Source organism: Anolis carolinensis, chromosome 5 (genome assembly GCF_035594765.1).
Source record: "Anolis carolinensis isolate JA03-04 chromosome 5, rAnoCar3.1.pri, whole genome shotgun sequence".
Taxonomy (NCBI): domain Eukaryota; kingdom Metazoa; phylum Chordata; class Lepidosauria; order Squamata; family Dactyloidae; genus Anolis; species Anolis carolinensis.
In genome coordinates this window covers 76,436,615-76,700,918 of record NC_085845.1, presented here as the reverse complement: position 1 = coordinate 76,700,918, position 264,304 = coordinate 76,436,615, and the positions used below count along the sequence as shown (strand labels likewise).

At 39.6% G+C, this 264,304-nt stretch overlaps 3 protein-coding genes and 2 long non-coding RNA genes across 16 annotated transcripts; 3 read left to right on the top strand and 2 right to left on the bottom strand.

Annotated features, from left to right (window-relative positions):
• Positions 1-29,536: 29,536 nt before the first annotated feature.
• LOC134299784 (uncharacterized) lies at positions 29,537-31,556 on the bottom strand. The gene is made up of 3 exons (XR_010007042.1): positions 31,266-31,556; positions 31,059-31,151; positions 29,537-29,770 (listed from the first exon to the last, which is right to left on the bottom strand). It is a non-coding gene; the product is annotated as an uncharacterized LOC134299784 (long non-coding RNA).
• A 30,052-nt stretch (positions 31,557-61,608) lies between these two features.
• Positions 61,609-69,702, top strand: slc10a4 (solute carrier family 10 member 4). Its single transcript, XM_008117614.3, has 3 exons — positions 61,609-63,368; positions 65,292-65,502; positions 68,709-69,702. The coding sequence occupies exons 1-3, from the start codon at positions 62,971-62,973 to the stop codon at positions 69,225-69,227; spliced, it is 1,128 nt and encodes a 375-aa protein (XP_008115821.3). The 5' UTR covers positions 61,609-62,970; the 3' UTR covers positions 69,228-69,702.
• A 3,072-nt stretch (positions 69,703-72,774) lies between these two features.
• On the top strand, positions 72,775-79,807 carry zar1 (zygote arrest 1). 3 transcript variants are annotated; one of them, XM_003225307.4, is made up of 4 exons: positions 72,793-73,698; positions 77,212-77,304; positions 77,399-77,473; positions 78,881-79,807. In XM_003225307.4, exons 1-4 carry the CDS (start codon positions 73,048-73,050, stop codon positions 79,022-79,024), a joined length of 963 nt encoding a protein of 320 aa, XP_003225355.2. In that variant the 5' UTR covers positions 72,793-73,047; the 3' UTR covers positions 79,025-79,807. The 3 variants fall into 3 exon arrangements, with proteins under 3 accessions (XP_008115823.1, XP_008115822.1, XP_003225355.2); XM_008117615.3 differs by lacking the exon at positions 77,399-77,473 and having other exon boundaries at positions 72,782-73,698; XM_008117616.3 differs by lacking the exons at positions 77,212-77,304; positions 77,399-77,473 and having other exon boundaries at positions 72,775-73,698.
• A 3,080-nt stretch (positions 79,808-82,887) lies between these two features.
• fryl (FRY like transcription coactivator) lies at positions 82,888-257,798 on the bottom strand. 10 transcript variants are annotated; one of them, XM_062981611.1, is made up of 65 exons: positions 257,520-257,797; positions 247,693-247,873; positions 193,220-193,419; positions 177,106-177,159; positions 175,612-175,751; positions 174,916-175,012; positions 174,351-174,430; positions 174,184-174,264; positions 173,570-173,738; positions 172,873-172,965; positions 171,044-171,142; positions 170,064-170,165; positions 166,501-166,545; positions 162,880-162,983; positions 162,645-162,753; positions 161,350-161,436; positions 160,099-160,270; positions 158,451-158,583; positions 158,064-158,171; positions 155,347-155,584; positions 154,823-155,008; positions 154,654-154,740; positions 153,777-154,045; positions 152,972-153,167; positions 151,858-151,982; positions 150,525-150,582; positions 150,188-150,279; positions 148,754-148,926; positions 146,846-147,006; positions 146,492-146,602; positions 143,628-143,782; positions 143,363-143,462; positions 140,846-141,014; positions 138,508-138,767; positions 136,184-136,324; positions 135,473-135,641; positions 135,234-135,269; positions 133,894-133,978; positions 133,639-133,751; positions 131,551-131,701; positions 130,930-131,033; positions 130,243-130,428; positions 128,359-128,560; positions 122,283-122,404; positions 120,719-120,909; positions 119,870-119,964; positions 116,656-117,263; positions 116,087-116,184; positions 114,941-115,111; positions 111,928-112,068; positions 109,831-110,028; positions 108,688-108,849; positions 108,497-108,571; positions 108,059-108,235; positions 104,378-104,578; positions 102,748-102,918; positions 99,299-99,552; positions 96,700-96,904; positions 95,276-95,425; positions 94,113-94,211; positions 89,016-89,084; positions 87,432-87,449; positions 86,480-86,590; positions 85,148-85,344; positions 82,888-84,933 (listed from the first exon to the last, which is right to left on the bottom strand). In XM_062981611.1, the coding sequence occupies exons 3-65, from the start codon at positions 193,337-193,339 to the stop codon at positions 84,678-84,680; spliced, it is 9,129 nt and encodes a 3,042-aa protein (XP_062837681.1). In that variant the 5' UTR covers positions 193,340-193,419; positions 247,693-247,873; positions 257,520-257,797; the 3' UTR covers positions 82,888-84,677. The 10 variants fall into 10 exon arrangements, with proteins under 10 accessions (XP_062837681.1, XP_062837682.1, XP_062837683.1 ...); XM_062981612.1 differs by lacking the exon at positions 247,693-247,873 and having other exon boundaries at positions 257,520-257,798; XM_062981613.1 differs by lacking the exons at positions 247,693-247,873; positions 257,520-257,797 and adding an exon at positions 236,054-236,230.
• Positions 150,194-152,164, top strand: LOC134299275 (uncharacterized). Its single transcript, XR_010006462.1, has 2 exons — positions 150,194-150,329; positions 151,833-152,164. It is a non-coding gene; the product is annotated as an uncharacterized LOC134299275 (long non-coding RNA).
• Positions 257,799-264,304: the final 6,506 nt, after the last annotated feature.

Below are 264,304 nucleotides of genomic sequence, written 5' to 3'. Positions count from 1 at the left end.
TCAGTACTGAATGCATGAGCAACTCTTGCGATAAATATTTTCTGTTCCAGTGATAAGCTTTGATTTTGATCAATGCTATGTTGAGCTCAAAGAAAGCTTAACTTGCTCCCTCCTTCCAGATGGATGACAGTTCTTGTCCTGTTGCAAAGACCTCAATCCAGAAGTGAATTTCTGCTGTTTTAGTGGAAACAAAATGGGGAAGAATAGCACCATGGCACCTTTAAGACTAGAAGATTCATGTTAGTTCCAGCTTGTGCGGATTACACTTTATTTCCTGGGCGCATGAACAAATGGGTTGTAATCAACATAAGCTCATATTAAATCAGTTCATCTTGCAGGTGACATGAGACACCTCTCTCCCCTTCTGGTTATACTAAAACACACCCAGCTATCTTTTAAAATGGGTTTTTAATGGTTGCATAACATGCAGCAACAGCTTCATTGGGTGCATCCAGATGGAAAGCTCCTAGTGCTGTCTGTCAAAAAGCATTGTATCTTTTTCTCCTTCGTGAATTTCTGTAGGGGTTCTTATTGGTGTGAACACATAGGACAGTTATAAATGAAGATATCATTTGAGGGGATGGGGAATCCAGAAACAAGGCAGGCCTCTTACACAATAAAAACATTGTCTCTTTAGTCTTGAGTAACCAACATTTTGTGGAATAGGCATGTGGTGAAAAAAGAACCAGTATTTTTGTACAATCACATAAGTCGGCCAGAAGCCAATAGGAACTACTCCTTTTCCCTGTCCTATTTTCCTTCATTTGTATAATAAATCATCACAGTCTAGATCCAGCAGGGCCCTTCAAGTGTAATGTGTAAAAAGGCAGACAATAGAAGTTTCGGAGTTTCCATGTTACCACTAGATTGAGAAGAGGTAGCCTTTTGTGTGGATTTGTCAGAATGGTAAATGGGAATCCCAATCTGTATTTTCCAGAAGACTTGGCTCTTGAGTGACATCTGGTGTTGGTGGCTTTCTTTGTAGTAACTTTTACAGTTTTAAAACGAAAACAAAATATAAGCAGAATGCTTTAGCATCTGCGTCCCTTATTCACCTGCAGTGCATTTCTATCTATTTACTGCCTAAATAACCAAAAGGCAGCAGATCTGTCTGATCTGTTCTGCTTCAGTGGGAAACTACCAAGGAATACGAAGTACTGTAGGTTATACTTTCAGTTCTTGGTGTCCTCTTAACAGGACCACCACATAATCAGAATTGTGAATATAAAATACATGAGGCAATATTAAAGAACATTTTTGTACATTCTCTCTTGTTCAGGAGGTGAAACTGACCAAAATACAATGTCGTAGTGGATACTTGCAACACTGTGTTCAAACACAAAAAGATACTTTTAGCATTTCTTCTGCCCAGACTTTTAACACTTCTACAATGACATATACCCTGTTTCCACAAAAATAAGACAGTGTCTTATATTAATTTTTGCTCCCAAAGATGTGCTAGGTCTTATTTTCAGAGGGTATCTTATTTTTCCATGAAGAAGAATGCACATTTATTGTTGAACAAAACAAATGAACATTTATTGTATACCTAACAGTGGTTGTCATCACAAACCAGCATAACCAAACTCTGAATCCTATCAAGAATTTCTTGTTTACTACCAATATTTCCATGTACAACACTCTATGGTACATACATTTACCGATCCTGCATTCTCTGGAGTTCTGTTCAGCAGGTATGCTTCCAAACAAAAGCTTTGCTAGGTCTTACTTTCGAGGGAGGCCTTATATTTAGCAATTCAGTGAAACATCATCTAGGTTTTATTTTTAGGGGATGTCTTATTTTTGAGGAAACAGGGTACATATCTAATCCCAATGAGTTCTATGCCTCTGGCTTATACCTATTTTTGTAAATAATAAAAAAGTGTCGTCCCCCCCACCCCAAATTTCAAGTATATTTGCCATATTTACTCCATGATAAAACTGTGTGATGAATACACAAACGTGTGGACAATTTCAACAGAAAGGAGGAAACCATGAAAATGAACAAAATCTGGCTACCAGTATTTAAAAAAAACTCTAAAATCAGAACAGTAAATAAAAAACAACACTCTGAAAATAGAGGAATTACAGACATGAATCAATCAGGGCCAGCTATCACCTCCCAACAAAGGATTCCCCCCAGGCAGGAATGAAACTTACAAGGCCATTAATGCTAATCAAGGTGATTAATTACAACATTCACACTGGCCTCCAACAGACAAGAGTCCTTTTCCCCACCCCTGGACCTTTCACATATAAAGCTCCCTTGCTTAGTTTTCCAATATACTGTACCTCAACCTCTGAGGATGTCTGCCATAGATGTCGGTGAAACATCAGGAGAGAATTCTGGAACATGGCCATAATGCACAACAACCCAGTGATTCAGGCCATGAAAGTCTTTGACAACACAAATGCTTAATTGTTGAGATGTCAAACGTTACACAGTTGCTAAAGATACAACCGGCTTGCCAGAAGTCTTATCCACTATTATTCCGTCCTCAGTATTTAATGATCACTGAGTTTGCCACTTTTCAACATCTTTCAGTTTTGTTCTCCAGTATAGCTTTTTGCTGTTTCTTATCATGTGCTCATTTTTAGCTTCAGCTTCTAGCAACCTGATCTGAGAGATTGTTTTTGCAAGATTTATTCCAAAGCAATTTGTAATTGCCTTCCTTTTAGGATGAGAAATTGGAGCTTGTGAAAGATCACCCAGTGGGTTTCCATGGCTGAAGGGGGATTAATTTATGAAGTATATAGAAAATGACCCTGGTGTTTGCTCTTTTATGATGGGAAAGATTTGACAAGTGTTTGAATTGCCATACTTTCTGTGGAGTATTGAAGAGAGTACATGGAAAAACTCTAAAGACAAAGTTCTGTGCATAAGAGATATACATCAGCTTTTGACTGCTCCAAAAATCAACCAGATACATGATATCTCAATGGTAAGAATTGGTGCAGCTATATCACCTTTGTCCAGTACATAGAAACACGTGCCATCCTCACCATGATCAATATAGATTTTCTAGCTATGCCCAGGGGCTGCAAGGTGACAATGTATAAAACTCTGACCTGAGGTGACACTAGAAAGTTATTCTTGCCATGTATGTCCTTCCAATTCTGGTTGTTTCTATTGCATAGATCCAGAGAATAACAAAAGGCAAGATGAGCAGGAAAGAATCCTTTCAAAACAATATCACCTTCATAAAGTTGTATTATAAAAATATCTGATATCTACAAATGTGTATAATTCTAAATTATATTCAGAATAACTTGGAACTTAGCTTATGGTCTCGCTGTGAAAGCCTCATAGTCCACATTTGGAATGTCAAGTACTCATCATTACAGAATATTGCAAGAATATTTTCATTTTTTAATTTCTTGGGTTGAATAGCCCCTGGTGGTGCAGTGGATCAATACTCCTGAGCCGCTTAACTTGCTGACTGAAAGGTTGGTGGTTTGAAGCCGCAAAGCGGGGTGAGCTCCTGCTGCTAGCCTCAACTTTTGCCAACCTAGCAGTTTGAAAACATGCAAATGTGAGTAGATCAATAGATACCACTCCAGGCAGGAAGGTAACAGCGCGTCATGCAGTCATGCTGGCCACATGACCTTGGAGACATCTATGGACAATGCCAGCTCTTCGGCTTAGAAATGGAGATGAGCAACAACCCCCAGAGTCGGACATGACTAGACTTGATGTCAGGGGAAAACCTTTACCTGGGTTGAAAATGGGTTTCATATAGTAAGGAGAGGGAGCTGAGACTACACCAGCTGGCCCAACTTCGCTTCCTTATCTTCAACTCAGTGTAGAAAGTCTGTCTTTGTATAATTTGTATATCCAGAGGAAGGACTGCTTCAAAAAATCAAGCAGATACATGATCACTCAATGGTAAGAATTGGTGCAGCTACATCCCTTTTATCCAGCTCATAGAAACATATGCCGCCCTTAACATGATCAGTGTACACTTTCTAGCCATGCCCAGCACGCTACTGCATAGGAGCCGCATGGAAGACAAAGACAAGAAGCATGGTATAGTGGTTTGAGTATCTGACAAGAGACCTCATACTGGATTGTGATTAATCTGGCAGTGCCTGGCAGGGGGAACTCATTGCTCCATTCCCCAAATCGCCCGGCTTCCCCCCACCTCATCCCATGGAGGGAAACATCCGCTGCCCAACTTCCCCCTGTTGATCTCTAACATGGGAAGCCTTCTGTCTTGCCACCACTGTGGCATAAGCTGGTTCATCTTCCCTTTTGCAACGGAGCCCCGCTAGAAGTAGCTCTAGGTTGTGGGATTGGAGCTGGCGGGCTCCGTCGCAAAAGGAAAAGTGAACCAGCATATGACGAGGAAAAATATCCCATCTGATGAGGTCATCTGATTCAAAACCAGAGTTTAATGCTTTAGTCAAGGGAACTCACTGGGTGTCTTTGGGAAAATCACACTTTCTCTTAAAGCCGCGGTTTTCAACCTTCCTAATGCCACAACCCCTTAATACAGTTCTCATGTTGTTGTGGTAACCCCCAACCGTAACATCATTTTTGTTGCTACTTCATAACTAATTTTGCTACAGTTATGAATCGTAATGTCAATATCTGATATGTAGGATGTATTTTCGTTCACTGGACTAAATTTCGCACAAATACCTGATACGCCCAAATTTGGGGGGGGGGGGGGTTGATTTTTTTCATTTGGGAGTTGTAATTGCTGGGATTTACAGTTAACCTAAAATTAAAGAGCATTCTGAAATCTACCAACAATGCAACTGAACCAAACTTGGCAGACAGAACTCCTGTGACGAACAGAAAATATTGGAAGGTTTGGTGGGCACTGACCTTGAGTTTTGGAGTTGTAGTTCACCTACATCCAGAGACCACTGTGGACTCGAACAATGATGGATCTGGACCAAACTTGGCATGAATACTCAATATGCCCAAATGTGAACACTGGTAGAGTTTGGGGGAAATAGACCTTGACATTTGGGAGTTGTAGTTGCTGGGATTTATAGTTAACCTACAATCAAAGAACACTCAGACCCAGGCCTGTAGCGAAGGGGTGGTTTTAGGGGTTCAACCCCCCCCCCCCCAAATTTTTCAGGTTATAAAAAAAGCCTGGTTTACTCATGAATTTTAACTGGTTAACCAAATCCCCATGCTAAGTCTATGAGACGCAAAACATTAAGAGTCCCTCCAGGCACTATCTCAAGCAGATATTGACAGGTTTGTAGCGGGGAGAGGTGTGTGCTAGGGGTTCAACCCCCCCCCCCCCGAAATTTTCAAAACCCCTCCCGAAATTTTTTTCTGGCTATGGCCCTGCTCAGACCACAATGGATCTGCACCAAATTTGGCACACTACCTACAAACTTGGTGACCCCTCAGGCACCCCCCTCACGACCACCCCAGGGGTCCCAACCCCAAAGTTGAGAAACGCGGTCTTAAAGGAAGACACAGGAAAATTAGTACATTCTGCCATGAAAACGCTAGGCTACCACAGCACTAAATAAGGCTAAAATCTTGTTCATACTTATCTGAGGTAAGACGCTGGACACAGTCAAAGTAAAACATGCACAAGATGAGGCTGTAAATCTGCAGGATAAACTTTTATTTAGCCTGTGTTTATGTTTTTCAGATTCGAACACTCAAAAATTATTGTATCGGGGGGTATGTTCCAGTGTTCTGTTTCATTACTTAACCAGTTTTGTATTTCAGTATTGGATTTTCAAGTAATATGCAGAACTGAAAGAGTTAATAGCAATTTGTCTGGCTCTGGATGCTTGGGAGGCTCCCGGTGATACATCCCAACTCGCCTAATGCCCCCAGGGAGGATTGTTGTAATTTATTACGAGCAAGACAGGCGCAATTAAGGGCAGAATGATGTATTTCTATGGGAACAAAGGAGCGGGAAAGGTTAGTCATAGCTCTGAGCATTGAGGTCAAGAGGGAGCTGTCTGCAATACTCCGCTGCTCAGAGCCCATATGTCAGGCAGCGCACTGAATCCGGCAGCCACATTGTCAGGGAAGAAGAGGCTCTGACTCCACCTTCGGCAGCTTTGCAGAAAAAAATAAAAAGATCTCCCAAATGTCAAAGAATAAACAGCATTCTTTGGGCCCTCTTTGCACTTTATAGCTCAGCAACTTCATCTCGTGATACAGCTGCCTCCCAATAGTAGCTAGCTATACATCAATATATATAGCTATATATATATATACTAGCTGTGCCCGGCCACGCATTGCTGTGGCGTTGTCTGGTGGTGTCTGTATTTTATAGGCAGTGTGGAAGAGGCCTAAGTGAGGCCTAACTTTGCCTGTCCCCTGGGCTGAGTGGGTTGCTAGGAGACCAAGTGGGCAGAGCTTAGCCTTCTAACTGGTAGCAATGGGATAAAAACAATTATTCCTCTCCCTCTAATTAGGACTTTATTTTTCTTTTCTTTTTGTTGTATCAACCTAGAGGCGTGGATGAGGGGTTGTGCTGTCAATTTTTGAGGTTGTTAGGTGTTTAGTTTTGTTGTTTTGTCGGTCGCCAGGATTCCATCACTCTTTTATATATATAAAAGAGGAGCCCCGGTGTGTTAAAGCACTGAGCTGCTGAACTTGCAGACCGAAAGGTCCCAGGTTCAAATCCCAGGAGCGGATTGAACGCCCGTTGTTAGCTCCAGCTTCTGCCAACCTCGCAGTTTGAAAACATGCCAATGTGAGTAGATCAATAGGTACCGCTCTGGCGGGAAGGTAACTGCGCTCCATGCAGTCATGCCAGCCACATGACCTTGGAGGTATCTACAGACAACGCCGGCTCTTTGGCTTAGAAATGGAGATGAGCACCAACCCCCAGAGTTGGACACGACTGGACTTAACGTCAGGGGAAACCTTTACCTTTACCTATATATATTCTAATCTGGGGAGTGGAGTGAGCTCCCGCTCTTAGCCCCAGCTTCTGCCAACCTAACAGTTCAAAAACATTCAAATGTGAGTAGATCAATAGGTACTGCTTTGGCAGAAAGGTAATGGTGCTCCATGCAGTCATGCCAGCCACATGATCTAGAAGGTGTCTATGGACAATGCCAGCCCTTCAGCTTAGAAATGGAGATGAGCACCAACCTCCAGAGTCGGACACAACTGGACTTAATGTCAGGGGAAGCCTTTACCTATATATCAATATTGCTTTGTGCAGCCATGAAAGTGGAAGAATTCACACACACAGTTGTAGCCTGAAACATGGTTTGTGACACAAAGGAAAATCAAGGAAGCCTTTAGAGAACACATTACAGGTCTTGTGGTAGCACATCACAAAAGAATCAATTATAGTGATCAGATGTAAAGGAAGATACTCTTCCTCTGCCTACACATATTGATATCATTTATCTTCAAGCTTCGTTTTTTGAAAAACTGGGATTTTGAAATATAAATTTCAAATAAAGGGGAAAAGATAAGTAAAGGGGAAGCAGTGAGTTAAACCACTGAACTGCTGAACTTGCTGACCAAAACGTTTGACTCCAGGCAGCGGGGTGACCACTCGATGTTAGCCCCAGTTTCTGCCAACCTAGCAGTTCGAAAACATGCAAATGTGAGTAGATCAATAGGTACTGCTTTGGCAGGAAGGTAACGGTGCTTCATGCAGTCATGTTGGCCACATGACCTTGAAGGTGTCTACGGACAACACTGTAGCACTGAATGGCCTTGTAACCTTAAAGAACACTCAGAAAATGGGAATTCAGACAGGAAATATTCAGGGCCAGCTAACACCTCCCAACAAAGGATTCCCTCAGGCAGGAAACAGCCAGGCTTTGAGGCAGCAAGGCCATTCAATGCTAATCAAGGTGGCCAATTGCAACAGTCACACTTGCCTCAAACAGACAAGGGTTCTTTCTCCCACCCTGGACATTCCACAGATCTATAAACCCCACTTGCCTTTTCTCCAACAGACCTCACAACCTTTGAGGATGCCTGCCATAGATGTGGGCGAAACGTCAGGAGAGAATGCTTCTGGAGCATGGCCATACAACCTGGAAAAGTCACAGCAACCCAATGATTCCAGCCATGAAAGCCTTCGACAACATCTCTTTCAATGTTTTTTGGTTTAGTTCTATACCTTTCCTCACTTACCTACAGTTTTAAAAGGATGCAGTAGAGGGTGCCATTGCTTTCCTCTCATAATGTTTAGGGCGCTAGTTAATTTACATGTACAGTAGAGTCTCACTTATCCAACATAAACGGACTGGCAGAACGTTGGATAAGCGAATACGGTGGATAACAAGGAGAGATTAAGGAGAAGCCTATTAAACATCAAATTAGGTTATGATTTTACAAATTAAGCAACAAAACATCATGTTATACAACAAATTGGACAGAAAAAGTAGTTCAATGTGCAGTAATGCTACGTAGTGACCAAAATATCACGATGTATGGAAAACATTGACTACAAAAATGCATTGGATAATCCAGAACGTTGGATAAGCTAATGTTGGATAAGTGAGACTCTACTGTACTCTAGTTGCTTTCTAAATTTAAATTTTGGGTCGGTTTTTAGAAACATCCGAAGCATTCCCAAACTGGCAGTTTGTTTTTAAATAGCAAATCTTTGGCAAAACAAATAATAGTAGTTTTTGGCCATATATTTTCCACCCATATTAGGAGCCCCCAATGGCGCAGTGGGTTAAACCCTTGTGCCGGCAGGACTGCTGACTTGAAGGTTGGGTTGCTGACCTGAAGGTTGCCAGTTCGAATCCAACCCTGGGAGAGTGTGGATGAGCTCCCTCTATCAGCTCCAGCTCCATGCGGGGACATGAGAGAAGCCTCCCACAAGGATGGTGAAAGCATCCCCTGGGCAACATCCTTGCAGATGGCCAATTTTCTCACACCAGAAGCCACTTGCAGTTTCTCAAGGCATTCCTGACACGAAACTGCTGCTTCCCCATATTTGCTTCCAAGAGTAGCAAGGCAAAGTTGCTGGTGGAAACCTGAAGTCAACAGAAGCTCCATGATTAAATTGAACAAAAATGTTTAATTAATGAACTGTATTAACTAGGTTTAAGTATATTGACCTGATTGTATTTACTTGGTTTCGTTATATTAACCTGATTGTACTGAACAGGTTTTTGGCTTCAGTTTTTTTAAAAAAACAGATGCTTTCTCTCTTTCTCTCCATGCCATAGATAGATACTAGATAGATACAAGCATACCTCTCCAGCAGAATATTGTACAGTAGAGTCTCACTTATCCAACATTCGCTTATCCAACATTCTGGATTATCCAACACATTTTTGTAGTCAATGTTTTCCATACATGGTGATATTTTGGTTACTACGTAGCATTACTGCATATTGAACTACTTTTTCTGTCAATTTTGTTGTATAACATGATATTTTGGTGCTTAATTTGTAAAATCATAACCTAATTTGATGTTTAATAGGCTTCTCCTTAATCTTTCCTTGTTATCCAACGTATTCGCTTATCCAACGTTCTGCCGGCCTATTTATGTTGGATAAGTGAGACTCTACTGTACTTAGAATATCTGTGGCTAGATTTGTTTGTGTGAACCACCCATCCAGAGGATTCTGATTTGGGCTGGATCTACACTGCCATATAATCCATTTTATCAGATAATCTAGATTATCCACTTTGAACTGGATTATATGAGTCTTCACTGCCATATAATCCAGTTCAAAGCAGATAATCTGGATTTTATATGGCAGTGTAGATAGTGCCTCAATCCTTTTCTCTACATACCTCATTGTCGCTGACTCCCGATTTTTTTTTTATTGTTTCAGAAGCGACTTGAGAACATACTTCAAGTTGCTTCTGGTGTGAGAGAATTGGCGTTGCCCAGGGGACACCCGGATGTATTCCTGAGCGGCTTCTCTCATATCCCCACAAGCTAGAGCTGACAGATGAGAGCTCATCCCATCTCATGGATTCAAATGACAACTTTCAGGTCAGCAACCCAACCTTCAGGTCAGCAGTTCAGCCGGCACAAGGGTTTAACCCATTGCACCACCGCGGCTTAATGTTGACCCAATACTTAGCTTTGAATGTTCTCACTACAGAATACCTGCAGTTTGAATTGAGAAGATGAAATGATTTCCTTTGTGAAAGAAAAACCCATCCTAGCAGAGATCCTGTTTTCACCAGGAGAGCATAGCAGCTTAAAAGCACCCGATTCTGACTAATCTTGGACGTTCATCAGGGTTAATGCTGGTTAGTATTTGGATAAGAACGCCAGTTGAAATAAGCTATATTTCAGGGGATGGAACCTGCAAAAGCACCTCTTGAGTATTTCTAGCTTAAGAAAACTACAAAATTCATGGGATCAAAAGGGAGCTTGAAATCACACAGAGGCAGATAAACAGTGTAGTCTACTTAGGGTTTTATTTATGTGTCTGTTGCTTGCTCCCCTGCGAATGCAATCTGCTCACTATCATCACCGGGCTCTCTGTTGCATGTTCTTAACATATGGCAATTAACCTGATCATCTAGACTAAATGCAGGCTGGCTTTATTTTCCCCAGCTGAATTGTAAAGACAGCCTGATAGATTAGACTAGTCAGGAAAGTGTTCTCTATAGTGGCATTAAATTTAAATGCCCCTTGAAAGTCCAATTGACAGCAGCAATGTTAGATGGATTTTGTCCATTAACACCCACTACCATATCTTGTAACTGCTCTGAGGTATAAGATTGGGTGGTGTGTGTGTGTTGTGTGCGTGCGTGTGCGTGTGCGTGTGTGTGTATGTATATATATATATACTAGCTGTGCCCAGCCATGCGTTGCTGTGGCAAAGTGGTGGTGGTATTGGTTAAAAGTTGTTGTGGAATTTTTATTTGGCGTTATTTGTATTTTATTTAATTAATTTTATTTTAACTTATCCTTTTTATTTATTATATTTTATTATTTTGTTGTATTATTTTTAGTTATTTTGTTATAGTATTTTATTGTATTAATTTTTTAGTGTTTTTAATTATTTTTATTGTATTATTTGTATTTATTTTATTTTTATTCTTTTATTAACACTGGGCTGAGTGGGTTGCTAGGAGACCAAGTGGGCGGAGCTTAGCCTTCTAAGTGGCAGCAATTGGATAAAAACAATTATTGCTCTCCCTCTAAGTAGGACTTTATTTTTCTTTTCTTTTTGTTGTATCAACCTAGAGGCATGGATGATGGGTTGTGTTGTCAAATTTCGAGGTTGGGGGGCCTGTAGTTTTGTTGTTTTGTGGGTCGCCATGATGCCATCACTCATTTATATATATAGATATATATATATATACACACACACACACACCACCCAATCCTATACCTCAGAGCAGTTGCAAGATATGGTAGTGGGTGTTAAAGGGCAAAATCCATCTAACACACACACACACACACACACACACACACACACACACACACACACACACAAGTATACATGTACTCATGAATACGTGGGCTCGGGCTGTGGCGCAGGCTGGAGAGCAGCTGCAATTAATCACTGCAATGAATCACTCTGACCAGGAGGTCATGAGTTCGAGGCCCGCTCGGAGCCTATGTTTGTTTGTCTTTGTTCTATGTTAAAAGGCATTGAATGTTTGCCTATATGTGTAATGTGATCTGCCCTGAGTCCCCTTCGGGGTGAGAAGGGCGGAATATAAATGCTGTAAATAAAGAAATAAATAAATACAAAGAGCCTACCAAGCCTATATGATGTTCCATGTGGATAACAATAGCTTAACATTTAGAAATGCAATATATTTACACATTCAGTGTTGCTGAGCTGTAATGTACATGGCAAGAAGAAACCACTGGTTAAATATATGGTCACAGATCTTCCATGCACTGCTGGAAGAAGTGAAGAGAAAACAACATTAGGCTTTATTTCAGTATCCAAACCGGTTTTCCTATGTAAGTGCATTTTCAGAGTACATTCAGAGTTAGTTTCAGATTCTTTTTCTCCTAATCACAATTGGCAAATCACATGTTTGCTTTACTGTAGTTTATCAAGAAGCAAACATAAACCATGGATAGAGAGGTGAGAGAGAAATCTTAGCTACGTGCTTCAGAACTGAATTAAATGCACATAGCTCCTATTAAGAATGGGCTTTTTAATATCCTACTTTTCCTCTTCACGATTCAAGTTATTTCTACCAAGTGTCAAAAGTCGGCTCTTGAATATACTCAAATTTAAATATAGGGACACATAGGTTTTTAAAGAGTGTTTGTTGTGCCTGCTTTATCTCATTTCCTTTTCCTTAATCTCATCTTCTTTAAAACACACGCATACATCAGATCGCCCTGATCAATAAAGCATCTGGGGTCTGAAATTGAAGGGATAAAAACAGCTGTTCCCTGTCCTCCCTTACGATTGTCTTACTTTAGGGCCCCAAAGGGCTAATGAAGACATGCAATGGTTTGAAAGTAGTAACACTGGCTTATTTTAAAGGTGGATCAAAATATATTTTGGACCTATGGCACAGCGGAAAAAAATGTGCTCAGCCTTGCAGGAGGGTTTAGCAGGAAGCAAAGGAAGGCTGGAGAGAAGCAAAGGGAGGCCTTGAAGATGCATTGGAGGGGGTACAATTATGCTGTAGTTTGCAAAATAGACAATAATAATACGAACGATTTAACGTGTTTCAGCAAACCTTCAGTCACCAAAATGTAACAATATGCACATTTGAAATTAAACAGTTGGAAGGAGACAAAGGCAATTAGAACCCTCTAGAGGTCATTTAAAGCCCTCTTCCAAAATATATCTAGGGATTTTTTCTTTATTTCACTCTCATTTTTATAATTTTTGTTTTCATGGCCATACTTAGAGATTTATGTCATCCCAGCATGTTGGGGGATAGCTGATGATGCAGGTTTATCTGCTTTCCCCTTTTTTCTCTGTTTTGTTCTTCATGCATGCTCAGTAAGGCATCCTGGATGCAGCTGTCATTTACTTTGTATGTTGTAGGAGGACAAACACAGCTATCTTTGACATGGCTAGAGCTGAGTCCCATTCTTTCCCAGCTCAAGCTTTATTTCATTGCTCCCTGCTAACCTGATACTGATTTTTTTTCTTGAGAAACTGCAAGTCGCTTCTAGTGTGAGAGAATTGGCCATCTGCAAGGACGTTGCCCAGGGGATGCCTGGATGTTTGATGTCTTACCATCCTTGTGGGAGGCTTCTTTCAGGTCCCTGCATGGGGAGCTGGGGCTGACAGAGGGAGCTCACCCGCTCTCCTCGGATTCAAATACCGACCTGTTGGTCAACAGTCCTGCTGGCACAAGAATGAAATAATAATAATGAGTTTTAACGTGTAAAAAAGGCAAAAGATAAAGGTTTTCCCCTGACGTTAAGTCCAGTCATGTCTGACTCTGGGGGTTGGTGCCCATCTCCATTTCTAAGCCGAAGAGCCAGCGTTGTCCGTAGACACCTCCAAGGTCATGTGGCCGGCATGACTGCATGGAGTGCCGTTATCTTCCCGCCAGAGCGGTACCTATTGATCTATGCACATTGACATGTTTTCGAACTGCTAGGTTGGCAGAAGCTGGAGCTAACAGCGGGTGCTCACGCCACTCCCGGGGTTTGAACCTGGCACCTATTGGTCCGCAAGTTCAGCAGCTCAGTGCTTTAACACACTTCGCCACCGGGGTTGTACAATTTACAAAAGGAACCAACAAACACAACAAGGAATACTTCCCATGTTAAATCTGTGTACATTTGACCAAGCTTGAGCCACACCTTAGGTAAGAATTTAATTACTGTTAATTGTTTTTTACTCCAGTCAATGGCTCTCGGACAAAGGAACTGCAAGGTTGTTATCGACCGCGTTTTAGGGGATCGGGCCCTTAAGGAGAGACCCGACCCGGTCCTGAGGGAACGGACCTTGGCGAAGCCAAAAGGAGAATATGGGCCGCAATACAACCTGGAGCCGAAATGAAGAAGGTCCGCCAAAGATGAAGGAAAATCCGCCAAGGAGTCTTTATTGAGCGATTCAGCTGAAAAGGACACTAGTACCGATCATTCAGTCTACTAGCGTACCATATGTTTCAAATAAAGCCATATTTATACAATGTTTCGGTCTGACAGCCCTTTGAATTTCCCGCCCCGCTCCCCCGCCCATCTGATCGTGGATAGGCTGGGAGGTTGAACGAGGCGGGCTTTCGTTTCCCGCCTTGCTCTGCTGGCCCAATGGGGAGCCGCTTTTGTCCCCACTCGGGCCAATCAGAGAGGAGGAGGCGGGAGCTATTGAAACAATGAAGTGACAGGACAGGAAATATCAGATTAATCCTTGCCCGGCCGATTTCTAAAGGAATTAATGGCACCCATCAAGGATGTCCGGGGTCCTGTCACATTCACAGACTTTAGATATGCCTTGGGGTGTCAGACGGGAAGTGGTGATGGGTGTTGATGAGCCAAAATGGACAGGCTCCACAGGGCGCTCAACGTGGGGCGTCCTGGAATTTCCTGAGATATGACAATGTTTGCCCTGGGGGCTGAATCACCTTTAGGACTATACTCCGAATTTGGTGACTCAGCCTTATATTGTCCATGCAATCTGTATTAGATTGGGTTAAGCTGTAGCAGATTATCCTTTTGTTTTTTGGGAAGGGAGGTCTGGGTCATAGGGGCTAGGGTTCATGTTGGGGTCAAAATATTTCCCATTTGATTTCAGGATTTGACAATTATATGAGATAAAATGAAAAATAAAATAAAGTTGGAGCGTAAACCCAGCTAGGAAAAACACATAATTTCCGGGGATCCCAAAGAGTACAAATACATATAGGCAGATAGACAGATTTCAAGGAAGTAAGGGGGAAATCCATAGGGGGGTTACATTGCATAAAGGGGAATCATGGATGATATAAACAATTGAAAACATTTGATAAGAACGAGGTTTACAACATCTGGGGAACCCAATATGGAAAGTCATAGGAGTGGAGTTCTAGCAGCATGATTTCACAATTCATGAAGTTAGCCCAACGATTAGAAGTTCATATAACAGTGAGTCATGAGAGTGTCCAAGTACATAGAATATGGAAATTCACGGATACATGAGGAAAAAAGAGTTCATAAGGAATTCATAGAGATGGCATGGGGAAGGGGCACATGTGGGTTGTAGTCTTTGGAAGTATAAGATTTCATAAGTCCAAGGATAGGTCTGGGGAGGAGTGTTCTTCTCCTTCATAAAATTATGAAGGTATGAATGAAACGTGGAGGGCATCCGTCCGGGCACCCCCTGGCAGCGGCAGAGAGGGTGAGGGTACTTGGAGATTTATGTCTCCCCAGCGGGAGAGCGATCCCCCATCCCCAGTTCACAGAAAGGGGCTAGGGATCTCTTAAAACCATTCCGCGAGCCGCGGGGAGAGGAAAGTCCGGGATAAGGCTGGAGGAGGGCAGCCCGGCGTGAAAAGAGCAGTCGGTCCCATTTGACAGTCAGCTGTTGAGGTGCCGAAAACTGGACCGATTTTGGTTCCGTTGGTGGTTTTCGAGTCAGGAGCCTTAGAAAGGGTTAGGACTAAAAGAGGAGCGTTCTAGGGGTGATTTTGATAAAGATATGAGCCAATTTGTATCGTCCGCCGTATTAATCTATGGCGGAGAAACCTCCGCCAGGGTTTTTAAAGATCAGACGGGTTAGCGAGAGAGAGAGAGAAATTGCATGCAAAGGAAAGAGTCAGAGAATGACACAAAATAACCAGATAGAGAGTGTTACTGTTAAAATAAATGCTACTTTTATTGGGGGGATTTGTTACATAGTTCAGGGAAGGGGAAAGTGAAGAAAGAAAAGATCTTTTAATAATAGTCTGCTGCGGTCCCGCTCCGTTCCTTTGGTGGCTGATCTGCGGAACTCCCTGCTGCGATTTCAAATCAATTTGAAAGCCGGGGTGACGGTCATCATATTCCCCACTCGGGAGGGCGGGGCGAAGTGGGAGGAGCCCATTTCGCCCCTGCCCTACCGCATAAGCATTATAACCTCTCAGCGGCAGCATGGCCATCTGCTGAGAGGGGTTCGAATGGTTCTTTTTGCGACAAATTTGGAACAGAGCGGGCAAATGCGACCAGCAGTAGCTTATTATTAGAAGAAAGGATCACAGCTAGAAAGAGGAGAAATCTAGAATTGACAGGGAGGGTTAGAGAAACAATGAGAATTAGGGTTAGCACTTTTAGGGTTAGCACGCTGGACAGCTCCCAGCGGGGAAAGATAGGGAAGGAACAGGGAGAGAAAAATAGGGAGAAAATTAGAACTCACGGCTCCTGATGCAGCACGCTGGACAGCTCCCAGTGGAACCGCGGTGTCGGTTCTTCCGAGCGGGGGGGTGTTGAAGTGAGGGCCGATTTGACAGCTGTCAAAGTGAGCTGTCAAATGTTTGTAGGTCCAAATAGGGGTGTTCCCGTGGTGCTAGAGGGATGGGATTTGGAGGGGTCCTTGGAGGGGGTCTTGTGCTTTGGTCTCTGGCTTTTTGGTCTTTCTCCGGGCCTCGGGAGGGTGTGGGTCAGGACAGTTCGCGGGCGGCGGGCCCTGAGGAGGTATTTTCCGGAACAACACCTTCAGGTCGTCTCCCAGCTCAGCAGTCCACAGGTCTTTGTCTTCCTCGCCGCTGGTGGGGGCTGGTTCTGGTTCCAGAGCACTCTTGATGGATCCTGGCATGGATTCCAGCACCTTGCAAGCGGTGTAGGAGGTCAGGAGGACTTCGAGGAGGTCGGGATGCCATCTTCACCAGGCGCCTCCTAGTGACCACAGCCAGGTCCAGCACCTCCACCCGGGAAGGGGGGTCCAAGGGATAGAGAATGCCTCAAGACAGCAAAGAAAAGAGATCACGTGTCCCCTCCCCACTCCCCTTCCCCCAAGACCCTAAGTGTGGAGGGTTAATTTTATAAGGAAGAAAAAAGAGGAAAAAAATGGAAATAAATCATTCATACCTTCTGGGACATCTTCAATACTGAAGGTTCCTCTGGCACCCTCGCAGCCATGTTAGGGCTCCCCACTCGCGCCTGACCCAGCGACCAACAGCGAGGGTCCTGTTCGTGGCTCCATGGGGACGCACCTTTAGCCTCTGCCGCCTCTTCTCAGGTGAGGGGGGGGTCGCCCTTACCTGCCAGCCTTCTCCTGGTCTCGTGGGGGCGCCCTTTCCTCCCTGCAGTTGAAGGGGGATGTTCTTCTGCTCAGGGTCAGTCTTACGACCCCTGCCAGGGATTGGAGCCAGCTCGTGGGTGGGGGCCTCATCACCGTGATGGCACCCCACTGGTTGCTCTTGCCTTATCTGAGCTGGGTTTCTCAGAGTCCCTTTACAGCCACAGGAGCGGATGATGGTCCTGGTAGTCCAGGTCGGAGTGGGGTGCCTTCCATGTGGGGTGCCAGGGTTCCCATTCTACATTTTCCAACGGTCCCTTTTATACTGAGAGAGTGTTAGTAAAAACCCCTAACCCATTGTATACACAGTCATTCAAGAAATAGCAAACAAGAGGGAGAGAGAGAAACAGAAAGGATAGCTCAAGGAAGAAAACCATGAGAAAGAGGAACCAAACTTGGTTCCCCATATTTAAAGGACAGACAAAACTCCAAAATCAAGGCAACAAACAAAGAATACTACTCAGAGAACAGGGAAGCCCCAGGCAGGATTCAGCCAGTCCCTGAAGATGGAAGGTTTTCCAAAGATACACAATAACCCCCAGAGAGGGGGGCTGAGAGAGAGAGATTCAAAAAGGGGAGGGGTTTTGCAGGGTTGCCCAAAGGGATTGGGTGAAGAAAAGAAAAAAAGAAAAAAAGGGAAAGGAGTCTTTGGGGACACAGGACCCTTTAGTTTGAGCTAACTTCAAGATGTGACCTGACGATTTTGAAAGAATGCCAGATCAAAGATCCCACTTGCAAATTGTAACCAACAAAAATGCAAATTGACAGTCTAAAATTTATGTTCCTCTGGGATCTTTGGGGAGTTGTGGGTAATGTTTTGAAAACAAACAGAAAAGAAGAGGGGAAAAAGGGGATTGAACTGTGACTCAAAAAAATTCAAAAACAGATAGCTTTTTAAAGGAGGGAGAGAGGGGAAAATGATTCTTTGGAAAACTATTGACCCAATATTCAGGAACAGTGTTTTGGATCGAGTGTGTTTTTAGGATGCGAGGGGAGGGAGCTGGGAGCCCTCCTCCACGTTAGACTGGGCTGAACTCCCTGGAGGGGAATTTCTTGGGGGGGGGGGATCCCTGAAATAAGGGTTCCCTTGGAAGGCCAATTTGGGAGTCCAGGATCAGTGTAGGACTCAGGGTGAGGAGAAAAGGTGGGGATGGGGATTGGAGGAGGGGGCTGATGGGGTGGGGAGAAGGCAAGCAAATGTGTCCAGAAAATCCTCTGGGGGAGGGGGTAAGGGGAAAGGGTCTAGGGAGGAATCTTTTGGGGGGTTGTTTTTGGAGCCCAAATCTCTGCATGGGAAGACGTGGACCCCCTCCCCCCTCCAATTCTCTCCCTGGCTTTAGGGCCATGAACATCGCGGCATAAGCAAGCTGGGACCACCTGCCCTCCCCATGGTGAGTCACCTTTAGGTCAACGCTCCGAATTCGGCGACTCAAGGGGGGGGGGCAAGCTGTTCCCCCTTCAGGGGCCACAAGGGGCCACTTATGCACGCTGAGTTAGCCCAACCTGGCCTGCACCATGCTTTTCGATGCAAACCCACCCCAATTGGCCAGGATCTTACCCAATGGAGAATCCCTGGGGATGTCTGCTGGGGTGGGACACCCTAGACGTGCTGAACAAACACCCATTCTTGGCTCAGCCCCTGCCTACCCTGACAGTTAACGGAGTAACGACTCACCCAACCGGCTAGGTGCCGCTCGTCCTTCCGAGAGTTCCCTCCACCAAGACTGAATGGCTGGCGTCCATGGAATCCGCAGGTGCCCCGGGAACACAACCGTTCCCCTACCCCACGATCCTTGAACCTGTAATCTTACAAGCCAGACTGTTCTCACACGCCCCCAGGTGCCAGATGTTCCCGCGTTTCACCAGGAATTTGTTACCGAGCCCTGATCCGAAGTGCAATACCTCCAGAGCTCCGCCCACCTGGGTCTCAACAACGGAGCCGGTTCCCTTTTTTTCAGGGCGTCCCCTGTTTCACGTTGGCGCCTTTCCTTCGAGGAGCTAAAAATCTGCTTCCTCCTATCTGGCTCCTTTGTTCAGTACCCTGAATCAGATCTAGAGAGAGAAAGGGACTGCCAGAGAAATTTAGATGTGAAATGAGGTCAAATTGTTGGTCGGAGGGCCCTCCTTGCAGCCGTTTCTCTCCCCAACCTGTTCCAGAATATCTGGACCAAGGTCGCCGCTTGGAATTTTAGCCTAGAAATTGATCTTTGGAACTTCCAAGCAAGTCCCTTCGTGGTAAAGCCAAATTATGTTGTCGACCGCGTTTTAGGGGATCGGGCCCTTAAGGAGAGACCCGACCCGGTCCTGAGGGAACAGACCTTGGCGAAGCCAAAAGGAGAATATGGGCCGCAATACAACCTGGAGCCGAAATGAAGAAGGTCCGCCAAAGATGAAGGAAAATCCGCCAAGGAGTCTTTATTGAGCGATTCAGCTGAAAAGGACACTAGTACCGATCATTCAGTCTACTAGCGTACCATATGTTTCAAATAAAGCCATATTTATACAATGTTTCGGTCTGACAGCCCTTTGAATTTCCCGCCCCGCTCCCCCGCCCATCTGATCGTGGATAGGCTGGGAGGTTGAACGAGGCGGGCTTTCGTTTCCCGCCTTGCTCTGCTGGCCCAATGGGGAGCCGCTTTTGTCCCCACTCGGGCCAATCAGAGAGGAGGAGGCGGGAGCTATTGAAACAATGAAGTGACAGGACAGGAAATATCAGATTAATCCTTGCCCGGCCGATTTCTAAAGGAATTAATGGCACCCATCAAGGATGTCCGGGGTCCTGTCACATTCACAGACTTTAGATATGCCTTGGGGTGTCAGACGGGAAGTGGTGATGGGTGTTGATGAGCCAAAATGGACAGGCTCCACAGGGCGCTCAACGTGGGGCGTCCTGGAATTTCCTGAGATATGACAATGTTTGCCCTGGGGGCTGAATCACCTTTAGGACTATACTCCGAATTTGGTGACTCAGCCTTATATTGTCCATGCAATCTGTATTAGATTGGGTTAAGCTGTAGCAGATTATCCTTTTGTTTTTTGGGAAGGGAGGTCTGGGTCATAGGGGCTAGGGTTCATGTTGGGGTCAAAATATTTCCCATTTGATTTCAGGATTTGACAATTATATGAGATAAAATGAAAAATAAAATAAAGTTGGAGCGTAAACCCAGCTAGGAAAAACACATAATTTCCGGGGATCCCAAAGAGTACAAATACATATAGGCAGATAGACAGATTTCAAGGAAGTAAGGGGGAAATCCATAGGGGGGTTACATTGCATAAAGGGGAATCATGGATGATATAAACAATTGAAAACATTTGATAAGAACGAGGTTTACAACATCTGGGGAACCCAATATGGAAAGTCATAGGAGTGGAGTTCTAGCAGCATGATTTCACAATTCATGAAGTTAGCCCAACGATTAGAAGTTCATATAACAGTGAGTCATGAGAGTGTCCAAGTACATAGAATATGGAAATTCACGGATACATGAGGAAAAAAGAGTTCATAAGGAATTCATAGAGATGGCATGGGGAAGGGGCACATGTGGGTTGTAGTCTTTGGAAGTATAAGATTTCATAAGTCCAAGGATAGGTCTGGGGAGGAGTGTTCTTCTCCTTCATAAAATTATGAAGGTATGAATGAAACGTGGAGGGCATCCGTCCAGGCACCCCCTGGCAGCGGCAGAGAGGGTGAGGGCACTTGGAGATTTATGTCTCCCCAGCGGGAGAGCGATCCCCCATCCCCAGTTCACAGAAAGGGGCTAGGGATCTCTTAAAACCATTCCGCGAGCCGCGGGGAGAGGAAAGTCCGGGATAAGGCTGGAGGAGGGCAGCCCGGCGTGAAAAGAGCAGTCGGTCCCGTTTGACAGTCAGCTGTTGAGGTGCCGAAAACTGGACCGATTTCGGTTCCGTTGGTGGTCTTCGAGTCAGGAGCCTTAGAAAGGGTTAGGACTAAAAGAGGAGCGTTCTAGGGGTGATTTTGATAAAGATATGAGCCAATTTGTATCGTCCGCCGTATTAATCTATGGCGGAGAAACCTCCGCCAGGGTTTTTAAAGATCAGACGGGTTAGCGAGAGAGAGAGAGAAATTGCATGCAAAGGAAAGAGTCAGAGAATGACACAAAATAACCAGATAGAGAGTGTTACTGTTAAAATAAATGCTACTTTTATTGGGGGGATTTGTTACATAGTTCAGGGAAGGGGAAAGTGAAGAAAGAAAAGATCTTTTAATAATAGTCTGCTGCGGTCCCGCTCCGTCCCTTTGGTGGCTGATCTGCGGAACTCCCCGCTGCGATTTCAAATCAATTTGAAAGCCGGGGTGACGGTCATCAAGGTCTTTGTGAAAGACTGGACTGTGAAAATTTACATTTCTAGGCTTTAGGCTAAGATATACAGTAGAGTTTCACTTATCCAAGCTAAACGGGCCAGCAGAAGCTTGGATAAGCAAATATCTTGGATAATAAGGAGGGATTAAGGAAAAGCTTATTAAACATCAAATTAGATTATGATTTTACAAATTAAGCACCAAAACTTCATGTTATACAACAAATTTGACAGAAAAAGTAGTTCAATACACACTAATGTTATGTTGTAATTACTGTATTTGCGAATTGTAATTACTGTATTTGCGAATTTAGCACCAAAATATCACCATAGATTGAAAACATTGACGACAAAAATGGCTTGGATTATCCAGAGGCTTGGATAAGCGAGGCTTGGATAATGAGACTCTACTGTATATATATTATCTTGCCCTTGTTTCTCAAATCCAAAATGTATCCTTTATGCCTATTCTTGCCTCACTGTATAATCTTTGACTCATCCTACTGTAACACACACATATATCTAAATCATCACCCACCATAGTCTTTAAAAAATATCCCAAACCCCATTTTGCTTTTGCCATTCATTTCCCACCCCTTTGTCTCTAACTACTTAACCCATAATCCCCTCCCTTTTGCTGGATTCCCTATCCCATCACCTGTGTCAACCCCAGCCCTGTGGATATGGAGATCTAGATAGTCCCCAGGCTGCTCCTTGAGTCCCATTCTGAAGCTCCATATTGGAAGGCCTCTGCTTGATCCCACATTATCTATTATTTTTTCTATGATTATATGTATTGATGTATAAATGTGAAGCAGGGTGACCCCGTTGTGAACTCTGGCCAGAAATTCCAAAACCTGGCTGCCCTCAGAGCTGACAGCTGACAGAGGGAGCTCACCCGCTCTTCGTGGATTCAAACCACTGACCTGTTGGTCAACAGTCCTGCTGGCACAAGGGTTTAACTCATCCAATGTCTGTGCTTCTCTACCCTTTCCTATCTTCCTAATGCTGATGCCGCTAAACAATTTCCAGGTAAACAATATGAGAAGGGAAATGATGCAGGGTAGGCATTAAAAGACTGTCAAAAGATTGGTTAACAGGGTATGTCTGTGGAGTGGAGGCTTGTGAGAATGAAATTAGCCCAAGGGTAGGGTTGCTTTGAAGCAGCAGAGAAAAGAGAAGCATTCCATGATAATTTGGCCTGATGTTGATGTATGTATGAATATCTGGAGTTTTCTTTGTAAAGCTGTTTAGGATTTGTTTTTGTGGCATTTTTTTTGTTAAGGGGATGTAGTTCACTGTATTCCTTGCATCTCGATGTTCCCTACCTTACCATACATTTTGGATGCTGGTTGAGGAGAGACATAGGTTTGAACTAAATTCCTTTTCCTTAATTTTAAAAAAAACTTACAATTCTTCAGTGGTACATCCTATTCTTGGAACAGCATCATTGCTATCCATTCAACAATGTCCCGGTCCTTGCCTCTAAATCTCCCCTTTATACGTACTGCTTCCTCAAGGACTCTGAGGTTTCTTTTGAGTCATCAGGTTTAACTCCGAGTTTCAGCCAAGGACACTTTTAAAAAGAGTTTCTTTTGAGTATGCAAAACACCGTTTTCATTCATTGTCACGCACACAACTGCACACAGATGGGATCTGATGAAATAAACTTGGATAAAGCAGGTGATGCCTTCCATTATGAGTCATTGTTGCAGCCTGTGTGTAGGGAGAGAGAGTGTGTGTGTGTGTGAGCGGATATAATTCTATTACCTAGACAAATAATCATATACAATTAAATTGTATCCTAATATATCCAGTAGCAGAGCCATAATTTTTAATTAATCAACTACAGGTATCGCTTTTTTTTTTTTACGCCACCTTCTTCTGCCAGTTACTCTTTGTGCCGTGTCATTCTGCATCATCTGTCCTTTCTCCTCTGTCCATCACTGCCTCATACAAATTCTTATAGTGCCTCAGGGCCAAAAGAGATGTGAATGCAACAGGTCCATGTGCCAAATACCGTGTTTCCCCGAAAATAAGACAGTGTCTTATATTAATTTTTCCTCCCAAAGATGCTCTAGGTCTTATTTTCAGGGGATGTCTTATTTTTCCATGAAGAAGAATTCACATTTATTGTTGAACAAAAAAAATGAACATTTATTATATACCGTGCAGTAGTTGTCATCATAAACCAGCATAACCAGACAAACTGTGAATCCTATCAAGAATTTCTTGTTACTACCATTATTTCCATGTACAACACTTTATGGTACGTACTAGGCTTGTCCGATCGAAGGAAAAAATGTTTCAATTCTCGTTTCTAAAGTAGGGGGTGCCGGCGCTTCGATATAGAAAGTATTTCCGAATTTTTCACCCAAAAATTTTGGATATTTCCGAAAATTTGTAATGATTCTTAATGTTTCTAAAATGGCGGGCGCGCATACGCAATCGCAAAAAAAAAAAGGAAACCGAGGGGACTTTTACAGGGCTCTCCTGCACTCATTTCTTGGGATATCCTCATCAAATTTGGTACAGTGGAAGATCCCATTCAACACTCCTTGCTCAACAAATTGCAGAACATTTCCTGTCTCCTATGATTTTTGGCGAATTTTCATAACTTTTTATAATACACTATTTTTCAATATTTGAAGAAACCTGTTCCTGGTTTGAAAGTCTTATTTCCTGTTCAATTGGGTTCTTATCACTGTAAAAGTCCCTCTTCTTCTTGTGTAGACTTTGTATTAGAAACGCAGCACACGCCAAGCAATGCCTTGGCAGGAGTGCCACTGTCCTTTGGAAACTATAAATTGCCTTTGAACCTTTTGATCAATGGTGCCACTGGCTGACTTTGTGATGGCAGGGAAAAAAAACTCAGGCCAAGGCTTGGGAATAGAAATGGAGCGTGAGGGAAGCAATGCCTTGGCAGGAGTGCCACGTCCTTTGGAAACTATAAATTGCTGTGGACCCTCTATTGAATCAAATCAATGTCTGACTTTGTGATTGCAGAAATAAAACTCAGCCCAAGGTTTGGGAATAGAAATGGAGAGAATGTGGCAGAGAAGGTATACCTTGTGGCAGAGAAGATATACCTTGTGGCAGAGAAGGTATACCTTGTGGCAGAGAAGGTACACCTAGTGGCAGAGAAGGTACACCTAGTGGCAGAGAAGGTACACCTAGTGGCAGAAAAGGTATACCTAGTGGCAGAGAAGGTACACCTAGTGGTAGAGAAGGTACACCTTGTGGCAGAGAAGGTACACCTAGTGGCAGAGAAGGTACACCTTGTGGCAGAGAAGGTATACCTAGGGAAGCAATGCCTTGGCAGGAGTGCCCACGTCCTTTGGAAACTATAAATTTCCTTGGACCCTCTATTGAATCAAATCAATGTCTGACTTTGCAGAAATAAAACTCAGGCCAAGGCTTGGGAATAGAAATGGAGCGTGAGGGAAGCAATGCCTTGGCAGGAGTGCCCACGTCCTTTGGAAACTATAAATTGCCTAATGCCTCTTTTCAAGCAAGGACTCTTTGCCAGATCCCACAAGCCCCAAGCCAATGCAATATTTATTACCCAAAAAATATACACAATCTCGAACCAGCAACAAAAGCCCAAACCCTTACCAGACCCAAACCCCTCTCTCTACAGCCAGAACTTCACCCTCTCTCCCTCAATGCAGGCGGTTTGTTTGTTTGCGCAGCACACCACCTTCTCCGCTCGGAAACCCAGCCCCAGAATGGCTCGCCAGGGCTAGGGAGGGGGCTTTTATGGAGATCTTCCGTGTGGACGCAGAGGACGCTAGCCCCCACCTTTCCATCCATCGTGGAAGCCTCTGATTGGCCTGGGAGCAGCAGCCATTTTAGGCTGCGCTAGGCTCCCATTCAAGGTAGGTTGCAGAAACAAAAATATTTTTAAAATTTATTTTTTAAATATATTTTTAAAAATTTGGGGGAAAAAATTTAACGAAACATTAAGATACAATTAGAGAATGGGCCAATGATGGTTCGAATTACATTGCCAGTTGCGCCCAGGGACAATGTCTCAAAACTCGATTCAAAAAGCGAGAACAATCCGAAATAATTCCGATATAACGAATTTTTGGACAACCCTAGTAACTGCATAATTGATAGCAACAGTTGTAGTACAAAATAGCCATTATGGAGACTATAAATCAAATAGTTGGCCTCATGTGGATCCTTTTTAGATTTGATGTTAAGATTTTTATGTTGGGACACCATTTGACGATTGCTGCTTATGCACTCCCATCCAAGCTGCTGTTATGGTAACTTTGGCGTTAACGTGTCCAAACATTCTGTCATCTCGGGACATGCAGGATGCTGTCTTTAAGAACAAGGAACCCCACAGAAACAATGTCCACGCTGTTGCTTTTAGGGAAATGATAATGATTTATTGACAGGACGTGGGTTTAACTCCACCCAGGCACTACAATAAAGTTCATATTCAAAACTTGAAATATAATGTAATGATTCTGGAGCTTCTAGATGTGGATGTTTCTGAGAAAAGATGACAGCTTTCCTTGTTCTCAGGGTCCATCCAGATAGTACTTTTAACCAAGGAGGGTAGCCAGATGCCTTTCCCTGTAAATCCGGAAGCAATAGCTACAAAAGGCAAGAAACGTGAGATTTCCAGGTGTGGAAATATCTCGGATTTTAGCCGCATATCTGGATCTTTGTATGTCTGTATGTCCCTGCAGTCAGAAATCATGGGATTTTTTCATCTGGGTTTGTTCCAGGGTTTAGATGTTTGTCCTGATCGGTCAGTTCCTAAAAGGAAGGTGACACTTGAGTAGAAGGCAAAACTTTGGACTGGGAAGGGGAACTTTGTCCTTCACTTGTTTAATGAAGTTTGTGGCAGAAAAATGAAGTTTCTGGGATGCAACAAGTACTTTCACACTAAGTAGTACACAATGAAACAGGAACCAACACTTTCAAACCAGGAATAGAATGTCATCATTACTGTAGTTAGTCAGACCTTGTTGTATGGCCATCTGTGCAGACAGGTTTCGTGATGTACTTGTGCCAGGGAACAAAAGGATGACATTGCTGTGTTATACATGTCGGTTCCTCATTGGGTGTATGCTGACAGCATGGGTGCAGTTTAGTAAATGGCAAAAACGTATTACTGGCTGTTGGGACATGGATGTGCTGGAAAGGAATGTAAATACAGAGAGCCAAGGACATGCAGGTGGCCAATAGGAACAGCCATCTATAACCCAGGAACAGCACACCATTGTTCCATGCTGCAAGTATACAACAAAATCTGTCTGGACAGATGGCCAGGAAGCCAGGCTCCAAAAAGTGTCAATAATGACAAAGTTCTGTTCCTGGTTTGGAAGTGTGAGTTCCTATTTCATTGTGCAGTGCTGACTTGGTCAGAAGTGGTCCTACCCCATGAGGTTTGTTTGTGTGGCAGATACTTCATGAAACGTCTGGAAGGCACAGTTTTTCTGACCAAGACAAAGAACAGAACTTTTGCAGAGATCCATAGATCCATAGATCCGCATATCTACATCCCAGGGCTATATTTATTTTTTTAAAACACCGCTGAGTTTTTTGGAGGAAGTCCTGCGGTGACCATCTTGGCAGCCTCTAAATCTCAGAACAAAGCAGCAAGTGTGAACAACGGAGGCAGAAATCCCAGGACTAACAGGTCTGTATGTGGACCTCTTCTGAAGTCCTGGGATTTTTTGCCCCTGTTTAAAAACCGTGAACTTTTGGTCAGCAAGTTCAGCAGCTCATTGGTTTAACCCGCTGCACCATCCGGGGCTCCTACAAACTAACTATATACCTTTTAGCAATAGCTGTAGTACAAAATACAGTAGAGTCTCACTTATCCAACGTAAACGGGCCGGCAAAACATTGGATAAGTGAATATGTTGAATAATAAGGAGGGATTAAGGAAAAGCCTATTAAACATCAAATTAGGTTATGATTTTACAAATTAAGCACCAAAACATCATGTTATACAACAAATTTGACAGAAAAAGTAGTTCAATATGCAGTAATGCTACGTAGTAATTACTGTATTTACGAATTTAGTACCAAAACATCACAATGAATTGAAAACATTGACTACAAAAACATTGACTACTAAAAGGCAGACTGTGTTGGATAATCCAGAACAATGGATAAGCGAATGTTGGATAAGTGAGACTCTACTGTAGCTAGCTATCAATCAAATAGTTGGCCTTGTGTGGTTTTTTTTGAACATACATTCAACTGCTGTTGCCTTAAATCTTTGATCTCTATTCATGTAGTGGTTTAAGCAGTTGATCAAAACTCTGGAGACTAGAGTTTGATTTGTTGTTTGGCATGGAAACTCCCTTGGTGACCTTGAGCAAGTAATGCCGTCTCAATCCCAGAAAACCCTGTGATAGTGTCGTCATAGATCAGAAGTGTCGTCATAGTGTTGTCATACATCAGAAACAATATAGTGTCATCATAGATCAGAAACAACTTTAAACAATGGTTCTGAACCTGTGGGGTGCGGCCCACTGGTGGGCCATGAGACCTAAAATAAGGGCCGTGAGACATGCAGGGAAAATTGGCACCAGGGATGCGTGCTGCAACTGGAGGAGAGCGAGACAAGAAGAGGGCGAGATGGAAGGAAAGAAGGAGATACCAGCCCGTACACCTCGCCAGCACTTTCTTGGTCTTGAGAGGGTTCCCAGGCCAGAGCGGAGAAGGCTCTCACACAGCGGCAATTTTCTGCAATGTAATTTTCTGAATCAGCTCCCCAAATAACCAAACCGAATTAATATTTGACCAAAAACGGATTTGCAACCTTTTTGGTACTAATGTTAGAGAGTGGTCCCTGGTCAAGTGGTCCCTGGTCAAAGTGGTTCCCGGTCAAAGTGGTCTCCGGTCAAAGTGGTCCCCGGTCAAGTGGTCCCTGGTCAAAGTGGTCCCTGGTCAAAGTGGTCCCTGGTCAAAGAGGTTCCCGGTCAAAGTGGTCCCTGGTCAAGTGGTCCCCGGTCAAGTGGCCCCTGGTCAAAGTGGTCCCTGGTCAAAGTGTTCCCTGGTCAAAGTGGTCCCCGGTCAAGTGGCCCCTGGTCAAAGTGTTCCCTGGTCAAAGTGGTCCCCGGTCAAGTGGTCCCCAGTTAATGTGGTGCCTGGGCAAAGTGGTCCCTGGTCAAGTAGTCCCTGGTAAAAGTGGTCCCTGCTCAAGTGGTCCATGGTGAAGTGGTTCCTGATCAAGTGGTCCATGGTGAAAATAAGTTTGGGAACCACTGATTTAAAGACACACAAAGAACAGGAACAAAGATTTGGTTGTTCTTAATAGTGATCAAATGGACTTAGACTTATATGTCCATTCTGGAAATGAGAGACTTCCAAGCCCCTCATCCCCAGTAGTGTTGCGAGAGTCTTACAGACTTAGGACATCAGCCGTGGCATCCATGATTGAACCAATTCACCTGTAATACACTCCCCTTTTTTCTTGCTGCCTCTCCCTTTCTTTGCCTTTTCTAATGTCTCCTGTCTTCTCACATGTCCAAAGTCTTTGCTGAGTCATGTTGTCTTCTAGGGAGAGTTCAGATTTGATTCACACTTGGATCCCTCATTTAAGGATTCTCAAAATTGTGCCTATTAGAACAGATGAAATCCCAATTTGGATTATGCAACTGACAAATGATATAAGAAGTTGTGGTCTTCCTGTCTCCTGCGCCTTAAGTGACCAAGTGAAAAAGAGCGCCATACAAAAAATGTTGGACATGGAACACAAAAAGATATAGCCGCCCTCAGTAACGTTGCGTAAAATGGCTGTGTCGATATCAAAGTACCTTCCAAATTGCCAACTATCTAAAATGCAAATGCCAAAACAGTTTAGGGAGATAGTCACTCAAGCTAGATTTGATCATCTTGAGACAATGGTCAGATACAGGAGATTTAATAACATCCCCTATAATGAATGGATTTGTATCTGTGGAGAACCTGAAACTGAGACCATAGCACACATATTATTTGACAGTAAATTGTACCAGAAGGCAAGAGACTTCTACCTTGGTCCATATATCAAATGGACAATGTACTGGTAATTTCACATCAGAACTGTGACGTAATGAAAAATCAAAATGTGTAGTCCACGCACTGTTTTGCCAGAAAAAGAACAGATGTGCCACGCAGGTGAACAATAAGGAACAAGTGGTTTATTCTTCTTAAATCCATAACAACATATGTACGATGTGCTCAGTTGCACCAACTCATATAATGTCCTTTCATGAGAGATTTGAACTACACGTTGCTTTGTCCATGTGGATAAATTCCTTCTGCAGTCCATGAAGCAAGAGCACACTTCAAACTCTGCGTCTCTCTCTCTGCTTCTCTCTTCCAACCGTCTCTGCACCTGCTTAGCTCAAGCCTGAACAAAATTGCAACAGTATCAGAAACTCCAAGGCTTAACAACTCTCCAGACATGGCTCAAACAATCATCTTATTTTACATTTGACACACACACATTAACTGATTTCTTACATATATCGTAACTTACTACATAGAGTGTAATCAAGTCCTATCAAGCCTTTGGTTTTGGTATTGTGATACGGCCTAAGGGCTCATCAATAAAATGTATTCTATTGTATTCATTTAAGGACGTATCTCACCCAATGTCGTATGTCTTTGGTGGGGTGTCTTACTTCTCCCACTGCTGCTTTGAATCTACAAAAGTTTGGATATGTACAGAGAGGATCTAATAGCATCCAGGATGAGAATGGAAAATAAACTGCAATCTCCTTCATAGTCCGGCAAACACTATTTGAGACCCAAGATGCTGAAGCCTGTCCTAAAAGGAGCTCCATCCCCTAAGAGAGCTCATTCCACGTTTAGACTAAATGCCGGAGTGGGTTCTCCACCACCTGGATGTCGGGTCCCCTGGAAAAAGAAGTCCCAGTCGCATTGAGAGGTCAGCGAGGACGCCGCAGGGACTTGAACCCCGTCCTGGAAACCAGGAGCGCCAACCGCCAGCGTCTTTTGCTTTTTTCTGGCAATGCGACAAGGGGAAAAGCAAAACCTGAGAGAACACAACTGTTCTCTCAGGAAAAGAAAACCTTTTGGACCAAGTCATTTCTTGTGACCTGGGAGAGGTTTAGCAGACTACCTCTCCAAGCATGGACACAATGGAGAACGTATTAATATTCTTATGCTCCACATCAGAAACAACTGACAGTTAAAAAGCAATAGCATTACAAATATTCAAAAGATCAATATTGAAATGAAATTTAAAATGTATAAATATTATAGTAAAACAGTTCAAAGACGATTAAAACAAATGAATAAAAAAAGCTTTTTAAAAGCAATTCAGGTTAGAGCTGCAGATTCAGAATGCAAAGACTATATAATCATAATAACAAACAGAGTAAAATAATAAATGGAATACAAATAATAAATAAAGTAAAATAATCAACATAATAATAAAAAATAGAGTAAACTAATAAATTGAATAAAATAAAGTAAAATAATAAGTACAATAATAATAACTAGAGTACAATAATAAATGTAATAAAAATAATATCTAAAGTAAAATAATAAATGTAATAATAAAATAATAAAGAGTATAATAATACATGAAAGAATAATAATAATAATAATAATAATAATAATAATAATAATAATAATAATAAATTACTGTGCCATGTGTCAAAATAACTCACTGAGCAGTTCTTCAAAGACCAAAGGAGAGTTGTCTCAGGACAGCTTACCAGTTTTGCAGAGACATTCACAAGAAGGATGCTTCCGCTGTGTACCTACATTTGATAATTATAATCTATAGTCAATATTACGCCAAAGTAAAACAACCTTTCATTTTAAAAATCCAGTTGTCATTTGATCAAAATCATGTCATCTCTTACCATGCTTACCTGTGTCATTATAGTCGTGGTTCCCAAACTGTGCTCCATGAACCACCAGTGGTTGCCAAGAAGTGTTGTCTCAGGAAAAGAAAACCTTTTGGACCAAGTCACTTCTTGTGACCTGAGAGAGGTTTAGCAGACTACCTCTCCAAAGTATGGACACAATGGAAAACATATAATTATTATTATTATACTCCACATCAGAAACAACTGACAGTTAAAAAGCAGTAGCATTACAAACGTATAAAAGATCATTGTTGAAATGGAATTTAAGATGTATAAATATTACAATAAAGCAGTTCAAAGACGATTTTTAAAAATGAATTTAAAAAGCTTTTTAAAAGCAATTCAGGTTAGAGCTCCAGCTTCAGAATGCATAGACTATATATTAATAATAAATAGAGTAAAATAATAGATGGAATAAAAGTAATAAATGAAATAAAATAATAAATGTAATAATAAAAATAGAGTAAAATAATAAATAGAATAAAAATAATAAATAAAGTAAAATAATAGAGTAAAATAATAAATGGAATAAAGAATAGAGTAAAATAATAAATGTAATAATAATCAATAGAGTAAATAATAAATGTAATAATAATAATAATAATAATAATAATAATAAATTGCTGTGCCATGTGCCAGAATAACTCACTGCGCAGTTCTTCAAAGACCGAAGGAGAGTTGGCTCAGGACAGCTTACCAGTTTTGCAGAAAAATCCACAAGAAGGACGCTTCCGCTGTGCACCTACGTTTGTGAATTATAATCTATAGTCAATATTACATCAAAGTAAAACACCCTTTGATTTTAAAAAACCAGTTGTTATTGGATCAAAACCATCCTTACCTGTGTTGTTAAAGCAGTGGTTCCCAAACTGTGGTCCCCAAGAATTAAGATATGTTCCTCGGCTTCACCGTTACTACACCGTTGCAACGAGAGTGACTGGTCTTGTGAAACCTTCTTATAATGTCGAGGCAACGGTGATGTCGGGAGGGAAGAGGCTGATCACCCATGAAAGGCATGACAACAAGCCTCCTGATTGCTGCTTCTCCTCCCTCCTCCTGAGTGGAGTTGTTCCATGTCTCTCCTTATTGACTCTGCTAATGTCTCTCCTTCCACCTTTACTTAACTATTCTCTGATGTGGGACTTCTTTTTGTAAGTGAAGATTTCACCAAAGTTCCTTTAAAATATCTGAGCTATGACTCACTGTTGTTTCTCCGGATTACCCAATAGTCCCTCTCTTTACCTTTTTTGGGGGGGAGGATATATTTATTGTTACTTCAACCAACTGTTCCCCAATCTCTTTCCATCATCCTACCCAAAGCTCCAGCAATAGGGAGTGAAAAAAATCAGTCTGGAAACAATGGGACAGCCTCACTTACTTGCATGGGCCGGATCCTTCCGCCAGCCATTGCGCATCACAAAGGGACAAAAAATAGTCCCTGGCCATAGTGCTCAATGCATACTAACATGCTCCTTGTGAATCCTTGCTCACGTAATATAAGATGGGCGTCCTTTATACGACACATACAAAATGCTACAAATTCCCAAAATGTCCTCCTGGGTGGTTGAAGAAGTGGCACCCAAATATATACTAGAGATCAGACCTTCTATTTTGTTTGGACTTCAGCTTCCAGATTTCCTGACTGTTGGCTGAGCTGGCAAGAGGACTTCTGGAAGCTGGAAGTCCAAAAAAGCTGACAGAACAAAGTTTGGGAAACACTAGTAAAAGTAAAGATTTTCCCCTTGGTATTAAATCTAGTCGAGCCTGACTCTGGGGGTTGGTGCTCATCTCCATTTCTAGATGAAAGAGCCGTTGTTGTCCGTAGACTCCTCCAAGGTCATGTGGCCGGCATTACTGCATGGAGTGCCATTAGGATTCTGGAAGTTGGACGTGCAAATACAGTAGAGTCTCACTTATCCAACACTTGCTTATCCAACGTTCTGGATTATCCAACACATTTTTGTAGTCAATGTTTTCAATATATCATGATATTTTGGTGCTAAATTCATAAATACAGTAATTACTACATAGCATTACTGCGTATTGAAATACTTTTTCTGCCAAATTTGTTGTCTAACATGATGTTTTGGTGCTTCATTTGTAAAATCATAACCTAATTTGATGTTTAATAGGCTTTTTCTTAATGCCTCCTTATTATCCAACATATTCGCTTATCCAACATTCTGCCGGCCCGTTTATGTTGGATAAGTGAGACTCTACTGTAAGTTGGCATAACAAAGTTTGAGGAACACTAGTTTAAAACGTCTATGGCTATGTTAACATTGCAGAGTTTAAGCCCTTTGACAACATGAACTGCCATGGCTCAATGCTATGGAATTCTGGGGTGTGTAGTTTGGTGATATATTTATTCCTCTTTGTCCAAGAACTCTCATGCCACAACAAACTGCAAATCTCAGGGTTCCATGGCAGTTAAAGTGGTGTCAAGTAAAGGTAAAGGTTCCCCCTTGACATTAAATCCAGTCGTGTCCGACTCTGAGGGTTGGTGCTCTTCTCCATTTCTAAGTTGACACTTCCTGGTATCCAGGACAGGGTTCATAGACGCCTCCAAGGTGATGTGTTTGGCATGATTGCATGGAGAGACGTTACCTTCCCACCGGAGCAGTACCTATTGATCTACTCACATTTGAATGTTTTTGAACTGTTAGGTTGGCAGAAACTGGGGCTAACAACGTGAGCTCATCCTGCTTCCCAGATTCGAACTGCCGACCTTTCGGACAGCAAGTTCAGCAGCTCAGTGGTTTAATCAGGAGCTTCAAATCTGCTACAATTCTGCAGTGGGGATGGTCCCTTAAGTCAGCGATTCCTAAAGGTTTTTGGTAATGAATCCTTCAGAAAACATTTTAACATTTGTTTAATCAAAGTAGATATTCTGCACCATTTTACAATAATTCAAATATGTTTCGCAATTTCCTATATAATATCTAGTATGGGAGTAAATTTTACTCTTGATATTTGATTAATAATATTCTAATATCCCTAATGGAGGGAGGCAGGGAGTTTCAGAAAAAAAACATTATTTTTGTTTTATTGACTATTCTAAAGCCTTTGACTGTGTGGTTCATAATAAATTGTGGAAAGTTCTTGGTGGTATGGGGATACCAAGTCACCTTGCCTGTCTCCTGTGGACTCTGTATAACGACCAAGGAGCAACAATAAGAACAGACCACGGAACAATGGACTGGTTCAAAATTAGGAAAGGAATACAGCAGGTCTGTAAACTCTCACCCTACCTGTTCAACTTGTGTGCAGAACATATCATGCGACGTGCAGGACTTGACGAATCCAAGGCTGGAATTAAAATTGCTGGAAGAAACATTAACATTCTCAGATATGCAGCTGATACCACTCTGATGGCTGAAAGTGAGGAGGAATTAAGGAGCCTTCGAACCAAGGTGAAAGAAGAAAGTGCAAAAGCTGGGTTGCAGTTAAACACAACAACATCCCCCAAGATGATGGCAACCAGACTGATTGATAACTGGCAAACAGAGGGAGAAAACGTGGAGGCAGCGTCAGACTTTGTATTTCTAGATGCACAGCCATATAACCCAGAATATCAAGACAGATAATCCACAATAACTGCTTTGACCTGGGTTATCTGTGTCCTCACTGCCATATAATCCAGGTCAATGTGGATTTTACACAGCTGTGTGGAAGGAGCAATGGTATTCCCCATAGTAATCTATGGATGTGCGACCTGGACCATAAGGAAGGCTGAGCGAAGGAAGATAGATGCTTTTGAATTGTGTTGTTGGAGGAAAATCCTGATAGTGCCTGGCTGCTCACTGGAGGGAAAGCTATTAAAGGCAAAGATGACGTACTTTGGCCACATAATGAGAAGTCAGGAAAGCTTGGAGAAGAGAATTATGCTGGGGTAAAAGGAAGGAAAAAGGAAGAGGGGCCGACCAAGGGCAAGATGGATGGATGGTATCCTTGAAGTGACTGGCTTGACCTTGAAGGAGCTGGGGGTGGCCACGGCCGACAGGGAGCTCTGGCGTGGGCTGGTCCATGAGGTCACGAAGAGTTAGAAGCGACTGAATGAATAAACAAAAACAATCCCTATTATCTTTCATCTCAAAAACTTTACGTTTTTTAAAAATAAAAAATAAATGAGGACTCAATGTGGAAAATCAACTACGTGTGAATCACTCTTGTTCAGATGGCAAATAAAAGGTTGAAACCTGAATACAGTAACTGCATACCTGATAGCAACAGTTGTAGTACTAACTAGCCATTATGGAGACTATAAATGAAATAGTTGGCCTCATGTGGACACTTTTTAGATTTCATGTTATACCTAGGGGTATATACCTAGTGGCAGAGAAGGTATACCTAGTGGCAGAGAAGGTACACCTAGTGGCAGAGAAGGTATACCTAGTGACAGAGAAGGTATACCTTGTGGGAGAGAAGGTATTCCTTGTGGCAGAGAAGGTACACCTTGTGGCAGAGAAGGTATACCTTGTGGCAGAGAAGGTACACCTAGTGGCAGAGAAGGTATACCTTGTGGTAGAGAAGGTACACCTAGTGGCAGAGAAGGTATACCTTGTGGCAGAGAAGGTACACCTAGTGGCAGAGAAGGTATACCTTGTGGTAGAGAAGGTACACCTTGTGGCAGAGAAGGTACACCTTGTGGCAGAGAAGGTATACCTAGGGAAGCAATGCCTTGGCAGGAGTGCCCATGTCCTTTGGAAACTATAAATTGCCTAATGCCTCCTTTCTAGCAAGGACTCTTTGCCAGATCCCACAAGCCCCAAGCCAATGCAATATTTATTACCCCAAAAATATACACAATCTCGAACCAGCAACAAAAGCCCAACCCTTACCAGACCCAAACCCCTCTGTCTCTCTACAGTCAGAACTTCACCCTCTCTCCCTCAATGCAGGCGGCTTGTTTGTTTGCGCAGCGCACCACCCTCTCCGCTCGGAAACCCAGCCCCAGAATGGCTAGCCAGGGCTAGGGAGGGGGCTTTTATGGAGATCTTCCACGTGGACGCAGAGGACGCTAGCCCCCACCTTTCCATCCATCGTGGAAGCCTCTGATTGGCCTGGGAGCAGCAGCCATTTTAGGCTGCGCTAGGCTCCCATTCAAGGTAGGTTGCAGAAACAAAAATATTTTAAAAAAATATTTTTTAAATATATTAAAAAAATGGGGGAAAAATTTAACCAAACATTAAGACACAATTAGAGAATGGGCCAACGATGGTTCGAATTACATTGCCAGTTGCACCCAGGGACAATGTCTCAAAACTCGATTCAAAAAGCGAGAACAATCCAAAATAATTCCGATATAAGAATCATAACGAATTTTTGGACAACCTAGTACGTACATTTACCGATCCTCCATGCTCTGGTGTTCTGTTTGGTGGGCATGCTTCCAAACAAAAACTTTGCTAGGTCTTACTTTCAGGGGAGGCCTTATATTTAGCAATTCAGCAAAACCTCTACTAGGTCTTATTTTCTGGGGATGTCTTATTTTAGGGAAAACAGGGTAGCAGAACGGACTCAACCAGGCAGAAAGTGAGGCAGGAACCTGATAATCCTTTCATTTCAAACAATAGGGACACAAGTGAGGACTGCCCACTCCTCGCCTTTACCTGACTTTAAAAGACATGAACTCCCTAACTGCCCTTACTGGGAGAGCTCAGCATTTGGATAGTAAAGCTTTCAAACAGGAAACACATCATATATTCACAATTGGGTTAGTTTCAGTGTTTAAAGATTTGTAATTGCAACCATCATTGTCTGGTTTGTATCCCACACGGATGGCTTTTGATAACAAGTCAAAGTTCTGACATTTAACTATTTATCGTATCAGAAGTGAAACTGAGGTTACAGTTGTAATGTATTTAAAACACAAAGAAAGTAAAAACTTTGCATTATACTAAATGTCCTTTGACCAGTAGCTGGCCACTTGGAGTGCCTCACGTATAAGAAGGTCCTCCATTGTACATGTGGCAGGGCTCAGATTTTATCCTAATAGGTGGTCTGTGGTGTGCTCTCCTCCACACTTGTATGTTGTGGACTTAACTTTGTGGCACCATTTCGTAAGGTTGGCCCTGCATCTCATGGTGCCAGGGCGCGGTCTGTTCAAAGCCTTCCAAGTCACCCAGTCTTCTGTGTACCCAGGGGAGAGTTTTTAATTCAGTATCAGCCATGACTTGAAGTTCCGGGTTTTAGCCTGCCACTTTTTGACTCTCACTTGCTGAGGTGGGAGAATCTCTGTAGATCTTAGAAAACTATTTGATTTAAGGTGTTGGCATGCTGGGTGATATCTGAACAGGGGGTGGGCCAGAGATGTAACTGCCTTGGTCCTTGCATTGCTGGCTGCTACTTCCCAGCGGATGTCAGGTGATGCAGTGCTGGCTAAACAGTATAATTTCTCCAGTGGTGTGGGGCATAGACATCCTGTGATAATACGGCTTGTCTCATTAAGAGCCACATCCACTGTTTTAATGTGGTGATATGTGTTCTGCACTGGGCATGCGTACTCAGCAGCGGAGTAATAAAGTGCAAGGGCAGATTCTTCACTGTATCTGTTTGTGATTCCTAAGTTGCACCAGTCAGTTTTCATATGATATTGTTTCTATAGAGCCTTAAATGATTTAGTATCTAGGTTTCTAACAGGTTGCTTTCAGGTGCAGGAGCCTGTAGCTATAAGATGAGACCTTCCTTCACATAAAAACACAAAAGTATGTAAAATTGACATGACTGGAGACCAGGGAAAAGGTCCTGTCTGTGGAATCCACTCAGGAATGAGTCATACTTGTTGCTCACTCCAATATCATTGACGTGCCAAAAGCTTTTTTTAAAAAAAATTAGCCCAGGAATAACAGCATGTAACACAACAGCTCTTGACTATATAATGATGTTGCATTGTTTATCATTCTGCCGTAATTAAGGGATTGTTGCAATTTCTCCTTCTAGTTGTTGTCTTCATTTAAAAAGAATGTCCGCACCCCAGGATTTTCTATGGCAAGCTAAAATATAATTATTAAAAACTAACAGACATGTGGGAAAGAAAGAGTGGCATAGTGTTGCAAACCTACAGAGCCACAGCATAGTATGGGTTTGCTCAACGTAAGAACATTGAGTTAAATGTAGCTCACATGCTTTTATTCTGTGCAGGTGGCTACATTTAACTTAAAGATCATAGGCTAAGTAGATCTATACTATGTTCTGGTTGTGGGAGTTTGCAACTCTGTACTACTTTTTCTATTTCACATGTCTATTTTCTGCAAAAAGTGTGCATTTTAAACTCATGTTGTCAGGACCCAGACCGCAGAGCACCAATAACCATACACAGAGGCCAGAATCTATCTAATATCTTTATTGAAGTAATATATAAAGTTGATAAAAATAAGTGTAGAAAATAGTCCAGAAGTAGACCTTTCAGGAAAGGTCAAAATTAGTCCAAAGAAACAATGTCCAATATGAAATATTAAGGTCCAAAGTTGTAATCCAGTAACCGAAACACTCACTTTGCCAAGCAAAGTGAGGGGAGATGACAAGGTCCTTTAGTCCATGAAACTTAAGCAAGGCTAGGAAGTAAACTTGATTCTTGGAACACTAGGCTTATTTCGAGGCAACAAGAAACGAGGAGCAAGAACAGGATCCGTGGTAAATTCGTGGCGAGGTCCGGGAAGCAAGGCAAGGTCCGTGGAGCAAGACAAGGTCCTGGGAAGCAAGGCAAGGCTGGAAACGGGAACAAAGGGCTTGGACGCAGGAGTAGCGTAGTCCACACACAACCTACTCCCGAAGCTGACGAATTGACTCCGCAAGATTCCTACGTGGGCAAAACACCTAAATAGGGTCTCGTTTTCCCGCCAAAGAACAATTCTCTGGGGAACCAGAACCGAAAGCCATTCTCTGTGTCCAGATGCATGACTCCCTAAAGTTTCCCATGGGAAGCAGGCTTAATCAGCTGAATGCCTGGCAGCAATCCTAGCGCTCCTGCGAGACGCCTCCTGAGCGCCTTTCTGTTGTTTATAATAATCACGGCGAGAAAATGGGGGAGATTTCTGCTCAGGGCTTGTTTGGCAGACTTCTGGAAGGCAAATCTCCTGCAGGTGCAAGGGCTCCAATTCTGGCTGAGAAAGCTCCAATTCTGGCTGAAACGGTGGGAAACCTAAGTTTTCCTCTTCATCTGTCACAACAGTGCTAGGAACGGAACTACATAGCCCATGAGTCATCACACATGTCTTGTTTGTGTTTACTATTTGTAATATGTGTATTTTATATTATGTTTGTTGTGATGTGTTTTTAGTTATGTTGTGACCTATCTCAGAACACAAGGCTAGGAAGATATAATACTAATCATTATTATTAGATAAAGGTAAAGGGAGGGAGAAAACGTGGAGGCAGTGACAGACTTTATATTTCTAGGCATGAAGATCACTGCAGATGCAGACTGCAGCCAGAAAATCAGAAGACGTTTACTTCTTGGGAGGAGAGCAATGGCCAACCTCGATAAAATAGTGAAAAGCAAGGACTTCACACTGGCAACAAAGGTCCGCATAGTCAAAGCAATGGTATTCTGCGTAGTAACCTATGGATGCGAGAGCTGGACCATAAGGAAGGCTGAGGGAAGGAAGATAGATGCTTTTGAACTTTGGTGTTGGAGGAAAATTCTGAGAGTGCCTTGGACCGCAAGAAGATCCAACAAGGCCATACTTCAGGAAATAATGCCCGGCTGCTCATTGGAGGAAAGGATATTAGAGGCAAAGATGAAGTACTTTGGCCACATCATGAGAAGACAGGAAAGCTTGAAAAAATCATGATGCTGGGGAAAACAAGGAAAAGGAAGAGAGGCCGACCAAGGGCAAGATGGATGGATGGTATCCTTGAAGTGACTGGCTTGAACTTGAAGGAGCTGGGGACAGCAACAGCCGACAGGGAGCTCTGGCGTGGACTAGTCCATGAGGTCACGAAGAGTTGGAAACGACTGAGTGAATGAAGAAGAAGAAGAAGAAAAGATTTCCCCTTCGACAACACATTTCCCCTGATGTTAAGTCTAGTTGTGTCTGACTCTGGGGGTTGGTGCTCATTTCCATTTCTAAGACGAAGAGCCAGCGTTGTCCGTAGGCACCTCCAAGGTCATGTGGCCGGCATGACTGCATGGAGTGCTGTTACCTTCCTGCTGGAGTGGTGCCTATTGATCTACTCATATTTGCATGTTTTCGAACTGCTAGGTTGGCAGAAGCTGGGGCTCACTCTGTTCCTTGAATTCGAACCGCCGACCTTTCAGTCAGCAAGTTCAACAGTTCAGCATATGTGTATTTTATATTATGTTTGTGATGATATGTTTTAGCTATGTTTTGACTCACCTCGGACCACAAAGCAAGGCAGAAAATAGATATAATACTAATACTAAGCATTATTATTATTTTAATTTTTATTATTATTATTATCAGGGAGTTGCCCTGGCAGATCATACCGTAGTGTATACCTGATGGGTGGTGTTCATCTTGTTATGTCCTGACATGCGGAAGTCTTTTTTAGCACCATATAAGGCTGAGTTGGTGTGGTGAAGTAGTTAAGGATGTTAGACTGGGATGTCAAAGAACCATGTTCTAGCATGAAGCCATAAAACTCATTGGGTGACCTTGGACCAGTTGCTCGCTCTCAGCCTGACCTTTCTCACTGGGCTTTTGCAAGGACAAAAGAGGAAGAGGCACCTATGTGGGATATGATATATCAGAGAAGGAGAAAGCAAAAGGAACACAGAGCCTCCGTTATCCCTTCATTCCCCATTTGTGAATGAAAACTTCAAAAGTATGAGAATCTGCATGACCTGCTGGATTATCAGCTCTGGAGTTTAAATATAATTTAAACTCAGGTGACTGAGTAGAAAAGGAAGAGATAGTCCTTTTCCTAACAGCTGTGTAGAAGACAGAATTTCCTCTGGTGCAACTTGGCATGCTTTTCTGCTCAATTTTAAAGGGGCTTTCTGTCTCTTCTTTGCCCTCTGCAACAGGTGAATATTAGACCAGTCAACTTGTCATCCAACCAGTGGGACTCAGCAAATATGCCACATATTCTGCCTGCTAGATACTCCCAACTCTTTGTTTTTGTAGTCTTAGGTTAACAGAAAAACAATTAAGATTTATTTTAGCTTGTGGCTGATATTCTGCTTGATAGATCAGCAGCGATGCAAGTAATGATAGATAATATTTAGAGCAAGCATGGGCAAACTTTGACCCTCCAGGTGTTTTGGACTTCAACTCCCAGAATTCCTAATAGCTGACCAGCCATTAGGAATTGCAGGAGTTGAAGTCCAAAACACCTGGAGGGCCCAAGTTTGCCCATGCGTGACCTAGAGCATAAAGACCAGAGGAGACAAAATGTGACTATTAGCTATTCTGACTATGGTTAGTAGAGTTGCAGTCTAATAGCATCTGGAGGACAGCATTTCACTCACTCCAAAATATCCCAAAAGGTGTTCTCAAGCAGCCACAATATTACATTACTGAACTTTGGACAAAAATCTGGAAACTGCTGTGTTGCCTCGTGATTGTGTACCAACTATAAAAGGCATAAGTTAAAGTACATTATAATATTATGGGGCTGCCAACGTCCTGTGCCCTAAGAAAAGAGTGGGCACATGGCCATGGATGTAAATGGAAAGTACTGCCAATTGAAAATGATGATACGGTTTGTGGAACATTGGGTCCTGAGTCACTGTGTTCTCATTTGCAGATTAATGGTAATGTTAACACACACGCACAGGAAACACCTGAATACGTGACAGCAATTTTTAGTAACTGAATAAAGAATTAGCACATGATGAAAACAGTATTATTAAAATACTGTAGAATTCTTTCCTTGATTATGTGATTTTAAAATGAAATGAACACAAAACAGAGGAAGAGGTTATTGAATGCCTCCCCTCAATTTCTCTTTACAACCCTTTCAAGTAAGAATAAAAACCAAACTACTGTTACAACAGGTTTAACTATCTCCTAATAACAAAATAAGAAACTGATGTTAAAAATATTTAACTGAGCACCTTTCTCTCTGACTATTTTCCCATTCAATCTTTTCCCAAATTGTTTTTCTGCCAGTGCAAATGTATATATCAATACCTGTGTCTTTTTCCTGCAAAAGGAAGGGCAAAACAGGCACCAATTTGAGATTTTAAACAGAAAAGCAGCTGGAAGGGAAAGGATTAAGCTTGTTCTGTCATCTACTGCATTTCTCTTTGAAAAGAAACTCAGGAAACTGTTATACACATATACTTGTGTGATGTCAAGTGTATTTGTAAAGTTTGCACTCATTAATGTCAAACACAGAGACTTCCGGAATGTATTAAATGATTTAAGGTGATGACAAGAGATACATCTTAGCCCAGGGCTTTGTTTTAATGTTTTTCTCATATGTGTATCCTGCTGTTCTTTCACAGAGAGCTCAGAACAATGGAAATGGGTTCTCCTCATTTTATCTCCACAATGGCACCATCTGATAAAAAAGGCTGGGAGATAGCAGCAAGCTCAAGATCAAATTTTGAAGCCCAGAAGAACACAATGTTCTGTCTGCATCACCTAATATTCACTCAAACTATTTTTTTCCTGATGTCCAACCGAAAATTGCTGGAGGGTTTGTTGGAGCCCTTAATAAATGGCATTTTGTTTTGGGATGAAGGTTCTAGAAATTAAATGCACCTACAAAATTCTATTTCCATAATATTGTTTTCTTCAGTGCCAAATTTTGATAATTCACACAACTAGGCCAGGCCATTGAAATGTTTACCATTGTGGGCATTTAGAGGGGAAATAGTAGATAGCACACACAGGCATCTTGTTATTGAAAAAAGGGACCCTAAGTAAGATCTCTGTTATCCTGTTCGATAGTCCAGTCATAGTTAAAATGGATTCAATCTCTCATCAAAGAGAGAGCCCTCAGTGGTGCAGTGGGTTAAACTCTTGTGTCGGTAGGATTGCTGACTTGAAGGTTGGGTTGCTGACCTGAAGATTGCTGCTTCAAATCCAACCCAGGGAGAGTGTGGATGAGCTCCCTCTGTCAGCTCCAGCTCCCCATGCGGGGACATGAGAGAAGCCTCCTACAAGGATGGTAAAAACATCTAAACATCCAGGCGTCCCCTAGGCAACGTCCTTGCAGACAGCCAATTCTCCTACACCAGAAGCGACTTGCAGTTTCTCAAGTCGCTCCTAACATGTAAAAAAAAATCAAGGAGGAAAAATATAGTTTCTCATCCCAATCTCTGTGACAATAGTGCAGAGAATTACCTTGTCCTCTAGGAGTAAGGGACAAAGGAAGGGCAAAGCAGGCTTGGCTTAATGCTTGTTGGGGGCATCAGAAGCCCAGACCAAACAGTTTCAGCTTAGCAGGGGAAAAATAGATTGGTTTACTTAGCAGTAATTGCTTTCTCAATACCTTTGGTTTAGTGAAAGGGAAAGGGAATAATCTTCAAATCCTGACAGTGCAGAGATGTGGAAATAGTTGTTCTCTAGGAATTGGAGTACAACAGCTTCCATCATCTCTAATTGTGGGCCATGATTGTTGTAGCTGATGAGTATGGTAGTATTTGGGGAGTAACAGATTTCCCTTTCCCTACAATAAAAAGCAATGGGAGCTGGTAATTCCAATATCATTGGAGAAGAGAATAGGCTCAAGTTTTAGCTGGAGGTGCTATTTGGAGATGGAGTGAAGCACATTGGAGAGCTCCTTTAAAGTTCAGAGTGAAACCCAGAGCAGATTCACCATCATCCTAATATTGGTGGCACCAATCTCCACTGCAGAAAGTAGAGACTGTTGAAAATAAAAATGTAAAAAAGTCTTCTTGCATGTTGTGGATGGAATAGGAGATAACAATGGACTGCAAGACCATACTCAATAACTTTACAGTGTAGGACTTCATAACACCACTGTCTCATACTTGCAACAAAAGGACTAAATTAGCTGAGATGGGGACATAAGGCAAAAGTAAAGTGTTTAGTCAGAAGGAGTCTCCAAAATATGCAGCAAAATTATCTTGAATGTTAGCTAACCACAAGACTAGGGTGTAAAGGCTGGAAATGCATGGTGCCTTTGAGGATAAGGGACACAGACAGCGGAGAGCTCTACACAGACACAAGGTTACTGATAGGAAAGCAAGAGATAAATGCTACCACTACCATTTTGCAGAGTGAGGAGCCCACTTGAAGATTATTTTGGATGACATAAATGTGCAACATTTCTGCGTTATTTGACTGTTTCAAGGACAGAAAGAAGAGCTTCTAGATTTTCTACCATATGTTCCAACATGTCTAACATTGGGTACTATGCCTTTCAGTTTTGGGGTGAGTGACAAACAGCTCTTTTAAACAGGGTTTAAACCTGCTTCATCATAGGTTTAAGTTCCCTCTGGTGCCCAAAAGACCCGGGATTTCCTGGAGGGTTGTTCCCATTTCAGTGCCAAATTGCTTTTCCCTCCCCCCCCCCCTCCACTGCCTCCTGGTGCATCATTGGTATGCTCCAGGAGGCCTCTAGAGAGGCCTAATGGTGGGATAGTAAGTTTCCCCTTCTTTTCAGGACTTTTGGGGGAGGGATTGGGGAGGGTGTGGCTGCCCTCCTCGGTTAACTGGGCTCATCGAGCCCAAAGAACTGAGAAGGGCTGTGGGGACAGACTCATGGGACAGTGGAAGCATTCCCAATAGCTTATCCCCACAGGGCCAACACCCCATTAGACCTGGGCCTCTCAGGAAGGCCCGGGTCTAGTGGGGTATCTAAATAATTTGGGACAAACTAGGATTTACCTGTTTTGTCTCAAATTATACCTCTTTTACCTAAGCAATTGTTTGGATGCCTCAGGTAAAAGTTGAAAAGGGCCTGCATTTTGGGCCCTGTCTGGAAGGGCCCAAAGACACTACTAGCTATCATATGTGTGTGTATTTGTATGTATGTAAGGAAACTGCCATGGAAGAATGCTTATGTCCTCTGATCTATAACTCTCCCTTTGGCTGGATTTCTTTACATTGTGAGGGTATCTGTTAAATCTTGCCTGTGCTTTGGGAGCATTCTGAGTCTTTCGCTCTACAAAAATTCATAATGACTTTGGGATCAAAGAGGAGAGCGAGCAGTGTTTTTCAGCACATTAGCCTTATGCCACTGTACAGATAAGGCTGAATATCTTGATATCAGGCGATAAACAAATATAACCAAGATGTTCACAACATGAGTTCACAATAACCTGTGATGGCTTTTAACTAAACCCTGTAACTAGTTCGACGTTTGATGGATCTGTTAGCATCTCCAAACTGGACTCCAAATACAGAGACTACTGCAGCTTCTATGCTTGAGCCATGCTATCATCAGAGTTGATTGCTTAAAGCTGAGAGTTGTGTGAAGCAAAGGGCAAAGATTCCATGTACAGAAGCTAACTGGACTCCTAGCTGAGTTTTACTTCTAGACAAGTGATGGGATACTGTCTTGCTTTACACTTAAAAGCAACAGCGGGGTTTAGGAGACTTAGACATGATGTGTGGCATACTATGGGACCCTCTGGCAAAGAATGGTTGGGGTAGGGGGCTTCAAAGCAAATTTGGGGGGACCATACTGTTACCCCTCAATGAGGTGGCCATTGACTCATTATGTCTAATGGCAGGGATGGCCTTAGCTGGATATTTGTTCACTCAACCATATGATCTTCAGTAGCTGTTGCCAGAGCCAGCTTCACAGAACTGAGAATGGAGAAAGAGAATACAGAAAAAGGAGACATACAAAGATGAAATGGTTTATTTGATTTTTTTTTTGTCCTGCAAAATAACAAGAAGGTCCCCAGCTGTACTAAACCTCTAGCCTTAGAGTAGTTAAAATACTCCGTAGTACAATTAGAGAAAATATCAAAATTAACCTTTAGAAGAAAAGAAAAGAAAAGAAAAGAAAAGAAAAGAAAAAAAGAAGCTCCTATTCCCATAGAAAAACTACCCGCCTTCCTGAAGCTGCAAAACTCTTGGCCCCTGGTCAACCACTGGACCATTTTGTATATTTCTCCTTCACTTACATGCACTCTAACCGACATGCATATGTATTTTCAAATAAATAAGTCTATTTTTTTGAATAAAAAACTCAGCCCTTGCCTTTAAAAGAAATGAATTCTTTAGAAATTGGATTCAGACTTGTGTCTGCTGCTTGTCCTAGAGAAGAGGGCACTGAAAAGGCTATAAGCTCATTATTTTCCCAGCCATTATGTCTGTGTCCTCTGAGTGACAGCAGACTGAGTGACAGGAACAAGTCTCTGCCACTCACTCCAATCTCCAGTTTATTTTGGGCACAGAGAAACATTGGAAGTTTGCCTCACACTGAGTCAGACCATTGGTCCTTCCAGACCAAGACTGCTGACACAGACTGATAATGGTTTCTGATAGCAGTTCTCCCAGCCCACCTGAGAGATGCAGAGAACTGAACCAGTGACTTTCTCTGCCAGTGAGACATGCCCCTTCTCTCTTGCCCCTAAGCAAATAATGAATGATAATAATTATGTTTCCATATCTGGCAGCTTCCCCATATTGATATGGGGTAACACAATACAATGAAGATGGGTGTATTCTTAAGGTGCTCACTTTTGTTAGATTATGTAAACAACAATTCTGAGTTAATATTGACAGCAGCCTCTACTTTAGAAAACAGAATAATAATAATAATAATAATAATTATTATTATTATTATTATTATTATTATTATTTATACCCTACTTTATCCATCCTGAAGGAGACTCAAAGAGGCTTGACATAAAAACATTAGCATACAATTTAAAACATACAAATATGCAAACATTAAAACAGAATTAAATATAGCCAGTATTTTAAAAATCACAGTTAAAATCTATTAAAACATATTCAAAGTTAAAAACCACAGCACCCCCTGACTTGATCTTAGACACCTTCATCTTTAAAAGCCTGCCTTACAGAAAGGTTTTAGCCTGCTGCCGAAAAGACAACAGGGAGGGGCCCATTCTGGTTTCCCTGTGCAGGGATGTCCAGAGTCGAGGGGCAGCCACTGAGAAGGAAGGCCCACTCTCTTGTTACCACCAACCGAGCTTGAGATAGAGGCAGGACCGAGAGAAGGGCTCTTCTGAAGATTTCACGAGCCAGGCAGGTTCGTACAAGGGAATGCAATCAGCCAAATAGCCTAGGGCTTTAAAGGTCATAACCAGCACTTTGAATTGTTCCCAGAAACAGACTGGCAGTCAGTGGAGCTGCTGCAACAGAGGGCTTGTCCGCTCTCTGTAGCCAGCCCCAGTGAGCAACCTGGCTGCAGCTCTTTGAACCAGCTGAAGTTTCTGAGCACTCTTCAGAGGCAGCCCTACATAGAGCATGTTACAGTAATCCAGACGGGATGTAACTAAGGCATGTATCACCATGGCCAGATCTGGCTTCTCAAGGAACAGGCACAGTTGGCACAAATGTTTTAATTGTGCAAAAGCCCTCATAACCACCACAGATATCTGGACCTCCAGGTTCAGCACAGGAGGACCCCCAAACTACGGACCTGTGTCTTCAGGGGAAATACGATCCGATTCAACACAGGCTAGATCCCTATTCCCTCATCTGCCTTCCAGTGACCAGGAGCACCTCTGTCTTGTCTGGGTTAAGTTTCCATTTGTTTGCCCTTATCCAATCCATTAGTGATGACAGCCACTGGTTTAGGATCAGGATAGCTTCCTTGGCTTTAGGTGGAAAGGAGTAAAAAAGTTGGGTGTTATCTGCATATAGGTGACATTGTACTCCAAAGCTCCTGATGACCTCTCTCAGAGGTTTCATGTATATGTTAAACAGCATGGGGTACAAAATAGAACCCACAGGTCAACTGCTAAGAGTTCGAATAGGATTTCAGTGGGGTTTAACTCTGAACAGAGAAGCCTAGGATGGCAAGATATGTCCCCAGTTGAACCCTTCCATTTCCTCCATGTAAATGAATGGCTGCTTTTCATCTACATGAGGGAAAATGAAGATCTTCCATTTCACAGCACTATTGAAATGAGGACAAGATGGACATAACTTTCCATTTTTCCAGGTGACCTAATTTATCCAGATAGAGATCTCATCAAAACAAAAATCCATGCAATCAGCCAAATGAACCTGTTGATTCAAATGTTGCATGGTGAGTCAAGAGATGGGTAAATCCAAGGGAGCCAATGGCTCAGCTCTAATCAGGATTTACAGTAGAATTAGATCATTGTGTGTGTGTGTGTGTGTGTGTTGTGTGAGGTATAAACAAAGCCACAATGAAACTCATACCACCATTCCCATCTCTGCAATATGTAGAAATTGTACAGATCTAATTTGTACACAATTTGTACAGAACAATTTGTACAGAAGTCATAACAATGAGAAATTGGCCAATGATCCATGGAAAACTACACTTCTGTCTTTTGCTTTACCCATATGGAATATGGTAACCCTTACATCTTTCTCTATTGTCTTTGGGCCAACAATCTGTTTCACCATACTAGAAACATTTATTTATATTAAGTCTTTTTCCCATTCCCTGGGGACTAGTTTTTAATGGGCAATCTTAAAGGACAGGGCGCATCGGGATGCATACATGTTACTCCTATCACATCTACCTTAATCCAGAAGTAAAGTTTTCTGATCCTGAGCATGGATCAAAACTATGATTTTTATCTAGTAGACACCTACACACACAGGTCTCAGGATCTGGCATGTCACTTTTATTAATCTTTCTTCAACATCAAAGGGTTGAAAGTGATAAATTGACATGGGATGTTCATTTGTGAAACAAGCTAGACACCATTGATCACTGGATTTTCCTTTCTTAGTATCAATGCAACTTGTTAGTAATTTCTCATGTTGTTGTCAGAAAAGAAACGAAACAGATCCAACTGATTTATGAAAGTAATAAACATTGGCAAAGGCATCATGTAAGAACAGCTTAGATGATTTTCTGCAATATCTGTTCACTTTATTTTCCTCCCCAATGTAATATGTGAACATGTAAAAACAGACTACATTCTGCTGAAGACCACATGATAAAAAACCAATCAAACCAGTGGGTCATAGTGGTTGGAGAACTGATCCTGGGAGACCTGTCTTGAAGTTCTATTTCAAATCCAGATTAATTTAACACGGGAAGGGTTACTATCCTGTTTCTCTGAAAAAAGACATACCCATAAAATAAGCTCTAGCAAGATTTCTAAGCATTTACGCATTGTAAGCCATACCCCAAAAATAAGACAAAGTGAAATACGTGGCTATGCAATGGGCCGGCGCAGACTGGTAAAGAAGATGGACAGCCCTTCTCATCTGTCCCATTGTGACAGTTGCTATTTCTCAGGTGACCCGAGAGGTGCAGGCTGCCCCATCAACAAGGTATAAAATTACCGACAGTGTTGTTGCCAATGCACTCTGAGCAGGTTACACAGATAATTCCTGTTCATTTAATGAGAGCTCTATTACTCGACATAAAAGATTGGGGCCAATGGTTCTAAAGGAAATGGAATCACAAGAAATTCAGGATGGAATTCTGGGTTTGGAGACTTATGACGATGTTTCAGAAGAATACGAATTAACTATATTTGAATAAATGTAGATTGTTGTACCATAAGATAAAGGTTTTCCTCTGACATCAAGTCCAGTCATGTTCGACTCTGAGGTGTGGTGCTCATCTCCATTTCTAAGTCAAAGAGTTGGTGTTGTCGATAGATGCCTCCAAGGCCATGTGGCTGGCATGACTGCATGGAGCGCAGTTACCTTCCTGCTGGAGCAGTATCTACTCACATTTGCCTGTCTTCGAACTGCTAAGTTGGCAGAAGATGAGGCTAACAGTGGGAGCTCACCTCATTCTCTGGATTCAATCTCCTGACCTTTTGGACAACAAGTTCGGCAACTCAGTGGTTTCACCCACTGTGCCACCAGTACCATACTTAATAAAAATAAGACATCCCCTGAAAATAAGCCATAGTGTGTCTTCTTGAGGAAAAATAAATATGACAGTGTCTTATTTTCAGGGAAACATGGTATTGAGACTCCTTCTAACCTGAAACTTGGAACTGGAATTTACAGGTCTCTGTTTAGGTGGAAGTCTGACACTGTTCTACTTCCACTTTGGATATATATGTCTTAAGAAATCACCATCTTTTAAATCTCATCATCCTAAATATTCAGTGGAAATAATAATGGCCTACCTCAGCAAGTAAACTAGGCCTACCTCAGCAGGTAAACAGATCATATTGCTATTTGAAGATTCAAAGTGCCGTTTCTTATCTCTTCTTTCACTTTTATTAGCTGCTGTTATTGCTTTGAGTCCCAGTCACCCTTCCTATCTCTCTCATCATCGTATTTTCATTTATTTTCAGTGTCATTCCTTTGCCTCACTAGGTTTTCTAAGCAGTTCAGTGAAAATGAAGCTAGCCATTCTATATTACCTTTTACTTTTATACATTTTTCTCCTCTTGCTGTCACAGAAACTTGGATATTTCCAGATCTGCTACTACAAATGTTATTTCATACAGTTCATTAACCTTTTCCTGCTTCCCCTGACTGCAGTTCTAGGGTTGGATTTCTCATTTTCTTTCCAGTTTTAAACTATGTATTTTTCCCCTTTGGTGCCTTCAATTGTATTATATGGTATAATTTATTTTTCTTTTTAATCTATCAATTGCTGTTTTGATAGGTTTTCCTTCTGCTTTTGTTCATTTTTTCTTTCCAGTTTTGTGTCTTGGGTTATCTCTTCCCCCACCTCCTTATTTCCCTTCGCTCTCTAAGTTTTGTTTTCAGTTATGCTAACTCAAATTCCAATTTTTTCATGCAACATTTTTCCTTGAGTTTATTTCAAACCATTGTCTTGCTTAAGTTATCCTCTTGCATTTCACCTTTTCTCTATTGCTGACTTACTGAAACCTTCTTTTTATCAGTTCTATTTCCCTGTTTTTCACTTTCTTAATCACAGTCAACTGCTGTGGATGATCTTCATGCTCAATTTTAATTTCTGCATTTTGATTCCCACTGATCAATATTTTAGTGCAAATTCACCTACTATTCATTCTGTTTAGATTATTAATCCATGTTTTCTTTCTCCCCAACTGGATGCCTCCCTTCTAAACAATCTCTGCCTATTGAGTTATCTTCTAGTTGATATTTCATAGTCACAAATTCTTTCTATCTAGTTGAATTATTTAACTAACTTATTTTCTAATTTCCTAATCCCTGCATATTTTAGCATTTGAATTTCAGTAATGCAGTAAGGCAGTTACGCACAAGATGGGTTGTGTAGGTTTGTTCTTAAGTTGAATGTGTATGTAAGTCAGAACAGGTACATTTTTAAAGTGTAACTCCCGTCAAAAAATATTTTAAGCTTTGGATAGCATTGGGAAGGGTTAATACCCCTGTGGCATTTGTTATAATAATAATAATAATAATAATAATAATAATAATAATAATAAAACTTTATTTATACCCCACCACCATCTCCCCAGCGGGGACTCGGGGCGGCTTACATGGGGCCATACCCAGAACAATACAATATAACAAAATATAAAAGAACAACACATCATAACATATTAAACAATACAATAGATAATAATATACATTACAACGCAAAATCAGGGAAGCAATAAAAACAAGGGCGGGCCACATGAACACTAAGTTAAAACTCGGGGTGAGAAAGAAATAAGAATAAAAAGCTCAAAGAACAGGGTCATAAGATAGTGGTACAGTCTAGAGGATAGATATTGGAGGGGAGCAACAGAAAAGAAGTATATGGTTGTTACTCTCCAAAAGCACAACGGAAGAGCCATGTTTTGCTGTCTTTGTCCCTGTTCAGAAGATTTCACCTCACTTTATGTCCCTGTGATAATTGGATTTTGAAGGGAAAAAAAGCCTTCTTGTGGAAACAAGGATTTGAGAGAAAGCTTCAGTAGAGACACCTTTTCCCCATGATAACTCTTCCAGGAGTGAATTTCCCTTATGAGGGGTAGATTTATCTCACTTCCTATTGTCTCACCCCTGTTCTTAACTATGAATTGTTTGTTAGTCAGATGTTACACATAGGGACTGCCTGTACACATTTCTTGGTCTCTGGTTATGCCTTCTTCCCCTTTTCCTTCTTTCCATCAGTTTCTTCTTCTTATAGTCTTCTCCCTCACCTCCATTCCAATAAGCATCTTTCCTGTTACAGCCTTACCTGGTGACCAGAATTGGATATAAATGTCATCCATCCATACCTTAATTGCCAGCAGAACAAACCTCTTTTTGGTGTTCCTGTTGGCTGATAAAGTAGGAAGGGCAGTTACGATCATGGCATTAGTGCCATCATTGTAACTACAGAGGGATCATAAATACAGAACAGTTATGGATATGTAACTCTAGTTCACACATTTGTAACTGATACTCAAAACCTCCCTTTATACTCTCTGTAATATCTCCAAACTTCCACATTATATTATACTGATGATTCTGTTTATGTTGAAAGATGCTACACCTTATTCTTAAGTTTATAAACCTATTATCTATGTTTTTAACACTTCCGTTCATGTGAGTTCATCTTCATTGTGCTCAGATTATGTCACACTTCCTGTGTTTCTCTTCACTGGCTTTCTTTCATCATTTCTTATTAAATTTCTCCCAGTCTTTTCATACTTTGCATTTTATCTGTCTTAGTTTTTTTTCTGTATTATTCTCTTCAGTTTCATTACCAAATACCAAACTCTTTATCTTTGTGCTGTCACTTGTCCTCGTGGCCATTGTGTTTTTCCTTTTCTTGCATGGAACTTCCTTGTTCAAACGCAAGGCTAATTTCAGGTTTACAAATTTAAAACTTAAATTTTTCTGACTTGCTTTAAATTTTTACTTTGAACTCTTTATGTTTCTTTGACTCTGTCCCAAACAATGCAAAGCTTTCCTTTTCTAGTCTCTTCTCTTTTTATGTTTCCTAGATTACACTGGGGGGCCTCTGGTGGCACAGTATGTTAAAGCACTGAGCTGCTGAACTTGCCAACCTAGCAGTTCGAAAACATGCAAATATGAGTAGATCAGTAGGTACCGCTTCGGCGGGAAGGTAACGGTGCTCCATGCAGTCATGCCGGCCACATGACCTTGGAGGTGTCTACGGACAACGCCGGCTCTTTGGCTTAGAAATGGAGATAAGCACCAACCCCCAGAGTCAGTCACGACTGGACTTGTCAGGGGAAACCTTTACCTTTACCTTAGATTACACTGTGTAACAAAATTTGAAAAAAAAAATCCGTTCCTGGTTTGAAAGTGTTATTTCCTGTTTAATTGTGCAGTACTTACTTTGAAAGTAGTTGTTATACTTCAGACACTTCATTTTTGTGGCTGCCACAAATTAGGTTGAATTGGTTGAGATTCTTTTAAATATTCAATGAAAAACTATACCAAAATGTGCTGCAGTATGTCCCATAAAAATGAAGTTTAGTAAATTTTTCATGGTTTGAAAATAGAGCCAATTAGGAAATGACATTTATAACTCAGGAACAAAAATGGTGTTATATTGTGTTATAAAACTGAGGATATGTATCTGGTCAACAATCCCTAGCAAATTAGATGTACTTTTATACATTTAAACATACTGGTGGAAAAACAAAAAGCACAGAAATCAGAAATTTAATTCAAAAATTTCCAGAAATTCTTCTCCTATAGAATTTGCACTCCAGATAGAAATATCTCCTAAGTGCACAACACATTGAATTTTCAATTCAATCACAAGTTGGAACTTTGAAGGTTTGCCTGAGAATAAATTATGATTGGAGAATACAATAAAGCGCACTTAGGATTCATGTTGTGGTGTTAATAGCAGTACATACTACTTTCTTGCAATAGCCTCTACTCAATATCACTTTTTTTTAGAAGTTAAGGGGTATATTATCCAACCTGTGATGTATTTGTTATGTGCTTTGTAGATAAGGTTGTCCACATTGAGTCACATTTAGATAATTCCTTCTTCAGAAAATCTGGGGTACAGCTGTTTGCTTACCAAGGCTGCTTTCCAAGGTTGCTTGGATCTGTTTCATTAAATGGTTACCTGGAGACACATACACAAGGTGTTTAGATGTGCCCTGATTACTTCCATCCTTGCCCTTCTTATTTTAGATGTAGGAACAGAAGAACAGAAGAATAGCTATCCTGTTTCTTTTCAGTTTAATGTGTGCCTTTCAGAAAGGGCCATGTTTCATTTATTGTATAAAAAACCCAAGTTAGATCATTGTTCAGGGGCAACAGAATCTGTCTGTTTAATGCTGGAGTTAAGTACCTGTTTCTAGCAGTATTGTTCTGGCCATCTATCTTCTGCTTCTAATGATACTATACTACCTTCTCAGTTGTTTTTTCGTGTCAGGAGCAACTTGAGAAACTGCAAGTCACTTCTGGTGTGGGAGAATTGCCATCTGCAAAGACATTGCCCAGGGGATGCTCAGATGTTTTGAGGTTTTACCATTCTTGTGGGAGGCTTCTCTCATGTCCCCACATGAAGCTGGAGCTGATAGAGGGAGCTCATCTGTGCTCTCCCCGTGTTGGATTCGAACCGGTAACCTGCAGGTCAGCAACCCAACCTTCAAGTTATCAGTCCTGCTGGCACAAGGGTTTAACCCACTGTGCCACCGGGGCTCCTACCTTCTCAATGAGACTGTGTGTTCCATTGTTGAACAACATCTGCTATTAGAAATACTCGTATGTTGCAATGTTTATTTCAAATGCTTTTTATTATGATTTAAACCACAGGTCTAGAATCTTTTCTCTGAAGCAGTATAAAAAAACTTGCTCTATCATTCACATGATAGACCTTCACATATTTGAAGACTGTTTGCCCAGTGGAGCTTGATGCCTGCTAAATTCTATCCTCCAATAAAGTTCAGCACCATGGGTAGCTCCTTCGAAGTTCAAAGCAGAATCATTGGCTCCTTATAAATGCTGCCACTACCTTCCACTGACACTGACTTTTTAGATGATCATCCCAAATTCAGCTGGCGTTTTCTCACAGGATTTGCTTTCCAGTGCCCTCAACTACTTCTGGTCACATTTCAGGCATAGAAGGGCAGTAAAATATCATCAACCTTTGGACCATTTAGTTTACAGATCTCCTTTTTCAATACTTTAAGGACAGGTGTACTTTTACTGACATGATTTTCCCCCTAAAATTTGTTATACTGACTACAAACATAGTATAGCGATAAAGCAATTTTAAGCCATGCAGAGTGTTGTGGTTCTGTCAATTAATTGCTAATGTTTAACGTGTTGTCATTGCTGAGATGTTGTTTTTCTTCTTCAACCAAACACACACACCCCAAATCACCTGAAAGTAACAAAAAGACCATCTAAATGGAAGTGAAGGAGGAAATTCATTCTATGCAAAGTTCCTCCCATTAAAATTCAGTATAAAATGGTTCTTTGCAGTTGTTAACTGCCAATAAGTCAAATATGAGTTATGACGACCCCATGAATGAGAGCCCTCCAAGTCAGCCTATCCTTGACAGCTCTACTCTGTTCTTGCAGGTTCAGGGATGTGGCTTTGACTGAACCTAGCCATCCAAAATACTGTCTTCCTCTTTTCCTACTACCTTCTACTTTGCCAAGTATTAGTATCTTTTCTAATGAGACATGTCTTCTCATGATGTATCAGTAATGATTCCAGGTGTTTGTTATCTTCTGCTAGTATATGGTGTCATCTACAAATCCTACAACGTTGATGTATCTTTCTCTAATTTTCATTCCCTCTTTCTTTGGATTTAATTTATGTATGATATGTTCAACACATAAGTTAATATCTTCAAAAAGAGGTTTACTGTGCCATCCTATGCATAGTATGAGCAAGTGTTTGTTATCGTAATACCGCTGTTGTATCTGAGAGATCTTCTGTCAGTGTTGCCTCACCCCTTTACTGCTGCTGTTCACTAACTGCTGGCATATTTAGTCTGGCATGGGAGACAGCAAAAGCCTGCCTGGCATGGGAGATGTTTCCAGCAGCATAGCCTCTTGCGTCATAAGAATACGCAGTCTTACCACCACAGAAAAGTACTGGGATAAATATGTTCTGCTATAGTTCGTTCTAAAGAATATGAGTGTGTAATGATCTGTTAACAACATTTCATAAGCATTATTAAGATAATAAGAGCTTTGCTTTATGTTGCCCTTAGGCAAGACTGAAGGAATTGAACAAGTATAGTTTTTAAAAAAGAAAGATTAAGTGCTGGCAGACAGGAGATGGGTCAATAGTGGCCATATATCTAAAAGACTGTCAAAATGAAATGGAAGAGTAATTGTTCAATGTGTCTTCAGGAGACAAGGTACAGAACAGCAAGATTACACAGCAGGAAGACAGGGAGGCACTACGCCAGGGTGGTTTGATACGTATCTGTGCAGCTATTTACATCAACAAACAGAAGTATTTGTTTCCCATTCCCTTGTCCACAGATCTCAGGGCTATTCTACATGACAGCAAACCTAAATGTCATTTAATCTACAGCAAACTGTATCACCAGTCCTGAAAAGTGTATACTTTTGAAGAATAAACTCATAAACATCCATGTCTGTTGTTTTTACAGCTTCACTTTAACATAAGAAGGGTAGGGTACAAATCCAAATAATAAAAATAGCAATTATATAAGAGGCGAGGCTGCTTTTTGCACATAAAAAAGTACATATACACAAAGCTCTATATATGTGTAAGGCATGAGGTATTGGAAATAGAATAGAATCTCATGTGAAGACCAGCATAGAAAGAAGATTTACTCTCTGAGCCTTACAATTATGATAATATAAAGAAAAAAAGGAGGAACAAGAAGGTCTTAATCACCTTTCAAAGCATTTCAGCTTAAGCTGGAACACAGATATATTATTATAATTATTAAATAAGAAGTTACTCAAACACATTCAGCACCAGATTAATACCTATCACTTTAGACACTCACTGAGAATGTACATTCTCTGTCATATTTTGTTACTCATATCTGAAGTTTATGATAAGAAGTTTTGATTTTGTCTGATCAAAAGTCTCATTTTAAAATAATAATGCATTATTAATAATGTAATAGAAGTAGTTTTATGCTATTTTTAATTGACTTGGCATTTCCATTCTCCATCTTGTACTAGGTTAACATTCCCCACCCCTACCCATCACCCAAAAAGAGTAGATACTTAATCCTGGCAGCAATTTCACCCACAATGTGATCCTATAACTCACTCTTGGTTTCATACTCTTGTTGCAGATATTTTTATGGCAGTACGAAATATGGGGTATCTAGAAGACATTTTGGGGTTCCAGAACATTCAAACCTCATGTTGATTCATTGGAAGGATTTAGCTGTGTTTTCACACAAATAAGAGACTGAGAATAAATTACCAACTTCGGTATCTTTTACTCTCTATTGCTCTTTCTCTTTCTTTTCTCTCTCTCCTCTCATTTTTCCCTTTCTCCTTCTCTTTCCCCTGCCCTCTGTTTCTTCCCTTCCTTCTGCATCTCCCCTCTCCTTAATCCTCCTCCTCCTGCTGTAATAAGCATTGCATTCAAAAAAAGGTTTCAGTGGTGCCAACGGAAGCCTTTATAAAGCTTTATTGCTGCAGGGTGACAATGCTGGGACAGAAAGAACTATGACCGACCTCCTTGCAAAACACCCCCTCTCCCAACACACACACACACACACACACACACAGGCAATTACAATTTTCAAAACAAGTAAACAAGTTCCATTGTCAAAAGCTTTTTCAAATGTCTGAGGGCTGTATGATGGGGGAGAGTATGTGGAGTGGATGGGTCAAGAGGGGGAATCTAATGAGCCAGCTTAAATCTTGCCTGTAGGCATGTGGCTTTATCTATGCCACCAGTTAAGTGGTTATGGGATCATGGGAGTTGTCATTTGGTGAAGCACCAGCACTCTTTGGTAGAAAAGGATAAAAGAACTTGTGAAACTACAAGTCCCATGATTCCATAGCATTGAGCCTTGGCAGTTAAAGTGGGTGAAATACAACTCCCAAAACCGTGGGTCAGTCCTCTCCAAACCCCACCAATATTCACAGTTGGCCAGTTGGGTCTGTGTACCAAGTTTGGTCCAGATCTATCGCCAGCTGGATTCAGTGCTCTTTGGATACAAGTGAACTACAATTCCCATATGCCAAGGTCAATCACCCCAAACCCCTCCTGTATTCCCAGTTGGTCATGTTGGATCTGTGTGCCCAGTTTGTTTCAGATCCATCATTGGTGGGGGTCACAAGGTTCTCTGGCTGCACGGAGAACTAGAATCACCATCATGTTGGGTCAGTCCCCCCCAAACACCACCAGTATTCAAAGTTGGTCATATTAGGTATTTGTTCCAAGTTTGGTCCGGAGCCATCAGTTGGGTGCACAGTGCTCTGTTGATGTGGGTGAACTATAACTATAACTTTGAGGTCAGTCCCCTCAAAACCCCACCAGTATTCAAAGTTTTGCATGTTGGGTATGTGTGGCAAGTTTACTAATTCCATCACCAGTTTGGTACAAAGTGCTCTCTGAGTGTTGGTGAACTACAACTCCCAGAATTACAAAACACCCCCCAACCCCACCAGTATTCAATGTTGGCCATGTAGGTAGTATGCCAAGTTTGGTGCAGATCCATTGTGGCCTGGGTTCAGAATGCACTTTGATTGTAGGTGAAATATAAATCCCAGCAACTACATCTCTCAAATGTCAAGGTCTACTTTCTACAAACTCCACCAGTGTTCAAATTTGGGCATATTGAGTATTGTGACAAGTTTGGTCCAGATCCATCATTGTTTTGGTCCATAGTGCTCTCTGGATGTAGGTGAACTACAACTCCAAAACACAAGGTCAATGCCCACCAAACCCTTCGAGTATTTTCTGTTGGTCATGGGAGTTCTGTGTGCCAAGTTTGGTTCAATCCAATTGCTGGTGGAGTTCAGAATGTTCTCTGATTGTAGGTGAATGATAAATCTCAGCAACTACAACTCCCAAATGACAAAATCAAACCCCCCTCCAACCCCACCAGTATTCAAATTTGGGCATATCGGGTATTTGTGCTAAATGTGGTCCAGTGAAAGAAAATACATCCTTGCATATCAGATATTTACATTACAATTCATAATAGTAGCAAAATTAGTTACAAAATAGCAACAAAAATAATATTATGGTTGGGGGTCACCACAACATGAGGAACTGAATTAAGGGGTTGCAGCATTAGGAAGGTTGAGAACCACTGCTATAGGGGAAGGACAAAATGGGGGCACTGCTTCCCCAAATGAAAATTCTGCCCCTCCCAATGAAATTTTAGTCTCCAAACATGGAGCACTGTAGTGATTCAAAACTTCAGTTGAGTGTTCAAAAGTACAGTTTAGGCATAAAAAGGGGGTCAGAGGAAAATAACACAACAGATAAGAGAGTTCCAGGTATGGATGATTTTCCATGCCTTGCTCTCTGCAAATGCAACAAATTGCATATAAGTTCATTTTTGAGTCAGAATTCCATTTTGGAAGGGGCAATGCCTTCATGCCCCTTCTCCCACCTATTCCTGCATGGCAGGATACCTTATGAAATTCCAGAATATTAGTCCATATAGCTCAGTGGTATTAATTTAACTGGCAGCACTTTTTTCAGGCTCTCAGGTGACCATGACCTGCTCCCCGCTGACTTAACAGAAGATGCCAGGAATTGGACTGGGCACCATCTGCATGCAAAATAGGCACTCTGCCACTAAGCTCTATGCAGCCTTCTCCATTTTTCAATTCAAGAGCAGAAGGAAGCACTCAGCCATGCCTGCGTTGTGTGAGCTTAATGTGTTTTATGCTTAAGGGGCTATACATTTTTTAGGGACACCATTGTGCTGTAGATTGTAATGGACGGGGGAAAGGGTGAGCCATACTGTGAAAGAATCATAGTTGATACATCTTTTAATGCAAGGGATTCACCAGAGAAATGTGCAAGCGAACGGGTGTCAAGAGTGCAGAAGCATCTGAGAATAAAACAAATACATATTTGAAAAATATATTAAACAGATATTCCAGAAATAGAATGCATTATTTCTAGGGTAGGGTGAAGAGCTAATTTTGTTTGTGTTGAGAATGTTTCCTATGCAGCAAAGCTTCCTGTGTTTAGGTGCTGAATCTTCAACGAAGAGTAATGATCTCCCAGATGATCAAGACGTGTCAGGGGCCAAAGTATGCCTAGGACTCTTAGGAGAGCAAGGAGGTATCATCATAGATGTCTATGGCTCATTCCACTAGGCAGATCTTTGAAGTGTATTTTGGTAGAGTTTGTCATCCACATTCCTTGCTGAACCACATATCTTGTGTGATACTTTCTGAAGATGCTATAGCATTCCCCCTTGAATAAAAAGTACTGAAATTGAAGAAGTGGGAAGTCAGAATGATTTTCCAAGTTTACCTAAAATGAAATATGGAACAACTAAATAGTTTCCACTAGGTCAGGGCGTTTGGGGATTAAAAAGTTCCGAAAAGCTGAATTACTGAGGTTGGTGAGGACCGTATATTTTTTATTGCTACCTAACGTTTCCCCTGTAAATATGGAAATGGCTGCTAGTGCAACCAATCTAAAGGCTTTCAAGGAAAACAAAAACAATTTTCTCTTCTTTCATTAAAGTTTTTGATGCGTGCCTTCAAGTTGTTTCTGACATGTGGAGATCTGAAGACGAACCTATCACAGGGTTTACTCAGCAAGATTGTTCAGAAAGGGTTTTGCTTTTGCAAAGGCTGAGAGAGCATGATTTGTCCAAGGCCACCCGGTGGGTTTTTCCATGGCTGTGTGGGGTATTGAACCCTACAGCCCAACTTGGAACACAAATCCCAGTTCCTCCCAGTATGCCCTGTCAAAATGCCTCAAGTGTTACACTTTGGACAACAGTTGTAGTTCTGGTTTTACACTGAACAGAAAGGAAAATAAAAAGTAAATAAAAGTGTAAACGTTTGTGTTAAGTACATAAATGCTGTAAACATCCAATGTGCAATTACCATTTGCACACAAACTAAAAAAAATGTTCAAAAAGAGATAAAGATACATTCTTTGAAAAAATGGGGAAGGCCCTGGAAATGAATCCTTCCAGGAAAGATGGGAAATACTTACTATCTGAAACTGCACATGGATGAGGATCCAGGGCAAGGAATCCACTGAGAGAGACTTGTGAGGAAGAGTCCAAAACACCCTGAAGCTGACTGACTGAGTCTGTGGTGGAAGGGAAGGGAAGGCGGTTGCTGCCTGAAGGAGGGAGGCAGAGCAGAAGTGCTGAGGAGGCAATTGAGGTAGAACTGAGGCAGATGGAGGTAACCCATCCCTGACTGGCTGACTGCTTGACTGACTGTTGGCTAACTGGATTGGACTAGCTGACTGACTGGACGGACAGCCCCAGTGACTGGCTGGTTGGACAAATGACTGGCTGACAAACTGGATGGTTGACCGATTTATTGCCTCATTGACTAGCTGACTGGTTTGCTAACTGCCTGCCTGACAGACAGACTGGACTAGACTGGCCTGACCAATTGACTGGCTGGCTGACTGGACTGAATTAGCTGACTGACTGATGACCGACCAACCAACCAACTCACTGACTGGTTGACTGACTTATTAACCCATTGAATGGCTGGCTAGCTGGCTGCTTGACTAAATGGACTGACTGGCTTATTAACCCATTGGCTGGCTGGCTGGCTTATTAACCCATTGGTTGACAGAACTGATTGACTGACTTATTAACTCATTGGCTGACTGGCTGACTGGCTGCTTGACTGAACTGACTAACCGACTGGCTGGCTGACTTATTAAACCCATTGGCTGGCAGGTTGGCTGCTTGACTGGCTGGGTGACTGACTTATTAATCTGTTGGCTGGCTGCTTGACTAAACTGACTGACTGACTGACTGACTTATTAGCCCATTGGTTGGCTTAACTGAGTGACCGGCTGGCTGATTGACTTATTAACCCATTGGTTGGCTGGCTGGCTGGCTGCTTGACTGGACTGACCATCTGACTGGATTGCATTGACTGACTGACCCAGTGACTGACTAGCTGACTAGCTGGATTGACTGACTGACTGACTGAGTGCATGAATTGTCTCACTGAATGACTGAACTGACTGAATGAATGACTGAACTGTCTGACCGGACTGAAGTGACTGAATGACTGAATGAACTGAGGGTCTGACTGAACTGAACTGACTGTTTGATTACCTAGACTGTCTGTCTGACTGGACTGACTGTCTGTCTGACGGAACTGGCTGAGAGAACTGTCTGACTGGATTGACTGTGTCTGACTGAGTGAACTGACTGAATGAACTGACTGACTGGCTGAACTGTCTATCTGGATTGAACTGACTAAGTGCACTGTCTGACTGGACTAAACTGACTGAACTGTCTGACTGGACTGGACTGACTGATTGACTGAACTGTCTAAACTGTCTGACTGGACTGACTGGCTGAGAGAACTATCTGTCTGACTGGACTGACTGAACTAACTAGACGGAACTGAGTGTTTGACTACTACATGAACTGGTTGCTTGGCCGACCGACCGAGGTCCCGGCTGGCTAGCGTGCTGGTGGGCTGGGCTGCCTGTCTGCGGAGCCGCGGAGCCTCCCCGTCGGGCGGGGGAGGGAGGGGAGGGGACGGCGGCAGCCTCGCCCTGCCTGCTCTGCCTCTCACTCGGAGCGCAGCCTTGGAGCGCGGAGGACGCGTCGAGGGACGGAGGGAGGGAGCGAGGCGCGCCTGCTGCCTGTGTCCCACCTGGGCGCCCCATGGCCGGGGAGAACGGCACCCTGTGGGCGCTGCCGCCCTCCTCCTCGTGGGCGGGGGGCGCGGGGTCCTCCCTCCCTCCCCCGGGGGGCTGGCCCCTGTCGCCGGCCTGGAGCGCGGGGCTGAGCTGGGCGGCGGGGCTGGCGCTGGGCGCGGCCATGCTGGGCCTGGGCTGCACGGTGGAGCTGGGGGCGCTGGGCGCGCAGCTGCGCCGCCCGTTGGGCCTGCTCCTGGCGCTGCTCTGCCAGTTCGGCCTCATGCCGCTCCTGGCCTTCCTCCTGGCCCTGGCCTTCGCCCTCGACGAGGTGGCCGCCGTGGCCGTGCTGCTCTGCGGGTGCTGCCCCGGGGGGAACCTCTCCAACCTCATGGCGCTCCTCGTCGACGGGGACATGAACCTCAGGTAGGACCGCCATCCACGGGAGGGAGGGAGGGAGGGGAGGGCGGGAAAGGGAAGGCGCGGCGCTTTGCTTGCTCCCGGTTGCGACGGACGGACAACATCATTCCCACAAAAGCGCGCGAAAAGACGCCCCTCACGCTCCCTCGTGGGTTTGGGACTCACCCTCTTGTCAAGGGAAGGGACTCGCGATGGGCTTCTTATCCATTTCCTTCATTCGTTGTCAGTGCGAGCCAAGGGCGGGATTCGAATCGATCCCGAGATCCAAACTGAAAAGGGAACGGCGCCGAGGCGGGGACCAGCATGGGAAAGGTGGGCAGGAGAGATAATACAAGGCAGCACGGTTTCTGTTCTCGGGTTGTCAGTGCCGTTTCCTAATCGGTTCTATCATAAAACATGGAAGAAGTTTATTCAACTGCCCAAACTTTGTTTTTGTGGGACATCAAGCAGCATATTTTGCTTGAGTTTTTCAACGAGTATCTCATTGAGTCTCAGTCGAGTCGACGTAGTTTGTGGCAGCCGCGAAAACAAAGTTTCCGGAGCATAACAACGACTTTCAAAGTCAGTACCGCACAATTAAACAAGGAATAACACTTTCAAACCAGGAACAGATTGGGTTGCAGTGAGCTTTCCGGGCTGTATGGCCATGTTCCAGAAGCACTATCTCCTGACGTTTCGCTCACATCTATGGCAGGCAATCTCAGAGGTTGTGAGGTCTGTTGGAAACTAAGCAAGTGGGGCTTATATATCTGGGGAATGATGTCCAGGGTGGGAGAAAGAACTCTTGTCTGTTGGAGGCAAGTGTGAATGTTGCAGTTGGCCACCATGATTTACATTGAATAGCCTGGCAGCTTCAACAACAACAATTTTATTCTTATATCCTGCCCTATCTCCCTGAGATAGGGCAGGATATCAGGGCGGCTCACATGGGGACCAAACCCAGCAATACACTATATAATACAATCACATAAAAACATGTAAAACATATAAACATAAAATCACAAAACATATAATGCATTAAAATATAGTCAAGCCATAGCGAACATATTTCGCTGGGGACATGGCAAATGTTCGAATCCTGTCTGGTTCCTGCCTGGGGAAATCCTTTGTTGGGAGGTGTTAACAGGTCCTGATTGTGTCTTGTCTGGAATTCCTGTTTTCTGAGTGTTCTTTATTTACTGTCCTGATTTTAGTTACTGTAACCAGATTTTGTCCATTTTCATTGTTTTCTCCTTTCTGTTGGAATTGTCCAGATGCTTGTGGATTTCAGTGGCTTCTCTGTGTAGTCTGACGTGATGATTGTTAGAGTGGTCCACCATTTCTGTGTTCTCAAATAATATGCTGTGCCCAGGTTGGTTCATCAAGTGCTCAGAAGTCAGGGGAATTCCAGACCAGAAACAATCAGAGCCAGCTAACACCTCCAACAAAGGATTCCCCCAGGCAGGAAACAGCCAGGCTTTGAAGCTGCAAGGCTATTCAGTGTTAATCAAGGTGATCAATTTCAACATTCACACTTGCCTGAAACAGACAAGAGTTCTTTCTCCCAACCTGGACATTCCACAGATATATAAACCCCACTTGCTTAGTTTCCAACACCTCACTACCTCTGAGGATGCCTGCCGTAGATGTGAACAAAGCATCAAAACATGGCCAGGCAGCCCGGAAAACTCACAGCAACCCAGTGATTCCGGCCATGAAAGCCTTCAACAACACAACCCTACTCCTTTTTCCAAAACGCAAGTGACAACTCTGGGATTCAGTTCAAAAAGGCACAGAGAAGGAAGGAGAGAAGAATCTAGGATGGGAGAGAAAATGAGGCTGAGTCAGGTTCCACCAGTGGCAGACATTTGGGGGTAATCTTCACCATTGTGGGGTTCTGCCCTGAGCAGGGGCTCCGATGCACTCTTGTCTGTCTTCCTTCTCCGGCAGCATCATCATGACCACATCATCCACTTTGCTGGCTCTGATCCTGATGCCGCTTTGCCTGTGGGTCTACAGCCGGGCCTGGATTGATACGCCGTTGGTGCGCCTCTTGCCCCTGGGTGCTGTCACCCTGACCTTGTGCAGCACTCTTCTCCCAATTGGCCTTGGGGTGTTCATTCGCTACAGATACACCCGGGTGGCAGACATCCTGCTCAAGGTAAGCTCAACCTAGCTTCTCTACCACATGTGGGTCATTATAATAGCCTGGGCTTCCCAGGGCCCTTCCACACAATCATATAACTCAAAATACCAAGGCAGAAAAACCACAATATCTTCTTTGAATTGGGTTATCTGAGTCCACAGTGCCATATATTCCAGTTCAAAGCAGATAATGTGAGATTTTATTCAGCTGTGTGGAAGGGGCCCCAGACTCTTGGGAGAAGACCTAAGGCTACCATATTCTTCAGTTATCTTGCAGCAAATATTTAACCTGCCACATGAAGACAGCTCCCCTGTGACTATAATTGTGAGTAGATTTTATAATATCCTTCAGAGAGCCAGATTCTACTTGTCTCTTATTTCAACTATGTTTTCACTTCCTTCCCCTCTTTCTATAGATAGAGAGTGATTAACAGGACTGTTTTCAAGCATATTTTCTGCAAATGACAAGCTCTGGGGCAATTTACTGCAGCTCCTGTTTGTTACCTGCCATCTCTGGGCCCTTCCAAACTGCCGCTATATCCCAGGATCTGACCCCACATTATCTCTTTATCCCCGGATATTTGGCAGTGGGGACTCATATATAAAAGAATGCAGATTGTCAACAGGAGACAGAAGGTGGAAAGTCCACGTCATCAGATGTGACCATGATGATGGAGCTGTGTATATCTAATAGAGCCCCCCCCCCCCCACCAAAACAAAACTCAAACCCTACCTCTCTGGACAAGCAGCATCTCAACCAAGGGGAATCTGAGGTGCTACAAATCAGGGAAATGGACATGGAATCTGCAACCCCCTTCTAGTTTTGGGGTGTATTGAGAACAGGCAATCAGAGAGACCTTTGGAGTCCTACTGCAACTCCTTTGTTCAATATGCCCCATGATCAAGAGCATTGCACATGTCACTTCCCAGTGTCTTCATCACTTACAGTGCATTGGAAAATCAATTTGGGAAAATATTTCAAACCAGTTAGCCAGCTGAAGTATAATGGCAAGCTATAGTTACATCCCAAACGATGATGATGATGATGATGATTATTATTATTATTATTTCTATTCCACAATGGGGACTCAGGGTGGCTAACATATAGCAGAACACATTCAATGCCGTAAAATGTAAACAACAAACAAATAAATTACCATAAAAGTACACAGTGAACATCAATATCAAGCAATAATAAAATATTGCAACAAATTAGATATCACACAACTAAAAATTACATTTTAACTAATAAACTATTTAAAAACTAGACTTAAAACTGACATTGATAAAAGTGTTATAGTCTGTTAATCTATGAATCTATTTCATCATAGTTTAACACACCATACAAAACAGAATATGTTTGTCTCAGGATAAAGCATATGGCAATTTACTCTGCTGGAAATCAGGTTCACTTTCCTGTTTATTCTAAAGCTTACAGCCCAACCCTTATGCATGTTATCCAACTTTAACATTTAGATTGCATGTGAATGATACCTACAATGGGCATAAGCAATATAGGCATGGACTGACCCATGACTGGAGCACTATCCTATCCTATCCGATTTGTCATCGATCCACTCCTTTGGGCTTCATTTGGCAGATTTCAGTGGCAGATTTGCAGCACTATAGGATGCTCTTGATAATTAAACAGGCATTGCAGATCCTATCCTACAAAAGAAACAATTTCTGACACTGTTTTTCAGTGCGGATGATTTCTACATTGGGGTTTTGGGTGGTGAACATCTCTCTTTACGAACCATCACAAAGACTAAGATTGTCTGGGGAGGCCCTGCTCTCAGTCCCGCCACCGTAACAAGTGCGTTTGATGGGGACGAGAGAGAGGGCCTTCTCTGTGATTGCTTCCCGGCTATGGAACTCCCTCCCTGACAAGATTAGATCAGCCCCTTCCCCTCCGTCCTTCAGAAAGATGGTAAAGGACCTGGCTGTGGGATCAAGCCTTTGGGGCAATGCAATGAGGCAATAATAGGAAACCTACTTGGCTGACTGGAGCCAGCATAGTGTTTTGAGTTGATTTAAACAGATGATTTAAAAGTAGATATAACTGATTCATGTCCTGGTACTGAATGTTTGCTGTACATATGTTGTGCTCCGCCCTGAGTCCTCTTTGGGGTGAGAAGGGCAGAATAGAAATGTTTTAAATAAATAAATAAATAAATAACCACTACATGACATACGTGATATATCAGCTCAAATGGAACAAAAGTAATGTTGCTGTTAAACTCATTAGTCCTGGCAGTGGTCATCAAACACCTGCCATGTGTTGAAATACCACGGCATCATACTGTTGTCAGCATATGGGATGATATTTTATGTAAAAATTCTCCCCACCTGACCCTTTACTTGCTGTTGATAATGCAGTTTACGTCAGGAGTAATTAACTGCTATAGGACAGGGAGCACATTCAGACATCTGGGACTAGTTGGGGCTGCATTATATCCCCCCAAAATTATCTTTTCAGGAAGGAGATGTGGGGGCATTTGGAAGGAACCAACCAGATGTGTGTTGAAAGGGATGAGAGCAAGGAGGATTTAAAGCAGGGATCTGTTGAAGGTGGCTGAGTAGAAGATTTCAACAAGAAAAACTCTGTTGAAAGGGATTCAGCAAAGAGGAGTTAATGCAGGGATTCATTAAGAGGAAATGGAAGGAGGGTTGAGAGGCAGTGCCAACATTGCTGCCAGGGATTAAAGGAAAATAGACCACAAGGTAGTTAAGCAGCAGCTACATTGACGAGGATAGAAAGAGGGGTGGGAATGTGTTGGAGTATTTTGGGCCTTTCTACTCAGCCATATAACCTAGAATATCAAGGCAGGAAATCCCACATTATCTGAGTATTGACTCAGATAGCCCAGTTCAAAGCAGATCTTGTGGGATTTTCTGCCTTGACATTCTGGGATATAGGGCTGTGTGGAAGGGCCCTGGGTTATCTGAGTCCTCGCTGCCATATATTCCAGTTCAAAGCAGATATTGTGGGATTTCCTGCCTTGATATTCTGGGTTATATGGCTGTGTGGAAGGATCCTCTGTTTGTCCAGCAAGTGCAGGATAGGCAAGCAATACTGACTATTTGAAATAATAAGGGATGTCTAGCTTTTTGAGGTGGGGGATCCAGAGGCTTGGGGGGCCATACTTTGAGAAATTGATATAATGAAGTGCAATATTTTAAAAACTGCTGCTCTTTCTCATCCACTGCTTTCCTTGCTAGGTTTCTTTGTGGTTTCTCTTGTTGTCTCTGGTGATCCTTTTCATTCTCACGGGTACCATGCTGGGTCCAGAACTGCTGGCCACTATTCCTGCCACTGTCTATGTAGTAGCCGTGCTGATGCCTTTGGCAGGATATGGCTGTGGTTATGGCGTAGCGGCCTTATTCCGTTTGCCACCCCACTGTAAGAGGACAGTGTCACTGGAGACCGGATGCCAGAACGTACAGCTCTGCACCGCTATACTCAAGTTGACTTTTCCTCCAGAGCTCATTGGGCCCATGTACATGTTTCCCTTGCTGTATGCCCTCTTCCAGGCAGCCGAAGCTGGCCTGATTGTGTTAATCTACAAGATATATGGCAAGGACTCCTACAAGCAAGAACCTCTAGTGGGCGATGACGAAGATACAGACATTTCTTACAAGAAACTCAAGGAAGAAGAAGTGCCAGAGACTTCCTATGGCACAGTGATTGCCGAGGGTCATGCTTCAATGCAGATGGAACCAACACAGACTACTCTTTAAAGGAAGTGACTATCTGGAAAATCCCATTTTAAGACCAGCATAGCAGACTGTTTAACAAGGGAAAGATGTATGGAGAGGAGACAACAGTGTCAACCAGTTGCTGTAACCTTGATTTCCTCCGTTTACATGGTCTGTATTTTTCTCCACATATAACAATTTAGAACCACTGCAGCTACTATTGCAGAGGATCGTAAGTCACCATCAATGTATCACAGAGATAATGAGCAAGCAACAAGGTTACACATAGAAATGAGGGGGCTTTTGAGGCAATTTTTGAAAAATTGGAGGAAAGATAAGTAGCACAAGGATGAAACCGTGACCATATTTGTCAAGTGTAACTGAATGTCATCAACCACATTTGCTGTTTCAAAAACCCAAAGTCGTGTATCTTGCATATTGTTCAGCTTTTATGTATGTGGAAGGGTCGAACTAATGTTGTGTATAATGATCAGTAATTAAATTTCTTCCAAACATATTAAGGCATTAGGAGGTTGAATGAGAGACTGCCCGCGTCATCTAATTAAGATTAGAGCAACCAGTTGTTTTGAAACAATGAAGAATGATGAGACTTCTTTTCGTTCTGAAACCAATTTCCAATCAAGTTGGAGCTCTAAAAATAGTTTCTACTTTAAGGCAGTTCTCCAACATGCCAGCCAGGGGTCTTTTCTAGCTCTGTTGCACAACAGATGCCTTAATTTAAGGATGGGCAAAATGCAGCCTGCCATTGATTGCAAGCCCTAGCATTCGTCAGTACTGGCTCTTTAGGACTGATGGGAATTGGAGTCTAACTTCATTTGGAGGATTGCACTTTGCACCATTACAACCACTTTAACTAAAGATACCAAAAGGTGGAAAGGTCATAGTGGTATCTAAATTATGTCTAAATGACTGGATTTTTCCTGTGGAGTTTCCACACTAATAGTCAAAGGAACTGCTTGAGAATCAAACCTAGGATATTTCACAAAGGATATTTACCAGAAAGCAAATTCTCATTTCAATGGAACTTACTGAGATTTACTTTAAGTGAATATGCTAAACAGCATATGCATGCTTCCTCAGTAGTAAATCCAGTGGCTTTAAATGGTATTTACTCCCAGGTAAGTGTGTGTAGCTCTGCAGTCTAAAAATCTTTTGAGCTGAGCTAAAAGAAAGCATAATACCAAAAAGTCTCCATACATAGAAAAAATTAACAAACTCATATATTATTATATTACACTATGTAACACGATTTTTGTTCCTGGGTTATAAATGTCATTTTCTAATTGGTTCTATCATAAAAACATGGAAAAGCATATTGAATGTTTTTGCAGAACATTTTGCTCTAGTTTTTCAATGAATATCTCATAGAGTCTCAACTAATTCAACATAGTTTGTGGCGCCACAAAAAAAACCACAAAGTTTCTGGAGTATAACAACTTCTTTCAAAGTAAGTACCGCACAATTAATCAGGAAATAATACAGTAGAGTCTCACTTATCCAAGCTAAACGGAACGGCAGAAGCTTGGATAAGCAAATATCTTGGATAATAAGGAGGGATCAAGGAAAAGCCTATTAAACATCAAATTAGGTTATGATTTTACAAATTAAGCACCAAAACATCATATTACACAACAAATTTGACAGAAAAAGTAATTCAATACACAGTAATGTTATGTTGTAATTACTGTATTTATGAATTTAGCACCAAAATATCATGATATATTGAAAACATTGACTACAAAAATGGCTTGGATAATCCAGAGGCTTGGATAAGCGAAGCTTGGGTTAGTGTGACTCTACTGTACTTTCAAAACCAGAACAGAAAGGTTTTCAAATTTTGTTACATGGTGTTATATTTTAATATTTTCAGATATTCAGCATGGTGCAAAAGGTTGTAATGATTATTTTGTAAATAAAGGTACATTTAGTTACAATTTCCCATTCCCCCTGCCTATGGCAACTTTTGGGACACCCGGTATTTTAGAAAGCAAACAAATTACCTCTAAGAAGGAGCAAACAGTGGTGTCAACAAAACTACTCACCCTAGAAATCTCTGAAACAAGTTTGAAAGCTTTGGATTTTGGAAGTCATGCAAGCCAGGCTGTATGAATACTCGGAAGTAAGCACCACTGTGTCCAATGGCCCTTACTTCCATGTAAAAGCTTGACTATCTCTGAAGTAGTGTAACACACACACATTAAATGTGGAAAGCACCTTAAGCATTCTCTGCTATTACACCGGCCAACCCAGTCTGGGTCTACACTGCCCTATATCCCAGAATCTGATCCCAGAGTATCTGATTATCCCAGGTTATCTGGCAGTGTAGACTCATATAATCCAGTTTAAAGCAGATAACCTGGGATCAGATCCTGGGATATAGGGCAGTGTAGGTCCAGCCCCTCATTCCAGTGCTTCATATGTTAGACCCCTGGGTATCTTTTACCTACTGATTCCAAAAAATGGAGCCAGTTTTCCCCTATCGCTCTAGTTTTTGTGATAGAGAACATAGGCCACATACCAGTCTTTTCACCCATAGAAAACTATGGCCCTTTAACACGGGCCATATCCAGATAATGAATGCAGATAATCCACATCACTTGCTTTGAACTGGATTATATGGCAGTGTGGACTCAGATAACCCAATTCAAAGCAGATATGAGTTATCTGCCTTGATATTCTGGGTTATACAGTGGCTAACAGGAAAGACAAAAACCTTTAGAAAACATGCATAGGAATGCGGGGGAAGGAATCCCTCAGCCCTGTCTCTAGTCTAGCTATTTATTGAGGACTAGAAACTTGATGACACAAAAACTTGTACAGTCCAGGGATGAAACCCAACAATATGGCTATGTGGATGGGCCCTGAGTCTACACTGTTATATAATCCAGTTCAAAGCAGATAATCTGGATTTTATATGGCAGTGGGCCTTTAAGAAACTAGAGATGATGTAGTTATCTAAGGCAGCTTTCAGAATCAGGGCCTCAAAATGACCCAAGGAACAGGCCTAAAAAAATACCAAGGATCATTCTTCACAGCCATATAACCCAGAACATCAAAGCAGATAACCCACAATATCTTGTGTTGTCGATACCTCACAACCTCTGAGGATGCCTGCCATAGATGTGGGCGAAACGTCAGGAGAGAATACTTCTGGAACATGGCCATACAGCCCGGAAAACATGCAACAACCTACAATATCTCCTTTGAACTGAGTTAATGGAGGACCCTTCCACACTGATGAATAAAATCCCCCCTTTTTTGTTGCTTTTAACTGGAATATATGGTAGTGTGGACTCAGCGAATGCAGTTCAAAGCGGATTATTTGCCTTGATATTCCGGGGGGCCTTCCACACAGCCCTATATCCCAGAATATCAAGGCAGAAAATACCACAAGATCTGCTTTGAACTGGGTTATCAGAGTCCACACTGCCAAAAAGCAGATTTTATTCAGCTGTGCGGAAAGGGCCTGAGTGCACACTGCCATTTAATCCAGTTCAACAAGGATTTTATACAGCTGCGTGGATGGGGTTCAAGAATTCCATTGTTATTGTTGGGAAGCTGCAAGGCCAAGGCGTTACCGTTGCCTTAACTGAGGATAAGTCTTAATTGAGCAGGGCTTTTGTTAACTGAGGAGAGTCTGAATTCAGGCGGGCTTTTTGCAGCCACCTTCTTGACTCCAGTGGAAGGCAACCACTGCAAGGTCAGGAGAAAGGTTTACAAAGGAGAGTTGCAAGTCTTCCTCACTCCCAGCTGCTCCGAGTGACCCTCTTTGGGAGGCGTCCCGCCCTCGGCCTCCTACTTAAGGGCCCCTTCCTCCAGGGCTTGGCTGGGTCTTCCAAGGATGGCTGAAGCCATGGAGAGTTACGCCTACCCTTCGTACAACCCTTACTCCTATCATCGCTACCCGCCCCCGAAAGGCAAAGGGGGGCCGGGGTCCTGGAGGCAGCGAGGCGGCGGCGTCGGAGGAGGCGGAGGAGGGGGCTACTTCTCGGGCTACAACGAGACGGTGGCGGAGTACTTCGAGCACTACCAGCGGGCGCAGCTCAAAGCCTTGCTGTCGCAGGTCAACCCGCACCTGACGCCGCGCCTGCGCAGGGCCAACACCAAGGAGGTGGGCGTCCAAGTGAACCCGCGCCAGGACGCCTCGGTGCAGTGCTCGCTGGGGCCCAGGCCGCTCCTCCTCCTCCGCCAGCGGCAGCGGCAGCGCCAGGAGCAAGGCAGCGCGGTTAGCGGGGCCGCCAGGGCTGTGCGGTTCCCGCGCACCGTTGCCGTCTATTCGCCCGTGGCTTCGCGCCGCCTCACCGCCTTCGTCGAAGAAGAAGAGGAGGAAGGAGAAGGGGACAAGAAGGAGGTGGACAAACAAGGCTCGGAGAAACCCCAAGGAGAGACCCAGGAGGAGGAAGGGAAGGAGGAGAAGCCGGAGAAGGAGGAGGAGCAGGCGGCGGGGAAAGCCGAGGAAGCCGCGCAGAGCAAGGCCCGAGTGCGCTTCCAGGTGAGTGGCGAACAGGGACGCCGGCCCCTTCCACACAGCTCGGAATAACATCCCGCATTATCTGCTTTGAACTGGAATATATGGCACTGTGGACTCGGATAACACAGTTCTGGGTTATATGGCTGTGTGGAAGGGCCGCCAGGGCAGAAAATCCCACCATATCTGCTTTAGAATTGAGTTACTTTAGTCCACACCGCCATATATAACAGTTCGAAGCAAGTAATGTGGGATTTTATTCAGCTGCGTGGAAGGGGCATCAGATAACCCAGTTCAAAGCAGATATTGGACATCTCCATAACCTTTTGGAGACAATTATGATCTTTGGAAAGGCATGTTAGATATCATAACCTTTTGGGAAATGGAAATTTCCATGACCTTTTGGAAAATGGCATTCGCCACCATTTTGGGAAAATCAGGAATATCCCTGAAAAGAGTTTGAGTTAATCAACTTTCTCCTTAGTAGTAAATATCCACTAGTATTGATGCAAGACAATTAGGTTTCTCAGGGCCCTTCCACACAGCCATATAATCCAGTTCAATGTGGATTTTATACAGCTGAGCGGAAGGTGCCTCAGGGCCCTTCTTCACAGCAATATAACCCAGAATATCAAGGCAGAAAATCCCACCATATTGACTTTGAACTGGATAATCTTGAGTCCACACTGCCATATATTCCAGTTGAAAACAGGTAATACGGGATTTTATTCAGCTGTGTGGAAGGGGCCTCAGCTGTCAAAATGATACACCTAGATATCTCTTTGAACTTTTTTTTTCCATGTCAGGAGCAAATTGGAGTTGCTACTTTGAACTGTTAGGGACAATGATATGCCAATGCACAAACACACACACACACACACACACACACACATATATCCCCCGAACAAAGGATTCCCCCAGGGCAGGAAGCAGCCAGGCCTTGAAGCTGGCAAGGCCATTAATGCTAATCAAAGTGGTTAATTACAACATTCACACTGGCCTCAAACAGAAAAAGAGTTCTTTCTCCCACCCTGGACATTCCAGATATATAAAGCCCACTTGCCCAGTTTCCAGCAGACTTCACAACCTCTGAGGATGCCTGCCATACATGTGGGCGAAATGTCAGGAGAGAATGCTTCTGGAAAATGGCCAAACAGCTCAGGAAATTCACAACAATATAGCAGAGTTTCAGAAGTACTATTTCAGTTGCCCCAAAAACATCTGCTCTCCCTTAAAACATCAGTAATACAGCAAATACTTTGGATTGAAAAGATCCACAGTAGCAAAACCAGGTCTCCTGAGTGGGCCCCTTTTGCACCTGGCTCAAAGAAAGCATGAAAGTCATGCTTGATTATTGCAGCACTCTTAGTGGTGAGAGAGAGCATTGCAGGTTCTTGGTTTAGTAACACTATATAGGACACGATTTTTGCTCCTGGGTTATAAATGCCATTTTCTGTTTGGTTCTACCATAAAAACATGGAAAAGGTTTATTAAACTGCAAATACTCAGTTTTTGCAGGACATCCTGCAGCACATTTTGCTCTAGTTTTTCAGTGAATATCTCATCCAGTCTCAACCCATTCTATATTGTGTGTGGCAGCCACAAAAACGAAGTTTCTCGACTAGGAACAACTACTTTCAAAATCAGCAACGCACAATTAAATAGGAAATAACACTTTCAAACCAGGAACATAAAATGTTTCAAATTTTGTTAAATAGTGTAATTTTTTACGTCAGTGGCTCCCAAACTTTGATCCTACAAGTGTTTTAGGGCCCTTCCAGATAGACGCTATATCCCAGGATCAGATCCCAGGTTTTCTGTTTATCCCAGATTATCTGGTAGTGCAGACTCATATAATCCAGTTTAAAACAGAAAACCTGGGATCAGATCCTGGGATATAGGGTCTATCTGGAAGGGCCCTTAGACTTCAGTTCTCAGAAGTTCCTGTCAGCATGGCCAATAGGCAGAATTTCTGGGAGCTGAACATCTAGAAAACCACAGTTTGATAGACACTGCATAATAATAATAACAATAACAACAACAACCAAACAACAATATACTTTATTTATATTCCACTCTATCTCCCCAAAGGGACTCAGAGCAGATTGCTGGTACATATGTGGGAAACATTCAATGCTGTTATACAGTTGACAAGAGACAGATAGTACTTCCCTCTTTTCATCTCCGGCATCTGGATTTATTGATTTATTTATTTCCATCATTTCTACCCTGCCCTTCTCATCCGAGGGGAGTCAGGGCGGCTTACAAAACTAGCAATTAATGCCGATACACCATAGTACAAAAAGTAAAACATTAAAACAGTTAAAACAGTTATAATATACAATATACAAAGTTTAAAACAGTGCAAACTGCTTATGCCGTTCGTCCACCAGACCTTGTACAAAAACCGTATTCCAGACCAAGTCGAAGCCAGTAGGGACTTATTCTTTAAACGCTTGCGCGCATAGCCAGGTCTTCAGTTTCTTTCTGAACCCCAGAACGGATGAATATGCTCGACTTGGCCATGGGGAGGTGCTGTTGTTTCATTTTTTTAATACCAAGGAACCCATTGTCTATGGACGCCTTTCCTGGTTGGATTTTTGCTGGCATGTTTTTCAGGGCCACCTTTTACCTCCCTGCCAAAGCAGTACCTGTTTATCTACTTACATTGTTTTTGAACTGCTACGCGTGCAGAAGCAGATGGTGGGAGCTCACCTCAACCCGGCTTGAACTGCCAACCTTCTGGTTGGCAGGAACCTCTATATTAGGCAGTTTAACCCACTGTGCTAGCCTGGCCCTGCCTTTGCATTAATTCCTCCTATTACGGCGTGATATGTATGGGCGCATGATAACAAGTACACAAGTGGTCACCTGGTGTCCTTCCACAATGCACCATGAGTCAACATTATTGATAAGGAATACATGGCATTTGTAGTTTAGGGAGGGTATTCAGCATGGTCCATTAGAAAACTCTAGTTTCTTACTGAACTACAAACCCTGGAATTCCACAGGATGGTTATTGCAGTAAAGAGTGCTATGATTATGTAGTGTGAAAGGACATCTAGTTAAGAGGAATAACTCCTGAGCCCAGCCATGTATCTCATGTCCAATTAGTATATCTCTAGCAAGATTATTTTGAGCAGGGCCTCTAGATTGTGGCCATTCCAGGGGCTTATATGGAGTAAGCAGCCAGTTCCAGGTCTTTTGAGCGAACACCTAGGACTGAACCTAGAAATCAGTTGGTTACCAATGTGAAATTGGAGCAGTATTACTGCATTTAGTGGTTTTAGCCAGTTCCTGGCAGCAATGTACTATGTGTAATACAAGTGATCCAGATACTTCAGATAGCCTCATGGAAAGTTCATGACATAAGTGGTCTAGAAAAGGCTTTTGGGGATAAAAATGCAGGTGGTAGTGAGGTTGGAGCATGACAGGTCTTTGTTCTCCAAAGCTTTAGTCAAGTTGCTGCCACTTTCCCCAGGCAACTGCCAGCTGTTGCTTACATTGGGTTCTTGCCTTCATGTTCGTTCTGTCTAGTTCCTAGAGCAGAAGTATGGCTATTACCACTGCAAGGACTGCAACATCCGCTGGGAAAGTGCCTACGTGTGGTGTGTGCAGGGCACAAACAAGGTAGGTATTGTGTTGCTGGGGTGGGAGTAGGGAGGAGAGAGACCTTCTAGTACCTCGACAAGGTGCTGTCTTCTTTCTCTTTGCCTTTCCACAGGTTTACTTTAGGCAGTTCTGTCGAACTTGTCAGAAATCCTACAATCCTTACCGTGTGGAGGATATTACCTGCCAAGTAAGCAATGACTTCTAGGAGGCTGCTGAAGGTGGGAAGAAGATAGACTGGGATCTACTGTGGATCTCAAGATGATTCATAGTAGATCTGTTTTAGACTCCAGTTTTTAACAGCAAAAGTGTTCCTCTATTACTCTTCCTCCCCAGCTCATTTAGCTTGCTGTGATAAAAAATGCTTGAAGGAAAATGAGTAGATTTCTGCGTCTGTGTAAAATTGACTATAGGTGCCACTTGGCTAGGGACATGTGTATGCTTAAGTGTGGCTTATATCTATGTCTCTTTTGGATCAAGTGCAGGGGGTCTTCACTAGCCCTTTGTGCCCCATCCAAAACCTTCTCCCAGTAGCTATCCTAGCCCTGCTTACTGGTTTTTTGAAATTGTGTCAGAAGCGACTTGAGAACATATTACAAGTTGCTTCTGGTGTGAGAGAATTGGGTGTCTACACAGATGTTGCGCAGGGGATGCCTGGATGTGTTACTGGGAGGCGTCTCTCGTGTCCCTGCAAGCTAGAGCTGATGGGAGCTCACCCTGTCTCGTGGATTCGAACCAGCAACCTTTAGGTCAGCAGTCCAGCCGGCACAAGGGTTTAACCCATTGTGCCACTGCAAGCGTAAGAAAGGGAAACGATTCATATTATGAGGACACTGCTGATCGTAATTGAAATGGGCAAAGAAACAAAAGGGCACTCGCATACTGTATGAACTCTCCCTTTGTGCTTCCCACGTAACCACTAAGCAGCAAGAACCCCTTCTAGTGTTTGACAGCTACTGGACCAGTGGGAGAACTGGGAGCTGTTTGGCATAGGATTCTGGCCTTTCAGCTCTGTTCTGAGTCAGAACAAATCCTTCTACGTTATACGTGCCCAGAGTCACCTAACTCCTTGACTCTTCTTGTAGGCCTGCTGTGAGTCAACTCTTGTTGCAGCTGACTTAGGTATGAGATGGAGGGATGGGTAAGGTCCAGAATACTTCCCAAACATTGGCTCCAGGCAGATTTACTGGTTGTACATGTGAAACCTCATGGATTTCATAGGTTTTTCTTAGTCAGGGTAGACTCCGAGGTGGTTTTGCTAGTTGATTTCTCAGAACTATAGCTTATAGTGCCTTACATTTGTTGGTGGTCTCCCATCCAAGTATTAACCAGGGCTGATCCTGCTTAACAACCAAGATGAAATACGTTCTGGTGATTTTAGTTATGGCAGTTGCATATTGGCGCTTTGAGGGTTGGTATTTACCCTGTGTGGAAGTAAGGACCACTAAAAATACACTAGGCTGCAGAAAAAGCCATTGGTTTCTAGAAATAATTTCCCTTAATCTCATGCTCATCTATGAAGGAATTGTATCTGTGAAATTTGCCCACCTACAATGGTTTTCAATGGTCATGACTGCTTTTTCTGTGTCCATTTCAGAGCTGTAAGCAGACGAGGTGTACCTGTCCTGTGAAACTGCGCCATGTGGATCCGAAGAGACCCCATCGCCAGGACCTTTGTGGAAGATGCAAAGGCAAACGTCTCTCATGCGATAGTACATTTAGTTTCAAATACATTATTTGAGCAATAGCAAAGTCTTTTTTTGGCAGAAAGTTGGAATAGAAGAGATTTTCTTTAGAAGCAGCAGGCTGCGGCAATGGAAAGCCTGCCAGTGGGCCTATGGTAAAGCAAAGTCACAAGGCAACCTAGTGTCTACTTCATTTGTTAATAACCGTCCTAAAGGGAGAGAATCTGCTTGGCATTCTGTGACAAAACTAGATTTGATTTTGATATGGAATGAACAATTGGGAAGCAAGTTGAGGCTTTTTGGAGGCTTAGTTAAAATCACCCGCACAGCCAAAATGGGTCAGAAAGCTGCTGTATTGAAACTAGTGCACCCGTGGGATCCAAAAAGTGGAGAATAGAATTATACACTAAAACCTCACAGTGTTCTATGGCAGGCGAGAAAAATGAAGACAATGATTGTATCAAAATACTAAGATCCGAAGTCTCATGCAACTGATACAGAAAAGAGGAAAGGGGCACATGTTGCCTAATCCCAGAAACTGTATGGCAGAGCCATAATGCCTCCTAAAGACTGTAGTGTATACTTAAGTGTTGGATAAAATGGGACAATTTATCCAGGACCCAAGTTGTAGGCACAGACTTGGGGAGATTTAACGGGTGTTTTCTTGAAAGCATGCTTAGATAATTTTTTTTGGTGAGTGTTAAGGTGAATCTTACTGCTGAACATCAGTTTTGAGTTGTTGAAATTTATTTTGTCTTGAGGCCAAGAAGGAGAATGTTATGTGCCTTGATAAACTTTATCCATTTATGGAATAAATAGCTTTATGTATAAATAGTAAAGTGAGTGTGCCCATTCCTTTTATCTTGCACCCGATTCATGTCAGTTGTCTGGTTTCAGATGATATACATTTTAAACAACGTAAGGTAAAGGAAAAGGTTATTTCCTGGCAATAAGTCTAATTGTGCCTGACTCTGAAACCTCATCTCCATTTCTAAGCCCTTGTCCATAGACACCTCCAAGGTCATGTGGCTGGCATGACTCCATGGAATGCCATTACCTTCCCACTGGAGCAGTACTTACTGATTTACTCACATTTGCATGTTTTCGAACTGCTGGGTTGGCAGAAGCTGGGGCTAACAGCAGGAGCTCACTTCGCTCCCTGGATTCAATCCGCTGACCTTTCGGTCAGCAAGTTCAGTAGCTCAGTGGTTTAACCCGTTGTGCCATTAGGGGGCTCCTTTAAACATACAATTTAATAGTTTCTCATGAGATTATATTGGTACTCTTTAGTTTTTCCACTGAAGTGTGACAAGCTGGAGAAATAATGGCTTGCCTTTGGCCATTCTGAGGCTGTCATATGGGTGGAAACAAAGTCAGCACAATGCTTATGGAGATCAGTTAAACAAGATAAGTAGTATATCCAGCCACTGGTAAAGTAGAGCTTTAGTACCCCAAAAATTCCTGCTGACTTCTATGGCATGTGTAATCTAAGTGGGCATCTTCATGCTTCTTCTAGGTTGCAGGGGTTTTGCTTTGTGCATAAAGTTCTTTTGATTTTTGTACAATTTACATTACCTTGCTGTTTTTTAGTTTCTCCCTATACTGCCAGCTTCTGTAGTTAGATTTATGCGGTCCCATGGGTGCTGGTCATTATAGCTGTATTTAACTGGAATTTTATTCGTAACCTGTTAGAACAGGCCAGTTGAAATACACTGGGACTCACACAATAGTTGTCATTCAAAAACTGATTTTCATGGGTTTGGGACAGCTAGTGAGATTTAAGCTCCTATGTTAAATGTTACTCAAGATGCCTTATGCCAACCTGTTCCCTACCTAATTTGCTGATCCTGGCAAATTAGATTACACTGAGATTGTGAGAAATTGTGATGGTGGAGAGGTCTTAACAGAAACTCTCAGAGTGCCTCTGAGCCTTTACAGAACACATTTCTATACAACTGAGTCACTGCATTGTCTACTTCCCCAAGCAAAATGAAGATGCATGAGATCTCTGCAGAGAAAGTAGTACAGCACATTTTCCATGCAAAGATCATGCCCTCAATCCCTGGCAACTTCAGTTGAAAAAGATTCTAGGTATCTAACATGCTCACAATTTTAGACAGGGATTGAAAATAATTGATTTTGTAAGGTGTCTTATGTGGCCCCATGCTCCAGTAAACTGCTCAGTGTATGACCTTCTAAGTGGTTCTCAATCTGGATCCCCAGATATTTTGGCCTTCAACTCCCTGAAATTTCAACAGCTGGTAAACTGGCTGGGATTTCTGGGAGTTGTAGGCCAAAACACCTGGGGACCAACAGGTAACGAATGAGGTGTGAACACACTTAGAATAATGCAAAAGGATTTATTACAGTTCACCTCAAATCAAATTCCAAAGAGGCTGAAAATCTTCAGTGTCCACTTAGAAAACGCCAGTGATTTCCATACAGCTCAACAGGAGGCAGTAACTTTTGTGAAATTATTCCAGTCTTTCACTGTAAAACTCAACATGCAAGTACATTTGGCTGTATGCACCCTTGGCTTGAGAACAATAAAAAAATCTTTTGATTGTGCGTTTTTAAAAAAACAAGGATTATCATTTACTGACCCACTGTATAAAATGGGACTTCAGCATCCCAGATTTAGGTACCCCCATAAGGTCCTGGAACCAAAGCCCAGTTGATAAGGAAAAGTCCCCTGTATGAATTAGTTTTGCACAGTAAATAACCAGTGTCTGAACTGAATGTCTTGGTGCCTGAACTACACAAGACACAGTGGACACAATTAAGATAATATCTTATCCAAAGATGGCAGCACAGAGTCCGAAGCATCCCCACAACCCCTCAAAAAAGATTGCTTTATTAAACTATTGCTGTCATTTGAACAATTCACTAGTTGTGTCTTTAGTAATTAAAGAATGGAACTGATCTGGAATTTGAAATTAGAAAAATGTAGAGTGGCAGAACTCTATTCCCTCTGTGCTTCCTTTGTAAAATCTTAGGATTGGGAATATGTCAACACGATGGCCTATTAAGAACACTAAAACTGAATAATTGCAGTAGGAGGAATCTTGTCCTCAGAGTTACTGCTGCCTGATTATTGATAGCCTCAGGTGTCTTCTTCAAAGAAAGTGAACTGAGGAGAGCATGCAAAAACAAAACCGAAGATAAGAATGAACAGAGGAAACATGAATTAGGATGAGGCTCAACAACACTTATAAAGACCAAAAAGATCGCTACATGTGGGAATGTTCATAATGCTCTTCCAGGGAACAAAAAGGAAGTGCCAAGGAACGGGTGAGTCGCCAGTCTTGAAAGTGTGCCAGGCTGGAATGGGGCCTCACCAAAAGTTTTTGCTCGGCTTTATTGGAATCGGTATCCGTATAGGTGCATGTCTGTGCATCACGGACACTGTGAAGAGTTATACTCCAGGCACTCTATAGCAGGCATGGGCAAATTTCGGCCCTCCAGGTGTTTTAGACTTCAACCCCCACAATTCCTAACAACCGGTAGGCTGTTAGGAATTGTGGGAGTTGAAGTCCAAAACACCTGGAGGGCTGAAGTTTGCCCATGCCTGCTCTATAGTATCTCACAGTTGATATGCTCTGATTTATCGTTTGTTTTACAATACTGCAGCCCTGTCCATGTGAGTTGAAGTCTGGAAGCAATGCCACTGCATTTAACTACTTGAAGGAACTTTCTTCCCCTCCTGCTTATTCTTTAAATCACTCTGAATTTTAAGCATGGCATACAGTAAGATAATCATATATGTTATGTGTGTAAAATCCTGAACACTCTCCTGTTACCAAAATAAATGCAAGACCTTGTAGAGAGATAAGCATGGGATAGGCACAATAACAGTATGCAAACGTTATTCCAGTTTCTGCCTCGTTCACCACATCCTCTTGAGAAAATACACAAAGCAGCAAATAGAAATTTTTATTTTACCAGGCCCCCCCCAAAACAAAAACACAAAAATGAGGCTGATAAAAGATGTAAAAAGTATAATACACCACTAGAAACTACATATACCCCTGCAAAACCTTATTAAATAATTAAGGACACCATCTACAGTACCACAGAGTCTTCAAAATAATTAAATTTTATCAGGGTCAAAAGAAAAATACAGTGATTATGATTATGAATGTGCCATGTCTAGTTAAACAAGAGTTTTGGAAATGTAACAGAACTTCTATCAGCAGTCCAAGAATATGCACAGTGCTTTCAATTAATGCATTTCAGCATAATTACATGTCTAATAGGGTTAATTTCCCCAAGGAAACAAAAAGGCCATGCTAAAGAGATTTGTGTCTACATTCTACAATCTGGCCTTTTCAGAGCCAGGTCTTTTTAAAATTTTGTGTTAAATCACAGTGGGGAAGACAGATGCCTAAAATACAGACCTTTATTCCTTCTGAATTAGAGGAATCGTGGGACTACATTCATACTTTTTGATTATATAAAATTGTTTTGGTTTCAACACAGTTCAGTTAATCTTGTGCTACCGGTTTTTGAAATATATTGTAGAGTTTGGTAATCAGATGATCTTTCCCTTCTATATACAGTCCCAAATTCCTTAGCTTTAAATACAAGTCTTGAAGACAGACACACGTGAGTTTAAACCTCTTGAACTCTGCAGAATACAGAGATAATGGATCATGTATTCCATGGTCATGTCATCTATTAACAGCCACTATTCTTGCACCCCTCCCTTGCTTAGATTTATACACTATTCTCATGTAACAGTGCATTGTTCAACAAAAATACTGAATTTTACACTATACAATTTCTAGAATATGTACAGGATAAAATAAGTTAACTTTCCTAATGAGTTGCGGAGGGGCAACATAAATCTTTAATATACATCTTAAAGTCTCTGCAGGCAGCTACTTTTTGGTTAGTCATTATCAATAAGCACTGATCAGAAAACTGAGCAGCATTCTCAACAAGTTAGAGATATATTATCATTTTTTGAAAACTGGAAATTCCAGTTTTAAAATATTATTAAATGCCTTAACATTTACAAATTAGAAGTTAGAGCTAAAAATATTTTCCCCCAAAATAATCTTGCAGTGCTTTCGTTAGGCATGCTCTGACCTCATCGCACATCATCCATACCTTCAAAATGCAATTGTCAGAGAAACATTCATTCCTACTTTCACACATAATCCATCATGACCAGACAGAACTAAATACGTTTTGATGAATCCATACGGTTTGCAGTTTTTCCTCCTGCGTTATGACAGCACATTCTTTGTGACGTTGCCGGCTGTATACATCAGACCTTGTTACGCGTATTATTTTTCGACTGCCTGAAACCCTTACAGGACTTCAGCCGTGATTTTAGCCTCATTTTACCTGTTTTACATAGTTCTCAGTATGAAGAGGCTATTATTGCAACAACTTACATTTCTGCTGTTGCAGAAAAGAATGCAGTTATAGGCATTGTTTATAGCCCTTTTTTCTAATGCAGTTTTTATACGATTACTATTTTAAAAGTGTTCACGTTGCCCATATAGACACTTTGGAAGAAAACATTAAGATGCCGTGAGTTTCCAAGATCCTCGTCTCTGAATTCTGTCGCTTCTTCCAGTGAAGTTCTTTAATAGTCATCATAAATATGATATCTTCCAAAAATAGCAGGTTTTTCAACAGATATGAAAGGTGCCGGATAATAATGAGACTTTAGTTTTAGTCTTTTTGTGGGACATTGTTTCAAAATCCAGTGCTCAAACTTCTCACAGCTGTATGTTTGGCAAGAAGCTGATATGACTGCACCATCCTCAGGGACTCCCGGATCTCTAAATTCAATTCCATTAGCTTTGAACTGGCTTCTGACATATCTTGCTTTGAGCCAACCACTGCAAAACTGCCAGTCTGACCCAGGGTCTGGTGACGGAAATATATGTGCAACAGAGTTTGTATGGGATCATCTTCAGAGTTGCCAAATATATCATTAGGCCAAATGCACCTGGAAGTAGGAAAATTAACATTATTTCTCTGAGACATCTTTCACAAGTCTTCATATTTGCAATGTTCTAGGCTTATGCACACCATTCTAAATCTATCATTCTCATGATGCGCATGAAACTTCTACTTTGACTTAATTATACCATATATTTTTTAAAAGATATAAAATTTCGCTTTTGATATTAAGAAACAGAGAAAATTTGGCTCCATTGTACCTGTAGGCTTTGACCTGTGCTATCGCAGACGCAAATTCTTTGCTCCTCATGGTTTCAATAAGAGAGTGAATGGCAGTCTCCGTGCTGGCCTGGGAAGCCTCTGAGATTTCCATTTCTTCGATGCCACTGTCAGAAGCGGATTCTGCTTCCTTCAGAAAGACCTCTAGCTGTGCAAGCTCCTCTGACATATTTATTACCTAAAGCAAAAAAAAAAAAAGATCAATTTTCAATTGAAGTCTATTTAAGCATCGGTGACAGAATGTTATTTCTGTTTACTAAAAAATTGAGAAAGTATAAACAAGGCATGAACAAACTGGCCCTCCAGGTGTTTTGGAATGTTAACTTCCACAATTCCTAGCAGCCTACCAGCTGTTAGGAATTGTGAGAGCTGAAGTCCAAAACACCTGGAGGGCCGAAGTTTGCCTGTACCTGGTATAAACCCAATCCCAACCCTATGAATCTGGGTTACACTCATCCCTATAGATCAGTGGTTCTTAACCCTTGAGTCCCCAGGTATTTGACTTACAAATCCCAGAAATCCCAGCCAGTTTACCAGCTGTTAAGATTTCTGGGAGCTGAAGGCCAAAACATCTGGGGACCCACAGGTTGAGAACTACTGCTATAGATAGTCCCACCAATACAGCTGGTATTGACACAATCTATCTGTAGTCTTTCCCTGGCTGTCTCTGCCTTCCCTTCCAATATCACTCTCCCCTTTTCATGCTGATGCCTGTATCAAGCTTTTTGACAGCCTGAGCCATGTAAACTGCCTTTAGACCCAGTTTGGAGGAAAAGCAGAATATAAATGAATTAACAACAAGAAGTACCAAAAATTATCTAGGAACCCGTCTCAGGGGATCTATCTTCGGAGTGCTAAAGGCTATGGCAGCTGCAGGCACAGGATTTTCTGCTTTATATGTCGCTTTCAAAAAGCAACACAAATTCAATAATTTTTAATAAGGGTTGACGATAACAAAAGTGTAAACTATTACAATGAGGGAATGCAATGTAAATATTTTAAATGGGAGGAAACAAATTTTAAAGTATTTAAATAAATGTGACTATATTCTCGTAACAGCTTACATGCTGGAACCTATCGATGTCTATGAATGCGCCCAATGGCTGATACCAGATGTTTTTATGATAGAACCAATTAGGAAATGGCACTTATAATCCAGGAACAAAAATTGTGTTACATAGTGTAATGGACATTCATGCTCTTTCCCTTGCAAATAGGCTTAACCTTTCAAGAAAGATTGCTTACAACACCACCATCAAGATTTTCCTCTCTAACCAAAGAATCCAATACGAAGACAGTGGTCTCTTCTTTACCTCTGCCTCCTTTTTAATTACATCCACTTGGCTTATAAGTTTACAATAGGCTTGGAAGAGAAGCAGCAACTGGAAATGCAATTTATATAGCCTTCGACACAATTCTAACTCCTATAAATGAAAAAAAAACACAAACTTGTTATCTGAAATGCACAGTGTGCCAATTAGGCAAATGACAATCAGACAACAAAATTATACATAGCTTTCTGGTACAAAATTTGCAATATAAAAATTATTCGCTTACTACAGAGAATGAAATGTTAAAAAGATATACAAACTAATGTAGCAAGAAGATGAAAAAAGATGGAAGTTGTAGTCACGTCAACATTCATAATTAAGAATAAAAAGTGGCACTGCCCTTACAGATTATATATAAACTTTACCTTTTAAGAAGGGCAATCATATTTCCAAGGAAGAAAAATAGAGAAAGGAATTTTTATGACATTTCAGAAATGCCATGCTCTAGCAGGGGAGAAATTGCTTCTTTTTCTTTTGGTAATGTCAGTTTTAATTCTAGACCGTAGATCAAAGATAATATTTTTATGCAAACATGTTTCTTCCCCCAGTTAATAAATTTATGGAAATACATGTTCTTAGTCTTTTTGGTTACTGAGTAGTGTAACAATTTCAAAGGCAATTATGTTTTGATCAAAATTGTAGTAACCTTTCTCCGCATGTTTTTACATGTAGATGCATCAAAAGAGATGGTTAATATTTTTAAAGAAAAACAAAGCAAAGCAAATGGGAACGAAAATCACTGGCTATAGACTATAGATTTTTACCATCTAAGCATGGCTGACGATTCAGGCATTAGAGAACTGAAGCAAACATTAATACGATAATAATCTATTATGAGACAAAGATACACCACATATGGACAAGAGACAAAAATGGAAGCCAGTTTGTTTGCTGGCATGGTTAAGTATTTGATAAATCAAGAGCCATCACTTACTGCTAGAATTTCCAAATGCTAAGCAAGAAGGTGTGCGGGTCACAAAAAATACGAAAAAGAAAAAAGATAAAGAATTAGTATAGAAGTTCATTTTAGATGGGGTCTTAGTTCTCCCAGATAAAATTAAAAGAAAAAAAAAAACCCCTAAGTCTCAAAGAAAGAGGCAATGCATGTATAAAAAGACTAACTAGACTTCAAAGGATTGGTAGATAAACTACTTGCCCTGCTCTCATGCAATATGATAAAATTATATTGTGACGTGTAGGAAATATCCATAAAATTCGAACCCTGAACTGGACTAAAGAAACATTGGAGATAAAACGCTAGAAGCCTCTATTCATAAAAACAGTAAACAAACTCCACACATTTCTAAGGAACTGTATCAATCTAAAATTTGATGCAATCACATTGTTCCCTACAGTATCACATTAGAGTATATGCTGCAGAAATAAGCAAGAGAGTGAGATGGAGAAGGAATCTGTGGGGAAAAAAATCAGGTATTTTCTTGGAATATCTAACACAAAGAGCAATATTTTTTAGCTGGCCAGGGCTAGAAGCTACTCTGAAGAGCTGCCAGCCTAAACAAGGACCACAGCTGTTGTCCCCAGCACAATAATGTGGTGTGACTATGTCTGGAGGATGGCAAGCAGGTTGTTGTACGTGCTACAGTACAAATCAACAGCTAAACTACCATTCTGTACAATACATGAGAGGAACAACTAGCAATATTTGCATTAGACAGCAATTAGACAGCCCCTTTATTGTTCCCGCCTGGGAGAAAGGAAAGGCAAAAGATGTGACAAAGGAGGGGCCTTCACAAATTCTACTTCCCCTTGCTTTTTGGTCTCTCATTCCCCTTAACAAGAGACAGAGGGGGTAATTAGAAGGAATTTAGTTAAAATGAAAAGAACTTTAAAGAATCTGGTGGAAAAAAGAGGGTTTTTAGTAGCTTTACAAATTCTGCTTCCTGTCCAAGAAAACAGACTAAGTCTGGCGCTAAAGTTCCTTCCTTTGTTACAGATAGACTTCTTCTAACAATGAAAATACGTTCCTCTAAAACAAATACCTATTCTGCACAGAAGGGCTTTTTGCAAATATAGAACAGACAAGATTTTCAATCAGCCTACTAATTTTTTCAAACAAACCCTGCTAGACAGGTCTTAGGCATGTGCCCAGGACTAATTAGATTTGATCCAGCATAGCTTCTGCCCTAGACACTAATTTATCTGATCAGCAGAGATACAGAATATCAATTCACTGGCTTGCAACTACAGCTGCGTAAAGGCAGGCATGTGCTGGTACGCAGCTGCTATCAGCTCTGCTTATCGGCTCTGTGTTATTAAAACCAGACCGAAGTTGGGCTTCTGACTTTAATGGAGGGAAAAAGAAGCCATTATTCTTAAGCCAATACTTATAACACTCCACATTTTCCCCGCAGATGGTTGTTGATAACTGAAATGAAAAAAAAACTTGTAACATTTTTACTCTGTCTCAGAACGTCAACACTATTGCTAAGGTACACGGAAAGATTTCTTATTAATATATGACATGAAATGGAGCCAGTGAGTGGAAGCAGATACCAACCTGAGCATCTGTGGTGGTTCCATGAATACCGTCATCTGTACCAAATGTCCTTTTGCAGTCTTTCAGCCACTGCAAAATAAAAAAGAAGCAAACTGAAACTGGAAAATGCAGCTTAATCATAATAATTTGAAGCCCTGATGGAGCCACCTAAATCTATTTCATGAGTCTTACTGGATGCTATAATGACTTTTTCTTTTACCTATGTACACCAGAGAAGAAGAAAAACCATTACTTCCATCAACTCAATTTAATAATGACTTAAGTGAATTAGCTCCAAGCGTACACTTATCTAGAAAAGGACTGACAGTTTCTAAATGCTGCGATGTCTATTTCAATTAGTTGCATTGATGGCAATACATTTATACATCTGTTCTTCTCACTCCTTTAGCTGATAACACTATATGAGAATAAATCACTCAAAACAGATATGTAGAGTATCTTTGCGGATATGTAGGGCTGAATACCCATTTTGTCTTTCCCTTGAGTTTGTGGACAGAATGCACAATGTAGTGTCAAGGAAAAACAGGAATTTTAGGGCTTCCCCACTAATATCCTGTTGGGTTTCTAATATATACACAGTAGAGGAAGAACAATAGGGTTCTGTGAGCTCTATTAGGATCCTCCAGTCCTGCTGACCTTTGGTGCTCATGGAGGATTCCCCCATACTTCACACACATTCTCCTTTTTATCTGTCTAATGAAGATTTCTTTAAGCAGCTGTTTAATTATGTACCGTATTTGCCTGTGATCTAATTTCCTTTCCTTCTATCTATATCTGAAGAGATTGATAAATGATCCCATATAACTTAAGTAGTAATTTTTACACTAGATGAATATGCTTACTTAAGACAAATGGGAACTGAAAGTTAAAAGCTTAAGAAAACATCCCAAAAGAGCTTAAGGCAAAACAAATTCTCTGTCTCAGATAACTTTAGACAAAAAGTACAAGGTCAATAGCAATGGAAACTTGAGGTTGCCCTTCAGAGGCTGACGGGTATCCCTGACAGAGTCCTACAGCTATATCTGTTTTTATATCACCTGCTCCACTCCTGACCATTAGGTTGGGTTGGAGGTTGCACAAAACAGGGTCATGTTGCTCTGGGCTCATTCCTATCCTTTCTAAATGAAGGATAAACTATGAAAGGATGAGCAACTATAGCAGCCAGAATTCAGTTTCTCCTTGCCCTACAATATATTTGCATATTGTTGATTTATATAACTGTGCATTTGCTTCCACATTATGCTTTGTCTTGCTGAAATCCACACATATGTTCCTGAGTGAGGTCTCAAGTGCTGAAATCAGCTTCGTTCCATGAATAGATATTCCAAAAACAATGTAAGTCCAATATTTGGATACACCTAGCCTTCCTAACCGTGGCACACCTAGCAGGTTCTATATATACATCACTTTTCCTATTTGTGTAAATAGTTGAGTTCTATTAAAGTATTTGAAAGAATTAAAATGTCTATTTAAGATATTTTTCTGGCAATCAATACAGTAGAGTCTCACTTATCCAACATAAACAGGCCGGCAGAATGTTGGATAAGTGAATATGTTGGATAATAAGGAGAGATTAAGGAGAAGCCTATTAAACATCAAATTAGGTTATGATTTTACAAATTAAGCACTAAAACATCATGTTATACAACGAATTTGACAGAAAAAGTAGTTCAATATGCAGTAATGCTACACAGTAATTACTGTATTTATTAATTTAGCACCAAAATATCAAGATGTATTGAAAGCATTGACTACAAAAATGCGTTGGATAATCCAGAACGTTGGATAAGTGAATGTTGGATAAGTGAGACTCTACTGTACATTCCACTACAGCTACATTTTGGGCATTATTGCTATTGCTATCTCTGCATTGAAAATCTCAAAGCAGTCTGAACGTTATTTATGAACAAGAGTTTGATGACTAGTAGCTTTAGTGACCTCTGTCATCCTAGTGCAAGAGAGGCTCTAAACATGACTTTTCTACAGTGACACTACTAAAGACTGCCTAGGGATCTATTCCTGTATTCTGCCTGTTTTTCAGTGCAGCCTTTGTGAGTGATGAGGGCAGGCTAAAGGTGTACATGGGTCACCCGAGTATTTCTGAAGCAACTGGAAGCCCTTCAGAAGGCATGAATTAATGTCATAGTTTACATCCAGAAAAACAAACTTGTACTGAATACAAAACCCTGTGTATTCAAATGTTTGCCATATTTGATATCAACTCGTAGTAGAAAAATCTAACTAACATTATGAAAAAAATAGAAAATAGAAAAAACCCTATGTTATTCCTCTTTAGCATTGCTGCCTTTTAAAATAATTAGAAATATACGAGTGACATTAAGAATGAATAATTCTAATTATTTCATACATTCATATTTCATTTAAATGAGTCTGAATGAATGAAAACATGAGTATTGGCATTTATGCAGTTTCACTGTTTGCATTAAGCATTCAGTTTTCCACTTCAGTGTAATGAAAGACCACACCAATCCCTTTTATGGATTCCCCAGTTGCAAGTTAAATGACCTCTGATCTCCTCCTCCCTAGACCTGTATAACACAGTAAGATTGTCAGACATACATTGATTAAAAACTGGAGTTGAGACATGGGATATTTATTGTGAAAGTGCATTCTTGTATGCAGAAGGAGGAGACATTTTGAATTATTTCCTATCATTGCCTGGGCTAGGTAAGGGCAATGAGGAAGGAGATAGAAAATGCTAGCACTTGTTTTGGGTTTCACTCCAATTTGGGTCCACAATCCAGCCAGACTAGACGAGAAGAAACAAAATAGGTAAAACCGAGTTGAAGCAGAAGAACTAGAAACTACAAAGATGGAAGTGATGTCTCTTTCTTCCACACACAAGAGGAGACTTTCACAGGAAGTACTCAATGTGCCATTATTTGTATGCTACAAAGGAGATATCCTGAACTGGGATATTTCAAAATGATTATAAAAGAACTGTGTGGTATGCTGGCATGTAAGAAGGAAGGATTTGCTGAAGTCCACCTTCAGCAGAGAAAAAGCTATCAAATTTCTCATGTTCAGAAAGTAAAATTAAACAATGCTGTCACTCCAAAAAACAATTTGGTTTTATTACACCATCTTCATCTGAAGAATACCAGTCCTTCAATTCTGAACTGTGTCCTTCATCTTATAGCTCCTCCTGTAGTGAGCTTTTTGAATCTGAAAGTAACAAATAATCCACAGTATTTGAAATATTTCTCTCTTTGTCTTCGAGACACACTTCCTTGATTTTTCTAAACTCTTGATTCAAACTTTGCGTCTGTGATACTTTGAGAATTTCCTTGTTTCCCCCTCTACTAAATAAATGTTGAAATTTCATTATACTTAAATTGTCTATGTTGCTTATATTCATCACTGTCTTAAATACATCACTATCAAGTTTGATTGAGTAATTTCAAATCAATTTCTATTACATTGTCATTTGTATGAGATATTACAAACATGACAAAGGACCTACATGAAAATATTAACATGGCTGAATTTTAAATGTCGATTTCTTAAGCCATTACATGTGGTGAGATTAGCTTAAAAATACTGTTTTGCACACATGAATTTCTTTCCACCTAAACTGGGCTCTGCAGGCTAATGGTTACTCTACCACAGACATCTGAAGAGCTGCAAGACCAAGAACAAGCTACAGAAATAAAGATTTTTTTATTGTGTCAGAAGCGAATTGAGAGCATACTGCAAGTCACTTCTGGTGTGAGAGAATCGGCCATCTACAAAGACATTGCCCAGGGACGCCCAGATGTGTTACCATCCTGTGAGGGGCTTCTCTCATGTCCCTGCATGGGAAGCTGGGGCTGACAGATAGGAGCTCATCCCATCTTGCAGATTCGAACTGCCGATGTTCAGGTCAGCAGTTCAGCTGGCATAAGAGTTTAACCCATTGTGCCACCAAGGCTCCTAGGGGTAAAGAAAAAGGGCCATCTAGAGCAGTGGTTCTAAACCTGTGGGTCCCCAGATGTTTTGACCTTCAACTCCCAGAAATCCTAACAGCTGGTAAACTGGCTGGGGTTTTTGGGAGTTGTAGGCCAAAAACACCTGGGGACCCACAGGTTAAGAACCACTGATATAGAGGGAAAGTGTTCTTACCATACATCAAGGGATCCACTGACCGCATAGGAAAACAAATGAAGAAACATACCCTACAAACAATTTACAAACCCACTAAGAAAAATCAACAAATGCTACATTTAGCAAAGGATAAGAGGGATCCTTTAACTACTGCAGGAGTCTACCGCATACCATGCAGCTATGGACAAGTCTACATAGAGACGACAAAACGCAGTGATGCCCAAACATGAATCAAGAAACATGAAAGGCACTGCAGACTGATTCAACCAGAGAAGTCAGCCATAGCAGAGCACTTGATGAACCAACCTGGACACAGAATAGTATTTGAGAACACAGAAATGCTGAATCACTCTAACAACTATCATGTCAGACTATACAGAGAAGCCATTGAAATCCACAAGCATGTGGACAATTTCAACAGAAAGGAGGAAACCATGAAAATGAACAAAATATGGCTCTCAGTATTTAAAAAACTCTAAAATCAGAACAGTAAACAAGGAACAACATTCTGAAAACAGGAATTCTAGGCATCAATCAATCAGGGGCAGCTAACACCTCTGAACAAAAGATTCCCCCAGATAGGAAGAAGCCAGGAAATGAATCTGGCAAGACCATTAATGCAAATCAAGGTGATTAATTACAGCATTCACACTGGCCTCCAACAGACAGAGTTCCTTCTCCCACCCTGGACAAATTTATTGGGAGGAAAGGGGTCACAAGTGGAAAAAGTTTAAGAAGCCCTGATCTAAACAAGATAAAAATTATATATTTATCTATAGAAGGGGTAGGGAGAGATTGTCAACCAGCTGGAAAGGCAGAAGAAGAAAAACTGAATGGTGGAAGCAATGGATAAAATGGTTTAGAATTTTGGTCTTCTGCTCTGATCAGATGGAACAAAGAAATCACCACCATCATCATCATCTCCTTTACCCTTCCTATAAAACACCCATTGTTTGCTAAATGCAAACAGATCTTGCAATATTATACATTTACCTCTTCTGCTGATTCTCTTCTAGCATTGTAAGTATCCAGATGTTCTTGAAGCTCTAGAACGCTGAACTTCAGTGTTTCTAATAAACCACAGGAGACCAACTGAAATAAAAAGAAGTATTTGAGGACCCTGTAACTGTACCATATGAAACATACATATTGATAAGATCTTTATACTGAATATTTCAGCTTCTGAAATCCAAACAGATCTTGAATATCTAGTGAGAAAAGTTAATGCTTGCTAATATCTTCATGGTAGAATTCCAAGTGATAGGGGAGTTACTCAAATTCTTTGATGGCAATCTGTTTTCTGATCTTTAATCAAACCCATAGTTATGGTACTGCCAAGAACACAGTTCTTCTAGTAGCATTGTTATTTCTATGGCACATTTTGAACATAACTAAGCAACTACATAAAAATATTAATATGGCTGATTTTTTAGAAACGAAATACTTAAGTGTACCTTTTTTTTAAAGGCTTCATTCACCCTTTGTTATATGCTCCACTAACAATGGTTTAAGCAGTACCAAGCCTCAAGATTTAAAGAAGTAAATAAAACTTTAGGAGAAAAAAGATATAGTGCTGTGAGATTGAACATACTTAATGATAATAAAATTATGACTATTTGGCGGGAAATGGTAGTGAGGTATGAAATAAGATATCGTGGAGCAAGTCATGACTATATGTATTTTTGCTGAAGCAGCTACAAATCATAGGTAATGAAGACAACAAGATAGGGGAGGTTGTTGTGCAGGAATGCAATTTAATATTATTCTTTACATATTAGGGATAATTTCAGTTTCATGGCTTTTGGAATATGTGTGTTCATAGTTTTTGGGATGTTAAAACAGATAGTGATTTAAAATTAATATCACAGAAAAATTAAAAGTATATAATTAAACTAATAACAGAATCAAAAGGAGGTAAAACTGAGATTATTAAAAAGTACTTAAGACAAATTAAGTAAAATGGACAAAACTAACAAATTTAGGAGGCTACTGAAGTTTAACAGTATTGTCATCCCCATATAATTTAATTTTTTACATATTAAAGACCACGTGATATACTTTTAAAACATACACTCCAAAAACCAGAACATTCGGCACCTTAGCCATAAGTACACTAGGTAAGCATTCAGGTTATTTAAAGAAATATAAATAATTACCGTTTCTGCATCAACAAAAACAGTTGGGCATTCTGAACACAGCATCATGACTTCCAGTGAACTTTTAAATTTCGCTCCAATTCGTTGCAGATTCTCACCAAGAAAACTGACTGATTCATGGGTTATAGCCCCAAACTTCCTTTGAATGATCTAAAAAAATAAATATTAATTTTTGTGCAGGTAATTCAACATTTATTTTTGTTTGGGAGGTAACAGAAAGGGGATCTAGATGACCAGAGTAAGTCAAAAGATATTTCAAAAAATCCAAATGAGATAAAGCTCCTATTGGCATATGCGGGCTTCCACAATGTACATCCCACTTCCCTGTCTTGTATGTGGAACGGACAATTACTGTACTTTGCTTCCATCATTACAGAGAACAGTCTGAGCATATAAGACTATTTCCCTGCTTTTCCTCTGCTGCTGAGGATGAATAATTCATAATGGTGAAGGAGAAAAGCAATGCATCCTGAATGTGTTTCCAACGTATGGCAACCCTAAGGCAAATGTATAACAGAGGTTTTTGGGGCTGAGAGTGTGTGACTTGCCCAAGGTTACCCAGTCGATTTTCATGCTGAGCAGGGAATTCAAAGCTGTAGTCCAATGCTCAAACCGCTACATCATGCTGGCTCTCATACTAGGATGAAGCATATTCTGACACCAAGATCTGAAGCACACATATTAAATCAGCAGAATGAAACAAACTGGTACATTATTATTCCATACAGCAGCTTCAGAAATGGACAGTAAATTGCCATACTTACTGAAGTATAATGAGCCATCGATTGTAATGCGTATCTCAATTTAGAAGGTGGTTATTGCAAAACAAACAAAATGATTTGCTGTCAAATGTAGTGTGTATCTTCCTCTTATCTGTCAACAGTTCTTTTGCTTGCCTCAGAACAGCTAGCAGACAAGGGAAAACTGTCTCTTCAACAGTCCAAGTGGCGGCTTCCCAACTAAAGCCTCATTTACGAACCCCACAAAACCAAGGGGGACGTTGTGAAGACCTTGTGAATGGGGGCAGTTGGGAAGTCGTGCCCCTCTGTTAGGCTGAGTCTGGCAACAGCCTCGGCCTAACAGAGGGGCACAGGTGGATATGCACATGCATTTCTAACACACCACTGAATTGCACACCTAACTTATGGTTATGCAATTTAGCCAAAAAAGATGAGCATGCGAGTAAATATGGTATTACAAAGGAAGTTGTGGGCAAACTAGATTCAAAGCTTCACAAACCACAATTTCATGCTGCCCCTTTGCCATATATATCGAAACGTCATTTGTAGAGGTGACAGCACTTCAGATGATAGCTAATGAGAGTAGAGGTAGCTTTCTTCAAAGGAATCCCAAGCAGTGCCCTGTCTAAGATTTCTTTTGAGATGGGCACCTGCACAACAACATTTGGAAACAAAGACAATTACCTGAAACAACCTAGAAAATACGTGAAACGTATAGACAGCAGACGATCCATCTGTATCAGTCAGCAGCTGATTCACATGGCATCGCCAAGCCTCCTCTTCATCATCATACACCTGGGGTTGAAAAGCTGCCAATATGGCAGAAAGAAATGGAGACGGTGGGGGAGATGTCTGTACTTCAGGAAAACCATCTTGTTCTTCATCTTGACTGTCAAAAAGGCAAATATAAATATGAAGAAATACTATTTTAGATTATTTTATTTGGCCTAATTAAACTCATTTTAAACTTACAATCTAACTTGGGCATGACAGCTTTGGATTCTAAGAACCTCATCACACTAGAGCTTGGATCTACTTTAAATCTACTTTAGGGAGGGGCCTTTAAACAGCTCAGCCAGGCAGGTCCTGGACCTCACCAAACTACAAACCCCAGAATTCTGCAGGTGGCAGAAACTGGATTTAAAGTGGATCCATGCTCTGGTGTGATGAGGCAGTAATACTGGCAAACAGTTCTGTTTCAAATATCCAACAAACTATGGATCATTTAACTTAGTAGGAGTTCATAAAAGGAATAAATTTTACACAGATTTTGATGTGTCTCTGCTTTCATCAGTGTAAATCTATTGCCCCACTTCATATATACAATACTTCTCGCAAAGTTTATAGACTTTCAATGTTATACAAAATGTTGTTTATAAATTATTATATTTCCATAGTCCTTGAAGTCAATGACACATATAAACCACTTAGCTTAGTTTTTGCTGAGAAAATTGAAGTGATAAAACAGAACACTATGTTAAGAAGAACGTTTAATTAAAATGTTGTCAGTATCTCTCTTTCAGGTTCTGAAATAGTATGTTCTACTAGCATCATTCATAGGTATATGACTTAGAAGTACATTGCAACTGGACTCATTATAACAACTGAATTTAACATATTCTTCCTTACTTATAATGTGGTTTTCAGGTTAGATTAATGAGGGATATGTTTAATACTTCTATATCATTATTGTTCAAAGTTGGCCATTATTGCATGCTGTGCCACAACTGGAGTCTTGATACATCAGTACCCCTATTCAGTGAATTTTCAGTCATACAAACCTCACAGCGATTTACCATTTGGACTTAATGTGACAACTTCTAAATGACTGAAATGTAGCTATTTCAGAGATGGAAAGACCTGGAAAAAACCCAGAAAAACAGTTTTTCCCCATTTCTTTCCATAGCCATTTTTGGGGGGGGGGGGGGGAGTGTGTACGATATGTTCTTTTCCCTTGATAAATACCCATATATACTCGAGTATAAGCCAAACTGAATATAAGCCAAGGTACTTAATTTTACCACAAAAAACGGGAACACTTATTGACTCGAGTATAAGCCTAGGGTGGGAAATGCAGCAGCTACTGGTAAATTTCAAAGTAAAAATAAAAATAGATACCAATAGAATTACATTAATTGCGGCATCAGTAGGTTAAATATTTTTGAATATTTACCTAAAACTGTAATTTAAGAAAATAATAAGACTTTAATAAGATAAGACTGTCCAAATCAAATTACCTATATACTCAAATATAAGCTAGCTAGGACCCTCACTTGAGTATAAGCTAGGGGGGGGGAGGCTTTTCAGCCCTAAAAAGGGCTGAAAAACTTATACTCGAGTATATATATGACATGGTATTCAAACTATAAATAATGAAAACCTTAATGAAAGATTTCTGAGACTTTTTGTTTCTACACACTTCCTCGTCCCCCAATTTTTCTGAAAAAAATGACTTTGAAAAAAATCTGCTTTTTCCAGTTTTTCTGTTTTTTTCCAGACCTTCCTACCTCTAAGCTATCCTATATACTCATGTATAGGTCTAGAAAATCTAGTAAAAAAACACTCCTAAAAACCTAGATGGACTTATCTGGAGATCAGCCTAAATACTGTTATCTTAATTCTTAATTTTTCAAAACCATCCTTCAACTTATAGATGAAGTTGCCTTATACATGAATAAATACGATGCTAAAGGCAATGCTCTCTGCCTTCATCGAGTAGTTAACAAGGTATTTTAAAATTATTAAAAGAAATTATGTCTATTTATTTACTACCTCAAAGCAGTACATTAAAAGTCCTGAATCTCCTTTGACAACTATAAGTCACACACACCATTGTCCTAGATACTAGTTTCTTTCTAATTCAGGGGTAAGCAAAGTGCGCCCTATGGACTGCATGCAGCCCCCATCAATATCTTCCGTGGTCTCTAAAGATCATTTCCCCGCTTCAATAAAACATTTTTGTCCTTAAATGGGTTCTAATAGAATAAGGAAAACATTTTTGTCATAAGCAAACAGGTCTCCATTAAATCACCCAGCAGGGTGAAGAAAATGTTTCCCCAGAACATTAGGAGACTTTATGGCAAAAAGACAAAAAGACAAGAAAGGGAAGGGGAAGGGGAAGGTTTTTTTGTGTGCAGGAGGTACAATGGGATGCTGGGCTAGTGAGGTCAATATATTCTGCAACAGTTACTCATCTTTGCTATTAGCCAGTAACTAATGAGGAGATACTAATCTTATTTTAATTCGAGCAAATATATATCCATGACTAAGTAAAACAAATTACCTAGACAAACCAGAGAAGTCAGCTTCTTCCTCTTCACACCTTTCATCAAGCTCCTTCAGAGCAAGAGTAACATCTTCTTCACAGATTGATTCAGTGTAGCTCTCATTAGCGGGATGCTCTGAAATTTCAGGGGTTTCATCTAGTTCTAACGGCTCTTGGCAGATCAGCAAGTCTTGTTGTTCTTGCACCACAAATGATCCAGTTTCTTCACTAGCTGTACTAATTTGTTCATCCTTTACAGAGGAACTGCCATCCTGGAAAGGAAGGCATCTAATTTTTAACATTCCAGGGCAGGAATGTACATGTAACAAAACAGGATAAAGGACACCACTCCAAAATCCTAAAGTATAGCATCCCCTAATTTATAGTGCTCATTTCCTCCGTACTGCTTCTCTGCAAAAGAGTCTATAATTCAGCACTCCCTCACTACTAGTAAAAGAAACTACTACTTTTCTCTGTTCATCTTAATTACTTTAATTCTGTAAAATAGTAATGAAGGTAGTTTCTCAGGATTGGAAATTAAGATCACAATTTATATTAGTTATCTGAAGTATCAAAATACTTCTAACATATTCAGGATCGTATTGTCAAGATTTTTGTTGTTGTTAAGTAAATGGAAAAAAGATCTGTATCTCAATTTTAGTTTCCCTAAATATCCTCTGGTTATAATTCAGAGAGCCAAATATAAATGGCAGATTAATCTAAGTAAAGGCTTCTTGTTTCACAAATGAGAATTATACTCTCATTTTAAATCTGGAATAATAGACACATGACAACTTCCTGACATTAATGCAAGCGTGGACAGCCTGTGGTCTTCTATACTTTGTTGGGCTCCAACTTCTGCGATAACCCTTTCAAGATGGTTATTTTATGCTATGAATTGACACTGCCTACACATCTTGGTTGTAAAATCTTGTTTCATCCTGAAAGAAATGACCTAGTAGGCCCAAAGTAAGACTATGTATGGCCACGGAGCCAGTGCTTACATGCTTCCTCCTCTGGTTAAACTTAAGGGAGTTTCTCTCCATCACTATAGAAACATTAAAATGCCTGCAAGATTGTCAAGCCATCGCAGAGTGAATTGATCCACGAAGAGACACTTTGAATGAAGTATAAGCTATTTTTAAAAGAATGTTCACTATTACATAAAATGTACCTCATGCATATCTTTAGTTAAATGCCCCTTAGAACGATGTTTATTAAAAAAACATGTATTAATGGACTTTTGTGCATGTGTGTAAACAAGGATATGAATTAACATGACAAAACTCAGTTGCTGTAAAGAAGTCATGAACTTATACTTGTGGTGGGGTAGCAAGTGTATCACTGCTCTCCAGTACTGTGTGTACAATATAACATACTATTATATGGAAAATGCTTGGAATTTCCTTGTCCCTTTCTCCATTATACACGTGTCACTCAAACCATGTTTTATAAACTGAATATGAGACATACATATGTGCTCCCCTGTATATTTACAGAATTCCTGTACTGAATGTTTGAGAACAATTTCTTGGTTTCTGTGAGAAGACACATATTTTTTCTGACCAGAGACAGTTATGGTAATCATTACCATCAATGTTCTGCGCTCTAAGAAAGTGCTAATTACTTCTATTGTCTTTGTGCATTTCAAAAATATAGGGTTGATTTTCACAAACACTGCACACAAATTTCATTTATCCATTATTACAAGTGGATTCAAACACAGATATGGAAACTTTAAACTTCTCTTAAAGATCATAACATTTAAAAATACTACAAAGAAAAGATACCCTGTTGAATGCACTGTATATTTATACATACAGTGGGTCTTTGGCATCTTATCCACTGGGGTGTGGTTCTAGCATACCAAATCTGTGGATGTTCGTCCTAATATATACAATGGCACAAAATGGTAAAACCAAGGTATGTTTTTTGAAATAATTAAAAAAAATATTTTCAAGATGTGGATGGCTAAATCCATGGAGGCAGAATTCGTTAGACCGTGCCCAGCCTCCAGGAGTTCGTTTCCCATTTTGTATGAGTTTTATGCTGCTACAGCACTACCTACTGCTGCTACTCATGTCCCATCTGCCCAGATTACCAGACTAAGAGAAAAAGGGAGTAAGTACTTTGTAATTGCCTGGAAACAGCAGGAAACAGATGATAGGATAAAAGCTTATCATCATCAGACTAGCTGAGGACGCCAAGCAGAAAACACTTCCATCCTTTTCATCTGATCGCTTAAAATGGCTAAGCTTAGGTTCTGATGATATGCAAGAGCCACAGATTATTGTTTAGCAGCGTATCCCACCCTATAAAGATTTGAAATGTTTTAACAAAAAGGGGAAAATACTGTCCAGTTCCTGCTTCTTTCAATTACAAAATGACACTCAGTTTTTCTAGTAAAAACTGGAAATGAAAGATGAACTACTTTACATGTTTTATATAGAAAGGCCTGTTTGCAATGGCAAACATATTTTTAAAAAGGCAAGAGGGGAAGGGGTGAAAAAAGAAATAAGAGTAACTCATTTTTATTTTAGCATGAGTTTCTATGAACTTCTTCAGATGCAATACAATGTGATCTTAAAGCTTCAGGTCATTGTGCATATACATATAGTTGTGCAATTGTAGGGACTTATGCACTGATATGCACATACAACAAAGGGGATTTTTACAGAGAAGGTATGGACTTCCAAGGGATGGTACTGACTGACCACTATAAACACTTGAAAGATCTATATCATCTCACACAGCGATTTGAAGATTTAGAGTGAAGGCCACAATTTGGATATCTATCCTGTTCCCTCAACTGTATAAACATGTTTAATAACCTGGAGATTTAAGATTCTTCAAAACTGCTGGTAGATTGCTTTATTACTCTCTTTCCCTTTAAACTTGGCATTCTACAAGAAATAAACATGGCTACCTCTTTGAAAATAACCTTGAAATACTCACTGATTGCTTCTCAGCGACTGGCTGGAATCGGCTTACTCCCAAGAGGCATTTCCCCTTTTGTTTTTTGAACTTGTCACCAGGACAGCGAGGACCCGTTCATAAGGACTGGCTGAACCAGCCAGTTGCTAACACAGCTGGCCTGAGGTCCATATTTCAATCAAAGCACCAATCACAAATGCAAAGGCAAAGCAATAAATGGGGAAGAACACAGGAAAGATCGTTGCTATACCCAGGAAACCACTTTGCTGATTATTCGGCACCATACAATATTCATTACTAGCCCTTCAATAATATTTTTAACCTGTGGTGACCATCTTCAATCTATCCAATAGATCTGTTTCTAGGGAACATTTTCATTCCTTTAGGCCACCGTAACAGGTTAGAAATACAAATGTTAAATTACATAATCAGTACAACAGATGAAAATTCCTATGGAAAGGAAGCAGAAGACCACTAATGCAGTGCTAGAAGGAGCCCAAATCAGCCATGCACCAGCCCATATTTCTCCCCACCTCAGGCAGCTGGTTGCTAGCATTATCTAGAGAGGAAACCTCCAAACTTGGGGTCTCAGCTCTGATTTGAAGCACCTCTTCTGTTCCCACGCTGCTAGTGGAGTCTTGTGACTGGCGCAGTGACCCCGCATGGTCTAGCACTGCGTCATCGGCAGCCGAGTCACAGTTTAGCTAAGGAGACAAAAAGACAGTTTCAAATAAGAAGAGGAACAATCAACCAATCATATATTGATGTATGTTACGAAGTAAAATGGAGAAACCACACATAACCGACAGCTGTCCATATGTACAATACATATTAATGTTTTTAATTCTAAAAAAATGAGATAATAGCACGGAACCATTGGAAACTAGTTCCTCTATTTGGGGAGCTGATTGCTACATTGGTCTCTCCAGAGATAAATGAGCTACAAATAGACATGTCACCACTCTTTCCCCCACAAATAACCTAACATGACAAATTGCCATATTTTAAGATTTTAAGTTAATGAAGTAACTTAATGACTATGGTCATTTAAGGTAAGTATATACTATCATATTCCATCACCACTCGTATGCATCAGTTATATAGTAGCCTTCTAGAACTGCTCTAGATATAACTTTTCTAATGAGAATATTCCTCCTGCTATGTAAATAACAGTCACAGAAATACATGTGATGTGAGTATGGAAATGTTTTACGCACATAAAAGACCTCATCACACTAGAGCTTGGATCCACTTTAGGGAGGGGCCTTTAAATAGCTCAGCCAGACAGGTCCTGGGCCTCACCAAAATACAAACCGTAGAATTCTGCAAGAGGCCGATTCCAAAAACGACCCTAATTTTTCCCTATTAGCTCTATTTTTGAGATACAGAACATAGTACTACCAGACTTCATCTGGTTGCCCACAGAAAACCATTATAACCATATCTAAGAAATTAGAGTTGATGTGGTCTATGCAATGCAAATACAGTAGAGTCTCACTTATCCAACACTCGCTTATCCAACGTTCTGGATTATCCAACGCATTTTTGTAGTCAATGTTTTCAATATATCGTGATATTTTGGTGCTAAATTTGTAAATACAGTAATTACTACATAGCATTACTGCATATTGAACTACTGTTTCTGTCAAATTTGTTGTATAACATGATGTTTTGTCTGCTTAATTTGTAAAATCATAATCTATTTTGATGTTTAATAGGCTTTTTCTTAATCTCTCCTTATTATCCAACATATTCACTTATCCAACGTTCTGCCGGCCCGTTTATGTTGGATAAATGAGACTCTACTGTATATGAATCAGTGCCACAAATAATTCCAGGAACAGGCCTAAAAACCAAGAATTTTTTTTTGGTTGTGCTATGTTATCAATACTCAGTGGGCCACATCAATAGTAGCTCAGAGAGCTATAAGGATTATAGGAGGTTACACCCTCATTGTTGTGCTCAAGCCATATGTGAAGGCTTAAAACAGTTGTTTTCAACCTGTGGGTCCCCAGGTGTTTTGACCTTCAACTCCCAAAAATCCTAACAGTTGGTAAACTGGCTGGGATTTCTAGGAGTTGTAGGCTAAAACACCTGGGGACCCACAGGTTGAGAACCACTCGCTTAAACAAAGAGTTTTTTTATCAACAAGTAACATTTTACCATCTGTGATCGTGACAAGATCTGACTTGCAGTCAGAGCTTCCTCTTCTGATGATTCATCGGTATCTTCTTGATTGGTCAAGTTTAAGCTTGGGGTGCTACCAGAATACTGATATTCTTGGAGAGACGGTGTGTCTCCTTTGTCAATGCTGTCCAGAGAGCGCCTGCGGACCCCCCAGTTGAAGTTGTCCATGCTTTCGCCCTGAAACAAAGAGGAAAAAATGTATTCCAAAGCTGTCAGAATATATAAAACATAGAAAGGAACACAGCAAAACAAAGCCACACAAAGACCAGAGTTTCAATCAGCCCTTCCAAGTTAATTAGATAGTTAAATAAAATTAATTAGAATTGTATTCAAATGGTTTTAATATATGGAAGACCAGTATCCTTAATATTCTTTTGCACATACCTTGTATTCAGAATTAGCTCAGTGTAAAATGATCTATAACCAGATAACCTTAACAATACAAGATATCTGACTATCAAGCACAGACAGACAAATACACCACAGATGACAACAGATGAAACAAGCCACTGCACCAGGCTGCAACTTACCTGCAGCTCCTGGTTCGCAAAAAGAAAAACACACATAATTAGAACGAGGACAAACACTTATAAGATACTTATAATGGGAGACATTTTCTATTATGTATGTTTGCAAACAGTTGAAGACTGATTCAAGCTCCGGAAAACCTTTTGCAAAACCCCCAATGTTTAATTCACTCCAGGTTTTAGTAAAGTTCATTAAAAAAATATCATGAGACAAACACTTAAAACAAGATGGCTATGGCACTTTTTTGTTTGTGTAAACAAACATTAAACAAGTTTAGTGAATTGCTTGAGGAGAACATAGATGAAATCTTAAACTGACTTTATCTACATTTATTAAATAAAACATACAGTGGACAAATTTCATTCACAGTGCAGGAAACCATAAAGTTTTACTTACTTAGTCTTATCATAATTACGCGTGTTTAGAAGAGTTCTCAAAATGAGCACATATTCTTTGTGTCACCTTGCATGTGTTAACAGACTTTCATGGAAGTCACTTCTTTGTTCCATGGTAAGGATGGGAGTGTATTTTAAAAATAGTTTGCCCTTTGGTGCCTTTCCAAATGGACAGGAAGTGTCCCTACATGCCTAGATGTTTCTTATCAGGCATTCCATTCCATTTCCAATGAATCTCAAACTCCTGAATGTTCAGCTTCTCCCACTTCTAAACATCCTGTTTTGTGAGCTAATTGGCTTTAGGTATTATCTGGGGCCCCTTCTACACTGCCATATAAAATTCAGATTGTCTGCTTTGGACTGGATTTTATGGCAGTGTACAAGAGGCCTAAGAAGCCCCCAAAGGGAGTTCCAGTTAAAAGTTTCAGGGCATTTATGGGAGATTTAGATGACAACATAGACCTTGCTGCACATAACTGTTTTCAAAAGCAAAAATCTCAATTAAAAAAGAAACACTAGAAAAAGACTTAGAATCTTTTTAAAAGACTGCATTCCTCAAAATGACACATAAATGCTTTGGGAGGTGAAATTGAATTGGGAAGAATACTGGTCTGTTTGGATTGCATATCCTAGGTGTTTAAATAGGTTTTATATTTATGTGTCAACTTATTGTGTTTTAACAGATTTATTTTTGTGGCAATCGACCAAAGGAAAGTAATAAAAATAAACTCACAGCTATCACATACTGCTTAGATGCATGGACAAATGGGAGACATAGCTATGTAACTATAAATTAATGGAGATATGCTGGATGTGTTTGTGCGTGCGGGGAAGAGTTTAGGGCTGATTCAAAACGAGGATGTGTATCTATATGGTTAAGTAAGGTAGCTAAGAGAATGAATTACCTTTTACCATGTAGGATGGGAGTTTGTTTTGGAATGGGACAAGGCTGAAAGCAGGAGTAACTTGAAGGCTCGAAGGAATAAGAACGAAGTTCTGTAAGTTGGAAAATTAAATACTACATCTTTCTTGCACAATTTACCTGTATATTAGTCATACTGGTTTCTCTCTCTATGAAATTGCTATTTTGTGACTGGTCATGATCAATCTACCCAGCAAACAATCTTTGAATTCAATCTGTCACTAACATATTTTTAATGTAGCCATGACACTGTCTCAGTATTAAAAAATGACTTGGGCAATTGACTTAGCAAGACAGTTAGGAACATATTTTTTTCATTGTCAGTGAAAAATATCAACAAACAAGATAGTTATAACAATGATAATCATGCACAATTTAATTTACTACAAGACATGAGGATGTTTTTGAAGAGTATTTCTTTCCTTAAAAATATTGTAATTGCAAAATATCTAAGGGCCTAATTACGCAATTCATCTGTCTAATGGTAAACTCAGCCTTGTGTTATAAGCTATACAGAGGAAGTATGGAGTGACTGGTCGTGCCCTTTCTGTTTGCTCAGTGGTATAAGACACAATGCTGACTCAGTGTAACTCAGATGTCCCAGTGATCTGCCACTATATGTTAAACAGTCCAAGAGAAGAGGACAGTTAGGTTCACAGCAACAGAGGAAGGATTTAAAATTTGGGAAAGAGGTGAGACAAGAAGTTTTAACTCTTGTGAAGCTGGGTACTTCTGACAGTATAAACTATTTTGCGTATTTTTGTGTAACTGAGCACAAAATACAATTTATTGAAAAATAATTTTCAATTTTAAAATTGTGCAATATACATAGTTTTACCCTTAATCTTCAAAATGTTTTAATGTCAGCACATACAAAAAAAACCCTAGACTTTATATGATACAAGTTTAGTACAACTTAAAGACTAGTTTTTCTTTCATTCTGTCTCTACATTTGGCCTATTCAAAATTTCAATAAAATGGTTTAAACTTTCAAACAACATGGCATTGGTCCTTCAATATGATTTCGATGCACTGTAATGATTACTGTATCTTACAGCAGTTACATATTTCTACTTAAAAACAGATAAATGTAGGTAAAATGACAAATGCACTATGAAATACAATATGATTAGGTAGAGGTCAAAGCAGTGCCAACACAAACCTTGTGCTAAGATAACACAGAAGAAGGTGTACTAAAATAGCATTTAATTTAAATGTTCAGTGATACGACTGTTGTTTTGTCATTGATTGTATCAAAGGTTATACTTTGTGCACTCAATAAAAGTATACAACTTCTTTAATTTATGTTACCTATTTTTTCAACTCTATCACTAATTATAAAATACTGAGGTTATAAGAGACTCAGTGTAGAGCTGAGAAAATGCAAATATATACACATTTCACTGGATCTAATTACAAAGAAATATTCTGTAAACTCCTGTGTGTTATCAAGCTGTGGGTACATGGACCGCAATAAAGTTTTTTTAAAAAAATATTTACATCTGAATCCCACTTTGGCTAAAAGTGGGATATAAATCAAAGAAATATAATAGTGAATCAGGAAAATATAAGATTAGCAGCTATCATGAAACAAACACTTAAAAAGATGCCAAAAGAACCACATGAAATCTGAAAAAGCTGCTATGCCTTTAATAGAAGACCTTCCTGTCCTAGATTATATTTATCACAATTTTCTAATCACAATATTGGTTTATATCTAAAGGAAATGATTAAGGCCACAAAACGTTTCCTCACTTGAATGAAAGCCTTGTGGAAAAGTGTACAACTAGAATGGCTGCAGCACAGACTTACCTCTGCATCTTCCAATTCAACATCTAAAAAGTCAAAATCTTTAAAAACTCCAAACTGCTGTTCACTGGTGTTATCTTCTACAGCTACTTCTTCTTCCTGAATTACTTCCTCAGTTGTAGAAATAAGACTAGTTTGTTGATCCCCAACTTCCAAGTCTTCATTAGAAGAAAACACAACCTAGAAATGAATAAATACAGAAAAGCATGGCTGTAGAGTGCCAACAACCACTGCCACTATTGCATCTCAAACGTGGGAGTGATTTGACACCAGTAAGACATTGATTTGTGTTATCCCATAAAAGTATGTCTAGTTCTTCAATGTTCAAGGGTAACAAAATGTAAACCAACACTATCTGTTTTGTAAGCAACTCACTACTTTTAGAATTTTTATTTAGTTGATGAGCACCATAATTTCATGTAAAAATCCCCAACTACTTACAGATGGATTCTTGGGGATGCCAGACTCTGGACCACACAATGACAGTACATTCATTAGCTTCTCCCTGGTTCTTCGCTGAAAAAAAAAATCCAATACATTATTAGAGAAAAGGCATTTTAGAGACAAGCTGTAGCATTGTGATTTCATATTTTAGAATCCTCACTATATAATATCACTTTCAGTTCATTCACCTGGGATAACTGTGGCCTCTTCCAGCTTACAGGTACCAAGGCATTCGAATTTGAACCTGAGGAAGTTGAAGAAGTACTTCTTGTAACAGCAATGACTTTAGGCTTTCCGTTTCTGCCAGCTGCACTGTGCTGATCACCATACTTGTTTCCAATAATTGGGGTCTACCAAATGAAGAAAATTTAAAGTTCAAATTGTTCAGGTCAACAATTGAATTTCCGAGGCCGCATTTTCACTGTGAACACTGTGAGACTAGTCTACTACAAATAAGTTTGAGCTGCACATACACAGGGTTTCAAGCAATACTAGCCTACAATTAACACGCAATGATATCCCTCTCCTTGTTGTTCCGTGTTAATCTTGTTGCCATCCTAAAAACTGCTTTGGGGAGTTTAACAACCCTTCAAAGTGTGCTTTTGTGGTGAAAAGGAGGGATGTGTTGGGAAAGGAACAGTCTTCTTGTCTGATTCTGCTAAGATGTCCTGTTCTGGGCAAGGCAGGAGGAAAAAAGTAACAGGAAGGGTCAACAATGCAAGAAAAGTCATACAATTCCTTTCTCATTCTAGATGGTGAAAAGGAGAACCCAAAGTGAGTGGATTTATCCACTGCACCTACCACATAATTACTGACTCACTTGTGTAGCCATATACAAAAAGGATGAAACACAAGTGATGTATGGGACTGAAAGTTTGAAAAAAATAAAATCTTGTGCTTGATTTAGGCGAGCAGTGCATTTAAAAGCTAATTCCTATATTTCAGCATTAATGACATCTAGAAAAATATGCAATTGCTTCTGCATGCCCAAGGCAGACTTGTGTTGTTTTCTATGTTTCCCCATAACCCCATAACAAACAGTTTCTGGAATTCCACCAAAACTTTCAGTATTTCCAAAGTAGATCTTTGGATCATGGCTATTATTCTATTTATGATCAATCTGTGCTGAATATTTAATTGGCTAAATATAGACCATATTTACTGTTCATGAGTAACAGAATTAAAGACTTGATACCACTTATTTCTGGTTATTCAGGCATTAAGTGAAATGGCAGCCAAGCACACGATCCAATAGTTACAAAGCAAAACAACCTCCTAGCAGAGACATTGAAGCATAGAAAACCTTATACCTTCAGTTAAGATGCCCTTACCTCAGAAATATCAAAATGGAAATCTAAGGTCTTTCCAGGTAGTTCTTTGGAGACATTATTAAAAATTTTGGTGAATGAAATTTCAGGAGAACTTGTATCACCACCATAGGACTTTGGAATATCATTAGGTACAACAAGACTTGCTGATCGAGATACTACCAGTTTCAAAATATTAAGCGCTTCCTTCCAATATGGACTCTAACAAAACAGAAAAGAGAGCATATGTATTCTGTTACTACTAATAACAAAATAATAGTAAAGAAATTTAATAGGTTTTTAAAGATATGATGACTGTATTCATGAAAGCAAAAATATGATTCTGAAATGTTGACTATATGGAGACTTGCTATTAGTGCTGAAAATTGTGCAAACTTCAAATCTATGCCACTGTGTTAGAATTCAAGCAGCTTCCCCAGAGTAATTTTAAATCATTCAGTTTAATTCAAGAGCACGTTCATGATGTGATGCACGAAATAAGTGAGGTTTTATTATATTGGCTGCTTCTGGTGTCTCAGTGTGGCTTTGAAAAGAGTATACCAGTTCTGCATGGGGTCACACTTCAATTTCTTTAGCAGCAATCAAGAGAAGAGTAAAACACCATAGGAAGAGTCTCCGTTAAGAGCATTCTCTTTAATTCTGCAGTGATGAACTTCAAAACAAGTGCATATATCCAGCTGAGAGGTCAGTAAAAGAAAGGTGGAAAATACAGATGTCATACAGTGAGGGAAAAATAAAATAAAAGAAGAAACAGAAACCCAGCAGGGTTTGTTTTGAGGTTGTTCGTAGTAGAATTTTACTTGATTGCAAAGACTTAAAATCAAGATAGAAAAAAATGATACATTGAACAGATCCTGTTATCACGGCGTATTTCAACATAAAAATGATTTTTAAAAAAATGCAATGAATCACAATGTTCTTTTGTTCTCACACTTCTTCAAAAATAAAATGTGATTAATCCAGGAGCCCATGAATATCCGGTTTGGAATAAACTGGACCTTAAATAAACTTTAAACCATGATTTATGATTCATTCTCTTCCTCCCTTTCCAGAGGCATACATCCATAAATGAGTAATTTCGTCTTATGGTATTATATCAATATATTACTTGTGTTTTTAAAATGGATATAAATTGAGCAGATATGTTTTCCTCTTTACCAAAAAACAGATGGCATATCAATACATCTTTTTTCATTAAGCAAATGCTTAATCAATAACCAGATTACCATCATTTATGTAACTAAGGCATTGATTAAAGTAACAGGCAATAAACAAAAAGACACCTGAGAATCTAAATGAGAAAGTCAGAGAGTGAACAGATGGTAGCCTATGTGAACCCTGATTACAGTCTACTTGGCTGACAACAATGCAATAAGATAAGTGCATAGTTATAAATTGCAAAAATGGACCAAGGTGGGCACGAACAATTTTTCCTGGCTAATTAGGACTAAGCTCCTTTTTGTTCAGTGGTAAAGAACAACATCAGTACTTGGTAGTCTAAACTAATTGTGTGCCCCAGGCATTCTGGAAAAAAGTATACCAAAAAAATCTACAAAAAGCCTACATCTCTTTCAGGGATGACATTTTCAACTAACTATTTTGAAAGCCTTGCTCTTAAATATAAAATAATAAAAAATTGTATATGGATACTTTGTTATAAAGCAATACACTAAGAGTTTAATCTCAAGAATTCCAGACATTATATCTTATGCAAGCAAAGTCTCTCTTATGACTCAGTATTCTTGGAACAAGAAAGATTTTATGCAAATATTGTTTTTGTTGAATTCCTTTTCCACAGCTGTGTTGTAACATTCAGCTGTTTATTTCATTCAGCTAAACAACCACACAGATCAGGTTCAATGATGGGCTGATGCATGTTCAATATTCAAGACACACTGAATAGTAATAGAGATTTTCTGCAGCACAAAACAAAATGAATAAAATGCCTGCATTAATAAAACTGGATCATCCTGTTATTTATGAAACTTATCCATAATCTGTCTAGGTAAATTCACAATATCGTTCTATAAACACAGATTTACTGTGTGAAATTATACATTGGCACAGAATGTGCCAAGTCAAGCTTTCTAAAATACTTACCTGAACGTATTTACCAATGATCTTTATGATTTCCAAATTAAACTGCTTTACTGGTGCTGCAGAGAGGTCAATGTGACTCAAAAGACTATAAATGATTTGAAGTAAAGATTGCTGCATGCTGGATATTCCTTTGTCTAATAGCTAAATAAAAATATAAAAAGAGATTCAACCTATTGCCTCTAAAACAGCATACATTTATGAGACTAGCTTTGTTATGTGTTACAAATGTTTGGGGGAGGTATGTTTCCTTTTTTTAAAAAAATCTGGTACTAAAAACAGATGCTGAACAAAATTGTACTCTCAGCCCACTCACTACATTAAAAGTGCTTTTAACATGGTATTTGTTGAACTTATTTAATTTTATACTCAGAAAGATCTTAGAGTTGAAATTATCTACAAAGTCTGCATTCTTATATAAAGTATCTATGAGCCTCCAATTCATCCATTACTTTTGAAAGTGCAGGTTTAGAAGCATTACCAGTTTGTTTATTGTTCTTTACATGGACGTTAAAAGAAATAGTGGCTGAATCTAAAATAATTTATACTTAAAAAGAGGCCCAATAAAATAAACTGGATTTAAATAACATGTGTTCCAATGATTTCAGTAAATCTACTTGAAATGTGACTCTGTTTGGACCCAAACTGAGCTTCTTTAAGGAAGGGACAGGAAAGATGATGAGGAAATTGTACTTTATACTTTGTGCAGAGCACAGGTCCAGTATCTTCCCAAAACACAGACGGGTTAAAATCTGTCCGATTTTGTGGGATTCTTTCCGGCTTGTTCTTCCGGATGACGTGGAGGGGATTCTTGGGTCTGTGAGGGCGACCACTTGTGCTCTGGATCCTTGTCCCTCTTCGCTGGTTAAGCAGGCCAAAGAGGAGTTGTTGGATTGGTTTGTGGCTATAATAAATGCCTCCCTGGGTCAGGGGTCATTTCCATCTTGTTTTAAGCAAGCGGTGGTAAAACCGTTACTAAAAAAGACCTCGCTAGACCCATCTGTATGTAACAACTACAGACCAATTTCCAACCTCCCGTTTTTGGGCAAGGTTCTGGAGCGGGTGGTGGCCACGCAGCTCCAGGAGTTCCTCGATGACACTGATTTTCTGGACCGCTCGCAGTCTGGCTTCAGGCCTGGGCACAGCACTGAGATGGCTTTGGTCGCCCTGGTGGATGACCTCCGCAGGGAACTGGACAGGGGGAGTGTGACCCTGCTGGTTCTCTTGGACATCTCAGCGGCTTTCGATACCATTGACCATGGTATCCTTCTGGGGAGGCTCTCCGGGATGGGACTCAGTGGCACTGTTTTGCAGTGGCTCCAGTCCTTCCTGGAGGGCCGTTCCCAGATGGTGAAGCTGGGGGACACCTGCTCGGACCCCTGGCCTTTGACCTGTGGGGTCCTGCAAGGGTCTATTTTATCCCCCATGCTTTTTAACATCTACATGAAACCGCTGGGAGAGGTCATCCGGAGTTTTGGAGGGTGTTGCCATCTCTACGCAGATGACACACAAATCCACTACTCGTTCCCACCTGACTCCAAGGAAGCCCCTCGGGTGCTGAACCAGTGCCTGGCCGCTGTGGCGGACTGGATGAGGAGAAACAAGCTGAGGATCAATCCTGACAAGACAAAGGCCCTCCTGGTCAGTCGCTCGTCGGATCGGGGTATTGGGTGGCAACCTGTGCTGGACGGGGTTGCACTCCCCCTGAAATCACAGGTCCGCAGTTTGGGGGTCCTCCTGGATTCAGCGCTGACGCTTGAAGCGCAGGTGTCGGCGGTGGCCGGGAGGGCTTTTGCACAACTCAAACTTGTGCGCCAACTGCGACCATACCTCGTGAAGTCTGACTTGACCACGGTGGTGCATGCTTTAGTTACCTCTAGACTGGACTACTGTAATGCGCTCTACGTGGGGCTTCCCTTGAAGACGGCCCGGAAGTTACAGCTGGTCCAACGTTCGGCTGCCAGACTAATAACGGGGGCGAGTTACAGGGAGAGATCTACTCCCCTGTTTAAGGAGCTCCACTGGCTGCCGTTCATCTTCCGGTCCCAATTCAAGGTGCAGACCATCATTTATAAAAGCCCTAAACGGTTTGGGACCCGCCTACCTTCGTGACCGTATCTCCTACCATAAACCTGCCCAACCTCTCCGATCATCAGGGGAGGCCCTCCTGTCGCCACTACCTATATCTCAGGCTCGCCTTGTAGGAACAAGGGAGAGGGCCTTTTCTGCGGTGGCCCCTCGCTTGTGGAACTCGCTGCCCATTGAAATCAGGCAAGCCCCCACCCTTTTAGCCTTCAGGAAAGATTTAAAAACATGGCTCTTCCGGTGTGCTTTCGGAGAGTAAATGTTCTATGCTACTCCCCCCCAATATTTATCCTCTAGACTGGTTCACTATCTGATGTCCCGTCCCTCGAGGTTTTATTCTGATCCCTTTCTCACCCAGAGTTTTAATTTTTAATCTAGTTTTTAAATGTAGTGTTCATGTGGCCCGCTCTTGTTATATTGCTGTTTTGATCTTATGTTGTACTGTTTATTTTATGTAATGTATTATTTAATTGTATTATGTTATGGTTTATTGTATTGTCTTGGGCATGGCCCCATGTAAGCCGCCCCGAGTCCCCATTGGGGAGATGGTGGCGGGGTATAAATAAAGTTTTATTATTATTATTAAAAGGTGGGGAGTTTATTTCAATCAGTTGCAAAGGTCCATAGTGTACTTTGCGTGGCCCTCCATATGTTGCTGAACTGTAATTTCCAACATTCCTAGCCAGCGCAATCAATAGTGAAAAAATACTGGGAGTTGAAATCAACAATATGTGGGGAGCTGCAAGACTCTCATTCCAGACATTGACACTGACAGAGACGCAAAACAGTCTCTTAAACTTCAAGAAAATTCCCCACCCCAATTGTATTTAGCAGCATTTAAAAACAAGGTGATAAAAAGCTCAGCTATAAGTAAAAATAATATACTGTATATAAAAGTAATTTGGATCTATATGAGAAAATAGATCATTACCTCTGCTAGATAAGTAACAAGATTAAAAGTTGTTTCTGAGAAGGAGTCATGCAAATATCTACACACTACATTAATCCAGTTTGAGCAGTCTCTGGAATAACTATGGGTACTGTATAGACTCATCATATGAGCCAAATTAGCAAGAGTTGGGGACTTTTCTTCTGCACAAACCTGTGAAACACAAGAAAATATTATCAAAAAAGTATAAAAGTTTTAAAGTATAATTTTGATTACTATAGTAGTCACTGACTAAAGACAATACTGTAAAACTCAATTACAAATTGTAATTGTAAAGTAATACTGCTGGATACTTCTAGATTTATATTTAATGAAGGGGTTTCACTGGTTAGCAAATGTAACATGCATTAGTAAAAATATCTGCAATAGCTTGCATACTTGAAACCAAAAGTAAATGTGTAACACATGTATCATGTGGAATAACCAGTGAAATGGTCAGGTCAAAGAGTTATCCAGTGTACCCACTTCCTCTATAGATGGTTTCGCAGTTATTGCTTTATCACTACATCCAGTGTCTACTTATGTGATTTCTCCTCCTTAAATTAAGGAGAAAGAACATAGAAATTACTCGAGTGAAAAGAGAAATGTAATCTTAAAATTTAAATAACCTGTGAAATGACAACTCCTCGATCTGTTCTACAGCTGTTCATTCTCCTCATTTATAGACATCTCTTTTTGCAATATTAAATGGAAACTAGAGAATAATCAGACTATTCTGCAAACTTTTCTAAAGATTGTGGAGTAGAGGTTATTTTATGGCATTTGAAGTTTTTGATCACGTCACATCCAGAGTTTTCTGTTGACTAAGTGTCATAAGTATCCCTCCTTGTAAATAATAATAATAATAATAATAATAATAATAATAATAATAATAAAAACTTTATTTGTATTCTGCCCTATCTCCCCAAGGGGACTCAGGGCGGATTCCAACATAAAATGGCAAACATTCATAACCTCCATAAACAAACAAATACTGATATAAAAATCCCAGAGAAACCCCACATATATAGGCCCTCCCTTGGAAACTGTTTGCAATACATTAATTAATACAAGTTTTTAATTCAGTCTCTGCTATACTCTTCACTATGGTAGAAGTCAATTTCTGAATCATTTCAGGTTCTCACATACCTTTGCTATTCTATCTGCAGTTTCTTTACAGAATTGAGTTGGATTATCAAAATGCTGGATTAGATGAGGCAATAAACACAAGATGTTGAGAGGAAATCCTGCATAGGAAGAAATGAAGCAGAATATGTGTGATTCTAAGTAATTGTTTTAATTGGTATTTTCTAATTATGTGATTTTAAAGTATGTGTTGTTTTATTTTGATATGTGTGCAAGGCATCAAATTGTACTTTTGTTGTGAGTCGTACTGAGTCCCCTTCGGGGTGAGACAGGAGGGATATAAATAAATAAATAAATAAAATATATCTGTACAGAGGACACATTTCTAGTCTTTTCTGACCACTTATTCCAAAATATGATGCCTGCAAATGCAATGTGATTTACATCCAACAATACTGGATTTTAATTCTTTGAGAAATTTGCTATAACCACAAGACATTTCTTTGTTCTAAATCTCTTCCGTGAACTCTTCTCATATAACATCTCACTGCTTTTTGTCAAGCCCGTTTTACCATTCGAATTTTCAGAACTCAACACAACATGGCTACATACGTTACATCTGAAAAGTTTACCTGTTAATTGGGAAGGATCCACCAATGCATGTTTGGAGACTGTGATGAGTTTGCTAAGCAAATGAACTGTCATTTCCTGTGTAGAAACTGAGGTAAAACCCTTCAGGAAAAGTTGCTGAAGGCCTGGAAAGTTATTCCATTTTAATTTACTTTGCATCTTTTCAATTTTCTCCCTGCTCTCAGACTTATCCAGAGGCAAATGAACCAGAAGTCTGTTGAGCAGCCTGAGAGCCAGGAGGTATTCGTATTCATAATCTGATTCAAGCAAAGATGCTGCAATCCAGAATATGGTAGCCATCAGGTTCACAGGGTCAGTAGTGGGCTGCACATCATGCATTCCTCCCTCTTTCAGGGAGGAAAGGCTTCTAGTCCTTGCTAAACTGTTGGAATGGTTTATCCTTCCATCCATTATATCCAGTGTGTTGCTCCTCCGCCGATCAATCTTTCGGTCACCTATTAAACTCAGTCGCAAAGAGTTGCTTCTCATGTTACTATAGTAACCTAAAAAATTGCCACTGCTAATAGGGCTTGTGCTTAGGTTTATCTGACCAGTGCTTTTCCTGTTAGCTGCGTATTTGTTTCCCATTAATTGATCATGGTACGAAGCACTGAAATGAAAAAAAAGGAGTATGGCACATCAAAGTTAAACAAAAAACAGTCTCAAAGAACACTAAGTAATTTATTCTCCTGATTTCATTTCACATTAGAAACTAACATGCAACCTTTTACTAGTGTAACAAAATATTTTGACATCTTAATGGGTGTCTGCATATTTCTCTTCTGCAATAATAATTCATCCTGAATATTTGGCTTCAGTATTTTAAACACCAGCAGGAAGTTCAACTATAGTTTCGACACAGGGAGCACTGTTCTATAGTGGTACTCTAATCATTTTACTAACACAATGAAACAAAATTTGGGGGTTTTTTTGTTCCTGGTTTGAAAACGTTATTTTCTGTTTAATTGTGTGGTATAGTAGAGTCTCACTTATCCAACACAAACGGGCCGGCACAACATTGGATAAGCGAATATGTTGGATAATAAGGAGAGATTAAGAAAAAGCCTATTAAACATCAAAATAGGTTATGATTTTACAAATTAAGCACCAAAACATCATGTTATACAACAAATTTGACAGAAAAAGTAATTCATTACACATTAATGCTATGTAGTAATTACTGTATTTACGAATTTAGCACCAAAATATCACAATGCATTGAAAACATTGACTACAAAAATGCATTGGATAATCCAGAATGTTGGCTGAGTGATGGATAAGTGAGATTCTACTGTACTTACTTTGAAAGTAGTTATTATACTCCAGAAACTTTGTTTTTGTGGCTGCCATAAACTATGTTGAATTGGTCAAGACTCAATGAGATAATTAATTGAAAAACTGTATCAAAATATGCTGCAGGATGTCCCGCAAAATCAAAGTTTTTGCAGTTTAATAAACGTTTCCCATATTTTTATGACAAAACTAATTAGGAAATGACATTTACAACACAGGAACATAAATCATGTTACATAGTGTCATTAGAGGATCAGCTCAAAAGACCCTTATGGAAGAATGAAAGGACTGAATGTGAATGGGATGGGGGTTATGTATCCATTCTTTTCCCTCTGCTTCCAGCCTGCTATATAAGACCAAATATGTGTCAAACTGCCCCTTGTCTTTCTGGAATGGTTTTTATACAAAGTGTGAAAATATATACTTTAAAAATTTATTCCCTACATTTTATGACAATACTCTCATAAGGCAGTTTACAAAAAAAAAAACCCAAAACACCTAAATCAATATAAAATGTCAGCTGGAATGTTACACACTATGCCAATGTAACAGTGCATTACATCAGCCAAGTGCACTTTTTTCAGGATATGGCAGCGACTGTGATGAAAAGGTAGACGAAGGAGTCTCTTGTCACAATTGGAAAAAATACTTCTGAATCTCAGGCAGCCTATTTCTTCAATGTCTGATCTCATGTAAATTTTGAATGCTGAAGGTATTCGAGGAAGACTGCCTCCTAAAAATCACTATAGGACAAGTCTGTCCCCAAGTTCATTTTGAAGTTCAAGAACCCACTGGGAAGCCAGGGATAGAGGAAACAGGCTACTTGGGAACTGGTAGATTTCTCTATGAATGGTTACAGAGTCCATTTCCCCTGCTTTCCTTATCACTACCACTACCACCATCACCAGGAACAAGTTTTATTCCTGCTACCATGCCTGCTGCCTCAATTAGCATAGTTATACCACCTAATAGAATTTCATTCATAATATTTAAGACAAGGTTATACTATAATGAGCTAGCATTTTAAACTTGGTAAACTTAAACAAAACATTCAGGACACATTCTGAATGCTGAAGACGACAATCCCACACACGCCTCCATGAGTAAAACCCAATGAAAGGGGCACATTGGAAGACTTACCGTGAAAGTCCATTCTTGCCAAGGAGAAGGAGCTATCTATGAATGGGTTAATTCTTGTTCCACCCAAGCTACGCAAGATGTCATGTGATTTTAAATCAAAACTTTCTTTTAAGTCCTTATTTCTTCCTGCTTTAGTTCCTTCACAACCCAAGACAACAGAAAAGCAGAAAAAAAGACTCTGCACAGTATTTTGTGAAAGGGTAGATGAAGAACTAAAGCAGGAAGAGACGAGGACCAACAGAAATTTTAGCTGAAGACCACATGGCATTTTGGCGTCAAGAATTATCAATTCGTGGATGATTCCTTCTCTGCCGACTGAGAATGAAAATAATTACTGTTAGATAGGAATGTCTATTCTGCACATTCCACATCCAGAATTTATGTGATTATAGTTGAAGTTATGCTGTTTTCACCCAGCTTTTCACATTTAAGGGGAAGAAAAAAAGGAAAATGTGGAAGAAAAGGCACAAAAAGCAGATAAACCCACTTCCGCAACCCATGGAAGCATTTTTCAAAGTATCCAGTTTTGAATTTTTGAAATTATGGGGGCCACATAAAAAGAAAACAGGGCTTCTGAACTTTTGTCGTGTAGAAGGAGGAATCTGCATGGCAAGCTACACCTGCAAAAATTGCCTTCTTTCATAACTCTTAAAAGTGCAAGGTTACCACATTCTAAGTAGGTACATATTTTCAGTTTCTCTCCACAAGCCATGATAATTCATAACCTGCAGATTATGTCATCCATTTCAGACACACACTACAGATGACTGCATTGTTTCTTACTGGGAAAGTGCGGTGAGAAGATCGTAATGCTTCATGGTGTCTGCCAGTGTATCAGCAGCTGACTCTAAAGTAAGAAGTAGTTCTATGACAAAACCCTGTGGGGGAAAATTTGGGACACATACACAACAGAGGGACAAAGATTTCAAGAGAAAATTAGTCCAAGGGACAGATGACAAGAAGAATGCATCTCCATGCACACAGAATATGTAATCTACCACCAAATTATACTGTTTCTCCCCCAAGAGAACAGGATAGTATAGCTTCTATAATCACGGTTTGCCTTTAAATAAACAGCTGAAACAACTCCTGCAATGTCTTGGAAGTGAATCAGTTTGAAGTGTACACAATCCAGCTCCTGTCAATCAATTATTCACATGTATATCTCTAGGAAACTTAGCAACTATATTTAAAATTGCTTCACATGTTTTCCAAAACAGAAGCACTATGTAGGAGAAGTTTGTGTGCTTCTTTTTCTTCAGTTTGATTACAATTACCTTTTGAGAGCTCTCACAATACCATAAAGGAAAAATGAGGAATGATATCTGAAATATTAGTTTAAAATGTAATATGAAACACATTCTATTCCTAAATTATTATTATATTTGTATTTAGTATTGGTTTTGTACAGCAACATTTAAATTCAGTTAAATGTATGCAGAATCAGGTCCAAGGATGGCCTTCCTATCTTAACAGCACTGTTCATGTGACATATGCTAAATGCTATTGCGCATAACTATCACTTAACATTTTCACATAAAAATAGCTGAATAAATTCAAGCAACAAGTGAACCTTTATCTAAATACCTTAAATTACACATTAAAACTGTGTTCAGTAGACAAAAAAAGTACCTGAGCTTCTTCTCCTGCATCCCCAACAGTTTCCACCAGTCTGGACAAAATGTCAGAAAGCGTAGATGCAGACAGAGGTTGCTTCAGTGCGCGAAAGATCTGGAAGGATCTCCCAGCATAATGCCGAGAGGAGCAGGAAAGTGCAGTTTGCAGAGCAACTTCACTCAGATGATGTTCCAGCTGAAATCCAACTGTAAATAAAGAGAACGTTCATAAGAGAATGAAGTGAAGAACAGAACTGAGAAACTTTATAAACAGTAAATTACTGTGCTAACACACACATTTATTCCAGCAAAACACATTAGAAGTGGACAATTAACTACTATTGTTTCTTCAGTGTGTGTGTGTGTGTGTACACACACACACACACACATGAGAAAACACACTGCTCTTTACTTTGTTTTTGTTTAAGCACCCAAGCTTTTAATGAACAATGATATAGATACTATTAAGAAAGGTTTCGGGTTACTTTTATTTGACCATTAAAATATTTTTATTAGGCTAAGCACAAGGGAGTAACAGTTGAAGCCACAGGATTTGTAGCTTGAGGTATACAAGACTGATCTTAGGGGATGAAGGAAATGTTATCTCTCTACAACAGAGGTGGTAAAATTCCAATGTATGAAATGACACATGAACCTACCAGACCTAGGAGAGCTGTTCCTCTTCCCACATCCCTAGCAGTGTCACCCCTCTAGTGGCTAAAGGAGCAGTGCAACTATGCTTAAGATGTGAAGTAGGCCCAAGAGAAGGCTTTTATTTTCAAAATCAGAGGCAACCAAAAGTCACATTTAGTTTTAAAAACATTATCCAAGTCTCAAAGAGCTGCACTGTGGACAATGTAGGTATAACAGATGGGGCCCATACTTAGTCTAACATCTGCTTTAGATAAAGGATTGCCCCTCAGCAGAGGAATTGAGATGGAGTTATTTGGTCCTGTCTACCAGTAAGCTGTTTCCTTCAAGTCTATAATTTTATTTGGGACTTCAGGATAAAACATAGATCCCATGGCTTCAATATCTAGTCTGGGATAATTTTTTTAGTTCTTTAGTTCTGTCCTTATTACCAATCTGGACAACTTGAAAGCTAACAACAACAACAACAACAACAACAACAATTTTATGTTATTTGCACATATTAGTAACGTTGTACAAATAAACAAATCAAGTATATATAATTCCTGTCTTGACATCTAGATACTGAGGCAAAACCTAAATAGGTTTATGAGTTCTGTATTAACTGGAAGAATTTGGGAAGACCTGAAAACACACAAACATTTTCTAATGCAGTTCATTGAAATGAGTGACCTGCTAGTCCTGCTGAATGTTTGGTGGTACAGCAACAAAAATGCCATAATTTACTTTCAAAATAGATTGATTGGAAAGTTTGAAAAAAGCGATATATTTTACAGAGAACTGACTGCTGCTTTTTTGGCCATTGCCATACCACTGAAATTCAGAGACAACAGGATGAACAATTGCAGTAAGATATACAGTATTCTTCTTCCCCCTTGAAATCTTCCTTTATGAAAAGTGCATCATACATTACCAGTTGTAAAGCATACCTGAACTTGATTGTTTAAATACAGAAATGACATGCTTTAGAAATACAGTTAACTGCTCTGCACTCTTTATGCTTGGATTCTTTGCTGAAACATCTTCATGATTCCAAAGTGGTCCTCGTTTTCTAAAAAAACAAAAAAGGAAACTTGAAACTCATCTGTCATAAATGTTAAGACAATACGTCTATGATAGTGTGTTGAAAAACAGAAATTTGAATTTTACCACGCCATTAAACTTTCTCTTATATAAAATGCAGTAGATGCAAAAATTTGAAGAATAGAGAAACAACATTTTTTCTCCAGCCCATTAAACTCTTCCCCTACACAGCTTACAAGACTGCTGAAGATATCTATGGCTGTTAGGCAAAAATGGATCAAGTATATTTCTAAATAGCACTTGTTTTATTAACCAACTCTGAAGAGAGAATAAGAACAGAAAGTGAGGTTGCACAAGAAGCTAAAAAGGAACAAATCATGACAAAGTTGTAAAAATATGCCCAATAAAAGGCTCTTATGGAAGTCACTTCATTACAAACATTGGCTCTCAAGTTCTAGGGCAGCGTTTCTCAACTTGGAGGTCGAGCCCCTGGAGGGGTCGCGAAGGGGGTGTCAAAGGGGTCACCAAAGATCAGTTCTGTTGGCCATGGGGTTTTGTGTGGAAAATTTGCCTCAATTCTATCATTGGTGGGGTTCAAGGGGCTCTTTGATTGTAGATGAACTATACATCCTAGCAACTACAACTCCTAAATGTCAGGGTCTATTTCCCCCAAACTCCAACAGTGTTCACATTTGGGCATATTGAATATTTGTGCCAAGTTTGGTCCAGATCCATCATTGTTTGAGTTCACAGTGCTCTTTGGATATAGGTGAACTACAACTCCAAAACTCAAGATCAATGACCGCCAAACCCTTCAAGTATTTTCTGTTGGTCATGGAAGTTCTGTGTGCCAAGTTTGGTTTAGTTCCATCGTTGGTGAAGTTCAGATGTTGCAACAAAAGCAAAACATTCCCATCACATGCACCAGCTGTGGCATGTTCCGCTTTTTCACACAAAAACTAGACAACTACATCTGCTCCAAATGCAAACAGATGACTCTGATGGAGCAGAGGATCCAACAGCTCGAGCACCGTATTAAGACCCTTAAGGACATTCAGGCACTCGAGCTCTTCTTGGACACTGCACAACACGCTGCTGTAGATCAGCAGCCTGCATCACACCAACACCACCAAGACCATGATCAGGAACCTTATGGGGAGATCAACTCAAAGGTAGACAACCCTCAGGCTTGGAAGGAGGTCACCCATAGAAGGAGACGCAGGACCAGGCAGCCTCCACAGAACTCCTCTGCTCAGCTGCATTTACACAACAGATTTGAAATTCTTACATCATTAACATACAATCAGGAAACACATCTTGTGGAGGACCACAGTTTCTTAGATACCACTCAGTGGACCATCCTGGATCAATGCGCAGGGGATAGCCCTGACAGGGACAGTGCATCACCACAGTCACACTTATGTAATCATGCAAATGCTCCACCCCCAATCATAGACCAGGAGCAACAGGAACATCCTTGGGAGAGTAACGGGCTCTCGGATGTATCTCAATGGATTGTCATTGATGAATGCACTGGGGATGTTGAGGAGGAGGACAACACTTTACACCTACATGATTCACTTCAACAGGAACACTCTTCAGGGGACATACACACTGTCTTGCACAAAAGGGACCCTGTCAATCCTCAAAGGAAACAGGTCTTGGTAGTAGGTGACTCCCTCCTTAGAGGAACGGAAGCCATCATTTCCAGACCGGATGGGATGGCTCGAGAAACATGCTGCCTCCCGGGGGCAAAAATACACCATATCACTCAGAGGCTCAGCAGGCTCCTAAAGCCCCATCACCCTCCCCACCTTATGTTGATTCATGTAGGTACCAATGACACCGCTAGGCATACTTTTCAAAAGATCACAAATGATTTTCGAGCTCTGGGAACAAAGCTAAAACTGTATAATGTACATGTGATCTTTTCATCCCTCCTCCCCGTTGTAGGACATGGCTCTACAAGGGCCGGAAAAATAGTACAGGTCAATAACTGGCTCAGAAAATGGTGTCAAGAGGAGCATTTTGGCTTCCTTGACCATGGTCTACTCTTCCAAGAGGATGGACTACTGGCAAGCGATGGGGTGCATCTCACACAAGTAGGAAAACATCTTTTTGCACACAGACTCACAAACCTCATCAGGCGCACTTTAAACTAAATCCACTGGGGGAGGGGAACAACAGCCTGGCGAACACTATATTACCCACGACCACAGGGAACCGCCGTAAGGCTAAACGGAGGGCTGCACAAACACAGCAAGGACCAAGTACAGAGAGCACAATAATCCCAAATAAACAGTTCGAGGGGAGGTCACAGGGGCTTACATGTCTTTACACTAATGCTCAGAGCATGGGAAATAAGCAAGACGAACTCCAACTCCTAGCACAGCACCACACATACGATGTCATAGGCATCACTGAAACCTGGTGGGATGACTCCCATCACTGGAATTTAACCATTGAGGGCTATAACCTCTTTCACATAAATAGAACAAAGGGGAGAGGAGGGGGAGTAGCTTTATATGTCAAAAACAGTTACGTTGCAGAAGAAATGCAAGACTGTAATCCGGGAAACCAGCTTGAAAGCATCTGGATAAGAATCAAGGGAACCGGGACTCAAAAAGATCTTGTCGTGGGTGTCTACTACAGACCTCCGAGTCAGGATGAAGGACTTGATGAAGCCTTCTGTCAACAGCTGACCAAACAGGCACAAAGAAGAGATATAGTAGTCATGGGCGATTTCAATTATCCCGATATCTGCTGGAAAACAAACTCAGCCAAGAGTACAAAGTCCAACAAATTCCTCACTTGCCTTGCAGATAATTTTATGGTCCAGAAGGTAGAAGAGGCAACAAGGGGATCAGCAACTCTTGATCTAATCTTAACAAATGTGGAAGACCTGATCAATACAGTTGAAGTGGTTGGATCCTTAGGGGCAAGTGACCATGTGCTCCTGCAGTTTGCAATACAAAGGAATGCTGAAACTAAGACAAGTCAAACACGCATTCTGGACTTTAAGAGAGCTGACTTCCAAAAAATGAAGGAATTACTGAGCGGCATTCCATGGACGCCGATATTAAAAAACAAGGGAGTTAAGGATGGATGGGAGTTTTTCAAAAGTGAAATACTCAAGGCGCAAATGCAAACAGTGCCAACAAAGAAGAAAAATAAGACAAGTGCAAAGAAGCCAGAATGGATGTCCAAAGAACTTCTAACTGAGCTAAAGCTCAAAAGTGACATGCACAAGAAGTGGAAAAGGGGAGAAATCACCAAAGAAGAATTCAAACGTATAGCCAACTCCTGTAGGGAAAAGGTTCGCAAGGCTAAAGCGCAAAATGAGCTCAGGCTTGCCAGGGACATAAAAAACAACAAAAAAGGTTTTTTTGCTTATGTTGGTAGAAAAAGGAAGAAAAAGGAGGCGATAGGGCCACTGCAAGGAGTAGATGGGGTGATGGTGACAGGGGATAGGGAAAAGGCAGAACTGCTTAATGCCTTCTTTGCCTCGGTCTTCTCACAAAAAGAAAGCCATCTTCAACCTCAGCAACATGGAATGGACGAAGGATTGGGGGAAATCCAACCCCAAATAGGGAAACAAGTTGTCCAGGAACACCTGGCCACTCTAAACGAATTCAAGTCCCCAGGGCCAGATCAGCTACATCCAAGAGTATTGAAGGAACTAGCGGAAGTTATTTCAGAACCACTGGCAATCATCTTCGAGAGTTCTTGGAGAACAGGAGAAGTCCCAGCAGATTGGAGGAGGGCGAATGTGGTCCCTATCTTCAAGAAGGGAAAAAAGAACGACCCAAACAATTACCGTCCGGTCAGCCTCACATCAATACCAGGCAAGATTCTGGAAAAGATCATTAAGGAAGTGGTCTGCAAACACTTAGAAACAAATGCGGTCATTGCTAATAGTCAACACGGATTTACCAAAAACAAGTCATGCCAGACTAATCTGATCTCTTTTTTCGATAGAGTTACGAGTTGGGTCGATACAGGGAATGCCGTGGATGTAGCATATCTAGATTTCAGTAAGGCCTTCGACAAAGTCCCCCACGACCTTCTGGCAAACAAACTAGTAAAATGTGGGCTAGACAAAACTACGGTTAGGTGGATCTGTAATTGGCTAAGTGAACGAACCCAAAGGGTGCTCACCAATGCGTCGTCTTCATCATGGAAAGAAGTGACAAGTGGAGTGCCGCAGGGCTCCGTCCTGGGCCCGGTTCTGTTCAACATCTTTATTAACGACTTAGACGAAGGGTTAGAAGGCACGATCATCAAGTTTGCAGATGACACCAAACTCGGAGGGATAGCTAACACTCCAGAAGACAGGAGCAGAATTCAAAACGATCTTGACAGACTAGAGAGATGGGCCGAAACTAACAAAATGAAGTTCAACAGGGACAAATGCAAGATACTTCACTTCGGCAGAAAAAATGGAAATCAAAGATACAGAATGGGGGACGCCTGGCTTGACAGCAGTGTGTGCGAAAAAGATCTTGGAGTCCTCGTGGACAACAAGTTAAACATGAGCCTACAATGTGATGCGGCAGCTAAAAAAGCCAATGGGATTTTGGCCTGCATCAATAGGGGAATAACGTCTAGATCCAGGGAAGTCATGCTCCCCCTCTATTCTGCCTTGGTCAGACCACACCTGGAATACTGTGTCCAGTTTTGGGCACCGCAGATGAAGGGAGATGCTGACAAGCTGGAAAGCGTCCAGAGGAGGGCAACTAAAATGATTAAGGGTCTGGAGAACAAGCCCTATGAGGAGAGGCTTAAAGAGCTGGGCATGTTTAGCCTGCAGAAGAGAAGGCTGAGAGGAGACATGATAGCCATGTACAAATATGTGAGGGGAAGTCATAGGGAGGAGGGAGCAAGCTTATTTTCTGCTGCCCTGCAGACTAGGACACGGAACAATGGCTTCAAACTACAGGAAAGGAGATTCCACCTGAACATCAGGAAGAACTTCCTCACTGTGAGGGCTGTTCGGCAGTGGAACTCTCTCCCCCGGGCCGTGGTGGAGGCTCCTTCTTTGGAGGCTTTTAAGCAGAGGCTGGATGGCCATCTGTCGGGGGTGCTTTGAATGCGATTTCCTGCTTCTTAGCGGGGGGTTGGACTAGATGGCCCTTGAGGTCTCTTCCAACTCTACTATTCTATGATTCTATGATTCTATGATTCTTTGATTGTAAGTTACCATAAATCCCAGCAACTATTAACTCCCAAATGACAAAATCACACACACACACACCGCCCCAACCCCACCAGTATTCCAATTTGGGCATATTGGGTATTTGTGCCAAATGTGGTCCAGTGAATGAAAACACATTCTGCATATAAGATATTTACATTAGGATTCATAACAGTAACAAAGTGAGAATTATGAAGTCGCAACGAAAATAATTTTATGGTTGGGGTCACTACGAAATGAGGAACTGTATTAAGGGGTCACGATATTAAGAAGATTGAAAACCACTGTTCTAGAGGATCTGAGTGAGACAGTCAAGAACCAACAATCACTAAAAGAACCTTCAATTCCTCTACCTCTCCATGGCTGCTGAATACACAAGCAAAGCCTAATTCAAGTATTTATTTATTTTGTCAAAAGCAAAATGAAAATACAGTTATAATGTATTTAAAAAACCATAAAAAAGATAAAAGCTTGGCATTATGCTAAATTTCCTTTGACCAGAAGCCACTCTGATGTCTCTGTAAGAAGGTCCTCCATTGTGCATTGTGCAGACTGCATTGTAGTAAGTGGTCTGTGGGGACATATATGCTCCATAGCAGTAAAATTATACTGGGAAATCAACAGCTAGATTTGCTTTTTTCTTTACTGACACTTTGTTTTGCAGGATCATGATTGGCACCAGAAACCTTGAAACCAGTAGATATTTTCATGCAAGATATGGCCAGCATGTTTGAACATGTTCACAGTATCACAGAATTGAATAAAAGGTGCTACATTTTAAATGTTACCTTGTAGTAATAAACTCCATGAGTGTTTTCATTTTTTCATCTTGCTCTCCTGAAATGTCAACTTCATTGAGGATGGTGCTATGCATATGTGAAATGGCAGCACTGGTATTTCCTAAGCTGATGCTAGAAGAGGTAGAACTTGAACTGAGCCCTGAGTCTGTCATTGGGGAGGGCTGGTGATCTGGTATAAAATCATGTACACCTAATTACAGAAAGACATAATTACTATCATAAAACAAAATCTTATGGGATGCTGCAATGTATGGTAAATAATATTTACTATATTAATAGTAATTATTAATATATTAATATATAATTTCAAAAACAAAAAATACTATGCAATCCATCAGCTGGGTGGTCATATCATGTGGTTTAGTGCTGCCATCTGCTGAAATAAAATAGAAAATGCCCATGCAGAACAAAATAGTTTTAGATTTGCACTTTTTTATGCATGCAACATAAAATGATAAATGTAGAAGAAAGCATACGTACTAAAACTAAACGTTCAAATAATTATCTATCATTTTACATATTACTTACAAAGGGGAAAGAGCAGCATGCTTACATGTAACTGTGTTTCATTGAATGGTCATCAGAGAGTTTATGTACCTTGTGCAACCTATCTTTGAAAATTTCTATAGTAAGTGGTCTTTGAGTCTTTTGTTCTTCTTCCATCATGCCCTGCTTGATTCCCATTCAAATCTCCTCAGTTCCTGTCTGCCAAAGCAAACAAGAACCAAGGACAAGCATGATGGAGGGGTTGTGTGGGTTCACAGATGACCACTTGAAGAAACAGTAACAGGTTAGCAACCTGTTCTTCTTCATGGACTCTGTGCTTTACACACATGGGAAATTACCAAGTTACACAGCTAGCTGATGGGTGATTTATGCTCTGGAAGAGTCAAGGACAACAAATTCCAAGTAGAAGTAGCTCCTGCACTGATATCTAATTTGTAGTGTTTAATTAAAGTGAGGGTTTGTGTCTAAGGGAAATAGTACCCCGATTAGAAAGGTGTAATTGCTATGGCAAATTAGGAGATAAAGCCCCATATGCTTTGTTTTAAAAAGCTCAGTGTATTTCAGCCACTAACAAAGGTGGCCTTCCTCAGGGACTTCACTTTACATAGAAATGCTTGAGTGGTTTAAGCATTCTCCAAAGAAATTGTCTATTAAGCAAAGAGTCTAAGGGCCCTTCCACACAGCCCTATATCCCAGAATATCAAGGCAGAAAATCCCAAATTATCTGAGAGTGGACTCAGATAACCCATTTCAAAGAAAATATTTTCTGCCTTGATATTCTGGGATATAGGGATGTGTGGAAAGGCCTTCGATTTCATTGGAGAGTATAACTTGGGAGTAGTTTCAAAAAAGTTTTCAAAAGGGAAGAAGCAAAGGGAATGGCAAAAACGTAGATACAAAATCTCCCCTAATTTAGATGTTTGACTCTGTACTAAGTTCTACCTTTACAAAATAGACTAATATCAGTCCTTAATATATGTTACTACATTATGTTCAGGAGCTTAGTGTCATTTATCTCGGTTTAGGTTTATAACAACATTAACAAATTTAAGCTGGATCTACACTGCCCTATTTCCCAGGACCTGTTCCCAGATTATCTGCTTTGAACTGGATTATATGAGTCTACACTGCCAGATAATCTGGGATAAACAGATAACCTGGGATCAGATTCTGGGTTATAGGGCAATATAGATCCACCCCTAGTTTCATTAACTGTCTATTACAATTAAGACAATTTCTACTAATTAGTTGTGAAACAGCTTTTAGCTGTAATGGTTAATAGGTATATTGTTATGGACAATTCAACATGATATATCAATTTCTCAAAATTATTCAATGTATTAATTAGAAGCATATCTAAAATACCTGTGAAGATGTAATCCAAATGTGCTGTTTGTTTGACAGTAAGCACCCGGGGTTCATTAAACTCCCTATTCCTGAGAAGGACTGAAGCCACGGACTGGACATTACTGCTAGAGCCCATCACAATCAATAAATGCAATAGGAGATGTTTGCAGTGTTCATATACTTCAGGATGGTGGTGGTCAAGTCCTAAAAGCAATAAAACATGGCATATTAGAAACAGTATAGTCAATGACATATTCCACTTGCTGTAATAGGATTATCTAAAGGTATTATGTTGTTAATTTATTAGAAAACAGACAAGAAAAATAGAAATAGATGGAATATATCCTCTTGCCAACCAATTACTGATATATTCTCTTAAATCTAGAGCTGCCATACTCTGGAGGGATGTAGCACACAGCTGAAGCCACCATTTGGGGTGATCAGAAATCACCTTTGTGGCTTTCTGGAATATTTCTTGTTGTTTGAGTAGGGGATCCCTAAAATCATGTTTTCATATGATAAAATTGTCCTAAAGATCCTTTCACCAAAAATGTTGGGGGAAGGGCAAATTTGGGCTGTGGCTTGGAATATCACTGGGATTCCCAAGAGCTGCACTGAAAGACCAAGAAAGAGGAAAATAAAGAAGCAAAAAAGCATGGGACAGTGGGTTAAATTTGACTTTAATTTTAATATAAATGAAGTTACCTATAAACACTGCATGAAGTAAGAGGTGCAGATAATTTCCCCAATCAACCTTCACACTGTGATCAATTATCAAGTCAGTCAACAGAATCACTGCTATGTTACACCTAGAAACAAAATAATAAGTTAAAAGAACAAAATACAACAGCAGTTACAACTGGTATTCCAGTTGCAAAATTATAATTGATTCCACAATCAACATCAGTCTAAATTAATCCAGTTCTCTCAAGAATTACTGAGACATGTTTGAGGCTGCCATATCTAAAGAAGCATTTCTCTCATAATTTCTACTGACTGAACACAGTGAGCAAATTTACATTCTTGGTTGGGGAATTTCAGAATTCCCAATTTGAGATGCTCAACCACTACTGCAAACAAACAAACAAACAAGCAAACAAACAAAAACCAACTTAAAAGTATTACAATAAAAGAATTGGAATGGGTCTCACAGATCACTGTGATCAATTTCCTGCTCAATGTGGGAAATCCAGCTAGCACAGCTCAAGCAGGTCATTTTCCAGACTTTGTTTGCCTTGTAGCCATTGATGCCAACTCTTTGAACATGGGTTTCCAATCAACTATCTTTTGACAGTTGTCAATACCTGATTTATATCTATTTCTTACCGATGAAGAACCATGCCAGGAGAAGATGTTTCAGGCAGATAATCCACCAATGGTGACCAGCAACCCCCTGAAGGTGGAAATGGTAAAGGTTCTCCTTCATTGTGCTCCATCACTTTTAGCCGCCAGTTTGAGTACAGTGGCATTGAATCACCTAGCGATTGTCAAAAGTATTAATTTTGCAGCTTGAATTTCATTCTGATATATTCATGCTAACTGAAACAAATTGTTTTCAAATATGCATACAGCAACATTTTCACTCTATATGTTCTGATACCATCTAACAGCTTCTTCTTCAACAACAGTACACACATCAATAACTACTCTGTCCCCTGGCCTGCTGTATCTAAGTATTTCCTCCATGTTCCTAGAAGCAAAAGACATGGAATCTCTGCATTTAAAACTGGGCTTGGGCTAAGGGAAAGAGCCCCAAATGCTGTTGTGGTTATATAACCAATAACCATTTCAACTGTGGACATTAACATTTAATGGCCCCTAGATTGTGTGTATATGCTTTCAGGTCACCTGTTGACCTATGTAGATCTTATGCATTTCATAGGGTGTTTTAGGTAAAGAAAACACAGGTGGTTTTCCAGTTTCTTATTCTGCAATGTAGCATGCAGGACCTGGTATTAACTTAGATGCTAATAAAAACTGTGCAAAGTTGTTCTAGACTCCTGTAGGATAAAAGAAGAGGTGCTTTTGGCATAGTATGGCCCAAATCCTGGTGTAAGACCCATGGAATTTTCCATCAGCTGGATTTAGCTATGTGTGACTTTCCATTCAACAATTGATCAAATAGGTTTACTCTAGTTGAGAACAACCGACAGGCCATGTGTTATCAATATAGAGGTGTTTGCCTAATGACATGCCAGCTGAATGTTTCTCATTTTCTTGAGGAAAAAGAAACTGGGAAGCTGCAGTTTGATCCACAGCTAAAATATGATAGGTGCCTACCCTGTAATAAATATCAGGTATCAGTCAACATTGCTAAATATACAGTGTTCCCTCACTTATCGCTGGGGTTAGGTTCCAGGACCATCCGCAATAAGTGAAAATCCGCAAAGTAGGGACACTATATTTATTTTAATATTTATACATTATAATATTATTATTATTATTAACTATATTTATACCCCGCTCTTCTCAACCCCAAAGGGGACTCAGAGTGGCTTACAGATTATGGCAAAATTCAATGCCGCATCATACAACAAATAACATATCAAATTATAAAACAATTAAAACATATAAATGCAAGAAAACAGATTAAAACATATTTTTGATGAAGCAGATATTCCATCAGGGGAGGAATGAGACACAAAACTGGGGTCGCGGTGGCAGCGTTCACTCGAGAGGGCCCAAGTGAATCAAGGACAATGGCCAGAAGAAATAAATGCTGGTATCTCTGTGCTGACCCCAGGATGCCGAAATGGAGGCTGGTCAAGATGGAGTCTGGCAGCACCAAGTAGCCAGAGTGAGTCCCCAGGAGCTGAGTTAGGAGCAGCAAGGAAAACAAACACTGCCCCTTCCCCCAAAGCCCCTAGTGATGGTACCTTCACTTTTTGCTTTTGGCTGAGACCCTGCAGGTGTGGTCTTTTTTATGCTCCAGCCTTTGGAGCAGCAGGTGTTGCTTGCTGGCTTCACAGTCAGGGCCTCAGTTCTGCCAGGAGTGAGTCCTCAGGAGCTGAGCCAGGGGCAGCAAGGAAAACAAACACTGCCCCTTCCCTCAAAGTCCCTGGTGATGGTACCTTCACTTCTTGCTTTTGGCTCTACCTTATTTTAAGTCTTCATCAACCAATCGTGTGTTGATAAATCACCTCCTTCTCTTCCCATTGCCGCTTGGGCTCCTTTTCTCTCCCTTTGGCTTCTCCTCCCTCCCTTCCTGAGGCTGTAAATTGTAATTTTTTATGATTTGTAATAGTATTTTAGAGTTTATTGAAAAACCGCAAAACAGCGAATCCGCAAAAAGTGAACCGCGAAGTAGTGAGGGAACACTGTAAACATTTTTGCACAAAATCCAACTAACGTTGCTCATGTGTGCATCTAGCAATGAAAAATTGTATCGTTAAGAGAAAGTTTAAAAAATCATACTTTTCTCCTCTTCATATGATCCTCCCGAACTGCTGCTATAGCGAGATTCTAGCCTGTGGTGCTGGCGGTTTAGATTACTGTTCAGTCCACTGTAAATATCTAGATGTACATAACTGAATGGACACAAAAGATGATGTTAACAACAGATAATATCTTTTTATTAAAAGAAGAAGTTGTAATTTTCCTCTAAAAGAACAAATAATTTGTATTTCAAATGTGTTTCATACTGTTATTGGTTCAAGAACTACTACTTACTTTTCATCAGTGCTATCTTTTGTATTCTTATTGTCAAGATTACCATCTGTGGGTGCCACCATTGTATTGCTACTTGAAGTAGTTCCTAAAACGTGAAAGAATGAGCTCTTTAGTATGTTTTATATAAAAATCCTGTGGAATGCAACTGGATTTCTCAATATTACTTATCATTTTGATATGCATAAGGATTCTTGTCAAGTTTTGTGGAATTATAAAGCTATGAAAGGAATGTGTACCAAATGCTTAAAAGAAAATCAGAGAATCAAGATGCAAGGGGCCATGCAGTTAATTCTTGAACATCCAAACAAGTTTTGTTGCTTCTGCTGAGCATTCCTCCATGTCATACAGTATGTTATACTTTGAAAGTGAGATGAGTTTCAAAACAGCTTGTGAGATGGACAGGGCTTGGAACCATTTGTGTTAAAGCTAATTTGATAGCAGGTGCTTTAATTTTGAAATTAATTTGTTAACATTGGGTCAAGTTTTAAAAATAATATTACGAAGGCTATCCAGAAAGTACATTATGTTTTGTAATTAAAAATGAACAAAGTATAGGAGAAAACATTTACCATATGTAGTTGAAAGCCACACCCAAATACCACATCTCACGTAGTCGCCATTCAAATCTAGGTACTTATCATAGCGATAAATGAGCTTGGAAACACCTTCCCCACTAAATTCTGCTGCTTCCGTCGTCAACTACTTGTTTCCAACAATGGGGGCATGGCTGGCAACGCAGCGTTTTGGCAATGCTGCGCAGCTGCGGAAAGGTGGAAGAGTTGACGACGGATGCGGCAGAATTTAGTGGGGAAGGAGTTTCCAAGCTCATTTATCGCTATGATAAGTACCTAGATTTGAATGGCGACTACGTGAGATGTGGTATTTGGGTGTGGCTTTCAACTGCATATGGTAAATGTTTTCTCCTATACTTTGTTCATTTTTAATTCCAAAACGTAATATACTTTCTGGATAACCCTCGTACAAACCTAATTTGTAATAATTTCATTAGATGTTAACTGTACATTAGCATAATTTATTTAAAGATTTGCTTTTATTAAGCACGGCAAAATAACAGCTTTTAAATCACTGTTTTAAATTCTGATGAATTAACAAATTAATTTCTAATGATTTTACCAAGCTTTGGATATGCCAGCTGTTTCAAGAAAAGAAAAGAAAATCAACCAGTCATGCACAAGCCCTTAAATAAATTTAATGAATTCTACGTTCCATAATGCTTTTAACAAAAACTAAAAAGGGGGGAGAGAGTGCAGGAGAGCACTGCCTAAATGCTCTTATCTCATTAATCTTCTCTCAAGTCTTCAAACATCTGTGGAAAGTACCTCTGCATCTAGAGCTAGCCTTCTCGCTTCCCATTCCTTTGAAGCATGGGGAGTGAGATAGCAGCAACTCAATTATACATGTCCTCAAAACTTTCAAAACAACTTTTAATATTTAAAAACCCTGTATATTTACCATTCAAATAATAAAATACAACTTCAAAACTATCAATATAAATATATTACAATAATGAAATACATCTATACATAAAGAAAAGGACTGATTAAATAATTTGTCTCACCTGAGGTAACAGAAGGGATTTTAAAACTGGAAGTGATGCGGTAGTACGGTGGGTTATCCATATGAGTAACTCCAGAACTGACAGGGTCAGTAAGCTGTAGTTCACTCACCAGCTCTTCCAAAAGCTGCATGGTTTTATCTCTACCCAAGTAAACAATGACCTTCTTAACCTGTGATCCAAACATTAGCAATAAATCATTCAAGGGACCACTAAACACATTACATAGAATTACTGGTGCTTAAGCCTTTTAACTTCATTTTCATTTATATTTATTAAATCTTTTATTACTAGTCACTTTACAAAGTAAACCCCTTGTCAGCTCTTAAGTCATTTTATTGTAAATGAAGTTTCACTTTTTTTTGAAGTTAAAGAATGTACTTTACAGATAATTACGAAGAGACTAAATACGGTATATAATTAAGATTTTTTTTCTTTAAACCAAAGTGAATATTAAATCATCAGTATTAATCTCACACGTTACTTCAACCTTTGAAATATTTTATAATACGGAATTTTGAACTGAAATATTTAATGGAAAGATACATCAAAGGCAATTTTGGGAATGGACTTCAGAAGAATATGGATTGTATCCTCATCAAGCAAAATTATAATGTAAAAACTAGAAACACTTGACATTTGGGAACGGGAACGCCCCCTGCTCAAAACAACAGCTATATGAAACAGGTGACATAGGGCTTAAGTCTCACTTACATAAGGCAACAGACTGGGTTCGCTGTTCACTCCACAAATGCTGATCAAAAAATGCAGGATTATTTTCAAATTCTTTGGCCAACTGTCCGCTAATGTAATCCAAACATTCTCAATCTCTGACCATGCAATTTCATCACCATACTAGAAAGCAATATTTAAATATTACCTCAATGATGTTCAACAAAAGTAATACAGGGTAAGAAAACAATTCCTTATTAAATGTTTCAAAGTCATATAAATAAAACAAATGGATAATAGACTAAAGAAAACAAATATGAATGAGTTGTATGCTGATAGATATTGTACAATAGTGTAAGTACTCCAGAAGTAGTAGTACCTGGTACCAGATCATGTGTGGTTCTATTTAATGACTGAATTTATACAAACCTTTTATCTTTTGGCAAATCCTTTCAAAGCCTATGGTCTTCAAGGCTGTGTGTATATGTGCATACAGTTTTGTCCTGCCATTTTAATTTATATTTTAAAATTTGTGATGGAAGAGGATTGACTCCATAACTGAAGAATTTGTCTGAATTTATGATTGATATGCTGGAAACGGTTTATTCCGTCATCTAGAAATAACTCATTTACTGATACTGAGGGAAAGATCCTTGATCCTAGATTGCCAACAAGGGATGGGCTGTGGTGCAGCTGGCTAGTAACCAGCTGCAATAAATCACTACTGACCGAGAGGTCATGACTTCGAAGCCTGGGTCGGGTTAAGCCCCCGACCATTAAATAGCCCGGCTTGCTGTTGACCTATGCAGCCCCGAAAGACAGTTGCATCTGTCAAGTAGGGAAATTTAGGTAAGCTTTATGCAGGAGGCTAATTTAACTAATTTACAACATCATAAAACTGCCAGCAAAACACGAGGAAAGGAATGAGGAAGTACAGCCATTAGTGGACAGTGAAGCAACAGCTCCCCCTGTGGCTGGAATCGTGAAGCTGGAAAAAAAATTAAATGCCTCTGTGTCTGTCTATATATGTTGTTTGTCTGTTGGCATTGAATGTTTGCCATATATGTGTTCATTGTAATCCGCCCTGAGTCCCCTTCGGGCTAAGAAGGGCGGAATATAAATACTGTAAATAAATAAATAAAATGATATCTAATGGGATTTGATACCAGGACCTTCGTGGATACCAAAATCCCTAGAAGCCCCATTACATACAGTGACATGGTAATGTGATATTCCTTATATATATAAAATGGCAAAATCAAGGTTTGCTTTTTGGAATGCTTTTTGGAATGGGGGAGTTGCAAGCCATAGATGATTGAATCCATGGACATGGGGGGTCAACTGTATTATGAAAACACATTTGGTACATGAGACAACATTTTGTATATAAACAAATATATAGAAATTTACTCTAGGCTGCTCAAGCCTAAAACTGTATAGTTGCTTCTGCTGGCACTGGCAAATAGGACATAACATCTGTACAGAAGGCAAGATATGGATACTTGCAACGTTTTATTTTTGAAAATATTGTACTGCAATATACACACATCTCATAATTATTGTTTTTCTGACTTCCTCCACTAGCAAAACACTAGATAGTTCCTCTTCTTGCACTGATATAATAAACACGATAATCTCAAATTAACCATACTCCTATTTCACGTGAAAGAAGAAATTATAGCTTCCAGATTTGGGATAATACAGAACTTTAAACCACTGTTTTAGATCAATCTTGATAATCACAGTTCTTGGTAAACAACTATTCAGGTCCTATATTACTGCAGTGTAATGAAAGAGGAAGAGTCAGGGTTAATGTGCATGATCACATTGTATGTAAAAACAAAAAACAAAATTTTTAAATAAAAGATTCTAGATTTTTTTTAAAATACAAAATTATCACAAGATAGTCTAACTCTCCAAATTATATCCATCACTTCTATCCTTATATCTTGTTCCAAAACAGGAACAGGAACACTTATATCCTGTCCAAAAAACACTGCTCAATAAAATGAGAACATACAATGAGAACACAAATGAGACTTACTTAAGAAGTCTCACTATGTTCAATGCCTGCTCTTTTTCCACTGTTATCCTAGATCAGATTCTCTCTCCACTCCTTTAAACTTGGTTCCTAAATCCCGTGATGCCTCCTCTCTTCAGAGTACCCTGGCAGATGGCTCATCAAGTTTCTTTAAATTAGATGGGTAGTCTAAAGCTTACTGTCACTCCAAAATAACTTTGACACTAAAGTTAAATTTATCACCATGACTGATGTTAGAAAGTAAAGCTTATTACTCAACATTAGCATTCCTACATGATACCACTTCAATAATCAACTGATGTGCCAAAATATTGGTTTAGCTTACCTTTGCTGTCATGTACATTAGGTTGTTTAAAACCAAAGCTGTTGCTTGTGGCGATCCCCACCCTTCCCCTTTGAGCCAACGCCTGCTATTCACCATCAGTTCTCTATCCTTCAAAGGATCTTCTTCATCTTCATCTTGCCGTCGAATTGTAGGCAAAGGTTTCAAATCCACCAGTTCAATATTATTCATCCACGGAAGCAAATAATGTAGCATCACCTGCCTTCCAGAGGGGTGTGCCATTTGTATTCTCTGGCTTACTTCTGTGCTCAAAAAAAAGAAAGAAAGAAAAGAAAAACGGAGTTTTTTATTGCCTTTCTTTACTTTAAATATGTATGTCATGAATGTTAAAAACTATGCAAAACAGCTGCGTAGGAATTAGGTTAGCAACCAGGTAGGACACATTACACTATCTAATACAATTTTTGTTGGATTGCTGTGAATTTTCCGGGATGTATGGGCATGTTCCAGAAGCATTCTCTCCTGACGTTTTGCCCACATCTATGGCAGCATCCTCAGAGCTTGTGAGATCTGCTAGAAACTAGGCAAGTGGGGTTTTTATATCTGTGAAAAGTCCAGGTTGGGAGAAAGAACTCATGTCTGTTTGAGGCAAGTGTGAATGTTGCAAATGGCCAGCTATATTAGCATTTAATGGCCTTGTAGAGTCAAAGCCTGGCTGCTTCTTGCCTGAGGGAACCCTTTGTTGGGAGATGTTAGCTGGCCTGATTGTTTCTTGCCTTGAATTCCTCTATTTTCTGAATATTGTTCTTTATTATTGTCCTGATTTTAAAGTTTTTAAATACTGGTAGCCAGATTTTGTTCATTTGCTGGGTTATAAATGTCATTTCCTAACTGGTTGTATCATAAAAACATGGGCAAAGTGTATTAAACTGCAAAAACTTCATTTTTGTGGGACATCCTGCAGCACATTTTGCTTTAATTTTTCAATTAATATCTCAGAGTCTCAACCAATTCAACATAGTTTGTGGCAGCCACAAAAATGAAGTTTTCTGGAGTATAACAATTGCTAACAAAGAAAGTACTGCACAATGAAACATGAATAATACTTTCAAACCAGGAACAGATTTTTTTCTAATTTTGTTACATAGCGTTATCAGTGGAACCCCTGGTTGAGCAGCGTGTTAAAGCGCTGAGCTGCTGAACTTGCAGACTGAAAGGTCACAGGTTCGAATCCGGGGAGCAGAGTGAGCGTCCACTGTTAGCTCCAGCTTCTGCCAACCTAGCAGTTCAAAAACATGCAAGTGTGAGTAGATCAACAGGTACGCTTCTGGCGGGAAGGTAACGATGCTCCATGCAGTTATGCCGGCCACATGACCTTGGAGGTGTCTACGGACAATGCCGGCTCTTCGGCTTAGAAATGGGAGATGAGCACCAACCCCCAGCGTTGGACATGACTGGACTTAATGTCAGGGGAAGCCTTTACCTTTACCTAGTGTTATCAGTCAGCAAGGCCTCATCTCTACAGGCATTCAAGGGGATTCTAAAGACTCCTCTTGGTTTATTAGGACTCTGTTAGACTCACTTTATCTTTGTATATATAGCATCACTTAATTTTAACTGCCAATGATGCTTCTTTGTTTTTATCATTCTCTTCTCAAGCTTTGTGGTTTTAAAGTTCTATTTTATGCTGTGTTGGAAGATTTGCCATATGTTAAAAGATACTTATCAATCATATGAATTAATTAATAAAAATATTTAATACATTGTATCATGTACTATCATACTACCAATTAAATTTTTTCCAATTTAACTAAATTATGTAACCATTTTATCCTGAGTTAGTGAATACAATCTAATGCAAGGTTATAACAATTAAAGAGAAGGAACAACAGTTTATCAATTAAGAAGCAGTCAGAATTTCTCCCAAATGAGGGTGGTGATGATGGTAATAGCAGAGAGAAGTAAGAGCCCAGGGAAATATTTTAAAATGATACAAATATATTTAAGAGAACAATAGAATTGCATTGTCATACAATTAAAAATATACCTTGAAATAAAAACTTTGATGTGTTGACCCACTGAATGAAAATATTTTGTGTACGAGGCTAGCCAGGCAGACACATAAGCATGGAGACAAACATATATATCTTGCAAGCACTTTATTTCCCTGCAGTAGATTAAATGACATTTTTGTTCCTGCTTGAGCAGGCAAGTTCTTAATCATAAGATCAAAAGTGTATTTCACTGCTGTTAGGTACAATTAGGACCTTGTTCTATAATGAGTTGATATGGGCTAATGTAAATGGAAAGAAACCAAAGGCAGCTTGAAAGTACAGTGAAGAGCCTTCAGGTAGCTCAATGCCCTGGCATAATCGAATACCTGAAAATATTGCAAGAGTTAATTCAGGATAGGTCCTTGCTAATTCTTCAGAAAGTTGATAATAAGACACGGAATACAAATGTGGCAAAGGTGCAAGCTGGCTCAATATCCCATCAGTTCTCTGAACCTCCAGTTTGTGAGCATAACGAAACATCTTGGGCTCTAAAATCTAGATAATAAAATATAAAACAATTTTTATACAAGAAATGCCTTATACTATACATTTTAGAGTATTAATTGAAGTAATAACCCTACTAAACAACAGGTCCACAGAATGCTATGTGGGCTGGAGCACATTAAACACTACTTTGAGTCTCTTCAAGAGAAAAAAGTAGCATATAAATTAAAATAACAACAGTCACTTATTACTGAAATAGAAAAACACTTTGCAAATGTTGGTTGGAATCCAATTGTCTATTACAATCAGAACATACCAATTAAACCAATATATAACTGTTGAATTTCCAAGGTCAAAGAAAATTTGCCACATGAAGTCTCTAAACTAGAATAACAGTTAAGTGATGAATGCTGAAGTCCAGTAGTAACCACTATAGTAAACATATATGTATTATTTTTATTAGTACAGTAGAGTCTCACTTATCCAACACTCGCTTATCCAACGTTCTGGATTATCCAATGCATTTTTGTAGTCAATGTTTTCAATACATCGTGATATTTTGGTGCTAAATTCGTAAATACGGTAATTACTACATAACATTACTGCGCATTGAACTACTTTTTCTGTTAAATTCATTGTATAACATGATGTTTTGGTGCTCAATTTGTAAAATCATAACCTAATTTCATAGAATCATAGAATAGTAGAGTTGGAAGAGACCTCATGGGCCATCCAGTCCAACCCCCTGCCAAGAAGCAGGAAATCGCATTCATAGCACCCCCGACAGATGGCCATCCAGCCTCTGTTTAAAAGCCTCCAAAGAAGGAGCCTCCACCACAGTCCGGGGAAGAGAGTTCCACTGCCGAACAGCCCTCACTGTGAGGAAGTTCTTCCTAATGTTCAGGTGGAATCTCCTTTCCTGTAGTTTGAAGCCATTGTTCCGTGCCATAGTCTGCAGGGCAGCAGAAAACAAGCTTGCTCCCTCCTCCCTATGACTTCCCCTCACATATTTGTACATGGCTATCGTGTCTCCTCTCAGCCTTCTCTTCTGCAGGCTAAACATGCCCAGCTCTTTAAGCATATCCTCATAGGGCTTGTTCTCCAGAACTTTGTTCATTTTATTTGCCCTCCTCTGGACGCTTTCCAGCTTGTCAACATCTCCCTTCAACTGTGGTGCCCAGAATTGGACGCAGTATTCCATGTGTGGTCTGACCAAGGCAGAATAGAGGGGTAGCATGACTTCCCTGGATCTAGACGCTATTCCCCTATTGATGCAGGCCAGAATCCCGTTGGCTTTCTTAGCAGCCGCATCACATTGCTGGCTCATGTTTAACTTGTTGTCCACAAGGACTCCAAGATCTTTTTCACATGTACTGCTGTCTAGCCAGGTGTCCCCCATTCTGTATCTTTGCATTCCATTTTTTCTGACGAAGTGAAGTATCTTGCATTTGTCCCTGTTGAACTTCATTTTGTTAGTTTCGGCCCATCTCTCTAGTCTGTCAAGATCGTTTTGATGTTTAATAGGCTTTTCCTTATTCTCTCCTTATTATATTCGCTTATCCAATGTTCTGCCAACCCGTTTACGTTGGATAAGCGAGACTCTACTGTAGTAGTAGTACTAGTAGTAGTATCCTGCTTTTTCTCTCTAAATAAGAGGCTCAAAGCAGCTTACAATAAAGCCAGTACAATAAAATTTAAAACTTAAACATATATAAACATTAAAATATAATTAAATATTAACAGTATTAAAAACATAACCCTTTAAACCAATTAAAAACAGATTCATAGTTTATCTATAAACATGTAATTAATTCTTATTGTTACTAATTGTAAACTTTTTGATAATGCCTTTTGGCAATATATAATATACAAATATGAACCCATAGAACAATTAGCTTTTATCACATAGATTTTACAAGAATAAACAAAGATCTAATTAAACCAGTATATTATATTGGTTAGTAGATGACTTTCCTTCTTGCCCTTTAGAATTCCAAAGTCCCACTGATTCATTAATTCTACATTAGTTGGGATTTATAATCGGATTAAGGCCATTGTACTCTTATAGCCTTCTCTAGTTTAATTGCTTACAATATTACGTGACATGTAGATTTTAAATCTTGGATAGCACAAGATGAAAATGGGGAGGAAAATAAAATGGAGGATTCTGGGTTCTGGGAGACATATTAGGTCTGTGCCAGCCCTGAAACACTAAAGAGCCTGTCATCTGCTTTCAAGTGAGTGCATTAAAAAAAGTCTGTCACTATCCCACTGAGCAAGGTTCACATAATGTTTATGTGGAAATTTCACTGAAAAAAGAACATGTTAAGTATTACTATCCACCCAACAACTTTATAGATTTTACTCTGAGAAACATAACAAAAGCATTTCATACAGACCTGTAATAGTTGCATAGCAACTTCATAGATTGCCCTAGAAGAGTCAGCTGCTTTAAATAATATCAGATTAAGAAGGGTAACTGTATCACACTGGTAATCTCTGTAAAGAAAACATAAAAGAAATTCTAAGAGTTCAAATATGAACAAATGACTTTTTAGAAAGGGAAATTAAAATGAAGTTCTATGCATATCTACTCGGAAATACTCTAAGCCTCATCAACAGTTCCTATTCCCAAGTAAAAATGTACAGGACCTTTTCTGTTACCTGTTTTGGAATACACTGGCTATGGCTTTAAAACATCCAGCTGCTACCCGCTTAGAGCCTGTATAACAGCGATCTACCGCCCAATACATGAGGTTACTCTGGTCAGGATTGAGTTCCAACAGCAGCATAACTGCCTCACATCCAAGCTGATGAACCTAAATAAAATACAGTGTAAAATTTGGTACACATTTCCAATACGTTTTAAAATTAAACACACTTGCAAAGATTTACTTTCATTATTATAATAAACATAAAGAGAACAGATTTTTTCTTTACATAAAGCTATTTATTTTTAAGACAGATTACTAAAATCTTTATAATTATAAGTAAAATATTAACTAATAATAGCAAATTACAAATTACAGTGATTTTAGTTTTATATGTTAGCCTTCACAGTAATGTGTTTAAACCAGAGGGGATTAATGAAACTCCCTTAACCCCTCATTACTGGATATAGAACTGATGAGATATGCAATCCATTATTATCTGGAAAGTCAAGATTTCCCACCCTGTTTTAAATGAATTCATTAATTATGGCTTTCCCCCTTCACCTGAATGGAGTTATAGGGAGAATCGCTTTGCTGACCTCTATGAGATGAAGCCAGCCCCCAATATCATGATGTCACTGGTCCAAAAGGAAAAAGGGAAGGGGAAGTTAGGTCCATTTAGCCTGACGGGGCCACCCTTAGCAGACACTTGACCACACTCTGTGGCTGGTGTAGCGGGGAGATTTGACTTGGTGAGCACTTCCTGGCATAATTTTGATGAGGGATGGAATTTTGGAACAGCCCCTAGATACCTGACAATCTGTGAGCTGGGGAAAGGAGGACCCAAAGAATTACTTTCTAGTCAGCCTGACATCAATACCAGGGAAGAGTCTGGAGCAGAACATTAAGAAGACAGTTTGCAATCACTTAGAAAGCAATGCTGTGATCACTAAAAGTAAACATGGATTTCTTTAAAAAATTAATGCCAGACTAATTTTATCTCTTCTTTTCCGATGGAATAACAAGTTTGGTAGATGCAGTTAATAATGTGGATGTAGCATATCTTGATTTCAGAAAGACCTTTAACAAGGTCCCCCATGACCTTTTTGCAAGAAACTAGTCAAATGTGGGCTAGGCAATGCTACTGTTAAATGGATCTGTAATTGGTTAAACAACCAAACCCAAAGGGTGCTCACCAATGGTTCCACTTCATCCTGGAAAGAAGTGACTAGTGGAGTGCTGCAGGGTTCAGTCCTGGGAACCAGGACTGTTCAACATGGGTTGTTGTGTGTTTTCTGGGCATTAATAAAGTCATTTATTAATGACTTGGATGAAGGTTTAGAGGGCATGCTTATCAAGTTTGAAGGTAACACTTGAAGTCTTCATGGACAACAAGTTGAACATGAGCCAACAGTGTGATGCAGCAGCTAAAATAGCTAATGAGATTTTGGGCTGAATCAAAAGGATTATAGTGTATACAGCAAGGGAGGTCATGGTGCCTCTCTATTTGACTTTGGTCAGACTTCACCTGGAATACTGTGTCCAATTTTGGGCACCACAGTTTAACAAAGATATTGATAAGCTGGAAAGTGTCCAGAGAAGGGAGATTAAAATGAGCAAAGGTCTTGAGACCATGTCCTATGAGGAGTGGCCTAAAGAGCTGGGTATGTTTGGCCTGCAGAAGAGAAGGTTGAGAGGAGACATGATTGCCATGTATAAAAATGTGAAAGAATGTCATAAGGAAGAGGAAGCAGGGTTGTTTTCTGCTGCCTTGGAAACTAGGACTCGGGACAATGGGTTCAAATTACAGGAAAGGAGATTCCACTTGAACATTAGGGAGAACCAGGTGACTGTAAGAGCTGTTCAGCAGTGGAACTCTCTACCTTGGAGTGTGGTGGAAGCTCCTTCCTTGGAGGCTTTTAAACAGAGACCGGATAGCCATCTGTCAGGGGTACTTTGTGCTTTTCTTGCATGGAAGGGTTTGGGCTAGATCAGTGGTTTTCAACCTGTAGGGCCCAGCAGGGGACCGTAAGAACAAAAATCCACTCTGCAAACCTCCTTCCTCTTTATTTATTTATTTAATTTTTAAAATTTTATTTCCACTCCTTTCTGCAGAACTGACAATTGCATTGGATAGACCACATCAGCTCTAGATTAGTAAATGTGGTTTTCTGATGGTGACTACTGTATGGCATATGTTTGGTATCAGAAACTAGAATTGATATTGTCTATCCAATGCAATTTTCTGAATCAGCACCCCAAATAATCAAACTGAATCTAAAGTTGACCAAAAACTGATTCTTAACCCTTTTGGTACTAATGTTAGAGAGTGGTTCCTGGTCAAAAAAAGGTTGGGAACCACTGGACTAGATGATCCATGTGGTCTTTTCTAGCTCTATGATTCTATGAAAATTAACCGTCCTTGAGGTGGGTATCCAGGTCTTGAAGACTTACACCCTCTGGCCTGCCTTCCAGTTTGTGGCTGTCCTGAGAGAAACACTGAATTCCGGATTCCTCTTTGGGACTATGGTATTTTCACCAGGGAGATGTGGTCTGGGTTAGACCTACTGCTCCAGCCACTTTCATATCAGTTTTCTCCCTGCTTTAGTTTTGCTCCACACCAAGAAACAAATGAAATAGGTAATAATAAAATGGCCTTTATTTCATCTAATGTCTTTGTCTTATCTCTTTATTCCTGTATTAGGCAGCAGTATTTTACTAACCTCTTAACAAATGATGGTACATTCCCAACTATATGTATAATTATCTTTGTTAATTTCAGAAGGAGCTACATATTTTTAGTGTTCCTGTATTTAAAACATTGAATTAGTGGCTTTAGCCACATTTTTTATAGTTTATTGGCACTGTATACATTACCTTCTTATCCTGTGAATCCAAAATATTATCCAGCCATTTGTACAAATAGCCATCTGAAGACAGTCCTACATTATCTGCAACAGGGCCACAACAAAGTACAGCAGACATAGCCTTTAAAAGTGGAGAGAGAGAAAGATCAGACAAATGTAGTTGCTACTGTTTGATTTAAAAATTTCTGTGTAGATTATGAGTACTGTACAAGAGGGTATCAAAATCAATACTGGATTATTCCAATTTTGCAATCCAAAAGTCTATATTTGGCATAAAAACTGTTGCATTATAGTTTCAGGTTAGTCATGTAGATACTATAAGCTGACATTTCAAAAACATTCTGCAAAAGCGTGGTCACAATACCTTTAATGCACAGTACTGATGTCTATTTATTTGCATGTTTCTATCGCTGTATCTGTCTAGTGGAGTAAACATGATACTGAAAGGACCTGCCCAGTGACTGAACAACATAAAGAGGCTGTGGCGGAGGCTCTGCTGGGGGAAGACACTTCTTCTCTGGTGCACTACAAGAGAAGTACAGATTCATTATTTATACTAAGTTGATATATATAAGACAAGACAACAAAAAGCCAAGTTTGCATGTACAGGCAGTCCCCAAGTTATGAACAAGATAGATTCTGTTGTTTTGTTCTTAAGTTGAATTTGTATGTAAGTCGGAATAGGTACATTTTTTAAAGTATAACTCCAGCTCAGAATTTTTTTAGCTTTGGATAGCACAGGGGAGGGTTAACATCCCTGTGGTATTTGTTTTGCTGTCTTTCACCTCACTTTCTGTCCCTGTGATTATTGGATTTTGAAAAATTTGGCTTGTAGAAACAAGTATCGGTGATAGAGCTTCAGTGGAGACACCTTTTCCCCATGATAACTCTTTAAGGAGTGAAATTCCCTTCTGGTTTCTCTCACCTCTTGTTGTCTCACCCCGTTTCTTAACTACAAGTCATTTGTAAGTCAGATGTGTGTAAATCAGGGACTGTCTGTACAAACTTACAAATTACAAGATAAAACCTTCTTAATAGTGTTGACTCAAATACTGTAAATGAAAAGTATAAACGCTAGACAGTACTACAGATGCTTTGGCTGAAGAAATGTTACATTCCTTACTCAAGTGACGAATTGAGAAAATTTCAGCACTTAACTGAAGTTGCTTAATATTTCCTGACATTCTAAGAAAACATGGGGAAGTAAAAAAAAAAACCAAGACCAAGAATAGGAAACCTTCAAATTAATAATAGGAACATTTACAGTTTTTACCTTTACAGGTTAATAAACATACTGTAATGGCAATTGGAACTATGTCGTTACTAACATGAAATGCTAAATCTGTGGTAACATTCTGTAGCAATCCTTAGGCTTTTGTGCAACATCTCAGGTATGACTGGAAGGGGTATAGAAGCATTCATTTCTGTTTTAGCTGAACTGAAAGTTGTTACAATATTCAAATCTAGACAAACCATGACTGATGAAGTCTGCTTGTTTCAACAAATGAGAACTAAGATTAACCGGAATCTTCAGTCTGGATGTAATTCAAAACTGCAGGTAAACACTTTGGTTTCCTCAAATCTGAACTGAAGAAATGGAGTCAATCTTGTAGGAACTCAACTTTGTACTGCTCAACAATAGTTCTGCATTCAGTTATATCCAGCTATTAGCCACCCAACGTATGAAAATATTTTCTACTGCCCGAAATTCATCTGTGTGCTCAGGTTCAAAACCTAATTTTCTGAGTTTCTAGATTCAATTATACTTACACACATACATGTGTTGATTTTATTTCTCTCTCTATCTCTCTCTCTCTTTACTCCCAAAATAGACTACACGGTATTAGAACATCTAAGTAAATTACAAGTATTAAAACAAAAATTAAATCAAGGCATTGATTAAAACAACTTAAAGCATCACATTAACAAAAGTATTCAATTTTCAGCTCCTTAATTTCAAACTCTCTGTGATTTCATCTAAATATAAAACTGCGAAAATTAAGACACCCTCGTATCCAAAACAACTAGGTTGCCTCACAGGAGTTTTCCTAAACTACTGCAAAACAGATAGAACACTGAGCTGGAATAAATAGATGCATATACACTATGGATTCTGAAATACAGAAAACAGTCTATTCTAAGGTTTCAATATCAAGTATATTCTAACTTTTATTAGCAATTTCCAAATGATAGGTATATCTAAAAACACAATTTGCTCATATGCACATCTATCGTATTAAAAATGAAATAATACGAAACTTAATGTAAATACCTGGAACATTCTGAATGATATTTGCCACTAAGGCACTAAAATGGCATCGGATATCTTTCAGTGTATCAGAGTCTTTTTCATTTTCTGCTTCTAGGAGTTGCCGAGTTAGATCCACATACTCCAATAAAGTATTGTTGAGAGAATGTGTCTCGTTATCAAGGCCGCCACTTGCACTACAAAGAAGTAAAACATATAATTGGTAAAACATGGCCTTCTGGAATGAGCAGTATTCTCAAATTCGAAAGACGTTCAATGAGAACTAGACAGCTTATAGTCAGCATGATATACTGGTGTGAGTGTTGGATTAGAACCACTGAGCTCATATAGTCCTTGCTAAGCCATGGAAACCCACAAAATGACCTTTGGCAAGTTGAAAAGTAAGCTGAATATAACTGTCATAGTTATCCTGGTGTCATTCAGATGTTCCAAGGGAAATCCTGGCTTGTTACTCAGAAAACTGGAGAACTAGGAGGGCCTCTGCAGCCTGGATAGTCTCAGCAAAGGTTATAGCTGCCCTCTGTAACCCTCCCAGTGCTCCCAGATTGGTTGTGTCTTGCTGCCAGCTATTTTCCCTGCTCCATCCCCATTACATATACTCACATAATAATAATATAATCATACTAATAATTTATTTGTTTGTCCAGTCATATGACAATTTCAAAGTGCAACACAAATAAAAACAAGGCAAAAAGGATGGGAAGACAGTAGCTGACCTGTTTGCTGTCAAAATCTTATTTTCCTGATTTTTCTTTCAGGAAATGTGCTCTTTTCTTGATAGGTTTCAGGATAAAAAGGCTTACTTTGATTATAGTGAATCTTTCTCATCCTTGTAAAAGGATGTAAGGGCGATCTGGCTGCGACATCTGTCACCCCACATATACTCACATAGAAAATGGTAAAGCAAGTAGTTTTTCAAGTCTTGAGAAAACTTGATAAGAATACCAAATTGATGCTAATTTTCACAGTTTAGTATTTATTCTGCACAAAATTAACAGATAGCTATTTTGTAATATTTATGTGTGAAAATATTATTAAACCTGTTTTCTACACAAAACAACAATGTGCAAATTTTGTGCTGAATACGACTTGTGAATTGGCATTAAAAACTGTGTTTTGTAATCTTTCTTGTAGGAGGATGAAAGCTGCAAAATTATTCCTTTCTTCCTTCCTTAGAGAAAATAACTAGTGATAAATTATACCCCTAACATATATCTATGAGCAAAACCTGCTTCTGACATCACTGCAAGATCAGCAGACGTTACTATGGAATCCCATATGACTTCTGACACTTTCAGAACACAGTTTTATGTCAGTACAGAAAGACTCTCTCTAGAAAAGGAAGCTCCAAGAGTGGAGCCCTGTATCACAGCATTATCAGCACAGCGATTTATCTTGTCTCATCTGCACAAACCTGTTCAGAACTTTTTTACCTACCTGTGACTAATGACACCAGCATCTGCCAACAGTTCAAATATTCGTACAAGTTGAACACGTAAAATATCTCGACGCCTGCGTCGTTTCATATTCTATTGGAGAACAGAGAGCAGTACAGTGAAACTACATCCATACCTGCCAGGTAATATTTTTGTCATTAATCTACATTATTATTTTTAGCTACAAAATGTAAGGAATGCCATATATTGTGGGACTGCTAATTAACCATACTGATTGAGACTGAATCCACAACTCCATATTAAATTTTTCCATTCACAACTGAGTATTTAGATTAGGCGATGTACATTAGAATGCTCAAATAAAAAATGTTGATTACCTCTGGCCTTCTTTCAAGTGCTTCTTTAATTATAGGATGCAACTCTTCTATTAATTCCCTAGGTGAAAATTACTATTCATTAGAACAACAGTGTAAGATCAATATTTCTATCTGTACAAATCAGAAGCAACAACATTGGACAATGATTTAATTGGCACTGCTATTAAAACTATTTATTATAACACTATTTAGTAGATTTTTTAAAAAATAATTGTAGTTTTCTGAATACTTGATTTGAACCATATAATGGATCCTTGCAGGTAAGGAATTATATATAGGAAACAGGGATTTCAAAACAAAAGGATAAATATCAGGAGACTTTTAAAATTTGAAGAGTCCTGCTAATGTTGATCTGCACACATTTGTAAAGGTGAAATGAAAAAGGAGGATGCCTTAGTTACTAGTCTTTTCTTCAAGGGAAGAACCTGTCTTCAAGTGAATAAAGTTACAACAAATAACAAGACTTAGAAATGCAACTGTTTCAGTAAGTCTATGTCTGATACAAGTACAAAGTGAAGTGATACACTTTAGATACTCAGCCAATACGACAAAAAGGAATATGATTTTAATCCAAGAAATAATCTACCCTGGGGCATTTATGAAGGTGCATTTCAGTCTGGCCATGATAATAATTAAGCTTGTGCTGTTTAGGTCACATGATCATTGGCTTCTTGACTGTTAACAGAAGAAACCCTACAGCAAGAGAAAAAAACTCTTCTTCTTAAAATAATAACTTAGAGTATTAGATTCAACATTATTTGAATCAAGGATTCATGATCAACCCAAGCAAGCAAAGAATGGTACAGTGGTCCCTCACTACTTCGCGGTTCGCTTTTTGCGGATTCGCTGTTTCGCGGTTTTTTGATAAACTCTAAAATAATATTATAAATCATAAAAATTACAATTTACAGCCTAAGGAAGGGAGGAAGAAGAAGCTGAAGGGATAGAAAAGGAGCCCAAGCAGCAATGAGAGGAGGAGGAGGCGATTTATTGACACACGATTGGTTGATAAAGACTTAAAATAAGGTATAGCTACTAAAATAATGTATAAATATATAATGTCCCTACTTCGTGGATTTTCACTTATTGCGGGTGGTCCTGGAACCTGACCCCCGCAATAAGTGAGGGAACACTGTATTCCAAAATATCTAGTCATTCAACCATTTCTGCTTTCAGCAGCTAAAAAACCCAAGGGAGTAAAATTAATTTCAATTCCTGAATGTTCATGATTTTCCATTTTTAAATTGTATTGTTTATGTCACACCATACATAAAAATAACACTCGTGTTGTTTTTTCTTCTTGTTAAGTAAATGTGCAGAATATAATGATTACCTAAAAGCACCTGGACTGGTCCTGCCAAGGCCCAGCACAAGGGATTCTGTGATTTCCATGCTCTCAGAGCGCATCATTGGAACAATGTGCTTAAACAAGGACGAAGGGGACGGAACACCAATTATCTGAGAACAGAAAAACAGCATCAATACTCACAATTAAATGTGATCTCTGGATTTCTATATCATATTATGAAGGAAAACAAATGGTCAAGAAAAGGGAGTCAAGGATGCAAAAAAAGAGACCAAAAGCTCTTCAATTTTCATTTAAATGGAATTGTGGAAATTACACTCGCTCTTTCCCTCAAGTCATTTTGTGTGCCTCTCCTCTCCTCTCTCTATTTTTCTGAATGTCTGTTATTTCCTATTTCATCCAGACATAAAATGCAACCACAGTAAAATTCTTAAGTAATGCAAGGTGAGTAACTGAATACAATCTTTTAACTGTAAAGGTCAGCCTATTTAATCTGCAAGTGAGCATGCTTTTAATTTCTGGTAAAAACAAAAATATTTATAGGCTAACATTTCTATAAAATATTATCATCTTCTATCAACAAAAATGTAAAAAAAATCAGATTTCAAAGACATATAAATTGTATGTATCTGGAATGTGGTTTGTAGTAGCTTGATAACACTATGTAACAACATTTGAAAAAACCCATTCCTGGTTTGAAAGTGTTATTTCCTGTTTAATTGTGTGCCACTTGCTTTGAAAGTAGTTGTTATACTCAAGAAACTTAGTTTTTGTGGTTGCCACAAACAATGTTGAACTGGTTGAGACACTATGAGATATTTGTTGAAAAATGAAAGAAAAATGTGCTGCAAGATGTCCTGCAAAAACAATGTTTTTGCAGTTTAATACACTTTTACCGTGTTTTATGATATAATCAATTAGAAAATGATATTTATAACCAAGGAACAAAAAATTGTGTTACATACTGCAAGAGTACATTTTATGATTTAAAAAGCCTCCAGAAAAGACTGTATATCAACTCTATGCTATTCAACTTTGCTTCTATGCATATGAGAAGACGAGATTGAGAGAAAACAAATACCTATGGCATTTCTGAAAAATCAAACATTTCCAGCTGTGTAGGAACAACGAATGAACATACTTTTGAATCAATGCTGTAACCACTGTCAGGGGTAGACGCCAGCGTCTCAGGAGGGGAACATCTGACAGAACCTGCAGATGTAGAAGAGGATGCAGAAGTTGCTGCACTGCAACAAAGAATCAAGTAGTTTCTCCAGAGCCCAATATAAGAGTCGCTGCTTATAGCAGTATTTACTTTCTTGGCATTGATAGGGCTGCTGTTAAAAGAAGATAAAGGAAATGTTTGTTTGTTTTCAAAATTGTATTTTATAATGTATTGAATGCCCCTGATTAATATAACCTCATGACTCAGGACAATATTAACAATCGAGAGCAATGCATAATCTGCATATGTAGACACCAGAAAAGTCTGTCATAAGATTAGCCTTTCTAGAAAATCTTCTGGAGTAACAATAAACCTTTAGCATCACTGTGTCCTTAAAAGTTATGAACACCCTAATAATGTATGGGGGAGAGAGTCTGCAATAAGAGGCACTACATGGAGTAGACAGTCCTGCCATACAGCTGTACTCTTTATCCATGGGCCATATGAAAATCCCTAATTTTGGCCCCTAAACTTACCCTCGGCTTGCACATGAGATGGACATATAAATGAGTATATCTGGTAGCAATGCTAAATACATTTTACTCCCATAATTCTATTTACATTTAAGGATTAGTTTTGTCTTTATTCTGTTCCACAACCAAAGTCAAATTACAGCAATAACAATGAAGATAAGACAAAATGAACTCTTAAGTCAAATCAAACTGAATCAAAATGAATCAAACTGGTTATTCTTAAGTAGTCATTTAAGAAAGCAACTTACTTTATGTCAACCTGTGGAGATAACAGCTGGAGTCTGGTATAAGAAAACATCCAAGCATAGCTCACAGCTGTAGGGCAATGTTTTGGAAGATATTCCTGTTTCATAAAACTGGAAAGACTAATAATCCAAGGGTCCTGGCCCTGAGTTACATGTGCAAATATCCATATGTGGGATGGACTGATGACATCAAACTGGTGGCTAATAGGGGATGAGCTCCAATCAGCTAGCGTTTGCAAATCTATTGAACTGGGACAATACAACAACACAGTCTGTGTACAGAAACAAAAATAAATCAGTTTAATATAGAAAAATTATGACACAGGAAACTACTAGCCAAAGAAAAGAAAACTCTTGAATAAACAGGGTCCTTTGCTAGTAGGTGAGTTTCAACTAGAGATTTTTTTTTTTAGGGAGGCAGCTATTATTTTGCTCCCTACCCTAATAAACAACAAGTCATCCCCATTTATGTTGACAGTAGCTGCTACCCTAAAATAATTCACGAGAACAACATGTCAGCTCAATACTTTTCCTCAGGTCCAAAATAAACTAGGGCTTGTCCAAATTAGATTGAAGTGAAGCACATGCCTGATTGAAGTATCTCTCCCCCCCCCCCCCCGTAACAAATCTTTCCAAAATTTTCCTGTAATAGGTTCACCTCAAGCTAGCCATAGGTCAAAAAGAAAAACCAAAGGCACACATCAGCAAAAGCAGCAACCACTGATCATAAATGCTGAGATTCAGAAAGATGTGCACAGCATTCAACTCAATATAATTGCATATACAAAACACATTATAGGTTCTAAACAAGAAATCGTCTTTTTTCAACATCTATTATTGTTTTCAAATATACACAGAAAATGTTTCTTTAACATCTTACCTGATCAGCACCAGTGAGATGTATGAAACTTTCAAGAACTGATGAACTCAATCTGTCCATTACATCTATTGCCAACTCATCATCACCCTAAAATTGCAAATGTATTATGCATAAGAAAGTCAGGGAACATTAAAAGAAGACTATTAATTATGTGTAGCCATTGGCTTACCTTGGAAATGTCTAAGGCTATGAACAAGGCCCTTATTTCTTTAAGACAACTGACAGCCAATCTTCTAGTAGCAGGTCTTGTGCTACAAAGAATGACCAGGGCAAAGCCTTCCACCACATGGAATACACTTGAATAAGGGTTTTTTTCCAGTGGAAGGGTGGGAGCAGTGCCATTGCCTACACCACGCTAAAAGGGGGAGGAAACAGGAGTTATTACAATAAATTAGGATCTATTATCTGCAGGAATTTATAGCTGCTAGGAATTGAACAAACAACATATGTGCTCAGCCTTCCCTAAATAATCAACAGAAGGAGTAAATAATCAACAGAAGGAGTGGTAATGCCAGTCAGCAATTTCACTAATTAACTAGGGGTGGGAATTGTGCAGCTCATGAGGCTCATGCATAAATCTGAATTTATGCAATAGGGTGGTGAACATTAAAATCTATGCCATGTGGTCACTTATAAATGAAAAGAATTTGCTGCTACACATCAGCACAATATTTAGCAGCAACACAATTATACCTGAGCTTCTTGGTTCTTATTTTGCATTTGGACTGCTTGTTTCCATTGATTAATTAACTGCACTAGCATCTTTACTGCATTGTCAAGAAGTGTTGGATGAACATCAGTGACTTCACGGACAATAAAGTAAACAAATCCTGATAGAACATCTTCTCGCCAATCTGGAAAGTCCAGCATTAATGCTTGCAAAGTATTGAAAGCCAGTGCACGCAATTCTTCATCCATATGAACTGTTAGCCTGTTGGAAACATAGCCTGCTGTTAAAAATCCAAATAAAGGGTAAGTGCTTTTATATAAAAATCTGTTTCAATATGAAGTTGGAAAACAAAAATAAACATCAGAATGAATTATTTATTGTTACACCTCAATTACTGGGAGTTGGTGCAGAAAAATGCTATTAGATAATAGTTAAGAGATCAGAAAGGACTGTGGGATCACATTTTTCTCCAGTTCTTCCACTGCTTGAAGCAAACTCCCACACAAAATAACCAAATGAGATGGAGACACAAGCCACCTAGTCCAAATCCGTGTTACGCAGAAATACACAGCAGAAATACACACTTTGGGGAGATGGCCCTCCAATCTCCATGTAAAGACCTCCAATGAAGGAGAGTCCACTACCTTACAAGGCAGTCCATTCTATTGCTAACAAAACTCTTGAGTGTTCCCTCTAGTTTGTTGTATGTCTTTCGGGCTGTGTGGCCTGTAATCCCGGCCATGAAAGCCTTCTACAACACATTGAACATCTCTACGGGGAGAAATTGTTCCAAGTTCCCTCTAGTGTTTACATAGAATCCCTTTACTTGCAATATGAATCCATTAATTCACATCCTAGTCTTGCTCACTCACCCATGACATCTCTTCATGTCTATCTATTTATTTGTTACCCTCCCCTCCTCATGGCTGAAGGAGAGGCGCAGTAGTTAAAACACATCATCATAAATACGTACATACAATAAAATGCACATACTATATTTACACATCCAACAGTTCAAGTGTTAACTTTAGACCGAAGAAGTAGTACTAACTATAAACAGTCGTTCTTGGCTATATAGAATATAGTCGTTCTTGGCTATCATTTTGCACTACTTCAGAGGATAAAGTCACGCCATCTCATGTCATTTTGATTGATGGATCCTTTCTCCCTTGTTCAATATTCATTCCACAGTACACAGAAATTACAAAGAAAACCAGGTCCAGAAATGACATTTCACCCCATTGTTTTAATTATGCAGCCACCTGAATAGAGATACACAGCCAATCTGTGCATCCAAGAATTCACAGGAAATACCAACATCACATTCTGAGTGGTAAAGAGACGCAATACACAATCACGTGATATATGCTCAGCTCTTTGGTCTTTGGGTGGATTTGGCTTCCTTACAGTTCAGCCCATAGAACCATTTAACCAAAAACCACTTCTCTAGTTTAGTTCACATCTATCTTCTAATGGTGAATGAAAGTAAATAGCTAATTCATTAAGACAAGTCAGAGATCATGACCAGATTGTAACTCTGCCTAAGTATGATGGGGTTTACGCATATTTATTGTGTCACAAAGAACAATATGGCTCTTAATAATCTTTATAGCATTTTCTTTGGGATCCTGACAGACAGGATTGAATGAAATAAACATAACTTTGCTATGCTTGCTCTTTCAAATATTTTCACTTCCTGACACTTATCCAAAGCACTGTATACTCTTTCCTTTTTAAATTAATAACGTTTCAGACAAAAAGCTAGAAGGTATATAACATGAAAAGCTGCAGAAGTAGCTAATGCTTTTGGAAAAATGTTGATTCTACAGTCAACATAAGCTCAATTGAGAAATGTCAAGAGTTTATAAAAGAGAATGAGAGGCCAAAGAAATTCAGATTAGAAAGATGAAGTTAGAGAATAGAAAAGTTCTGCTAACCAGCAAATAACAACAACAACAACAACAATATGAATAATTGATGTTGCAATCCCAGGTGACAACAGAATCAATGAGAAGCAACTGGAAAAGCTGACGTAATATGAGGATTTAAAGATTGGACTGCAAAGACTCTTGTACATGCCAGTAAAGGTGGTCCCAGTGGTGATCGGCACACTGGGTGCAGTGCCTATAGACCCTGGACAACAGTTGAAAACAATCGGCACTGACAAAATTACCATCTGTCAGGTGCAAAAAGCCATCCTACTTGGAACTACACACATTTATTTGCTGATACATCACATAGTCCTAGACACTTGGGAAGTCTCTGACGTGTGTTCCCATACAACAACCAGCATAGTGATCTTGTTTGCTGTGTACTAATCTTGTTGTATATCAAATAAGAACAACAACAATAACAACAACTTTATTTGTATCCCACCCCATCTCCCCAAAGGGACTCGGGGTGGCTTATCTGGCAAAGGAGGATTAAGAAAACTAAAGAGAATAGAGAGCCCTCAACAATTGAAAATGACACAAGATTGTGACAACTGCCTCTGAACGGATGCAAGCATATTCAAGACATATGATTGTAGCCTTCTTTTCTCTTCACCATTCAGAGCATGTTCTCAGCTTTTCAGCTTTTCGAGTGGAAAAAAAAAGAATCAAGCCATTCTGCCCTACTTCAAAAATATCACCACTTCAGATAATAGATTTCTGGCTGGAAACAGTCTGTAAAATTCAAAACTATAAATGGGTTTCCCACATACACAGCATTTTTAAAAATTAGAGCTTTATTGTTTTACCTTGCAAGAAGTTCAATAAGGTCTGTTCTGCTCATGCCATCTGGAATTAATCTTGGGATAGCAGCAATACAAGTTCTAAATAAATCAATTTTTGGTTTTCTTTCCCCCCTAAGGAAAAAAATAAAACTTATAATAAAATCTATTAGCATGATATTTACAGCATGTATTCAAACGTGTTATGGTTATAGTAGCACATTTCAGTGCAACTTTACAGCTGCAGTAAAGAGAACTTTGTATTTCATGATAGATTAAGTCCTATTGACTGTAATTAATTTTAGCAGGGTTTAAAAATTGGGAGAACTATTCCCCAACTTCCTCTGAAGAACAGGCAAGTTTGAAAATATATTTTATTGAATCAGATGTAAGTATGATTAATTCGTTACATACGTGATCATATCTTCAGGTTCTTTATTGGACATCTGTATACTAGTCATGCACATTGGTCTTCCAACTTCTTTGTCTAGATGCCTCAGGATGCTGTCCAATGCTTTTCTTACTTGAGGATAATATATTGACATTCCTGAAGAGGCAAAACCAATAGCATTTGACAGTCAAATTTGTTCGACACTGTCTTGATATCAATCTAAACCAACTGCACATAAGTTAACTAGGATTTTTTTTTACATTTGACATGCTACAAACTGGTTACAATCACATAGGGTAAGTAAGGATTTGTGCTCATTTGTCATCCTGGGTGTGGCAGGACATCTTATGTGTTAAGGCATGCCAAGATTCAACATTTTCCACCTTCTCCTCTAGCTGTTAAGTGTTTCTCTAGAGGTGGATAACTGCTTCTTAAAACGCACTGAACCTCCCTGAGGGTCCAAATACAGAGAAGTATCTTACTACCTTCCTCTCCAGTAAAAAGTTTTTTAACATGATAAATTATCTGGTGAACACACTTGGGAACTCCTATAAGAATGCTTTACAACAAAGTTCCATCTATGATGTTATTTGCAAAGGTTTAAAATGAAATAAAATTAGTCTGAGACTCATGAAATATCAGATCTTTTGTAGCTGTACATGCAGCAAAGCATCAGAGTGCAAAGGGAACCTGTGAAAGGCTCCACCTATTGTTTATTCAAGGTATTCAAAATCCACACATTGTAAGCCAGACAGTATTCTGGGAACGAGCATACTCATTCCTCTTTGGAGTATTTTATGGTGGAGATTTCTGTACCTGAAAATTAGGGGTTTTTGTTTGTCGTTTGGTGTACTGTTATTTATCCAAACTTGTTGATAACTTAACTTTTGAATTTTGGGAGATTAACTATTAGTTAATAGTTAACATAATAGGATTATGTTTTATAAACTAGAAAGATCTGAAAAAAGAGAAATGAGCTACTGCATCCCAGAATCTCTTTTAATTACTAGTACTTGATCATTTGTGTGCTGTATGTATTAGTTCTAGAAAAAATAAAAATACATCCACTATTAAGACAGATACACCTTAAGAAACAAAACACTCTGCCAGTTCTGTAACATAATTCTCAAATGGTTTGGAATTTAGATATTTAAAGTACTATCTCTTTCTGCCCACAACTTGAGTAACATTTTTCAGTCAAGATTTTTTGCAACCTTAATGTTCTTCCAGAGATTACTAGGGATTCTGTAAGAGATTGTGTTTGAAAAAATAAAAATAAACATTTTGAACTGTAAATAAAATTATTTTAGGCAGAAATTTCCTAAAACCTGAATTCTGTTAGAAGTATTCATCTAAGGTGAAATGGTTGAGAATGGCCGTTATGGGCTGACAATATGTGGGGGAGGAATATCTTATTGCTGAATCGCTGGATAAGTGGTAACGTGAAATAGGACCTTTCTTGTAACAGCCGAACATTGGAAATGCCTTCCCCAAGTGTTACATTTTACTGACATTACAATACTAGGCTTAGATCTATGTTAGCTCTGTTATTGATTAACTGACTAATCTTAAAGGGTGTTTTCGAGCTCTTGTTATTTCTCTCTGAGACATAATATATAAGAGGTAAAGAGAAAACCATCCATTTTTCTTTGAATAATATAATATACTGACCTATAACCTTTGCTTCTTCATCTGTCAGAGTTTTATTGAGAAAAATTTTCTTTACACGGAGAGTGTTCCCTGAGGGAAGTACAACTCCTGTAGTTGGCATAGGTGGCTCGCCATCCTTCTGTTGTAAACTGTCTGCTATCACGAGGAAGACTCTGAGGCCTATATTCATTCTCTGCAGAAGACAGGGGAATGTTTATTAGCAACCCAGGCAAAATAATGTAATTTACAGTAGATTAAAAGGAATATTTTTGTTAACAAAACCTTTAAAAAAGTAACTCCCTTCTAGCAAGTTCTTTGTTTGTTTGCCTACCCCTCTCTTTTATTTATTGTTTTTTTTAAAAAACCAGCACAGCACTGGAAAGATGATGCAGAAGAACTGAGAAACCAATCTTAGAAAAACACCTCTCTTTGACATAGATGCAATCTACCATCTGGCACATACAGATGTACCAGTATTGCATATAAACAATTAAAACACATTTGTCAGAAGAATTCACAACACGGGTGGAATAAATCAGGATTGTTTATCCTGTTCCAAATGTTAGCTTATGAAAAGCTATTCAATTCCTGAACCAGCCAACCAATAGTTCTGGATTTCTGAGAATGGCTGACAAAAAAAACTAGAGTTTATTTTCAACTGTTTCCTGATTTGCAGATAACAAGTTGCAAAACAACTGAAACACAATTTTAACCCATGTTTTCCCAGGAATCCATGGATAGGCTTCATGTGGTCTGCAAACCAGAAAGAATAACAATACATTCTTCTCCTTATTTCTAATATTTCCTTTTATAATGGATTTTAACACTTTTAAAGTGTTTTTCTTTCCAGACTAATCTGTATGAATGAAACCAATTTCAAATGCAATATAAAAAAGTGTTCATGTGCATTTGGTGTGGAGGGAACCGTATTATTTATCTGAATGTCAAGAGAATCCATTAACTGAAAAAACCGAGAACCACTGAATCCTTGTTAGTCCTCCCCCAACTATAAAGAAGGAATGAAGAAGAATATAGACGGCCAGATGCAATGGTTAACACTGACTTATTTAGACAGGACTTAACTATACTGTAACAGAAAATGTGAGTGCAATTTACACATGAAGAATTAAAGAAATCCATAAACACCAGCATGTTTTAGACTTAAATATGTAAGTGAAGATTTAATATTTAAAACACCTTGGTCTGTAAGCATATTTATAAGTACATATTAAAAACAAAATAAAAGTATTTGAAATTCCAATAGTGTTTTACCTCTGGATTTATAGTGAAGGTTTTTGGTGATTTGCCAACACTGAGGAGATCAAAAATGATTTCTTTCATTGCAAAATCCAAGCGTTCCTAGAGAAAGTTATGTCTATATGAGATGCTTTGTAAATTATATAACATACTCCAACACAATGAGGTATTAGGCCCTTATTTTCAAAACCAGTTCGTCTTTAGAAAAAAATATCATGTTACTCTATCATTATCCAGTGATTCAGCAACTTGAAAATTTCACTGTGAATTGTTTAAAGGTCATTCAGTGTGCCTTAAAGTAGGCTATGTTGCGCTACCACAGATATAATTTTGTATAAGTTTGCCAACTCTTCTGAAAATCAGGATTATTCAAAGAAAAAAAATAACTATGTAATGGCACACTAGCTAAACATTTTGTTACAGTTTTTCAGTGAATAGTCTCAACCAATTTAACATGGTTTGTGGCGAAAAATGAAGTTTCTTGGATATAACAGCTACAGTAGAGTCTCACTTATCCAAGCTAAACGGGCCAGCAGAAGCTTGGATAAGCGAATATCTTGGATAATAAGGAGGGATTAAGGAAAAGCCTATTAAACATCAAATTAGGTTATGATTTTACAAATTAAGCACCAAAACTTCATGTTATACAACAAATTTGACAGAAAAACTAGTTCAATACGCAGTAATGTTATGTTGTAATTACTGATTTACAAATTTAGCACCAAAATATCACGATATATTGAAAACATTGACTACAAAAATGGCTTGGATTATCCAGAGGCTTGGATAATTGAGGCTTGGATAAGTGAGACTCTACTGTACTTTCAAATTAAGTACAGCACAATTAAATAGGAAATAACACTTTCGAACAAGGAACAGAATATTTTAGATTTTTTGTTACATAGTGTTATAGCATTTCTAAGCTCCCATCTTATCATCTATCACCTATACATAACAAATATGCACAGTATATATTCCCACAATGTTGAACAGGCAGCTATAGTAATGCCTGCTTGCATGAACAAAACATAGCCTGCGTGCAGAAAATTCATCTTCAATTTTTTTATTCATCAACAATGTTCCCTAAGTAATTTTGCTATGCCTCAAGTTCGTCTACCTAATAGACTACTCAGAGGATAGTTCCACACATTTAACCCTGAACCTCATGAGGAAAATAGAGCACAATAATCCAATAGTGTACTTGTGTCGGCAGAACTGGGAAGCCACCAAATGTAACCCTGAGTAAAGGTTATGGTATGATAACAAACTGAATGCATATCAGACTGAAATATATTGTGAAGTGGCATTACCTGAGCAATGAACTGAATAATTTTTACAAATATGTTCAGAGGTGTGTCTCGAGGGACTACACTGCGAGAGCCTTTTGGGAAAAGTGCTGATACAATGCTCATGAGTCGGCTGTAGAGAAAAGTATTTCAAAAACATTATTAAAGAAAGCAACCTAGCTTTATTAAAAGAAGAGCAAAAATGCATTTAATTTGAAAAAAGAGAAATACTTTAGTATATTGAAGCATAACGACTTACCTTTGTGTTACAGTGTTGCTTTCACATTTTATTCTAATAACATAAACCCATAATAATCTATATAGTGATTCCAGTGCAACTCGGGACATTTTGGGATCTTTATTCTGTGAAAACAATTTTTAAAAAATCAGCAAACAGATTTTCAGATAGAAACAATATATTTAAGTATTATAAAATGCTAGTATAACTAGTTTCAACAAAAATAAACTCATAAAATCATAGTTGGAAATCAACATAGCCACATATTTCTGACTAAAAATATTTCCTTTTAAAACTTTGCTAGCATCAGTCAAATCAATTTAATTTCAATTATTCTGCTTTAACTGAAAGCCACAGCAAAAAAACACAGTACTGCTGTACAATAAAACAAGTATCAGCCAGCCTTTTACGATACATAATCTTCAGGAGACAGAATAGAGAAATTTCCATAACAAAATAATGTATAAAACATCAGATTAGAACCAATATAGACACCACTTAAAATGACTAGTAACAATTATACATATTACTTAAAATGCATACTGAAATAAAAATGTATTAAATGTATTTTAAAACCTGTTAAAATGGAGCCATTTATATTTTCCAAACAAAGGAATTCTAAAGTACAGGACTGCTACAAATGATCACTACTAGCTGCCACGAAGGCACATCAGGTTCTAACAAAATTTGACAACCTTTCACATTGTGTAGGGCATTTGAGAAAGTGAAGCAAACAGCACAGTTTTGCCCCATTCCATAGATTTGATGCCATGTTATTATAATTAAATATTCACTTATTCAGAAAGGTAAGTGGGCCAAGAGCCTCATATTTCTGGGATCTGACTTTCACCACTTTCAAATCACTTTAGGTTGTCTTGCAGAAGATGTAGTAAGAATTAAGGAGCCGGCAACTCCAGACATTTAACCTTGTGAAGAAATGTAGGCTAGTATTTTAAATAAGAATTACAACTAGGGTGTTATGAAATAGTTATTTAAAAATTAAAATGAAATAAATAAGAAACACTAGTGTTCTGTCTACATAGTATAGCTGCAAAGTCTCCCATGTTTCTCTTAAAATGAAGTTGGTGTCAAGATGCTTGTATTCTGGCTTCTATCAAATCCATGAGTTGGAAAAATATATTCCATTTTGTGCCAATCACTTTTTTTTAATTAAAAAAACCCCAAAAACAGCATTGTATCCAAGAATCAAAGCATTTGTTACTCCACAGGAAAAGAGGGTAACAGCAACTTCTAAACCATAAATGAAATGCTTCTAAACCCTTCACTTCAACCATCTGGGGCTCCTCAAGTGGATTGTGGGTCACTTTGGGCACCACTTTGGCAAACTGGAATGGATGTTTTTTCACTTTCAGCCATCAGTTCAAAACAGAATTCATCGTGTTTCAGGTCTTCCTTCCCAAAATAGCTTGCAATGACCTCATCCAACCTTGACATTTCTTCTCTTTTTTTGCATGAATAGTACCATTTAAAAAAATCAAAATGTTTTGAAAACACTTAAGGAGTGCCAACGGCCATATAGGATTTCCAAAGCATTTTACCTGGCCCTTAAAATGCATGATTCCCACTCCTTCTCTAAAGCAGTAGTCCAAAACCTCAAAGGAAATTAGTATTATTTCAGTATAATTTGCACAATAAACACTGTCAAGCAGGATGAAGATGAGCCTAAATCATTTTTCTTCTTAATTACCATCAACGTAACAAACATAACCCTTCTCTCTTGAAATTACACTGGACTTCCTATGTATTAGCCAGAACTAGGCAAGGAATAGTCCTGAAGACACATATGCCCTTCTCTCTTTTGGCCACTTTATTTTGGGAGATTTTTTGTGTGTGTCAGGAGCAACCTGAGAAACTGCAGTGGGTTAAACCCTTGTGCTGGCAGGACTGCTGACTTGAAGGTTGGGTTGCTGACCTGAAAGTTGCCGGTTTGAATACAACCTGGGAAGAGTTGTATGAGCTCCCTGTATAAGTTCCAGCTCCATGCGGGGACACGAGAGAAGCCTCCCACAAGGATGGTAAAAACATCAAAATATCCAGGTGTCCTCTGGGCAACATCTTTGCAGATGGCCAATTCTCTCACACCAGAAATGACTATTTTGGGAGATGAAGAGTCTTACTTTACTGTAATTTGATCATCCTCTATAGGGTACCAGTTTTCTGTCTCTGTAGGTTCCAGACATAGAAAACAGATGCTGAGATGCAGTAGATGTGAACATACCAATAAGCTACTTGAAAATTTAATTTACTTGTTATACGGTTGATTATTAGTGTTGATGTACATAGTAAATTTCCTTCACCCACGACACATCAGTAAAATTAACAGATAGTTTGCTGTGAACTCCAATTCGAGGATCCAGATGTGCTGCTCCCAAACATTTCAGAATTAAATATTAATAAACAAACACTAAGCTGTCACAGCCTTACAGTTGTGCTTGTTAAAGAACAATACAAAGATTCAGAAATCAGTGCAATATATGATCACAGCAGCAAGATTGCTTTACATGAAGAAATGGAAGAACTCAGAAGCAACAATGACAAAAATGATGGAGTTGGCTGAGATGGATAAATTTACCGGCTTATTAAAAGAAGGGACACTGGGGGAAAATCTGATTGATTGGAAACCTTTTATTTGACTTTTTCGCATGAAGATGAAAAGAATTTACCAATTTTAAGTTTTGAAGACTAATTTGAAAAGTATTTTTGTTTGAGAAAAGTCAACACTAAAAAACCTGGAGGGTGATACCTATGTTATTCTTTGTAGCTGAATGAAGATAGATTGGAAGCCAACTACTTTTCTGTGTTCTTTTGTTCTTCCTTACAGATGTGAACAATATGGTAACCTAACAGCTTCACACAGGTCAAATGCTTCAGCAGTACTTGCTTGTATTGCTAAGAATGAAGACATTTACAACAATCTTGCTTTGCATTCTTAACATGACAAGATACCAACCACTCTAAGCAACACAAAAGTAAAAGTGTAAAATTTAGTGAACTAGCCATTGAAAAACTATTATTTGAAATTTAGTTGCAAAGATAGGAAACAAAGCAGTGTTTTAGAATAGCACATTTAGCACCAGCCGCAAAAATATTTCTGTCAAGTTCACATTCTATATAAATAATTTATAGTTATTTATTTAAAACATATTATCCTGCTTCATTCTAGATCACAGGTCAGAACTGCTCATTCCTCTGGATTCTGCTTAAATTTCAAAAGCCTTTTTTTCACCAATGGATATGTTGGCCAGGGGCAGATTCAACTTGCATTTGAACAGTATCTGGAGGATATGCAATTTCTAACCATTCTAGCCCATTTCAAGATATGAAATCCAAAGCTGTTTTATTCTTTGTCAGAATTTCTTTCCTGTTAAGCTATGTAAGTGTTTTTAAATAACTACCACAGAAATGCATTTGCTTCATACTGCATGACAGGTATAACTGTTTTTGTTATTTGTTATTAAATTCCTGGTAATGCCAGCTTTCATAGATAATGACTTTTTACACTATTGTTTCCTGACAGAGGCATTGCTACTTTTACAGAATCAGACAAAACACACAATGTAGCAACATAAAAACAGGACAAAAAGCTATTTCTTAATTTGTTATTACAACATATTAACTCACCTGAAGAGTTTCTATTTGTTTTCTGATACTGTTGTTAGATGGCATCTAAATAAAGCAATGCAAGACAGCAAAACATAACAAACATGAGAATGGGAAGCACATGCATGTTAGATGAAAAATAAAAGCACAAACAGAAAGCTGTTTACTAGGGCTCTATTCAGCAGAAAGTTATTTTTGTAGAATCTGTTTGGCTCGGATACACCAAATTTAGCATGGTGCTTGTCATCTGTATCTCCTAACTTTGTCCATCATCTTTTCGCAGAAACAGAAAAAGCTGTCATTTTTTTAGTTTCACTCTCATGATTTTGATTATACTATGTAACACGATTGTTGTTCCTGGGTTATAGATGTCATTTCCTAATTGGTTCTATCATAAAAACAATAGAAAAAGTGTATTAAACTGCAAAAAAAATGGTTTTTGCGGGACATCCTGCAGCACACTTTGCTATAGTTTTTCAATAAATATCTCATCAAGTCTCAACCAATTCAGCACAGTTTGTGGCAGCTACAAAAATGAAGTTTCCAGAGCATAATAACTATTTTCACAGCCCCATACAATTAAACAGGAAGTAACACTTTCAAACCAGGAACAGATTTTTTTTTCAAATTTTGTTACATACTGTTATTGGAGAGTCAAGTTAACATTCACAACCCCATCCATAGGATGTAGGGGGAGGTAAGGGATCATGTCCCATGCTGTACCCACCTCCTGAAGATGCCGTTGTCATGTCAACATTCACATAGCAGCCCTATCCTCAGGAAGTGAATTAGGGGGCACTGCTTTGAAGGCAGTTCTTTCTGTTTGTCACATGTTTCTGTTCCCCCTGGCATTTTTCTTCTTTTCTTAGGAAAAACAGGTACTTGCAGAGCACAGGAAGAGGAAAGGAGCCAGAATCCAAAGTGTAAGTGAAATGGCATGTGGGGCCTTCTCTTTCTCCTGGGACTACGGTGGGTAGCATCTGCCCCAGGGACCGCAGTGGTAGTACTCCATTCCCACCCCCAGATATTAAATTAAGTTTTACAACTTTAGTGTATGGGGGTGGGGTATATGCCTGTAATCCCTGCAAAAGTGGAGAGGTGGCTATACATACGTGTGTATGCTTTTAAAAAACACAATGAGATTTAGCCATGTTATACAATTGTCATCTAACCAGCATACATTCTAAATATCCAACAACGGAACTTCCCAATGAGTTTGCTCATTTTTCCTTAAGCTGACTAGGCATAGCTTCCTACTCTGGTCCCAATCTCTCCCCATACAAAATCAAGCCAAAATGCTAAAACAAATTATCAATTCATAATACCTATTCAAAACTCCAATCTCCAACAAAATATTCTTACAATACTGCAACAGACAAAAAAGAAACTAAGGATTTAGGTAGAAAGTATGCTGGAATGATGTATGGAGAGTGGTTGTGGCTATCTCACAACACTTTCATAATAGATCTAGAAGATTCCAAACACCACACTGCTCAGGCATAGATCACCCCATTTGTGTGAGTCAACAGAGACCATAAAGAACACATTCTCTGAAGCCATTTTCTGCAATGCTCTGAAATATTCTGCCACTCACTCTGATCCCCAAAATTGATATAAGCTATCAATTGTTACCCTTGACAATTCAAGATTCAACAATGGGCATGGCATAACAAGGATGTAATGTGAAGTTTTATTAGGTGGTTATCTGAGTTTACAATAATTCAATGTTTCAAAATCTTAATACTTTGCAGAGAGGTCAATCCTAGCCTGAAGGAATTCCTCAGATAAAATCCTAATACGCAGATAGTACTGTAGCACAGTAGTGTAATTAGTATTAAACATTTCTACTGAACAGAGCCTTATAATAAAATGTTATGCTGTTAAAGGACAACAAAACTATATTAATATAAACAATACATGCTGCATGGTTACAAAGTAAAGTGCTTGGCAATGGTAGTTTTTCTGCATCCATTGTCAGCAATATAAGATTCCTTAAAAAGAACTGAAAAAGGTATCAGCATTTCTCTCTACATTCTAAACAGAAAAAGCTTCTGTAGCAGAGAAACAGAGACAAATAAAAAGCAGACATTGCAAAAAACTGCAAATTGGTAAAAAAAAATCAAAACCTTGACAAAGTATACAACGGTATGAGGGTAAATGCGAGGCTTATAGTGAAACATCCAGCTACTGAATTACGGATTTCATATTGATTTTAAATTTAAACTACTGGCACAAATCTGACATTGTTACAAATATACCCAAGATGAACATAAGGAAAAAGATGAATGACAGGAATTAAACAATTAAAATCAACGTAACACCAACACAAACCTATTAAATTGTTTATCAGTTTATCCACTGATTAATTAATATACCAAAAAGGAGATGCCATATTTTTGTGTTACAAGAATGACATGTATTCTGCTCCCTATGACTCCACCCATGCTATCCAATATACCATCATAAAAATAAAATCATGTTGAAAAGCCAGAATATATCATAGAATCATAGAGATGGAAGAGACCACATGGACCATCTAGTTCAACCCTCTGCCATGCAGGAAAAGCACAAAGTACCCCTGACAGGTAGCCATCCAGCCTTGGTTTAAAAGCGTCCAAGGAAGGAGCTTCTACCACACTCTGAGGAAGCATATTCCACTGCTCAATTGCTCTTACAGTCAGGAAGTTCTATCTAATGTTCAGACGGAATGTAATTTGAGCCCACTGCTCCAAGTTCGAGTCTCCAGGTCAGCAGAAAACAAGCCTGCTCCCTCTTCCTTATGACATCCTTTCATATATTTATACATGGCTATCATGTCATCACAAATACCATCACAAACTTTTACTTTCTATCATGAGACTATCAAGTTTCACCTTAAGAATTCTCCCCTCTTCTTTGCTGGGAAACTAGATTAATTCAGGAGAATCAACACCAGATGACACTGTGCATGCACAGGCAGTTCTTCTACCTCATAGATTACTTACAAAAGCCTCTAAGGAGGAAAACCCTATTGGAAGAGCCTGTCTATAGCCTCCCTAAATGAATAAACAGAGGTGACAGATATTATGTCTTTTTACAAACAAAAGTTGAGCCAGGGTGTAGTGGTTTGAATGTTGGATTAGGACACTGGGAATTCTTGCTCAGCCATGGAATCCCACTGGTTGGCAAGTTACATTCTCCCAACTCAGAAGAGGGTCAGGCAAACTCCCCTCTGAACAAGTTCTACCGCGTGAAAAACCATGATAGGATCAAGAGTCAATATTTATTTAGAGGCATAAAACAACAATCTGTAACATAAACCAAGAGACAAGAGACACAACAATTTTGTAGTATGGTTGGAAACAGGTTTACTGAGATGAGGATACATATACACATAAAACATTCCATGGTTGATCCACACATATGTCTTCTCTCAAACATACCCGTTTCACTCATATTACTGATGTTGCATAATATCTATGTAGATAGGTCCTCAATTCTTTGGCATCAAATATTCAAAAATGCTAAGACTCACAATGTCATATGGCAAATAGGGGAAAAAAACTTGGAAACACTAGCAAAAATGTCAAAAGAATATGCCTTACCTTTAAATGGGACAGACAGTTCTGTAAGAAGATATGCCAGTTATTTAAAAAAAACTGCTTCTGACTGACACACAACAAACAGGTGATCAATGGATACAAAGCCTGCAAGAGAACAAAATAAGTGATCACATTTATCTTTTTAAGGAAAATTGTGAAATAGTGGCAATGTTCTCACATGATCCAAAAATTAAATCCATTTCCATTTCAGGTTCTAAAAGCAAAATGTAGAAAAATCAAAGAGTGTTGAATATGTCTATAAGGTACTGTATCATCCAATGTTCAGAAACAACAGTAAGCTATTCACTGTCTGGGTTTTTTTTAACCCAAAGTAGCTATAAAGTTATAGTGGACTTCCTCCCATCATCCTATGCAAATTCATACTTAATGACCTCATGATGCTGAAAGTTTTTTTTTTTTTTGGGGGGGGGGGATCCTTCTTTGGGAAAGGAATTACAGAAGTGGAGTTATATCACTGCCAAAACTCTATAAGGTTTCGAATGGTGCCCTGCACAAGATTACCCCATTTGTGTGATTCACAGAGACCTTTAAAGAAGAAAATGACAGCATGATCCACAGTATAATATCAGAATTAACTGCCTGCTCTGTAAATCTTTACATAGTTGGGTACAATTACTAAACATATCAAAAGGTTTTCTTCAGATAATACTCAGACCATTTATGTTTTTACACTGATTAAAGCAAATTAATTTAGCAAATTAATAAAAAAATGGCTTATTGTGGAAACAAGGATTTCCCTTCCTAGGGGTAATTTCTCCCACTTCCTGTTGTTTCACTCCTGTTCTTAACTATGAGTCTTTTGTAAGTTAGATGTTTGTAACTCGGGGACTACCTGTAATTCAAACAGATTTCAGTAGGTGACTATCCATGGTATCTGCTTTCCCTGGCAATTACAATGCTGAATTGCATACACAAATCTATCCTGGACACATATTTTAAAAAATTAAAATAAATTAAAATACCAGAGAGTGCTTCTTTCTTGAGCTCAGCTCAAAGGTAGTTTGGTAAAGCATCTCCACAAAGTTTTTCAGGCATGGCACATTCACTTCATTTTTAACAGCCTATTATCAAAATAAATAAACACACAGATGAATCTCTTGAAAGGTGAGAGCTGGACAAAGACACGCAGGAATGAAAAATGATGTATAACCAAGCATTACACAACATCTCAGATATTAGCTCTTCCTACTAAAATGAGGTTAATATATAACACTATATAACAAAATTTGTTGTTATACTCTAGAAACTTCGTTTTTGTGGCTGCCACAAACTATGTTAAATTGGTTGGGCCTCTATGAGATATTAATTGAAAATCTATAGCAAAATGATTAAATGCAGGATGTCATGCAAAAGGAAAGTTTCTGAGTTTAATAAACCCTTTCCATGTTTTTTTTAAATGATAGAACCAATTAGGAAATGATTTTTACAACCCAGGAACAAAAATCGTGTTACACAGTGTAATCAGTCATACTGCTGCAATATTTAATCAGTTAATAACAAAAATACTGTTATTTAGCCTTAAAAGTAAGGTAACACTGAAACCTGCTATTATACAAGAAAGGTGATCCTGGTAAGAATTTTGGGTTCACATGGCATGGACATAATACCACCTGCTAATGGGGTGTGAGGTTTTTTTTTTTTATCGTGTCATAAGCGACTTGAGAACATACTGCAAGTTGCTTCTGTTTTGAGAGAATTGGCCATCTAAAGAGACATTGTCCAGGGGACACCTGGATGTGTTGGCTGGGAGGCTTCTCTCATGTCCCTGCAAGCTAGAGCTGACAGATGGGAGCTCACCCCATCTCACGGGATTCAAACCGGCAACCTTCAGGTCAGCAACCCAACCTTTAGGTCAGCAGTTCAGCTGGCACAAGGGTTTAATCCATTGTGCCATCACAGCTCCTATGGGGACTGAGTGAGAAGAAGAAGACTTTATCTAAGTAGTACTTTCCCTGCTACCTCTCAGTGATGTGAGGTGTTTTTTTTCTCTTTGAATTAATATCATGTAACATACATCATAGCTTGGACTAGATACTCCTCTCTTTCTATGACAATGGCTCCATGCATGCACAAGACTCTTACTGAGCTAAACTTTGCCTCCATGAAGTAATTTCGGAAAAGGTCATTGAACAAAACATAAAGTTGAAACTAGATAAAGCTACTTAAATTAAATAACCATCTTATTTTTAAACCTAGTTATCAAGTAGAATGTATCAATGTTGGCAAACAGCAGGAAAGATAATTTCTGAAGAACCTAAATTAACAAATATACTCTATGGAAGAATATAACATAGAATATATATATATATATATATATATATATATATATATATATATAGAGAGAGAGAGAGAGAGAGAGAGAGAGAGAGAGAGAGAGAGAGAGAGAGAGAGAGAGAGAGCGGGGGGGGGAGGGAGTGTTTTTAAAGAAAACACTAGATTACAAAACAAATTAGATTTGTTTTATTATGGATTATCAAAGGGGGAGTGATGAAGCTATCTTTTATTATAGTTGAAAAGGCAGCAATGTTCTGGTTTACCTCAGTTTATAAATACAACCTATAAATTCAGAGAAGTAAAATTAACAATAGTAATACTAATCTTTTGCTATCATTACATTATATATATCCTTGTTAGCAATGACACAACAAACTAAACGCAGCCTCCAAAATTACCAACTATGAATGGAAATGTTTTCTGTTTTCTGAAAGCCACATTCTGGAGGGGAATGTGGTTAAACTCTTTTACTTGCTCTCTACCCAGCAACCAGAACTTACGTAGAAAATTAACTTACAGCAGCAACAGGGATGAGAATTTCTACAAACAACCCAGCAAGTGAGTGCTTTATGTCTTTATCCTTTACTTCCAAAAAGTACTGTGCACATTCCTATAAGAAAGAAATCAATAGGGTTTTGTTGTTGGTAAACAGCATCTTGTTCAGCTACAAGAGTAATAAGAATGCCTAAGCTTGTAACTAAGGTAACTAAAGTAGCCAACAGCAGAAATAGAACTGAAAGAAATAGAACTGAAATGACCTTGAGAAAGTGCTATATTTAGTCTGCAATTTTCATAAATTAGTAAGAAGCGACTTTCTCTATTCATATAATGCAAATTCTAATAATATTTCAGGTGTGGTTTCTGATGCCTCAAACAAGTGTCATCACTCACATCAGCTTTTGAATATGTGCAAAATTGTCAGTTTAAAAAAAAACTGGGACAATTACTGGTAAGTCAAATTTCCCCACAATTATTTTCTGTATAAATATTGGTTCAATTACTTATTTCTCACATCCTATTTCATCTAGGTCTATAAGGCTACAAAGAAGCAAATTGTATATGTTCTTGTTTACTCCTGCCTCCACTAATTTAGCTTTCCACTGTTTCCTGTGTTTCTAACTACATTTAGACTTCATGTCTTTCAAGGAAAGAACAGGGACCTGGGGTTTTCTGTTGTGTAAGATATCATGGGTGCAAATGGCTCTCAAGTTTACCTGCATAAACTGAAATGATGCTTCAAAATCTTCTACGGGGTACATTTTTACTCTGAAAAACTTCATCCCCATAATTAAGCTGATGATACATTGTACCACATGAGGGCTTTGTTCCTTTTGTCGCAGTTCTTTTAATTCTGTGACAAATTTCTTTCGAACAGCTTGAAACCTAAATAATGGAGAGGGAAAGATCAATGCTGTTAGAATTATAACAAGAATTATAACAAAGACTTTTTCCTTGTTTAAAAAAATTATATGATGTTCCCTATTTTTAAAAAGGGGCGTCCAAGTCCATGCAGAATACTGCAATGGGTTCAATTGGTGTACATGCAATTTCTGCACTAATATCCATAATATTGGGAATTCAGTTCTACTTTTAGTAAGGTAAATTCATCTAGAGCCAGTTTTCTCTGTTGAAAACAGTACAGAAAATGTACTTTCAAAAAGAATACACAATGAAATGAGCAGCAGTGATGTTTCTATCACAACTGAACTACCAGACTGGCAATGATCTATATGAATTGCATGAATTTGTATTCATGAAAATTTAAACATAAAAATATGTCAAAGGCGACAGATTTAGATTGGAAACTATCATTTAATAATGCACTTACTTTGATTGCGCAAGAACTCCTATCACTTCTGCATATAAATCTGCAATAATATGCACATTCCCAGTGTTGGTTCCTGAATACCTGTAATGAAAAATGTACATAATGCACAAGGGAGATTTCTTTACATCTGAACTTTAGAAGATTTGCCATTTGAAAAATAGGCTTACCCTTCTTTGTGCTTAAAGTGCTTAAAAGCCAAATTTAGAACATCATGAACTAAAGGGTCAGGCACTGGATGAACAGGTATCTGTAACGTAGAAGCAGAACATGGAATATTACTTTTTAAAGAAGAAGTCATAGATTGGTCAAATAACAAGTTACCAAAACAAATTCTTAGGAAGTTACTTTGTAGATCTGCACAGAGTATGTGTTCTTACGGCTCAGATATTGTATCAAAACAGCACTTTCTCTGTATATTTCTACTATAGAAATAATGGCATACATTTATTGAAAGAGTGGGTATTTGAATAAGTAAATTTGCTTCCTACCAGCTATATATCTGTTTTCAATGAAATATGAGTTTTACGTTAGTGGATCAAGGTATTAAACTGCTCTGTGTAAGAAAAAAATATGCAGGAAGCAAAGAATGTTTTGAGCAGCTGAAAGGATATGTCCTCTGTTTAAGCTGGTCTCGGTTCCGAACATAAGATTTAAGCAGACAGCACAAATACCCAGGTGTTTAAGCAATTAATACAATATTATTAGACAGATCACTTTGCTTGCAGAGCTTACCTGTTTTAGAACTTCTACTAAAACTAAACAAAAAATAAAATCTACAGCTAAATCCCTCCTTTCAAGTAGATAATCTCTCTCACGTTGCTGCTCATCCCTGAAACAAAAACAAATATTAAGTTACTTGACATTACAAGACTCTGCCTTAAACAAAAATTCATATATATTATTCACATTTTTCTTTTTTTGAATAGTCAATAATATTGAACATGATTTTTAAAGTTTTCCATTTCCTCAAAACACAAAACATTATACAACTTTTAACATATCACAGTAGAAAAAAGAGATTTCAAAACTGACTAAGAAGGAACTCTTATACATTTAAGAATATATTTTGAACCCATATCAGGATGCTGTAATGTTGCCCCTTAGTCTCTGCATTTCAACTGCCTTAGATTTCTGTCTGTAAATTTGCTAGCAACTGTTTAGGCTGCTTTGTATTCAAAACATGATAAAACTTTCTTTTGGACTTGTGCTAGATCTGGTTTTTCATGCCATCTCTTTTACTTCAATCTTATTTAATATCCCATTAGTCCTATTTCTATTAGATTGCAAGCATTTATTTATATCAGCATTCAGGTTGGATTTGAATTTGGCTGACAAACACAGCTTAGTGAGAGATGTGTAATTTATGTTAAATCATTCTATCAATAGATTTAAGATCACTAAAGGTGGCAACAACTGATATGAACTCACCCCTTAGATTTTGTGCTAGACCGAGGCCTGTACTCATATGATTCATCTTCAGTTCCATTTTGGCGCTTGTACCAATCAAACAAGGTGCGTAGTAAGGAGGGGAGACAGTGCTCTGCTACAGAGCTCATAGAGCTTATCAACTGTAAAAAAGAAATGGTTTAGGTGTTTCATGGAATGTTTCCTCCTTTTAATAACAGATGATGCATGCAAACCTCTGTACATTTAAGACAAATGAGTAATCAACAAATAGCCAGTTGCACTGTGCAAGAATCTCAGCTACCACATATGAGCTAAAATAATAAGTGTATGGGTTTGGTGCAAAAGTTTTGTCATGCTACTAAGCAAATGATATCTTGAGTAATCGGGACACTATCGAAAACAGTCAACTTCCTTGGTTTCTCCTGACAAGCTTCTTATATAGCTAAATAACCCAATTGGTAATTTAGCCTTGGATTTCAAAATTTTTCCTGTGCTTAATACTGTAATACTGTATAGTATTCCTGTTTTTTTTAGAATAATTGCTTGTTAGTAGATTAAAAAAAATGTTTTCATCAAGCTTTTGCTTGATTAAAAAATGATTCAACTATGACAAATATTTCTAACTGAATGACAGTCCTCTGAATATGGTGTGGCCCAGATATCCAGATTAATTTATCCACATCTGACAAAATATGTTCTCACAAAACCTTTTCTAGGTCCTCCAGTACAAATCTATAGTATTCTAAATCTACGGTGCTCTATTATCTGCAGATCTGCATTTCTATACAAAGTCTGGCAACGTATCCTCAGCAGATAAAGGGATTATACTATATTTCAAATGTAATACAGCAAAAAAAGGAGCCCCCGGTGGTGCATCAGATTAAACCGCTGAGCTGCTGAACTTGCTGACCGAAAGGTTGACGGTTTGAATCCGGGAAGTGAAGTGAGCTCCCGCTGTTAGTCCCAGCTTTTGCTAATCTAGCAGTTCGAAAACATCCGAATATGAGTAGATCAATAGGTACCACTCCAGCGGGAAGGTAACGGCGCTCCATGCAGTCATGCTGGCCACAAGACCTTGGAGGCTCTTGGGCTTAGAAATGGAGATGAGCATCAACCCCCAAAGTTGGACACAACTAGATTTAATGTCAAGGGAAACCTTTACCTCACAGCAAAGAAAAATGGATCTTACTAATTATGCAGCCACACTTGCAGAAATTATGGCCATCATAAGGCAAAAGAATCCTTACAAAGTTACACTCCATAGGAAATATTTTTGCTTCAAAGGCTTCTCCTGTCACCCCTCAAACTTTAGAGATAATGAACTCAAATGTATAAATCTCCTCAACTTTCTATTTATATTTTGACAAAATTACCCCAGCCTCTTTTGTCACACATTTGTACATCATTCTTCCATAAATCTTGAATAATTTAGGGTTTTAAATTATTGAACTATCAAACAAATTATGGACAAAAAATTCAATTTTCATAAAATATTTTAAATCAAAGTTGTCCAACCTGGTCAAACTGAAGATCTTCACCTCTCTGAAGAGATCTTGACAAGAGTTTTTCCTAGAATCAGAATAATAAAAGTATAGTTTCAGATCACATCTGACAGTAGATCAAGCAATCATATCCTAAACATGAAATAAATGGGGTCAATTCTTGTTGTCATCCTAGATCAGTTTATGTATTTTCAACAAGTAAAAAAAGTAAGCTAAATGAACAGCTTGAAATGAATGTAAGAGAATCAAAGTTTACATTCCACATTGCACTAAGTAGCTGTTTCCCCCTTCCTTCTTCCCCTGCATCTGTCCCTTTGGCTACCCCCAACTTGTTCTGGATCTTCAAAGTAGGATTTCAAGGCAAGCAGGAGGCTGCAGTGTGTATGTGATTGCTCTCCCTCTTGATTTGACTGATAGAAGCAACTCAAAATAAGGCCTATATGTTTACATACTGAGTAATTCTACTAATTTTTAAACTAACATTTTTGAATCTTTCAGTCTTCTTTTACAATTGGAGAAAAAGTTATAATGATGAAATAAATAAAAATGCAAGAAAAAGCAGTAAGCATGATGATTTTAACTGAAGTATATAAACATTTAAGAACAAATAAACATTAAGTTTCCACCTAAACCCTACCTCTCCTCTTTCAAAGTTTGTTTTCAAAGATCAAGACACCCTCCCAATATCACCCAATGCCACATTTCTAAGCCAACAGCACCTGTTATACTTTTGAAGACTAGTTTTGCCTTTTTCGAAAAGCACTACAAACACCATCTCTCTAAAGACCATAGATATTATAGTGTCACCACTAAGAATCAGAAATAAGTTTTGAATACCAACCATTCATGTTACCAACTAAACTGCCAGCGTCATATTTTCTTACTACCAATTATATTTAAATAATTGAAATTAGCTTGCATTTATTCCATCTTGCATTAGATGTCATTTTAATTTGATTTTTGCTACAGGAAGGATATAATTATTTGCACTTATCCTCATCAGAGCACCAAATAGCCATTCCAGAGCTAGTTCTGGAAGAACAAGAGCCTGCCCATTTTGAGCATGATACTGTCACCAAATCCATGACTCCAAATCAAAACATGTGCTTCAAGTATCTTGAAAACAAGTATTTTTCTGTATTTTTTCGGTGTGATCTTCCTTCATATTATTGGTTTAGTAACACAAAGTAAATGCAAATGGGGATAGAGTTCAATACAAATTATCCCTTCCAGCTGTTGCACAAAATAATTTTTGCTTTTCATGAGTGGTTTTGTTGCTGGCATTCTGTTCATGCATTTGCTAATATTCAGTAGTACTTTTATAATGCTACTTTATTGACAATTCCAATAGTGAGTGCACATGGTCCCTATTGCTATCATGGAGCTCAGTCTTTGCCAAAGGATGGAGCCGTGAAAGAGAAATAAATAAATAAATAAATAAATAAATAATTTATTTATATACCACCCTATCTCCTCAACTCAGAGCAGTTTCCAGCATACCAGGAAATATACAGTAAATTTAAAACATACAACAATTAAAACATTATACACATATCCAAGAATACTTAAAACGAATAATCATAAAACACATAACCCAAGCAGTACAGCCAATGAGTGAAAACTCTGGGTGGTAAAAGCTGAAGATTTTACATAAAATATTGCAGCAATGACAAAAAGACAATTTTCAGTATCTCAATTCAAGAGATTTAAATAAAACACAAAAAAGGACATATCCAAAACGTAGAAGAAAAATGTAATCCTACACATTACGTCTGATGTAATCCCCTTCAAGTTCAACCAATGTTAATTTAACAATCTAAATCAGGGGTCCTCAAACCTTTTAAGCCGATCTACAAGCCGGTCTACAATCCTTCGGACTGTTGAGGGGTCGGATTATCATTTGAAAAAAAAATACAAACAAATTCCAATGCACACTGTACATGTCTTATTTGTAGTGCAAAAACAACAACAACAACAAGAACAATGAAAAAACAATACAATATTTAAAAATAAAAACAATTTTAACCAACATACATTTATCAGGATTTCAATGGGAAGTGTGTTTCTGCTTCTGGCCAATGAGATAGTCAAGTTAATTAGGGTTGTTGTTGTTGTTGTTGTTGTTGTTGTGTACCTTCAAGTCATTTCAGACTTTGGGCAAGCCTAAGTCTAAAATGTATTTATTTATTATTTATTTATTTACTGCATTTATTTACTACATTTGTATCACACCCTTCTCACCCCAAAGGGGACTCAGAGTGGCTTACAAATTATATAACTTTTATAACTGTTTACTGATGTTATGTTTTTATTGATGCAACATTGTTTTATTGCCGATCTTGTTTTATTGTTTTATTGCTGTTATTGTATTGTTGTCGGGCATGGCCCATTGTAAGCTGCTCCGGGTCCCTCCGGGGAGATGGGGTGGGATATAAAAATAAAGTTATTATTATTATTATTATTATTATTATTATTATTATTATTATTATTATTATTATATGTACATACAATATATTATATTATTAGCATAGCACAATATTAGCATTGTATATCACTATATTGAACTATACTGTATTATATGTATATTATATCATATGTAATTATATAATATAATATATACATATATTATATTATATGTAATATAGAATATATAATTAATATTATCATATGGTATTATTATTAATGTTATATTGTATTACATTATTATAATATTATTATCAATATTATATGTATATACAATATATTATATTATAAAACTGAGGGCGGGGGCCAGGTAAATGACCCCGGAGGGCCGCATCCGGCCCCCGGACCTTAGTTTGGGGACCCCTGATCTAAATAATAGTTTATTGCAGTCTAAAACGACAAGATGCCAATTGTACATAGACAAGACTGAATAGAAAGTCTCCTAAAACGTTAAGATTGCTTTTATAAGAACTGAATATCAAAATTAAAGAAAATAAATATTCTATGTAGCAATGAGAAGCCTCTCAGTTAAAAATGAAATTTACCCTCAGATGCGAAGATAAGAATGCATATATGATCAGGGCAGCCAAATGACCCAACCAAAACTATGCATACAGTTAAATCTACACATTAGTGGCTAATATGCAATCACTCTACTCCAACAGCTGAGGGAGCAATAAAAGCACATTGCTCACATCTAACTGTGATTGTTCAGTGGTCATCCATGCTTTCATGCAAATGGGTTCTGTATTTTGTAGAGATCTCATTCTAAAGCTCAGAGGAACTCTCCCTATGTACTGTACATGACCTACCCCATCAAGCCTCCCTCAGTTTCCCCATCCACCGAAAGACATGCTTGCTTCAGGATTTTTGTGTTGAGTAGCTTCTTTATAACTACTTTCTTTACCTTTATGCTTCTTCATCTCTTCTATTTACAAAAAAGCTGTCAACTTCGAGTTTCTTTCATCTTTCCCCTCCCTCTTTATGGCTTCCTCTTCTCTGTTTAAACTACCTGCCACTTGTGGGCACAAAGTTTCTTTTCCTTATGTTCAAATGTGCTCCATTTGCTGAGGGTTCACCACCTAGGCACTAAAGAACTGAGCTTCCAGGCTCAAGACATAACTGTTTAGAAAAAGCCCATCAGTTAAGCAAAAAAAGTAGTAAAATCAGCCTTTTTTAACCACTCCCTCATTGGAGTACGTTGGAGCATCAAAGGGCTAAAGAAGCTTTGGTACTGGGTTCTTCTCATTCTCTAGTACTAGTGCCTCACTCAAATCTGATGCTGACATCATTGATTCTATAGTGACCTCACTGTCCTTCTGTAAGCTTTTCATTCCCCCATTTGTGTGAGGCACAGAGACCACAAAAAAGATCAGGTTGTTTACCTCTAAATTGTGGTTTTTGAGTAGTCAGCTATGCTTGAACATCCCATCTCACCATGTTCATGTCCCTATGCTTCATGGTGGATTTCAAAACCAAGGGTTATAACATGTATTGTACAGAAGGATTCCTATACTAACATTCATTTCAACAATGTTCTGAATGATGTCTCTATGTAGGCACAACTTCACTAGTAAAGTTTATTTGTTCTTTTCTCCAAATTTGAAGGGGGTCAGTCAACTGAGAAATGTTACCACTCAGGAGCAATCTTTTGCAGAGAGAGGAGAAAACCTTACGCAAATAACTACAGCAACACCTTGAGTTAAGAGTTTAATTTGTTCAATGACTGAGTTTTTCACTCAAACCACTCTTATCTCAAGGTAGATGTTCCCATTGAAATGCATTAAAATGCTATTAATCCATTCTGTCCCCTCCTATTTTTTGTTATGTGTTTTTAAATAAGAAAATGTACTATATAAATAGCAAATAATGTATAAATGCACATTCAAATGGAATAAAAAAGGAAGATCAACTTTAAAATGGTAGAAACACAAGGTTGTGGCACAATGGTAGAAGCACAAAGAGAAGAGGCAGAACATTTTCTTCATATTGTACTCATTCCAGCCTCCCTCTCTCCCTTGCTCTTTCCTTTTCTCTCGTCATAAAGTCAAACATATCAGGATTAAAAACTACACAAAATCAACTAACCCAAAGTTCCTCAAAGCCGACAAGAGCAAAGCAGGTGGCAATCTCCCAAAACAGACAAGAGCACAAAGCACGAGCCACGGAGGATGCTCCCTTGAAGCTCTAAAGCCCTGTACTCCCGCACTGGCACGCCCTCTGGCACTCCCTCTGGCACTGGTGCTCCCTCTGGTGCAAGCTCCTAACTCAAACTGCTGTTATGTCAAAGCAAATCCAAGGCTGAGCGATGGCTCTTAACTCAAAGTGATATTAAGTTGGGATGCTCTTAAGTCAAGGTTCCACTGTACTGTGTATGTCAATCAAGCACCCTCTTTTTCTAACTTTTTCTAACTTTTCTGTTGAACCATGTTATGGAAACCTGCCTGCAGTCTGCATGCCATAAAAGGTTTGCAAAATTCTACTCTGTTCAGTGGGAGGCTAACATTACTAACAAATATTAAGACAAGACCTTGGTACCAATGCTCTCTGCGCCTAGAAGCGCTCTAAATACTCATGCTAAAGCATTACATTAATCCGCTGTATGCTGAGAAAAAAAAACACATAGTATCATGTCTGCTGCAATTAATGTTTAATAAACACATGTATCTGTAGCTACAAGTGCTGTAGTTATCGGCCTCCAGATTCCTTAAGAGCCTCTCAGTGGTGGCCTTAGCATTTCAGCATTAACTTGTCATTCACAAACCTGGCAGAGCTAACTCAACAGCCCTATAGCCAAAGTGTAAACTAGCCATGGTGACATAGGCATCTACCAAGGCCAGTGGAAACATGATATGCATGTGAACATCAGGAACAATGTCTGAGGAAACGTTATATGAGACTGTTGGGTCAGACATAGGAAGTTCAAGGACACTACCTTCCAAGACTAATTAACACAGCACTAAGGTTTTCAACCATCTCCAAAACAAAAACACAACTATCTGTAAATTAACAGCGAGACCTCTAAAAGCAATTAAGTGCTTGATTGTTGCAAAGGAAGAAAGCATAGGTGGGGGTTCAAATGGAACTCCCACTGATGAAAGTTAAAGTGTTTGGTTTGGGGCCAGATTCCAAATTTGATGCCACTCCTCTGATGTGCAGTGTTAATGGAGTAATATGCTGGTGGTTTGTGTTGACTACTTTCTCAGACTCAGACTGACTCCCAAACTGCAATACTTTATAATGGATAAAGGAATGTACTGACATTGTAGGACTAAAAAGATGGCATTGTTCACTTATTGTAAGTCTAATCATCCATCTGTGTTTGGGGGCTTAGAGTGGATATATTGTTTCCAACCACAGAGTCATTTAAATACTAGATGCCCCGCTAGTTTTTATGATCAGCTCTGACTTGTGCACCAAAGTAGATTTAAAATGGACACCCTTAATCTACAGTGTACATGCACGCTTATATGTATGTTCACACTTTTAACATTTTTTTTTGTAACCATGTGCCTTTGTTCCCTGGGTTTGATTTCATGGGGTGGGGACAGTTTTTACAGAGATCCTGATCCACATTCCAGAGTTTTCCAAAAACAAAAATTACAACATTTAATGTCCTGTCCCTTTATCCAACATCCATAGTTTTTCTCGAAACTTAATTCATCTGATCTTCCTGGTATTGATGTGCATTTTGAAGCAAAGCAGTATGAAAAGATAGCAGAAATTGTAATTATAATTGTATTGTTTTACTTTGTTTAATAATGTGTATTATGTTGTTATGTAATGTTTGTGTTTGCTTTTATGACTGTAAACCGCCTTGAGTCCCATCCGGGAGATAGGGCGGTATATAAATAAAGTTTTCTTATTATTAGTAGTAGTAGTAGTTGGTATGCAATCGGTCATACAAGTGGTTTTATTTCTGTAGCAATTCAACAAGATTAGGAAGAAATTGAGTACTTGATTGTGCTTTCTTTTGCCCTACAGCACTTCTTCCTCTAGGTGGCTGCTTTATATCATTTCTTTTCTCAAATGCTTAAAATGAGTATCTGTGAAAAAGGCAGTCTGCAGAAAACTAAATAGGCTTGGATTATGGATGAGCAGATTAAATGAGTATGATGAACATCACTACACTGAAACTGTTATGTTTGTCTCCGTACATAGAAAATAAACAGTAATGAATCGTAGAAAACAGGAAGCATTTATACCAGTTTATAGAGCAAAAAACAAAATACCACCCCATCCAAAAACCATACAAAATTCAGAGAATTTATATACAGTAGACTCTCTATTAACCAAATGTCAGGCAACTAGAATTCTCAAGCAACTGGCACACAAAAATCTAAGAAATACTAACTTAAAGAAAATTCAAATACAAGTATAATATAGTAAAACCATGTTACATTAAGTTAAGTTTGTCTTTATTTGCTTTTAATTACTGTATTTCAATATTAATATTCAATCAATAAAGGATTTATGGTATGATATGATATAATATGGGGTATATTATTATGCCTATTTTAATAGTAAGTGTAAATCAACCAGAAACTGCATTATTCCAGTAAGATATTCATGGCAGAGATACAGGCCAAATGCTGTGGGGCCTCTTCACGTTATTTCTGATTTAGGGTGATACAAGGAAACCCTAGGATGCAAGATTAATTCATAAGGGGTTTGCCTTTGCCTTCACAGTTAAGGTTGAGAAAATGTGACTTGTCCAAGGTCAAAAATAGTAGATGGAGATAAAAGGGAGCTCAAAAATGTTAACACCAACTTAACCTCTCCCTATGTATGTGTTAGTCATGAGCACATCTAATTTCTCTCTTAAAACTTCACAAATTATTACATTTAAGGGGGGGGGAATGCTATCTGCATTTGTCCAACATTGTCTGCATTGATTTTTTTTTTTTACCTAGCAGTAGATACCTGTTTAATTTATCACATATGGAATTTATGCAATGCAACAACAATAAGGAACAAGTTGAAGGAATTATAGGAATCTCAAAGCAGAAGAATCCAGACTTGACTAATTGTGCAGTTTGTAAATAAAAAAATTCAAAAGACCTAGTATCAGCATATTAATACATTTATATACTGGTTGATTTTCAAACTCCTTGAAATTCTGTTTATTTCTGACAAAATATTATTCTCCCAGTGAATGAAAAAGAAAGACACGAGTTAAAGCAAAATAATGTTGAATTTGCAAACAAACCTGGGAAATGTTTTTCATAAACTTTGAAAAAAGGAAAGGAAAAAATAATATTAAAAACACAGTGGGTCCTTGGTATTTGCTGGGGTTTTGTTCCAGGACACCTGTAAATACAAAAATCCATGGATGCTCAAGTCCCATTATGTTCAATGGTGAACTGATGGTTTCTGAAACATGGAGAGGCATCTATTGTATTAATCTCAAAAGAGCTTTGGGATTTAACAAAATCTGTAGGTGATTTTTGTTGTTGAATAATGACTATGATATCCTTACCATTTTAACTGAAAGATTGGAAACAATTCTGCAGGAGTTCATTCTTGAAGGTCACTGTGAATTTTTACTAAAAGATATTGGCAAGATAATATGAGAAGTATTTTATTTTATTTTTTTGAAATATTTAAAATGATATAATGAGAAGCAAGCAACAATGATTTTTTGGATGCAGAAAGAGCTTTAATTTTTTTATTGTGTGAGAGTGTGAGAGAATTGGCCGTCTACAGAAATGTTGCCCAGATGTGTTACCATCTTACTGGGAGGCTTCTCTCATGTCCCCGCAAGCTAGAACTGACAGACGCGAGCTCACCCTGTTTTGCGGATTCGAACTGGCAACCTTCAGGTCAGCAGTCCAGCCGGCACAAGGGTTTAATCCATTGCACCACCCCAGCACCTTCTTAGTCAGAAAGATATGAGTTTTGGTGATAATTCTATCAAAGGAGTAGAAGTGATTTATAGTTCACAGAACACACAAATAGTGGTCAATGTTGAGTTCACAAATCATGTGTAATATAACTAGAACAAGACAAGGCAGCCCATTGTCTCATCTCCTTATTGTTACTTTTGAAGCTTTGAATAGAATTATAGGATGAGGCAATATATAAAGTTTTGAAAGAAATACTTCAGTTTAAGGGCATTTGCTCAGTGATTATTTTGGGAAATGCTTGGGAACGCATAGACCCACTGTTGAAGAAGTGAAGAGAATACTGGGAGTTGTCTGGATTTAAGGTTAATAAACAAAAGACGATGTTGACAAACAACACGTTCCTATGTGGTTTGGATAAGAGATACTCAACCAGTACAAGTTCTTGTAATATCCAGTATAATATCTTCTCTTGCAAGAATGCTTAATAAAAATTGCTTCTTCAACAATAATCTCTGTCAAGTTTCCTGGTAAGAATCTTTGTTTCTTACAGTGTTGATTACTGTGATGTACCGTATTCCACCAATTCTCATATGCACTTTCCCTCCAAAAAAAATTGAGGCTAAAAAAGTGCATCTTAGAATTGCAGATGTTCTAGATTCAGTGTTTGTTTGTTTTAAAAAAAGAGGATCAGAAGCAGTGACTCTGAGAGTGGGAGGGAAGCCAGTTGTCCCTGTCAGTTCCCAGAAAGCTTTAGCGATCCCCCAGCTTTCATGCTACTGCCTCCTACTGCTGGCTCAACATGGCTGATGTACATGGCTTCTTTCCATGCTGTTGCTGCTGCTCTTCGTTGCTGCCATTGGCTTAGTATCCCCAGGTTTCTTGTGAAGGATCTGGGACGGTGGCGGTGACTGAGAGCTGGAGACATGCAGTTTGTCAGTACTTGTAACGTTTTCTGCTTTTTTTCTTTTTTTTTTCTTTTATATATATATATATATATATATATATATATATATATATATATATATATATATATATATATTGAAGTTTTACCTTATAAGATAGAGTAAATTAACATTGAAAGAGTGAGAACATTTGATTGTATAGAAAGTGGGAAAACTGAGATTTAAAAAGGATCAAAAAGGGAGAGAGAGAAAACCAAAAACCAAAAACAAAGCTAAAATGTCCATATTTATATAAAAAAGAAAAAAAAATCTGAACAAATGGCGATATAAAAATGCAAAGTACTTGGCAAAGAAATACACCAAAAAGCAAAAGCAAAAAGCTCACTGTTTCACAACCTGTTCACAAGCCACCAGCAATTGTGAACTGTAGTTCTTTTTTTCTTCTTCATCATGACCTTTTTTTTTTTTAACAGAAGGAAGTTAAACGAGTGGTGAAAATTAAAATTTATAATAGTCAAATTTGAAACCCCCACGTTGAAATGGTCTTTCCTTCTAAAAACCTTTCGAAGGGATCCCAGACTTTCCTAAACTCAGAAGGGTCTTTTGACTGGAGATACCCTGTCAGAATGTCCATCTCAGCCACCTCCGTCACTTTCACGATCCATTCCTCCATTTCTGGTGTTTCCTCCAATTTCCAGGCTCGTGCATAAACTATTCTCGCAGCCATTGTCATCAAAGTGAAGAGTTTATCATGTGGCTTCAGCAGTGATGTGTCTGTTATTCCTAGTAGGAATATTTCTGGGTGCATGGGTATTTTTAACTTTAGTATTTTTTCAGTGGTTTTATGAATCTTAATCCAAAAGTTTTTTGCCTTCTTACAAGTCCACCACATGTGGAAAAATGATCCTGTTGCTTGTTTACATTTCCAGCAAGTGTTTTTTAATTGTGGCTGTATTTTGGCTAATTTAACAGGTGTCATATAAGCTTGATAAAACATTTTGTAGAAATTTTCTAGAAGGGAATAGCTTCTGAAAATTTTTATTTTTACTTTCCAGAGGTATTCCCATTCATCTATGCTAATTGAGCGACCAATGTTTTTAGCCCATTTTACCATACACTCCTTGATATATTCATCTTCTGTGTGTAATTTTAACAGGAGACTGTAAAGCTTAGATAGTTGTTTATTTCTTGATTGAAGTATCTTATCAAGGTCTGTCTTTTCTTCTTCAAATCCTGTATGCACATCTTTTTGATATTGTTGGTGTATTTATGCATATTCAAACCAGTTCATGCTATAGCCCTGTTGGTTTATTTCTATCAATGATTTCAGTTGGAGGTTATCTTGTGTTTTCTTGAGTATTTCCGCATATGTTGACCATCTTTTACTGCCCTTTGAATTTCCACTTTGTTTGAAAGCTTCTTGGATCGAGGTCCATTGTGGTAATTTTCTGTAAAAGAATTTTTTGTATTTGTTCCAAGTATTCATCAGAGTTTTCCTAATTGGGTGTTTATTGAAGTTTGAGTCTTCTGCCACTTTCCCATAAATTAAGTATGCATGTAAGCCAAATTTTAAACTATCTCCTTCCAGAGTTATGAGACTTTGATTGTCAAGATGGATCCATTCTCTTAACCAAATCAATATAGCTGCTTCCCTGTATAATTTTAGATTTGGAAGAGCCAGTCCTCCTCTTTGTTTAGTGTCTTGTAAATTTTTCATCTTTATTCTCGGTTTCTTCCCTCTCCAAATAAATTTCGTAAGTTCAGCATTCCAATTCGTAAATTCTTTTTCCTTGATGTCAATTGGAATGCTCTGGAACAAGAAGCATAGTCTAGGTAAGATATTCATTTTTATTGTAGCTATCCGTCCTAGGAGAGAGATATCCAGATTCATCCATTTTTTCAGATCATTTTTTATTTTATTCCAGGTTTTTCATAATTATTTTTATACAGATCTTTGTTATTCATTGTTATGTTTATTCCTAAATATTTTGCTTGGAGAGCTATTTCAATTCCTGTTTCTTGACTTAATTCTTCTTTTTCTTTATTGCTTAACTTTGTCGCTAATATTTTTGTTTTGCGTAGATTGATTGAAAGACCCGCAACTGATCCAAATTGATTGACCAGGCATATCATTTTGGGAAATTCTTTCTGTGGATCTTCTGATATTAAAATAATGTCATCTGCAAATAACTTTATTTTATATTTTTGGTTTTTCACTTTTATACCAATCAGGTCATCATCTTGACGTAGTTTTCTTGCTAGGATTTCTATTGCAAGTATGAATAGTAAGGGTGAGAGGGGGCATTGATTTTTGGTATAGTTAGTTTTACACTTTCTCTCAGTTTATGTCTAGTAATTCACTCGCCTAAGCTTGATTTAAGGTAACCATACTGAAAATGATAGTTTTGCAGTGCCATTTTTTCATAAAATTACATCAATGGTATTCGTGAATGGAGGTTTTTTTTAAAAAAAACCAAAATTAGAAACCCACAGTTGATGTGGTCCTGGCAGGGAAAGACTGATTTGTTCTACAGTAGAGTAGACTCTCAGTTAACCGGCACACATGCAGATAGATAGATATTGGGTATATTTAGTTACCAAACCTATTGCCATATACTATTATAAACCCTAAGAATAGTCTTCTGTTTCAAAAAGTTTATAATGCCCTTTGCTTTTCAAAGTAATATAAATTATGGCAAACAAACAAAGAAAAAGGTGTCAGTTAGAAAACTACTTTCCAGAACAGATGCAGGTGACATATGAAAGCAAGGCAATATAAGATCTGTAATATTTTATTATGCTGCTGCTAAAGAAGTAGATTGTTAAAATGCGAATTCAGGCAACAATAAATCAGGCAATCTAAGAAGACACAGCAGGTGAGCAAATATAGTTTATTATACCTATACCATTTTCCAAGAAAATGAATTAGATTTTTTTTTTTGCCTGATTGCTTATCAGTAAAAAGTGGACCAAAAGCCAACTGTTCTCAACAAGCAAACCATACAACAGCATTTTGAACAAGGATAGCTTACGATCCTTAAGTCAATAAACATATAAGATAACCTTTCTGCCTAAAGAGTTTTTAAATTTTAATCGCCCCATTCCATGACCATGCAAACCGTGTTTTCTCAATTATAGAAATGTATTATAATAGAACATAAATGATACAAACATTTAGAGGCGCTTGTCTATGTATAAATGCCAGGCTGATTAGTGTAACACTTAAAGAGTTAATTGATGCTCTGTCTTCTTATATAACTTGTACACTTCTTAAAGCTGCCACGTTTACAGTTTTTAAAAATTAGACAAAGTCATGTTCACACATGATCCACCATAACCACAATTTGCAGATTTATTCCCATAACCAAGTCAAAGCTTCCTGATAGACTATCAGGATCTAGTTGTTAATATTCTAGTCTTCAAGAAGATAATTTCTGTGTTTCATTCACAACTAGAGCTGCATTTGGCCATATATCACTTGGAATCAGGATATCTGCAAGCTTCTCCTGTTCCTACCACAGGTCCCTCATGTTGCTCTTATCTGCTTAATATAGATACTGGTCTTGTGCATTTGTATATAAACGCTGTTTTGTTTTGTTTCATTCACTTCGCTTCGTTTTTGTTTGCTGCTTCCGAAAATGGGGTGCCTATCCAAATGGGATTTTTGTCTTGCGCCCGAAAGAACGAAACTTTTTGGACCATTGGCGGCAATGCGGGGGGGGGGGGCTTCCTAGGCTTGCCCTCCCCTCAGTTTTAGGGCTATAGGGGTGAAAATCACCACACATGGAGGGCATATTGACACCTTTTGCCCACCAACCCAATGCAACTGTCTGTTCTCTGGCAGAAGAGAGGGGAAGAGGATGCACAAAGGGTTTGGACTGGAAACAAGAAAATGCAAAGGTACTATAGGGACAATAGAAATGTAGTTTCCCCAAGGGCCACGCTCAGTGTGCCAACTGCAATGTCACTTGGGAAGTCTGACCAAGCGTGGCCAGATTCCCTTTAAGGGCGACACAGGAGGGACTCCTTTTGCCCACCAACCCTAACCCAGAGAAAGGCTGCTGCCTGTTCTATGGTAGCAGAGGGGAAGGAGATGCACAAAGGGGTTGGATTGGAAACAAGGAAATGCAAAAATACTAAGGGGAAAATGTAGTTTTCTCAAGGGACAGTTATAGAGAGAGACTGAAGGTTTGATGAGAGAGAGTGTTGTGACTGCGCCTTCGGGGATTATGGTTGATGGGGATGGAATTCGAAGAGGAAGAAAAAACCCTCGTGATGAGGGTTCACTGGAGGAGTTGCGCAGGAAGCGACTTAGAGAGCTATATGGGGGATCTTCTGAGGAAGATTCAGATGGGGAGATGGATGCTGAGGAACAGGTGGTGGCTGGGGAGGCGGGCACTGAATGGGCACAGCCACCGGAGATGTCTGGGGATTTGGGGTCTATGGATACTTCTGAACCTGGGGTTTCTGCAGGAGCTGATCCCAATTGGGATGCTTGGAGAAGGGAGGATGGTTCTTTAAGTGTTCATGGGGCTAAGTGTGGGCAGGATGATTGGGACTCCGACGAATTGCTAGGTACTCCAGATCCACGAGCTCTAGCTGTGTGGAGCTCAGACTCTGAGTAGATTTGGGACACCTGGTGTTTGGGTGTGAGTGTTTGGTCACCCAGGAGGAAGGGGAATAAAATGGGAATGTTTGGCCACTGCACTTTGCGTGTGGCAAGGTGTTGCTGAGGTGCCATTGGGATCTCTGTGAAGACTGGACTTGGACTATGATTTGAATCTGCTGTTATCACCTAGCTTGGCTCTCGCTGTGTCTTATCGTGGACCTGTTTTGGATGACTGCACCCTCTTCAGACCTTGGATCGGAATTTGACCTTGCTACTGCCTTCGCCCTGTGATTGATGACTACTATCGGCTTTTGACTCCTGGCTTGCTCTTTGGACACCGCTGTTATCTCCTGACCTGACCTTGGAATCCCGGACGACGTCTTTTCACCATCCTTTTGGAGCCTTTGGCTTTATCCACATTGTGGAAGCAGTCTACTGCATTCTTAGTTTGTTTGTTTGTTTCCTGACCAATTTGGTGTTTTCTTTTGGGAACTGTTCCTTTGAAAACTACAGAGCCGGCTGGCAGGGCTTGGACTCAGAAAGTGCAGTTTGCACTAAGTTTGTTTAGCTTTGTTTTTACCTGCTTATGTTGCTGAATTATATTTTTGTTTGAACTGCTCTTGAAGCACTGATAGTGAAGTGTTTCAAGGGTTTTTTTCTGTGTTAACATTACTTTTTGGCTTATCTGCTGAATAAACTCTATTTTTGTTCGCTAATTGGCGTCTGACTCTTGACAGAGAGATTGTGTGTTTTTTTTTTAAATAAGGTATTACAGGAGCCCAAAATGTCTTTGCTTTCAAAAATATATTTATTGTATAACAAATAATATTTATTATATTCTATTTGGTCTCTATAACAGCCCAAAGGAGAGGGAAGACCCAAGCCAGAGGCAATACAGAGAGATAGGGAAAAATAAAAGTATATTTTCCAAGGGCCAGTTATAGAGAAAGACAGGTTTGTTTTCTGAACTGAGAAGGGAAGCCCAACAATTTCTTTACTTTGAAAAATATTTGTTTTTTTAAAAAAACACAATAGGGGGAGGGAAAGAATTAAGAAGATTTAAAGAATTTAAAACATTAAAGTACAGCAAAGCTAGCTAGCTAGCTACAAGAGAGAAATGCCCTTCTTTCCCCCATCCCCAAAGCCCCACACATGCTCCCCAGCCAAACCCACCCCCACCTCTTCAAAAAATCTTTCCCCAGCAAGGCAAATCTTTCCCCACCAGCAAGGCAAGGAAGTAGCAAAGCAAGGCAAAAGGCAAGGCAAGCAAGGGGAGAGAGAGTAAGCCAGTCCACCAGTAGCAGCAAAGGACACACCGCAATGGGCGCCTTAGGGGCGGTTGCCCCCTTAAATACCCAGGCCACGTCACTGTTACCTTGGCCTCTGATTGGCCAAAAATCTCCTCCTCCTCCTCCTCCTTTGACACATGAGGAAGGACTCCCCTGGAAAGCCACATGGTCTCAAAATGAAAGAAAGCCATGGTGACTGTGCAACCTTGTCTTTCGTTTCGCGTTTTGTTTTATTTAAAAAGAGGTCTTTCGTTTTGTACCTTCTGAATGGACAGTACGAAACGAATACCCAAATGAAATGGATGAAACAAATACTGTGCCCACCTCTAATAGATACCAAATATTTCTATAAAGGGGATAACTTCCAGCTGCTAAAATTCTCCCTTTCCTGCTGCAGACTATGCCTAGACAAATCATTGCTCAAGTGAGAAAACAAACCACAAAAATTGAAAAATCAACATAGCCTTTGCAGCTCCACCAAACTATATACAGAAGCCCATATTCAAGCCCAAACAAGAAGATACATACAATTGTTTCTGCCCAACAGTTCTCTTTTACTAGCTTGCAATAACATTTGGCCACGTCTAGATTAAAGGCCTCTATCATGTCACATTTCTTTCCTTGACCCAATGATCTCTTGTTGTTATTATTGCTTCTCCTTATAGCTTGAAAGAAGCATATGATTTAATGTTTCTTTAAAAAGCACAAAAATCAGTAATAGAAAAACTTTGATATAGTTCTATTTTGCAGTGTCTTGTAGATCTGTAATTCCGTTTTACTAAGCAGTCTGTTATTCTAAAAATCGTAATAATCCTACTGTACAGAGAAATAGAGAAATTCTACTAGCTACCAGAGGGAAGGAGGGTAAAGTGGAGCATAGCTGGTGTGCTACTGTAGACCAGTGAATCTTCATTCATTCTTTTATAATATAGCCTATTTCACACACTCCATGTTATCAATAACACGTTAAACAATTTTAAACAAATATGAACAGATCAGTGCATCTTAGAAAACTCACCAAAGGTTCAGCCATCACAACTTCAATTTTCTTTTCAGCTTGAACAGCAAACTCAGCAAAAAGGCTCTTGATGACATATTCACCAGGTTTGACATCTGGATCAATTGTAATATTAGACATGATGACACTCCTCTTTTCCCAAGTGGAACTGATGCTGGGAGAAATTCTGCGTTTAGTAATGCTTCTGGCTGGTGCTGATGCTAGTGGGAACAGAAATAAGGGTCATTAATAATAAAGACAATTAAAAACATCAGCATCTTTCAGAAGTAGCAACAGATTCTAGAAAGTTAAAGAATAATAAAAAAATTGCTCTTGCAAGAGAAACATTATTCACATTTTGAGATCATTTTCTTATATTTTCCTTAGAAAATATATTTATATAAATCCATAACATTAACATTTACATTAGACATATAGGGATATTTTACAGACACTATTACTGACATATTCCGTTTTGTTTCTTTTCTCTCGAAATTTTCCACTTTATGTATCTACATTGTAAAGGCAAGTTAACCAACTTTTAATATACAGCTCAGGAAAAAAGTCACAAAGATGTCTGACATTTTAATAACTTTTTGAAAATGTTTTTTTGAAAAGATTGCATATATAATGCAATGTAATGCAATCTAGTTCTGTTTCCTAGATATGCTGTATGGTGCTACTGTATTGTAAATTAAAAACAAAAAAATAAAACAGAGATTAGATGTTGAAACACCTTTGTGACTTTTGGGCCACCCCTTACAGTAAATGCTCTGGAGATGCAGAATAGGAGCAGATGCTTTTTTTTTTTTAAGGGGGGGATAGTAATATAATTCACATTAGCTCACATAAATGTATAACTGCAAGTAATTATTCACTGGGAATAGGCACCCAGGAGCATATTTAACCTCCTGATTCCTAGAAGTGACACACAATATGTGCATGAATGCATTAAAAAAGGAACAGAAAATAAGAAGGAGCAAAGTGCCAAAGAGGAGTTCAAAAGTGCTTAAAGCAAACTGGGTATAAGTTAGCAAGTCACCTTTTCTCAGGAGACAAGCAAGCTTGCTGCAGACAGTTTAACTGAGATCAGCAGGATATTGAAGAAATGCCAGAGAAGGCAGGCAAAGGAAGCACAAACCCCCTCTGCTTTCTTTGTCATATCACGACTTCTGGCTTTAAAAAAAATGTCTGGGCAGGAAAATGTTGATGAAGGCACTCTTTTGACATGAATCTACCTTGGAATGGCAAGCAGAGGGTCCCGGTGCTTCTTTTAGGGTAGGCTATCCCCAGACTACAGTGAGAGCTTACCTTAAAAGAAACACCTTTGCTTGTTATGCCAATGAGCTGCCATGGTGGAAAGGAGAGTGGAAGGAGTTGGCACTTGTTTTAGGTTCTGCCTGGACAGAATATGGCAAAAGATAATACTGTATCTTAACTTTTATCAAAATGTAAAACAATCCCCTTCTCTGAGCATAGTGAAAGGCATTTTAATGCCTGGGCAGTAAAATGGCTGGCCTTGAAGCAGCGCTGATATTTTCACTTCTCAATGGAATGGATCTGAGGATTCCCCATGCTGGGTCCCAAAGCTACCCTTTATATATGAGGTCGACTTGTAAATGAGTATATACAGTAATGAGGACTACTAAGCACAACAAACTAAGGATATAACAGCTGGCCCTCCACATTTGTGGATGTGATTTTTGCAGAATTGATTATTCATCAATTTGTTCTTTCTCTCAGAATCTCCTGTGCAACTCTAAGGTCAATTTTTGCAAGAAATCAACCACAGAGTCATGCTGGAGGACCTTGAGATTCCTAGGAAGAACACCTCTCTAGGAATCTCTAGGTCCTCTGATGCTATTCTATGGTTAGTTTCTGATGGAAGTTGATCAGAGAGAGTCATGCTGGAGCACCTAGAGATTCTTAAAAAGATGGTCTCTCAGAGGAAAAAAATAGCATTTTAAAATTTGTGTTTTTTCACTTTCATGGGAGTACTGTGCTCCAAACTTCAGTGAATGTGGAAGACTGACTATAGTATCAAAAGCAGACCTTGTCATTTCTGTGCTTATTATAATCTCTACACTACAAGAAAAATAAAACAGATCTGTGTTGAAGTGTTGTTTTAGAAGCAGAAGACAGATACCAACAAAGAACATTGTAATTTCAACACAAGCGCTCTTCTGCAAAAATCATTATTGTATCTAAAAACCTCATGAATGCAAGTTCAAATTAATACAAGTAACTATAAGAGATACAACCTCTTGTATCTCTGCAAAATACATAGCTAACTAAATGGCTACTTCAGTATTCAACCTAGCTAGTTTTACAAGAGCTTTCACCTTCCAGGGCCGGTCGGAGATAAATTTAAATATTAAGCAGGGGCGCTGAAAAGCGCCCCCCGCCGGCCCCGCCTCCTGCGCCCTGGCCCCGCCTCCCAACCAGCGTGCCCTGGCCCCGCCTCCCGCACTGCGTGGGAGGCGGGGCCAGGGCACGCTGGGTGGAAGGCGGGGCCAGGGTTGGCCCCGCCTCCCATGCTATTCGCCCTGGCCCCGCCTCCCACGCAGCGTGGGAGGCGCGGCCAGGGTTGGAAAGAGGGAGGCTTCGCCGCCTGGGGAGGGGAGGAGGGATCGCCTCCTCCCCTCCCCGGGCGGCGAAAGAACCAGGCTTCGCCGCCCGGGGAGGGAAGGGGGGATCGCCTCCTCCCCTCCCCGGGCGGCGAAAGAACCAGGCTTCGCCGCCCGGGGAGGGAAGGGGGGATCGCCTCCTCCCCTCCCCGGGCGGCGAAAGAGGGAGCCACAAGGCCAGGGCGCACTGGTCGGGCGGCGGGGCACCGTCAGAGCGGTGCCCCGCCTCCCTCCCAGCCTGACGGCGCCCCCCGGGACCTGCGCCCGAGGCGGCGGCGTCAATGGCCTTTATGGTGGGGCCGGCCCTGTCACCTTCTAACACAGCACTCATAGAGTAACTCTCAGTGATATTTAACTTATAGCCAAAACACATGAACTTGAATACTTGCAATCAAGCAGTCACAATGTAATGAAAGGAAATACTCAAACTACCAGAAATAGATAACTAACAAACCCAACAAATCTACCTGCTTTTTAGTTAAGCAGAGTTCTCCAACAAGAATGCATTAACTGGTTGAAATTCAGAAGATTTGACAAATCTGTGAAGAAAGAAAGTTCATAACCCTATAACAGATATAAATATGAGGTTCTATGAGGACAAAACCAATACCATAGTGGACTCAGCTCCGCTATGTTCTAGTGGAGTTGAGTCATTACATTAAAAGCAGACCAATTCCAAATACCATGAAGAACAGAAGTCTAGAGTTAACCTAATGTAACTTCTTCCCTCTACCTCTACAATCAAATTGGAACATGGAGATCAACTTTACAGATGCAGGAGTCTCAAGACCCAATGGCATTCAATGAATGAAAAATTGCAAAGCAATCCAGGAAAGCAGGATTTCAATACTAGACTTTCCATACATTTATTACATGGACAGGTCACACTTGCTCACGCGCATTTCTCTAACTCTAAGCAGGAAACATTTTTCAGGTTCCATTTTAGGAGGAGAGCAGGATGTATATCAAACTAATAAATTAATTAATTGGTGGTTTAATGTATGCCTAAAGAAATTGAATGGCTCCATGGTATTATTAAGAACACCACTCTACTTGGGCCTGGATGACAACCAAAGTAGCCATTAATCAACATTGTTCATAAAAATACACCCAGTAAGAGTTTATGACACAAACTCACAATAGTACAACCCTGGTCTTTCCTCTGTTTGATTTATTTTACCTCTTACAGGAATAAGCTAGGAATCCTAATGGATATCATCATTAGGTACAAAGCTTACATTCCCTCTGAAAATAGGCAACCGTCCAAGAAAATGCTTTTTGCCACTTTCTCCTAGTTGCGCAGCTAGGCTGCTTTTTACTTGCTACTATTTTTTTAAATGGTGACTTCCTGTCACGACCCAGGCTACAGAGCACCAAAAACCATGCACAGAGACCAGAATCTATCTAATATCTTTATTAAGGAAATATATATAGTTAATAAAAGCAAGTGTATGAAATAGTCCAGAAGTAGACCTTTCAGGAAAGGTCAAAATTAGTCCCAAGAAACAATGTCCAATATGAAATATTAAGGTCCAAAGTTGTAATCCAATAACCGAAACACTCACTTGCCAAGCAAGTGAGGGGAGATGACAAGGTCCTTTAGTCCATGAACTTGAGCAAGGCTAGGAAATAACTTGATACTTGGAACACAAGGCTTGATTCAAGGCAACAAGGTAACGAGGAGCAAGAACAAGATCCGTGGAATTACTTGGCAAAATCCGGGAAAACAAAGCAAGGCTGAGCCCTGGAAAACAAGGCAAGGTCCGCGAAGGTAAACAAGGCTGGAAACAGGAGCGAAGGCTTGAAATCAGGGACAAGGCTTGAAACAGGAACGAGGCTTGGAAACGGAGCGCGCTGTCCACACACAACTTACTCCAGTAGCTGACGAATTGACTCCGCAAGATGCCTTTGTGGGTAAAACACCTAAATAGGGTCTAGTTTTCCCACCAAAGAGCAGTTCTCTGGGGAACTAGAAACGAAAGCTAATCTCTGAGTCCAGATGCATGACTCCTTAAGGTTTCCCATGGAAAGCAGGCTTAATCAGCTGAATTCTTAGCAGCTATCCTAGCACTCCTACGAGAGGCCGCTTGAACTGCTCTCTGATGTTTACAAAACTCGTGGCGAGAAAACACAGGAGATTTAGACTCAGGGCTTGTTTGACAGATTTCTGGAAGACAAATCTCTTGCAGGTGCAAGGTTCCCAAATCTGGCTGGGAAGGTTCCAATTCTGACTGAGACGGTGAAAAACCCAAGTTCTCCTCTTCATCTGGGACTACAGTGCCTTGAACGGGACTACATGGCCCATGACTCATCACACTATCCCCCTCCTCAAGCCCCCCCTCAAACCGGGACTCTCTCCCCGAGGCGCGAGGCCACGGCTTGGCGGGATAGGTCTGATGGAAGCGGCGGGTTAGATCAGGAGCATGGACTGTGGAAGCGTCTTCCCAAGAGCGTTCCTCGGGGCCAAAACCCACCCAGTCAATGAGATATTGTAGGCGGCGGCGGTGAAAGCGAGAATCCAAAATGTCCTCAACCTCGAACTCCTCCTCCCCATTCATCAAAACAGGAGGGGGGGCCGGTCGGTCTGTATCAGGACGCACACCATCCGCCGGAAGGAGCAGGGAGCGGTGGAACACTGGATGAATGCGCATTGAACGCGGAAGTTGGAGTTTGAAAGTCACGGGGTTAAGTTGCGCCACCACTGGATAGGGGCCAATGAAATGGGCATCTAACTTCCGGCAAGGGCGATGGGAGGGCAAAAAGCGAGTGGACAGAAGAACCCGGTCTCCTACCTTGATTTCGGGGCCCGGCTGGCGATGTTTGTCCGCGTGACGTTTATAGTCCTCCTTGGCTTGGTTTAATTGCTGGAGCAAGAGTTGTTGCACCGCTGCGAGTTCCTGCAGCCAGTCCTCTGCTGCGGGAACTTCTGAGGTTTCAATGACAGGGGGAAAGAAACGTGGATGGAAGCCATAGTTTGCAAAGAACGGCGTTTCTTTAGTAGAAGCCTGGACCCCATTGTTGTAGGCAAACTCTGACAGCGATAACAGGGAAGCCCAATTGTCTTGCTGGTAGTTCACATAACAACGAAGGTATTGTTCCAAAGTGGCATTGGTGCGCTCAGTTTGCCCATCTGTTTGGGGATGATGAGCCGAAGATAAACGAGAGTCTATGCCCAATAGTTTTTGTAGTGCTTTCCAGAAACGAGAGGTGAATTGGGACCCACGGTCTGTGACCAAACTCTTGGGCAATCCATGCAATCTGAAAACATGTTGGAGGAATAGATCTGCAGTTTCTTTGGCCGTGGGAAGGCCATCACAGGGAATGAAATGGGCTAACTTGGTGAAAAGGTCCACCACCACTAGGATCGTGGTGAATCCACAGGAAGGTGGTAGATCAGTGATAAAATCCGCAGAGATTATTTCCCATGGGCGGGATGGGGTAGGGAGGGGATGCAGAAGCCCTGAGGGCTTTTCTCTTCTTGTCTTGGAGCGCTGGCATACTGGGCAGGTGTTGACATATTTTTCCACATCCTTGCGGATCTTGGGCCACCAGAAATCTCTTAGGATCAAATGCATGGTTTTAAATAGCCCGAAATGCCCTGCTGGCTTGCAGTCATGACACAGACGAAGTGTTTTTTCCCTGCCCGGTCCTGGGGGGATGTAAACATGATTTCTATAGCAAAGTAGCCCATCCTTAAGCGAAAAGGGAAAACGTAGTCCTTGGCGAAGTTGGTCCTGTGCCCAGGCGTCTGCTTGCTGACTAGCCCTGATTTCCTGAGCACAAAGGGGTCCTGGAGTAGGGGAAGTTGATTCAATGGGAGTGGATTTGGTGTTTCCCACTGTGAGCGTGGCAAAGTTCTCGGGTTGTAGCAGCTGGGACTCAAAGGTCTCCTTGCGCCCTGCAGCGTATTCCGGTTTCCGTGACAGAGCATCTGCTTGCTTGGTCTGGGCTGGGGTTACATAATGAATTTGAAAGTTAAAACGTTCAAAGAATAAAGCCCAGCGTTGTTGCCTTTGATTTAGCTTGCGGGCAGTTCTTAGATGCTCTAGATTTCGATGATCAGTATGGACTTCAATGGGAAATTTGGCCCCTTCTAGCCAATGTCTCCAAGTTTCAAAGGCTGCCTTTATGGCCAATAGTTCCTTTTCCCAAATGGTGTAATTTCTCTCTGGCGCGGTCAATTGACGGGAATAAAAGGCACAAGGATGAAGATGGTCTCCCACTGGTTGTAGGAGTACAGCCCCAATTGCCACATCGGAGGCATCCGCCTGCACAACAAAAGGGGTTTCAGGATCTGGATGCTGAAGGATTGGCTGGGACGTGAATAATTTCTTTAGTTGCTGGAACCCTTTCTCTGCTTGATCTGTCCAGCGGAACGGCTGTTTCCCACGGATGCAGCTGGTGATTGGGTCAGACCAGCGGGCAAAGTCTGGAATGAACTTGCGGTAGTAGTTCGCGAACCCCAAGAATCGTTGCACCTCTTTCTTGTTGGTTGGCGCCCGCCATTCCAATACTGCCGAAACCTTTGCCGGGTCCATGGAGAGCCCTAGTGGTGAGACGCGGTATCCCAGGAAATCTACCTCTTGTAGATCAAAAGCGCATTTTTCCAGCTTGGCATAAAGTCCATGATCCCGCAATCGTTGTAACACCATTCTGACGTGGTTCTCATGCTCTGATTGTGATCTAGAAAACACCAAAAAATCGTCCAGGTAGATGATCAAGAACCGATCTAGATAATCCTGAAAGATGTCATTGACAAAATGCTGGAACGTTGCGGGAGCTCCACATAATCCATAATTCATAACTCGGGACTCGAATAATCCGAATTTAGTCTGGAAGGCGGTCTTCCACTCGTCCCCTTCTCTGATGCGAACTAGATTATAAGCCCCCCGAAGATCCAGCTTGGTGTAGACCTTGGCTCCCCGAAGTCGGTCTAGTAGGTCCGAGATCAAGGGCAGGGGATAGCTGTTCCGCTTAGTGATATTGTTCAATGCTCTATAGTCCACCACCAAGCGTAAGTCCCCTGATTTCTTTTTCACAAACATCACTGGGGAAGCGGCTGGGGATTGAGAGGGTCTGATGAATCCCTTGCGAAGGTTTGACTCTATGAACTCCCTGAGAGCTTCTTGCTCCGGTTCAGTCAGGGAGTAGAGATGTCCTCGCGGGATCGGGGCCCCCTCCACCAAGTCAATGGCACAGTCATAAGGTCTATGTGGGGGTAATCTCTCGGCTTCTTTTTCATTGAATACATCCCAATATTCTGAGTACTTCTTGGGCAAGGTGATAATGGGTTCAGTGTCTGTGGCATGGCAGACCTTGGCTACAAGGCAATGGTTTTGGCAATATTTTGAAGCAAACTGCAGTTCTCTGTTGGACCAGGAGATGCTTGGGTCGTGAAGTGTCAGCCATGGAATTCCCAAAATTACAGGGAAATGGGGAACCTCGGTAACAAAGAAGGAAATCTCTTCCATATGTTCCCTTATCCACATTCTGGTGGGTTCCGACCACTGGCTTACGGGGCCCGTCTTGAGGGGGCGGCCATCGATGGCTTGCACCACACGGGCATTCTTGAAGTCATGGTATTGTAATCCCAGAGAGTCGGCATACTCTCTATCAATGAAATTGTTTGTAGCTCCTGAGTCTATCATGGCATGGACCATGACTGGCCCCTTTTTTGCTGACCACAAGGTGACCACTAGAAGAAATAGGACCCCGGTTGGCGGCTCTTGAGTGGGTTTTTTGACCGGGTTGGCGAGCCTCTCTACGCCCGGTCGCTGGCTTCCCCCGCCGGCTGTGCGCCAGCCGCCTCAGACGTCTTCGTCTCCGTGGAGGACGCCGCCGCCAGACGGGCGGGGGGCTTCCCTTTGGCTGGGCACTCTCTGGCGAAGTGGCCCCCGTTTCCGCAGTACCAACAGAGATTTAGGCGTTGGCGGCGGGCCTTCTCGGCGGCATCTAACCTGGGACGCACATTGCCCAACTGCATCGGCACCTCCTCGCTCCCCCTGTGGTATGGGGCTGGTGGCGGGGGTCTCCATACTGGACGCGGCTGGACGCTGGTGGGAGCGGGAGGTTTCACCCCAGCTCTACCGCTCTGGCCTCGGACCCATTGTTTTCTGTTGGCAAGCATGACTTCGGCTCGTAAACATTGATCAATGAGTGCTTCAAGAGAGTGGGGGGGATCCACTTTGGAAATTTCTTCCAACATCTCGATGTTGAGACCCTCCCGAAATTGTCCTCTGAGGGCTATATCATTCCATCCGGTGCTGTGGGCCAGCACTCGGAACTTGGCTATGTACTGGGACAAGGGTCTGTCCCCCTGAGAGAGGCGCCAGAGTTTATGGCCGGCTGCCTCCAAATTGTCTTCGATCCCCCAAGTCGCCTTAATGTGATCCAAGAAGTGTTGCGCTGATCTTAGGTGTGGGGAAACTTGGTCGAACAGTGCCGTCGCCCAGTTGGCCGCTGGCCCGTCTAAAAGGCTGTAGATCCACGCCACTTTGATGTCCTCTTGGGGAAACTCGGCATTGCGGGCCTCTAGATAAGCTTGGCATTGGCGACGGAAAACATGAACCTTAGAAGCTTCTCCAGAAAACTTGGTTGGCAATGCCAGGGCCGGGAGTCGGATTCCGCGTTCCTTCAATCCCTTTATTTCTCCCTCCTGCGCATTGAGCTTATCATGGATGCGGTCCACTTCCTCCTTGTCGATGGTGTAGCTGAGCGGCTGACCTCCCGGTCCGGCTCCGGTAGACGTTCTGGCCTAGGTTAATTGGTGCTTAGGGAGGCGGAGTCAAACTGTCACGACCCAGGCTACAGAGCACCAAAAACCATGCACAGAGACCAGAATCTATCTAATATCTTTATTAAGGAAATATATATAGTTAATAAAAGCAAGTGTATGAAATAGTCCAGAAGTAGACCTTTCAGGAAAGGTCAAAATTAGTCCCAAGAAACAATGTCCAATATGAAATATTAAGGTCCAAAGTTGTAATCCAATAACCGAAACACTCACTTGCCAAGCAAGTGAGGGGAGATGACAAGGTCCTTTAGTCCATGAACTTGAGCAAGGCTAGGAAATAACTTGATACTTGGAACACAAGGCTTGATTCAAGGCAACAAGGTAACGAGGAGCAAGAACAAGATCCGTGGAATTACTTGGCAAAATCCGGGAAAACAAAGCAAGGCTGAGCCCTGGAAAACAAGGCAAGGTCCGCGAAGGTAAACAAGGCTGGAAACAGGAGCGAAGGCTTGAAATCAGGGACAAGGCTTGAAACAGGAACGAGGCTTGGAAACGGAGCGCGCTGTCCACACACAACTTACTCCAGTAGCTGACGAATTGACTCCGCAAGATGCCTTTGTGGGTAAAACACCTAAATAGGGTCTAGTTTTCCCACCAAAGAGCAGTTCTCTGGGGAACTAGAAACGAAAGCTAATCTCTGAGTCCAGATGCATGACTCCTTAAGGTTTCCCATGGAAAGCAGGCTTAATCAGCTGAATTCTTAGCAGCTATCCTAGCACTCCTACGAGAGGCCGCTTGAACTGCTCTCTGATGTTTACAAAACTCGTGGCGAGAAAACACAGGAGATTTAGACTCAGGGCTTGTTTGACAGATTTCTGGAAGACAAATCTCTTGCAGGTGCAAGGTTCCCAAATCTGGCTGGGAAGGTTCCAATTCTGACTGAGACGGTGAAAAACCCAAGTTCTCCTCTTCATCTGGGACTACAGTGCCATGAACGGGACTACATGGCCCATGACTCATCACACTTCCTACCAATTCCATCTGTCCTGGGAACTGAATATAAAGATAGAATACATCTCATTCTTCTTTGAAGTAGATCACAAATGAACCATACTCCAGGAGGACAAATTTATTCTTCCTTTGAAATTTGAGTCTGTATTTTGGAAAAGAATCCAAAAATCTCCCTGGACAAGAACTACTGGCCAAAGAGCAAGGAAAATTCTTTGTTCTTGAAAGTGTTAGATTGTTTTAGATAGATAGCAGTTACTTAATAAAAAGATTATAAATTAATATTATTAAAATGTTCTGGAGCAGCTGGTCTATGTATGATCTGAATGAATGATTATGTAATACATCGTACTGGCAGTTCCTACATGATAGTCATGCTTCTGTTTTATAAAGTTACCAACCAATGTATGTACACAATATATTATAGATAAATTAAAGAACAGAGGTGTCTTATATCTGCTTGCAATGTGTCTCCCTCAAACATGTAAATCTATTAGAAATTAAAAATATTGTGTCAAACAAGTTCCCAAAATAAATACTGTATAACATTTTCTTGGTTTAAGAAAAGATAATCATGCCACTGCATGATAACATATGTACTTCTACTATACTAACTTTGTGTTCAATCTGATTAATTCAGCAGTAGGTCTGACTACTCGGAAGATTCAGTAATATAGTAGAGTCTCACTTATCCAACATAAACGGGCCGGCAGAATGTTGGATAAGCTAATATGTTGGATAATAAGGAGGAATTAAGGAAAAGCCTATTAAACATCAAATTAGGTTATGATTTTACAAATTAAGCACCAAAACATCACGTTTAACAACAAATTTGACAGAAAAAGTAGTTCAATACGCAGTAATGCTACGTAGTAATTACTGTATTTGCGAATTTAGTACAAAAATATCACAATGTATTGAAAACATTGACTACAAAAACATTGACTACTAAAAGGCAGCCTGCGTTGGATAATCCAGAATGTTGGATAAGCGAATGTTGGATAAGTGAGACTCTACTGTAATTAAAATTAATCCAAGGAAGACAACACCAAGTGCCATGTGGTTCGAGAGAAAGATGAGACAGAAATCTTACCCCCAACATCTAGATTTCTAAGCAAATGGAACATCAGAAAAAATATGCAATCATGTTAGCCTTTGACAGTAGTTTGGGATGATCTCACATGTAATAGCAGTTCCCAAACTGCATTCCATGATTCACTCGTGTACCTCAACAAGCTTCCAGATATTCTGTGGGATTTTTTTTTAATTTTCTGGAGACCTGGCCAGACTAAGAAGTGACCCTTCGTGACAAGGCTAAGTAAAGGGCTTCATGATGATAGTAGCAGCAACAGAAGCAGATCCAGGTCCCAAGACTGCTGAAGGCAACAGCAGCACTGGTATTTCCACACTGCAGCTTAACGGAAGTCTGTTCTGTGAAATGGGTGAAGTGGTTGTAAAAAAGGATGATATTTTTTGTATTTCAAAGGACTGGGGAAAGGAAAACTCTGCTCTCAGCAAATGGGGCTTGGGGATAGTGGTAATAAATCTCAATTTTCTAGACCTCCTCCTATTAGGGTTAACGTGGACTGGGATTAACATAGGGATTTCAGTACTCTGATCTGGGAGATGTCTATGGGGCATAAACTGGTGTGAGAGAGAAGCGCAGGTTGCATCTGAAAAATCTTGAATACAGTCTATGGTTAATATCCAGATATTCCTAAACTGATTTCGAAAATATCTGTGGACTAGACTGGAGGAAGAACAGAGAGGGGGAATGAGTTCATCTATGGGGGAATGAGTTCCTGGATGTGGAAATATGAAACTGTGGGTAATAGTTAGTGAACTCTGCTGAATGAATTACTTCCAGCAGAAGCATACCATAGAATCAATCTGGAGGACCTATAAAATGTTTACAGTGAACCTATTTTCTTGGGGGGGAGGGGGGGGGTTAAAGAAAACTATGGGTACTAGTCCCATACTGCTGTATTGTAACTATTTGCTATTATAATTCAAAAACACTGTCCTGCTACATATTATTTAAAATGTATCTACAAAGTTAAGAGATTCATTAGGCTAGACTGAAAAAGGAAACTTTGTTTGCAGGGGGGAATGAGAATATCCTCACAGCTTCATTGAAAAATATTTTCAAATCAACTTTTTAAAGAATAGTAATACAGTAGTCTCACTTATCCAACATTCGCCTATCCAATGTTCTGGATTATCCAACATATTTTTGTAGTCAATGTTTTCAATACATCGTGATATTTTGGTGCTAAATCCGTAAATACAGTAATTACTACATACCATTACTGCATATTGAACTACTTTTTCTGTCAAATTTGTTGTATAACATGATGTTTGGTGCTTAATTTGTAAAATCATAACCTAATTTGATGTTTAATTGGCTTTTCCTTAATTTCTCCTTATTATCCAACATATTCGCTTATCAAATGTTCTGCCGGCCCGTTTATGTTGGGTAAGTGAGACTCTACTGTAATGGCATTACTATTGGCACTACTAAAACATAGGTGTTTCTCTGTTTTTTACAGAAAGATTAAACAGCACAGTCTGCTAAAATAGTTCAATTACCCACTTGTCAGATTTACCCTGATTGTAACTTAATTCCACAGACTCACATGTAATCTTGGTGGAAATTTGGTGGAAGAACAAATTCTTATTAATAAAATCAAACTATATATTGAAAAATGTCATTCCTGTCTGTTTATCAGTTAGTTTCTCCATCAAAGAAACATTCCAAATTCTCATTATCCACACATCCAATGAAAAACAGTTCAAAGACTTCCACTGCAGAGCAATGCCAAATCTTGCTGCTAGACATAAAAGCCGATTCTGTATGATTCAGTAATTTATCGTAATTAAGTAAACAGAAATAAAAGGCCTATTTTTAGTCTGACAATCTGGATAGTTATTTTGTATATCATTAGAAACTTTTAGACTGCAATGCTTCCACATGTGAGGATATGTGCCAACTGCACTGTGATTTTTCCAGCATTTTACATTTAAAGAGATTGTTAAATATTGAAACTTCCTTGGTATTAGATACAAACAATTATCTTCACTGTATGCTCTTTAGTGTGAACAAATATAAGGTTATGGGAGATGTCTTCCATAAAGAGTTGCAAATATAGTAATCTATAACTGAACAACATGAGTCCACAATGGTTTAAAACCATCAGTTTAAGAGAATTTAGTTTTTATACATATAAGGCGTTTTTGATGCCAAACCTTTATGCTTTTCTTTTGACTCTTATTGAAGATCTAAAATGTAGTCAGTGATCTTCTGACTGTGTTTATACAGTAGCATTATACATAAAGCAGGTAACCTGATGAATTTGGAGCTAGGAGAATTTTAAATGTCCTAGCTTAAATTTCCTAGTTGCATTCCTGTGCTTATAAGAGTGGAACTAAAAAAATGGGGTGCTATTTGTATTTTAATGAGTTTTTAATTTAACTGCTAGCACACGTATAATATAGGCCAGGAAATACTGTGTTTAGTTACAAAAATGGACAAAAATAGTCATAAAGCTAGGGAAACCACCTCCACTGAAAAAGTAGTTTTGTAGTGCAGGTCTGCTTTTCTTGCACTGAAATTTAAATCCAGTATGACATCTTTAATACTTAAAGAATACTTTGATAGGTAAAGGTAAAGGTTTTTCCCTGACGTTAAGTCCAGTCATGTGACGCCCCTGGCTGCGAGAGCACTGGAAACCAATACACCGAGGCCAATAAACAATCTAATATCTTTATTAAGGAATTAAGGAATTAAAATGAAAACAAGTAGAAAGTATAGTCCATCAATAGACCTTTCAGGAAAGGTCAAATATAGTCCAATAATATATTGTCCAATATTTTATATTAGAGTTCAAAGTTTGTAATCCAAAACCGAAACGCACTCAAACTTCCAAGCAGTTTGAGTGGGGAAAAACGTCCAAATCTTTCACTAGAGTTCAAAACAAGTCCAAAGGCAAGGAATTGAAGACAAGGCTGAATACACGGCATGACAAGACAAGACTGGATTCACGGCAAAACAAGTCAAGGAACACGGCTTGGCAAAGCACGACAAGGCTGGAAGGCAGTGGACTTAAACGCAGTCCACACTTGGCTGGAAGCGAAGTTAATCCTCCAAATTCACACATTGACTCCGCGAGGACTAGGCAGTGTGAGGAACTTTTAAAGAACTTCAAATCTTTCTACAAAGCAGGTGTCCAGTGCTCCTTTTCCCAAGGGAAAAGAACTGAAACAACATCTACGTCCAGATGCGATCCTCCCTGAGAACTCAGGGGAAACGAGCTAATTAGCACTCTCTCTGGCCGCTAATTGGGCGCTTTTTCGTGTTTGCGCTTTCTCTGAGCGGCTAGCTTCCCAAAACTCCCTTCTCGCAAAGGGGGGAGAGGTGCTGGGAATAGGTGCCTGTTCAAGGTCCTTTTTAATGAGCTCCGGGCTAGAATTGTCAACAAAAGACATCTGGAAAGGAACAGCCTCTTGCTGAAACGGCAGAAATCCCATTTCCTCATCACTGTGATCCATAATGGCGCCAGGGTCACGACCCAGAGGGCCATGGGACATCACAAGTCGTGACCGACTCTGGGGGTTGGTGCTCATCTCCGTTTCTAAGCCGAAGAGCCAGCGTTGTCCAAAGACACCTCCAAGGTCATGTGGCCAGCATGGCTGCATGGAGCGCTGTTACCTTCCCACCAGAGCAGTACCTATTGATCTACTCACATTTGCATGTTTTCAAAGTGCTAGGTTGGCAGGAGCTGGGGCTAATAGCGGGCGCTCATTCCACTCCCAGGATTTGAACCTGGGACCTTTTGGTCCGTAAGTTCAGCAGCTCAGCGCTTTAATGCACTGTGCCACCAGGGGCCCCACTTTGATACTTAAGCAAAACAATATACATCTTTAAATAAGCAAAAAGAAGCATACCCTCTCACTATTTGCCTCACATTTTCCTTCTAGCTTTGCTAATAAGAACTGTTTTTGGTTTATTTTTTTAAAAGACTGCTTAATTATTAGAGTGTCATTTTGCTTTTAGAGAGTATGTGTACTTTTCAGATTTCAGGAGATATCTTGAGTTGTTATAATAAATTGAATATTAAAAATTACAACAAGGCACATGTTCTTCTTTGGGTGCATTTACACTGAAAAGTTAAAGCTGTCTGACTTGCAATGGCTTAATACTATGGGATCACGTGAGTTATAGTTTGCAACAGTGGTCCTCAACCTGTGAGTCCCCAGATACAGTAGAACCTCTGTAATCCAAGTTAAATGGGCGGACCTCATCTTGGTTAACCTGGATCACTCGGATTACCAGGCCCAGGCGCCCACCGAAGGGAAAAGTTTCCTCTCTTCGGTGGGTGTTTGGGCCAGACAGCGAGTGGGTGAAGGGGGAGGGCTGCAAAGGCCCTCCCTGTTCACCCGTCCGCCCGTGCCTCGGCTCCTTCGTCACGCCGGGGGCCGGCAGCACCGGCGCCCAGCATGGCGAAGGAGCCAGCCGTGCGTGTTGCTAGGTAGATAGCAAGCTACCTAGCAACACGCACAGGGCGCTCGCCCCTTGGGAGGTGCCCCGTGCGTGTTGCTAGGTAGCTTGCTATCTACCTAGCAATACGCACACCTAGCCAGCCAGCGAGCAGGTGAATGGGGAGGGCCTTTGCGGCCCTCCCCGTTCACCAGCTCGGATTGCACGGAGGCTCAGACCAGCGGGGCTCGGACCAGCAGGGTTTTACTGTATTTTGGCCTTCAACTCCCAGAAATCCTACCAGCTGGTAAACTGGCTGGGATTTTTGGGAGTTGTAGGCCAAAATACCTGGGGACCCACAGGTTGGGAACCACTGGTTTACATGGTCTTTAGCTTTTTATGCTAAGTGAGGCTGGTACCTCATCAAATTATAAATCCTAGGATCCCATAGCATCGGGCTATGGAAGTTAAACTGATGTTAAAATGAATTAATTCTACAATGTAGTACATCCTTTTCGTTAGCACTTCTTTTCACATAACGGTACTTGATACCAGGAATTTTTATTTTATTTTAAAGCAATAGTAAAACAGTAATAGTCACAATCAACAAAAAAGCAATACACATGAAGGTATCAAAATGAAAAAGACAAACGATTAAGATGGGAAAACAAATAACTATCACACATCTTGCATTTTATACAGCTGTGAAGAAGGGGCCTCATATAATCCAGTTCTAAGCAGATAATATAGGATTATCAATATACAGCAGAGTCTCACTTATCCAACATAAACAGGCCGGCAGAACGTTAGATAAGTGAATATGTTGGATAATAAGAAGGGATTCAGGAAAAGCTGATTAAACATCAAATTTGGTAATCATTATACAAATTAAGCATCAAAACATCATGTCATACAACAAATTTGACAGAAAAAGTAGTTCCATGCGCAGTAATGCTAGGTAGTAATTACTGTATTTACAAATTTACCACAAAAATATCACAATGAATTTAAAACACTGACTACAAAAACATTGATTACTAAAAGGCAGACTGCGTTGGATAATCCAGAACATTGGATAAGCAAATGTTGGATAAGTGAGATTCTGCTTTAATATGAAATAATTACTGTGATAGAATAATACAGAACAATATAATCTCTAAAACCAGGACAGTAAATAAAGAGCAACACTCTGAAAGAAGGGAAATTGGAAATTCCACAAAGGAAACAATCAGGGCCAGCTAACACATCCCAAGAAAGGATTCTTCTAGAAAGGAAGCTGAGAAGGGAGTGAAGCAGTGTGTATTACCAAAGTCATTATTATTACTATCATTACTATCATCATCATCATCATCATCATCATCATCATCATCATCATCATCATCGTGTTGCTGTGAACCGTGAAAATGAATACAATCTGGCTCCAAATATTCAAAAACACTAAAACCAGAATATATTAAAATTACTGTGGTATAATAAAACAGAACAATACAATCTCTAAAATCAGAACACTAAATAAAGAACAACACTCTGAAAACAGGGGAATTCCACACAGGAAACAATCAGGGCCAGCTAACATCTCCCAACGAAGTATTCCCATCATCAAAGTCTGGCAAATCCTCTGTTTTCTCAGGGCCACAGACAGTAGAAGCACATAAAATATCGCAAACAACACCACTCTGAAAACAAGGGAATTCCAGACAGGAAACAATCAGGGCCAGCTAACACCTCCCAACAAAAAATTCACTCAGGGAGGAAGCAGCCAGGCTTTAAAGCTGCAAGGTCATTACATGCTAATCATTTTGCCTAATTGCAGCATTCATACTTGCCTCCAACAGACAAAAAAAACAATCAGAAATATTGTATATTCACAACCTTTAGGAAATAATATCCCCTGATGGCGCAGCGTGTTAAAGCGCTGAGCTGCTGAACTTCTGGACCGAAAGGCCACAGGTTTGAATTGGGAAAGCGGAGAGCCCCCACTGTTATCCCCAGCTTTTGCCAAACCAGAAGTTCAAAAACATGCAAATGTGAGTGCATCAATAGGTACCGTTCCGGCGGGAAGGTAACGGCGCTCCATGCGGTCATCCCACATGACCTTGGAGGAGTCTACGGACAATGCCAGCTCTTCGGCTTAGAAATGGAGATGAGCATCAAGCCCCAGAGTCAGACACGACTGGACTTAATGTCAGGGAAAAATCTTTATCCTTTACCTTAACTACCACCAATTCCTCAATACTTTATTTCCCATACCACCATACTTCGCCACAGCAACGCGTGGCCGGGCACAGCTAGTCTTTCCATAAATTAGCATGTATTTTTTTAAAGATTTGGCTTGTCAAAGTTTTTGTTTACATCTGAATGTAGAAATTCATAATTACAAAACACTTTAAATGAAAAGTTCATGAAAGTAAATTTGCAACTGTACTAGAACAAAGCCTGGCCATGTTAGGGGAATCCTATGTTATTTCCAACAAATGGAAACCAATGGGAACTTCAAAAAATACACCCGCCGGAGTCATGCATCTTGTAAGGGCTGAGGTCACTACACAGAGCAAACCATAAGCCCATCACAAAACACCTTTGACACCTGATAAAAATTCCATCCAGGTTGGCCCTGACATATAGCAGAGTGCATGAAACTATGTCTCTCTGGCACAACATCCAGCAATCACATGGGAACAGTTTGTTAATGGTGCATAATGGAAAATGATACTGAGCACAACTCAAAGCACTACAAAAGACCCAGCAGGAGACTTTGCAACAAAAACAGGATCCCAAAGCAAGCAAGGCAATTCCCATTTCCACTTCCAATACTTCTCTGACGAAAATCCATATAAATTTCATATGAATATAGGTATGCATCTGCCAGAAACAAACATCCAGCTGGATACCTAGGACTTGTAAAGTCCAATTTATTTATTTATTTATTTATTATTCAAACTTATATGCCGCCACTCCCCTAGGGCTCAGGGCGGCTTACAAGAACAGGCTAAAATCTAAAACGATTTAAAAATAGCAGTAACAGAAATCAAAAGCCTGCCGAAACAGGTGTGCCTTACATGCCCTGCGAAAGGTTGATAAGTCCCGTAGGGCATGGACTTCAGGTGGCAGAGTGTTCCAGAGTGATGGCACCACTGCTATAAAGGCTCTGCGTCTGGTTGTTGTTAGATGCAAGGTCTTAAAACTGGGAACTTCCAGTAGATCTAGGTCCTCAGAACAGAGAATCTCTGGGGTTGGTAGAGGGTGAGGCGTTCCCTCAACTACATTGGCCCCAAACCATGTAAGGCCTTAAAGGTAAGTACAATCACTTTGAAAGTGATCCGGTGTTCAATTGGTAACCAGTGCAGCTGCAGTAAGACTGGTGTTATATGGCATCTCATCGGGACTCCCGCAAGAAGCCGAGCAGCTGCATTTTGTACCAATTTGAGCTTCCGGATCACTGACACAGGAAGGCCAATGTAGAGGGCGTTACAGTAGTCCAGTCTTGAGATGACCATAGCTTGGATCACCGTAGCTAGGTCATCCCCGGACAGATAGGGGGGCAGCCATCTAGCCTGCCAAAAATGAAAAAAAGGTGGTTCTGCTAACGGCGGAGACCTGGGCCTCCATTGTCAGCAGAGGGTCCAATGAAACTCCCAGGTGAGTTAAATTGCAGGAAATACTTAAATTGCAATGCTGAAGGTATCTGATGTGTCTTCCTTGTGCCCTTTCCTTAAGATGTGGTAATGCATGCATGATTTTTCACCAAGACTTTTCACCTTTCATATATATGCTTTCTGTTAAGATAGGGTGGGGAAATATACAGCACTCTCAGGTAAGCAGGTGGGGAGGAGAATATGAGTCACACTTCTCTTCCTTCTGCCAGGGGAGTATTCACTTTCATATTTCTTTGCAGCCAAGAAACATTCATCCTCTCTCAGCAGTGTCCTTGACTGGTTGATGCTTTGCTGAGCCAAGGGCTATGGCTGCTTACCAAACACTCATTCTTAATTCTGTCTTTCAGGAATGCAGTAAGTTTTCCCTGATAAAGATGAGCTTGCTCTGAGGCTCCAAGGTATCTGTGAGGCTAATGGGACCAGTCAGTGTCCACCCTTCTCAACCACACCCCTATCAGCCTTTCACCAGCCCTGACAGAATTTCTGAGACACTGCCACTTTAAGGAAACCATTTTCTCCCCTTTCCTCACCTACTGTGAAAAGGCTGCCAGGCAATGTTCCATGCCTATATTTCTGTCTCTTTTCTTAACAGGCAAGCTGATCTTTAAATGTAGCTCCCAGTCTCCTCAACCTTTTCTCAATTTAACTGCAAACCAGGAGATTACTACCTACTGTCTGTGCCTTTCGTCAGGACCTCTCACCATGCTTTTGTGATGCCCTGTTCAGATAGTTATGGGTCAGGTTTTGTGGCCTGGCACACAATGCCTTATTGTTTCTTTCACCTTATTCTCCAGATGCTGGAGATGTGGAATATAAGACATGCTATTTGCATTCTGCAGTTTTTGCCTGCTTGTTAAAAAACCATGTAGAATAAGAGCCATGTGTGCTGATACTTAGGGAAACCTTGTTTCATTGTAATTGGCATGGGAAATGGTATATCCCGGACTTCAGCAAGGAGAAAGGGAAAGAGCAGGGGAGAAACTCAGGAGGTAATTCCAATTACATCGTGAGGAAATTGGGAGGGATCTTGGAAGAAACTTCAGCACAGCCCTACAAACAACAGCCCTACAAACAACATACACACAAGGAAGTGAAAAGGCCTGCCCCTCCATCATGTTCTGGAGAGTCTTAGTCACATGGAGAGCAAAAGGGGAAGGAATGAAACCTGGGTTCTAATCATGACTCAGAGGGGAAGGGAAGAGGACAGAATTTTCTAGCATTCAACTGGAAGACTGAAAAATGGTTGATACAAAACACAGATACAATATTGTTTGGTCTCGTACAGTCTCTCAAGCAGAAGGCCCATTGCCAAAAGAATTCTGGAAGGTAGAGAAGGCTTTGTGATCCAGGATGCAGGGTAGGCTATAACTGCAGCCACCTGTGACCCAAAGTAAACATTAGCCATGTGGACCCATATCAATACATCACAAGGATCACTGCTGCCCCTTCCCTCTTATATCTACATGTGACTGGTAATTGATAGATGCTAGTATAGTTTCTTAAAATACCACTAAAAAGATGAACTTATTTTTCCAGTTGAGGCATTGTCCCCTGCCCCCGAGTGAAAAGGCTTTAGGTTCAGCACAGTTTCAATTGGCTTAGCATTGGATCAGTTGGCTCTCTGCCTACTTCCTGAGTTCAGATTGCACTGCAAGTCAGGGTTCTTATTAAACCAAAGAGTGCTATAGTGCTTATATTTCCAAAAGTGCTACAAATACTTAATTTATAAAAAGAGAATAAAGATAAGTTTTCTTACACATTGCTAACATTTTATACATCAGAGACTATGCATCTGCTGTCTTATTTTGTTTATAGTTTTGGAGTTATGTAGCAGAAAATATTCAATGGTAATACAGTAAGATGAGAAAAATCTAAATTTACAGTTGAGTACATCTGCTATATAAATAGAACAGTGCTCTTCTGTAGAGGGCTGTGAGTTTAAAAGAGCTTGAATATGCAAGATGCTTTTTCTCAAGACAATGCCAATTCTGGTAGAATGAAAGGGTAATAACTTTGGGAAAAGTTGGAAACAGGAGGTTTTTTTGTCTATAATTTAAGCATACACAGTTTGTTAGTCTGGCAACATTCTCAGCAATGAGGAACACACTGTGAAATAATTTTGAGGAAATAATTTTGAGAAAAAGGAACATACAACATTTTATTTACACAGAACACCAACTAGATATTTGCGCAGAGAGTAAGGAAAAATTAGGCAGTGCTTAATAAACTGACTCATAATCCATCAATGGCTCATATTCAATGCTTTTTGTAATGAGCTTAAAAACCTGGCTCTTTCAAAAGGCCTTTGACACTTAATTTGTTGTCGGACTGATCTATCTGCCCATTTTATAATAGCCCCATTCCTGAGGTGTTGCCAATGTTATATTGCACTTTTGTCCATTTCAACTGTGAAATTACCTTCCCCATTTCGGCCCATTTCGGCACTTTCTGCACTTTGCCTGGGTTCTATGAATTAGTCTCCTGTTTTAATATTGTATGTTTCATGTCGATTTTAACGATTGTTTTTACTGATATTGATGTTTTTATTGGATAATTGTTTTATTGCTGTGTTTTGATATCTGATTGTTTTATCGGGCAAGGCCCCATGTAAGCCGCCCCGAGTCCCTTCGGGGAGATGGGGCGGGGTATAAGAATAAAGTTGTTGTTGTTGTTATTATTATTATTATTATTATTATTATTATTATTATTATTATTATTATGAAGACAAAGAACCATGCAAACAGAAAGACCACAGCTTTGCTTCCCTTAGAACAATTGATATGCTGTTTGACACAACAGCAGACAGATTTAATACAAAATGTAACTAGAAAAAAATATATTACTTTATTCAAGTCTTCAAAATAAATATATATGGGCAGATCAAAATAAATCAAATTGATTAAAGAACAACAATAAATAAAAATGGAAGTTTAGTAAAAAATACAATTCAGAGAACTTGCTTGGTATATTAATTTGAGCATTGGGACTATGAAGGAAACTAAGGTTCGAATTCCCACTCAGCCACAAGAATCTACTGAGTGACTTGTGGTCAGGTCACATTCCCTCAGCGAAAGGCCACGGGCAAACCCTTTCTGACCATATCTTGCCAAGAAAACCCTGTGATGTGCTTGTCAGAAGTCAAAAATGACTTGAAGGCACTAAACAATAATAAATGCAATTTAAGAGCAAAGTTTAAAATCACTGTCAAAAAGCAGCATAAAGCCATTCATTTCAGGACTGGAATCAAAAGGAGCATTGCAGAGATGACACAAGGTCTTTTCTTTGACTTGCATCATACTTCAGTCACCCAGAGCAGAGCTTGTAAGGATGACTTTAGTGACTAGGGCAGTGATCAATCAACACTTTGGGCACTACTTTCAAATCTTCTGTGAGGGAATTTAAAACATTGTAATTCAGAGGCGTGCAAACTGTAACAGACCGTTTTGTAAATGATCATGGCCGGCAAAAGAGTCATTGTGAGGATGAAAATCACCCCCTATGGCTGTTTTGTGATTGTCCCCCTGGAACCTATCAAAAATAACAAATATTCACCAATTCAAAAGACTAGGATGAGGCATGTTTTCAAGGCAGTTGTGGGGATGTACTAGGAAGATGAAGGGAAAAGGGAGTGTATTCAGTGAGTGTGATTTGTAGCACAGGAGTCACATCTCTGAAATGTAATTGAGGCCCTTCATTTAAACTAATTCCTTCCATGGATTGTGGTGATCAGATTTTACCAGTCCTGATATAATGTTCCTCAGCTGCTTTGGGAATTAAATAAAAAGGCAGAATTTTCATGGTATTGATTTGGTGGACAGGACATGTAGTTCACAAAGGAGTAAGAAGAGGGCAGTGCTTCTCCCATCAGACCAGGCCTAAGTGGACTAAACACCCTTGATCCCATGGATCCTCATCACTCTACCATGCCAGAGCATTGTGGAACAAAGATGATTAAAAAATAAAATACTAAGGGTTACATTACTCTACATGCACCAGATCTGCCAATGCTGTGGGCAATACTTCAGAGGAGAAACTTCTAGCAAACCACCTTCAAGTCTTTCTTACCTAAGAATACTCCATGAGATAAATGAAGTTACCATAAGTTAACAGGCAACTTGATAATGCATACACAAGAACTCACTTGTGAGTGGATGGATCCAATGATACCCTATTCCATTTTCCTTCTCATGTTATTAACATGGTATTAGTATCCCAAACATGGCACACAGAAGCAGGCTATATGTTAGAACTGCACACAAAATATTTCTGCATGTCTTCCTTCATGCAACATTATAAACAGGCACAGATTTCATATCATATGTGATGCATTTGGAAGGCAAATTTCATGGCAATGAAACCACCCTTATTTCAGACCCCCATGACCACACTAAGGCCTACATCCTTGCTCATATAAAGCAGACACATTGGATTGATAAAACTTGCACAAGTATGTTCCCATTATTTCACTGGGTCCACTATATGCATAAAGGCTTTCAAGTTGCCTGATAACTTATGGCAACTCAATTAATTTCACAGAGCTTTCCTAGGCAAGGGATACTCAGAGGTGATTGCGCCGGTTCCCTCCCCTGAAATAAAGCCTATAACCTGATATTAGCTGGCAGTCTTCCATCCAAGGATAAACCAGAGTTGACCCTGCATAGTTTCCAACATTTCTACATACAAGAAACAGTTTGCCTATTTGCTTTAATGTATCAATACTCAGTGAACAATTAATGGGAAAAGAAAGAGGAAAAAATGCAAAATCTTTCTTTTCACATAATCTATATTCAATATGAGTGCCAGAATTTTTGGCTTTTGGAGAGGAAGTTTTTCATGTTCAACACTGGCATCTGTCTTTTAGAGTCTGAAATCATTTCAGAATCCGCTCCACTGATTGCCGATTTGCTTCAAAGGATTCAAAGGTGATTTTGCAAGGCTGCACTAAGTGAAAAAATAGCCAGAACCACCAAGTGCACAACCTAAAGTGAAGATGATTAGCTGGTAAGGCAGTTATGACAGAAACAATATGGAACCCACAGGAAAGAAACATGATCAAGGTTGACAATCATGTTGTTTAAATTGATTTTGAAAAGGAATTTTAAGAACCAATAAAATCATTATTCTCTTTAACATACAATTTTGTCTTCATCAAGGTAAACCTATTAAACATATATACATATTTTAAAGAGTGGTGTGCAACTTTATAGACATCTTGTCCTTCAAAATGCAGAAGTTATAAAGGCATCTTAGGACCAAATGGGTTAATCAGATAAAAGAAGAGCAGTGTTTTTAATGGCATGCTATGATTTGGAGCTCAGAAACTCAACCTTTGGTTGCCCAATGTTTTTTAAGCTGTGGGTAGCTGATTTCCTTAGGATGTACAAGCAGTCTTTGACTTACAAACACCTGCTTTACAAACGATTCATAGTAAAGAACAGGGGTGAGACAACAAGAAGTGAGAGCAAATCTACTCCAGGAAGGGAAATTCACTCCTGTAAGAGTTATCATGGTGAAAAGGTGTCTCAACTGAAGCTTTATCACTAATCCTTGTTTCCATGACAACCCACAATTTTCAAAATCCAATTATCACAGGGACAGAAAATGAGGTGAATCTTCTGAACAGGGGCACAGACAACAAAGGAAACATCACAAGGGTTTTCCTATACTATTCAAAATGAAAAACAAAATTAGCTAGAGTTACTATACACTCAAAAAATGTTCTTGTTCCAACTCAAATACAAATTCAACTTAAGAACAAACCTACACAACCTATTTTATTCATAACCCAAGGACTGCCTGTATTCCAAAATCTGAAAAGAAATCCAAAATCTATAACACTTCTGGTCCCAAGCATTTTGGATAAGGGATAATCAACCTGTATAATAATTTAGTATAGTCAGTCCCCAAGTTACGAATGAGAAAGAATTAGCCCCGAATTATGCTGACCAAATAACTGTATTAAGTATGTCGCTTTAAGCAACATTACATAACAATGGTTTTAAAATGAATAGGTACGCATAATACTTAATACCAAAAACAATTACTCATTTGCACATGTAAGTGGCAGCAGCAAATTGCACCAATTAGATTATTCGTGATCAACATTAAAACACCTGTCGCAAAATGACACTGCATTTAAAATTAATGCACACTATTCAGATTAAAATAATGAATAGTTCAGACATCTTCACAAATTGCTTAAGGAATGAATTAGAAGTCCACATTATCGACTCTGCAGGTGACACCAAACCGAAGAGAGTAAGTAGCTAATACCTCAGAAAATATTATGAGAATTCAAGATGAATTGAATAGACTGGAAACTGGACCAAGAGTAACAAAATAAATTTAATCAGAGATAAACGTAAGGGTTTTATCTATAGGCAGGAAAATCATATGCATAAATATAAGATGAGTGAGATTAGTGTTTATGTTTGCTCTGTATAGGCCTTAGATGTGATTAGCTGAACATATAGGAGTAGGCGCAGGGAGTAAATATATTGAATGGAGGTGCTAGTAGTGGCCTTCTCGGTGGTGGCCCTCCCGAGATAAATTAGATTAGCCCCCACCTTGGCCACCTTCTGGAAAGACCTGAAAACTAGGTTATTTCAATGTGACTTTGACTAATTCAGTTACAACTTGACTAAGTCCTTCTACCTCCACCTTATACCCAGGCTCTGCACGTTATTACTGACTCATCTTACCAGTGTCTGCAATATATTGCACATGTATCATTATTGCCCTGCCCAATTCTGAATACACACGCTGCACTTGTAATTGGTTATTGGTTGTTGTTCAGCTTATGTTTTGTGATATTTTATATGTTTTATGTACTAATTTGTTGTAATTGGAATGTATTATATGTTCAATGTTTTATTGTTGTACTATTGGGCTTGGTCCTCATGTAAGCCGCACCGAGTCCCTTCGGGGAGATGGTGCAGGATATAAGAATAAAGTTGTTGTTGTAATTATTATTATTGTGTCAGTAGCAGCAGCCTTTTAAGATTTACAAAGGGAAAATGGAACAAAATTAGAGGCAAAATGTCTATGGTTAGATAACAAAAACCAATGTTCATTTCAGGACCCAAAAAGTTACAGTCGAGGTAACAATTCTTTTGTGAAGGGAATTTCTCAATAGCCTCCTTGGGACAATACATATGTATTCATTACAACTAATTTCTTATTCCCTCTCTGCTAACCATACTTTATTTGACACATCAAAAAAATTGCAGCTGTTGCCATGTATATGCACTCCCATATTTTAACTGTAATTGTGTGTTTCTGTGATGTCACAGAGACCTTCGGGTCATGACCCGGTACTCGTTGTGGACCAGAGCGATGAGGATTTGGGAATTTTGCCGACTCAGCAAGAGCCCGCTTCCTTCCAGATGCTCCCTGTTGACAATTCAAGCCCAGAGCTTATTAAAAGAGCCTTTGAAGCCGAGTCTGTTTCCAGCGGTTCCCCTCCTTTTCAAAGGTGGCTGTTTTGGGAATCGAGCCGCTCAGAGAAGGCCAGTCGAAGACGAAGCGCAAGATTAGCTGCCAGAGAGAATGTTGATTAAGCCGGTTCCCTTGGGAGTTTTCAGGGAGGCTTGCATCTGCTGAAGATGTTGTCTCTAGTCAGTTTTCCCCTGGGAAAAGTATTGGACACCTGTTTGAAAGGGAGATTTGAAGTCCCTTAAAAGTTCTGTGCGCTGGCCAGCCAGTGCGGTGTCAACATGTCAGTTGGAGTGTTAACTTCGCCTCTAGTCCTTGTGGCGTTCTACTCGTGTGTAGATTGGGCGCGACGCCTCGCCTTTGAGTCAAGTTCGGATCGCGTTTGGATCCTCTATCTCCAGCCTTGCCTTGTCTTGTTTCCTTGCCTTGCCTTGCCTTGAATTCCTTGCCTTGGGACTGGTCTCCTTGGAACTCTTGCTTAAGATCCGGATTATTCCCCACTCAAACTGCTTGGAAGTTTGAGTGTGTTTCGGTTAACTGGATTTCCACCTTTAAACTCTAATATTGGACATTGAACTTTATAATACTGGACTATATTTGACCTTTCCCAGAAGGTCCATTGATGGACTATATATTCTGCTTACTTTTGTTCTATTTCTTCAATTCTATAATAAAGATATTAGATTGTTTATTGGCTTGGTGTCTGGTTTCCAGTGCTCTCGCAGCCTAGAGTATCACAGTTTCCCACATTTTGCAGCCTTGTAAGCCACTCTGTGATGAATAGTCATGCTGAGAAGCAATTTTTAAAATGTCATTTAAGGTAACAAATAAATAATCTGGATTGGGAAAAAGGAAATTTGGGTACTGTTCCATTATCTGTGTGGAGGCCACTAGGGAGCACTAGTGAGAGAAGGATAGTCCATTTTATGGGGGTGGAGGGTGGGTTGAAGGAGTAAAACTATTTTCCCCTGTTTTCCTGTTATTCCCCCCACCCATGTCCCTGTTGTGGAAACAACCCTCTTTTATGAAATGGGAAGGAGGGAAGGGTAATAACCAGTGAAAACGGGAGAAATGGTTTTCCTCCTTCAACTCCCTCCCCCCCCCCCCCCAATAAAATTGACTGTTATTCTGTCTAGCATCCCCTTGTGGTCTACGCCCGGATAATGGAACAGTCCTGAAATTTGTATATGAACACTAATATAATTGTATCAAGGGAATATTAGTATAGATTCCTTCAAAACTGGACTGTGAGAAGTATGAAGACACGCTTCATACTTTCCCGTATGCATGTCTACTGTGCCCTGCTAAATGGACTATTGTGAGTTGATAACACAGAAGACTGCAGACATTCCCAGATTTAAACAGCTTGCTCTTTTGTGAAGCCAGGTATCTCTAAATAACCTATTCACACCTCATAAATCTAAACAGAAGATAGATAAAGGAACAAAGCATATCAGATTTTGATTGTTGGTTGGAAGGGGTAGGGCACACCTGAGATTATATAACACATAAATGGACAATACAATACTGTAGGCAAAAGCTGCAAAATATAGGAAAATATCTATTAATTTTTACACGCTTGTTATTATACTAGTGAAAACAAACTAGTAAAACACAATTCTCTGTAAAATTCATGAATGAAATAAAAGAAAGATTATCTGCGAAACATTATCACTACACAGCTGATTTAACAGAATGTTCCTGACTCAGTGTAAAAAGAATGCCTCAAACTGTTGGCAAAGACACAGCATCCTGAATCTGGGCCATATGAATGTCACTTCATTGTTGCTAGTGAAAGAAAAAAGTGCAGCTACAATCAAACACAAGCCGAACTGCAATGACATTCTGCCAGCTAAGCAGGCCTTTAAAAAATTAGTTGAAACAGTGTTGCTGAGTGCAAGCATTCAGTCCTTTAATAGACAGTTGTCCATCCACATTTACGGGTTAAGCATTCTTATATTCACAGATTGCCCTATTTGTCTCCATCTTCACCGCTGCTCCACATGTAACCAAAAATATGTACACTCTAGGCATCTGTAGGCCCTCCTGCATGATTCTATGGTCAACCTCTGGCAAACGTTGATCATAGAATCACACTAGAGGATCCTCAAATAACTATAGAGAAGACTTCTTTAGGCATTTGGAGATCCTACAGCACAATAAAATTATGCCTAGGAAAAAGTTCTTTCAGGTTAAAAGATAGGCCTATGTTCACTGTTTTTTCACTTTCACACGAGTCCCGTGCCCACCACTAGACTTGTGCATTTCAACCCAAAGGCATGTTGTTTTGGGTTCCGTTTTCAGATAAACCCTCATTCTGTTTACCAGAAAGTTACTCAAATCTGGAGGGGTGTTGCCGTTTTCATTTGGCAACGATTCGGCCCACTGGCTACAATAGGAAACTTTGGAGGCTCAATCCTCAGTCATTTTAAGGCCTATCTGCATGAAACCTACCTCAGTTTTAGACCCCATTAACAACTGCAGACCTGCCAAGTTTCAGATCAATTCACCAATCTACCCATTTTTTAGAATTAAGTTTTTACCACATAACATTTTAAAAAATAAGGCAAACTGCAAGAAAGGGTTCGGGGAATTGTAGTTACTGGTTATGTCCATTCTCAGCTAATCAGAGCATGGACACAACCAGGCATTTATTGGCTGAGAAACAGAGAGAGAGAAATGTCAACTCCCATCATGCTCCGGGAGGAACTCAAGAGACTTTTCAATGCCCGCCCCATGCAAGTGCTGCTGAGCAAGCAAGTTCTCAGCAGGGCCTTCTCTGGAGGAGGAGCCTAGGGAACTTTTCTAGAAGAAATGGACACTGCTGCCACTGCCGGGGAGAAAAGACACAGCAGTTAACCCCAGCTTCTCCAGGAGTCCCATGGCAGACCCCCCTGCCTCAGGTATCTTGCAGAGTTAACTCCATCTGCTCTCTTGATCCGTTTTAGCTGGCTTTCCGGTTCCCAACTCCGCGTCCTGTTTTCGGGGGAATATACAAAATGAACCACTGAATTTTACAAATCACTTTCATTCAAACTGATCTGGGTGCAAGCCTACCCTTCACTCTAGCAGATGTGGAGAGGCAATTGTATAAACGTAAGAGAAATGCCATTTGTATCAAGAAATCTCATTGAGTGGTTCTTAAACAATAACTTGATTTTAAACACCTCTTCATTATATACAATTGATAAAATTTATAGAAAAGTGTCACTAGGAACTATATACATTATCTGTATGAAAAAGAAACATTAGTCAGTGCTTGTTACTGAGCAAGCAATATCACGAAGCAGACTCATCACCAACCCAATGCATATACTTCTGAAGTGACAAAATGAGAACTTTACAATTACAGTCCAATGGACAGAATAAAGGGAACTAACTTCCATCTCATACTGATGACCAGTCTTGTCCCACTACTTTTAGAGAGCTTAAAGTAGAAAGATGTACCCAAGATCTATTAAATCAATAGTAAATCTAGGTTACATTGTGTTGGTCATTGCTGCTATTCTGAATCACAAGAAGTATTTTTGGATTAGGTACAAATCTCCAACTACCTTATGATCTGAAGAAAACCACAAGTAGAGAATAAAAGTATCCTGTCAGTATCTTTTCCTTCCCCTCAAATGAAGCAAACATAGACAAAGAGCTTGTCTCCCTGTTGGCCTAAGAAGGCACACATTATTACAATCTCTAGCAAAGTCTCAGTCTTTAACTTAAATGCAATTCAAAGTCAAACACAAGTTTTAAAAATGTATCTAAACATAGCATAGTACAAAAATAAAATTTAGTACAAATTAGAAACACACAAAATGGATTAGAATTTGTTTTAAGAATGCCATAAGTCATTGTTTAAAATATACACACTTTGGTCTTTTCATTAGTAAACACACTGAAAAGAAATATCTAAAATGCTATCAGTGTTTAATTATTACAGTCTGGAACCGTCTTTGCAATCTGTATATTGCACAATATTCTAACAGTAAAATTCTAACAGAAGCTGACAACGTGTGAATGGTTCAGAATTATCCTGTACATGACTTGTTGAATATAAGGTGGAGATCACAAGCATAGCTATCTTACTGCTGGTATATTTACCACTGTATGTTACAGGAAAGAAGAAGAAAAAATTTGACTCCTAGAGCTGAGCACATTTTAAAACAGCCTTACTGGTACACAGAATATGTTTGCGTCCCCAGTTTTGAGATGCTACATATTCCAAGGGATGTTTCACATTACCATTCAAAGGATTATCTGAACAATGCTTACATATGTTGTATATAGCAAGGTAGAAGTCTGCAACCAGAGTGTTCTACCATCCTAATGAGTTAAGACAGAGTTTCTAAAACTTCCTGAAATCTATTCCTACTCGTAATGTTGCACTATCTTCTGCTCCCACGGGTAAGTTTTAAAGAAAGGGCAAGCAATCTTTTCCATAGATAAGATCTTGATGTGCATGTTGTGCTGTGTACATAATGTGCAGACCTAAGATCAAGGATATTTTCCCAATGCTGAAAACAGAAAATAGCCTCTTTGACTCACCCCTATGACAATTTGCATCTCAAAATGTCATTAGAGCAAAGTAACTCTCTTCAGAGTTCTTTTCCACCCATATAATATTCAGATGATACATTTCTGACTGCATTCTCACTGTCCAAACACTAATTACAGGCATTCAATCCACCAAAATCCTAGGTATAGTAGCTGGCTCCCATGACTTATTATTATAGCTAACCCAGCAAGCATACATTCCCTTCCAGGGGCCCTCAAAGAGGGGAAACTGCGCAATTTCAGAATAAATGAACGAAGGACAACAGCACCAACAAAAGTAGTGAATGCACAGCAAATAGGCAAAATATATCTTTTAAAAAGAAAGAACTATTGGGCTTACTAGGGAAGATTTATATTGATTTAATAGTTCAAATGCAAGTAAGTTATGGGCACAAGGTTTACATTTGCACTATAACTTATTTATAGACTGCAAAAAACTGATTCACCTTTAAACTAACATTTTGTGCTAAAGGGAACTATGGAATAATACTGGTACCGTTAGATCGTCTGCAGAGGCTGGGGTACAAATTGTCACCTTTTCTTGCAAGAAACTATGGCAATTTCTAAAAATCTCACAGGGAAAAATTATTTTAAAATTGCATACTGCAGTTGTCTGTACTTATCTATATCATCCATTTGTTACACAAATAAGCCTGCTTCTCCCCAGTTTGATCAAGAATTAGCATGCAAAGAGGAATACCTATGATGTAGCTGTTTCAGGCAAGATAATATACTTACAGCTGCTGCTCCATGACTTTAGCAGGGATTTAATGTTAATTTCAAAAAGCACAGAATCCTGCAGGCTCAACATCATGTCTCAAGGAGCTGCTGCTGCAACAGCAACAGCAGCAAGAATTGTGTTGGTATGCCTTCTCTAACGGTCATCCCTTTTTTTGCTCTCAGGCAATAGAATTTTGGCCCACAGCATCAGTGCTTCATTACCATGCAGTCTCCGAGTGACGCACAACTATAGTAGAAATGCTGCTGAATGCAGATGAAGCCTCCAGTACGGAAAATAAAACTTGCATACTCGTCATAAGAGGATGCCCTTCAGGATGTTATTTTCCAGTTTTAACACACACCGATCCAACATAAAATAGGGAGAAGAAGTTCAAATCACAGCTTTAAGCTACAAAACACAGAGAGATTTGCACTTCAGACTGCAATTTTTTGAAGCAGCTTTCACTGTTCCAGGACTAAAATTGAAGGGGTGCAGGGGACAGTTTTATCAGTTTGTAAATTGCAGACCAGATATTTTTTATTTACTCTGTATTAGATTTCACTGAGAATTGTTTTTCTTCTGCTTATCTACAGACAAGGCATTCTTTCCATAACTACTTCTGCCATAAAGACAGACTTCTTAACAAGCCTGAGCCTATTTATCTACTGGAGATAATTAAGAGAGAAAGCCTAACTGTGATATCGGCTTCTTAAAAGAATTCAAATCTTATTTGTGCCTGACATTCAAAGACATTTATCCAAAATTGCATTTCTCAAAGGCTACCTAGTTAAGAAAAGGAAAGGAAAGGAAAGGGGGAAAATCGCAGTGGCAGGTTTTACAGAATATAATAATAATAATAATAATAATAATAATAATAATAAAACTTTATTTATACCCCGCCACCATCTCCCCAACGGGGACTCGGGGCGGCTTACATGGGGCCATGCCCAAAACCATACAATATGACAAAATATAAAACAACAGAATATCAACATTTTATTTTAGTCTGACCCTATATAAAATAGAAACTATTGAAACAATGTGAAAATACTGTAAAATTATTCTGTGTAGTGGCTGACACAAGCTGTCAAGGAATTTCTTAATGTTGTGTGGGTTCAAGTCACTTCTGTCTTACGGAATGTTTCCTTCTCAGAATTTTGTCAGAAGGGATTTGCCTTGCTTTACTCTGAGAGAGTGACAAATCCAAGGAGAATGAATGAATTTTTCTTTTTTAAAAGTCTGAAATGCAGTCAAATGACACTACACATTGATGACACATTAAAAAATGCTACAGTTTGAACCAAGACCACACAGAGATATTTTTTCTCAGAAAATAGTAACTACAGAGGATAAAACATGTTTGTATGGCTAAATATGTGAGTTCAATAAATTCTAAAAAATTCTTCATCCTTGTACATACAATATATGTAACTGAAGCCAAAAGTAGATTCCCTTTTTAATGACTCAACTGGTTCTCAATTGTGAGATATCAAAACTACGTGTGAATTTTTCAGCTCATTTTGATATCTCTACAATGGAGAATTAGCCAAATAATTGTTAAAACATAGTGAGCAAAACATGAAAGACCAAGGATAATGAGACACTTAACTGTTTAAAAACAGAATGTATAGTATAGCCAATTAATATGTGATTTATACACAATACACATCTTCACTCCCCTAACCAAAAAGCATACCACGATTCAGATATGTCTGCTTAGTAATATTGATCTTAAAATTAACTGCAACTACTATGAAGCTTGAGAAACCCATTTTTCTCTTGGCCTCAAAAAAAATTCAAACCTCCTTTGAACAAATCCTAACCCCCCACCCCCCCCCCCCGGCAAAAAAAAAAAATCACAATAGATTTGCCTGAGGGTCACCAGGAGTCAAAAAAAGTCTTTAGGCACACGGCGGTAGCAACAACTACAGTTGCTGTGTTACACATTTTAAAAGAGCAACATAAATCCAATAAATCTAACCTGTGAAAAGGTAGGATTGCCATTATCTTGGTTATCTAGCAAGTCTCACACTTAGTCAGGCAGTAACATTATTGTGCTGTGGATACAAGGGTGGAGTTCTGAAGAGTGAGCAATATACATTTCTCAGAGATTATACATTTCAATTTAATTCTTCTCGCTTGATTCATACAGAGATTGGACATATTTTTTAAACAAAAAACACATATGCTCAAATTGCGTATGTCACAAATGCATTGATACTCTTAAAAGTATTTCATGGAAAACTACATCTCGAGTTGCTGGGCAGCTGCTATTACCAGATTATGATTAGCAGAGATCTAAATGCACTAGACTGAATGGATTAAAAGGATTGGTGGATACAGTAAAGTAGATACAGAAATAATTCCGAGTACTGACACTTGGAGTGATACCATCAATGTCAAGGTGGTCCATTCTTACCAAAAATACTTTCAGAAGTTACATACAATTTCAGCTGTCTTCAATAGCAGATACTTTGGAACAGTACATATGATCAATATATGGTTCAAGAGACTGCATATTATGTTTTATATACTTTATGCATTGCAGTCAAAACACTGTAGATCCCTGAGAGGAAGCTCTCACTACTCACAACTATGATGTTATTTATTATTTCCTTGCCGATGTGGCTATGTTAGCTCTAGGGCAGCACTATTTGCAATATTTGGTGAAAAAAATCAGGTATAAGCTTGTGCATACCACTGGAATAAACAGTATCAGGAAAAAACCTATTTAAATATCAGAAGATAGTTTTTCAACATGTGCCTTACTGACAGAGCCACAACTATGGTAATTTTGATAAAATATGAGAAAAGAAAAGGCAGAGACACACAAAAAAGAAACCCACTGTTTGTACATTTATACCTAGAAGCAATTGACAGAAACTAATTGCCAAAATGCTTAATTCTCCTCAGGCTGTCTTTCAAATACATACAGCCTTAAGGCTTTTGTACAGTTCTAAAATAGATGATCACATTTCTGAAAACCATTTTAATAGCTGTTAGTTGGTTTAAACATAGTTTAAAGAGACAAATAAATTATCTTCTGTAAAGCAACAACTTAGACATAGAAGCCATTCCAGAATATAAGGTTGTATATTGTGGTAGGTTTAATTAAGCAATAACGTATTTTTTCTTCAAGAAGGCCAAAGTTACTACTATCTTTCATATAAAATTTGAAATTCAAGAGTTCTCTTCCATTAACACAAGAGAAAAATTATTGTTCCGAATTACACAAATGCTTCCCTTTGTGTGTGTGTATATATAGTTACACGTCCCATATTAATGAGTTCAGTTTACCAAGAATCTACTTTATCAAGTTACATGTATAAAACCAAAAATCATTTTTAATAAAACAATCAGCAACCAATTCCCAGTTCATCAAACAAGCTAACTAAAGGCTATATAAATTTACCTAATTTTTATGCTGATATTACCACAGCTTCAGCTATCATCTCACAAGTCTTTAAAAGTAGGATTCTGTGTCTTGTTTCATTTCATTACCTCTGCCAGACCCCCATCTTCCATTAACATCCCATTGGCATTTCAGCAGTTCGCTACTGTGTGCTAGAAGAGCACTTCATTCCATTATCAGGTTACAAAAATAGAAATAAGAAGATAATTTAAAGAGGATTCAGCTGCTGTCTACTATTGTAAAAGCAGGACTGTAGAATACTATAAAGCTATATTTCACAAATTACTACCTCACAAATTTCTACAACAGTAGTAATGCAAACTGATTTGGGACAATTCCTAATGTAATGGCCATTTGGCAGCATTTAAACAGTCCAAATGCAGAATTAATCTTCAACTGAAGGATTAGGATATTCTGTGCCAGTTATCTCAATTGCTCAACCAGCTGGAGTATAACCAGTATAACTGTTCAAAGGCCTAACTCATTTTCACTGCTGAAGATTGCCACCTGCAGTCTTATTGTTAGTAGTATACCACAGTAGAATTACTTCAGAATTACTTCATTGCTGCACACAAATAGCCAAAATATAAAAGAGCAGAATGTTTAGTGTTTAAATTTCAGGACTACCAGTCTGTTACATTAAATAGCTTTGTTAAGTGCAGCCCTTGACAAGACTCTGTAATAATAAATCCCTCCCAACAGTCTGGGGTGGGGGGTTGCAAATAATGAAGAGTTATTTAAACCGTAGGAAGATTGAAACGATAACACCTTAAAAATCAGTTACTTCAAAGCTAACTAATATACAGCATTTACATGCATCTAAGGCACAACTATTTTGGTTAAATGACCATGTCAAAATTGGGGTGTGCATTACATTTGCGTAATATGATAAAGCTAGGAGAAGGCTTGGACTAAGAGTGGGTGCATGCACAGGAGAAGCAGCGGGAGTGTGTGCCAGCCTGCCTGCCTGCCTGCCTCAAATCGCTGTTGCCTTCACCTCATCCGCTCCCGGGGCCTGCCCCCTTTGCCTTCCTGGGGCAGCACAGCAGGGAGGGATTGGTGCCCATCAGGGCCCAGTTGAGGTTGGATACAAGGAGGGGGCCTCATCAGCAGTGGACTCCCACTGCCTCTCCTGTGCGCGCACATCCTCCCCTTCGTAATCTTTGTCCTTTCTACCTTTCCCTCCCTCTTTTTTCTTTCCTTCCTTTCTTTCTCTATCCCTTTCACCCTTCCCTCTCTTCCTTTTCTTTCTTCCCTTCTTTACTTCTGTCCTCTTGTCATCCACCTCTCCCTCTTCCTTCCCATCTCTTTCCCATCTTCTTTCCATCCCTCCTTCTCTCTGCCTTTTCTTTCTTCCCTTACTGCCTCCTTTCCTTCTCATCCTCCTTTTTTCTTTTCTTCTCTCATGTTTTTCTTTCCTCTTTTCTTCCATTCTTCTTTTCCCTCCTTCCCTCCTTTTCTTTCTTCCCATGGTTTCCTTCCTTCCTCATTCCTCCCTCCCTCCTTACTTTCCTTCCTCATTTCTTACCTTCTTTCTATCCTCCAATGATCTTCTTCTTTCTTCCTTCTCATCCCCATTTTTCTTTTCATTCCATTTTCCCTCCTTACAATTTCCTCCTGCCTTCTTTTCCTTCCCATCTTCCCTTCAAGGGTTATCTAGTTCTCTGGTGTTACTTTCCATTGCTGGAGAATTTGGTGATCTAACACTTTTTATTTTTAAATAAGGGATTCTAAGTGCACAGCAACTGTGCACTTAGACAACCTGGCAAGACGGCACTACCTGGAGGAATCTTCCACCTTGTGTGACTGTGGAGCTGAACAAACAACTCCTCATATGTATGCTTGCCCACAATGCCCTTCCTCATGCACGGAGGAGGAGTTGATTAAAGCTACGGACAATGTGATTGCTGTTGCCCGCTTTTGGTCCAAAACTATTTAGCTGTTTGTGATTCCTTTATTTTATCACTTTCAAACTTATTATACAATGCTTTTGACACGAAATAAAAAGCAAATGTAAAGCATACCTTTTTGAAACAAAGAGTGCATTTTTGCCACTGCACATTACATTTGCCAGCAAATATTTTATTTTATTTATTTGCCATATTTATACCCTGCCTTTCTCAACTCTGAAGTGGACTCAAAATGTATAAGGTTGTGGGTGAACTACAACTCATATCACGCCAGGTTAACTTCTCAAACTCCATCAGTGGTTAGAGTCTGTCATACTGGGCAAGTTTGCTCTCTAGATGCATCATCAGTGGGGTCTGTGTAGTCTCTAAGTATAGGGTAAACTATAGCTCCCAGCATGGTTGTTCAGTTCCCCTCAAATCCCTCCAGTATGTTCAGTTGGTCATGGGAGTTCTGTGTGTCAAGTTTGGTCCCGGTCTATTGTCTGTGGTGGTCACAGTGTCTCTGGATGTAGGTGAACTGCAACTTCCAGAAATGAAGGTCAGTTCCCCCCAAACCCCTCCAGTATGTTCAGTTGGTCATGGTGGTTCTGTGTGCCAAAGTTTGATCCAGGTTCATGGTTGGTGAGGTTCATTTTTTCTGGTTGTAGGTGAACTACAACTCCCAAAAATCAAAGTCAATTTCCCCTTTACCCCTCCAGTATTCAAATTTGGGCATATCAGGTATGTATGTCAAGTGTGGTTCAGGTCCATTGTTGGTTGGGCCCAGAATGCTCTTTGACTGTAGGTGAACTTTACATCCCAGTATCTACAACTCCCAAATATCAAGGCCAATTCAGCCCAAATCCTACCAGTATTCAAAATTGGGCATATCAGGTATGTGTGCTAAATGTGGTCCAGATCTATCATTGTTTGAGTTAACAGTGCTCTCTGGATGTAGACGAACTACAACTCCTATAAAACAAGGTGAACATACACATACAGATGTTCACTTTTATTATGCATATAGATATAGGAAGATGGTGCTGGAGGTAAATTCCCCTCCCCTTCAAAAGACACCTGGATAACCTTTAAGCAGATTAAGATCCTGGTTTGGATGTGACAACCCTCTGATCTTTATTCTCCCTGAGTTTACACCATGAATTAAAAGAAAATACCACACAGGAGAATTGGTAAAACCATTAAAATAGCAGACATTAGTAAAATTTCTGGACAGATTACTAAGAACCAACTAGGTAGCTTATTTTGACACACTACCTATAATTTAACAATAACAGAAATGGATAGCGGCCACAATACTCAAACACACCATTCAGGCTCTTGAAAATTTCTGACAACACAATATGATGAAACTAATCATGCATTAGAACTAGCCTCAACACTATCTCATTAAAATCAAAAATATAATACAGCACCTCTTTTACAGTTCAGTGAGTCACCATTTTATTCACTTGCAACACATTTGTTTTGAATATTCCATTTAAAATGCAGGTGCACTGGTTTCATCAACCACAGTACCTGGCAGTTCAGATCTTATGTTTGCTTTAGCTTTTCATCTATAAAACAACAGTGACCTACCTCATATAGATAATGTAAAGATTGTCAGAAGAGTACAAAGGGCACTTTAGAAGCACTAAACAAAATGATGCCCGTCAGGAGACTGGAACATTTCTAACTCTAAAGTAATTCCATGCTTCTATTATTAGATGATATCAGGAGCAGAAAGTTAAGTACCCAGAAAGGAAGAACTTTGATTGTTTCATCCCGAGCAGGAAGACTTTAGTTAAAATGATGGAACAAAACATTTTCTATATAAAGATCTATAGCATAAGGTTCTCCATGATTATATTCTCAGCAACATTTAGACAAATTAAGTGCACCAGCATTACAAAATATGAAGTTGGTTTAAATAGCTCATGAACAATAGACTGATAAAAACACGGATTACTTTAAACAGAGGAATAACTTCCATATTCAGAACAACAGAGACGGAAAAAGCAGAATACTGTGTTAAAGAAGACCAGGTGGGAAACCCAAACTTCAAAAACAAAAATAGCAGATGAGGTAGTAGTTTTTTTTTTAAAACATAAAAATCAAAATATTTTAGTCAGGTTACAAAACAGAAAACAAAACTAAATTGGAACAGGGTATCTTAATGTTGAACACACTTCAGATTGAATCTGGAGTTCAATCCATATAACTCTGCTCATGGGAAATTCCCACTGGTGAGAGAGAAGAAAAGGTTTTCATAAATGTGTCCTCCTGATAGCCCTTGAAAAGCTTCTCCAGAGCAGGGCTTCTTAAACTTTCCACAATTTTTTCATGACTCCAAATATATATTGGTATGTAAAATAGATATAAAAATCAAATGTTTAGTAATAATAAATCAGCATTTGCAAGGTTTATGAAGCAGGGAGATTTTCTTTTTTATAAAGTTCAGATGTAGCATGTTCTGCAAAGTCTATTGTAAACACTGTACAGTGTTGCTAACGGATTTGTGTAAATGCCTAGGTGGCGTTCAGAAAACCTTTACTGTTGCTAAATTTTTGTGACCCCAACATTGACCTAAAGCAGTGGTTCTCATCCTGGGGTCCCCAGATGTTTTTAGCTGACAACCCCTAGAAATCCCAGCCAGTTTACTAGCTGTTAGGATTTCTGGGAGCCGAAGGCCAAAAACATGTGGGGACCCCAGGTTGAGAACCACTGACCTAAGAGGACCCCACTTGGGGTCGAGACTCATCATTTAAGAAGCAGTGCTCTAGAGCAGTGGAGTACCCCTTGCAACAGTACAGAACACCACAGAGAGAATAAATGCAATTACGCTACTATTTTTCTGCAGCAGAAGCTTCTACTAGAGTTCAGTCCCTTTCGCTAATAAAATTGAACTTTCAGTTCACAAAAGGCATACTATGGCTCTAATTCAATGCAGAGTTTTTAAAATGTCTTGATAAAATGCATTTACACACTGTTCTATATTAAATTGAAATTATTAAGAGTAAGCTCACCCAAACACAACCCATGCAGTGACTGCACAATTAATAACATTTAAATTTCACGAGTGTTTGTTATTGATTGTACAACATTTCTACCCGTATTAGCTACACTGTAATATACTCATCTATACTTGTTTCTGATTAATTTCTTAACAATATTCAAATGTCTTTTAATCTTACTTCACAAGGATCAGAAATACCTTCTTTATCTCAGGTACAAGATTGCCAAAAGTTATTGATACAAAAATGTATTTGGGAAATATTTTTAAATAAATCGATTCATTTTATAGAAAATTAGTAAAAAAAAACCTTCATTAGCAGATCAGAAAATTGTTTGCAGAGTTCTCATGTATCACAGTCCAACAAAGAAAGCCTCACATTCAAAATATTATTACAACCTAAAAACATACTTGCTTCAAAACTTTCAAAAACTAAGTGCACAGATACATACTGCGATTAGGATTCCCAACATGAATGTCATCTTCATCTATAGTATGTCCTGGTGAAAGCAGACTAATACGCTTCATTTTTAGTAGCTTTGGAGAGCTTTCACAGATAGTATTTTCAACATCCAGAACCACATCTCCCGACATGACCGAAGGTACAATTTTTTTGAAAAAATCCATGCTTCAGCATAGATTCTTCTCAACAGTAAAGTCTTCAGTTTAGCTGCACCTAATGCCAAGTCCAGGTGGTTGTGCAAACTTCCTTGAAGAGTCTTTAAAAAGTTGGTCCGTTTGTACTACTTTACATAATGATGTCATACCAAACTTGGGTGGTGCTCAAACAGCAGCAAACCAGCTGCTTTCTAAATGAGAAAGCTTTGAAGACACACATTTTCCTTACAAAAGCAGTCCGCCCATTAGAAATACCTCTAGTCTGTTAACTGATGCTAACATAAACTTGCACATACAGCAAAATTAAATTTGAAAGCATCACAAACAAGCCATATGTTCCAAATATACAGGCTTATTTCAACCAAATAATTGAACTGTTTACTTTTATCTTGTACAGGGAGGGAGGAGTCTGCATCTGCAGTCAAAGATAACAGCTATCACCATGAAAAGTTTGCTAAACATGCAAACATAGTTACCAGAATTTCCAACAAGGAAGAGTTCACTTTGTGACACAACTGTTTAGAAATTATTTTACGTTGTTTACCACAAAAGGGATGATTTTAATGAATAATTTAAATGATACTTTTAATATTGTTCAAAGATATTATTTTGTGATGGTAAACAAGGCATATGTGTAGCTCTTATTCTTTGAAAGAACACAGAGTGATGTGAAATTCCAGTGACACACTACTATCTGCCCACTAGCACAAATGAACAGAACTTGTCTTTTCACCTCCAAAATGCATAATACAAGTACCAATGTACCGTCGAAGGATTTCATGGCCGAAATCACTAGGTTGCTGTGAGTTTTTCGGGCTGTATGGCCATGGGGTGGGGGTGGGGTGGAGGAGGGGCGAAACGTCAGGAGAGAATGCTTCTGGAACATGGCTATACAGCCCGAAAAACTCACTGCAAATAAGTAGCAATGTTTTTACGTGGGACATCTTTACAATAATTGCGTTCCACCACTCTCATTTGCTAAAATTAATACTTCTTCTTTGTCTGCAACTATTCAATTCTTTTATGGATAATCATACCTTAAACTACATGCTCAAAATAGATTCAAACATACACTCATCCCATTTAATTCATCTGCAATGTGCACAAAAAGACAGAAACAAATGTGTGTGATCATCCAAGGTTAGTACACACAAGTCACCGATTAGTGCCACAGGTTACAAAATCATGAACATGCACACTTTTTTAGTTAATATCCACACTGCGTAATTAATAGTTAACTAAACACAGCTGCATAAATAAAATCTGTCATTGACATTTTCCCCAAATGCACGTGTTACTAATTTGTGTTCATTAAAAGACATAAGGTTAAAAGGCAGGACTAAAATGTGTTGAGGCTATAGCTCCATTGATGCCCGTTCAGGAGATGGGAACATAGATCATTTCCAGTAAAAAGAAATAAATGGAGCACAGCAAACAATGTTACATCTGCGCCACACAACTTGTATTTTTAGATCCACTTACACGGCACTGCTTCCAGTTATTAAAGTTATATAGGTATAGATTCCTTTCTTGTCATCTACATATAATTAAGGACTCATTAGCCATGCCAATGTAGAGAAAGGTAACAAAATTCCTCCGCTATTGTTGGACTAGCTAGCATAACCAATTATAAAAGATTACATACATTTTCACCTAAACAATATCCAAAGAGCCATAGTTGCTTGTCTCTAATATAGAGTGCAAAGTTTAACAATAGACTTACTATATTACTATAAGGTAAGGTAAAGTTTTCCCCTGACGTTAAGTCCATTCGTGACCGACTCTGGGGGTTGGTGCTCATCTCCATTTCTAAGCCGAAGAGCCGGCGTTGTCCGTAGACACCTCCAAGGTCATGTGGCCGGCATGACTGCATGGAGCGCTGTTACCTTCCCACTGGAGCAGTACCTATTGATCTACTCACATTTGCATGTTTTCGAACTGCTAGGTTTTCAGGAGCTGAGGCTAACAGCAGGCGCTCATTCCGCTCTCGGGATTTGAACCTGGGACCTTTCGGTCTGCAAGTTCAGCAGCTCAGCACTTCAACACACTGCGCCACCACCAGGGGCCCCTATATTACACACACACACACACACACACATATATATATTACATATTACTATATTACATATTAATATATTACATATTACTATACAGAGCTTTAATGCATACAAAGAATAGAGTAACCCCAGTAATCACTGGTAATGCATTTTTTCTTGGAACCTAATTTAACACCTTTAAAGGGATGACGGCCATCTTGAATGAGAGCGACCCCATTTCAACACAGTAGGAATTTCACAGAGTTGAATCTTCCAATACAATCCTAAAGCTGGTCTTCTTGTTGAATATGACTAACCAATATGCAAAGGGATATTCCAGACTAGATCTATGGCTTTGACTTCTGCCCCATAAGTAAAGAGATTATCATGGGACTTCTAAAAATGATTTCTAAATATGGCTTTTTTGGTGGTGACTGTGGAACTCCTTGCCAAGGGAGATTGGGGAAGCTCCCTCACTCATGTCTTTTAGGAAGCCACTGAAGATCTGGATGTGGGACCAAGCTTTTGGCTCATCCTATGATATGAGTTGATATGACCTGATGGATTCTGTGGATTAATATGAAGTCGAGCACGGACTGGCTCTGACTTTGGCTCAATTCTACTGTCCCTGTTGTAATGATCACATGGTTTTTATTGTTTAAATTTGATTTGGATACCGGCTTTTAATTGTGTTTTATGTTTGGTTTTACTACATTTGTATTATATGTGGCATCTAATTCTTCCATTGTGTAAGACCGCTCTGGGTCCTACTGGGGGGGAAGAGCAGTATATAACTTAATTAAATAAATAATAAATAAATTTGTCAGGTTTTTTACCATTTATTCCTTTGCATATACGCATATGAACAAGGCACTGCTGAAAAGCAATGCATAGATTACCAAGATGTCTTGCAGCAGCATTTCATGTCTAGATATGGAGGAGGGGCACTTGTCAAACTGGGAAAAATGGCCAGGGACAAGATCAACTGCCAGATGGCCATGAAGCCCTCAGTCTAAAATATTGATTGCCTTCGTCTGACAGAGTATCAGAGATTCCTTCTCTAGAATATATATACTCATTTCAACAAAAGCATTTTTGTATGAAACAGTGCTTTAAAACTGGATCCTTTTGCAAAATATTACTTTGTTCTTTTTGAAAACTGCCTCCAGTGTCATTCTAAGCAATCTTGGTTCAAAAGAAGTTTGATTTGCTTGAACTATTTTCTTTTTATGTGTTTTAAATATACTAAAGCAGTTGAAAAAAAATTACTTAGGCTATGGCTCAATTCATTTTTTTAACAAATATTTTATTTTATTTTAAATTTAACATGACATAACACAGTGGTTCTCAACCTGGGGTCTCCAGATGTTTTTGGCCTTCAACTCCCACAAATCCTAACAGCTGGTAAACTGACTGGGATTTCTGGAAGTTGTAGGCCAAACATCTGGGGGGCCAAGGTTGAGAACCACTGACATAACTTCTATTTTTTCATTAAATATGCCTTACTTCAAAATGGCACCAGGCCAATTCACCTCTAGCATTTTTCAAGATGTTCCATCATATTTGACGTTTATGTTTTCCATAAGGACTTGCATCATTTAACTTTGAGGATATAAACTGTTCCTTGTAATGCTAGCCTTAGTCCCCCCCCCCCCCCGATTTTAGATGCAGAAAACGGAGAGAGATATTATGCTGGTGATTATGATTACAGATTACAGCAGGCCATCTGCTACAGAAGAGCTCTATAAATGGTACTGAAATGCTACAATCTCAGCTGAACTTCACCTGATAAAATGTGGATCTTTTTGCTGAAAAAGCAATGTTCCTTATCTGTAGTTCGATCTGTCAGCATTGTGCTGATTACACTTTTAAAAAACTCACAGTGCACTAAGGATACAGCAAATTTTCCCTTCAGGAATTAAGGAGAAAATGCAATGTCACACAGCACTGCAAATCTTGCACCATTGTAAAATGCAGAATGTGGCAAAATATCTTGAAAAGCGTTAAATGACTCGTATTATCTTCCAAGGTAAAACATATTATAATCAAATATGAAAATTAATTGCTACATGTTTTACACATCCTTTTCCCTAAAAGATTAATATTTATCCTCTATGCCAACTACACTATGACTTTTTCCCCTATTTTTAGCTTAATACTATCTGCCATGCTTTGTCCATGAATGGAGATGCATTGAGATAACAGCTGGAATTTTATGTTTTAAAGAAACAGATATTCCTTCTTTGATCAAAAACCCTGAGTGTAATCTGCACCTTGCTGTTGTGTACTTTAAATACTTTTTTGACTTACGGTAATCCAAACAGAGGGATTTCTTAGCAATATTTGTTCCTGAAAGGATTACCTTTGCCTTCCTCTGAGGCTGAGAGAGTGTTACTTGTCCAATGGGTTTCCATGGCTGCATGGGCTTCAAACTATGGCCTCCAAAGTCATAGTCCAATACTCAAACCACTACACCACACATGGAGCACCTAGCAATGATGAATTCATTCACTCCACAATCTCCATCTTGAGACTGAATCTAAAATGAAAACTTCATGGTCATAGCACCTGGACCGGTTTTTGGAACCCTCCTCCACTCTTAGTGTCATCTAATTTGATAGAGAATTCAGAGGTTGCTTTGTGACATTACACTTGGCCCTAATAAAGGTCCTAGCTAAATGTGGATTACTGCTGTGTTTGTGCAATATTGATGTATCAAGCACAGGCCTGAAAGAAAGTAAAATAGTAACAATTATTAACATTGCTAGAGTTTTGTTTCTTACTATGAAGTTTTTATAGGACTCAAAAGCCATGAGTAAAAGAAAAAAGTAGAAAGGTACTGTACAATAACATAAAACATGACATAAAAGAACTAGCACTGAATGTAAAATATACAAATATGCACTAATTAAATACAAACAGCACTAAAAAAACTCCATTAAAATCCATCAAAATATATTTGAAATTAAAACCACAGTACCCCCGACTAGATATTAAACACCTTCTTCTTTAAAAGCTAGCCTGAATAAAAGGTTTTAGCCTGCTGCCAGAAGGATCACACGCTCTCTTGGATGGAGGTGGGAACGCGAGAAGAGAAGAACAGTCAGTGTTTTGTATTCTAAATGACATATTTATAGGAAACATTCTATATATCATGCTTTCTAGACTGACATCTACTGGTAAGTATGCTGCAACACTCAAAGCATCTTAGAAGTAGCCATGCAAGAGGCTAAGAGAAAGGGGTAATTACAACAGTCAGATTATAAATATCTATATTCTAAGAGTGGCAATGTCCTGATTATGACAAGAGAGCTGAACAACAATGCCCATGTCGAGATCACCATCTTCCTACCCAATTAAGATTATTGAGCCAGTACTATTTTGGGATTCATTTATTTTTTTTTGTGTGTCAGGAGCAACCGGAGTTGCTTCTGGAGTGAGAGAATTGGCCGTCTGCAAGGACGTTGCCCAGGGGACGCCCGGATGTTTTGATGTTTTTACCATCCTTGTGGGAGGCTTCTCTCGTGTCCCCGCATGGAGCTGGAGCTGATAGAGGGAGCTCATCCACACTCTCCCCAGGTGGGATTCGAACCTGGCAGCTTTCAGGTCAGCAACCCAACCTTCAAGTCACTTAGTCCATTACGCCATCTGGGGGCTCCTGACACGATATATAATGTTGGTAATATTTTGGGATAGTACCAACATTATAACATCCCACATTAAATACTAAGCTACTCAAATGCATCAGCCTTAGAATGAATATTGAAGCCCAGCAGACATCTCATAGATGGTTAAAAAAATCGCTTTTAAACTTATTTATTATGCAATGCTTTTGACACGAAATAAAATAAAAATCTCATAGATGATAAATTAGTTAACTTTTTTACCCATAACAAACTATTTTCTCAAAGTTACTCTTTCCCAAGTTGATTTGCCTTTTCAACTCTTTTCAAATCTATATCCCTTCCTTTGATCCCCATTCCCCCATGTACAGAATTTTCCTGAATAAGTTCCACTTTCTCCAAAAGGGGGACATTCTTATTTTTCCTACCATAAAAATAGCTGAAAGCAGCTCTGAAATGCTTTTTCAACCACCACCTAAATCCATGCAGCTGCTGGGACCACAAACAACATTAAGAGTCAAGCAATTGCATCTAATTTCAAAGAGCTGTTGGCCAGCCATCTATCCCTCTTTTCTTGCAACAGTGACAGAATCACCTTTCTATATTCATTCTTCACTACTAACAAGCCAGAAAATAAAACGCAATGGCCTGGCATCGATTCTCTTTGCACCAAATATCACTTTAGGACTTCCACCGACCCAAGTCTACCTGGGACAGGCAACTATGACAGAGGCCAATTTTGGGGTCACCTCAGGAATTTCTGCAGAAAATCAGCCTCATAAGTGACCAAAATCTACTGTTGGTTTTTGTTTCTCAGACTAGTGTCACAGCTGTTCCAGCTAGTATTTTTAATTAATTTTGGATTATCTTTGCCCATCTGTTTTCAAATCACATCGGGCAAATTGATGGGTGGGCTGACAAGCTTAAGAAAAGGCTTGCATCTGCACCTGGTTCGAGGACTAGACTTTCTGTAACCCTGCTTTAAAATCTTAACTACCATCAATTTAAAAAAGAGTGATTTCCATTTTCCTTTGGCCACCAGATGGCACTTCATGAATACAAGAAGGATCAACTGCCTTGTTTAAATGAGGTGCAGGAGAAGCCATGTTGACCATCAAATAAAATAAAAAAATACATAATGTGGTGATACCTCTCTAAGGCCAACAAAAAAGGGATAAAATATATAACTATTTCAAAAGCCACTACCTTCATCAAGCAAAGATGAAATATCTCACAGGTAAGAAAAATCTTTAGTCACAAATTTGGATCATGTTTGGCATGTTTGCCTAAGGTGGTCCAGAGGGAAGGTCAATGCAGATGAAAGATTAAGCCAAATCCTGTCAAGGCTCTGAGATGAGTGGAAACAAAAGCAGCAGAGTTGGGGGGAGCAGTTTAACAAAGCCCCAACCCCCTATTTTTTGGAAGTTTAAAACATTTTTTTTTAAATTAGCATTTTTTGCATTAATGTTTTAATGGAAATGGAATCTGGCTTATTAGACCAACACTGTGAAACATTTTATACATTAGAAAGCTTAATCAACCATATTTCATTGCTTTAAAATGCTGCTTGAAGTCATTTGATTTAAACCAAGATTTGAACCAGCCAAATCTGAAAGACAGTAAATGAGATGCAGTATTTTGCAACATTGGCAGCAACAGAAGTACAAGCAGTCCCCAAGTTACAAATAAGATAGGTTCTCAAGTTGGAACAGGTACATTTTAAAGTGTAAACCACACACACACACACACAGTTGGATGGCATAGGGAAGGGTTAACACCCCTGTGCCCCAGAAGATTTCACCTTACTTTCTGTCCCTGTGATAACTGAATTTTTAAAAATGGCTCCTGTGTAAACAATGATTGGTGATAAAGTTTCAGTGGAGACACCTTTTTCTCATGGTAACTCTTTCAGGAGTGAATATGCCTTGGGGTAGATTTCTTTCACTTCCTGTTGTCTTACCCCTGTTTGAAACTTTGTGTTGGATGTTTGTAACTTGGGGACTGGCTGTACCTCCTTTGAGAACTGGGAAGGTCCCTGTCCTGTGTGAGGCTACAGTGGGTTTCATAGGTCAAGTGCATTGAGCCTCTCAGGAAGGTTTTGTACTGTCAGGTCTATACCTTGAGCCATCGAGTAAAAGGAAAGGTTTAGCCAACTAAGATCTCCTACCCACATGTTCCCTGTTCCCTCTCCCATCTCCTCTCCTGTAAAAAATGGCGTAATGAGTAAACTGGAATAGTAAACCCACTTCTTCCTCCCGTTTGTTGTTGTTGCATGACTTCAAAATATTTCTGACTTATAGCAACCCTAAGGTGGTCTCCAGGATGTTTTGTAAGATTCATAGTTTGTCTTTGCTTCCTCTGGGATTGAACGTGTGTGACTTGTTCAAGGCCATCCACTGGATTTCTGTATTTAAGCAGGGATTCGAACCCTGGTTTCCAGAGTCACAGTCTAACATTCAAGTGGACTGGGGACCTGATCACTAAAAGCACTGACAATTTTACTGGATATAAACATCTTTATAAAAGTAGTATTTTAGCACCTCCCAAGACTAGTTGTGTCAAGAATGTATAGGCAGAAAGTATGCTACATCCAAAATAAAAAAGCAAAGTGTCTACCGGGATAACACTGCAATGATTGATTGGCATTTTAATGTTAGCTAATACGTTAAAATTAAGATTTCTCACAGAGATAGTTCACAGTCAAATAAAAGTTCTTTTGTCATTTCCAATCCCAATATAAGCAAGAAATTAAGTTAATTACACCATTCCCACCTTTTTCTTACTGAAGGAGTTGAGGGGAATGAAGCCATGTTTTTAATATTTGCAAGAAAACTGCAGGTTTTAGACATCTGTTGTGCAGGACTATAAAAAGAGCATGAGTAAAGATATAATTATCACCAATTACCAACTTTCAGAAGCAGAAAGTAATGGTTACCCAATCTAACAGAGAGGAGCTAAAGAAATGAAAAATTCTTCAATCAAGCAATGTTTTGAAAGATAGATGTTCAGCCTTTCAACTTGAAGAGAGCTTTGTTTTAAGCTCCTCTATTTTTTCCAAGTAAACAGTGTCCTTCTGATTTGTCCTTCTCAGATCAAGCCGTCATAGGGCAACTTCCAATTTTCATCTCCCTCTATTCCTTCCTATTAAGGAAAGTTCTCTACTCTGTTATGCATTCTGATGCTTTCGCCAGGAAATAAAGAAGCTAAATGTTCTCTTTTCCAAAGAGAAGACAGGCATACAGAAACCAAAGCACCCTGAAGTCAACAGTAAAAAGACCAAGTTTAGATTGCAGCATGACAGTTAATAGCTTTAAAAGCTCCATTATCTCTCAGAAGGTTTAGCAAAGTTGCACCTGTGTCAAGAGGTTTGATTATCTTTTTTTACAATATTTTTTAAAGATGTGATATTCAAGCACATATAAAAGTAACTCACAAAAGATGATAGTGAGGGATTGTTATTATCTTAAGCAGGGGTCCCCAAACTACGGCCCGGGGGCCACATGTGGCCCATCGAAGCCATTTATCCGGCCCCACTGGCGGCAGTTCCCTCCTTCTCCACCGAGGAAGGCATATGCGGCATGAGGGCAAGGCATGCACCTTTCCCTCCTCCTCCCTTGCTTGGTGCACACCTTCCAAAGCTTTGCTTGTTTATAATGGTATTTTAATTATTATTTAATTAATTATTAATTATTAAGGGGTGTTTTGCTAGTGCTTTTGGTGAACAAAGGTAGAAAGGGGTTGGACTAAATAGCACAAAGGGCCTCTTCCAACCCTCATTATTATTATTATTATTATTATTATTGACACAATGACACAGTATAACACAGCAAATGCGATGTATATGCTGGATTTTGAATCACAATTCGAACACTTCCCAAGTTTTTAGGATTGTGTGATGTATTATTATTATTATTATTATTATTATTATTATTATTATTATTAACAACATTGAGGCTGGGTGGCGATCTGTCAGGGTACTTTGTTTGTGCTTTTGGTGCACAAAGGCAGAAGAGGGTTGAACTAAATGGCCCATGGGATCTCTTCCAACCCTCTTTATTATTTATATGATGATGATGATTAACATTGAGGCTGTATTTGTTCCCATTTTTTTACTTCAAAATAAGATATGTGAAGTGTTCATATGAATTTGTTCACAGTTTTTTTTAAACTACATTCCGGCCCTCCAACGGTCTGAGTGACCGTGAACTGGCCCCGTTTTAAAAGTTTGGGGACCCCTGATCTAAAGGATATCTTCACCCTTCTCTCATACACAAAAATGACTGCCTATAAGAGGACTGGCACTATCTAAAAAGTGGCGTATGATCAGAATTACTGTTTTTATTCATATGCATCTGAATATCAGTTGCGACTCAACTAATAACAGTGTATCTATGGACAATGCCTGCTCTTCGGCATAGAAATGGAGATAAGCACCAACCCCCAGAGTTGGACACGACTAGACTTAAAGTCAGGGGAAAACCTTTGGGAAACAGAAAGAACCTCTGTCCTGGTGGCATGAAAGTTAACCTACATTATTATGGCCTGCTGCTCTTCATCTATGAGGGAATAACTGGAAGTAAATTACTTTAGACTAAAGGGGATTCAAACAAGCATGCTTGGATTGTGGAAACCGAACATTTCCTTCAGTTTTAACCAAATCCCCAATAAATTTTTTTTTTCAAAAGCAGGAACACAAAAGTTGGAATAAAATTAGAATGGACCAAAACTACGGAGGGACAGACTCTAACTCCCTTTGGCCTACTTGTTCAGTAACCTTTTGGCCTGCCAATCTGGTTAGTGACTAATCAGCTCTGTGAGGAGTGATCAGTTATTTAGCTCTTCCTTGTAATGGAAGCAAAAACTAAAACAAGTGAATACAAGAACTCAGTTTTTTTTGAAGCCAAAGAACTGAATGTGGCACAATTACACCATCATTTCTACTGCATCATCAAATACCCTTAGATGCCTGGCAAGTCATTGTATATTGCTGTAAAAAAAAAACCCTATTTTTTATGAAGTCGCTGAAGGTTACCCTTTTATATGTTTCCCTTTTTTCACAAATTCAGAGAAATGGAGAACATTGAAATAAATATAGAACGCTTTGAAATCTTCCTTCTTAAGTAACCAGGATCACAATTAGATGGGAATAGACAGGTAAGATTTCTCAAAAAGGAAATTGCTTCAATCCATTGATTTATACTTGTTTCACATTTTCCAATTCTAGTTCATGGAGTTAAACAATATAGCAGTTAAAGTTTCAATACAATATATTTTTAAAAATATAAGTATCACCTTATTCTGGTGTTTTTGAGATGTTTATAGATATGTATCAGAGAAAGTTGCCAACACAAAAGTTGGACAATACAACATTCCAATAAAATATACTTTTAAAAATGCTTTCCTACACAGAAACATTTGTAACTAGAAGGCTAGCACACTGGGGAGAAAGGATCTGGTCTTGCTATACTAGTTTTCAACTTGCAGTTTTTTGTGTCTTAGATTAAGGAAGCTTTTTAAAGAGCTTCCAATCTGCCCACAGTCCATTACATAAGGTAGTATCCACCTATTTGATGCCTTTCCAATTTTGTTATAGATAAAAGTCACACATTCATGTTTGTCACTTAACTTCCATCTAGACTGTCTATTTAATGCAGTTGGGAACTAGTTTGAAACTGCAGCGGCCAGACAACAAACACCTACTAAAGCAGTGGTTCTCAACCTGTGGGTCCCCAGGCGTTTTGGCCTTCAATTCCCAGAAATCCTAACAGCTGGTAAACTGGCTGGGATTTCTGGGAGTTGTAGGCCAAAACGCCCAGGGACCCACAGGTTGAGAACCACTGCACTAAAGCATGCAAAAGAAAGCCCTAGTGCTCTGTGGTTTGTGGAATCACCACCCGAGCCTCAAACTTTTAAATCAGTAGGTGTTTTATATGATGTTTTATTTAAATTTGTTGTGTAAACTTATATTGTTATTGATTTATATGTTCATATACCTTGCTGTATTTTGTGTGTCGTTGCACTATTAAGTGCTTTTGTGAGTCACCCTGAGTCCCTTCAGGGAGATGATGACAGGATACAAATGAAATTTTTATTGTTTATTATAAACTGGTTCCAGCATTTTTTCAAGGTAATCATCTGTACGGCAAAACTGCTTTCTTCAATATCAGTTTGAAACTACATTAAATGGCCAGTGTAGATGTGTCCTCAGAGAGTAAAACATCAAAGACTGACTTGTATACATTAAAAAGTTACCAAAGAGGCAAATCATGTTTAATATTTCTTCAGGAGCAATACTTTCACATGAAGGCGGTTCGTATGTCAAATGGGAAATGTAGAGGACCAGACATGCCCACTTCTCTAATTATCAATACTGAACCAGACTTTCCAAGCTCAGGAATCTTACACCAGAGGTTAATACTTCAGATAATGTTTTATGATGAGCTAAAAATCACTATTCTGAGTACCAGTTAAGCTGCAGATATTTTGTTAAGTATGTTTTTAACCCAACTAAACTTAATTACATGCCAACTGCAGAACAAACACCTTGAAGAAAGAATACTTCAACGTGGTTTGTGAAATGTATTTAGGTGACATCTGCACATGAAAAGTATACAGACTATTTTGATTATATCCTAACCTCCTTTCAAGATACACGGAACAAATGTAACAAGGCTTTGGGGCAGGTTACATTAAGAGCCTGATTTTGTTCACACATCAAACCATATCCTAACCACCAGACCTTATATAGGAAAAGCTAACTTCCATTCAAAGAGGAAACACAGTGAAGCTTCTATGCACATTTCAAGAACCCATACATCATAATGAACACTCTTGGAGCCACTGTGATCAATAATTATAGAAAATAGGTTTTCTTAGAGCATTAATGATCAAACTACTAAATACTCTCTCCTCTGGGTACTCAAACAATAGCTCCAAACATTTCTGCGTGCCACTTACTATCAATTTTCATGTTGATCTGTGTTCCAGTTCCAACTATCAATCCAGTTGGCATGAAATCCACTAATTTCTTTCAAGGGGCAGTATCTCAGAAAGAAACTATTTCTGATTTGGCCAAGGTTATAAAAAATACTTGTTAAGGGACAGCAAATCAACTGTATACCCTAACTTCAACTATTCCAACTGCTGCTGTTCTGAACTCTGAGAGAAAGGAAAACAACATGTACAGCTCTATTGTGCTTTGGTTCCAATGGCTGGTGAGAGATCCTCCCTCTATTTCAATGCCTCTGCTGTGGCCTCTAAGGGATAGAAAAGCAGCCGGCATCTGCTAGATTTAATCCCATCTCATACAGCCATTCCCTGTTCCTTGCATGTTGTCACATTTATTGCAAGCCTGAAGACAGAGAACTGTGAAAATAACAATTTATAAATTCCTCTGGGAGTCTTTTTGGGTGGATGGTGGGACATAAATGCTCTAAATAAATTAAAAACAAAACAAAACTGGTGGGCAGCCCAGTTCAGTTTTCAAAAGCAAGTAATCAGAAATGTTTTAAAATTGAATCCATTGTTTATAGCCAAACAATGCCGCAAGTTCTTTTTAGACCTTTGATACCAATAAGGATTATTAAAGCAAAAGCATTACTTTACAAATACTACTTCAATACAAGCAGTAATTTAGAATCTAAGCATTTAGGGAAAAACAGAAATCAATACACAAACATATAAAAGATTGTGTATAATCTTACCAGTATAAAGCTATCTGGAATCATACGATGGAAACCACCTAGGATGGACCCATCATGACATTTTCCTTGTCCTAGAAGCCAAGCTTGTGCTTTCAGTATGCAGGATTAGGTATAAAGATGAAAAACAAATCTTGGCCACTTGCTCGACAATCACAGGTTTAAGGGATCAATGTGCAAAAAGCTAGAAAAGGAGAAAAATAATAATTAGTGTGTGTGTTACACTTATTTACATCCTGCAATCTAACCTAAACAGGACCCTCTATTAACTTATTTGGCCATTCAATGGGTCTGACATATGCAGACAAATATGTCACATTTCACATGTCACTTTCCCACTTCAGCTTAACTCTACCTAGCAATGATTTATTTCCATTCACTCAATGCAGAAGGCCACTGAGCCACAGAAGGCCTCCATAGAGATACTGAGACTTTCTCTTCAGTCCATTTTAAGGTGAATTTTATTCAAGACATTAATGCACAGCAAAATATTATTTATCTAACCGATGGTTGACTTCTAAGTTTCAGTGTAGACATTATAGTAAAAAAAGGGTGTTTAAACAATGGAAGTAGCTATGGAGATTTCCATGTATGAATTTGTTAGAAAAAGCATTTAATTTTCCATTTTAAAATCCTCATTTGGGGAATGGTTGTAAATGCAGTAAGCATGCTCAGAAAAAGGTCATCATCTTATTACAAACAAGGGGACAATAACAACATTTAAAAAGTCAACAATGCTTACTTAATAACTTACTGTAAAATCACTACAGAGTGTATCTCAGACTCATGTCAGCTACATACTTGTTTTGACTTGCTTAAGCTGCAGGATGCCACTCCTCCCCAACATCATTCCTCTTCCCTACTAGGAGCTACAGCAAGTATTTTAGTGTTTAGGGCTTATTAATTTCACCCTGAAGGCTGCTCCAACGTCTAACTGTTTACAACAACTCAAGTCTCAACATGCAACAGCAGGGCTTAGTTTTAAAAAACAAAACCAGAATATTGTTAATTATCATAGGATAAAAGATTTGAGATGTAAACAGAGCTGTACCCAAATGGGTTTTATCAGTGTTCCAATACAAGAATTTACTGATTTCCTTTTAGCAGTAAACAATGGAGAAACAGTCAGACATGGGAAGCCCACTCCTTCTTAATCATCCTCCACATTTTATGCACAATTGCTTCAACTTCCTGATCAGGGCTTTCCAGAAGAACACGATAAGAATCTGTTTTCAAATCACACAGGGCAGGCAAAAGCAAAAACAGACGTCCATAAAACTTTAGTAATACATGTTTGATGTCATCAATTATGATTACATACAAAACAACAAAAACACCCAAAAATAATTATGAAGCAGTCCTCCAATTAGAATAACTCAGAACTCGATTTGATCATTTTGAAGGATAATTCTGAGTGTCAAAAGAACCTTACTTAATGTGTGAAATTTGTATCATCATTTTATGCAGACTTGAAGCTTTAGTAGCCTCATTAAGACCCCCAAAGAAAGCTGGCATTGGGGGAAAGATGGTTGAGGGTTGAAGAACACAAGCATTTTGTTTTACAGTGAATAATGCAATAAAGCTTGGGATGGGATAGACAGGGCTTATACTCTAGCCAATCCAAGTTTATTTACATGTGCCTGTCTATACATGGCAATATAAACACAGAGCTGCATCCAGAATCCCTTACTTTGCATATATGAATAGCAAAAAAAGGAAGGAAAAAAGCATGTACACCTGTCTCACTAGTTACCCACAGCATGTTGAAAAGCAAAGACATAGGTGAAACTACTAAATGCAAATCATAACAAAAATTGAGACTGGTGAAAGAGGATTAAGTCAATTCTGGATGCATTCTGGAAGAAGCCTCCAATGGGGATCCAAATGTTTTTACTGTACTCAAGCAGGGATTTCTTGACGCAGATGCTTCACTTCACATGCAAATGGTGTTGGTTTTGGTTAAAAAGTTTGCTGAAACATGCCAACATGCTCTTTTTTGTGTATGATATGGGTATTTTAACCCTACTATTTCCCTGCTATTTCTGCCCCAATACCAAATCTTCTGCTAAAGTCATGTCAAGGAATTTATTAATTTACAGTATTTATATTCCACCCTTCTCACCCCGAAGGAGACTCAGGGTGGATCACAATGTACACATATATGGTAAACATTCAATGCCATTAGACCAGTGATTCCCAAAGTGGGCGCTACCGCCCCCTGGTGGGCACTGCAGCAATCCAGGAGAGCAGTGATGGCCACAGGTACATATAACTTTCTGTTTAATTGCTATTAAAAATTGTTTTAAAAAAAATTAATTTCCAGGGCGCTGAGTAATATTTTTTTCTGGAAAGGGGGCAGTAGGCCAAATAAGTTTGGGAACCACTGTTAGATAAATAACACACAGACAGACACAGAGGCTATTTAACTTTCCAGCTTCTGGCTTTGTGAGGGTATGCTCGATTCCGGCCACAGGAGGAGCTGCTGCTTCATCATCCACTGTGACAGAGTACTTTTGATGGAGTACTTCCTCATCCGGCAGCATGCTGCTGGATGTTTTTATGGTGTTGTAAATTAGTTATTAGCCTCCCCGCATAAGCAGTCCCTACATTTTCCTACTTGACAGATGCAACTGTCTTTCGGGTTGCTTAGGTAAACAACGAGCCGGGGCTACTTAACAGTCGGGCACTCAATCCGACTGGGGCTTTCATGCAAGGAACACACAAACTTCGTTGAGATATACCTGTACAGGCTCAGGATTTTTTTAAAAAAACAACAACAGACAACAAGGTGGTTTCATATCACAATGTCTCCTTCATCCAGTGTACTCAGGTCCTAAGACTGGAGCAGATGACTATGACTGACTAAAAGGACAGGGGGGTGGGAATTTGCTAGTACGTTCAACAAATATCAGGACATTACAGAGATAGCAAATAGATAACAAGAATGAAATGAGCAATTCCAAGTTGGAAGCCAAGCTGTCTTACTCAGTTACAAAAAAGATTTTGTACATCCCCAAAACTCTACTGTTCCCACACAACCACATGCTTTTTTGTGCAGAACTGCTGGTATTTTAATGCAAAAGGAAAACACAACTGTGGCTACCTGAAAGCAATGTTTTATGCAAATACATTTTTTCCTGAAAAAACTGATTTTCACACATATCCATATTTCTTTACAGCATAATTTTCCGAAACATTCCATAACCTTTGGCTACCAGGTTAGAACGGTTCAGAGATATTCATTTTCTTCCACAGTTGGGCTGGGGGGGGGGGGGGGTGTCTTATATTCCACAGTGTTGAGGCAGCCAATCAAAAGGTGACAATCCCCAGTTGGGTCCTGGCAGACTGGAGTAGCGACCCCACAAAGACCCCAGCGTTCAGGGCAGACTGTATGGGAGAAGGCGATCTTGTAGGTAACCTGGACCTAAACCATATAGGATTAAAACCAACACTTTGCACTTTTCCTGGAAAATAATTGGCAACCAGTGAAGTGACTTTACTATAGGTGTAATATACTTCTAGATATTCCTATAACTAATCTGACTGCCATGTTTTGAACCAACTGAGAGTTTCTGAACACGGTACAGAGGTAGCCCAATGTAAAACACACTGCAGAAATTCAACTTTGAGCATGCACATCTTTAGGTTCTCCAATTCTAAGAGGCAGAGCTGTTCAGCCAAAGCTGGTAGTAAGCACTCCCGACCATCACATCTACTTAGGCTGACATTTGGAGACTGGTCCAGGAACGTTCCCAAGCTGCAAACAGAGTCTTTCAGGGGGAGTGTAACCCCATCTAGAATTGGTTGATATATCTCCATCCCCAGGCAAGCACCTCTGTCTTATCTGGATTCAATTTCAATTTGTTTTTCTTCATCCAGCCCATTAGTTCCTCCAGTTATTCATTCAGAGGAGATATGCTATCCTTAGCTAAGGCTGTTTCTGAAGGCATGGAGAAATATATTTAGGTGTCATCAGCATACTGACTGCACCCTACCCTGCCTCATGCCTCCAGATGATCTCTCCCAATGTTGTCATGTAAATATTAAAAAGCTCTGGGGATAGAATGACATCCTCTGAGATGCCATATAACAGATCCTTTTTGAGGAACAGTTATCCCCAAGCACTACCATCTGGAACCAGATATGAGCACCAACCCCCAGAGTCAGACATGACTGGACTTAATGTCAGGGGAAAACATTTACCCTTACCTTAAGTATAGATATCCAAATTATACCTGTGGCTTAATTCTTTTCACCAATTGCAGTTTCTATGTCTTCAACTTCTGAAGGAAAACATTTTTGCTATATCTATTTGAATAAATACCCAGGTTAGTTTGTTGCCATGTAATGTACTGAAGCCGCCTACAAAAAGTGTTCAAAACTTAAAATGGCTACATGCCGTATTGGCTGTATTTTGTTGTGACAAAAAATGATTGGCTTCTGGTTGCTTCAAATCACAATTAATAGCATTGGCCTATGGGGACATACATTATTCACAACATTTCCTGAAAGGCTATTTTGTCTACATGAATCTTTAGGTATAGTGAGATACTCCATAAGTCCTCACTACAGCTATCCAGTTACTCCAGGTTCAGTTTCATATGAGCACAACTTATTTTTATTCTACAAACTCTCCTGTGGGTGAAGCACATTTTATTCCCTGAAATATATAATTCCCATGACTAAAGAACAGTCCAGAAGCAAGTCAATACAAGTTTTTCAAATTTTCCATTTAGAAGAGATTATGCACCCTTTAGACACAAACCTCTCACATGCATGATTTATCTAGGCATCCCCCCTTAATATCCTGACTATTTTATATGACTCTTTGTGTACAAATCCCTGACCCAGAATCAGGTCATCTACAGATTTAGTGCTAGGATTTCTGTAACTTGCACTGTATTACAAGTGGTAGGAGGCCGCCTTTAATTAAGCTATGATGAGATCCGTATCTCTCCACACTGCACTGCCTGCTTTCTTAGAAGTCACAATGGCTACGTAATGATGCAATATCACTATATTGTAAGGTAGGGGGCAAGTTTAATTTGCAAGGCTTTCAGTCATAATCTCACAGATGATAGCTTTGCTCCACTGCCTTCATAGCAAAATGCTAAAACCAAATGTATTTGTTCTCTCTTTCACTCTTTCTTCCTTCCCGCCCCCTCCCACAAGCATGTGTTTGAGTATACAGTCTGTGCCTCTTTCTGCATGTGTGTTGTGGACAAAAGGGAAATAAATAGTGAAAAGCTGTGAGAAATAAGATAAGTAGTTCAGATTTTATTGTCTGATGAGTGTGCCCCTGGCATGACTTTATTTTCCCGAGGGGGGGGGGGAGGGAATCAATCAAGATGTTGATAAGCATAATATCCCAATGCATCCACTAGATTTTTTTGCTACACGGGTTATGAGGCCTAGTTTCTCAAGCTCAGAATGTAGCAACTGGCAAGAAATCATAAATATTCTTTATAAGTTCTCTCTGGTCTCAATATTAACTGTATGCCTACATCTTGTATCTTTTTTATTAACCCACCAAACTCTAACCATATGTCTGCATAAGTCTTCTTTTTCCTTACCCCACAAAGACTTTCTTTTAACAGAGTGAAAGACAACTGGAAGACAGACATACTCCATATTAGGTGTACATCTTCATTGACCACTTCATACAATTTGAAGGCAGCTTAACAGCACGACGACACACACTGCGAATATGTGCAGCAATGTGCATTAAGGGCTTTAAATCAGGATAACTGGGATATCAGGATAGTTGGGATATACCGAAATACAGTAGAGTCTCACTTATCCAACATATACCGGCCGGCAGAACGTTGGATAAGCGAATATGTTGAATAATAAGGAGAGATTAAGGAAAAGCCTATTAAACATCAAATTAGGTCATGATTTTACAAATTAAGCACCAGAACATCATGTCTAACAACAAATTTGACAGAAAAAGTAGTTCAATATGCAGTAATGCTATGTAGTAATTACTGTATTTACGGATTTAGCACCAAAATATCACGATGTATTGAAAACATTGACTACTAAAATGCGTTGGATAATCCAGAACGTTGGATAAGCGAATGTTAGATAAGTGACACTCTACTGTAGAGCCTTTCATGCTTAAGTCTAAACCACATCACAAAACCTATTAAGGGACAAGTGAACCACACATGTAGACTGTGGCAAAGGAAGGTGGGAAAAAGCCAGTTCTTTCATGGTCGTGGTTACTGCAGATCATGGAACCAGTTCAATGCCAGCATTGCATAGAAGCCTATTCAGGCCTCGAACTAGTTCCAGGATTTCACAGTAATCATCCACACAGTAAAATCGCTTCCTTCTCTGCCAGTTTCACACCAATTTCAAGTGGTCATTTTAGATGTGCTCGAAGTGCCATTTTATAGGCAAGTCTCTAGCATTAATCTTCAAAGTTTTCATTTCTTCTTGTATGCTGCATCCAAAAGTGACAGCAGAAGAAAAGGTAAGAATGTCAACAACCTTCTAGTATTTGCTCTGTAACCTCCCGTAGGGAATCTAAAACTTCCTCAAAACTTATTTAAGTTACAAAAGGAGGAGGCACATTGCAATATAGTAACACATTTGTAGATACAAACATCTACAGGAATGCAAATTCCAGTCTTATAGTAATCAGTTCACAGTTTGGATTTTAGTTACACTTAACCTCCCTCAGTTTCTAGGTAAAACAGAAATGTTATTTTGATTACATCTTGCCATTGCTTGAAGTATGTAATCAACACTGAACTAATTTGTTCTTATTTGTTAACAAACTCTTGTTTGAATTGTCAAATCCATTTCCAGTGGGTCAGAATAGAATTCACTCTTTCTAAAAATCGGTGCATTGGAAATACCAGGAAATTGAGCAAAATGAAATATAACATAATAAATTAGGATATTTCTAACCTGCAAAAAGGGAGGGCAAGAAAAAGGGACATCTGCTCCTCACCACAAATATGTCAGACTTGTAATTATGGAGGTGGGAGAGAATAAATATATACTTATATGACCTCAGAATGATGCTTCTAAGTATTTAAAGCTTTGAATCTAAGATTGGTCATCTGTTTCTGAAGATACACTCTCCCAAAAGTTATGATGGAGAGAAAGGAATCAATTGTCTCAGGAACACACTTTTCTTACTTTCGACATTGTAGACAGAAATACAGCTTGACAACATTTTAACTGCTCAGTGCTATGTAATCCTGGAATATGGAGTTTAGTAGGACACCAACACTGTTAGGCAGAGAAGACTAAAGATTTTCAAAATTACAACTCCCAAGATCTCATAGTATTGAGCCATGGTAGTTCAAGCACTCTCAAACTGCATTCATTCTACAATGTAGATGCACCCCCACCCCTCCTGTGTGCGCCCATTCCTTGAGAAGCCAGATCAGGCCACAGTGGTACATTCCTTAGTTACAACCCATCTGGATTACTGTAACACGCTCTATGTGGGGCTGCTTCTGAAGAGAGCTCGGAAACTTCAGCTGGTCCAAAGAGCTGCAGTCAGATTACTCACTGGGGCTGGCTACAGGGACAGCCCCACTGTAGCAGCAGCTCTACTGGCTACCAGTCTGTTACCAGGCACAATTCCAAGTGCTGGTTATGACCTTTAAAGCCCTAAACCAGTGGTTCTCAACCTGTGGGTCCCCAGATGTTTTGGCCTTCAACTTCCAGAAATCATAACAGCTAGTAAACTTGGGGACTTACAGGTTGAAAATCACTGCCCTAGACGGTTTAGGTCCAGGTTATTTGGCCAACCGCATGCCCTTGTACAAACCTGCTCAGACCCTGAGATCTTCAGGAGAGGCCCTTCTCTCGGTCCTACCTCCATCTCAGGCTTGGTTGATGGGAATGAGAGAGCGGGCCTTCTGTGGCTGCCCCTTGACTCTGGAACTCCTGCCCAGGGAATACAAAATGGCCCCTTCCTACTGTTCTTCAGGCAGCAGGCTAAACCCTTTTTATTCAGACAGGCTTTTAAAGAAGAAGATTTTTGAGATCATCAGAAGCTGCTGCAATTGTATATGTTTGTTATGATGATTAATACTATTTTAATAGTTGTATATTGTATATTTTAAGTTATATTTAAATGCATTTAGTTGTGAGTCACTTTGAGTCTCTGTATGGAGAGGAAAAGCAGAATATAAATAAACATAATAATTTCTGCTAGAGGAACTAGAGAAGAGCTTTCCAAACTGTGCCTCCCAAGACATTAGTGTGTCAGCTGCAGTGTGTAGGTGTGTCACACGAATATAAGGAGACATTCCCGAGTCTATGTGAAATAAGCAATAAATCATATATATTTTAAAATATATAAATGAAAGGTTTTCATGAGACGTGTTATCCTCCATACATTTTGTTATTACAATTTATGTATCACATATAAGGGGTTTATTTTAACTGGGCAGGCTCGTGCCTGTAAAACTGAATGACTGTGTCGCAAAACGATGCATGCCTTAAAAGTATGTCACCAGCCTGAAATGTCTGGCAAGTTCTGAACTAAAGATGCATAGAGAGAACCTTTTAATCAAATTGTCCAATCAACATATAGAAAGGGACACTGGCAGAGCAGGACGAAGGGGGATCCACTGCAGATCTTGAGGTGCTTTTTCTTCAAGTTATGCATCGTCCCTCCCACACAAGTTTGGAATAATTTTGGTAGCAGAACAAGACAGCAAGTCCTGGCTGGCTTCATAAAGGCTCATTGTCCTCCTCGGGCATCAACAGAGAGAGGCCTTGTTCTCGCCCCTGATGTGGAAAGTGTGGAGGGGGTTGAGAAGGGTGCCCAACTGCCAACAAACGGCTCCCTCAGGATTGCCTTGGGTTTTCCACAGCCCACTTGCTGCAGCCCCTTCCACACAGCTGTATAAAATCCCACAATATCTGCTTTGAACTGGGTTATCTAAGGACCCTTCCACACAGCCCTATATCCCAGAATATCAAGGCAGAAAATCCAACATTATCTGAGTGTGGACTCAGATAACCCAGTTCAAAGCAGATATTGTGGAATTTTCTGCCTTGATATTCTGGGATATAGGGCTGTGTGGAAGGGCCCCAGGCCCTCACGGTTGGGATGGCCCCACAAGTGTGTTTTCACAGGAACGCACACTGGCAGTGTGAAGACCCTTCCACACATCCATATAACCCAGAATATCAAGGCAGACAATCCCACAATATCTGCTTTGAACTGGGTTATCTGAGTCCACACTGCCATATAACCCAGTTCAAAACAGATAATGTGGGATTTTATACAGCTGTGTGGAAGGGGCCGAAGAAACTGGCGACTACGTGCCTGTGGGCGGGCACCAAAGGAGGTTTGCTTGTTTAACGGTCTCATTGGGAGGCAGCATTGGCCACTAAGGCACCACAAGCGTCGTAATGTCCTCAGGCTACTTCAAAGAACAGGGCAAGAGTCCAATGAGGGCATAGAAAGAGAGAGAAAGGGCGGGAGAGGCGCTGAGGGGAGTGTGAGAAGAGGAAGGGGACGCCTCCTTCGGTTGCTATGGGCAACAGTGGGGGAGGGAGGGGGAGGAGGAGGGAAAGCGAGCCTCTTCGGAACGCGGTGCGCGCGCCCTCCGTCGCTCGCTCCCGAGCTCCCCTCCGGCTATAAACAAAAGCGGTTAGGACAGAATGCGCGCGCAGGAAAGAGAAGGGGGGGGGGGGAAGCAGCGCGCGGACGCTTGAGTTTACTCACTCACTCGCGCGCGCCGCCCCCCTCCCTCCGCGTTCCATTTCCGTTGGGACTGAGGCGTAAGTTGCGTTCTCTCTGTGTGTGAATGGCGCTTCTGTATGGACCTTCGCCTGCAAGGCTGACTGACCTCTTGTCCCTGCTGCTGCTGGTGGTGGTCTTCCTTCTTCTTTTTCTCCCTCCTCCAAGCGCCTCCTCCTCGGTGGATGTGGTTTCGCCGCCCTAGAAGCCCTTCATGCCAGCAGCCGCTGCTCCGCGGGCCCTTTAAGGACTTCTCCTTCCCTTTAAGGACTCCAGTCCCTGCCAGCGTCTCGCTGCCTTTCTCCCGACTCTTTCTCTCTCCAGATAACTCAGCACCACAGCGCCTTCTTCTCCTTCTTCCCGCCTCGTCCTCTTTCCCATTGGCATGTCTCCCTCAAACAGGAACAACCATCCCGACCGCTTATTCGTCGAAGTGGACGCCACTCCTTTTTCTCCGCCCGCCTGCTTAGTTCTGATTGGCTTTCGCAGTGGTGAAGGCCCGCCCTCAGAACACTTCCTCCAATCGCTGCGTCGCAGTAGTCAAGGCTCCGCTCTGATTGGCTCTTGCGTGTCGCTTCCTCTCCCATTGAGTAGTCAAGATGGAAGTCACTCCTCAACCCCTCAAGCCTGTCCCCTGGAAGCCTGAGTAGACTGGGCGGGACTGCCCAGCTGGGGAGCGTGGGTTTACAAAGGAGAGCGGTGCCTGCCCCTTTAATCGTGCCTTACCGATTGAGGACTGTCACAAAAAGACCACTCCTATTTTGAATAGGAGCAACAAAACTGAATTCTTTGCTAACAGGGATTTCTATTCTGCCTTTGGCGTTTGCTAGAAGGATGAGGTTAACACTACAGTTAACTCCATAAAAAAGCAACTTCATTCTCCAGAAGTCCCAGTACTGTCTTTATCCCTAGGTAAGGATGCATGGGTTTGCAACATGAAGGCACCACCTATTATACATACTTTATGAGAAGTCAATCTGATGACCGAGACCCCGGCTTTCAAATTAATTTGAACCCGCAGCGGAGAGTTCCGCAGATCCATCACCAAAAGGAACGGAGCGGGACCGCAGCAGACTATTATTAAAAGATCTTTTTTTCTTCACTTTCCCCATCCCTGAACTATGTAACAAATCCCCCAATAAAAGTAGCATTTATTTTAGCAGTAACACTCTCTATCTGGTTATTTTGTGTCTTTCTCTGACTCCTTCCTTTGCATGCAATTTCTCTCTCCCTCTCTCTCTCACTAACCCGTCTGATCTTTAAACCCTGGCGGAGGCTTCCCCGCCATAGGTTAATACAGCGGACGATACAAATTGGCTCATATCTTTATCAAAATTACCCCTGGCATGCTCTTCTTTTAGTCCTAATCCTTTCTAAGGCTCCTGACTCAAGGACCACCAGCGGAACCAAAATCGGTCCAGTTCTCGGCACCTCATCAGCTGACTGTCAAACGGAACCGACTGCTCCTTTCAAGCCAGACTGCTCTCTTCCAGCCTTATCCCGGACTTTCCTCTCTCCGCGACCCGCGGGATGGTTTTAGGAGATCCCTGGTCCCTTTCTGTGAACTGGGGATGGGGGGATCGCTCTTCCGCTGGGGAGACATAGTTCTCCAAGGACCTTCGCCCTCTCTACAGCCTGCCAGGAGGGTGCCTGGACGGGCGCCCTCCACGTTTCATTCATACCTTCATAATTTTATGAAGGAGAAGAACACTCTTCCCCAGACCTATCCCTGGACTTATGAAATCTCATACTTCCAAAGACTGCAACCCACATGTGCCTCTTCCCCATGCCATCTCTATGAATTCCTTCCACCACAGATGAACTCTTTTCCTCATGTATCCGTGAATTTTCATATTCTATGTACCTGGACACCCTCATGAATCACTGTTGTATGAATTTCTAATCGTTGGGCTAACTTCATGAATTGTGAAATCATGCTGCTAAAACTCCACTTTTATGAATTTCCATATTGGGTTCCCCAGATGTTGTGTACTTCGTTCTTATCAAATGTTTTCAAATTGTTTATATCATTCATGATTCCCCTTCATGCAATGTAACCCACCTCTATGGCTTCTCCCTTACCTCCTTGAAATCTATCTATCTGCCTATATGTATTTGTACTCTTTGGGATCCCCGGAAAATATGTATTTTTCCCAGCTGGGTTTATATTCTAACTTTATTTTATTTTTCATTTTATTTCATATAATTGCCAATTCATGAAATCAGATAGGGAATATTTCGAACTCAACTTGAACCCCAGGACCTGCCCCATTTCCTATGACCCAGGCTTACCTTCCCAAAAACAAAAGGTTAATCCGCTGCCGCTTAACCTAATCAGATTCAGATTGCATGGACAATATAGGGCTTGAGTCGCCGAATTCGGAGTATTTTGACCTAAAGGTGATTCGCCCTCAAGGCAAACATTGTCATATCTCCTCCAAAGGACATCTCAGGAAGGCGCCCTGCTGGGCCCATCGCCACCCATCCTTACTTCCACCTCTGACACCCCAAGGCATATCTGAAATCCGTGTACGTGACAGGAACCCTTGATTGCTGTCATTAATCCCTTTAGAATTCGGCCGGGCAGGATTTAATCCGATCCTTCCTGCTCAGTCACTTCATTGTTCCAATAACTCCCGCCTTCTCCTCTCTGATTGGCCCGAGTGGGGACAAAAAGCAACTCCCTATTGGGCCAGCAGAGCAAGGCGGGAAACGAAAGCCCGCCTCGTTCAACCCTTTAGCCTATCCGCGATCAGATGGGCGGGGGAGCGGTGCGGGAAATTCAAGGGGCTGTCAGACTGAAACATTGTATAAATATGGCTTTATTTGGGTTATATGGTACCCTAGTAGACTGAATGATCACTACTAGAGTCCTTTTCAGCTGAATCGCTCAATAAAGACTCCTTGGCGGATTTTTCTTCAACTTTGGCGGACCTTCTTCATTTCGGCTTCAGGTTGTATTGCGGCTCATATTCTCCTATTGGCTCCGCCAAGGTCCGTTCTCTCAGGACCGGATCGGCTCTCTCCTTAAGGGGCCCGATCCTCTAAAAACGCGGTCGACAACATAATTCTAAGCCCCTTCAACACAGCCTAATGAAATCCCACGCTATCTGCTTTGAACAGGGATAGATATACTGTACATGGCTGTGTGGAAGGGCGCTTACTCTGTTGAACTTACCCTAGGTAAAGGTTTTTCCTTGACATTAAGTCTAGTCGTGTCCGACTCAGGGGGTTGGTGCTCATCTCCATTTCTAAGCCGATGAGTCGGCGTTGTCCGTAGACGCCTCCAAGGTCATGTGGCCAGCATGACTGCATGGAGCACTGTTACCTTCCCACCAGAGCGGTACCTGTTAATCTACTCACATTTGTACGTTTTTGAACTGCCAGGTTGGCAGAAGCTGGGGCTGACAGCGGGAACTCACCCCGCTCCTCAGATTCAAACCACCAACCTTTTGGTCAGCAAGTTCAGCAGCTCAGCGGTTTAACCCGCTACGCCTCTGGGGGGTTCCTACAGTGTATGAATACAGTTTTGTGCAATGGCTTAGGCCCCCTCCACATGGCTGTATAAACTCCCACATTATCTGCTTTGATCTGGGATATATGGCAGTGTGGACTCAAATAACCCAGTTCAAAACAGATATTGTGTGATTTTCTGCTTTGATATTCTGGGTTATATGACTGCGTGGAAGGGCCCCTACTTTGTTCCTTTTAGGATGCACCTTACAATGTATGAATACAGTTTTGTGCCACTTTAACTGCAATGGCTCAGGCCCCTTCCACACAGCTGTATAAAATCCCACATTATCTGCTTTGAACTGGGTTATATGGCAGTGTGTTGTCAGATAACCCAGATAATTGTGGATTATCTACCTTGATATTATGGGTTATATTGCTATGTGGAAGGGCTCCCAGTTCTATGGATATGTTTAAACATTATACTATATTTCATATACACCTTGTCCATAGAACCTGAAGATAATGTAAGCAATATTTTTTAAATAATTTTATGCATGAGGTGAAAAAAACGAGACTCATACTAGGTTTTCTGCTTTAAATGCAATCAGCCTTTTATGTTTTCTGGGCTTGTTAATGCAAAAGTGGAAAACTCATAAATTAAGAAAAAAAATTGTTTGTTTTGATCTGAGAGATCACTTTTTTAGGAAGCTCTCTGTCCCCTAACATGACTCAATGGTCAACCTTTGTCAGAAGTTGGCCATAGAATCATATTCGAGGACCTAGGCCTCTTCTACATTGCTATATAAAATCCACATCAGCTTTGAACTGGATTATATGGCAGTGTGGTGCCATACCAGAGGACCTAGACAGAGAACATTTTAATCAAATCTGTGAATAATAAAATCTGCAAAAGTCAGTCCTGTGAATGTGGATGGCCAACTACCGTATTTCTTCAGTTTTAAGATGTCACTGAATGTAAGACGCATTCTAATTTCAGTATCACCATACCATCACCGCCAATAACAAACATAGATATACACCTGTGATTCTAAGACACACCCCATTTTTAAAGGTGTTTACACAAGAAAAAAGTGTGACTTAGAACTGAAGAAATACAGTATATTTGCCATGCTGGCTGTCCATTTTAATGGGAAATCATGGGAAATATCTTGAAAATTTAAGGAGGACGTCTCTGAAATCATTCTTAACCATATCTTATAAAATGCCACCTTATATACTATAGCTGTTCAACATTTTAGGACACCTTTTCCCTTTTATTGTACTCAAATTATCACAAAAACAAGAAATCCTTATAATAGTGGATAGAGCAAAGGATTTAGATTGGGGTGACGGGTTCACATTTCCAGTCACTATACATTTTACTTCATTCAATCATCAGGTTCCAGTTAAATTTACCTTAGCGGTATGTGCTCAAAACTGGGGGTGTGATATGGAGTTCCTTAGAGGGAAAACAGACTGTAAACATTATAAATAAATGCATGTGCAAATGAAATTAGCAGATATACTTATAATTAATCCCATACAGCTTCCCTGTCACCTTTCACTACTTTCCAAACTTCAAGCTGGCTTTTTTTAAAGTACCACATACATACATAAATATCTAATATTACATTTATAAATGTTTACTTTTTAAAAATTATAGCAATTCTTTTTCTTTTCCAAGATGCTAGTGCCTTCATGATGGGGCAGATAGTTGTCTGATGTCTCACAAAATAACAGTCTGCACAGACAGTCTCTGCTGCCACCTTACATAACCAGTTTTCTCTAAATTCCTCAGTGAAGAGGAAATTGTTCTTTTGCACACAACACAGTGAATATACCTCCAGGGTGTATTCACTGGTGAAATATGTATCATTTCAATCAAGCCAAAAGAACAAGGATATGATAGTTACTCTATAGTGATTCATAGGATTGCCTACCTAGAAATGCAAAGTCTTTGCTGCAACTACTACCACCCCATACCACCTCTTTTTTTAGTGTGATAAAGATACCATGGAGCTATGGAAGGGCAGCCCTAGTTGGCCAAGCCCCATGCGCAGCTCCAAGGGGTCTTTCCTCATAGCGAAGCACTGTAAGCAGAAGCCAGAATTGTGGATCCTGGAAGACTGATTATGCTGCATCAACACAGGCAATGTCCATGGCATTTTTGAACATGATACAAGGGCACTGAGGATCCCTTGACTATTAGCTGATCCAGGAAGCTCCTCTTTCTATTGTTAATAGCAAAGGTGATAGCATTAATTGTGAAGAAAATTATCAATTTCTCAAATAATACTAAAAAAGATCTTTTGAATTGCAGTAAAAGAAAAAATTAGAACTAATAATTCAGGGATATATAGCAGTAAATAACTCCATATCAATAAAAGCAGTATATTCCTTTTATTGTGTGTGAATGGTCTAAATCACACAATATCTTGATCGCAGAAGCGTATGACTGTTGTGTTCACCAGAAAGCAGATAACTCAATAGTTAACAGATTAATCTTTAAATAAAAGTTCTTAGGGGTTTCTTCTTAGGTTTGCCAGAAGCAGTAGTGCAAAATACAGTATGGAGAGAAGTGCATTGTGGAAATCAGATGTTGTCTTTGTTGTGTCAACGGTTTACAGTGGGCAACAAACTAAGGCTGTAATCCTGTCTACACTTACAGTAGTCTCACTTATCCAACACTCGCTTATCCAACATTCTGGATTATCCAACACATTTTTGTAGTCAATGTTTTCAATACATCGTGATATTTTGGTGCTAGATTCATAAATACATTAATTACAACATAACATTACTGCGTATTGAACGACTTTTTCTGTCAAATTTGTTGTATAACATGATGTTTTGGTGCTTAATTTGTAAAATCATAACTTAATTTGATGTTTCATAGGCTTCTCCTTAATTTCTCCTTATTATCCAACATATTCGCTTATCCAACGTTCTGCCGGCCCGTTTACGTTGGATAAGCGAGACTCTACTGTACCTTGGAAGGAAGCACAGTGGAACTTACTTGAAGTAGGCATTTATAGGATTGCACTGTGCTACTTGTACCTTCTTAACAATGTCATGCCGAGTCTGCATTCTAAGTCAGCATTACTTGTGCATTATATTTGCATGCATTTCACTTATCGCAACAGCATGAATTTCATAAGGTTTTCTTAGGCAAGGAAAACTCAGAGGTGGCTTAACAAGTTCCTTCCTCTGAAATATAACCATTCTTCTACCCACAGCTGTATATTTGCTGGAGGGGCAGAATGGAGAATATAATATAGTAAACCAATGCTAGGACAAAAAATGTTATCTCTGTATCTTAATGGCTTCCATGCTGGGAAGCATTTGGGGAAAGTATGGCTTATCCCAAGAATTACATTTTGTCCTTCAGCTCTTTGCCTTCCTCTCAGATCACTGGGGAAAAGGAAAGCATAACAATAT

Bases quoted from the DNA above. Each gene is read 5' to 3' on its own strand.
- zar1 (XM_003225307.4), top strand. From the start codon at position 73,048: ATGGCTGAAGCCATGGAGAGTTACGCCTACCCTTCGTACAACCCTTAC. The intron at 73,699-77,211 runs GTGAGTGGCGAA...CGTTCTGTCTAG, and splicing joins AGGCCCGAGTGCGCTTCCAG to TTCCTAGAGCAGAAGTATGG. The intron at 77,474-78,880 runs GTAAGCAATGAC...TGTCCATTTCAG, and splicing joins TGGAGGATATTACCTGCCAA to AGCTGTAAGCAGACGAGGTG.
- slc10a4 (XM_008117614.3), top strand. From the start codon at position 62,971: ATGGCCGGGGAGAACGGCACCCTGTGGGCGCTGCCGCCCTCCTCCTCG. The intron at 63,369-65,291 runs GTAGGACCGCCA...CTTCTCCGGCAG, and splicing joins GACGGGGACATGAACCTCAG to CATCATCATGACCACATCAT. The intron at 65,503-68,708 runs GTAAGCTCAACC...TTTCCTTGCTAG, and splicing joins TGGCAGACATCCTGCTCAAG to GTTTCTTTGTGGTTTCTCTT.
- fryl (XM_062981604.1), bottom strand. From the start codon at position 234,339: ATGGATTTTTTCAAAAAAATTGTACCTTCGGTCATGTCGGGAGATGTG. The intron at 122,405-128,358 runs GTAACATTTAAA...TTGTTTTTTTAG, and splicing joins ATGGAGTTTATTACTACAAG to AAAACGAGGACCACTTTGGA. The intron at 112,069-114,940 runs GTAATGATCTAT...ATTTTTATTTAG, and splicing joins TTGTTACTTATCTAGCAGAG to CTATTAGACAAAGGAATATC.